This window comes from Falco rusticolus, chromosome 15, assembly GCF_015220075.1.
Source record: "Falco rusticolus isolate bFalRus1 chromosome 15, bFalRus1.pri, whole genome shotgun sequence".
NCBI lineage: Eukaryota > Metazoa > Chordata > Aves > Falconiformes > Falconidae > Falco > Falco rusticolus.
Window position 1 is genome coordinate 217,618 of NC_051201.1, and position 254,572 is coordinate 472,189.

Below are 254,572 nucleotides of genomic sequence, written 5' to 3' on the forward strand. Positions count from 1 at the left end.
TCCCAGCGGTCTGTCCTGCTCCAGAACCGGGGCCTCAGGGGACGGACTGCTCACTGCCACACAGACCCACTGTTTCCGATACCACTTCCGAATTCTGGTGTCTGGAGGGCTCTCCTATTTAAACACAAGGAACTGACAGACAACCCATCTTACCAGCAAGGTTACACGTGCTCTCTGGCACTTTGCATTAATTCATGTCATTAAACCACGGCAGTAACTGAACAGCCACCTATTTCTTAACACTTCCAGACTGTACCCATGAGCTGAGAAGACTTTAAAAATAAATCAAATTTCCATTGGGTTTGCTCTGCAGAAAGGCATGATTACAATGCATTTCTAGCTATAGCCCTGTAGTTCTCAAACTACTTTGCCTCAAGAGAATCTCCGTAACGGAAAGGTGTATGGCAATACACAGGAGACTGCACTTTGCAAAGTACAATTATGTGTTAGAAAACACATGAAAAGCTATCTAATAAAGTGTGACTAGAAAATGCAAGGAAGAACCTTACCGCAGATACGTGTATTGCTTTCACAGACAACAAAATTACAAAAATCCTTATCCCTGAGGCACATAGAGTATGAAAGGCAGCTTTTTAATCAGCAAAGGAATCATAATGAACTCCAAGGACAGGCTGCAAACACTGGAGAAAAACATTTTTGTGTTCAGATCTCATCACACCTTTCTAGCACCTGGACAAGTACTGCTGCTCGTAGTTGACAAGCCCTCTCTCAGGGTGATATTTCACATGAACAGTTTAAACATTCTCCAATTGTCTACACTGATTTTACTCTCTGAAATTGCCTGGAAAGTTTTTCAAATTCTGCTCTTACCATTTCACATCATCTGACCTTGTCACGGCCAAATGTTAAGAATCAGTAAGTCCTATCCCACTGTACTTGCAAAAAGCAACAAGGCACAGCTTTAAATCATTGAATATTGACTCATTTTATTAATCACTTCATAATTTGTTTCAACCAAAAGACAATACACACAGCAGAAGTCTAATGCACCCCATGAAAATGTTTACATCTGTTATGCTCCTCACTCACCTAAGACTCAGCATTTATTTAAATTTTTCACATCTCAAAAATAGGTCTGCAGAAGTTAGAATGCCACCAGGCTCCCTGCTCAAATGGCATGTTTTTACTTTAAATTTGGTTGGGTTTGTTGGGGTTTTTAGGGGGGTTTTTTTGGTGGTTTTTTTTTTTTTAACTATACTGTCAAAGAGGTGGGATGGGGCTCTATGTAAAATGTAAATTACAACATCAGGAAAGAAAAAGGAATATACAGGAATAGAGTGAAAGTTCAGAGGGAGGAGTCCAGTAGCTCCTTCCCTCACAGCTCCCAAGTAGAAAATGAACACATAGAAAGCGCACCGGCAGATCTAAAAAAAAAAAAAGTCATCTTTGCTGCTCCATCTTGTAGCTAGTACCAGCCTTGGGGAAGGCACTAAGTCACCTTTCCCAGCTATTCCAGCATCTTCTGAGTTATATATCCAAGGTACTGTATAAGTGGCAGTCCCCTCACTGATATTGCTTCAAAAGGTTGTTCAAGGCCATATTTTGTCCAACCAAAACCTGGATGAAGTAAAAATCTTAGGACTTTCCTGTCTCCCCTCCCCTTTCAGGCCCATTACGGCCACTATTCTATCATTTTTTAACTCAAAATACATTCACTTGAAAAAAATCCAGATAATCTCTCAAGTCTGTGTCTTGCTCCCTTTATATTCCCCTTACACTGAAGCAAGGAAAATGCTGACCAGACATGTAAGAACCGTTGCATTTAACCGGTAGAAAAAAAAAAAAAAAAGACTCGCCCTATCCTCCGAGTGCCTCAGATCTGGACATGTGAGCACCCTTCAGTGAGAAAACAAAGCAGCAACACAGAGCTTAAGAGATGCACCTAGGGGTCAGGGAGCAAGCAATGGTATCTAGTATTGCAGATACAGGAACATGTGAAACCTGGCCTTCCTTCTGGCATAACATTAGTACCCCATCCCACAGCCAGGAAGGGAAAGAGCTCCAAGGACAACAAGAACGTTTGGCTGCTACAGGGGAGTACTTCATAGCCAAAGATGGCTTCAAGCAAATGCATTTCAGGTACACGCACCACCTCATCTCAGAAATACATGACAAAGTGCTTATTCCCCTAAGCACACTGTGCAAGGGTGGCTGAAGTTGCCAAGAACACCGTAGGAGTTTACCCTACAAGCTTACCAGAGACCAACAGCAAAACTCAGCTGTTCTAGGGGACAGAAAACAAGTACAAGAGGGACAATGTAGGCTGTTCCCAACTATGTGCAACAAACTGGCCAGGTGATCTCCCCATCTAATCTCCTACACCAATGCTCTTTCTCAACAAAACCAAATGGAGACTGATGTGTGCCAGCTTTCAGTACAAGTGACCATGTACAACTGTAAGGAGAATGGGAGAACTTACAGGAGTTCAGAAACTAAGGCAAAGACTTTCTCTTAGCTTCATATCTGACCTCAGAGCTCACTAGAGTCTAGATTTCACATGCTCGGCCTTCAACACTAAGGAGTTTGAGCTAGTGGGGTGGTGAACAGTCACAGCTGCAGTGAAATCAGCAAAGGTAAATGCTCAGCACCCACAAATGGACTTCAGTTCAGCCATTTTCTGCGAGACTGTCTGCTTCATACTTCTAGCTGAAGCACAGTATCTATCTCACCACTGACAGCCAAGGCATGACCCCGTCACAATCCAGGATTACTTTTAAGGAAATCATACATCATTTGGCTAGATTTTATAACTCTATGCTGATGCCAGTTCCAGTAGAATAATAAAGCTCTTTGCTAATACAAAGGCCCAAGCCTGTTTCATCAGTAAGGCAGTAAAAATGCCCTCCAAGAAAATATAAACTTCTTCCACTACACAGACCAGCACTGAAGTCAGTGACAGTTGGCCCTATGCTATATTACTTAATGCACTTAAAACCACAGCAGACTGAATAACCTTTACCGGCCTCCTGCTCCCAATCCAAGGGCAGAATAGGTCTTCATTTTTCCCTAAGTACGCCATGCACCACTCTTGTAATGTTTTTGGCAAGGACTGGAGCCTGTGTTAGCACTTTTGGAGACACAAAAAGCTGTGCCTGAGCTTGCCACCAGAGCGCTGAATGATCACTATCTGGAAAGCTCCAGAACAAAATTAAAGCAGGTGTGCCATCCATTTCTTTTGAGAAAGCACTGGGTTGGAAGCTGGAGTAACTTCAGCTTACCAGCACACTCATGGATGGTCTAATATATATTCTCCCTTCTTCTCCCTGAAGAGTGCTGAACATCTGAATAGTTTTGCTACACTGCTTTCTGTCCTATACATCACCTCCATGAGAATTCACAGAACTGTACTACCTTGACAACAGTTCCCACTAGGAAGCATAACCAAACACAGCTTTCTGTAAGCTTAGAAGAGTACTGGACCTCACATCTTTGGATCCAAATACCCAAAACAGCTGGCTTCCATTCAAGAAACAGTTTAGTTAACCTTCAATCTGAACCTAACTTGCACACTTCTCTGAAAGGGGAGCAAGGAGCAAAACTACAATGATCAATTAAGTTACAAAATGGGAAAAGGTCTCTTTAAACCGCATGGTCTTTATTTCAGTGCCAATATTACAGATACAACACAAATATCCCAGTCAGAAGTAACTCAAATGGAATCCAGGGGGTCTACAACAGGCTCTGGAAATTAAATTGGGGAGGAGGTCTGGAATAACTGGGAAGAGCAACTTTGCAGCATAGTCTCTGATGAGCAGGAACAGAGCCCCTGCTCAAAGACTGATCTACAAAACAGAGTAAATCTTTTCTACCATAAACCACAACTACTGGGTTAAAAGGCTTTGAAACAGTCTGTGGTAGAAAACCAGCTGCTCCTCGTATCTCTACACCTCTCGTAAATCACCGTGCTTTCTGGGGAAGCTACAGAAGACTGTGAATCTGCACAGCTGTAGCTACTGATGGTAAGAAAGAAAATTAAAGTATAAGGTCTTCATTTCCAAGTACAGCACCAAAGCAATTTTACCAACGCTCACTAGCACCTCTTTTCCTGCACTGTGCCAGGTTTGCAGATGAACTCCCAAGGCCTAACTTGCTCTTGGTACGTATCACATAACTAAGAGGTGGGTGTATACAATAATGCACTGAATAGGCCATAAGAAGCCTCCAGTCCCTTCAGATATTGGGGATACAAGAAGAGGCAGGGCAGCCCGACATTCCCCAAGTCCCCAGTCTGAGCCCCAGATGGAAGTGCCTGAAGGAATCCAGCTAGTAATGTATGACGACACATCTTGCCCACCCCAGGGGAAAAAGACAGCAGAAAGAAGGGACAGCTGTTCACTTGCTGCAGAGAGAAGAAAGTTTCCCTGCTAGAAATTCCAGACTTCTCTTCCAACCAGGCTGTGTTTCTTTACAGAGGGTCGGGGGGGAAGGAAGGGAGGGGAAGGGAGAAGGGAACGTTGCTTCTGGCTGTGAATGCGTGTGTGAGGGAGTGCACAGTAGTCTCCACAAGCCACCAGCCTCATCAGCAGAGGAGAGGAGATTAGTCTTAATAGATATGCTTCAAAGTCAGCAATCACTTCAGGAAAATTCCTCCTCATCAGCAGGTCTCATCTGTTCCCCATGCCCATGGTGCAGTTTGGGGGATTGCCAAGGATCACAACCTTCTTCCCAGAGTTCTTTTGATTGGGTGGGGTGAGAATAAGAATGGTGCCAGAGCCTCACTGCCAAGACTGAGGGGGGAAGTTGTTGACTTCTGCTAGATCCTGCATTGCTGAGCCCTTGTGATTATATGTCAACTTGATCCGCATACGTAGTTGTTGCTACAAGAGAAAAAGGGGGAAAAAGAACAACAAACACAAAACAAATTCAGGTCTTCATTAAAGGTCAGCAAATCCTCCCATGTCCAGCTCCCCTCCCTTACCCCACAAATACAAAACACAGACCTCTTCCTCACCACAAGAGCTTGCTGGAAGGATGTGCAGCGTAAGCTATGACACTGCAGATAAGTGCTTAATCTGGTAGGATGTTGTTTGGGCACTGTAATTTCAGTTTTTCTGAAAGCTTGTACCTGATCTATAGCACAGCTTTGACTCACATCTCTCTTTGCACTGGCCCTGCTCTCACAAGCATTTAAGTCCTTAAATAAAAAAAATCACTGCCTTAAAGTCCCAGCTAACAACGGAAGAAAGTAGGGGCAGATCCAGACTCCGCTGCTCTGCACTTCGGCTCACAGGGAGCGATGTCGTTTCCCGTACTAGCTGTTCACTCAAAGCAGTGGTCTGGAAACTTCAAATATTGCATAGAGCAATAGCACTGTGAAGGAAATAGCCTAAAAAAGACTAGAAACAGAGTCTCTAAGAACACTTCCTCCTGCTGTGAGTAAAATAACAGAATAGCTCAGAAGTTGTTTTAGACTGTCATTTGGCTGTCATCTGGTGGCCCTTAATAATAGCTAGAGCACAGCATGCTCCACCCAGGTTCTCTGTTCTCCTTACTCTCAAAAAAATCTTGCTTCCCAAAAACCCTAAAAGGAAAAGCAAAGAGTTGGCTGTTTCTGGCTCTTTTCCCCATACCTACAGTTAAACATGCAAAAGGGATAGCAGAGGAAGGGAAAGAAGGATGACGACTGCTCCAACCAGCCTCAAGATAAAGAAGTTATACTTTATCACCAATATATCACGATAATCAGTGTCAGGTTTTGTTATATTTGGCATTGTTTTGGGAAACTGGCCATCCATTTCAATCCAGCACAATGACAGTCCATGTCCAGGTGAAAAGACTTTTTTTTTTTTTTACAACACTGACAAGACAAACAGCTACCTCCTAGGTAGCAAGGCTGTTGTGAGGTTGCCTCCCTGAGTATTCCAGCTAACTACACTAGCTCGTGACAGGGTTCTTGCAAAGCTGTACTTTCAGGCAGTAGCAATCTAATTGACAGTAAGAGATGCACAAATGCCTGAGGTAGAAGAATTAGAAAAGGGTAGTAAAATACTATTTTGCACCTCTGTATTCTGAAGTGTTCATAGGCATTCTGGTGTTCCAACAAGAAAGCATCCTACTATCTAGGTGTATTCTACTTTGTGGATCCCATCTGAGGTGGATATACTGCAACTTCTGGCACCTTAAAGGAAAACTCCTAAGCTCTCTCAAGTTCAGAAAACAGCTTTCAAGGTGATCTTTGAAAGGTGCTCCATGGCACCACAGAGAAATTCGTATCAGATGTATACAAGACAAACAGTAACTAGTCTTGTACCTTAATACAGGCAGAGGGGAGCACACTGCACGGAACTAAGGGATGATGCATGGACACCACAAAACCTATGCACTAGAAGATAGCTATTTGAGTGAAATCTTGGGCTGAGATTTGAGAATTTTTCCAATTTGTACATCAGTCTAGCAGCAACACTTAACTACAGCAGTACATAAGTGTTAACCTATGAAAACCTTAAGGTGTTTCAAGTTCTCCAAGATCTTTAACATCTTAATGTATTTCTTCCTCTCTGGGACACCCTTATCTCAATTTTATTTTTCTTTCTGATGCCATCTAAATACCTGCAAAGCCTCTTAAGGCCACACCCCACCCTCTCCTCAAGTCTGCTGTATCACAGTCTTTAAGCCTGCCTCTGAAGGCTGTAAAACAAATGAAATTATGGTTAAATCATACCTAAAAGATTCTTTCCATCAACCATCTAAAACTACACTCACCACATTAAAAACAAATGACACCACTTAAGACAATTTTGTTAAGATTATGGATCAAGCTATTTTTTGTGTAACAAATATTTCAAGTAATGCCGCTGCATTGAAATAGCAAGAACAAATATGGAATATATTTATATGGCAAGACACTTGCCTTTCAAGACATCACATTTACAACATACAGTCATGAGGCTGAGCTCCCCTAAAAAGGTCATCTAAAAACTTGTTTAACAACCATTCCAATGCAAGAGACATCCATGAATTCAAGAAGATAGCAAAGCTGTGAATCTGTTTCAGCAGCATAACCAAATAGAAGGCCAAATCTGAGCCCACAACCTCCTGGCTTTTTTTGTAACTTTTCCTAACCCTAACCAAAACAACTGTCATTAAAAACACATTGTTCACTACCATCACTCCTTATCTCTCATCAGAGATGCATCCTTAACTGACTGCCACTAAATGCATGACTCCAAGACAGCATCTTTAATAGCTAATCTTGGAATCACTCACCTTTTGTGGATTCAGGACTTTAATGACCTGTGTGATGGTCCCCGAGTTAAATGCAGGGATGACACTGCTGCTGGGAGACAGGAGCTGCAGCTGGAATGTCTGAACAAAGAGCAAAGAGAAAACAATTTGATGCTTAAGTGAGAACAAAGTGATTTGTTTGCACTGACAGAAAGCAAGGAAAACTTAAGAGTTCAGTTTCTGGCTCTGAACAATCAGTTCAACTCCCTATCTGTAAAGAACAAAATATTCACTGGCCCACCTGCCTTCCACATAAGTAAAATCCAGATAGCCCAAAAACTAGTGGGTGGGGGCTTACTGTAGTGTACCAAGATCAGCACCAAGATGTACTGTTTCAAGTGTCACATGCAGAGGAACAGTTAAGTCTGCTCAGCATACCTGTAACTTTGGGAGGCCTGTTCTTTCCCTGATTTCTTCCTATGGCAGGCATGAAACCAGTCTGAATTAAAGTTAGAGCATTACTAATTCCTAGAAGTGAAATTCCCTTAAGTTAATTTATCTTCCCAAACTTGAAGAACATTCCAATCGCATCCTACTTGAATGGTCTGCGCTCCGTTATAAACTAGGCAATATCCGTCTCCCCTGTTTTGTGCTGCAGCTAAGTGCAAGGGGAGACAATTCAGTGTTTAAAGGAAGATGATCACTAATCACCATGTAGGGACTCATTTACACTTTTATAAGCAACTAATAGCTTAAAAGATTTTTTCACGTATTCATAGTGGCAAAGAGCATGGTATATTTCTTGGAAACTAAGAATAAAGGGAAAGATTAGCGTTTACCTTGCAAGTTTCTGTCTACATGAAAGCACCATTCAGGAATTATTTGCAGCTGGCCCTCAACCTATCACTTAGTTGCCCTAAGTGGCTCTACCTTTGGTACTGCAGCTTGGAAAACAAAATCTGTCATATCCAGCTCTGTGCTGTTGGAGGCCTGTATCGTGATTACAGTGACACTAGGGTTGGTGTTTGACCTCTCAAAGGTGAAGTCAATCTTCAGCCCATTCTTGTTGTACGCAGTAATGGAGGGGATTCCTGTAGAAAACAAAAAAGCAGCAGACTTATGGAATCTGGAGATTAATTCTCAACACCATAGAACGCATTTACTTGACCCCAGACGAACTCTAAGATTAAACACACTCCCTCTTTCTCCTCCAGTGTCTGTGCCACACTTCCAAATTCCCCCTCCCCCCTTTTTTTTTTTTTTGACTATCCCTTGTTTCCTGTTTTAGTTGGGTGCTGTGGCACTTCAGGCTAAAGAATTTACACATCCCTAACCTGCAGCAATATCATTGAAGAGAGGCTGTGATGAAAGTCCATCAAGCAGGAACGGAGGCTGTGCTATCTGCGGCACAGGGGCAGATACTGGAGAACCTACAAGAAATGGTGAAGTATTATTACTTAGCTGTCAGGAAATAAAGAGTAAATAACTCCTTCTCTGAAGATCAACTGCTGTGCATCATATTTCTTTAGATGAAGCTCTGCAAATCATCTGTGTTGTCATCCTCCCCTTCTTGGCTTTCATTAACATGGATTGGCTCCTCTTGAGCTAGCAGGCATTCAAATGGAATGAATTCCGCACATCTCCCAATCCTCTCTGGAAAGGCCCACAGCATTCCCAGGGTGAAGCATGAAAATACTCAAGTCTCACCAGCTAATCATGCAGAGTCAACCTGTGACTTTATTTCCTGACTCCCACCTGTATGCTAACATGGATCTTGGGAAGTGTGAAGTCTAGGATGATAGAAAGTCAAGAACCAGCCAGCCCTCATGCCGCCCCAGGACTGAGAACGCAGATTTTTAAGAGATGCAGCCTGCTCACCTGTTAGGTTGAGGTCTCCCAGGAGGTCAAGGAGCTCTCCACCAGCAGAGGCTGGCTTGCTTGTAGGTGCAGTGGGGATTACAGGTGTTATATCACTTCCCCCCAACAAGTCCAATAAATCATTTGCCTAATGAGAGAGTGGATGGAATAGGTACATATTCAACTTCCTGTTACTCTCCCTTGCAAATGTAATGGATTTTACTTGCTCTCAGACTGAAGATCAACAGAGCTGCAGGCCAGTCAGAAAGGTTCTTAATTTGGCTATGGTCCCATGCCACACGTGAAATCTAGTTTCCATGCTCTTGAGACCATAAAGGCAGCGAAGGATAGAGTTCATGCACACTGAGACAGGTTGGGGGATATAGGTCTTTACCCCACCCTGCTCTTGCACTCCCCACAGTGACCTCTTCCGCACTCCTGTTCTTGACACTAGAGCCACTAGAGCAGAGAGATGATGCAATCATCACCAGGCCAGAACCAGCAAAGAGGCAGAGAGGGGGAGGGAGATGTTCTCATTTTACTGTTGACAGTGGCTGGTAGTGTGGCCTGACAGGCAGAGGAAGCTTACCCTAGATCAGTTTCCATTACCTGGCTAGCAGGCTGCAATCCAGAAGGTGGAGGTTTGGTTTCCAGTACTGCTGGCTCTGTCTCTCCGTTGGTCTGTACAATCTCAGTAGGGCCGTTGGTGGTGACTTTCTCCATTACTGGCATTCTCTCAAGCAGGGCTGGCCTGAAAGAAGCTGACATAGTCACACTGTGCCATCTTCCTGGATCCCAGTCCAAATACACAGACATTCAGGAGATGATATACACAGGGCAACCTGCCTTTTCCTTTTAGTTCCAATGCAGGAAAACTGTACGACTGCATGACAGCTTCAGGCAGTCCGAAGTAATCCCTAGCATTCTGTGCCAGTGTAAATACATCACCTGAAATCTGAAAGCCAAGCAAGCCTTCCCGCCTCCCGTTTTCCCCTAGTACTTGACACAGTTTCCACCATGGGGCTAGGATAACAAACCCAAGACAAAGATTAAGTAATTTAGCAATGGTGGATTAACTGCAGGCATGGGACACTTGACTGCTCTGTTCCACATGCAGCTGAGTCAGAGTCAGCTCATTTGACTTCTCTTTAAAGAACAGTTAACCCCTTAGAACAGGTGATGATGTTGAAAAAGCAAATCACCATGCTTTCATTTAACCAAATGAAGTTGAGCCCCTGAGAGTACCTTCCTGAAATGATGCAGAGACTGAAGAGGCATGGGATCTAGAATACTGACATCAAACCAAAAAACCTGTATGGGGGGAACTAGTCTGTAATACAAGAAAGGACATTAGCCTTGCATATCAAGCCACAAAGTGCTGCACGTAACAGGGGTAAGCCACACTGTCTACATGTCTTCTGGGCTGCGAAAGTGTTCTAGTGCCAATAAATCCAGCAATGGGCCACGTTTTTGACCATGAACAAAGTCTTAAGGAGCAGAAACTATTAAATATTGACCTTTACACTGTAATGAACAGCAGGATATACTGGGGGGTGGGGTGGGGGGTGGCCATGGAATACAGATGCTCTCTCATAAAACCAAATGAAGTTCACATATATTTTTCTGAAGGGCAACGCTACCAGAACTATGAATAGCACACACTGCCAATCTGATCAAAAGCCAACTGACTGCCAGACACCACCATCTACAATGGTCAACTCAGATCCAAAGCCTCTCATGCTAGGTTTTTCTCGACTCATTCATAAGGCTTCATGCAAAGCCCTAGGCAGCTCATGCACCCTAGCTCATTAAAATGACTTTTCCAAGAACAACTTGAGTTGCTGCATGGATCCCATGGGAGGAGAGAAAAAGAGGAAATCCTAAGGAAGTTGTGTCCTACACATAGCGAATAGGATGGTACTGTTGGAAAAAAATGATTGTGAAGAGCCTTTGAAACAAGCTTTGGAGGCCCCTAGAAACACAGTATTTAGTTCAGTGGCACCCACTTTCTCTGTCCTCTTATCTAGACTCTAAAATGGATGTGCCTTCATCCAATGGAATCTTAAGGAAAGTTTTCAAGGGTGGATGACGTTAATCCCCAGAAGATGTCCTCCAATCTTAGAATCCTCACTGAACAGAACAATCTACGGTGCTCCTACATACCAGCAATTAACTATTGCATGTGGCAGATTAAGGACTATTCCGCAAAGAATTACAGATTTAGTTATTTCCACAAAACAGGGTTTTAACTTTCTCAAACAATCACTTGAGCAAAGCAACGATGAATGGGGACCTCTCAATGATAAGGTGTAAGGAGGTTAACATGCTCATGAATTGTAAAACATGGATGCCGAGCGGCAGAGTGAAACAGAATGTCTTTTCATGAAGAATTTGAGATTTTAAACAGATACTACAAGAAGACAGAGTAAATTGAAAAGATGTTCTAAAAATTTAAAAGTATTAACAGTTGGAGTAATTACCTCAAGTTCAGAGCACAGCTTAGAAGGACAGGTCAATGGATCCCCGCATGCTTATTTCATAGACATTTTAAAATCAATTTGAACCGAATGACTACGGTAATGTCATGCTAAAAGCTACCTGTGCTTACTCAGCTAGCAAATTTAAGATTCAACACCTACAAGCTGGTCAAGTTCAAGCTCAAAGCAGGGCAAATGTTTTGGCTGAGAGTCTGACCACAGAACAATCTCTCAGGATATGTTAAGTTTTAAAACACTAACCCTATAGATCAGGGAGGGATTGTAGTTCCTCTGTAGGATTACAGATTCTATCACCAGACAAAGTTCTCAAAGCACAAAGTGTGGTACACAGGAGATGAAAGTAGATGATAATGATCCTCTTCAAACACCAAAACTCATCAGCACTTACCTCATGTGATCATATTTCTTGAAAAGTGCATTATATTCCACTGCCCTCTGCTGTAGCTCCACATCGATGCTGCTGCCGTAAATGGAAACTACCTTCTTAATGCGACTGTGTGTGGGCAGAGGGAAACAGAAGCAAACAAAAAAACCACAGTATGAAATTAGCAGCAATAAGCAAGGGATTAGCATGTGTCATCCAGAAGACACTATCTGGCCTCTGCTCATCAAGTGTCCTGTTTAACTTATTTAAAACAATAGTCACTGGCTGTTTTCCCGGAGTATATATGCAACATCCATTTTTGAACTGTCCCTTCACAACAGCAGCAGCAGGTGATTAATATACCACCACAAAGCACATCATAAGAAAGCTCAGCCACCCACACTGAGAAGCCATTGGTAGCAAACAAGGCCATTTTCCTCTCCATCAGCAAAAAAAGGAACTGGAAAGAACAGCTTATTGAAGTAAAGACTTATACTTCTTCCCCATAAAGGAGTTTCCAAACAAAAGCAACGTGGATGAAATGCCTACACAGTAGAGGACATCCACAGAGAAAATTGTACAAATCAGTGGAAGTCTTCCACCCTGCAAGCAAAGGAAGACTGTAAAAGACAACAAATAACAAAAGAAAACAAACAAATTACTCTTGTAAACCATGGGAGCAGAACACGTCCAAGGAATACAAATGATGCCAGCATATTTGCAACAAAGCCCTGTGCAGTACAACAATGAGAACTCACTTGACAGTGCAGGTGAACCTTGTGGAAAGCTTCATGATGGCAGTAAGAGCGTAGCCTCGTGTAACAGATGCAGACATATTAGATATCAGGACGCTCTCTAAAATATCAAGAACTTCATCCTCTGTTGCCTGAAAGTACAGAAGCATTAGGGTGAGACAGAGAGAAGCTCTGCAGCAAGCCTTCCAGAGCATACTGTAAAAACCTGTCTCTTGCTTAATGGCCACGCTGTACCTCCTCCACAACTTTGTGAGCCTGTAGCATTGTGTTCAGAGTGTATGAGACATGTGCATCTAGGTGGAGATCTTAAAGTATTAGTTTTAAAATACAGTTCCTGTTCCACACACTGAAGGGCAGGTTTATCACCAAAATACACAGCTAAGACCTTAGCAGATACCCTGCAAGCTAGGTCAGCAGTGAAACCACACCACTCTGCCAATGGTAGTTGTGTTCTGCACAGCAAAAGTTCATGCAGCCCAATGGGAAGGAGGCTTCTGTCCAGGGTCCATCACCACCATGGACATCAATGCTAAGTAACTGTTGCAAGTGTTCCTCTCACATAGCCAGCATCAAGCAGCTCCAGCCTCAGCCAGGTACACAGTTGTTCATTTTTCCCAAGCCATACCTGTATTGGTTCCTCTTCTTCACACTGACCAGACACCAGAAGATCTCCATACTCTCCTATGCACCAAGAGGCCACTTGCACCAGGGGCTGCTGTTAGAAGAAAAATCAGACGTCTCAAATAAATACAAAATTTAACCATCACCATTTCCCAGACCAAGCTTAGCCCTCCTTCCAGTCAAAGTAGTTCTTCACAGCAAAAGAAACAGGAATATTTGATTCGATCAAGAATCCCATAAGAGAATTAGAGAAAATAAAAAGAACATGAACTTACAGAAGACACGCCTCCTCTGCAATCTGTTCCTTGGAGCTAGACAGTGTGACGTTGGCTTACCTTGAGACACTTACTAAACATGCTAATTGCAGTACAACAAGGAAACTGAAGCTGGTCACATTTGGTATTACCTGGGAGTAATCACCAAGGATGGCTTTGTAGAGTCTCTGAACAGTGTAGGCATGCATCTCCACACTATTAGTTATTAGCTGAATCAGATTGGGAACAGCATCATCACGAACATAACTTCCTGCCTGCAAGAACAACTGTTGTTAGGTCTCACTATCCAGCTTCTCAGTAACACCCAGCATCTGCTGATATCCTTTACAAAGCCACCCAATGTGCATGGAAATAACAAAAAAAAATATCAAAAAATCAACCTCTCCAACCCCAAGCACTTTACGGTTGATTTTGAGCAGGCTCAGATGAGAAGTAGTACAGGACAGTACATTTTCCTAATGAACTCAACCATACTCAGAGAAATCCGTATTATCAATATGCCAAAATTGTCAGGAGCATAAGAGCATGGACACAAGAATCCCATGCTACAGCAGGAACAAAAAGCAACCCAGAAAACTTCTGTTAGATGGAAGGCTTTAAGTCAAAGTCACCCTGGGGGCAGAATGCAGCTCATTCAAACATTTGCTCAAAGCCAGCCTCTATGCCAAACAAGCACAGGACCCAGGAACTTGTCTGCATATCACTCTTTGGTTAAAGCATAGGAACAGGGAGCTCAGAGGGAAAAATCCCACTTTAAGGCCAAGAAAGTATGTGGGGCAATACACAATCACAACAGCTTTGGCACTGAAGGGAAAATGTATACTGTTCATAACTGTCCTGTTTAGGCACTCTGGCACTGAGAGCAGAGCATGCAAAAAGAAATTAAGTGAGCCCAATTAGGTCAACTAAGTGAGAATCTAGCAGCCAAAAGAAGCAAGTTAACTTTATTGAAGGAAGTTCCTTCACTGAAGTCACCTGAGAGCAGTTCTCACAGCTAACCTTCTAATGGAAATCAGTTCTCAGTTCAGAATAATCTACTTTTCTTTGTTTCAGGGTAGGAAAACAGCACACAAGCCAGACTCACTTCTTGATGAACTTCTCAAATTTGAACACTCATACTGATAAAATAAATCTCTTCCCACCCCTTTGCCTCAGGGAACACACTGCCTACCCAAGTTATCAAGATCACTTCCCTCTTGTTTGCCAAAATACTCCAGTTCCATCTCAGCTGTGATGTTTATAAAGTCAGTCATGTAGGTAAAGAGTAGTAATTAAACCCAAGGAAGAGGAACTAGAAAGGTTTGACACCGTTTCATTAAAAAGCTTTGATAAACTCAACTTGGAATAATTCCAAGAATTTTTTTCACCCCCTTTCTCTTTGCAAGTCACTTCAGGCTGTATTCACTCCCCCCTGAAAGCACTATATATTAGAATCACAGACAGCAAAGAGCTGTCCTAACTTAGAAGCTAATGTGATTATGGCAGTAGAAAGCACTCTGCTACATGCTGTATTCTTGTATGATTTCAGAAACACACATTTCTAAAAAAACTCAGTCATATTTACAGAGTTTACATATTTCTGACTGTCTGCCTTGGGTCACTACCATATAAATACATTTTCTCTGTATACTGCAGCATTTGTTATCTGCCAGCCTTTATAGCCATCTCCAACTTGATGATGAGTAACTTCCTACAGATATAAAAATTTTTTTATGTAGTCAGACACAGGAGAGGCAATTTCACTTACCGTTGTTAAGACTCTCATAATTGTGTCTATGTGCCAGCGTTTGGAAGGAGCGTATCTGACAAAATTAAGAAAACAAGTTAGCGAGGTAACTGCTAGCCTTCAACACCAGCAAGAAATTCATCATCATCATAACATCCCCATTCAGTTATTTTCTGGCCTACTGCTGGGGGGACACACATGGGGATGAGACTGACACCAACACACACAGCCCCCACCCCCAAAAAAACCAACCACACCCACAGAACAGAACACCAGATGCTTCAAATTCTTTGACTTTTTTGTATTAGTGCCAACATTAGAAAGCTGAATGAATACACAAGTCTGTATAATACAGCACAGCCATCCCTTGCATATACAATACTTCAGAGTCAGGCTGCTGATTACAATGGCTCAACAGTAATGAGATCATCTCACCTGGGCAACTAACCAGAGAGACTGTGTGCATGGAGGGGAGATGGGGCCAACGTGTCAGCACAATAGCTGTTCCAAAGCGCAGCAGATATAAATATATTAGACTGGTTTGGCGATATAAAGACTATCCACATGTGACACTAGTGCGTCCTGTTCCTCAGAGTGTGTTAAAAGCTGATAAACCACAGGAAGTATCAACAAATGGAGAAGCGATGGTCAACATATTCTCTCTAGGGGGGGGGTGAGGCGTGGAAGAACAACACACAAAATGCTCACAATTCCAAGGATGTACAAACAATTAGTAGCAAGTAAATTGACCCCATACTTTTCAGCTGCAAGAAATATTCCAGATGCACAGTCTGCCTTGAACTCTGGTTCACATGAATCTAGGAAATACAGCAACTCCTTCATCATTCCACGGACATTGTTCCCATTAACAAGAGCAAAACTCAGTTCCATTGCACGCCTAGGGCAAGAGACAGAAAACCAATAAAGTGTTTTCATCTAGTGAAGTCAAAAAACCCCAACCAAGTCCAGCTACTCAAATGCACTTATCTTTTAATTAAGAAGAGAGCAATATTTATGAATCCTGTGATAACGATCTTCCACATTATATGTAGCAGTATTTTTCTGTTCATGGGTGGACAATAAATACCCCCCACCAAAAGAACTAAGGGGGAGTGGGGGTGCAGGGTGCTCTAGAAACACCTATCCAGATGTTCTAAAGGCTAGAAATATCTTTCAGCAGCCAGAGTCCATCAGCATTAATGTCTGACTGTCCAAATATTTGCAGCCGCGTGCTGGTCATTTCTGACACACAACTGCAGCAAGTAATTCATGCTACATACAACACACTTTTTGCAGCTTCAGGGATCCAGAAGAGACCTGTTTCAATCTCCAAGTATTAGAGATTCTAATACAGTAGAGATTTAAAATATTAACTGATAAGCTTTATTGTATCCTGTCAAATACACTACATAAGATTTCTAGAACCCCAAACTACCCTGGTGCTCTTTTCAGAACCCATTCACCCACACAAGCTGACTCTACCGGCTCTTTGCTACTCCTTGCTGTACACATTGAGAGGTCAAGAGGCTAGTCCTTAGCCCTTCTACTCGAAGCTTCTGTAGTTGACTAGCACAGATCTCCCATTCTTTCAACATTTTTTCAACAAGGACTACCATCTTCAAATGTGATTGACTTCTGTGCAACGTTGGCAATTAGTTATGTTAAAATGTATTAAAACAGCCTCACTAAACAACCCTGACTACTCTTTAAAATGGAGCATTTTGTGTAATCCAGAATCCAAACCTCCGAGCTGTGTCCTTTTCATACTATCAGGAACTTTATTTGCTGCTTGTCACTGAGACGGTCTACTAGAAGATGAGAAAGATGAGAAAGATCTTCATAGCACACCAAAAACTTCCTCCATGTCAGTTACCTTTTGAAATCACATGGATAGTTGCTGAACTACTTCACATGTACAGTGATTTTGTGCTGCTTGTTGTGCAACACATTACATCTGAAATTATGTCAAAAGGCCCAAAGTCTATTTTACAGTACGTGTTTTCTTCAGCTAGGTCAGACTTCAATGTGTGTTTAACTCCAGTAATTTTCATTAAAATTAAATGTTGAGGCACCTGGAGGAACCTGTTCTGTAATCAACAGCCCTCAATGTACCCAGCCATTCCTTGCCAAAGCAGCCTACATACCACCACTGCCAGTTCACCCCGACTGAGGGTCCCACAGTGAGCACAATAGCCTAATCTCGCTAATATGACAGGTCAAGGTATAGCCCATGAAACGGAAGAATGAGCTACGTTTTCTAGGCTAGAAAAGTCATGGAAGAGGGCGTGAAATCGCCCCTAGAAGGCAGATTTAGCAATAAAGCAAAACAATAGTGCCCACTTTAAGCTGGCTCAGGGGCACATACATACACCCACCACCCTTCTCACAAGCTACAAACCATGATAACTAGTACCCTTATCAGCTGAAGATGGGGTAAGTTATAACAAGGTAAGTATACCAGAAGGTGTACTTAGCACACTAAGATGTAGCTACAACAACAAAGCATCCAGCTTACACCTGAAAGATGTCTGCCACACACCAGATCATCTTGAAAGCCCAACTCTAGCCCAATCACAAAACCGAAGGTTAGTTAAAAATCCACTTCATTAAACTAAAACATTCCTCCAACTTCGTATTGGCGATAGAAAAGACCCACTGGCGCAATAGTCCTGTACCGCAAGGGAAAGATGAAATAGCAATGAAAAGCTCCAAGCAACAAAGAGCAAAGATACGCCCTTGTACCTCTTGCATCAAGGTTCAGTGAAAACAATCAAGCAAAACGACCTTAAGCTTGCCCCCCATGAAATCCAAGCAAGCTACTCACAAGCAGCTATCCCTTAGCAAACCTGTCTCTGTTGCACAAGAGTGGGATGACTTGTCAGTAGAGGTGAAAAACTGGGCAATAGTTTGTTGTCTGTGAAATGAATCAAAGTTTGTCCTTAACTCTCCTCCAAGGACACTTGACCCAACCCGCATGAAATGAATTAAGAGCAACTTAAAGGAGGTACCGCTCCTTTAACAAAGAATACAACCTCCCCTAGCATGTAACTTGGCCACTCTTCACTGATACTGTGGGCCCTCACACAGCCAAAGAGTATGTCAAAGCTCCACCCCAAAAATCCGAGAACAACATGACTCCCTTATAACACAGCAGGCCAAGCTATCACAATAGAAGAGTTAATGCTAAAATCAGTAACTAGGGGATCCGCCTCCTGTCAGGCACAAGCTTACATCCAAACATTACTAAAAGGCTTCTACTAATACCCGAACTCCAGCAAGACCTAGCATTTAAATCAGCCCTGTTAACCCAACTCAGGCAAGCCTGCCAGGAAGATTAAAATCTGTAAAAGGAACTATGCAAGCCCAAGGACTGACTGTTTAGCCTTCAGCTAAATCAAGTATTGAAGGTGATGCCTGCCCAGTGATACTACATTTAATGGCTGCGGTATCCTAACTGTGCAAAGGTAGCGCAATCAATTGTCCCATAAATCGAGACTTATATGAATGGCTAAACGAGGTCTTATGCATGAGTTACATTGTCATTTGTTCATATATTTACTGGCAACAAATCCCATGAGCAGTCCCATTGATTCTGTCTTGCTCCAGAGTCAAGCTTGCCAACCTACCACTACCATGTGGACACTTTTTTTTTTTTTAAAATCACTTAGTATTTTCCCAATGTTCATGAAACATCAACAACTTAGACCAGGCACACTGCCCAATCCAATGGTATTGGGCACAAGCTATTTGTTCTCAAGAATCTGGAAACATCTAGACAACACTGCTTCTCAACATCTCCTTAGTAAGTACTGTAATGAGGATTTCTACAGAATGGTGAACTGTAGATGTGCTATTTTTCTTTTTACCCAACTAATACCCAGGGACCTAGAAAACACAGAGGTGTTCAGAATTAGGATGGAAATATATACATTGTTACCTTTTATAATCTAGATTCTATTGCTGGTTGGAGACCTACACCATTATTAGAATTGTTTTCATCCCTTCAATTAGTTCCCAACTCCTTACACCTAACCCTAACTTGGTTTAAAGTTTTCTGTGTTTAACTTTTCAGTCACATTATACCAGATATATCAATACTGCAGGTGCACAGTACTCTGCAATCTTAACATCAGGCATTTATCTCAACACATATTGCTTACCTTCAATCATATTACATGGCTCATTCCTGTCGTGAAGCTCCTAATCATTTTGTTTAATATGATCAAATAACAAAGACTTGAATTAAATTGCAAAACCATTCCCAATTATACTACATGGATCAAAGATGTGCTGCAATGGTTAAAAGATGATGATAACAGGCCATGCTTCAGATAACTAAAACCAGGTATTGTGACTTTCCCTCAAGCCCTAGACCTTGAAACTTACTACCTAGAGTCTCTGACACCCACTCAATATATTGCTTCAGTGAAGACAGTGCATTGTCAGCAGCATGAGTGTCAGCATGGCAACATCATGCTCTGCCGATGGATCACTCAAAGGCTTCATCCTCCAACAGCACTCAGACATGAAGCTCTGTTGTTTGTAGCATAACTATGCTTTCCTAGCAGGCACCACTAAAATGCTTTCATTGCCTTCTATCCAAAGCCTAGACAGGGCTTTGCTATTCCACAGCAGAGCCTCACACCGGCTCTGGCACCAAACAGCAACAGCAGCCTGACTTGCTCAGTATATAAGATAGAAATTTGTGTTTTGGGATAGACTGCAACTGTAAAAATAGATTACATGATACCCAATACATAACAGTTAGAAGTTTCAAAAGCGAGACAGATCCAATTTCTTTCCTGTTCTGCACATATCGGACTGAGTAGTGCTGTTAAAAAAAATATCTAGGTCAGATTCAAAGTTGGGCCTAAATGTGAAGAATGAGTTATCAGAACGAGTATCCATAACATACCTAATCAGTTTAAGAAGACTGAAAAAAAAGTTGAGCAATTTTGAAAGTATATTCATGATGTTATGAGAGCTCAATGAAAATCTGGCCTGTGACAGACAGATTCCACAAGATGCAGCAGGGACCCCATTACCGACATGTCATATCCTGCACTGAGCTCAGACCACCAGTTACAGAAAGAATAACAATGAGGAACAGAGCTCTGAAAGAAAGAGCAAGCAATTGACAGGCTTTTGACTCAATTTAAAGAGCAATATTCCATATGGGTTGGGCAAAAGTGAGATCAAACACTTCAAGTGTACCTATGAGTGTCTGAGAAACAGGAGAAAGCTATTATCGTTGAGTAAAAGGAACATAACTGAAGTATGAGATTGAATAAGAAGAAACACAGGAAGAAGTTTAAGCTGAGTAGCAGGAAAAAAAAAATCTTCCTGTAGTAGGAAGTAAGGTTGCAAGTTCTCCCATTGCCCAGAAAAGTAGCAACACACTGCTATTTAAATGATAAATGAACATCAAGAATGCATAACAGGACGTGGTTTGTAAGCAAATTATTTGAATAATCAGGTTAAGTCTGAATTCTACCACTGCCTAATCAAATTTAAATCTAGAATGCATTGTTTGGATGGCTTAACCCATTTCAAGGCAACAGGACACTGCCTGTTTGTCTAGGAAAGGAAAGCAATATGGAGCATGTCAAAGTAGTTTTGATTGTGATTATACTTTATGAAGGCTTTCCACCTCATTGTAAGCAGTGTGATACAGATTCCATTTCTGAAAAACTGAAACAGAAAAAACCTTTTTTCCCAATCCAAGACATATAAAATGTAAAAGCAGCTTCCCAAAGAAGGTGGCTGCACATCTTCATTACCTTCTTTGAAGTACAAACCATACTATGCATTAATACTAATACCATGTACAGTTCCCCAAGACTGTCATTTTCCCCTACGCCCTGCTAACTTTCCATAGGCTGTCAACCTTCAGAGTTTATTTCACTGATACTTCAATTACCTTTTAATGGAGACATCCAGATCCTTCAGGCAGTCCACAATAGTGCTTCTATGCCGCTGTACTGCATTATGGTCTGTCTGTACAGTTTTCAACAATGATGTCAAAGCTACGTATCTGTGAAAAGGACATACAGTCAGAAATAGCTGACAGACTGTATTTAATTTCTATGCACAGACACTCACACTCACCAAAACTTAAGTCTTATTTTGCAAGAGAATAGGGTTCTCTTGTACTTGGTAACAAATGGAAATCTTCCAGGGGACTGCTTGGCCTGTCTTCAAAGGTGAGTTACCATACTGAACTGTAACATGCCTAACACCCTGCTGCCTGGAGAAGCACCTGTCCCAGTTCCTGGGCTCATGTCAGCTGTGTGGTATTCACAAAGATTTTGAAGAGACAAGGCAATTAAAGATTAGACCTCCACAGATCATAAGCTCAAACTAGTGTGAGCTGTAATTCCCAAGGCTAGAGTCTTCTACCTACACCATGATTTGCAATCAAAATGCCTAGAGATGCAATTTAATTCTAGCAGTTGCAGCAATTACATGTCCAGATTCATAGTGACCAAAACACAACCAAGCTTCCTTGTTGCCAGCAGCACACAATCAGAAAAACCACAGTTTTTCCTCTAATTTGTCACATCTCCAATGCCATCTCTCATTTAAATACCGCCACAGACCAGCTGGGACAAGACAGGACATTCACAGACTATTGCAAAAAACACTTACCTAGATTAAGAAATCACATGTTAAGAATTACATCATACACCCAGATACATCAACTAAGAAAGGCATGGCTACAGTTAAATATTTGCACAGAGAAAAGAATGCACCAAGAAAGAAGAAAGCTAGACAGTCACACTAACCCCAGTAAAAGTACTGGAAAGCTCTACTTCAGCATAATCTTTGTGTAAATTTTTCTCACACATTTTAAACTGGGTGTTGCCAAAACACACTGCATACAACTTACCTAATATTTTTGTCGTTGTTTAATAAGAAACGGCCTAGGATGTTAATGGCTAACACCTGCAGAAAGAGTTAGGGAAGGTAAGTGATCAAAAAAAGGCTGCTGGTCATCTTCATTGTTTCAAGATTATTTTAAAGGCAACACGTCAAAGCTACCATTGCAGTTCTTGGCCAGAAGGATGAAGAACTCTAGAGGAAAAGCCAAGACAAACACAGCACAAGCTCTTTCCTGCACTCAAGGTAACAGAATCTGCAGGAAGTTTTGCTTTTCTTTATTAAAAAAAAAAAAAACCACCACAAAAAAAACCCATAAAATCAAACACCACATCCTTAAGAGATTATGGTCTTACCTAGAACTAACTGTGGAGCTATGTTTGGGTAAAACAACTTTATTTCATATCCTCCACAGAAAATGCTCTAATACAAGCCTGAGGGAGGGAGGGAAAAAAGGCCATAGCAAAACAACTTACTCTCAGTCCACTCTCAGATTTTATGTCCATAATAGTCAGCACAGTTTCATAGAGAATGGCATTTCCCACGTTTTTACTTGTTTCTGTATTAGTGGCAACCTGGAGAAATGAAACAAAATAAGCAACTCTGATGCACCCAGAACAGATCCCCTTTATGCTGTTCTGCAGAACAGGCAGTGAAATTACCCAATCCCCGGCAAACATGCCACACACCTATGAACACGCATCTCTTGCAGCAAAATTTAACCCAGTGTAGCAAGCAGCTGTAATCTCACCAATGCTGCTGAATCCAATTATTAGGAAACCAAAAGTGAAAGTTTAAGCTGCTCATCAACCTTGCAGACCTCACCTGTGCAAGTATGTCATTCATTGCTTCACTAGAATCATCATCATTTCGCCCTAAAATTCTTAGTAACCGCAGGATTCGTACCTATTTGACAAAATAAAGAAAAGCTTGTTGGGTGGCAATGAAATGCCCAGTAGTACACTTCCTGAGTAGTGGCAAAGAAGCAAAACAAGCTGTTGATTCCCATACCTAAGCAAAACGCTTATCCTTAAGACTTCACCAACAGGAAGAGGCTTATGCTGTACTCATTCCCACTAGCCAGAACCGTACCCCCACTACACACAATCAGCTGTAAGACAAAATCTTAAAATCACCACACTGCCCTGAGGTAACCAACCTCATCACACCTGTCTCAAAACACAGTACTAGAATTAAAGCTATCACAGTTTGCATCAGTTCTTACCTGCAAAAAGGGGTCACTGATCCCAGACACATCATGCTCTGGTGAATATCCAGACATAATAAGGTTCTTCAGAATCCGAACTAATTGGGGAACAAGCTGTGAAGAAGAGAGTTGTCCTAATTAGGGTGGTGTTCCTTCCCCCACCCCAGCTTTGAAGTACAGGTCTAAGAACAAATCCTGTCTTTGAAAGCAAGTCAGTCTATGGATTCTTCCACAAAGTTCAACCTGCAGGCCTAGAGCTGATGTTGTACAAATAGCTGCTGCTTAGCTAGGACACAACTAGAAACAGTTAAGCTGGGAGCTGAACACCATATTGTATCTTTACAGTACTACATCTACCAGAGTTTGGCAGTTGAGACCTGAGAGGAAACACCAACTTAAACCCTCTCTTCATGAAAAGGGGATGTGCTGGGACTATTACAATGGCATAATTCCAGAATTTCATGCTCCTGACTAATTTTTAGCATACATCTTCATGGAAGCATCACGCAGACAAGTTTTGATCTTTTCAAGTACTGTACTGCTATGATTAGAGTCTATTAAGAATTCCTTCAAGTTTGACACTCCATCCAACTTAGCTTCTATGAGCACTGCTGCTATGCCAGATCCAGAACAGAACCATATCAACTTACACTGTTCATATTTTAAAGTTTCTTTACAACTGTGAGTACTAAAAAAATAATCAACTTTCAGAAAAAAAAAAATCAACATCATCAGATATTGACGATACTGGTCTCCCAGTAGACATCTCTCCCTAGGAATGAATTACCTTTCAGGACTTGTACACAGCTTTGAAGAAATGCTACCTATCTGCAAGTTTGGTTCAACTCCCTTCCATCTTAGGCATCTCTAGCCAGGGGCTTCATCTGTCAGGGCAACTCTGAGGAACCATAATAAAATTTCTCTGTACTATCTCACACATGCCAAGCAAGTAATCAGTTTAAAGCAGAATGTGGCAAATAATGCAATCATTAAAGCAGAAAAGCTGTAACAAACTTAATATTTATCTCCAAAAACCTTCATAGCAGCCGTAAGTAACAAAACAGTCTCGGAAATGAGCTTCCATTTCCTCCCTAATACATCCTTATGAAAAAAATCTTAAGGTTGAAAGATAGAAACTGGACTTGTTTTCATTGAACTGTAAGAGAAAAAAACACTCCTGGTGGATGATGTAGAGATGTAGATCTCTACAAGCTTTATTCCTTCCATAGAAAGTTTCTTCTGTCCCTCTCAGTGCTGGTATTAAAATAATCGAGACACTGGCTAGAGATGAGGTGACAAACTAGACTGCAACCACTGTAATACCTCTGTAAGTGGATTTTTCATTCCTGAGGCATGGCTAGCACCAGGACAGCATCATTCTTTCAACTCCATGCATGTCAATTACAGTTTATAAAAATGTTGTCTACAAAATCCCTCCCAACAATTCACCCTTACAACTTAACAATTTTCCCATCCTTGAGATGGGCTACTCCAGCATTCATTTATGCCTGCTATGAGTCAGGGACTGCATTCATGCTAAATTTTTACCACATCAGAGACTGCTTACAGTGAAGTTGCCACTTCTGACAACATCAAGATGGTGCTTCAGATTCAGGACAGATAGCAGCAGAAAGTGCTAAAAGTATAATGTGACATAAAGCACAACAGATGCATGTGGACACACAAAATAGACAAAAATTTTTTTCTGGACTAAAGTCTTGTATGTTTGTGGTACAGTGTAAGAAGAAAACCAGCTGAGTTAATCCATCAACTTTTTATTCCTACCTTTGCTCTTCAGGAATTACATGCTCCTCTGCAAATGCACATTTCATACAATGCACAAACAAAAGGAAGCATGAATTTCCTATTATCTGCCTTAAAGAGGAAACCAAAGGGTGCTGCAACATCTTTTCTCAAAGACAAGCGAAGTTATCTGCTACAGCATTCCTGGAACCCTAATTAACATTTTCTTTGCCTTCTAACATGCAAGAGTTGTCAGGACTGAGGACAGCACAAAGAAAGGGAAACATTACAGCCATGGAGATCGGTTGAGGGCCACCCTGTCTCTCCTACTACCTCTTGGGAAGCACTTCAGACAAAACACAAAGCCCAGTTTGTGATAAGAGGAAAGGCCAGGGCTACAGTTGGCATAGGCACAAAAAAAATCCCTACAGTATTCCTCAAATGACAGGGAGCTTGAGGAAAGCAGGCTCATGTTTGGAGAAGGCCACAACTGAGATTCAGGGCTGCCATGGGTATAGAGTTTTAGTGACACAACACTACCAGCACACAAAAAGCATTAGACAAGTACAATTGATCTAAGCATGTGGCAATCAATCACAAATGTGGCATTAAGAGGCACTGTCTCACAAGAGATGAACATCTACAGATTGAATGCAAGCATGCACCATCTAAAAGAATTAATTCTTACCTTTTCATTCTAACACAGCAGGATTCCAGACAAAAGGGACAAAACAGACGAAGCAGGCATTAGGGACAGATCAATATTGTACCATTCACAGCATAAACAACTACAAGAGATAGGCACTAGGTACACTCTTATCTAGCTAAGTTCTGTGGACTCACCTCTTCTCTCTTTTTCCCACAACTATCATCTTAACTGAACAGTTAGAAGCAGAGATGGCCACCTTCAAGATGACCCTAGTCCCACTTTTACTCCTGCTTTGACATATACAATCAGGGCAAGGGAAGATGTGTACCAAAATGCCTTATGATATAGACAAGCCAAGGAAGAACAGTAAACTGGGCATGCAAATAAATAAGCACCTTTAAAAACTTTTAAGAAAAGCAAATGGCCAGTTCTGTTTTACAACCTTTGTTCAATTTCTTCTTTGATCAAGAAGTCGGAATGACAACCAGTGCAATTTTCAGAAGCCCTTCTGTTGGTAGGCTTTCATATAGCAATACTGCACAGCAAATTACAGCAAACAGCATAAGGAACTTTGTACTGTGGGGCAAGGAAAGCAAACATTCCTAACCTGAGGAGGAAGAGTGACATTGACTCTCAAACCCTTAAATTAAAATGGCAAATGATGTAATACAGCATGCACCAGAGATGAGGTATCTACAGAACTAGAACTTCCACTGATATTTTTGACCTGAGTTAGTAAGACTGTGTTAAGGCATTCAGGTGTTGGTATAAGCCTCAATTTTTCCATCCTTTGCCTCTTTATGTTTATTACATTAGTAATGCCAATGTCACTATACAATTAGAGTGGAAAAAACCCTAAGGGAACATCAAAGGGGACACCAAAATCCAACTTTAGGTTAAGTTTCATACTGCACAGTCTTAAAACTGATGGTTTTTAACTTATCCATTTATTGAAGGGGATTAGGGCTAGATACACACAAAATTCCCAAATTATTATTATTTTTTATTTTGATAACAAGCGGACAGTGTCATTAAATTCTTCATCTAAATGTAAACATTTTAATAAAATACGTACGCACTGCTTTCACTAGGGAGACTAAAAGGACACATTGGTTAAAAAAAAAAACCAAAACAAAACCCACACCCAAAAAACCCCCCAATCCAAAAAACACAAAACCATGAATATTAACTCAGTGATACCACTTCACATTTACCTTTCTAAAGTGTGCAAGCATGTCTGGGCTTCTCTCGCACATCTCTGTGAGGAGGACAACTGATGTGTGAAGAACACCTAAAGATAAAGGGAGAAGAAAAAAAAAAAAAAAAAAAGGAAAACGTATCAACATTTAACAATCTCATTGGCTCCAGACATGTGACAAAGATCAGGAGAAAACAACAGGAAATAATTTTAAAAAATTGTCTTGAATCCAACATATCTACCCCAAGATTTATTTGGGCTTGCAGCTGTGCCCAAGGGAAAGCAGACAACAAGCTCATGTTTATAAAGCTGCAACTAAAGGCCAAAGGAGGAGCAAAACTGGACTCTGCAGAAACTCGCATACTAAATATACAGTCAGATGGTAAAAAACATAGTTGGACTAAATTATCTTTAAGGTCCCTTCCAACCCAAACCATTCTAAGACTCCAGAAGGACAGTGTGTTAACAGCATTGTAGGTGTTGGCTTCCTCACACTTCCTGATTTTCTGTTCCAATTTGGGTACCCTAGCCAGCCTTATGTGACCTGAGTTGGGCCTTCCTCAGAAGGTCTCAGAACTCAGCCTAGAGAAAGCCTACAGCAGACTGCTTGGTGAAGCCAGTGCCTGTGCATTGGCAGCCAGCTGCTGTGTGCCCTGCCTTGATGAAACCCAGTCAAAGCATCCCTGAAAACGGAAAAGGCTTGTCAATTAGAATCCATTTAACTAGATGGCAATGCTCGACAACTTCTAAGATATAACCTTGTAAAGCATGAAACTTCAACCATGAGCATTGTTACATCCCTGGATTCAGATGTAACACAGCAATCCCTCTCAGATGCTAACTTTTTCAATTATTCATTTTCTGTAGGTGTTAAGTCAGTACGGGAGGGTTCCTGACTCAAAGAGACTAGAAGCCTGCTTAATAAGTAACATTTTCTACAGAGATGACATTTATATTCCACAAGCTAATGCAGCTTTCAGGCCTATTGCAGGGTCTATCCAAGATATTTACGTACTTCAAAACATATTTATCTATAAAGCTTTGTCACAGCTTTAGCACTGACACTACTCAGTGAGACCTCTCAAGAGGCTGCTAGAAGGGTTTCGTATATATTCTGCTTCAGACAAAGCTCAGCACAAAGCATGGGGCTAAGAATGCTGCAAAGGAGATGCTGATTTTTAAGGATAAGGAAAGCAAAAAGGATGATTCTGTTCTTGAATGCAGGTGAACCTAGACTCAATCCTCTGCTTGGCCAAGGCTTGAAGAGAGGCATTCCCATCTTTTAAAGAGGGAACAGAACAGCTCTCAGCTTTTCAGGGTTGCATAAGACAAAGACAGATGATCTCAGGCTACCAGGCTGGATCATATGGGCATCACTTACTGACAAGAAGTATTACAGACTGTTGCCTACCTGAAGCAACGACTGGTCTAAATGTTCCGATCATCGCATTTTAAATCAAGGTAAACTAGCTGCACATACGTGAACCATATTCCACATGCAAACTGTTCTGTACCTCAAAAGTTTACAACACATGCAGCAAAAAAACCAAATGGAATCAATAGCTTCCCAGGAAGCTCCTGTGGCCTGTTAGTACTCTTGGCACTTATAACTACCCTGTCTTGAGACAGAACTTCTCCCCATAATGGGTTTTCAGCACTGCAAATATCTACTGTAGAACTCCTAGTACACCCACCTATTTTTTTTTTTAAAGACGCATGCTCATTGTAGATGTGCCACAGCACTAAGACTTTGCGAAGTGAGTATTAGGCTTCATACAGATTAGTCAAGGTACTCTTTAAATAACCTTCTAAAAGCACTTGTGCAAGAAAATTTATTAAAACAGACTAATCTCACAGAGGACCATTACAGTGAGAATCTGGTTTATGACGTAGTTCTGATGAAAAACAGCACTTAAGAAAGACTCTTTCCTGACTAACGTAGGTATCTGTGTCCTGGGAATGCCTGCTAAAATGATGTCAGCACAGCACTATAGGATTCTCTTGCAGGAGACTCAAAAAATCAACCCTAAAAAGTGCACTTTACAAGTCCCTTTAGGCAGTGTATTGAATAAAAATCACAACTTTCTCCATTCCACCCACTCTGAAGTGTATCAAAAAACAATGAGAGTTCCTTTCGTCACCTATGCCATGTAAAAGTCCTGCTGACTAGCAATCATACACATTCCTTCCTTCTGAATGACATTTGCTTTCATTGCAAGGAAACGGAAAGAAACAAATCACACAAATACACCTTCAAAGTTCCTTCCAAATAAAAGGCTTAGGTAGCAAGTACACCATCCTTAAAGAATGGCATAGCTTCCATTAAGTAGAGTCTCAGATATTACCATGATTCTTCTCATTCAGCAAGTTTTTGGTGGCTGGCAGGAACATCTCCATGAGTTCAGGCACCTTTCTAATGACATGAACGGCACACAATGCTGCCTGTACAGGAAAAACAGCTCTGTTAGTACACACTGTAACGACAACAGTACATGTTTTGAGAACATCTAGGACAGTAGGAACTATCAGAAATGTCATGATATACAAAGGCTTGGAAAGTTTATGGTATGTTTTTCCACCTCTCTACTACAAGTGTCACTAAGCAGCACCCTATAGAAGAATTCAATAAAACTACCACGAGGGGTGGGAGGGAAGGGGAGCACTGACCTACAAAGTAATACTCCCACCAGCAATAGTTCATTTTTACATTAGTCACTTCAGAAGTAGTATTAACTGCAAAGCATCTATGCCTTTAATAGGGCTACTTAGGTCTTTCTTCCTGTTGCTAGGGAGGGGGATAATGCACTGGAAGCAAATAATTAAATTCATGTCAAATTATGGCTCATTTTCTTTCCCATGAATATATCTCCTTTCCCACAGAGTAACTTCCTCCTGCGGGTGATGGGTCCTATGAAAAACAGAAGTATACTGCAAAAAAATTGCCTACTACTAAGTGCAGAAGCAACTGGAGACCCTATTTCCAGCTGCTTGAGAAATAAAGGCACTGAGGGCCTCCTCCCAGAATACAGCAATACCACTTAGCGTTGCTTTCACTCCAACCTCTCCCTAGATCTAACACACTAGACAAAGAAGTAACAATGCATCTCTTCCTAAATCTTACTACTCCCCACCCTCCCCAAGACTTCATAATGATTTTAAAATTAAAGAACAAGGATGATCACACTTTGCAGATGCTACAGCACACTTGCTATGGTAACAAGTATTTTATAACTGTTTGCCTGTTTCAAGCCCTTAACCTTTCCTATCTCACATACTACTGTCAGCAGCAGCAGCAACAGGAGAGATCAAATAGGTTCCAGTCTTCAAATATCAGCCTGCACTGTTAACAGTCACAATTTCTCTGGACTTATCTGAGAAGATACAGAAATAAAAATTACAATAGGTTTGGGGTTATTGTCTGTGAACAGGCAGCAGGTGTTCACAATACTACCAATAACCCTAAGGTAGAGAGTATCAAAATAGAAACAACTGCCTCACCTATTGGAGTCTTGTCTTTTAGAGGCTTACACACATTCTTACTATAGATAGACAGGGAGTTTTTAACCTCTGCCTTGCAAACTGGGAAAATACTCAGCCAGTGTGATTCAAGCCACCCAAGTGTGCCAGGTATTAGCAAGGTATCCAACCAATCTTGCGTTTTAATGTGTAACAAAGCATTCAAAAGTTCTCTGAAGTACCTTCTTCCTAAGATAGGAGTTGGAAGTTTTGAGGAGCTTTTCCACCTCTCCTGCAAGATCTCTGCACATTTCTGAGGAGCCCATGCAGCCAAGAGTGCAGAGTGCCAGCCCCTGCACATACTGCGTGCTGTGATTAAGGTCACTGTAAAGAAGAAGAACAAAAAAAAGCCAGTCAGCATGCACACAGAGAACCTGAACACACAAGAAAAGGCATCTATATCTGCAGTCATCTAACCAGCTACACACATGGCCCAGAAGAATTCTCCAGATTCTCCGCTATTTGGGAGCATGACTGAGGAGCAACAGCAGCTTTGAGTGCACATACCATAGGGTTTGCTATTTCCACTTCAAATCCTCAATTATAACGATAAAATATTTGGTTAAAACTATCAGGTGGGTAATCTAGGGATTTTGCTAAGAAGAGGGACGACCACACAGAATTCCACTAAAACGTCTAAAGCAAAGACAAAACATTCTATTTTGGAACTTGCATGCAGAAAAGAACCTAACATGAAGTACAGCCCTGCAGTGACTCCGTCTGTGGGTTGTCTCAGTTTAAACATGTTCTAGGATAGGCTTTAGTTTCTGCATTTTATATACTGTTTGGTTTCTAAAATCTATGTAAAAATATCCTCTATCCTGAGTAAAAACCAAACCCCACCATTCACACACCTTAAAAATAATCCATACAGGAATTTTGTTTAGCTATACTAACTATTCATATACCCAAGGAAGTTGTGGAAAGTGGTCAACAAGAAGTAAAACCACCTAATGGCAGATGCTGTTCATGAGGCCAGTTACCAATGTCACACTTAATACAAGATAACAAGAGCTTCCACATGGCAATTCCAACAGCTTTAATATGGATTTCTACACTACTTTTCCATCAGACTATTTGGTAATTATGTCACCACAGAATCCAGGATTCAGCGTTGAAGAAAGAACATGGTTCCTGGTTTGGGAGGTGAGGGGAGCTGGGGATTGCATGATGGGAGAGCTAGGGAAACAAGTGGTATGTAACCAAATGCGTACAACGTGCAGAAAAGCAAGAGACATTATTCTGGTTGTAACATCAAGCAGCTATGGCAACATGCAGATGAAGGAACAGATTGCACATGCCACTAAATGGGTTAATGGGTTGGGTTTTTGTCTCCTTCCTTTAACAAGTTTTTGGCAGCTAAATAAAGCTGCGTGTATAGCAAGTATGTGCCTCACAAGGGTGCTCAACTTTACTGTATCTAAAATATAGGTCTTCCTACAGAGTAATGAAAGACAATGCCATAAATCAAATACCTTAATGTCTAGATAAAAGCAAGACAAAGGGGTAGATACAGAAGCCAAGGGAGAAAGCAATAAACAACCCACTGAGGTGGTGTGAAGGTTTCCACCAGTTTCACTCAGCTTCAGTCTATCCCATTTCCAGTTCAAACTCACTACACTTGTACCACACAACTTTAGCATAAAAAAAAAAAAAAAAAAAGGTGTTAACCTAGTAGCTTGGTTAAATAATAAAACCAGACACACCACAGAAACTAAGCAGACCCCTGGGTAAATCAGCTAGAACCCAGCTGTTCAACTCCTGCTCCCGTCCATCTTGAAAAGGAGTGTTATTGGAAGTGCACCAATCATCATCCACTAAACTATCATGTAAACCAGTCCCAGATTAACAGCATTTTGCTAAGAAAAAAAAAACCCCAAACCCCAGGTTATTTCCCGTCTCCTCTTGCCTGCTTTCAGCAAGATGCCAAGTAGACCGTACATCCCAAGCTGCTGCCTTGCTTCCAAGACCATTCATTAGGACTGTTAGGCCAAGCTTAAAAAGAAAACAGGATATACAGCCTTGATCCTTGAAGTCAGACAACTCTTTAGAGCTTGTCAACAGACGTCAAGTAAATAAACACAGGACAACATGGCTGCAGCAATATATATGACTTTGTGGTATATGATGGCCTGTCCAGCCTACAAAATTTTATAACTGTTATAAAAATGTTCCAATTCAATCACATTTAAGAGGTGCATGGATCATTACTGATGCTGCATTACTGCTCGCCTGGCTCCTCCCTACCGCAAGCTAGAAGATAACTAATTTACAGAGATGGCAGAGTTCTTTAGAACAATTAGAGGTCTTCTGCACTGGCTGAGCCGCTTACTGTGGTCATTTCATCTTCCTGATTTTATCTTAACATGACCTCTAGAAACAGATACTGCCATTCTATAACAGTAGTTACATGAAGCGTGGTTTGCCACATACACCTTGTCAGGACCAATGCAATTTTATCTTCTCTTCCTCTTTAAGCAAGCTAGACAGGATTGTCCTATACAGTACAATACCAGAAGAGTCTTGTATAGTCAACAGCATACAACAAATTGAAGATACCAGTTTTTCTAACACAAGGGAAAAAACCTAAAGTACTCAAAATATCACTGTCAGGCGTATACTTTCAGATCCTGAAACCTTAAAGCATGTGTTGATGGAGAGAGAGGTGGTACCCTTACTTCTTGATGCAATTGGTCATAAGAAGATGGACATCCTGTCTCTCATCCAGCAGCAACATGGCACCTAAATACCCAATGCGCTTGTCTGTGAATTTCTGAGAGGCAATGAGCTTGAGGCACTCCAACTGGAAAAAAAAAAAAAAAAAAGAAAAAAAATTACAGAATTAGCTTAAACTACTTCTTAGCTAGAGGAGAAACACTTTGAATTTTGATGTGTACTCATTTAGGTCTCTCAGAATGCATTTTTAAGAGTATATTTTACTCCCATTTTGGTGATGTCAAAACCAAAGAAAGTTTAAATGACCTGCCAAAGCTCCCAGCAAGACAGCAGGAAAGTCACTAGCAGCTCCTGCATCTTAAAGCAGCCAGACACTATTGGCCTTCCATGACCTCTGATATACCAGATATGTGGGTTTATGTCAAATCACAGAAGTAAAAGATAACGTATTTATAGAGACAAGAGATGCATCATTAAAAACAAAATAGTAAATATCTGGAAATCTAGATTATAGGTCATGACTGATATGCACTGGAAACTTCTGAACCAGGCTTAAATGTGTCCATCTACCTACCAGAGAGGATCAATGATTTGTACGTTGTCATAAAAAAAAAAAACACACCACAGTTTTTGTGCTGCTCTGTAACCTCTATTTGAGTACCTGAAGTTTGACTAAAATCATATGCATTGTAGGCACTACGAGATTCCCTTTCACCATATAGAAATGTCAACTGTTCAGTAGCATATAGAAGGTCCCTAAGATAACACACATAGTTGCCACCTGCACTCAGCTGATTGAGAATTTAATTGCTAACCAATTTTAAAAAAACTTAACACTTTCTTACTGCAAAAAAAAAAAAAAAGTACCAACCACAGAGATAACGTTGACATTACTACAAACTAAGGTATTTTTCTCTACCAGATAACTAATCAAGTATAATCAATATCTACTTTACACACAGGTAGTAGCAGAAATGGCTTCTCAAAACAGGTAAGAGACTTATCCCTCACAGACATATCCTGTTTAGTCTGTTTTACAAGTTAGCTAGGGCAGCAAGTAAGCGTACACAGTGTGTTTAAGGAGGGGTCAGACAAAGCTTGCAACAGATCCATTTTAAAAGTAGTAAAAGGGGCATGCACAGGCAAAAATTCAGGACATCATGAAGTTTTTCATGGTCCCTAGCTATAGGGAAGCTTGAACAGGGCAACAGACACAGGTGATATACAAGAAGCACACACACACACATCAGGAGGGTAAGGTTGCACAGATATTGGTAAGAAAACTAAAGTTGAAGTGCCAGAGAAAGTGCGTGCCATGGCCTAGCCACTGACAAGTTGTCACAACTGCATGGCATCAGAACATTCAACTCAACTACGCAAGAAGTTGTCAATTATGAACACCCAGCTACCGCAGGGTGACAAACTGATTAAAAAAAAAGCTTGAAAGTGAGTTCCATTTGCTGGGTTTAAAGGCACTGAAAATCTAGAATAAAGAAACACCTCTGAACAGTAAGAACAGTCATCCACAAGGGTAACTGAAAATGCACAAATGGGCAAGATCAACCGGGAATAAGGTACGGAATACTAGACAGCAACCTCTTATCTTTCCAGTGCTTTCTGTAAAGAGAATAATGCACCTCTGAACCAACTTTCTACCCCAGGTTTACAAGATACTTTCTTATACAACCCTCTGCAAAAATGCAATGTAGAATTGATGACATCTAAGCCACAGCATACGAGCCCACAAAGGCAGAAGACTAATGACTAAGAAAAAGCAGAAGAAAACTGATGGCTGCAACAGATACTATAAGATATATTTCTAGTACTTTTGAATTTGAAAGATATTGAAATTTACCCTGTGAAAGGCTCATGGGTTCTTGTTTCATTTTTATACAAATACATGCAAACTAGCTTCATGCACAGCAATACTGAGAAACATGATCAGCTGATGCTCTTACTAAGTTTAATTAGTTGAAGAAATCTCGATACCATTACATCCATTTCATTCAAAGGAACAATTAAAATCTGTTACATCAGCACTGTAACAGATACATCAGTAAAGCTAGATATAAGCACGTAGCCAGACTACAGCTTACCCAAGTTTTTAGCTACCCCTCCAACCAGAATTTTTTTGCAAGTAGAAACTATGACAATAACGAAGTTATTTGACCACTTGCCTAAGGCTGCCTGACAACTACTAAACTCACACAAATGTCCTTTGCACATGCTTGCCATTCAGTGCATCTCAGCACACACTGGCTAAATACTGTGCTCATGGTTATATTTTTTTAGATATCCTGGGTCAAAGTTAAGGATCTCTGCCTTGGAAGTAAGTAGATCAACCATTCACTACCCCTGCACCTTCTCTAAATTCTCTTATCATTGGTTACCCCATCCACACTGTTAGCTGAAGTCAGATGTCTGCTTACATCTTTAAGAGAGACTGTCTAACACAGCCTGTGGCTCTCTTCTGTTTTTCACCAAAACATATTTCCTGCATATTTATCCTGTCACTCTCAGAAACTTCCCATCTACAATGCTGGACTGTCTATCTATAAAACTCCACTACTGGAACAGCATGCATTTTTAACAGGTCCTCAACTCACACAAACCATACTCCATCTACAAAACATTAGATTCCTTCCAGTTATAAAGCACTGAGGACATGCAAAGGTCTGTAACTTACTCACTTGGACAACACTTGTTCAAATCCCTTTTCAGCCTTGGGCCCCGTACCTTCCTGAAAAGTGCAGCTGATAAACTACATGAGAACCAAGGTGTCCTAGTTTCAGCTGGGATACAGTTAATATTTTTTTTCTTAGTAGCTAGTGCAGTGCTGTGCTTTGAATTTGATATGAGAATAATGCTGATAGGACACCGATGCTTTTAGTTGTTGCTGGGTGATGCTTATAGCAAATCAAGGACTTTTCAGTTCCTTGGGCCCTGCCAGTGAGAAGGCTGGAGGGGCACAGGACACTGGGAGGGGACACAGCCAGGACAGGTGACCCAAGCTTGCCAAAGAGGTATTCCATACCATATGACGTCACACTGAGCATATAAACAGGGGGAAGAAGGAGGAAAGCGGGGACATTTAGCATTACGGCATTTGTCTTCCCAAGTAACCATTACGTGTGATGGAGCCTGGCTTTCCTGGGGATGGCCGAACACACCTGCCCATGGGAAGTGGTGAATGAATTCCCTGCTTGGCTTTGCTTGCCTGCACAGCTTTTGCTTTACCTATTACATTGTTACTTGACCCTCAAGTTTTACGTTCCTTTCTGATTCTCCTCCCCGCTCCTCTGGGTGAGGGGGAGTGAGCAAGCAGCTGCATGGTACTTGGTTGCCAGCTGGGGTTAAACCACAACACAAGGCCATCAAATGAAGTACTCTATTCCCAAAATAGTCAGCACAGATGTTTCTGTTTGAGATGTAGTAACCCCAGCAATAATAAATATTGAATAATCTGTTTCATCCTTCTTCCACTGAGAGTGAAGAGGTAATTTACCATTACTGACCAAAGCAGAAACTGAAAAATTATTAGATATCTGGTCTAATCTTCCATATACAGAATTAAATACTTGAGCAACAAGATTAAAATCCCAACAAAATTTAAACGTTCCTAACATCGGTCAAATGTAGAAATTCTAGATGACACTTCTCTGTAACACTTAATTCTTCCTGCAGCTTTTAGATGTTGTGCCTTAATTTTTGTGATAGGAAGTTTCTGTCTTGGACCAGTGAGCCTGGCTACGTGAAGTGTTAAGAACAGGATAATACTCAAATTCACTTGCTCTTAGGCAACAACTCCTATGCCGAGAGAAGAATCCAATGATGCAGAAACACGATGATGCATTTTATATGCAATAGCACAGTCCAGACTCACTCCCCAACACAAGACTTACTGGAATTTGATTTCAGTGCTTTGAGTTCACTGTTTCAGTGAGACATGTCAGGATTGGTAAATCCAATCATGAATGATAGACTCCCAAGACACAAAGCTACTTTAAGGGATACAACAAGTTTACTTTTTCTTTAGCTCTATGGAAGGTCCAGGTTAGATTACTACTGACAGGACACTTACTGACTTTTAAGCAAAAGAGGCTATGCCCCAAAGACTAAGAAAAGCTCAACCTGAAGAATATCTTGTAGATCAGGAACTCCCATCTTCCTGTCTCCCTTTTCCACAATGTGTCAAACACAGCAGGTCAAAAATACACCAGAAAAGGAAAATTCATACCAGCATTTTCCAAGTCACCTCACTAAGATGGGGATAAGGAACACCAGTTTCTTATTGCTGGAAAAAGACCAGCTCTTACCTGCTTAGAATAGATTGCTTTAGAAGGAAAAGGGTATAGAACCTCCTTTGAAGCATCTGGTTATTTCCATCAGAGACAGAACTCCAAAATGCTGTTTTGAACTCATCTAGAAATATCCATATGTATTGGACTGTGGTTTAAGAACTACTACTCTGCAGAAACATGGGTAGTGAGGAGCAGACAGTGTGGCAAAAGCACACTAACCCTAAGTTTTATGACAAAATATATGTCTCTAAACAGCAGATCTCACTGTCAAAACTAACACACACAGGTTCAGAAGATATGTGAAGACAGACCTCAAAACATTGCAAAGTGCAAACACCAAAACCACAGCTAAGAATGTTCCAAACATGTCAATGTGCCCCAAATAAACAAAGCAGACTGGCATATGCACATAGCACAAGTACTGAACTCTGACCTACCTGTCCAAAATGTGCAGGGTATCCCAGCATGTGCATATACAGCAGCTTTGCCACATTTCTGCATCTGTATGTGTTATCTTCCTCTCGGAAGGATGACCGGATAGCAGCACATTCCTTTTGGATCATCTCACGCTCTTCTGCCTGGGTTCTTGCTGTCCGGATGGTCCGGATCAACTCCCGCAGTCGGATGGGGGCTGGCATCCTCTGGGAGAAAAGACAGATCTGTAAACCCTGTACTGCACCTAAAGGCTTCATAATAGTCTCACACTTTAACATATTTTGGTTTTTTCTTTCTTATCCTACAATTAAGGAAATGCAGACTGCTTCAGTAGCATGATTAAAAATAAACTTGAAAACCAGAGGAATTCATGGAACTTCGTATTTGCTTTTCCAGAACATTAGAAACAGGAATTACTATGCTTTGAGCTAGCTGCCAGGTGAATATAACATGATTCCTCACCTGAAACTGGCAGAAACGGCACTCACCAAGGTATGCTTTCATTCACAACATTTGCCTCTCTCTAGAAAACTCAGGCTTCAAAGACAGAGTTGATCCCAAAATCACGACAACTTCAGACAGAAATCCTTTACAAAAAGCAACGCCATTTAGTAACTTCCACAGGATCTCATACAAGTGCTTCAGATAGCCATGCTTCAAAAATCCTGTAAACTTGTGCCATACATGCCTCTTTCTTAGAGGCGTGGAAGTCAACAGAAAAAAAGCTGATGGAAGAGCAATCTTAGCTGTGTGGAATTTCAGAGAATCTTCTTTTAGAAATAAATAAATCAAGTTGACACCTTCCTTTTATTACACCCCAAAGTGAATAATCCTTTCTAAAACAAACAAGTCTGCCACACTAATGTCTGGTGGCACTGGTATGAAAATTGTGTGCAAGAAAGCATTCAACATGAACTCCAAGTAGTTTCACTTCACCAGATGAAGTACTGATGGAGCCATTTGACCTAGAGAGCAATTTAGTCTCCTGAGTACCCCCAAGAGGAAAACGTCTCTCCAAAGAAAGACAAACTTTAAAATTACATTCAACAATAGAACTTTTTAGCTCATGCTCACCAAAGCCAACTTTTGATTTTCTGTGAGATCAGACTATGCAAGCATCTCTACAGTCTTCCTTCATCCACGTTACACTGCAAATATACCTAAGCCATTCTGATAACAGATAATGTCACACCAACTTACAAAAAGTTGCCATGGCAGTCTGCTACAGTTTTTGTCTGGGTCACTGGCCTCTCAAAATGGTGTCATACATTTTAAACACTGCCGTATCAGAAAAAAAGATGTTATTCAGATGCTGCACTAACTGGCTTGCATGACAGCACAGAACAGACAGGCTGGGAAGCATACAGAGTTAGCAGGGGACTTGTTTCTGCAGAAGAGCAGAGAGAGATGCATGCATAACACGTAAAGGTGGCCTCAGTAAGGCAGCTGAATTCAGCTCTAAATCTGGATTATAAATCTGGTCTCCTACAGAACTGATACATAACACTAAGTATCTTCGGTCAAAACCATGTAAGCCCTTCACATTCCTTTTTCCCATCTTCATACCTAGAAAGTTTGAATTTACAGAGACAAAGTGTTCAATTTTGAAAATGGAAGAGATGTTCTTTCTGCATAAGGAAACTCTGCCCCAAGATGCTGACACATGTAGGATCAAGATTATTGATATGTTAATCCTCAGTCTTGCCTTGGGAATATATAACACTTCCTCAAATTATTGTGGTATGAACAAATTAATACTTACTATGCATTCAGATGCTATACTAACAAGCATCACAGAAATGGTCACGGGGAAGTTAAGAAATCTGTCCCCAGAACAGTATTTGAACATGCAATAAATAAGGCCTTTGAATGTGGCAGTCCTGTTCTTTTAATGCAGCTTGTAATGTTTCTACACTGAAAAGATCTTTCAGATGCAACATCATATCTGCATGCATATGGGCTTTAGATGGACTCTTTAAAGCCTTAATGCAGACCTTTGCTCTTCAGCTAAAAGTACAAGTGACAGTGGTAGAAGTGTGCTCTGCCAGGAGCAAGTTAAGATTGTAGTACCATGGCAAACAGAACACGAAAATGCTGCAGAGCACTAGGAGCAGTACACTGACCCACAGCTATTGTACAGAGTCTCTGGAGATTTCAGATGCTGAAAAGCAAGTCTCGAAGAAGCATGTACAAATCACTTTTGCAAGCATTATCTGGCCAAAGTGGAAGACTATTTTCACCAGTGCAACAAAATACACATCCTCGAAATAAAAGACAACTCCCCAGCACTCATACAGGAAGTCACCCAGAAGATTAAGGTTTCAAAGCTCCTCAAATAAAAAGTAGTTTAATTCTATCCATTTCCTGCCACACTGCCCCTATCCATGCATAATGAAATCCTTTTCCTACCCTGAAAGAGCAAAACACCTTTCTAAAATCCTGCCTGTGATGAATAGCTTGCTTGGGAAATTTCAGAATGATCAACTCAGAACTATTAAAAAAAGAGGGAGGAAAACAACTAAAACCCATGGATTTAAATGGCATATAAAATGAAGGTAACCAGGCAAGAGTTAATTATTGAAAGCTAGAGTTCCAATATAGCACATACTAGCTGTTTCCTAGCTACTGTCTGGTTGTTTCCTGGCTGTTGTCTGGTTGTATTGCTTTACTCTGTGGTAATTTACTTAGTGAAAAGGGACAAACAGATTAACTGTGTGCTATCACCCGTGACTTGCTAACATGCTGCTAATTATACCCTACTATGTATCCCCAAAACTTGTTTGCTAAGATTATCCTTAGTCTGCTTTCAGAGCTGAAACTGAATAAACTTCAGGCACAAAGCTTGTCTACCCAGGAATTTATTCTGCAGTAAGGTGGTACACAGCCTCCTCCCAAATTCTATGAATTCTTGTAACATCATTTGCTTTAGTTCACATTTCTATTCTGTCGTACTGGAAGTGGTCTCTATCTCCTATAAAAACTATTCTTAATTAATTCAAGTTGACCCTTTATTTCCCTAGCAGTCTTCAACTTAACCTACAAAGTTACATTAAGAACATGATCTGCCAAACTTTCACTGTCCTAACTGGGCAAAAAAGGCAGAAGGCAGATCAGAAATGGCCATACCACATCTGATCAAAGCTCCAGCCTGTTCAGTACTCTCTGACAAGGGCAAGTGCCTAGGGAAGAGTGTACCAACAGGGCAAGCATGTAGCAGCAATACCTCTTCAGAATGCAATCTTCAACAATTGGTAGCCCACGAACTTCCAGAGACAGAAAAAAAAACCCCCACTCTGATTTTATCTGGAACCAAAGTAAACTTCTCGAATCAACAGCACTCTGCAGGACACAACTTGAGTTCCACAGCTTCACTGCATGCCATATGGAGACCTTGCTGCTACTTCTGTTCTGCATTTCCAACTGCTTGTTTCCACCGATGCTCCCAAACATTCTACACACTTTCACCGTTATCCCTCCCTCATCCTCCCCAGTCCAAAAAAATGCAGCCTCACGTTCAAGCCCTTCAATGACCGTTACCTTTGTTGCCTTGCATGCACATTCTACAATTCTGTGTCCTTTCTGAAGGGGGAGAGAAGCAAAATGCTACACACAGCATTTAAAGAGGTAGATGTGCCATTGATTTATTTGTTTAAAATGCCTTCTATTTTGCTCCCTATTATTTCCCCAATAATTGGTAACACTCATTTTGGGGTTCTGATTGCTACAAAGTGCTCAGCTTGTGCTTTTCACATAACAGTATCATAAACCCAAAAATCTTTCCTGGGTGGCAACAGTCTGCTTGAGGTTCCTAATTTTTAAGCCTGGACTCACCTACTACACACATACACATATATATCACTTGGTTCTAAACTAATGTTGATAAGCCACACTCCTGCTGGAAAACTGGGAAGTTAAAAAAATAAAAGCACACTACTGCACGAATATTCCTCTGCAGTCTATAGGCAGTAAGTTCACAATCACTAAGATCACCCATGTGCAGGCTCATGCTGAAACAAGTGGTTCTTGTCCTTCCATTGTGCTGACATTGGCATTCCTGGAAAAATGCACCACGAGGCAACCTGTAGATCTGAAAACCAGCTTGCTGCTTTTCCTCCGATGAGCAGTCTTCAGACACATCAGTTTGGCTTGTGCAGACACAAAAGCAACAGCAAGAACATACAGCTTTGGGAGACCCGAGAGAGTGGGAAAGAGGCAAAGCATTCCCTCCAGCAGTAAACCACACTTAGGCTATGGTTCTGCACCCTAGTTAAGTTGATCTAAAACCCTACTGGTTCCTGAGAAGATAGGCAGTGGCTATCAAAGTTACAAGTCAAAACCATGACTGACACTTTTTATTTTAAAGAAAGAATTCTTTGGAAACTTTCTGAAACACCAATACATAGTCTGCAAACAAACTGAAGTTTGGCAGCAACTTGATTTGGTATCACAGGTTCTTTTGCTCCTACTCTATATTTGAAGGGTTTACAAACGACTGAAAGACTGATAACTTCAGCTTGTGACTTGTATGATCACACTGCTTTCCTTGCCATGGGACCAAATCATTCTGTAGGTATGCCCATAGAAGACTTCAGCATGTTAAGTTTGACCCTGGACAACAGAAAGTAAAAGGACAGACCACCTAAATTGTTTTAGTCAATGGGAAAACAGCACTGAACAAAGTTACCGTATGTTCTAAGTGCAGCTTTTTGTTAACATTTATTTTGCAACCTTCTCTAGTGTTTAGGTAGGACTTCCTACTTCACTGAGAAGGCAAGTAAAATGAAAACAACAAGATCTAATATGATTTCACCCAAACATCACTCAGCCACTGAACAAAACTAACAGTCTGTATTCACAAATGTCACTGCATAAATAATCAGCAAGTCACACTGTAAAGATTATTTTTCCTCCTCACATGACAACCACAGGAAAGCAAGCAGAAAGCAGCATTTCACAAAGCAAAGAACTGAAGAACAAGACTCATAATCAGATGATAGCCAAATTATGAGGCTACCTCCTCTTTTCATCTGTGTAACACACTAATGCGCAGTTACTACAGACACAGTCCAACCTGAACTACTTCCTAAGAGCAACTGTGTATGACACAGGCTTCCTGCCTGATAAGGGTAGAACAATTCAGAATTGCTCTGATGGGCAAAAGACAAAGCTATGATTTACTTTCCAACATTCAGAACTTCCATCCTTGTGGTGCAACTCCATACTCAGTCTTCTTTTATTTTTTTAAGTCAATATTAAATCATTCTGCTTTTTTAAAAATACACCTTTGCTTTCAATTCTTCCCTAAAAAAAAAAAAACTTTCACACTCATTTATATAAAATAATGTCTCCCCCTCACACCCTCACAAATCACTTCACATGCTTATTCCTGGGGCTTGAGCTTCTTTCTTGTACACACTACCAGCATTTCAGTGCTATAGTAATTCTCATGCAATGCATCAGGGTGGCTTTTCTTCCCCCCCTTCCACAAGAAAGCGTTCTCTTATGACCAAGCAATTCTTATACCAGGTATTTGATTTCTTCCTTCAGCAACTTTACGATTCTTCTGCACACTAACACACTGGAAATCTCATCTTGTTTTTAATCTTCCAACATTTCAAGTAAATTTAAGTTTGCAGGTGTGAAGAAACTTGCGACATGAGAACACTCAAATTCAGAAACATTCCAGAACAGATTAACATGAACTTACTACCAAGTATTCCAGTGTCTACTGTATCCCATTAATGGTCTGCTGGCATATTCTGCATAATTCCTCCTGATTTTCTGTCAAGTATCACTATTCACACCACAAAATACACATATACCCAAACAGTTTCAGCAATGTGGTGAGCGCTTTCCGACTAACAGATGGCATGATGAGCTATCTGTTGCCCTGTACTGATGCGGTGCAGGGCATAAATGGGAAACTGCAGAGAACATGCAGCCGCCATGCCCAGTAAGGCACAAACCTGATCTAACGCAGTATCCAGTCTCAGGATGGGAAGCAGCGGGTATATAGGGGAATTAACAGAGAAAATACATCTCCGTGATACCTTCCCTGCTTCCAAGGTTTGCTGCAACTTAAGGGACTTCCTGAACTACAGACAGTACCTTTCCACATAGCACCTCTCTACAGACCTATGGAATTACCTAATCAATTTTTGAAAGCATCCAATGTTTATCCCATTCATACCCATGGTGATAATGAACTAAAAATTCTATTTAAAAATTCCTTTTGCTTTAAACCTGCTGTCTGACCAAGTAATGGATACTAAACAAAGTTCTTACACCATGAGAAAGGAAGTACTAATCACCTATTAACTAATTTTATGCCATCTATAATTTTACAGCCTTTAATTGTATCTACCATTCAGCCACCTCCCTTTCCAGGCAGCAGAGTCCTACTCCAATCTCTTCCTGTATGGAGCCATTGCACAACATTGTGCAATTCCTTCATATGACTCTGCACCTCTCAGAATTTTTTTTTCTTTCTTCAAAAACAAAGAGTAGACCTATAAAAAGTACTCAAGCAACAGATGCACAAGTCCACATAAAAGAGAATTTTTTTCTTTGCTCTTAGAATGTTAAAAATGTTTGAAGTTGCTTCACCTGTTTGGCTACTGTTAAGTTGGCATTTTGCATAAAGATCCTACAGAGAGCTCTAAGGCCTCTGACTTGGGTGACAACTTATTTAGAGCCTTTCACTATGCATGTACCTTCGCAGTAATTTCCTTCCAGCATAGGCACTGCTTTGCATTTATTGACAATGAATTTGTTTTACATTCTTAATGCATTCTTCCTTAGTATCACAATATCCTTTCACAGCTTTAGGATGAAACAGTCACCTCACTATTCCCTCTTCTCCAGATCACTTTATGAACACGCCTAACGGCACAGTTTCACAGAGTGCCTCTCAATAACCACTTCCTATTACAAAACCAGACAGATTTTCTATCATTGTCTGGTCACTTTTGTTTCCTCCTTAGCTAGCTATTAATTCACAGTAAGACCTCCCTTGAAAAACTGTGCTACAACACAACAAAAGCTTTTGGTTAAAGGCTCTGTCAAGATTTCTGAAAAATCCAACAGTTCTATAATGCAGACAACCTTTATACATTTACTGAGAACTTGTCAAGAACCACACAGTTCCCAGGTCCTTGGCATCACTCAAACCATCACCTATACTCTTGTTGTAAATCTGATATGTCACTCTTAATCAATACTTTATTTACAAGTTGAACAATGTTGTGTTCCTTCAGAGATACTGGTAAATTTCCCTTTCTATTGGCAATTTATTACTAATTTTACCTATCTGTTCCAAGAGTTCTTGTGATATTTCAATTTGGGAGTATTTCTCACAGATTTCAACATGAGAATCTCAGTTTTTCCACATGCACATATCCACAAGCACTGATGTAAGCAACAATAATTTTTCTTTTTTTCCCCCCTATTAATCTGTTGGGGTTTTTTTTGGTTTTGGGTTTTTTTTTGTTGTTGTTTTGTTTTTTGTTTTTGTTTGGTTTTTTTTTTTTTACACATTTGGTTATCTGTCAGACTTCTAGCATATCTCTCTGCCATGTATCACATATACCAACAAAACAGAGTTCTATCCCAGGCACGTGGTCTTTAGGTGTCACCAGAGTATTTAGTAAGAAAAAAATTAATGCATCCCATCCATGCTGAGGTACTGAGAAAAGAATTATGAACATCAATTGAGAAGAAGAATAAAGACAGGAAGAAAGATCAAGAAGTTTAGGAACATAAAAAAACCCTTCAAAAAATATTAAGCAGTTCTTCCTTTTTCAGTCGATCTCTCAGAAACTGTGGCACATCTGAAAGACAGTCAGACATACCTTCCACATAACCACCAGCAAATCAGTTCTCCTAGACCAGCTTGTTGTCTCAGTTCCCACCTATACGTCACAGATAATACAGGCTGCCCTGGGACTCTGCAGGCACAATAGCTTAAATGCCTCTGTTGCTGCAGCATTATCACAAGCAGCAGCAAGGTGAAACAAACATGGCCAGTTTCACTACAATGCATAGAATGGCTTCCTACTACTCCTACTAGAGGCACATGCAGAACACATACAACTGAAGAGCCATGTGTTGCCTACAAAAACTTTAATTGCAGCTCTTAGATCACTGACTACATCAGGTGACAAGCATTAAGATGGTATTGACAGACAGAAGTTTACTGACTAAATAACTACAAAACTGGGAGAAGCCAAGCCAGCAGGGACTGCCGGCGTAGATTATTACCACTTAATTGAAAAAACACAGCTGCATGTGCAGCTCAAACATCTAAATGAAGGAGCTGGGGATGTCTGAGCACTTGTGTTTCACATCCTGCCTGTTAGTCTCTCCCAGAGCTCTAAGATTAGCATCATGTGTTCCTTGGTCATCAGGCAAAGATCCATAGCTTGTATGGGTCAGGAAAGCTAATAAACCTACATCCAAGCCATCCAAGCTAACAAACCAGGTTTTGTGCACCTATCACAACGTTGTTATCAAGTCACTCAGAACCTCAGTCTCACTCTCACCCCCCGAGGTCCACATATTTTCATACTCAGGAAGGCATTCACACCACTTCCTGGATGACCCCATGTTCCTCGGGATGACTCCTCTCCACAGGCATGCCGTAACTTAACCAGTAAGCTCACAATGCCATGACTAGAAGTGGCACGATGGCGGACCAGAAGCATGCATTTTGCAGACTTGGTGAAAAAACAGGCAAAAGAGGTGATGGAAAATATTAATTCACACAAGACAGCAACCACTTCATATGATGTAGTTCAAACCAGTATGTGCTTGCAGATGTACAGACGAAGAAAAAAAACCAACACACTGCTAACTGAAAGAAGACAGCAACAACTCCACTCTTCTTGTTCCTTTCTAGTGGTTATACACACATAAGAAGTGCCCTGCCCCCCCCTTAGTTAATTAAATCAGCTCTCAGCCATACTTATGTATTAATTTTCTAGGATTCTGACAGATTGCAGAACATCATGAAACAAACATTTTTCCACACACGTGCTGCCAAGCAATCCATGAGTGGAGACTAGACTCATTGAGCACAACGACAAGCTGTAATTGCAAGACGGGCACAAGGGCTCATGTCCTCCATGGATACAGAGCTGTCACTCTAGGAAGCCACAGCACAATAAAAGACACAAAGAATGGAAAGGGCTCCAGCAAGCCCTAGAAGATGATTTATTGGCAAGTATTTATGATTTTCCTGATCGTATAAACAGAGTATGGACAATATGCAGAGTAACCATAGCATGGCTCTGCCAAAGCAGTCAAAACAGTTATGGTATCAAAATCTTACTGGGACTTGATACACAACCACACACACTTCACTAAAGAAGATAACTAACAGAGAGGGAACCACCATATCATCTAGTAATAACAGACCTGAAGTTTAAATTTCACTGTCTAAACGCTGCTTATAACTTCCTTCAAAGTAGCAAGTCTTGTTCTTCAGAACCAGTTAGCATTTTTCACCAGTACAGGCATATGTTTTTATTCTTTGCACATTAACATAAATGACAAGGCAATTTTCAAAAGTAGTTACCTCTTTCCTCATTTTGTTTACAGCAGCAGTTTCTCTATGCCATTTCTTCGCAAACTACAAGCTCTAGAAATCAGGAGTGATCCTCTACTACCTGGAAAGAGCCTACCCGCTAATATTTACTGGTAGGAGTAAACGCAAAATTCTTCTACTTCATCAAGTCTGCTTCCCCTTCTCATTTTGAAGGCCTTGCTTGTTAGAGTAGCCTACTATCAAGATCAAAGCTTCAGAAAGAATTAGATACCTCAGATTAGTTCCAGTGGTATCGGTGGCTGCTGTCTAAATTCCTTTTAAAAAAATAAAGAATTCCACCTTTTTTCCTAGTCTCTGGATTGCACGAAAGGTGTTAGCTCAATAATTCTCCTACCTCTGCTATTCATTAATTCTTCCCTTGGACCAACAGGAAAAGGTATTCTTTCTTTATGCAACTCACTCCTGGTAAACTACCCATAAGTGAAAAAAAAACTATGAAGAAAACAAAAATTGTGCTATATTAAAACATTCTGTTTTCATCTAAGTTATGCTTCTAAATAACTTTCTCACCTTTTACAGTCTTTTACTAGTTAAGCTTCTCATATTTCAAACTTACAGATTTCATTCAATACACTCTTATGCCCAAAATATTTAAGTATAGAACCTTACTAGAAGTCTCTCTTAGAATACAAATACGATTGTTCACCAAATAACCTTTTGTATTTACAAGAAGCAACTAATATTGCCAAAACCCACACGTAAAATGCTTAAGTTTTACTTCAGCGAAGCTATATTTCTCTCTCAGGAATTGCAGCGTAAAGACTAAAGAACTTACTAGCCTTAAACGTGCAATTGATTTGAGATCCTTCCCTTTGGAAACTATTTAGAAATGTTAGCTTATGTCAAAAAAACCCACCAACACCCACCTCACACCACTTTTTCAATATATTAATGAAGTAACTTAAAAAAAAAAGTTGAACAACTTGTTTAGGACAAATTACTATGTGATTGGACAAGTTTTAAAATTCCATTATTATTTAGCCTTACATTCTGTAAACATTAAGACATAAAAACCCAGCAAAGCTCATGGAATTTTTCACAGAAGGGCTTCACTGTTTGGGAAAATTGTCTGAATTTTCAATTCAAGATACACACCCAGTTATAGCTCTTCCTGTAAATAGTATTTCTGAACTTTGTTCATCTTAGACAGCAACCCAAGACTAAAGAAGCTTACGTTTTCAAACTTCTAAAATACACAACTTAAGTTGCTCCACCCCAATACACACATAAGTAACCACATTCCTCAAGCAAAAACAGCTTTTAGGAAGTTACATAATTAAAGCCTGACCCAACTCCCAACTGAAAGCAGTAGCAGAACTCCCCTGCTTACTTCAATGTCACTGATTCGAGCCTCCTGCACACAAAAGCAGAAGACACATCTGGAATACACAGAAGGAGTAACTGCCATGGTTAACTACAAGGTATCGATAGCCTCAACTCCATACTACTATTAGTGGGCCTCCCCACTTCTGTCAGATACTTGGGGGAAAAGCCAGACATATTTGCAGTAAAGGAAGAAATACACACTGCAAAAAGAAATGAAGCTGTAAACAAAAAGGCAGAGACATTGGTACATAGCTTAGCACTATCAATATTTATACAGAAAACAGTAAACACCTAAGCAAGGAGCACCATCATCACCAACAAGGGCAAAGAAGGGCAAAGGCCAACACAAAAGAGTTGAGTGAAAAAGCAACCACCCATACACCATTCCAAGTGGAGAAAAAAAGCTCTCCTGAGAAAAAGCTATTTAACACAACAGAGAACTAGGAAGTAGAAAGTAACATCAGAAAACAAAAAAAAGTTAAGGCAGCAGGGGGCTTCAAAATACAGGGTGATAATAAATGGCATCAATGTTACATTCTGCATTATACAAAGGCACTATGAGGGGGGAAGAGGTTAAGTAAAGGAAAAAAATGCCCCAAACCAAGAGCTAAAAAAAAAAAGTCTCAGAAGCAGCAATGATCCCATTTCCAGTTACATTCATTAAATTAGAAATGTAGCACAAGACTATTCAAGATGCACGCCACCAGGCTGCTCAAGCTGAGAGGACAAGAGAGGAGACAGGATAGTGACCAGGGATGTTACACTGTTCTTGAAGACTTTCAGTCTGAACAGATCCCACAAGCCTGTGGAACTGAATGCACCCCTACCTCTCTTTTCTTTACTTCCTATGGTTACAGCCCAACAACAGAAGTCAGTGAGACCAGGTAAGTGCTTTTGATGAGGTTCCCATTGCTGCATAACAACACATACACCAAAGCAAACAACTCCTGAACTGGCTTCAACAGCCATTACAAATATTAACCTCAACACTTGTCAAAGAAAATAAATATTTCTCTTTTTTTTTTAGAAGTTAACAAATGAATCATTGGAAGAGCAAGCACACCTACATAGCAGATCAGTATAACAAATGAGATCAGAATGCCACATTTGCTGGCTTCTGGTTCTATACTTCAATCACTACTAACCTACATTACCTTTGTATTTCTCACCTGCTTCTAGTTTTCTAACTATTTTGATCTGTAAGGTCATCTCGTTATTTTACTTCCCGTTCACTTGCCTGCAGAGTTAATAAAAAAAAATATAATTAGCTACTGCTTTGTGACAAAAACCTCTGCACCTTTCTTTACCTTGGTTAATGCCAGATGAAAGACAAGACAACACATTTTTACATTCATTAATATAAACTTTACAATATACCAAGTAACTTCAGCTCTGCCCTAGGAAGTTCTAATGTTAGATTTTACCTACAACATCTCTGTCGAACAGCAGATAAAGGCTAATACTACTACTTATGCTATTAGCAGATTCACTTGTACTCACATTACCCTAACTCTGTTTTTCAAGTTAGAGCCTCATCATATACTCACTTATTAATGCCAAAACTCTCATCCAATGAAGAAATACTGCTACCAAGGCAGCCCAGATCCTTTTTCTCAGATAATAGCTAAGTATCATCTAGAATAAATTAACATCACTTTCCATCAGAAGAGGTTGCCGTTATTGAAAAATACAAAGAAATTAAACAGCCCATCTCCTGAAGTTATATACATTGCCAACTCAAAAATAAAAACAAATATACATACTAAAGAGGCACAAGAAGCTTTACTGAATAAGTGCCATCAACTTTAGAAGCAGTTAAGATTTTTATGAGCTCTTATACTTTAAAAGGTGACTTTCCAAATCTGAACTGCAATAACCAGTGCACTCTACCTGCGTGCCTAAGAACAGGCAACTTCAGTTCCTTTGCCGCTGTTCACAACCTTTTTACACAATCGCCTGACAAACTTACTGACCTCATTTTAGTTTACAATTATGCCATTGCAAAACTCTGCATACAAACGAGCTATCAAGAATCAGAACATTTTGGTATCCCTTATTCTCTCACTGGGACACTGCAACAAAAGTACTGCATGAACCCTTCATTCCTATCATACCACCTTCAGGGGGAAAAAAAATTAAATGCTTTTTTATCAAAGAAGGAGGAAATCTGAAAGTTATCTTACATACTAGAGACAGAATAGCAAGATCCCTTCACAAAACAATTACCCCAGACTTGCTTTTCCCTTCTCAGCTCACAGGAATTTAAATACCTTCCCCTCTTTTTCCCACCATGGAAGAAATGAGGGATTCACACTGAACCCCTCAGAAAAAAAACCAAAAAATATTCTCACCTTCACTGTGTTCTCAGGTACCCAATAAAGTTTTCAAATCCTGTGCCAAATACCAGCATGCACATAAGTAGGCAAAAGAAAGGATATGGCAATAGAACAGGACATGCAAATAAACAAAGGAAAAAATAACAAGTATAGTGTAGAAAAGGGGTGGAGAAAACTGGCACAGAAATACCAGCCATGCACTATCACACAGAAGCAGAATGGGAAAAAGTAAAAGAAAAGTTAACAACACAAAAATCTCTGCCATTTTAAAGGTAAGATGCTAGCGGCACTATGCAGGGGAAAATACACAGATATATTACTTTAAGCAAGTATAAGTCAAACACACCTTCTGGTCACGCACGTGAAGTGTCACCCTTCCAAAGGCGTTCCACTGGAATTCCATACTGTTCCATTAACATATCAAGCATCAGAAACTATAATACTCTACTAAACATTTGTACGCATCATTTACAATGTAGTAAACCACACAACTGTTCCAGCTTCCAACTTTACAAACAATGCTTACTATAAAAAAAACTTATGATTTGTCTTATAGCTTGTGAGAAGGAAAAAAAAAAAAAAAAAAAAGAGAACTCGACCAATCCCGAAGAAGGGACTTGAAACTGTCCTCACAGACCGATTCTCACAGCGTCTACGGCTAACACAAACCCTGCAAATGCCTTTGCCCAGAGATCAGTTTGCGCTTCCACCGAAAGCCGTGGAACGGCGGAACAACACGCAAACGCGGCAAGTACGAGAGATGCCAGCCAAGGCCCGGAGCAGCTGCGCGGCGCAAGCAGGGAGAGAGCACGGAGGGCTGGGCTCCCAAGGCGCCGAGGACCTCCGGCACGGCCCAGGTCCCTCTGCTCCACGCTGACAGAACTCCCGCAGGCCCACGCTCTCCCGCCGGGAGGCGGCACCACCCGGGGCCCGGTGGCGGCGGGGCCCTGCCAGCAGCTCCTGCCCAGCGGGTAGAAGCCGGAGCCCCTCCGGGGCGCTCCGCTGCGCCGCTGGAGACGGGAGCCGGCCCGAGAGCGCAGAGCAGAGTCTGAGCCAGGCCCGGCGGAGGCGGGGGGCACGGGCCGCGGCGGCAGGGCCGCGGGTGGACACCGGGCGGCTGCCGCCGGCACTAGTGCCCCTGGCGCTGTGGCGGCCCGGCCGCGGGGCTCGATGGCGGGCAGGAGCGCCAGCACGGGCATGCGGGGGCCCCGGGCGGCCGGGAACTCACGGGCCGCGGCAGCGCACGTCCAGCCCGGCCAGCGGCGCGGTGAGGGGAGCAGGCGAGCGGCGAACACCGGCGCGGGGGCAGACGGGGGCGGAGGGCGCCACAGACGCACTCACCGGGCCGGTCCCTGGAGCAGAGGAAGCAGCAGCGGCAGGAGCCAGGCATTCAAAATGGCGACAGCGCGGCCGCAGCACCGATACCGCAGGCGGAGGGATCCGCACGCTGGCGCTCTCCTCTAGGCCTGCCGTTCACTACCAGCCGCGGGGAGGCGGAGGGGGGGGCGCAGAGCGGAGCGTCAGCCTCAGAAGGGGCAGCGGGGGAACGGTGCGGCATCGGCGGCGGCGAGGCGGAAAAGACAGCTCGCACTATTTTTCATGGCGGAAGCATCCGCGAGGTCGGCCTTGCGAGAAGCCGACCGTCACTACCGTGGCAGTCAGTGATGACGTCACGCGGGGGCGGTGTCACGACGCGCGCTGTCCCGCGGCGAGGCCGGCCGGGTCGCGTCGCCCGCAACTAGCGTTCCGGGGCCCATCTGCCGGGTGGAGGCCCGCGGCGTTTCCCGCGGGGAGGCTGCTGTCAGCCCCCCTGCGCTCCTTAAGCGTCCGCTAGTGACACCGGGGACAGCGTCACGCTTCCCTGACATCAGAGGCTCGGCTCCACGCCTCGGAGGCGGCAGCAGGCACGAAGCAGTGTCTGATCTATAGATGTGCGAGGACGTTGTTCTGAGACCAGCCCTGCGGCGGACATGGCCGTGTGCTGGCAGCGGCACCAGAGGAGCGGCCCGGGCTTGTTTGCCAGCGGCGGGGGCGAGACCCCAGACCCGTGTGAGGGGTCACGCGGGGCGGGCGGTGCTCGGGCGTAAGGGGCGCAGCCGCTCGAGCCCGAGTCCCGGAGTTCGGGGTGGGAGAGACTTTGACGTGTGATGGGGAACGGGAACTGGCGAGGCCCCGCTCCGGGCAACTTCTCGTGCTTGCCAGGATCTTCTATCACATCACAAACCGATGAACAACGAGAAGCCGCGCACTCGTAGGAGCTTGCTGGCGGCACCAAGACAAGCAAGGGCGCCGGGTGCGAGGCAGGGTGAGGGGTACGTTTAGGCAGAAGGTGGAAGGGCTGCGCAGAGGGCGGTGGGGCAGGAGCTCCTCCACCACCGGCCCCCCGCAGTGAGAACCGGGCCGGCTGCCCGGTCTGAGGCGCCGGGCGCGGCAGGCGCCCCGGGACGGCTCGGCCTTTGCGGCTGGGGACTGGGCACGGCCTTTCCCCGCAGGAGCTCGCTCCCCCGCAGCCGATCCGCCCGCCCGGGCCGAGGTCTCGGTGGAAGCCTGCGCCCCCGGCGGCGCCCCGCCCCTCCGGCCGGCCCAGCAGCACGCCCTCCCCGCCGAAGAGCAGTGCCGGCCGGTATCACCGCCCAGGGGCTAGCCTGGGCCCCGGGGGCGGTGCCGCGGGGCGCGGCAGGTTGCCAGGGCGACCGGCACTGCGGACGGCCGGTGACGTCAGCTGCGGGTGCGCCGCTGCCACGCCCCCTGCCGCCGGGCGAGGCGCTTCCGGCGCGCGGAGCAGTGCGTCATCGGCGTGCGCCGCGGGGAGGGGTCGGGCCGGAGGTGGCCGCGGGCGGCGCCGGGGCCGATGGGGGTCGCGGAGGAGGAGCCGGGCGATGGCGGGTGAGCCGCGGGCTGTGGTGGGCACCGGGCGGGCCCGCCGTGGCGGGTCGCGACGCGACTGCGGCGCCTCGGATTCGGCGGGGTGGGGCGCGGCCGTGGCCGGGGGTGGGGCCGGTGCCGGCGACCGGGCTCGGGCTCTCGTCGTCCCCGGAGCCGGTGCCGCGGCCCCGGGTAGGGCCAGGGTTCGTCGGCCCGCTTGTTCTCGCGGCCGGGGCCCGGGGCCGCCCCCGTCCCTGCGGCCTGGTGGCTCCCCCCGCCGCCGGGGCCCTTGGCGGCTCGGTGGCGGGGCCGGGACTGACGACTCCCTCTGTTCCTGGCGCAGGTGAGGCGGTGGCCGGGAGCGGGGATCCGGGAGCCGGCGTGTGGCAGCCCCTGCGGGTGCCCCCATGAACGAGCGTCGCGGCCGGGGCTGCCGGGACACCACGGGGCACCATGAGAGCAGGCCACGAGCGGAGCCAGGAGTGCCTCCCGCCAAAGAAGCGCGAACTTCCTACCGCCAGCACCGGCACCGAGACAGGACGTGCAGGGCTTGCCCAGGCCTCGGGCGAGGGCCCCGACTGGACCCAGGCAGCGGGGCCAGGCCCTGCAGCTCTGCACTATGGCCCTGGCGAGGCCACGGAAGCAGTGGCAGGGCTGACGGTGGACCAGTATGGGATGCTCTACAAAGTGGCAGTGCCACCCGCCACCTTTTCACCAACGGGTCTGCACTCCGTGGTGAACGTGAGCCCTCTGCCTCCCACCTTCAATATGACTTCACCAATAATCCAGCACCCAGGGGTGCCCTACCCCCCCATCCACTACGCACAGATCCCTCCAGCGTCCCTACAGTTCATTGGCTCGCATTACACAGTGCCCTATGCTGTCCCTCCTGGCTTCCTGCCTAGTCCTCTCCTGTCTCCTTCCACCAACATCACCGCCTCCCATGTCCCCCACTTTGTGCCATATGCCTCTCTCTTCACGGAAGAAGCCGCTCCTTCCCCCCAGACTACCTCTCCTACCCACACCTTCAACAAATCTGCTTCTGCAATCTCTCCTTCTGGCCAGATGCAGCACCATGCTGGGACCCAGCCATTAGATATTGCACCAGGTAGAATTCCTGTTTATTATCAGATGTCCCGCTTCCCACCAGGGTATTCTGCATATGAGACACCTACAGCGGGCGGAAGCCCAGAGTCTCTTCAGCAAGACAGTCAGCCGAGTTCAGAGGTAGCTGCTGCCAATGGTGGACAGAGACATCTGGAGCATAGTGTGGTGAGGAGGACCAGTGAGGCTGTGGACTCTGCCAGCAGTAAAGCTGAAGACTGTCTGCCAGGGGCTGTAGCGGGATGTGTGGTCGATGGACAGTTCCTTTCAGGTTACCAGACGTTGGGAACAGAGGTCTCTGTGCCAGCTCACAGAAGCACCCCAGACACCGATCTGGAGGTTCAGAGGGTGGTGGGGGTGTTGGCATCTCAGGATTATCATATTCTGGCAGCCCAGAGGAAAGATGACCCGAGCCCCTTAAACCTTTGCCATAATATCCCTGATCAGCAGGGGGAGTCAAAGGACGTGCTGAGGAACCCAGTGGAAAGGGCGGCTGCTGAGAAAAGCCAGTCCAGGAGTCCGTATGTAATGTCCCCTGAAGAGCCGGTTAGACAAAGACAATTAACCAAAGGAATGGTGATAGCCAACGGCAAGCCAGTCCTGGTTCCCGCTGGATCCGAGCCCACCAGGTCTTCCACTTCAGAAACCCTGGTGAGGCGGAGCCCGGACACACAGGCTGGAGGAAGCGCACTTGAAAAGGACCTGGTCCAGCTGCAACCACCCAGCTCCTCACACTTGCCCTCTCACTTCATGAAAGGAGCCATCATCCAGCTGGCTACAGGAGAGCTGAAGCGGGTGGAGGACCTGCAGACTCAAGACTTTGTTCGCAGTGCAGAGGTGAGCGGGGGCCTGAAGATTGACTCCAGCACCGTGGTGGATATTCAGGAAAGCCAGTGGCCCGGGCTTGTCACACTGCATTTTGTGGTCGGGGAGCAACAAAGTAAAGTGAGCATTGATGTGCCCCCAGAGCATCCCTTCTTTGTGTATGGCCAGGGCTGGTCCTCCTGTAGCCCAGGCCGGACTGGTCAGCTCTTTGCTTTGCCCTGTCACAGGCTGCAAGTGGGTGATGTCTGTATATCAATCAGTTTACAGAGCATGAACGGCAGCTCCGCTTCTCAGGCTAACTACCCTCTCACAGATCAGTTGCTATCTACTAGGGAGAGATCTGAAAGAACAGCTCAGGGGTCAAGAGAACCGTCTGACAGAGCTGCTGAAAGGAAGAGCCACACAGATAGGGACAGTGCAGCCCAGAGCTCTCCTGTAGAATCCTCTCAGCCTGAGACTGGCAGTCAGCACAGCTGGACAGCCCCAGGCTTCCAAAGATACAGCATGCAGGCAGAGGAGCCTCGGCCCTCTCTGCTCCGTCCCTCTTTCATTCCCCAGGAGGTCAAGCTGTCTATTGAAGGGCGTTCAAATGCAGGGAAGTGATCCCTTTGAGGCTGTGAGCTAGGGCATCCCCTGTAGGTGAGCCTCACCATCAGGTGGAGAAATTGCACAGACTTTGTGACAGGTTCACCAGCAAGGCTGCTTTCTGCCCTGCAGGACTGGGTTTATTCCAGTTCAGTGGCTGACAAGTTCCGCTTGGGGAATCAAGAGGGCTCCAGTGCCTCAGGGAGCAGCAACAGGCTAGCTGGGGTAGAGAACAGGGATGTGCTCATGAGCTTGCGATGGGAGCATTCCAGAGATTGGAGGGTAGGGCTTTCTCACACCTCCCTGAATAACTTGATTCCCTGCAGGGCAGGGTCTAAGCATTCAAGATGGGTTGGGAGATGAGGAGGGCAGACATGGCTTAAAGTAGCAGATAAAATTGCTGAAGATTTTATTCCTCCTTTCTCATGATGGGGAGAGATGGGTCCCCACTGGAGTTTAGGGGGCTCTACTCTCAGTATCCCTTTTCTTCACACATGCACTTTAAAAGGACCGTTCACCAAGGGAGCTCTTGAGGGTGGGATGGAGATGCTTCTCTGGTGGTTCTGTTTAATGTCTCTTCCACTGAATCCAACTGCTCTTTCTTCTTGCATAGAATGTAAAGATTTGAATGAATCACAGAAATTCAAGAGGAAGGACCAAAAGGATGGGTTTGGGTGTAGGTGAACAGGGAACTCAAGCACTTGGGATGGGACACAAGTTGGGACGGGAGACATCAGTAAAATACATTTAATTATTTGCCACCAAATTGAATCTTTCTTCCCATGTTAATAATGATTTTTTAAAAAGCATCTCTTGGGCTTAGAGCTTTTGCAGAGGCTTAGCCTATGGATGAATGGGGTTGGGGTTTTTTGGTTGGTTTTCAGGCTTTGGTTGTTTTGGTTTTTTTTAAAGCCGGAGTAAAATATATTCAGCATTCTCTAAGGAAGGATGGATGACTGTGAGATGACCGAGACTATATTTTGTAACTAAATAAGAAGAAAACTTTCCAGATGGCTAATTCTTCCCTGCAGGCAGTTTCCTGAATAAGCTCTAGACAAGAGACAAGTGTTTGTGCATGTGCAGGCAAGGTACAATGTTTCTGCTAAGTACAGTTCTATGATTAATGTAGGGACTCTAAAATTATCATGGCATCACAGGGCATTTTGGGGTGGTTTTGTGATAGTTTTTCTGATGCTTTACTTCAGAGTTCCTCTGTAGAACAGCACGGTAAAATCAAGAGTAGTCTTTTTCATGGTGAGATTTAATACAACTGTATATTAATACCTCATTATGGTAATAACACTCCATTCAAGTGAAGGCTCTAGTAGTTAGACTAATTTGCCCTCTCTGACGGTGTGTTATGACACCAGCTCTAACTGCTTAGCTAGAATAAAGAATAGTCACTATTATGTTGACAATAAGAGTCTTCACTGACTTGACTTCTTGGATTAAGTATTTCTTGTATTAAGGTGCCCATCTCTGTGTTAGGACCAGGCTTTTAAGAGGGTCTCTTTCCAGTGTGCAGGTCCCTACTAGAGTCCTGATGCTGCTCCTGATGTTCAGCATACCATTTTCTGTCTCCCTTTGCTCATCTTCCTGAAGTTCTCTGTCAGGCATGCCTGATGGCTAGGGCACTGCTTTTCCTTCCCCGAATGGCTTGTGTGTCAGCACCTCTCCTCAGCATAGCTGTCCTTCGGTCAGTTTGCAGCAGTGGTGTCTCAGGGCTGTTCTGCACGCTCTCCAGGAACGTGACCTGCAATTGGCAGGCTTCTGTTGGCTGTGTGATGGAGCAGTGCTCCGCTGGCTATGAGGCAAGTTAGAGAGTCTCCAGAATGTCCCTTCCATCTGGGTTGTCAGTCCTGTTTCCCTAGCACATTGCTAGCCTTTTTTGTTGCCTTTGAAATGCCTGCACCAGGACAGTTTCTTTTCAGGCCTTAGGGAGACATGCGCTACTCATGCCTTCAGTGTTTGTGCCTCACGGGGGTTTCTCCAGAACAAGGATGCTGCCTATATCACATGTAGCTTCCCCCAGATGACACTGTTTCCAGTCTCATCAGCTGCATTTGAAATGTATGAAGTCACAGTGATGCTGTCATGTGAAGATTCTGCCTCCTTGCATGCAACAGCTGTGGGAACAGATGCTATTTTCATGGCACTGTTTGTCAGGAAAATGTACTGTCTGGGCCCAGGTGCCTCATCACCTTGTGTGTTTCACAGTTGCTACTCATTGGATTCTCCTACGCAAAGACCTCGATTAGTGTCAGTTAGTACTTCATGCTCAGGATATCCAGGGTGTCTGTGGCCAAAGGCAGAAGGCAGAGGAGCCCAGGTTCTCTTGCCTGTTCTTTGCATGGTGCATGCAGAGGAATTCAGAGCTGTGGCAGGCAGCTAAGAAAGGGATCTTGCCTACATACGGTGTGTGAATGTAGAAGGGCTGGTTGCACACAGAGGGAGTGTCTGAGCAGCTGAAGGGCGCAGAGCCCCTCACATGCATCTTTGAACACTGAAGTCTCTTGTCTTTTGGAGAGAGGGTTTGGAGAGCCTGCCTTATCTCATGTGTGTTACTGTAACTACTACTAGATCTCAGTTGCACTGAACAGTGCTCTGAAAGGAAAGACACTGATGTATGAGGCAAGATGCCATGTGGCTAAAATAGCTTTGTACTGTAAGCAGCTGAAGGGCTGTGAAGGTGCTCACCCTGGTGTTTACCCAGCCGCTGGCCTGGACTTTGGCTCACTGCGCATCTCTTGAGTGCGCTCCTGAGCTCTGTGGAACATGCCAGGGTGAATTTGACCTTGGTGCTTCTATCCAGACTCTGTGTCAGTCCCACTGTTGTGCATGTTTCAGCTGCCAGCTCTTCCATGGAAGCAATGGTTTGGGGCACACCTTGTGGTGGGGCATTGATACGAAGAATTCTGGCATCTGGGTGCTTGCCCCAGAGGCGGGGGGGGGGGGGGGGGCAGCACTGGCAGCCCTCTAGCCCAGCTTGGCAGTACTCATCGTCACTGGAATCTGTCCTTCCTGGGTTGGGCTGTGTTGCTCTGCACCCTGTGTTGGTTGCTGTGTTGAGCATTGAGGCTCTCCTGAGATAGGGAGTGTTTGAGACAGGCTCTGCTGTAGGCAGAAAGGCTATGAACGAGCCCACGGAGGAAGCTTTTCTTTCTTAGGTTTACTGGGAAAGGAGGAGATAAAGCCAGGAAGACATTGTGGAATGAGATGGTTATCTGGGCTTTTCTCCTGGCAGAGATGTGACAGGCTTATCAGAGAAATATACTGTTTTCCTGCTGCTGCTGTGAAGGGGAGGAGAGCTGTGGTCTGTCCAACCTGGAGGAGGAGGCCTCCTGGCCTTGGTTTTATCCAGCTCACACTCTGTGGCAAGCGTCTGTAGGATGCAATAATGGGTGTCTGTAGCCATCTGTCCTATCTCATGAAACATTCCTAAAGTCAGCTGCCCAGCAGAGGCCTGGCTTGTTTCTAGGCTATGCGTACACTTGCTCCAGGAACGTGAGACTTGGTCCAAGCGATGAGCGCTCATCACTACCAGACTATGCAGAGGAAGCTCTGTCTGGAAAGAAGGAAAGCTGCAGAGGCCCCTCTGCCTCCCCTTTCCAGCAGGTGCGCAAGTATAATGCACTTTTCTCATTAAGTGTCCCACCCCCATCCCCTGTCCCCACCCCACACTTGAAGTCACTTTCCCCCGTAGAGAACTAACAATCCTTGTTACTCAGAAAACTACAGCAGCTTGAGTAGCCCAAATGCTAGTTCCTGCCCACAGCCGTACATGTGCCTTTCCCTAGCATCACTCACAACTGCTCTTTGTCTTTCAGGCTGTCCTAGGGCCTGAAACTTTGCAGAAGCTGCTAAGATGGCTACGAATGCACATTCTGTACAGAGTTTGGCCCAGGGTGTGTTCTACGTATGGCTTAAAATGCTGATGGTCAAGGCCCTTCCACGGTCTTCACATCTGTCCATGGAGGACAGGACTTGCCCCTAAGGTCCTTCTAGGCTGCTGCCACCCCACCCTGCAAACGCACCCATGCACATTCTAGTTGTTTTCCGCTTTCATGGCACCTTAGCGCCAGGGGAGGGTCTGCCCATGCAAAGCAGAGAAACAGACATGTCACACTGGGGGAACTGGCTGGGCTGCCCTGAGGCAAGGAGGTCTTTGTAGATAAGTGCTGATCCCTCAACTATAATCCCAGTTATGTAATGGCTGTATTAACATGTAACCAACCGCATTGTATCTAAAGCCTTAGAACTAGTCAGGTGCTCCCCTCCGACCTTGTTCCTGCCCCTTTCCTCCTACCTGATCTTTAACAAAGCATTAATAATTCTAAGGATAATCTCTATTTTGTTGTGCTTTTTTTGTAACTGTTTTAAATAAATCAATTTGTACTGTATATTTGTACTTTTGGTGAGATCCTTTTTCCTGTTTTACCATTTTAAGTCTGTACTTGGCTACACACAGATTGTATTTTTATTGTTAATGCTCTTATGAATATTGCATTTAACTTGTTGACTCTGTAAACACAGTATATATCTATATCTATATATATATATCTATATATAAACCAATAGCTTTTCCTTTGGTGTTTGAGACTTTTTGCTCATCTGTATCATAATTGATAATTAGGATGTGGCTTCTCTGCTCTTGCACAGAGTGATCTGGAGACTTGTGGCAAGGGCAAGGTAAAGGCTGTCTGACAGATGGATTATAAGCCATAATTCTGTGTTGAAGTGCTTTTGCTGTTATGTGATGTTTCCTGAACCCCTTGGAATAACGGTCAAGTACCAGTGACACTGCAGGGAAAATTCGGCTGCCGATGGCAGAGTGAAGCTACATCTCTGTTGGCCAAGCAAAACACCCAAGGCAGAGTAATAGCAAATGCTGCAGGATGCAGACTCTATGCTGGTTTGAGTATGAAAATGGACAGAGACAAGAATAGAGAGGTCAGTTCAGAGAGCAAAGGAGGATATAAGCATGGCAACACAGAACTGAATAGATCCTTTCCAGATCTGGTGCCTTTTCCCACAGTGAGAGAGGCCAGGATGACTCCTGGATATAAGTTCTATGTGATGAATCAGATGTTAAAGCAGCCTCTGTAAGGTGAGGAAGCAAGATGTTACAGTGCCATGTGGAAGAATGTACCATTGAAAAGATTAAATACTTTTTGTAGCAAGTGTCCACAAGGCTGTCTGTAAGGTTGGTTTGTTTTCAGAAAAAAACAACCAACCAACATTATGCACTTTGAAGGCAATTATTGTAAGCATTAACTAGGGTTTTAAGGGACTTAAAAGTGTTTCAAACTGAAAAAAGAGCGAAAAATCAGGTTTCTATGTAGTCTGGCCAAAAGGTTTTGCTTCTTGTTTTAACATTACTCTTCTGATCTCAAGCAGGGGTCTTGTGGTCACCTCTTCTGACTTAATGCAGAGAAACAGCCATCAGAGAGAAGGTAGTAGCTCCCCGTGTATTTAGACCACCATGTAACTGTACTGCAGACCTTAACTGGAAATGCTCTGGAAGCAGTGGGGGTCTTAAGGCCACAAAACATAGATGTGTGTCACACCAGTGTTTGGTGGGCTGGCGTTTGGAAACCATAAAGCTACCACATGCATTTTTTTGATGCTAATTCTTGAAGAAACAGAATAATGGAGAGTATACCACCCCTTTGCCTCCCCCTGAGTCCTTCTGTGCTAATGTTTAAATGCGTCTACATTTGATTTCCATAGTGTATAGTTTCATAATGATTTATAATAGCAGTGGGGACCTTTTCATACAGGTACAGACTATGATTACATTTTGCCTTGGCTACCTCTTGAATAAACTAAAGAAGGCTTAAATTCCCTACTGCCTGACAGGTTTTTCCAGACGCAGTTATTGTAGCTTTCCGTGGCTCCTCCCCAGCTCACCTCTTTTCCACATTCCTCTCGCTGATTTTGCTGCTGCAGTATGGAAGCAAAAGCAACTTTCTTTTCTACCTGTGTGGTTCTGTGTACGAATGGTCCTCCCCTTGCCCCACAGTGTTACCTGCAGTGACCACTGAAAGTCACTGTTAGTCACAGAGGAATTTACTATGAGAATAAGTAACTGGAGTGCAATCCATGGGCCTAGATGAGCAGCCTTGCATTTGGCTGTATGGAAGTGGTTGAATCAGCTCAGCTTACTATGACGTTGCAGAATGGCTGAGGTGGGAAGGGACCTCTGGGGGTCATCTGGTCCAACGCCCGCCCGCCCTGTGGGCCATCTACAGCCAGCAGCCAAGGACTGTGTCTTTTAAATACCTCCAAGGTGTGAGACTCCACAACCTCTCTGTGTAACCTCTCCAGTGCTCTGCCACCCACATAGTGAAAAAGTGTTTCCTGTTGTTCAGGGAGAACCCTCCATGTTTCAGTTTGTGCCCATTGTCTCTAGTCTTGTCGCTAGGCACCACTGAAAACAGCCTGGCTCTGTCTTCTTTACGCTGTCCCCTCAGGTATTTATAAACATTGACAAGATTCCTCCCTCAAGCCTTCTCGTATCCAGGCTGAACAGTCCTAGTTCTCTCAGCCGTTCTGTGTAGGAGAGATGCTCCAATTCCTTCCCTATTGTAGTGGCCCTTTACTAGATGCTCTCCAGTATGTCGGTGCCTCTCTTGCACTGTGGAGCCCCGAACTGGATGCAGCACTCACCAGTGCTGAATGAAGGGAAAAGCAAATCCATACAGCACTGGAGAACTGACCTACCCTTACTGTTTACCATTCAATGAGCTCTTTCACTTGCAAACCTGAAATGCTGTTTAAGTGAAAATTAACTTGTGAGTAAACCAGCAAACTTGTTTGCTGTTTGCTTACCTCAGTCAGCCTTTCTGTTAGTGTTTATGTGGGGTATCTTAGAACAGGAACTCAGTTTCCTCTTAGTTTTTCCATGGATGCTACTGCAAATAAGCACATAATGATACCGTTAAGAGAAAGGGTGTGCATAGCCATTTCCAGGGAGACAACATCCTCCTTTGCTTCTTTTTTCTGGGCACAAACTGCAAGGGATTTACTCCTGGAGGAGCTGTGGGCTATCAAAGTCCTCAGCTTCATAATTCATGCTGCAGTAAACAAAATCCCTTTTTAGTGAAGTAGGCTTTCACCTGTGGCAGAACTGCAGCAGCCCAAACCCATCTATGGGGAAAGGGTCCAAGAACAGGGCAAAGCACAACAGGTAAAGAAGGGGACTAAACAAATGTGAGCATTAATTTATTTTCTCTCTGTTCACAGGCTGTGACTTGGCCCCCAGAGCAGTCTGTATCCTCAGAATCTGCTCCCACCAGAGCTACTTTGGCAGACATCTCTCAGCTCCATTATTCTCCTATTTCCAGGAGAAATCCAGAACCATCTGTCAGGGAGAGTCAGCCAGGGACCCACAGCAGCCTCCTGAATGTTGAAGGCTGCTAGTGCACCTGTGGCAGGTGCAGCAGAAGTGGCACAGTCCTTGGCTGTAGCTTAATGCAGTGCACTGTTGCTCTGCTCCTCAAAGGTCATTTTGCCCAGCAGCTGGCTCTCCAGCTCCACATTGCTCACTGGCAGCTGGAAAAAGTTCATTTCAGCTGCCAAAGCAGCCATGGCAGAGGGGTCCTGGCCAAACTGTGCCCGGAGCATCATGTCCATTTTCTCCAGGCGCCGCTTGAGCCTCTTGGCCTCACGCTCCCGGATGAGCCGGGCCTGTCGTTTCTCTGGGGTCTCATTTGCACGTTTCAGTCGCATGGCTTCCCGGTCTCTCTGCAGCCGCCGTGCCCTTTGCTCATCTGTCTCTTGCATGCGCTGCAGGCGCTTAGCTTCTCGATCCCGCATACGCCTCACTTCCCGCTCTTCAGGTGTCTCATTGTCCCGCCGGCTCTTCTTGGCCGTACGCTCCCGCTCCAGGCGCTGCAGCCGCACTTCCAAGGGCTCGTTCTGCCGACGAAGTGCCCACTTTCGCATGCCAGGTGTCTGTGCCTCCAGCAGCTTACGATAAGCAGCACAGTTATTGCACACTAGGAGGATGCCTGCAGGATACACAGGGGTGTGAAAGGCAATGTCTTTCCCCTCAACACTGGAGGGGCCCTCGCTCTGTGGTGCTGGCAGGCGATCTGCACTGAGCACCTCTGGCAGCTTCTCGCTGGAAAGCAGAAAGAGCAGAAAGTCAGAGACTTGGTGCTGATGGATGAGCCCCATCTCAGACTGCCCAGGGGGCTGCAGTGAACAGTGCCTCTACTACAGCCCATAACAGAGGCCTCTGCTAAACCATTCTTGCCCACAGACATGTCTGAATATCTAAAATGAAGCAACATCATATGCAGGGGTGGGAAGCAGGTTAGCCCAGAGCAGTGTCTGGGTTGGAAGAGCACAAGAGCAGCAATCAGCCAGCAAGTTGCTCCTCCCCATCATATCTGGATTTCTCCCTTCAGCCCTGTTCCACTGGTCAGTAGATAATCCTTCACCAGGCAGGACACAAACAAGGAACATTTTGGTTTCTGCCTGTAGTCCCACTCTGGAAATGACGAACCCATCTGGGCAGTACAGACCTACTCTGATGGTTTGCTGGGCAAGGGAAACAGTTGATTGTCCTCCAATGACTGGAGACCCCAGTGCTTCCTGCACAGCTCTAGTTCTTCACAGAACTAAGGAACACCCTTTTAGCAGCACAGCCCGTGGAGGTCTTGGCAGGTGATGCAGAGCTGCAGGCAGGAGGGGATTGAGGGAATCTCACTCACTGGGGGTGTTCACAGCTCTCCTACAGGCCTCAGTGGGTCCAGAGCCACGACTTCTGTGTCATTCAAGGCAACCCGCCTAATCTTTAATGTGGGTACCCTAGCCCACTCACCAGCCAGGCTGACCCTGACCTGTTGAATGTGGCGTGGCTGGTGAAGCGTGCTCCACACACTGCACAGTTTGACAGCTGGTCCTCTGAGTGGATCAGGAGATGTCGCCCAAGGGATCCCGGTGAGCTGAGGGCTCTGCCGCATACAGGACACATGTAGCTCTTGGCACTCACCACAGCTGCAGTGTGCTGCAAAACAACCACCAAGTTGTTAGTTACAAATTGCCCAGCTCCCTACCCAGTCCGAGGCAGGCTCATCAGATAATGTAAATTACTCAGTTCAGCCTCTTGGAATGGGAACACCTTGCCACTAAACCTCTGTCTGTCAGCTCCTAGACCAAGCTCAAGACATTTGGGGTGTCACAAGTCAAACAGCAAGGAGGAAACCTTTCTACAGCTCCACTCCAGTGCAAGAGAAACAAATAAGGCCAAAACACTTGGATCGTAGGACCTGACCCTTGTTTTCAGAAATGATCTGAGGAGCTGCTGTTGCTCAACAAAGCACGACTGGACTAACAGCAGGAAGGATGCTGGTGAGGAAGTGCTTAGATGGAGACAGTCAGCTGGTGCAGGTAAGTGGCCAGTTCAGTTCTGCTTCATTCCTTCTTTTATAGAATTTGATGTGCTGTGAAGAAAGTACTGACAACAAAACCTGTGAGATTCCAGCACAGATTTCCTGCAATACTGGAATCATTTCAGAGGAACAACAGCTGTTTTCATAGGTAGGAACTGTAATACAGCTACAAAATAAAGAACTGGGTGATTAGGAGGAAGGTTTCTCATCTCACTGAATGATGCAAAAATTGCTTCCCTATTTAATCTGAAGGAACTGCCTAGTCTTAGCCTGCAACTACTTGCAGAGACTACCTTGGGACAGAGTTGTGTCTTCCAGATCTGCAGACTGGTGCCTTGTTGTTTCCCCAGAACACCCTCTAGGCGCAGTTTACTGCTGTAAACTTCAATCACATCCTAGCTCGAAGCTCAGTTCAGTGACTGCAAAGACCAGAACAAAGCCATACTGTGCTTTGGGCTGTTTCTGGATTTGGGGCTTAAGGCCAGAGATATCCCACAGTTGGAACCATCCCCTACCTGGTATACATGAGCAATAAGCTGCTCTCTGCTTCCACACTCCATCTGGCAGAGGGGGCACTGTGACAGTCCCACCATAGGGTCAGCATTCAAACTCTCCGGCACCTACAGAGAGGAAAAACCACTTTGATGTAAGGTGCACAGATCTCACACACACACACAGGCATACCACACCCCTAATATCTAGTCAACACCGAAGGCAGGTCTTAACCAGATCAAGTGCTGCGTGCCCAGTCCCACTAGGGCTGGTTTGTGCTCCTGCAGTCTAAAACTTCCTTTCTGTAGCCTCTGAGCAAAACTTGTGCTGTCTCTGGGAGGCCTCGTGGCCTCCATTCACACCCAGGCTCCCACCGGCAGAGTGGCTCTGGTAGGCAGGGCTGCTCTGCAGCAGAAGGGAAGAGGAAGTCAGCCAAAGGCACAGGGGGCACGCTCCACACAACCATCTCAGCCAGCCAGGAAAATGGCAGTTTGTGCCTGCTATTTCCAGTTCCTGGCAGCCCAAGAGCTCTTCATACCCTTTCCTCGTTCCAGGAGATGTTGTTTGGAGGAGGCAGGAGGGAAAAGATGACAAGAAACCATGCTGGGGAGAGGAGGCATTTAGACAGTGCCCTTCTCCCTCCCTGGGAGGCTAAGGTGAGTGCAGAGCCAGTACACACTTGCCTCATTTTCTCTCATCAGTGGGGTTCCAGCCACAGGTTGTTCTGCATTTTCTAATTCTTTCTTCACTTTCACCATTGAGCCATCCTCCTCAGATGTATGGGAAGAAACTTCATCCTGGGTGGTTTCCTCATCATCACTGCCACCTGGAACATGCAGAACAGTTATTCCAAGTGTCGGGACGCTGAGGGTACTCATAGGCCTCAACTGTCCTGACCAGCCTGACCTAGGGCCTCTACCCACCCCCTCCAACCAGGGCTCCATTTAAACTCAGGCTGGGGCACTTCAGGGCCTGCAGTGCTCTGTGGAGTCCCTGGGCCTGGCCTGTGGCCCTGCCTTCCTTGACAGGCCCTGGACTGTCAGCTGGACCTGCTACTGTTACCACCTTGCTCTGGTAACTGGAACTGTATCCCAGTGGTGAGGTCGTTGCCCAGTTTGTGTTGGGGTCCTTGGCTCTGGCATTGCTTTCCCCTAGGGAGCAGCCCTGCTCTTGCTGTTTGCTGATAAAGTCCTGCCCATAAACCAAGGGCTAACCCAGATGAGGAAGAGGGAAAGATGGTCCTCAGAGGACCCCCACAAGCTGTGCAGCACCTAGCCTCACCCCTTGGCAGGGTCTCCCCAGTTTACTACCTTGCCATTATTGGAAGGGGTGGAACTCACTGCTGCTGGAGTCGGGGTCTTGCAGTGGATGAATGGCTGGCCTTTGGTCCCCAAGAGCTCCAGGAAAGTTGTTTTTCATCATGGCTTGGCGGGCTTGCTCCTCCAGCCCTGCAAAGACTTGTTCCCCTAGCAGCCACAAGGACAAAGAGTCAGACTGGTGCTGTTCCATTGCTTTCACCACTAAGGCTTGCCAAGAACACAACAGGCGTGGGGCTGCTCACCTGCGCTGTGCAGAACCTCTGAAGTCACCTCTCAGAAAGCATTTAAGTAACCTCTCTGCTTGCCTACTCTGCAACACCAGCCTCTTGTACCTGCTGATGCGAGTCCGGACCCTGTGTGTAGAACAGTCTTGCTAGTGGAAATGTCCAGCATCAGGCTGCTCTGGGCATACTCTTTATATGCCACTCCAGCCGCAAAAAAAAACCCTGTGAGATCCCATATATCTGCCATATGTAGACAGGTGGCTTTCTCTGCTACCAAGCCATCTGCCAGCAGAGCTATAGCACAGCTCTAGGCAGGGGAGGAAGCCACTCGGGGATTATGACAGTATCCCAGATCAGGCATAGTGCTATACGGCTCTTCTAAATTGTTAAGCCCCATTGCTTGCTATAAAAGGCAACTTACACAAAAATAGTATCTCCTTGAGTGCCTGGCACCTCATCTGCTCTCCAGTGACCCTAAACCAGGGGTTGTCCTTGATATCCTCGGTCACCACCTTCTCTTCCAGGAGGGCTGAGGACAAGCTGCCCTCCAAGAAGGTGCTTGTGCTCAGAGCTGGTGTACTCCTCCTTACACGATGGATAACTTGCTTCATTACCTCCCCTTGCCCAGGAATGACTCTGGCTAAAATAAATCTCAGTGACAATTCATATGCTCAAAACAAGAAAACTAAGGGAATGAACCCAGAAAGCTGACATGCTTGTTGAGGATAGCTTACAGTCTGTTTTGTTGAAAGACACTGATCACTAGTATCTCAACAGGTGTCAAACACATTGAAAGGAGGCAATTATTTGTTCTTCTCAGAGAGAAAACTTCTTACAGCAGTCCCAGCTAAGGAGAACTTTTGGTTCCAAAGAATAACGATAAAAGGTAACCATTAATTTTCACATTAAATCAAGTGAATGGCCTTGTTCCAGGTGTAGCTGTGATTTACCTCTCAGTAGATGAGCTGGGACTGCCTGGGACACAAGGTGTCAAAAGTTCCCAGTGGGTTAGCTTTTGGGTTAAATTTTATCAACTAATTTTTAAGTTCTCAAGAACCACTCAAAGCATAAATGCAGAAATGCTAAAGAAAACACAGTGCATTTTTCACATAAAACAAAAGTCAAAACGTATTTTCAGGAGAGAATTGTACCTTTTAGTATAGGGCCACAACTGGCATCAGTATAATCAGGGAATTGAATTCTCGACTCACTGAAAGAGCACCAGTCCTATTAAAAGGACAGGTACGTTCCCATGTGCTAAACTGTTTCAGCCAGCTTTGCCCTATATTCATACTTGCTGCCTTTCTGGTGCTTACCTTGCAATTTCCAGCAGTGCTTTAAAAAGCAGTAATTTACAGATTTCAAAGACCTTCAGAAGTTTTACAGAGACTGTGGGAGAAGAGTTCTAGTTCCCAACATCCCCATGGAGGTTTCCAAAAGCATTTGAAGGCATTTATTATTCTGTTTCAGAAATGTAAGAAAGGTTTCTGTAGAGAAGACTTGAGAACACAATCCATGCAGGCTGAAGAGAGGTGCTGAGGAGCACCCTAAGTCTACTCGTCACTGAAAGCGGCAGGTACCATTGTGATTGCTGTGACACAGGTACCCTCATGAGAAGCTATTCCAGCACTGAATGGTTTTCGTGACCTGGAGTGCAGCTCTTATGTCTGGACCACCACCTCACTTTGATGGGACTGAGATACAGACTGTACTAACAGACACTGCAGAATGACAGTGCTGCTCCAAGAAGCAGATATCCAGAGACCACCAGGATAAACGCCCAGAGACCAAAGAAGCATTGCAAGACAAAGTATAGTGAAATGAGGAATCCTGCAGAACACAAGACAGATGTAAAACTATGGTGGGAGACATACTACCTGTGGCAGTTACCAAACGGGATTCCCAAACACCACTGCAACTGCTAGTGGAAGCAGTTACGTGTTTGTTTGCTTCCCCCTTTCCCCTTCCAGATGGTTTGTTTCCACTGAGCAGCAGCCTGGAGTCTAATGGCAGGTGGGTTCCTGCTCAGATAAACCGACCGTGCAGTCTGCAGAATTGTAAAAGCTGTGATCTTTATATAAGGTGACCGAGGAGGGAACTCCTCCTATCAGTAACACTAGCATCAATCACAACTAAGACAGTGATTGTGTCTGCCAGTGGCCTTTCTGTACAACACACCCAGAACCCAGTTAGCACTGATTCAGTGCAGTGCAGAGAACTATCAGCTTACAGTCAAAAATGCAAACTGTTAACCAAACCAGTGCTGTTAGCCGATGACATCTTGTGCATTCTCCACTAGCCTGCATCTAAAAATGCATCATGGCACTGGGAAAGGCAAACTTTTAAAAATGTTATCTTTAGCTTATACAAAACTTCTTACATATTAAACTAACGCTGTCTCCAAAAGAACTTAGGGGAGATTGTCCTGTTCATCTACTGATGGACTAAGTCCTACTTTGATGAAGCTTAGGGCTTCAATGTTTGACAGGTACAGGGTTATACTTTTATTGTTTCTGCACATACATGCTCACATACAGGCACTTACACCCCCACCTCCACCCCGCTTTGAATACACTTCCATTCATTTGGAAAGGGAGTAAGACAGGCAACAGCTTTAAGATCACTGCCATCAGTAAAGGATGTTATGCTCAATAGTGAATTCACAGACTCTTCTCCAGAAGTTTCTTTATTAAATACAAAAAAGGGCTGCAGGCTGACCACAACACCAAAACAAGTCACTGTATTTGTTTTACAAACAGCTAGAGACGTAGGACAGTGAAAGATCATACAAATGCCTCTGCTTTGCATTCCAGTTCTCTCCATAATCTTGTAAATGAGTGGGATGCCAGATGAGCAGCTGTGGAGGAAGGGGGCAGCCCTGTGGCACTGTGCAAGAAGGGCAGTTATGACTGCTAGGATCTGGCGGTATATCAAATTGGTAGCCAGCAATGACTTTTTTTCCTGAGCCCTTCCCTTCTTGAACTGTATGAATGCAGGATAACTCTCAGGTGTTCTGGAAAATAAACACACAAACAAACAACCCCCACCCCAAAATCCACAAATCAAAAGAAACTGCATTGTTCCCCTGTCTTCCTTCCTAAACAGAAAGGTCTCTCAGAGATGAGCCACTGTATTCCCTCCTTGTACATCAAATTTAAAGTCCCTGTTCATGTAGGTCTTCTCTGTGTTCCTTTCCTGGACCTGAAATTTGCAAGTCTTTCCACCACTGTGGATCTAGTCCACCTGCCCCATCGCTATTCTGGGTTGTCCACACTGCTGTAGTGGTTACTGAAATGAAAAACAACACAATTGAAAGAGTTAACAATGGCAGCCCACAGAGCCCTTTAAGAACCAAGGATTTTGATGCAAGTAACATTTCTGCTCGGTTTTGAATGCTGGGTGCTATTTCTTGTGAGATGCTTTCTCTTCAAACTGGGAATATTATAGACAGCAGAATTCAAGGAACACTGAAGAGCAGAGAATGTGTGTGTGTCAAAGGGAGAGGGAAGGAAACAGAGGATTAATGGGATATTTGGACCATGATAAACAGATCCAGGAAGTGGGAATTAATTTGACTAAGAAAAGCTGTTCTCAAGAGTTTTAAAATAAGCATCACTTGCAAAGGGTACAAGCAATAGAAAGAAAGCCAGCTCATGGGACAGCAGTGACAGAAAATAAAAGTACACACTAACACCTGCAGCAAATTTTTGGCAAGCACAAGAACAGTGAGTAGCCTATAACTGATGGAGTGCAGCAACGGATGGGCTTGAATGCAAGATCAGATGAATTGCTTACAGAGATTTGATACTTTTATACTTTAGACTCTGGGAGAAAATACAGACCAAATTGAACTAGTTAAGGTATCTCCACAGGAACAACGTAACTGCATTGTATTTTTCAATTCAGTGTGGAATGGGCAATGCAATAGGTGCATTCCATTACGACAGTTTTATTTGTTACCACTTTATCAGGTGTATTCTTCATGTACCATGTGGCAAAACAAAATTAAATTAAGAGCCATTTATGTGCTGAAGGCCTGCCAAAGGGGAAATGACTACAATTAAAACCGCAGAAGGACTGGCCATCATGCACAATGGGACTTTTGTGATAATAGTGATTTTCATCACTGTTTCTGTATTATTTTGCATTTCCTTACACATCAACTTCTATTTAGAACTGTTTTGACTTATAACCACACAACTTCCCAGCTGGTTGCTCTGCATGCCAAACAAAGTGATTCTATGCTAAGTGAGGGCAGCAAACCATGTTGTGAAAGCAAGGTTAAATGAGGGCCATGCCAAGCCTGGAAAGTATCCCTGGAAAGAGGTGGCACCGAGCAAGCCAGGAAGAGGAGATCTGCAGCTGTTGCCCACCCTAGTGAATCCAAGAAAGAAGATAACATGGAGTGGCCATGCAAGGAAGAAGTAGGCACTGTCCTCCCACAAATCTGTCCAGTTAGATATTCACAGTGGTATTTATGCAAATCCAAAAAGCACTTTCCCAGCCCCATAGCCTGCCAAATCAGACCCCAGCTGCAGATAACTGCATAAAAAGCTGCATACCTGCTGTCCCTTTTATTCCTTTCCTCCCAACCACTTCAGTCCCTGTGAAGAAGTCTCAGTAACGTGTCTGCTATGTCTCAGCCTGACTCCTCATTCTGCTGGCTCACCCAGTTCTTGGAGCTGATGCTCTCTCCGATTATCCTCGTCAGTGCACTGCATGGCATTTCTGGGCCCTCCAGATACACAGCAGGCTAGGTAGACAAAGAAGTCCCAACGATTTGGTGGTGTTCATCATAAGACAAGATCTTCCATCCCAAGTTGGAGACATCATCATTGACATGTTTCTTGTATCTTTTGGTCCCTTTATTTTCTTGTGGTCCTACTTGCTGCTCCTGATGGCTCATGTTGAACAGGTCCCAGAATTCCTCTCTGTGGCACACCAGATGCCATAACCTCAACATCATGCCCACTGGTAGCATGTTTGTCAGATAGCTTCCCCTGAGACCAAAACTAGAGATACAATCACTTGTATTGTAGATAAAAAACCCAGCGTTCACTGTGAAAACACCGCACAACTGAACTCCATAATACGTATATAATAGTATAAGTTTCTGAAGAATATAACCTTTACACAGTGGGGTAAGAAAGCAGCCTACCTAAACACCATGGAAAGTCTACCTGCACCATTAGAGGTGTTGCACCCCTTGGTTTCCATACATGAGAGACTGTGACTCTGTATGTCTGATCTAAACAGCAGCCCCAACATCTGGGCACTCTCAAAAGCAAAAGTGTGTGGACATAGCTGTGTTACTGGCATCATAGCACAAAACACAGGACCTGTCAAATTTCTCTAAGGAAGACAGTTCCAAAGTCATTACTGTACCATCAAGCAAATCAAAGCTATGCTCTGCCCACTGCTGAACACAGCACCCAGAAGCAGGAATGGGAGAGCACAAGTCAGTGCAGATGCCAGAAGCCACACCTCAAGACTCTTGAAGGCTGGCCACCACAGAAAGCTCTGTCAGCTCTCCCATGCCTAGCTCTAGCAGCCAATGGGGCTTTCAAGTCCCAGACAGAGGTAATTCTCCCCAATACACTCACCGAGTGTGCAAAGTGTTAGGCTATATCACATTGTATTTTCCCCTAGTACAGAGAACAGCATGCATAGACTCCTGTTGCTGTACCCATGCAAAAAGGCAGCACAGAGAAAGAAATGCACAGAGAAAGAAATACACAGACGTGCAAGCCAGCAGCATCAGCAAAGCAAAGCAGTGTTAGAGCTGCAGCATTCAGCTCTCTGTCCCATACTCCTGACGGCTACTGCAGCTTAGCAATACCCACAGCCCTCTCATCAGCCTTGCTTTCACATGCCTACAGAGGCAGCAATTTTTCCTCATTCCAGCCCAAATGTCTCCAGCCACAAAGCTGAGTACGAACAAGGGCACAGAGCTTCAGTCCCCCCAGCTTCCCTCTGCTGTGATCAGTCAAAAGCCATGTATGTGCAGTTTCCCCTTTGCAGCCAAACAACCATCTGTGTCTCCCAGTTCCACTAACATCCTGCTGTAGCCTGCCTGAAGCACTGATGTACAGCATCTTAACCCCTTCACTCTCAAACAGACACCAGGGTCTTGACAATGCTGGAGAAACAGAGATCTGTCCTATCAGCTCAGCTCAAAAATGATCTGACAGATAGCATTTATCTGTCCAGTAAATTACTTAGGTGCTGCCCATTCCCTGCAAGAAAAGAGCAAATGGCTTTATCTTTCACTATCTGGTAGGAAACTGAGATACAGTGAGCTTCAGTAACATGTCCAAGGCCAGTCAGCTGAGTCTGTGGTAGGGAAAAGATCAGAACCCAGGACTTCCTGGGTTTCAGCCATGCCCTTGAACTTGCCTAGAACTTCCTTTGCTACCCAAGATGGGCCAGAGCCCTGATGTCACATTTCTTAGTATACTAACTTGCACTTGTGACACTGTGAATGCAAAGCACAGCTGCAGGCCCTGCACATACACACCTACCTTTACAGCATCAGTTGTTTGTTCAAGCCTATCCCTGTCCTGCCATGCCAGGACACAGCCAGCTCCCCTGACGCACAGAGCTCAGTTTCTCTTCTTACAATCCCTAAGACAAAATGTGAGTAACCACCATTCCCCCACAAACTGTACCTTTCCACCATTCCCCCCCTCCCCATTTCACTCCACAACATTCCAGCTAAGGCAAGGATCCCATGTTGCTATGTAACATAATACTCACAGTGAACTTTGTTAGGAGTGGTCTGTTTCCGACGGGACATGTTTCCCTGACCTGGAAGCACAGAGTGTTCGTTCCCTCAGCAGAGGGCTCACCTGAGAAGAGAAGAGCCTGTCACACACACTACTGGAACCTTGTGAGCCTCCAGCCAAATGCAGCTGGCTGTCTCAGGGTCGTTCCCCACCCATCTGCCCACAGGGCTCATTCTTCATCACCACAGCCGTATTCAGTGTCAGCATCCAACACAATCCACAAGCGTTTCACAAACCACCGTGTGAAGGCAGTCCCACCCAGTTCTCAAGCAAAATTGTAAGCAATCCTGTCCCCAGCATACAAAAAGCTGAGTGCCCCACTTCAAGAGTGTGTGCAGTCTCAGTCCAAACGCCATTCCCCCTCCTGTCTGTTCCTATGGCCAAGAGGGCAAGAGCCTAACCAAACCTGCAGACCCTGCCCCACCTCTGCCCCTCACCCAGAGAGACTGAGGGGACAGAAGGCCCTACCACGCCCAGAAGGCTGGTGTCGGGCACCGGACCGCCCAGCTCAGGCAGATAAGGGAACCAGCTGCCTGATGCCCACAGATCCAGACATGGTGGCGGCAGCTGACAGGACAGTGTGGTCAGCCCAGGGACAGGTCTTGGCCCAGAGAGGTGCCTCTCAAAGAGACTGACCTCACCCGCCTCACAGGCAGGCACAGGCAGAGGGAAACAGCTGTGCTGCTGCACCCTCCCTGCTGCCTGGACCTCCCCAGGCAGGCAGGGACAGGGACAGGCAGGTGGGGACAGACTGCCTGCCCTCACATGGGGAGGGACCACCGAGCCCACTGCATGTGGGGCAGGGTGCGCAGCCCTTGTCCCTCGCAGGTGGGGACACACCAACCTCCTCAAACTTTACAAGGGAGGAAACACCAACTCCTCACCCTCAGACTGACTGAGAAAGGAATCAATCCCAACAGTGCTCTCAGACAGACAGACTGACAAAGGAGGAGCTGAATCCATCTCCCCCTGGAAGGACAGACACAGGGATCCCATCAGCCTCCCCAACAGACGGACACAGGGATCCCGTAATCCACCTCAGACAGGCACAGGGATCCTGTCATCCACCTCAGACAGATAGGCACAGGCATCCCATTAACCTCCCACTGACAGACGGACACAGGGATCCTGTCAGCCTCCTCAGAGAGGCACACACAGGGATCCTGACAGCCTCCCACCGACCGACAGACCCCGGGATCCCGTCCCCCTCCTCAGACAGAGGGATACAGCCGGCAGTCCCAGCACACGCGAGGCGGCAGCTGAGGGAATCCAGCCCGCACGCGGATGGACACACAGCCAAACGAAGCCCGCTCCACCGGCAGAGGCCCGGGTGGGAGAAGCCAGCGCGGACCCCCGAGGGTGCCGACGGACGACCGAGGGATCCAGCCCGACAGCCAGCCCGGCCCGGCCTCTCGCAGGCAGCGGCACCGACGCTGCCGCCCCTCAGGCGGACGGCGGGATCCGGTCCCGGCCGCGGCCTGGCGCGCCTTACCCGGTTCCGCTGAAAGGCGCCGCGGAGCCGCAGACAGACAAAGGGCCGCCGGACAGACAGACGGGCAAGATGGCGGCGCCGCCAGAGCGCGCGGCGCGGGCACGGGCGCGGGCACGGCCCCGGGAAGCCCCCGGCACGGCGCGGGAAGCCCCGGCACGGCAGCGGCGGTGCCCTGCTGGCTGCCAAAGACCTCGCCCGCAGACCCCAGGTGCCAGTTTTTGCACGATCTGAAGCATCTCACCTGGTTTTCATGGATCCGTCCTGGCCAGCAGCCCCCGGCCGCCCGCAGGAGGTCATCCGTGCCAGCCGCGGGTCTCGCCCACCCCGGCGGGCAGCGCGGGAGCGGCGCCGAGTCCTGGCCCCCGCCGCTGGCGGCTGTCGAGCCCCGCGCCGGGGCCGGGAAGCGGCTACCCTGGTGCTACCTGAGCTCACCAGAATCGCACTCACCCTGCAAGGTCAAAAATCACGATTTTACTATTAATTTAAAAGCCACCACGTGCGTTATGAACGCCTGCATCCATTTAGAACTGAACCGCCCCACACTGCGGTGTGGGAGCCTCTGGGTTGCTTCCCCTCAGGCCCAGAGCCCGCCGCCTCTGCGGGGTCTGCGGGCAGCGCCGGGGCTTCCCGCCGGCCCGGCTTACCCTCGAGGCCGGGCCGCGCCGCCCCGGAGAAAAGCAGCGGCAGGACTGAGGCCCCGGGACCGGGCTCAGCCTCGGCCCGAACCTCCCTCCCGGAGCTGCCACCGCCGCCTGGCCCTCGGAGGGCCGGAGACCCCTCCACCCGCGACCCTGCGCGCTGCCCTCAGCCGACCGGCTCCCGTCCGCTGTAGAGGCGGGGCTCCCGGCACGGAGGAGGGGGAACCGCAGGCGGAACGCCGCGCTACCGGAACCTCCACGCCGGGGCCGGGCCTCAGCGGACTCGTATCGGGGTGGTACTGTACATAGTCACACACAGGATCCCTCCGCTGAGTCATTTAGTTCTTCAGTGCCGCTCTCCTCGCGGTGCCGCCGCTGCTTCGTTCCCCGGACGCTGTCACGTCGGTGGGGAAGGCTATTCGCGGGGCCCTGCCGCCACAGCTGCCGCACCAGCTCGGTCGTGTCCCGGACGGGGAGTGGGGAGTGCCGGCACCGTAGATCCTTCCGCACGCCGTGAGGTGATGCGGCAGGGATCCTCCATTTTGAGCGCCTGAAGCCTGCGCGGCCGGTGAGTGGGGCTGGGACAGCGGTGGCCGCGCTCGGTGGCTGGGAAGGTGGGTGGCTGGCAGCGAGGTGGGTGCCTTGCTCCAGGTGATCACTGGCGGGGCGGAGGGCAGGCCTGTGGAACGGTCCCTCGGCGCCACCTCGCTGGGCATGGCAGCGGAGGAGGGTATCTGCACCCCCAGGCCCGTCGGGGCCCAGTGGCGCCGGTGACGCTAAACCGAGCTGTCCTGCGCCGTTCCCTGGGCTGGCCCCGGCCGCTGTGCAGCTGCCCAACTGCGTCTCGCCGGCCGCTTAATGCGGCTGGACACCGCCCCAGCGACGGGCCGATCGCTGTACGGGCAGGGGATGGTGTCGGCTGTCAGCCCGCCTGCGGGGAGAAGGGTCAAGGAAACTGTTTGGACTAACAGCAGGGTGTAAAAGAACGGCTGGTGAGCTGGCTGCTACTTAATGGCTGTATTTTGATTTAATCTGTTAAAACAGGTTGCTTGTTAATCAGTTATTTAATAGGTACTTTTACAAAGACATTGCAACTCATGCTTGGGACTTTCTTGCAGCACTGTAAAATTATTTTAATATTGTAGAAATACATAACAGTTACAGAAGGGCAAAAATTACCTTTTGTGGCATCAGATTTACGTCGTGCATATATACTTCTGTAGCAGTGGGGTTTGAGCTTGGTTGATTTTGTGCATCATTGAAATAACTGTATTGATGTAAATAGATCAGCTTTCATAGTAATAAATCTTGTGTGAACCACTTCTTATACACAAAATGCTGTCACTGTCCAAAAGTCTGCTCCAGTGTCCTTCAGGTACAAGCCAAGGTCCTTCAATGTGGTAGCTCTTAAGGAAGCATTTTTTGATGAACAGTTCTTGGCGTAACAAAATGCTGTAATAAAAGAATGTCTCTGAATTAGTTTTCTGTAGGCCTAATGAGTTGAATTGGCTCATGAGAGACTGGAGAAGTACCAGAGCATGTGTTCAGTAAGCAGGAAGAGTGTGGGGAATATGGAATGGCAACTTTGTCCTTCTGATGATAGAGCTGTTACAACCTTAGCTTGTACAGTCCTTGGGTGGTTTGTACAGCTGGTTTACAGCTTGCGTATTAATAGGACAGAAGTTGGCTTGGTTCTTGCAGTTGACTATCACGTTTCCTTAAAAATGTGGTTTTGTCAATGAAATCACAGAAAGAGGATTTGACTGCGTGATAGTTGTCATAGGTGGCATCTTGAGGCATTGGTTTATTTCCGTTACCTGAAGTAAGGGAATGAAAGCCTGTCTTCTAGCAGCTATGCTGTTTATTGTGGCATCCGAGTTGTTTTTTCATTTGGGCTTCTTGGAAATCTAGTGCTGAATGGAACCGCAAAATACCATTTCAGCAAGCTCAGCTTAATGAACTGAGGCACAATCACATTTTCCTAGACAACAGATGGCAGGTTTTGTCTAACATTCTTAAAACTTTACTGTACTCTGGTATCCACATCAGTGGCTAGTGTCAATTACCTAGATTAAATAGACCCAGGCCTTTAACTTCTTGGGTTAGCATGTTTTCTAACTCTGTTGCTATTTATGGAGTAGTCCCAGTTTTTGATCATCTTATACCTGTTTCTGGGGCTGAGATTCAGTCTGTCAGAATGGGAATATCCAGGAAGTTTCTGTTCCCTGTTGGTGAGATTCAGGGTTGTAAAGTGGGAAAGGGAACGATGAGTGCTGCAGGTCCAGTCACTCGTAAATAACCACATACATGCACAGCAGGCCTGTGTGTATTTGTTTGGAGAATTCAGGGGTGTGGTGTTGTCATCCCCTCCTGAGTAAAACAGTGACTGGTGTCCTTCTGACCAACAGCTTTTTTGCCTCTTCTCTCACAGAAAGTGTTTATCATGTTGGGTTCTGGGTTCAAGGCTGAGCGCTTGCGAGTCAACCTGCGCCTTGTCATCAATCGCCTGAAACTGCTGGAGAAGAAGAAGAGTGAGTATTTGAGGGGCAGGTGTGATCCAGGATGCTTTTGGGGCTCAGGAGACATGAGGAGAAGGTTTTTCTGGAATCTGGGTGCTCTCATGGGCTGAGTATGGAGTAGCCTTTTGCTCTTCTTTGCTGGACCCAGGCCTTGCAGTCTGCGCCAGTGCGTGAGTACCTGGGGGAGCAGGCTGGCCACAATGTGGCCTCTGTCCACTTTCCTGGCAGGCATGTCAGAGTGCAGTTTATGGGGTGCATGGGGTGGTAGCTGTGAGCTGCGTGGAGGGACATGTCAGTTTGCCCCAGGGGCCTTTCCTGAGCCTTCTGTGGTCACAGCATATTGGGGAACTTCCTGGGTGCTGTAGGAGACTCTCCCCAGCTGTGCTGTCCTGCCCTGCCCAGACACAGATAAGATCCATGATTCTGACTGACTCTGCAGAGAAATTGAAGACAGAGGAGTGTTTGTAGCAGCTAAAAGCCCACACACCTTTCTCCTGTGAGTTAGTGTGCTAAAACCTAGACAGAATGGCTCCACAAAGCCATGGCTGAGTGAGTGTCTTGTGCTGCAGGGGCTCGATGAAGGAGAGAGATTGAAGCTTTGTTTGTGGTGGGGACTGTGGGTGGGTATGGAGGCAGCAGCCCTTGCCAGTACCGTGACTGGCCTTGGATATGTGCTATAGCTGAGCTGGCCCAGAAGGCAAGGAAGGAGATTGCAGATTATCTGGCAGCTGGAAAAGATGAGCGTGCCAGGATTCGTGTGGAGCACATCATCCGTGAAGATTACCTTGTGGAAGCCATGGAGATCCTGGAGCTGTACTGCGATCTGCTGCTAGCCCGCTTTGGCTTGATTCAGTCCATGAAGTAAGCTCTGGCCTAGAGGGTGTGCTGTGGGAGAGAGTCCAGGCCCCCTGGGCCCAGGAAGGGGTTCTGCTGGGGGCACACCTGGCGCGCAGAAGGGCACCTGTGTTTGTCTTGGTGTCCTAGGGGCTCAGAGACCTTGTCTTCCCCAGGCAGGGAAGACTCTGGAGCCCAGCGTGGAGGATGGGGTCTTTAAGTTTAAGGAGATGGAAGGCAGCAAAGACTAGGTGCTTGGTGTGGAGATAGGATTGTCTTCTGTTGCCCTCAGGGAGCTGGACTCTGGCCTGGCAGAAGCAGTGTCCACACTGATTTGGGCTGCACCACGACTCCAGTCAGAAGTGGCAGAGTTGAAGATTGTGAGTAGGGTTGTTTGAGGGGTATTATGTGTGCAGGGTGGGGGTGACCCTGCCAGAAGCTGGTGGAGGCCTTTGCCTGGGACTGTGTGTTGCTAAGGCAGATTACCTGTTTTTATGGGCCCTGCAGACAGAGACCCCAGCATAGGTGTCCCTGGAGCACTGAGGATGGCTGAGGCTTCTCAGCTGGGACACTCAGTGACAGAAATGAGGATGATTTGGGGAGGGAGGTAGGGAGGTGGGTAGGTGGGTGGGCAGCTGTACAGGCTGCAGCAGGTGCACAGTGTATGATGGGGGAAAGCGAAGGTGTGCATTTTCCCAGTTTTCTCTCCTGCTACAGGTTGCTGACCAGCTGTGTGCCAAGTACAGCAAGGAGTATGGGAAGCTGTGCCGGACAAACCAGATTGGGACAGTTAATGACAGGGTAATGAACTGGTAGAACAGCTGGAACTAGCAGAACAGACACGCCTGCTGTGGCATTCTGCCCCTTTTTCTGTCACCAGTGACTGATGTCTGTGGCTCACTGCAGAGCAGGGTGGGCTGGCTGTGCTGCTGGGGGCCTGCCTGCATTAGAGCGTGGGAGGTCCCTGGCAGATGGGGCCCTGCTGTGCTGGCTGTGGATGGAGAGAAGCAGAGCACATGGAGCCCTGGCCTATGGTTGCCAGCAGCCTTCTCTGTGGCAGTGCCATGCTAGGGCAAAAGGCCTCCCCAAAGCTGCACTGTGCTCCCTGCAGTGTGTGGCCCTGGCTGGGACAGAACTGCTCTCCCCCAGTCCTACTGAGTGCCTCTGTACCCTTGTGTTCCAGCTGATGCACAAGCTGAGTGTGGAGGCACCACCCAAGATTCTGGTGGAGAGATACCTCATCGAGATTGCCAAGAACTACAACGTACCCTATGAGCCTGACTCGGTAGTGATGGTGAGTGAGGCACCTGCAAGTCTGGAGCTTCCTTCTGTGTTCCAGTGGCTGAAATGTCCCATTTGTGCTGTGTGGGCTTCCAGAGCACAGGGCAGTGGCATTCCAACAAACTTAGTGGTGATTGTGCTTTGGTATCTTCTAGACAGATCTAGTGTAGCATGATCCCTGCTCCTTCCCACAGCCCTACAGCATGTTGTGTTAGGTAGTTGTGCTGTAGTCTGCTTCCCTTTCTGATTCCCGTTAATATCATTGTGTAGCTGCTGTCTGTTCTGTCCATTTTGTGTTGTCCCATCTTGTCCAGTGACAAATGGTGTTCAGAGCGCTGCGATCAGAATAGAGATGTGTGGGTGAGCAGAGTTCTTTCATCCTCTCCAGGCTGAAGCCCCTGCGGGTGGAGAGGCAGTTCTAATTGACGTGGGATTCACGGATGATGTGAAGAAGGGTGGCCATGGAGGGGGAGGAGGTGGTGGATTTACAGCCCCGCTGGTTGGTCATGATGGAATAGTGCCCATGCCAGTGATGATGCCTATGCCCATGCCAACACCAAATCCACCCTTCTCCTATCCACCTCCAAAGGGACCGGTAAGTGCCTTTGCTTTGAGCATTGCCTTTTCCTGTGGAAGACTCCAGCTGTGCTGCTTAGCCCTGTGCTTGCTGACTGGGAAGTGTCTGTACCTGACAGCTTGGTGTGTCACAGGGTCATCATGTTGGTGTGAGGCTGTGTGGGATGGCAATTGTTAGCAGTGCAGCTGAAGCTTTATGTTGCTTCTTCACTGTGGAGGTTCCTACCCCTGTTCTCCAGCCAGTCCTCTTTGCCTTCAGAAAACAGCGGAGTCCAGACTTAACTCCTGAGGCAGTCAGCAGACTGCCAGGCTTGTGACCAGGGGTTGGAGCTGCACTTTGAAATGAGTAGGCTGGTAGTGTGCCAAGATTCGGTCAAGGAAATAAGGTGAGTTTCTGGGGTGGGAACAGCAAAGAAAAATGAGGAAGTGCCTTGCCTTCAGACCTACAAGGGAAGGGGACCAGGTCAGTGGTTCTTGGAAATAATTTATGGGGGTGGAAGGTGGGAGCTGAAAAGAGCAGTTTTTTGAATTCAGTAATTGATAAGATGTGTGTGTAGACTGGAGAGTGGCAGAACAGTGGGATGGCTTGGAGTCTTAATATGGTCCCAGCAATGCTGCAGTGTGTTTTGTGGAAAATATGGGACATGTATCATCAGCTGGCTGTTGGCACAGGCATAAATACATATATATTTATTAAAAAATAAATAGGTCTTGGAGGCACTCATGGAGGAATAGCTCAAGTGTGCTTAATGCAGGATATTATTACCCTTTTTGTCCTGGTACTTCCAGTGCCTCGAAAGATGAAGTGTTTAATCATGCTGGTTCTTCATAATAACCCGTAGTTCTGGTAGCTGGATCTGGTTGCTCCAGGTGACTTACTAGGAAAAGTTTCTCAAGTCTTCAGTATAAACTACATCGGGTCAGATACTTGCCTGCATTTATTTTAGACTACTACTTTCTCTTGACTCCCATTACAGCTGCAGTTGTTGTATTGTGTCCCATGGTGACTCCCAGGTGAGTAGTCTGGTGCATGACTATAATCTCTTTGTACAGGAGAACTTCAGCGACCTGCCAGTGGGGACCTACCAGCCTTTCACTAACATCCATCCACCACCAATTCCGGCAACCCCACCAACCTACGAGTCCGTAAGTGCCTGAGCTGAAACACTGTTGTGGGCAACAGAGGAAACCTCAAAAAGAGTGCAGTGGTAGCCACAGGAAAGGCAAATGTTCACTAAGCACACTGCTGTCAACCTTTGGAGCGGTGCTTGGCCTTGCCTATGGGCATGATGAATCACTGAGCGCATGTGATGGGAGAATGACCTGTGAGGAGATGTTCCTCATTCTGCTGTGTGCTTTGTCTGCAAAAGAAAGCCAAAGCTTATTTTACTGCATTGTTAAAATTATGATAAACAGTTAGCAAATAGCCCACAAATTTTGTTTTTCACACCATGAAGAGTGTATCACCTTCAGTCTGTTCATGGCTTTTGAACTAGTTCATCGTTAGCCTGGATGACAATTCTAGCTGACCCAGATGATGTACGTTTCGAGACTCTTCCTTTCCCAGACTTTTCTTAACTCCTTGGGGACAACGAAGGAGAGGCTGGAGCTTTCTCTTTATGTGCTTGTCTGTGTCTTTGTTGCTGCTGTTTGTGACCATGCTTTCAGTGATGTGCTGCTTATTTTTGCAGTATCCTGAGTAGGGATGAGCATAGCGAAGCAGCTGTACATGCTAACACCTTGTACTAGCTGCACAGCAGCCTTGCGTGTCCAGGAGATGCAGCAGTTGTTAGCTGGTTGGGGCTAGATGCCGCTGACTGCAGCCTGCAGGGAATGAGGAGTTATACCAGTGCAGCTGACCATGCCATGGCCCTTTGTCCCCACCGGACCAAGAGCTGGGATGGGGTCACTTCATACCTTGCTACTGGTTACAAGGACCTGTCCTTATAAAAGAAAGGAAGCAGTAGCTGTGATTACATGAAGAGGGCAGTCTTCTCCCACTTAAGTCCTTGATAAACGTTTCAGACCAGCTAGTGGATGTGCTCTGTTTATCCAGTTCCAGAATATGGCCAGTGAAGCTGCTTTAAAGAGCAGGGAGAGAGGAGAGTTGAAGCACTACATCCTTTTCCTGGGAAGAGAGGCATGTTCTTCTGAGGGTGCTGGGAGCCAGGGTTGTCTGCCTTCCTGGGGAGGAGCAGGGTATGTGGGTGTGGCTGTTGTTGCCCATGAGCAGTGCCTATGCACCTATGTGATCCTGTGCCTGGTAGGAGAGCGAGCTGTAGTAACTGAAAGTCTTTTTCAGATTGATGAGCCTAATGCTGACAAGGACGCTTCTGTGCCAGTAGCTGGTGAGTATGTCAAGAGGTATGGGAAACCTAGGGTGGTTAGGGGCTGTTTTTAGCTTGGGATCCTAGTGTTCCTGGGAGGAAGCTTTCCATATAGGGAACAATGTGTAGAACTTGACACATCTTGAGAGCAGCATTTGAGTTCAGAGAGGACTCTGATGGAAATGGGGAGTATCTTCTCAAAACAGGGAGGATTCAGACTTCTACTGGGATACTCAAGAACTGGCGCCTGACTTTGAAGTCAATACCGGTTCTCCAGCTTAAGCTGTCTGGTCAGACCAAGTATAGGGTGCTGCAGGATAAAACAAGAAAGCAACAGCTCTGAGTGATAGTATATTTTTACACAGTGTAATACTGTTTTGCAGCAACAGTATGAAAGAAATAAGCACTAAGAGGGTAGATAGGTTTGTATTAACATCAGTGTTGAGGCTGCATACAGCAGGGCAGGACTAGTAGGGATAGCAGTTATTCCTTGGTCCATCAGCGTAAAGGCTTATGAGATGCTTTATGCATCCTAATTGTGTCATAACAAAATTCTCCTGCCATGTACAGTGTGGTTCTGCTATGTGTGTTTTGAAAGTGCTTGTTATTTCTAGCACTTGATGAGGGTGGAGAGGGTTTTGAAAGGAAGTAAGCTCTTGCCAGCTCCAGCAAAGATTTCTAATGAACTAATGGAGTCCTCTGGGGATTTGGTGATGTGTGCTGAGGAAGGTAAGCCTATGGGTGCACTGGGGTAGGCCTATGGGTGCACTGGATCTGGCTGTATGCTTCCGTTTCAGCTGAGTGAAAGCATGTGATACCTGCGTGTGTCTTTAGGAGGTGTTGGAATGGAGGAAAATGGGATTTTGAGTGCCCATGTTGCAGTCCAGTCAATATAGGCACGTGGGAGCCTCAGCCCACCTGCAGCTGGCTGTGGGCAGCAGAGGGGGATTTTCTGTCTGAGGCAGCCATAGGATAGGGTCACCAGTCTAGGTCTGCTATTGCTGCAGCCCCTTGCAGCCTTATACATCTGAAATGTTGTGGGTTTCCCCCTTGACTATGCGTAGTTGGAGATGCATGACCAATGGTACTACCTTCTTGGTAGAAGGACCTTTTTCTTGTGTGTCTCTGTTTGGCCTGATGAGAGGGTGGTGATGGTGGGCTGAAGTGGTATTTCTCTTACCCTAAACAGGGCCTGGCCCCAAGCCAGAAGCCTCTCCTAAACCAAAAGCTGGAGCTCCCAATACCTTCGATAACTTTGTCCTGCCTGAATTACCATCTGTGCCAGATACGCTGCCAACAGCATCTACTGGCGCCAACTCTTCTGCCTCTGAAGACATTGACTTTGATGATCTTTCTCGGAGATTTGAGGAGCTAAAGAAGAAAACATAAAACCGACTGGGCTGTAACTGCAGAGTGAGGGGCAGGAGCTGTGACAGCTTCTCCTCTCTGAAATGGACTCCCCTTGAAATTGGTTTCCTGTATTAACCTCAAATGAATGCACTCCTCTTTTTGAGCTGTCTTCCTGCTCTACTTAAAGCAAGTGCTGCTGCTTTCCTGATCTTTGTCGCTCCAGGAGGCAAACTGGGGGGAATCTTGTGAGACTGGAGCAGGGAACAGCCCTTGTCACTCCAGGTAGCTATACATGAAAGCTGTGCTTGATGTTCTGGCACTGTGCCCCCTGCCTCAGAGCAGGGAGGTGAAGGCTGAGGTAGGATGGCCCTTTCTCCTCTCCCCCGGTGCTCCCAAGGGCAGCAGCATCCACAAGTTGCCCCTGTATGCTCTTATGGCCTGGATGGCAAGGGTGATTAAGTCCCTTTGGTAGGAGTTCTAACTAATTGGGACTGAAGCAGGGAGTGCAGTTATGAGGAGATAAGGCCCTGTGGCTGTGCAGGATGCTGGCACTTCTGCCATCTCCCTGGCTCCTGCTGCATCTGGCTGCAGGTCATCTGATGTCCTCTTTCACTCCCACCGGACTCTTGGGGCTCCCCATGGCTCCCACGTTCCTGGCCGGATTCTGTTCCCCGTTCACAGGATGGCAGCACTGGGAGCGCGAGCTGGCCGGGTGGTGGGCTAGCGGAGTGGCACAGCGCATGCCACCGGCCTTCTGGCTCAGAGCTGAGGTCGAGGCACCGATGTTGCTTACCCCAGATGGTGGTGTGCGGCCGGCTCTCCTCTGCGTGCGCTGTCTGTAGTAACTCGCACAACTCCTCAGCGGAGTTTTCGGTTGATTTGTATCTTCGGGGTTGGTCCCTAATAAAGCCTGGGTTCGTGAGCAGCTGTGGCCTGCGGGATGCTTGTGGTCGGGGGATCCCAGCACCGCAGCAGCGCCCTCCCCGCCGCCGGTGCGGGCCGTGGCGGTATCCTGCAGGGCGGGGGCGCGGGCCGGGCGGCGCAGTGAGCTCCGTGCCTGCCCGCCGCTGCGCGATTGGCCCGGGCCGGCTCCACGTCCCGCCTCTGCTGCGCTCTTAGTGGTGGGGCTGCGCGGCTTCCGCCAGTCTGCGGGGCGGGTTCCCGGAAGTGCTCCGCGTGGCGGGCTGAGGGGATGGCGACGCCGCTGCGCGTGAGCGGCCGGCGGGCCCCGGGGCGGCGGGGGGGCTGGGACGAGATGGGGTAGCGGGATGGGATGGATATGAGGGGCGGTTCTCGGTATGGGGTGCGGGCGGGGCGGGGGCCGCTACCGGTAACGAGGAGCGGACGGGAAGCGGTATGGGATGGGGGGCAGTGCTGGGGCGGGGTACCGGTGTGGGATTGGGGGGCCGCCGCGGTAGGAGATGCGGGCGGGGCCGGTACAGGGTAGGGAGCCGCTGCGGTAGGGGATGCGGGATGGGGGCCGGCCGGTACAGGGTAGGGAGCCGCTGCGGTAGGGGATGCGGGATGGGGGCCGGCCGGTACAGGGTAGGAGGCCGCTGCGGTAGGGGATGCGGGATGGGGGCCGGCCGGTACAGGGTAGGAGGCCGCTGCGGTAGGGGATGCGGGATGGGGGCCGGCCGGTACAGGGTAGGAGGCCGCTGCGGTAGGGGATGCGGGATGGGGGCCGGCCGGTACAGGGTAGGAGGCCGCTACTGACGCCCTGGCGCAGGGGCGGCTGCGGGCGCTGGCGCTGGGAGGCTGCGGGCTGCTGCTGGGCTCGGCGCTGGCGGCGGGTGACGAGGGGCTGTACGCGGCGGTGATGCCTGCGCTCCGCGCTCTTCCTCCCGAGGCCGCCCACGGGCTGGCCCTGCGCGCCGCCGCCCTGGGGCTGCTGCCGACCGACCGCCCTGACGGCCCCGCGCTGGTGCGGCTCTGCGGGGGAAGATGGGGGTGGGGGAGCTGGCGGGGGGATTACAGGGGGTCGGGGGGAGCTGGCGGGGGGATTACGGGGCGGGGGGGGGAGTCCCAGGGGGACCCAGTGCGGCCCGGCTGGGCTCTTGGGGTGGCCCGGGGGATGGCCCCGGCAGGAGTCGTGGGTCCCCTGGGGGACAGGCACCCAATGAGGACACCCTGCGGGGCAGAGGGAGGGGAGGAGGCCGGGGCTGCTCCAGGGGTCGGTGGGCTCTGGCCCTCCCGGCTGCCGATGCTGACCCAGCCCCGGCCCCGCAGGAGGTGCGAGTCCTCGGGCAGCGGTTCCGCAACCCGGTGGGCCTGGCGGCTGGCTTCGACAAGCAGGGCGAGGCCGTGGATGGACTGTACAAGATTGGGTTTGGCTTCGTGGAAGTGGGGACGGTCACACCCCAGCCCCAGGAGGGCAACCCCAGACCCAGGGTCTTCCGGCTGGCAGAGGACGAGGCAATCATTAACAGGTGGGGTCTGCGGTGTCCCAGAGACTGGGGGGGGGGGGGCTCATTTGGGTGGTCCCGGCTCGGTGGTCTGGGCTGCGGTGGCATGTGCTGAGCAGAGCTGCAGAAACCGTGTGTTTGTCTCGTGTCACTCGTGTGTCCTGGTCAGGGCTTGTGGACACCGGCCCGGCCCCGAGCCTTGTCTGTTTTGAAGCAGGTATGGGTTCAACAGCCATGGGCACGCTGCAGTGGAGCGCAGGCTGCGGGCCCGCCAGGAGACACAGCTCAGGCTCACTGGTGGTGAGACAAGCTTCTAAGCCTTTGCTCTTGGGGTCTGCAGGGTGGGTTTAGGGGCTGCCAGGTAGCTGTAGGCCAGGAAGGGTGTGTAATGCCAGCGTCCAGGCACAGGAGGGCCCTGGCCAGAGCGAGCTGTGCTCAGACAGCAGGAAGCCTTTTGGGGCTGTAATCTCCCCACCTGGGACTGTGGCCCAGGCACCTTTCTCTGCTATTTTCTCTGTGATGGAGGCTGTGCTTGCTGCTTTGGGCAGGACATGTCTGCTGAGACTAGCTGGAGCCAACAGGGCCCCATCTGGGTGGTTTCCAAGGGTAACTTCTAGTGGGCAGCCAGGCTGGAGGCTGCAGTGCTGCAGGGTGCTTACTGGGGCAGCTGTGGTCATGCCTCTATGGCTGCAGGATGGTCCCAGGCCCAACCCGTGAAACACGTGGGCTGCATATCCCCGTCTTGCTTTTAGCTGGTCCTGGAGCCTCCCTTGTTGGTCGCTCTGGCCCCTCAGGTGGTAGTTGGCCCTCCTGCCCTCATTCAGCTGTGTCTGTGTTGCAGCGGGGATGCCCCTTGGAGTCAACCTGGGCAAGAACAAAAGCTCTACCGATGCCACAGCTGACTACGTGGCTGGGGTCCGGATGCTGGGCCCTTTGGCTGACTACCTGGTTGTGAATGTGTCCAGCCCAAACACCCCAGGGCTGCGGGACCTGCAGGGCAAGACTGAGCTGCGGGACCTGCTGACCAAGGTGAGTGGCCCTCACAGCCAGCCTGGCCCACAGCTACAGCACTGGATGCATGCTGTCCCGGGGCAGCGCTTGCTCTGCTCCAGCCACTGCGTTTGCCCCAGCACAGGGAGGAGCGTGGTGGCTCCCTGCAGCAGCAGGCAGAGCTACCGAGATGTCCCCTGAGCAGCTGCTGATATGGCGTTCACTGGGTCACAGTGCTCCAGCAAAGGGCATATGAGCAGTGAGGCATTACCCTCCACTCAGCTCCTGCAAGGGGGCAGCCAGCTACCCACCCCGTGGCATTGGCAGTCACCATGGTCCTGCGTGGGTCGCATGCCCCATGCCCTGTGCCGTAGAGTGCCTGTCCCAGTGGTAGTGCCATGTAGGGAGAGCAGGGCCTGTTCCTGTGCCACCTGTGGGTGGCCAGTCCGGAGCAGGAGCTGTTCCCTCACCACCACTGCCGCTCTGTGCCCCTAAATGTCCCCCACAGGTACTGGCAGAGAGGGACACGCTTCCCTGTGAGCACAAGCCGGCTGTGCTGGTGAAGATTGCCCCTGACCTCACCATGCGGGACAAGCAGGACATAGCGAGCGTTGTCTGCGAGGTGAAGAGGCGGGCAGGGGAGCCTGGCACGGAGCTGGGCTGGTGGGCCTCCTGCCTCACCTCGCACAGCGTGGGGGCAGGACCGCCGCGCTCCTGGAAAGTCTCCCTCTGAAGGGATGGGCAGACTGGCAGCTCCCTGGCTGCCATAGGGATGGTGTCCCGGGTAGCTCTTGAGTCTGCGAGGGCTCGTGTGTGTCACCCAGACCCTGGGGGTGGTCCGGGCAGTGAGGGGCAGCTGCTTTGTCTCTGCACATTTTGCTGGGGCATGTGCTGGGGGGGTCCTGATCTGGCAGCCTGGCGATGAGTTGGGGGTGGCTTGTGGCAGCTCTGTCCTGCTACTGACCCCTCAGCTAGGTGTGGACGGGCTGATTGTCAGCAACACCACCGTGAGCCGCCCCAGCACCCTCCGGAGCAGGCAGCGCACAGAGCCTGGGGGCCTCAGCGGAAAGCCCCTGCGGGAGCTCTCCACACAAACCATCAGGGAGATGTACTCCCTCACCCAAGGTAGGGGCAAAGCAGGGCTTGGGGCATATGCTGGCGTCACCCATGCTGTCCTGACCCTGTGCCTGCCCACAGGCCAGGTGCCCATCATCGGGGTGGGGGGGGTCAGCAGTGGTCATGATGCCCTGGAGAAGATCCGTGCTGGAGCCTCGCTTGTGCAGATGTACACAGCACTCGTGTACCACGGGCCGCTGGTGGTGGGGATGGTGAAGCGGGAACTGGAGGAGCTGCTGAGGTGAGTGAGGGGCCAGGCACCTTCCCAGGGAGTCCCTGGGTGGCCCTGGGCAGCAATGTGCTGGTGCACCAGCAGTGGCACTGCGGGCCCTGCTGACACACGTGGGCCCTGATTAGGAAGCAGGGATTCAAGAATGTCATGGAGGCAGTCGGAGCAGATCACCGGTGGTGACACTGCAGAGCCAGAGTCTAGCCAGGAGGAGCCATGGCCAAGCAGGGACTGGTCTGTTGATTCCAGTGCTGTACAGGCTGGAACTGAGCCGAGGGCCTGGTCCCAGCCCCTGCAAAGGGTCAGTGATGGATGAATTGGGTTGCATTGGTGGTGGGCTGGGGAGGGGGCCTTCATGCTAGTGCCGCTGCCCAGGGCCATATTTTGGCTTTCCTATGGGCTGGGCTCTGCAGCAGAAACCAGCACTGGGTTGCATAAGGCTCTGCTGGGCAGTGAGGAAGGCCCCGAGGGGACAGCCTTGTGTGCTACTGTAGGCAGTCCTGTGCCCTGGCTCCTGCTGTAGTACATCCCCATGGAGGGGCACCCCTTCCCTGGTGCTGCTGCCCAGGCCCATGGGACCCCCAAGCCAGGGACCCTGCAGCCTCCCCAGGAGGATCTGCTCTCTTCCCTTCTCCACTCATGGTCCTGTAACAAACCTGCAGGCTCTGGGTCCTGCCCCAGTGTCAATAAATGTTTGGCTCACCTGGTCCTGCGTGCTGCTCTGGGGACACCCTTTGGGTCAGAGGGACACAGCCTGGCTCTCCTCAGCTGAGTGGGATCAGCTCTATGTGGTTCCTGGTTAGTGCATTTTTTCCCAGTGGTGGAAGCCACAGAGTAGCTGGGCTCTGGGATGGATCCACACAAAGCTCACCAGGGTCCCCCCTTGCAGAGACCTCTGCCTGAGGCTGGGCTCTTGGGATGTGCTGGGCACCGTTTCCTCCCTTTGCTGCTGGTACAGAGATGTTTGGAGACTGCTGCCAATACGCCCTGTCACTTGTTACAGAAAGGCCCGGTTTGTTCACACTTTTGGAGGCTGTTGACTTTGGTTTTGGGGCCTCCATTGTTGACTTCTGCCTCACCCTGGGCTTCCTGCAGTCATCTCGGGCTTTTCTTGAGCAACATGGCTTGACCTGGACACGATGTTCCCTCTGCAGCCTCTCGCAACCCACCCTGCAGAACAGGATTGCATCACAGCACTTCACCAAACGTGTTTACAGGAGGAGCGGGACAGCTCACCGGGCTCTCAGCTCACATTGGGGCTGTTGCCTGCCTGTTCCCCTGCTTCTGCAGCCCCTACAGCAGCCTCTTCGTTCCCTAGATTCTCTGCTATTGTGGCTTAACCCCAGCCAGTAACTAAGTACCGTGCAGCTGCAGCTGCTTTGGAGAGTTGGTGCTTACTGCTGCTCTGACAGGGATGCAACCTGCTCCATTGGCCAAGGTTCCGGTGTGCTTTCTCTGGAGGGGGCTGGCAAGGCCCTTGCTGTCCCAGTCTGAAGATGGCTGTCATGCCTGTGGGAGCATGAGCTTGAATTTCCTCTTGTCCCACAGCACTCTTGTGCATGCTCTGCAGCTAATTTGTGACTGTGGCTTGGAGACATTCAGTGCCTTGCACTGCCATGGCAGTGGCTGGTGGCACTGGCCTCGAGCATGGCCCTGTGCTGCCACAGCCCAGCACATGGGCTGCAATCTGTGCCCCATGGGCTGCAATCTGTGCCCCATGGGCTGCAATCTGTGCCCCATGGGCAGGCTGGGGCAGCTTCCCACACCTTGCAGGCAGTCCCTTTGCCCGAGCTAACCCCGAGGCTGCCAGGTGGACACCGAAGCGCAGTCCCGTGTTGCTTTTTCCCCACTGCCAGGGCATGGCAGTCTCTTGTGGAGGGACGAGCCTGCTGCATTGGGACAGTGCTATATCCTAAGCCTCCTGTCAAATGCCACAGCACCTTTCTAAGTGCTGCCATGGTTCGTGGGTCAGAGCTGCCAAGCCCTGATGCATCCTCTGCTGGACTCTAGCCGCCTGCATTTCAAGTGGGTGCATGAGTATGACTGGTGCTGTGGCAGAGATGTCAACCCCTGCATTGGTTAGGGGCATAGATGCCCCGTGAGGTGGGAAGAAGCTTGCACAGCACAGGAAAATCCTTTTCTGGAGCATCTGGGACCAAACATAGAGGTCCCTCCAGAGTCTGAAGGACTGGTGTGTCTGAGGGGCGGGAAGGGTGCTGGTGAGACCCCCCAGCAGGTCCCTTCAGTGGCTCAGGGCAGGGTCTAGCCCGTGTGCTCCAGGTGGTTTTGGGGTGATGTTATTGCAACACTGGCACTCTGGGGTAGGTACAAAAGTGGGTGCCCGTCTCCTCCCCTCCATACTGCCCCTTGGTTGCACTCCGCTGGAAGCAGACCAGGCTCATTGGAGCAGGCTGCTGTGCTCTGCCCTTGCTGCTGGTCAGTTGTGTCCAGCTGGGCACCGGCCAGCGATTACCACTACAAGTTCCCATAAGGCTGGGCTGGGCCCTTGCCTCTGCTGACAAACAACCCGCTCCCAAGGGTGCGGGGGCTGCCAGGGCATGGGGCTGGAGCCCGCGGAGTGGGAAATGGGCGGGTACTGGTGGGAAGTGGCCGGCTTGGCCACGGTCCCTTGGAGCCGGCGGTGAGCTGGCATGGGACATGCTGCAGCCCTCGGGCAGCCAGGACGGTGCTGCCAAGATCACTAGTGGGGCTGAGCCCCACCGTGCCCCAACTGTGCAGGGTGGCCGGCATGGTGCGTCCTGGCTGCAAGCAGAGCCAGGCACGGCACGGCATGGGATGGGACAGGATGGGATGGGACTCTGCTGCTGGGCCCCAGCTTCACCTGCCAGCACTGAGGTGGCTGCCTGTGCCCTGCGGGGCTGCTGGGTGCCTCCATGGGGACAGCTCTAGGTGGTGGCACAGGGTAGCTTTGCGCGGGGCAGGGGCTGGCTCTGCTTTCTGTGAGCCTCAGCTGGCGTCAGCGCCAGGACACCGGTGTCTGCAGCCAGATCCCTCCCTGCGTATTTGTAGCTGCAAAATCCCAGGAACTCAGCGTGCTGGCTTGCTGTGGGGCCTGGCAGGCTTCTGGGGAGCCTCTGCCAGGCTGGCCATGAGCCAGGTGGGGCTTTTCGTACTCTTCCTGCTGGGAAAAGTGCTGGCTGTGTACCGCAGGGTCAGGAGGTCTTAGAGGGAGGAGGCAATAAAAGGGATGAGGAGGGAGCCCTGAACAGCACCAACCTGCAGAAGGAGGCTGCTGTGAGGAGGGAGCTATGAACATGGGGTGAGCAATGCTGATGTGTCCCTGCACATGCTTGGTGCTGTGTCTGTCCTGCTTTCCTGGCTGAGGGCCTGGCCCTGCTATGCCCTGCTGTGAGCTGTGGCAGGACCCGTGCCGGGCCTGGGAGCGCTCTGGGTCCCAACACTGCAGCCTTGTCCTCCACAGCAGCAGGGTCCAGGTCTGGCCCAGGCAAGTTCTCCAGGCTGTGTCTGGTGGGCAGCCCCAGGGGCAGGTGGGTGGGTGGCCCTCTGCCCTCCCAGGGAGCGAGCCTCCTGGACAGGGCATGAGCCTGGCCAGAGCTTGGTCCTGGTGGAGCCCATGGCTACGGAGCAGGGGTCAGGAGCTCTCTGCTGAGCATGCCCTCTCTTCCCTGCAGACCTGCAGTGCTGCTGATCACTGGCCTGGCCTGGACCATGCTGGAGACTGCAGCTGCCACCGGTACCTTCCAGGGCAAGGGTGGGAGCACTGGGGCTGGGACAAAGCCAGGGCAGGGAGCAGGGCAGGGAAGATGGGAGTCGGGAGGGGTGATGCCCTGAGCTGGGTCCCCCGGGCCAGCTGAGCATCCTCTGCCTGCAGAGTGGAGCTGTGCAAAACCTGCGGACATTGAACATGGCTACGTGGAGCACCTGATCAAGTACCGCTGTGACCCGTACTACCAGCTGCGTGGCTCTGGTGATGGTGAGGCACACGGCATGGGGATAGTACTCGGAGACAGGTCTTGTCCCTGGCTCTGGGCGATGCACGGGGCTGCCCTAATGCCAGATGATGCAGCTGTACAAGTGGCTACCAATGCTCACCCAAGCCCTGGGAGGGTACAGGTACCTCCGTGTCTCCCTCCCCATTGCAAGGCAGGGGTGCTGACTCTGGTTTCCCTCCAAAGGCATGTATAAGTGTGATGAGGATCATGCATGGGTGAGCCCTGAAGCTGGCAAGGAGGTGCCTGTCTGTGAGCCAGGTGAGAGCAGAGCAGTGGGGCTGCGAGTAGCAGGGCAGGTGAGGGGCTGGGAGTGGTCCATCTGGGCATCTGAAGGGCTGCAGGGGGCTACTCGCAACCCCCATCTTCCGTGCTGCTCCCTGGGGCTGCTGCAGGCCAGGACCAGCCTCAGTGGGCTCACCAGAACTCTGCTCTGTCCCTTGCAGTGTGTGGCAAGCCGAAGAACCCCCCCAAGCAGATGCAGCGCATCATTGGGGGCCTGCTAGCTAGGAAGGGCAGCTTCCCTTGGCAGGGCCAGCTGGTGACCCGGCACAACCTCACTGTGGGGGCCACACTCATCAGTGACCAGTGGCTGCTAACCACGGGCAGGAACGTCTACTTGAATCATAGTGAGAACACCAAGCCAGAGGAGATCGCCCCTACGCTGCAGCTCTTCCTGGGCAGCCAGAAGCAGCCCACCTCAGGCATTGAGCACGTGGTGCTGCACCCTGGCTACCCAGAGGCTGTGGATCTAGCCCTGCTGAAGCTCAAGCAGAAGGTGGTCTTCGGAGAGGAGGTGATGCCCATCTGCCTGCCCCAGAAGAATTATGTGCGCCCGGGGCGGGTGGGTTATGTCTCGGGCTGGGGCCGTGGTGCCACCTTTGCCTTTCCTGACATGCTGAAGTACGTGATGCTGCCTGTGGCTGACAGTGAGATGTGCAGGCAGTACTATGGGGCGCGGAATGAGTCCTACTGGGTCCAGCCTATCCTTAGCAATGACACCTTCTGTGTGGGCATGAGCGAGCTGCGGGAGGATACGTGCTACGGGGATGCTGGTGGTGCTTTCGCTGTGCAGGACCCTGATGATGACACCTGGTATGCAGCTGGCATCCTTAGCTACGATAAGACCTGCACGGCCTCCAAGTACGGTGTGTATGTGGACCTGCAGCGTGTCCTGGCCTGGATCAAGGAGACGGTGGCAGCCGGCTGAGGTGGGGCCTTGGGGGAATAAATGTGTCCCACACCCAGCTGCAGGCTCCTACTGTCCATCTGTGCACAGTGCTGCGGGGCATGTGTCAGTGCAGGGAGGCTGTGTCTGTGCATCTGCCCCCCAGGGGGTGCCTGAGGGGTCCCTGTGCCTGTGGGGCTTCCCTGCAGGAGTGGCAGGGGGGCCTGTCTGCTGGGGCTGCCTGGGGCTCGGGGGGGGGTCTGCCCCCTTCTCCCACGATGTATGAGGATGTCTGTGGGGTCCTCCCCCCCAGTGTGTGTGCGTGGGTGGGGGTGGGGGCAGTGGGGGTGTCCGTCCATGGGGTTCTCCCTCCCACTGTGTGGGGGTGTCCATAGCGTTCTCTTTCTCACCCCCTATGTGGTGGTGTCCGTGTGGTTGTCCCCTGTGAGGGTGTGTCTGTGAGGTTCTCCCTCCCACTGTGTGGGGGTGTCCATAGCGTTCTCTTTCTCACCCCCTATGTGGTGGTGTCCGTGTGGTTGTCCCCTGTGAGGGTGTGTCTGTGAGGTTCTCCCTCCCACTGTGTGGGGGTGTCCGTGGAGCTCTCCCCCACCAGGTGTCTGTGGGGTTCGCACCCCCTGCGTGAGAATGTCAGTGCCCCCCCCGTGGGGGGGTGTGTGGCGTGTCTGTGTGCGGGTGTGTGGGTTTGTCTGTGTGTGTGAGGGGGTTATCCCCCGCCGTGTGGCAGTGTCGGTGGGGTTCTCCCCCTGTGAAGGGGGGGGGGGCGGTCCCTCCTGCCGGCTTCGCTCCGCTGCGGACTCCCCGGCCAGAAGTCTTCCCGCTACCACGTGACCCCAGGCCGGTTTCCCCGCACCGGAAGTCCGCCAACGGACCGGTAGCACTCCTTGTCTGGCGGTGGTTGGCCTCGGATGGTCGCCACCCCTATAGGCTCCGGCCGCTACGTCTATGGTGCGCGTGGCTAGAGCGGCCCCTCTCGCGGAGCACTGTGGGGCGGCCATGGCGGCACTCGGCGAGCTGGTTTGTGGTCGCTGAGGCAACGGCAAGCCGGTGCGGGGTCTGTGGGAGCGGGGCGGGGGCCGGGCCCGGGTCAGTGCTCCGGTGCCTGCCCTCCCGCTGACGCCCGGCCCTGCGCGGGACGGGGACCGGGAGCGGTCGGTGGCGATGGCCGAGGCGAGCGAGGAGTCGCTGCACCGGCTGGCGGGGACGAACCCGGAGGCCGAGGCCGGCGGGCTGGTCCTGCGGAGGCGGAGCGCCGCCACCGAGCAGCACGTCTTCAAGGCGCCGGCGCCACGGGCCTCGCTGCTGGGCCTGGACGTGCTGGCGGCCCAGAAACGGCGGGAGCGTGAGGAGGAGGCGGCCGGTGGGAAGCGGTCCAGGGTCTCCTCCTACAGGGACTGGGAAGAGGGCCGTGACGAGGCGGGCAGTGCCGAGGAAGATGATGATGAGGAGACCGATCGGAGCAGCCGGAGCACCCGCAAGGACAGGTGGGATCAGAGGGGGGATCCGGGTGCTGACGGTGGCACCGGGCGCTTTACAGCCGCTGGATCCCCACCGGGGCAACCAGCGTGACCGTGGGGTGTGAACAGTGTTGGCATGTGTGGGCGCTGCTCCCTGGAACAGCTGTGGCCAGAACCTCCTACAGCTGTGGCTGGGAGGTCTGGCGATCTCCTCTGGGGAGGACGGGGGGGGCACCTCTGTAGGTCCAGGCTTTTCTGAGGGAAAAGCTCTTCTGCTGTTGCCCTCCCTGGGGCGTTATAGGCAGGAGTGCTTTTAGGTGTTGTTAGGACCGCAAACACCACCCATCCTAGTCCTGAGGCTGCTTCCTGATGCCTGGGGCAGTGGCCTGCTCAGAAGCGCAGGTGTCCAAGAGCATGGGCGGACTTGGTGGGCTGTTAGCGAAGGATGGAGAGAGTACTTTTAACCATAAGCTTCTGCTATAGCAGAGGTTAGAGCTAGAGTTATATGAGACAAGTCAAAGGCCAGCTATTCGTCAGCACTGCTGAGCTTTTTTTCCCTTTGTTTTGCTTTTCCAGGCATTACCGTTCTGTCCATGTGGAAACACCTTCCTATACAGGGGGTGTCAGCGAGGAGTTTTGGGAACGCAGCCGGCAGCGGGAAAGGGAGCGTCGGGAACACGGTGTCTTTGCCTCCTCCAAGGAGGAGAAGGAACGAAAGAAGGAACGCAGTAGGGATCGGGACCACGATCGTAAACGGGAACGCGGTAACTGCTCAGAGACCCTTGTGACCCTTCCTGCTTAGGGTTTGGCCTTGTCCCTCATCCTGTTTGTGGTCCTTCGCTAATGTTCGTGGTGTTTTCTGCAAAAGAGTTGGGAAGCCTATTTGTGTATGGGGCACCTGATCTTACTTTCTTTTTGCAGAGGAGTGGGACAGAAGTCGTCACAGCAGCAGATCAGAGAGAGATAGCTCATCAGAGCGGAGCAGCAGGAGGAGTGAACCAGAGAGTCCCAGACATCGGCCCAAAGGTAGGAGTGGGACCCAACAGAGTTCTCATGTGCAACCTAACAGGAAGGGGCTTGTTCTTGTTTCTTGCTGTTTCTGTCAGGCCAAGTGTGGGTAGAAAAGCCTGTATCTTTCGACATTTGTGGTTAGGGCAAACATCAAAGTCCTAGCTTGAGCTGAGTCTGGGAGCAATCTGCCAGCTGTGCATATGTGAAAATCTGGATGATCTCTGTGCAATGGGGTCTGTTCTGGACCTATGCAATAGAAATGTGGTCCTTTGGCAGTTTTACTAGGAATCGTCGGGTCAGCCCCTAAAGTAAAGGTAGATGGGTACCCTCTGTGCTCCTTGCTAGAAGGTGTAAGGTGGCTCCAGGTGCCTAAGGTCTTGAATATCCGGTGTCAAACCCCATCTCCTCTGCTAGATGCAGCCACGCCATCTCGCTCCAGCTGGGAGGAAGATGATTCTGGCTACAGCAGTGCACGCCGGTCACAGTGGGAATCTCCCTCACCCACACCTTCCTGTCGAGACTCAGAGCGCAGCCACCGGGCATCATCAATGCGGGACACAGACCGGAGAGACCGGGACAGGTACCAGTGGCCAGGGCTACAGCTCTGAGCTGTTCAGCTGCAGAAAGGGGAGAGGGTATGTAAGACTAGTGCTTGTCTGTGGGCACCAATTCCTCCCTCATGCTGTTTTTTCAGGTCTGTGAGGAGCAGGTACTTGGATAAGACACCATTGCCCACCCCATCGTACAAATACAATGAGTGGGCTGATGACCGGAGACATCTGGGGGCCACGCCACGGCTGTCCAGAGGGAGAGGTGAGGAGCTGGGCAGCAGCGGAATCTCCTTCCTTGCACAGAACAAGGTCGGGCTCTGTAGGATTTTCTCTGGAGCGGCCAGGCTGGCGCCTGGGCTAACCAGCTCACTCCCTCCAGGGCGGCGTGCAGATGGGGAAGAGGGCATTGCCTTTGAGACGGAGGAGGAGCGGCAGCAGTGGGAGGACGACCAGCGGGTGAGAGCCTGAAGGCAGACAAGGAGTGGGGTGGACAGTGGGCTTGGGGCTGCCAGGCTGGCCTGGCTGGAGGACTGCCAGCAGGAGTGGCGGGGTGGGGGGCAGTGGGAGGATGCAGCCTGGCTCAGCCCAGGGAGTGTCTCCGTGGACGTGTGCTGCAGGGGGCTGGCTGCCCTGGCTGGCAGAGCTCAGGGCCATGCCTGTCCCCTTCTAGCAAGCTGACCGGGACTGGTACATGATGGATGAGGGCTACGATGAATTTCACAACCCCTTGGCCTACTCCACTGAGGAGTATGTGAAGAAGCGGGAGCAGCACTTGCATAAGCAGAGGCAGAAGCGTATCTCGGCACAGCGGCGGCAGATTAATGAGGTAGGGGCAAGATGCAAGGTTGGCTTCTCCGAACGTGGGTTTTGCTGCCCCTTGAGAGATCCACTTGCTGGCAGCGAAGGCTGAGTCCGTGCTCTCAGGTGGAGAAGGACAGTGTATCCTGGCTGAGACTGAACAAGGGCTCACGGGGAAACTGGTGTTAAGTTCCCCTGGAAAGTGCGCCCCTGTGGGGCAGAATTTGCGGTGGATTGCAGTATCCAGGGCAGCAGGAACGTAGAGGGCAATGGTCCTGCTATTCTGGGCTGTGGGTTACTAGGGCTGTCTACTGTTGGCCCAGTGGATGCTGGGGGCTGCTGCCCTCTGCAAGCAAGTGGGATTATGTCCAGGCTTCCTGGCATACTCTTGAGTATGGCAGGAGCCTTGTGGAGAATGTCTGTCCTGCATTTCCTTGGAGACTGTCCTGTTAACTGTGTGCTTCATATGGCTGGTCTGTGTTTCCTGTATCCTTCTGCTTTCAGTTACTGATTCTTCCCTAGTGCTTGCTTTCAGGATCCCTAGGTTGGAACCATCAGTTTTATCCTGGTGTCAGTGCAGGGCCCAGACCTGAGCTCAGTGTTCTGGTGTGATCTCTTGGGCTTTCTGTGGGGCTTCTGTGTATTTTCTGATATGTTTTTCCTGCAGGATAATGAGCGCTGGGAGACAAATCGCATGCTGACCAGTGGTGTGGTTCATCGGATTGAAGTGGACGAAGATTTTGAGGAGGATAACTCTGCTAAAGTGCATTTGTTGGTGCACAACCTGGTGCCCCCTTTCCTAGATGGAAGGATTGTCTTCACCAAGCAGGTAGAGACTGCGGCTGAAGGCACTGACGGCAGGGAGCCCCGCAAGTGTGAGCTCTTTGTACTGAAGCAATACCTTTTTCCTCTAGCCAGAGCCAGTCATCCCTGTCAAGGATGCCACCTCAGATTTGGCCATCATTGCTCGGAAAGGCAGCCAACTGGTGCGCAAGCACAGGGAGCAAAAGGAGCGTAAGCGGGTATGCTGTGACCTTTTGGCTTTACCTACCCCACTGTACACACATTATGTAGTGTCTCAGAGCTTTTGTTTGCAGGATACATGCTTGGGCAGCAGTGATAAAGACTTCATATTTTTACAACCGGGGATATCCTAGCAGCCCAGGTCATTGCATTGTCTCATAAGCAGCTGCTGTGATGTGATTTCCTCAAGCACTGCCTGGGACGTGTGTCACTGTGCACTTATGCAGAGGAGTCTGATCGAAAGAACATTCAGATCAAGGGAGAAGAGAGCAGGTGGAAGAATGCGAGATAGCCTAGGGACAGTCAGCAGTCAGTATGGTGCCGGGATATATCTTGTCATGTCTCAGCAGAGAATTTGGAGGAGGAATATGCAGTAAGGTAACATATTAGGTTTTGGGGGTGTTTTCTAGGGTCTTTCTTTAAAGCTTGTGTGATAGATGTGGGGAAAGCACAAATGTGTTCTTTGTAAATTGAAAGTGAGCTGAATCTGTGCTACTCTGAGTGGAATGGAGGTGGAAGCTAAACTGATACTGGAGGCGAGAGCAAACCGGAATGTGGGAGAGAGACCTGTGAGCACCTGTCAAGAGCTGGAAGATTATCTGTGGTTGAGAGTTATGTAGACTTAAGTTCAAATTTAATGGAAGGGTCAGCAACTGGAACCGTTTTCTTAGGAGGTGGTTGATCAGGATGAGGAAGAGGAGAACTTGATATAGGAATGGGGTGTGCGTTGTGCATTGTGCATTGAGGAATTGTGGGACTAATATGCTTTCCTAGTCTTTATGAGTATGATTGCAGAAGAATGATTTGTCAGTGCTTGCTGTGGCAAAGTTACGCTGCTCTCTGTCCTCCCAGGCTCAGCATAAGCATTGGGAGCTGGCAGGCACAAAACTGGGAGACATTATGGGGATCAAGAAAGAAGAGGAGAAAGATGAGATGGTGACAGAGGATGGCAAAGTCGATTACAGGTAGGAGCTTGCTTTGAATTATTCCTGCTCAGCTGGTGACGGGGGCTGTAGGCATAGCAAAGTGTGTGGAGCGGCAGTTTCAGGACTTCTGGTGTTTACTTAGGACTGAGCAGAAGTTTGCTGAACACATGAAAGAAAAAAGTGAAGCCAGCAGCGAGTTTGCCAAGAAGAAATCAATCCTGGAGCAGAGACAGTATCTGCCCATCTTTGCTGTGCAGCAGGAGTTGCTTTCCATCCTCAGGTATGGCAGCTAGGTAGCCGGTCACAGAGCATGCCCAGGGCACTGGCCTACAGCCTACACCTCAGGAACCCGAGTGAGAAGTTCTCCTGGATACCTGGCCTGTTTGGAATCTGTACCCTCAGGAAACAAAACCCATTGCTTTGTGTGGTTTGTGGCAGATCTCTTGCCTGAGTAGGGTGATGCTTGGGAGGCCAGCAGGGCTGTGAATGCAAAAGCCCTTTTTTGTGGTGCATGAAGAAATACTTTTTCCCTTTCTTCAGAGACAACAGCATTGTGATTGTGGTGGGGGAGACAGGGAGTGGGAAGACAACTCAGCTGACACAGTACCTCCATGAGGATGGCTATACAGACTATGGCATGATTGGCTGCACCCAGCCCCGCAGAGTGGCGGCCATGTCGGTTGCCAAGCGGGTCAGTGAAGAGATGGGGGTGCATCTGGGAGAGGAGGTGAGTCTGGCAGTGGGTGCAGCCTGATGATAGTGAGTGCATGGGGCTGTTGAAAGACTTGGTGTTCCCTCTGCCCTCCCAGGTGGGCTATGCCATCCGCTTTGAGGACTGCACATCCGAGAACACAGTGATCAAGTACATGACCGATGGGATCCTTCTTCGTGAGTCGCTGCGAGAGGCTGACCTGGACAACTACAGTGCTATCATCATGGATGAGGCGCATGAGCGCTCACTCAATACTGACGTGCTCTTTGGCCTGCTTCGGGAGGTATGTGTGGCCTGGACTAGAGGACAGCAGTGTAGGCCACATGAACTGGTCTTAAAGCAGAGTGTTGGCAGGAACAGCCCTTCTCTTCAAGGTCTGGGAGAGGGAGGCAGAGCTGCCACATTTCTGTCTGCACTTGCTGATCCAACATCCTGGTCCCTGGTTCTGGAGGGTTAAATCTCTCCTAGTGCCTAAGTGCTGCCAGAGGATTCCTGGCTCACAGTCAGAAACAGAGATCTTTGCTGGCTTAAGGCTTCCTGGACGCATGTTTTAACTGCACAGATCATACAGAATCTGTGTTCCCTGGCATTAGTGGCCAGTGCCTCCAGGGTACAGCAGAAACTCTGTCCTGTGCTGTTGCCCCAGTAATAATGGAAGCAGTCTGCAGCCATGCACAAATGCCCCTTATTGTTTCTTTCATCTGCTTTGTAGGTGGTGGCCCGACGCTCAGATCTGAAGCTTGTTGTTACTTCAGCCACCATGGATGCAGATAAGTTTGCCTCCTTCTTTGGGAACGTTCCCATTTTCCACATTCCTGGGCGCACTTTCCCTGTTGATATTCTTTTCAGCAAGGTACGGTTGCTGACATTCTTGCAAACAAGAAATGCTGCACAGGAAAGTTCTGTTGTGACAGGAGGGGGCTGTGACTTGGGTGTGCTGTACCCTGTGGTAGACAGAAAGGGTAGAGGAGGAGTAGCCATGCTATGATACAGTCTTGCATGCAGGATGGGGCAGGTGAGATTATTGGCATCTGTAATCTGGGCCGTGCCTTTCAGACCCCACAGGAGGATTATGTGGAGGCTGCAGTGAAACAAGCCCTGCAGGTCCATTTGTCTGGTGCTCCTGGAGACATCCTTGTCTTCATGCCTGGCCAAGAGGACATAGAGGTGAGCTGGAAGGGCAGGCACCATCCTACCCGCCTTGTTATTTTAATCTTACATTTACACCCCTCCTTGTATCTAGGTGACCTCGGAGCAAATTGTGGAGCACCTTGAGGAGCTGGAGAAGGCACCTGCTCTTGCTGTACTGCCTATCTATTCTCAGCTACCGTCAGACTTGCAGGCCAAGATCTTCCAGAAGGTGCTGATGTGTGCTCTGTGATAGGAGTGGGAATAGGGAAAACTAGTGCAGGGAAAACTGCTGAGTATGGGTGAGAGGTGCAGGCATGCCTTTTTGTATTTCATGTGGAGAGTGAGAGAAAGCTTGTGCCCCCCTCAACTTCCCAGGAGTCATTCCTGTCCTTCTGAGTTCTGTGTTGCTGCTCTGCACTCTTTCTCAGCAGTGCAGAGGCCCCTGCCCAGGGATTTGACTGATGTGCAGTATGCTTGCAGGCTCCGGATGGAGTCAGGAAGTGCATTGTTGCCACTAACATTGCAGAAACCTCACTGACAGTGGATGGCATCATGTTTGTGATTGACTCTGGCTACTGCAAGTTGAAGGTAAGCCAAGATTTCCTATACTGTTTATGTCTGTGATTTCTTGGCTTGGGTTGAGGGAGTTCTGTGATAGTGACCTAGCTTTCCCCTTACTTTAGTCTATTCTTGTGCCCTGCAGGTTTTCAACCCCCGTATAGGCATGGATGCACTGCAGATCTACCCCATCAGTCAAGCCAATGCCAATCAGAGGGCAGGCCGAGCTGGCCGAACAGGCCCAGGCCACTGCTTCAGGTAGGCATGCCACTGGTGTTGCTGTTCCTGTCCCTGTCTTTTCTGCAGCTTGGCATCAGCCTATATATTTATTTTTCTCACTGGAGTTGTTTGTTATCTTGAACTTCTGGCACAACGAGGGCAGTAGGCAGGCCTTGAGGCCTTTTGGACCCAGTGCTTTTGCAGAGGAAAGGATGTGCTCCTGCTTTTTCCCTTGCCCACCTTGCCTCGCAGCTGTTGTGCTGTCAGGATAATGGCCAAGCTGAAGGCAGCTTTCTCAGGGCTTTGCTTGGAGACTGGTTTGCGCCCAGGGAAGGACTGTGCTTGGGAGGGGTGGACACTGTACTGCAGCCCAGGCACCCTTACGTGCTGGGGAGGCCGTGCTTTGGCCTGGGTAGGGGTTCCTCCCTGGGGTCCTGCTGGCTGGCCTGGCTGAGTGCAAAGCTGCTGTGCTGTGCTGTGCCATGCCTGACACGGGGTGGGCAACGGCTGGTGAGTCAGTAAGGAGCAGTGACCTGAACTGGGAAATAGTGCTCTTGGCATCTGTTCCCCAGGCTCTACACCCAGAGTGCCTACAAGAATGAGCTGCTGACAACCACGGTGCCCGAGATCCAGCGCACCAACCTTGCCAATGTAGTGCTTTTGCTCAAGTCCCTGGGCGTGCAGGACCTCCTGCAGTTCCACTTCATGGATCCACCCCCTGAGGACAACATGCTGAACTCCATGTACCAGCTGTGGATTCTGGGGGCCCTGGATAACACAGGTATTGGCTGCTGGGGCAAGCTGTCAGCCCCTGGGACTGGGACCTGCCCAGCTGCTGAGCCCTGGTTGTTCCTGCAGGTGGTCTGACCTCAACAGGACGTCTCATGGTGGAGTTCCCACTGGATCCTGCACTCTCCAAAATGCTCATTGTCTCCTGTGACATGGGTTGCAGCTCTGAGATCTTGCTCATTGTCTCCATGTTGTCTGTGCCTGCCATCTTTTATCGGCCTAAGGTACCTATTTGCTCTTCCAGCAGTTCGGGGCTTTCCCCTGCCCTTTGATTAACCTGTGTTCTTTGTTCACCCTTCAGGGCCGAGAGGAGGAGAGTGACCAAGTGAGGGAGAAATTTGCTGTTCCAGAGAGTGATCACTTGACTTACTTGAACGTCTACCTGCAGTGGAAGAACAACAGCTATTCTACACTGTGGTGCAACCAGCACTTCATCCATGCCAAGGCCATGCGGAAGGTGAGGCTGTGGCAACAAGGCTGGGGGAGGGAGCCTTATGTAGGAGAGGTATCTGACTGCCACACACCTTTGCAGGTGCGAGAGGTGCGTGCCCAGCTCAAGGACATTATGGTTCAGCAGCGGATGAGCCTAGCATCCTGTGGTACCGACTGGGATGTTGTCAGGAAGTGCATCTGTGCTGCATATTTCCATCAAGCTGCAAAGCTGAAGGTAAGAGATGTCTGTGCTAGTCTAGGGGCTGTGAAGCCCTGTCTGGGAACAGGTGGGCTAACTACACCTCTCTCCGCAGGGCATTGGGGAGTATGTGAACATCCGCACAGGCATGCCCTGCCACCTGCACCCCACGAGCTCTCTGTTTGGCATGGGCTATACACCAGACTACATTGTCTATCATGAGCTGGTCATGACAACCAAGGTGAGCTTGAGCTGAGGACTGGTGATGAGGGCGACGAGTGCTCTGAGGCACATGGAGTGGGCTTTACTGTGATACTAGGATCTATCAGAAGGGCAATTCTCATCTATGCCAACTAGGCATGTCTATGTCATTTGCAGAGTCCTGCTTGTCCCTTTCTCAATATTTTTTCCTGGCTTATGTGGGACAGGTCTGAACCTCTTTGTGGTCTCACCACATCCAGCCCATAGAAGCTTCTGAGACCAGGAAGAATGGTCTGGATGGAGTCTAGTCCCAGTGTGAGAAGTGCCATCAGCCAGTGGGGGAGAGGGGGAGCTGCCATGGCTCTGGAAATGGTCCCCAACCCTTGAGAGTGCCATCCTGCTACCCTGGTCTTTCCTTCTGTCCCTGCAGGAATACATGCAGTGTGTCACTGCTGTGGATGGAGAGTGGCTGGCAGAGCTGGGCCCCATGTTCTACAGTATCAAACATGCTGGCAAATCACGCCAGGTGAGTCTCCTGTCCAGAAAGAGCTGATGGACAGGCCCACTGCCTGCCTGTTCTGATGTGGGGTATGTGTGTTTTGACACGGAGGGAGCAGGCCCCTGGGCCTGCAGAGAGGGCTGCTGGCCAGCCTTCTGCCTGTTCCTGACCTGCTGCTGCCTTGCTCCAGGAGAACCGCCGCCGTGCCAAGGAGGAAGTGTCTGCTATGGAGGAAGAGATGGCTTTGGCTGAGGAGCAGCTGCGGGCCCGCCGGGAGGAACAGGAACGCCGTAACCCGCTGGGCAGTTCAAGGTAGGTGCTGGCCCTGCCTGGCCCTGGGTTGCCTGCATAAGAGCAGTAGGCAACTGTGTAGAGGATCCCAACTTCCCCGTGGGTGTTCTAATGCAGGGAAGGCGGTATATTCCACTAATCACCCTTGTACTCTTCTAGCAGATCTACTAAAATCTACACCCCTGGGCGGAAGGAGCAAGGGGAGCCCCTGACACCACGACGCACCCCAGCCCGCTTTGGCCTCTAAGAAGGCAGTGCCTGTTGCTTTGAGGCTTAAAGACTTCCAGGAGCAGATGAGTCTAGGAGAGCGCCCAGCTCCTCTGATTACTGTACTCTGAGGCGTGCTACAGCTTGCGGCCCAGGAAGGCTTTGGTGCTTGGCACTAATTTTGTTACGGAACAGAAAGAATTTTATTTGTTTAAAAGTTTTCAGTCTAATCTTTGCTTTGTTTTGTGCTGCTGCTTGTCCTGGGGTTGAGTGTTGGGTGGAGGCAGCCCTGCACAATTCTGCAGGGCTGGTTTCATCAACTTGTTGCCCTGTGGAGCCTGGGACAAGGCACAGAATTACGCTGACTTAGAGGGCAAAGGCAACCTGTCTGTGGCCCGTACTACTGCAAAGGCAGCTCTCCCACAGCCCGTGCCCTAGGCAGGCAGCTGGTGCCCAGCTGTCCCTGAACACATTAGCCCATAGGCACGGCCCTGTTTCAGGCCAGGCGGCGTCAGGAATTCCACCCACCTTCAGCTGCTCACATTTGTGGTGCTGCTCATGTGTTCTGACCATGAGGTATGTGTTTTTCTCCTGCATCCTGCCCAGTGTGTCTGGAAGATGCCTGGAGGATAGGCAGGGGAGATGGGGTAGTGACAGTGATGCAGAGACTATCCTCATCTGCTGGCCTTGCAGGAGCTTGGGTAGTCCAGCAGTTGTCCAGCTGTCCCATACACCCCTGCCAACAGCAGTAACTGCTGCGTGTGGAGAGCTCAGCCCCACTCCCTGTGTTCGCCACTTACTCCTTTTCACCTGTCAGCTCTGTCATCTGCTTGATTTGCCGCTGGATCTTGTGCCCTAGTTTCTCATTTGACTGCCTGAAAATAAGGTGTGAGTTGGTGTGAGAAGGCAGCCACCTGCCCCTCTTCTCCAGTAAGGCTTCTCACTCGCATCTGCTCCTTCGCACCCTGGAAGATGTTGGCCGGCACCAGCTCCCTCTCATCACACAGCCTGCTACTGTTGGAGCATGCCAGAGCGTGGGAAGAGCGCAGGGTTTCTACCTGGAAAGAACAAGCCCCCATGCCGTGTGGGAGCCAGCTCTTTCCAGCCTCTGTGAGCCCAGGACTGAAGGCAGTTAGAGGAACCAGGCTCTGCTGGGGCAGCAGCCTTTGGGGCTGAGCAGAGAGCCTGGAGATGTCAGTGCCTTGGGAGAGCTGCTCTGGAGAACCGTTGCCTCAGCACCACGGGCTGTCATAACATAGTAGTTCCAGGCTGAAGGGCATTTTTCTAGTGACTGAGCAAAGAAGGCTAGTTTAAGGAGAACAAGACGTTCATCCCTGCTGCCAGTAGGCCCACAGTCTCCTCCCTCGGTGGCCTGGGATCTGCAGTATGCTGTCCCCTGCCCTGTCCTCTCCACCTCTCCTCCTGCCTGTCTGTCGTTCGCTGGTGCGAGGGGCCCAGCCTGCGCCTGCTGCCCTTGGGCTGTGGAGCTGCCTGTTTCTACCCTGCACCTGCTCTGTTGCCTTGCTGAGCTCTTCCTTGAGGAAAGCCAGCTCAACCTTGCAAACAACCAGCTCCTCTCGCGTAGCCAGAGCGTGCTCGCTGTCCTGGTGTAGCTGCTTCCACGGCTGGGCTTGGCTGCTCAGCTCCCGCAGCTTTTCCTGGAGGGAGCGGGCCTGTTGGTGGCATAGAGAGGCAGTGAGAGAGGTGCAGGCTGAGCACAGGCTCCTGGGGCCCTGTGGGAAGGCTTGGGACATGCTTACCCTCCTGGCCTGCTCTGCGCCTGGGACCCCAGCGGCTTCCTCAGCTGCCAGTGGAGCTGCTGCCTGTCGTCCTCACAGGCTGCAATCCTCTCGTCCTGCCTGGCTTTCTCTTGCTGGGCTTGGGCCAGCTCTGCCTTCAGGGTGGCCATGTCCTGCACCTGCACGGGACAGGGAGGGTGGCTGGCCAAGCTGTGGGCAGGCTGGGGCTCTCCCCAGCAGCTAGTGCTGCCCAGGAGGACAGGGCTCTGGCGCCGAGGGCTGCACGGTGGCTGGCTGCATCTTGGGGCTCTCCTGTCCCTGCTCTTACCTGTCGCAGCAGCTCTGCCATGTGCTTTCTGTTGGAGGCCACTTCTTGGTGCAGGTGTTGGATGGTATCCCTGGCACTGCTGAGCTGCTGCAGACTTCGCTGCTTCTGGGCCTGGGTGGCTTCCAGCTCCTCCTGCAGCCAAGCCAGGCTGTGCTGCAGGCCCTGGCACTGCTCCTCCTGTGCACCCAGCTGCAGAGAAGCCAGTGTGTTAGTGGGTGCTGTTGCTGTGCTAGTGCCACAGCGAGGCCTGTGCCCTCTCTCCTGCTGCCAATCCCAGCTTACTGCCCTGTCCTGCAGCGCTGGCTTTGCTGCAGGGCTTTCTTCATTCTCTTGAGGGTGCTGGTCCACTCCTTTGCCTGCTGCAGCTCTTGCTAGAGCTTTTCTTTCCCATCCTGCTGATGGCACAGCTTCCCTTGCAGCTCCCATGGCATGCAGTACCCACGGGGCAGGGGAGACTGGGGCTGGGCCGATGGTGGGACCCCACAGCAGATCTTGCCTGCTACCTGCCTGCTCCCTCAGGACTTGGAACTGTTCCTGGCTCCTCTGCAGCCTCTCTTCAGCATGGGCTACAGCATGCATGTGCTGCAGTGACTGCTTGACAGTCACCTGCCGTTTCCACTGCCACTGGCTCAGCTTTGCCTGCAGCTGCACTGCCACCTCGCTGGGGACAAGGGCACAGTCAGAGCTGTGGCAGCCCCAGGCTGCCCTCCCTTGATGGAGTAGGCGCAGGCAGAACCCTGGTAGGGCCCTGGCTGGGCCGGGGACAGCCAGCCTCAAGGCCTGCCTACCTGCTCTGTGCCTGCTCACTTCTGCAGCACTTGCAGCTTGGCCTCCACCTCGCAACTGGCCTTGCACTGCGCATCCTTCTCCAAGTGCAGGCATGGCTGCTCCTCTGTGTGCTGCAGGATGCTCGGGGCTGGCAGGTGCGCCTGTGCCTGGGCTGCTTGAGAGGGCGGGGGCAGGCTGGCATTGCCTCTCCCCATGCTGTCCCAGGGCTTCTGTGGGAAGCGGAGCAGTGCTCAGCCTTGCGGCATGGCTTTGGGCCGTCTGTTCTTGTAGCTCCTATGCCCCCCTTGGCTGCTTCCCTGCAGGCTTGGGGAGCTGCCTCTCCACCTTCCCAGACGTGCACGGGGAAGCACTGTCTGCCCTGTAACTCTGCCACTAGTGATGCCCCAAAAGTGCAGGGTGCCTGCAGGGTCTTGCATTTCCCCACTGTTGCACCTTATGGATGCCAGATGTCACCTTGCTGTTGCCCTCTGCCACTGCAGCAAGCCACGGGCTCCAGCTACCACTGGGCCTGGGCTCCCTGCTGGAGCCACCAAGAATGTGGATCCCCAGGGTGCTGGCTGCAGGCTCCAGCCCTCACATGTCCCAGCCCTGGGGCCCTGGATGCCCCCCTCCTTGCTCACCCCACCTTCCTCAGCATTGCTTTGCCCAGCCCCTCTCCAGCCGTGTGTCCTGTGCCTGGTACTGGTGCTCCTCAGCTGCACACTTCTGCCTGCAGTGCATCACCTCTGCGTCTGCCATCACCCGTGTGAGCAGCATGGCTGCTGGCTCCTGCCTGGCCGCATGCACCTGCGCTGTGGCTGCTCAGCTGCCGGCACCGACCTGCTCAAGCAGCTCTGTGTGCTCCTTCAGTCTGCCGTAGCTGGTGTCAGAATGGCTGTAGGTGGCCATGCAGGAGGTGACCTCTGTCTGCACCGCCTCATCCTTCTGCTCCTGTGGAGAGGTGCATCACTGGCCTGTGGTACCCAGCAGGGTGCGGGACCCCCTGTATCACCCTGTGCCGCCGCTGTGGAGAGGCCACAGATGAAGAAGCAGCTAGTGTGGGACAGTCTGCGGGCAATGGGCTGTTGAGAAGGGCCTGTGGCAGAGGAATGTGGCCTGCACCAGGTGGGAGGCAGGATGGCTGCTGGCTCCTGGCCTTCTCATCCCTGTGCGGCCCCTGCAGTGCCCTCCCTGTTGTGGCAGTGTCTGCTGGACACCCAGCAGCCCTGGAAAGGCATCCCTGCGGTCCCTGGCTTGTGACAGGGCATGGGCAACGTGGGGAGAGTGGTGAGCTGAGCTCCCCGGCAGGACTGCGGGCTGCAGCAGTACCACCAGTGCAGGGATGTGCCCAGGGTGTCAGTAGGGCCACTGGGGGCTGCAGTCTTCCAGCTCTGCTCAGCTGGGTGGACCGGGCCATGCCAACTGTGCCAGCCCTTTGCCTGGGCTGGCTGGGCTGTTCCGTACACAGTGCAGTGCTAAATCCTTGTCCCACCGTGGCTGGCAGGACATCCCCTGCCCTCTCATGGTGGGGCTGGTCACCAGCTGTTTGCACAGGCAGGGCACTTGGGCAGGCATGGTGCCTAGCCCCTGATGGGATGGTTTTAGGGGGTGCATGGCCTCATGAAGCCTGGCCTGTGGCCATTGTGCCTGGCAGTGGTACCTTGCTCATCACCATTTGGTATTGCTGCATCAGAAAGACCAATACTTGGTGCTTCTGCTCCACTGCGTGCTCCTGCTGCTCCAGCTGGACCAGCTGCTTGTTGTTTGTGCCTGCGGAAGTCCAAGTCCAGTTGCAGCTCCTGTATCGAGCCCAGCGCCTGTGCTAACTCCAGCTTCTGTTGCTGAGTGTCCTGGCATGCTTGGGGCTCCCCTTGCTGTGGCTCCAGCACTGATGCTTGCTTCTGGCCCTATAACATAGCATGAGCAGCATCTGTCTGGCTCATTGCTGCGGCCAGCCCATCTCACAGCTCCTGCCAGGCACTGGAGATGGATGACAGTGCTGGCAGTCCAGGTTTTGGTCAGAGAGCAGCAATGCAGTATGCTGATGACCAGTGGGTGCAGACCTCTTGCCCTCCAGGCAGCACCACCTTGTGTGTGTGTACTGACAGTCTCCTTGGGCTCACAAACAGCCAAGCCCCCAATTCTGCTGACACTTGGCACTACAGTGATGCCAGCGTGAGCTGTGGCTGCTGCGGGAAATATTGGCAGTAGGACCAGTACAGCTGCAGCAGGACTGGATGCCCCTGAGCCCTTGTGCTCTCCCTAGCCCTGGGGAACGAGCTGTCTGGTGGCACTGGTGAGGGCTGGCCAGGGCCTTCTATACCACCCAGCCATCAGCCTGTGACTACACCACCAGTGCCTGGGGTGGGAGTGGGGTCGGCACTGCTCACCTGAGGCTGCCAGGCCTTTGTCTCCTCCTGAAGCTGCTGGATGGAGCTGCTCAGCTCTGGTGTTGCCTCCTTCGCTCCCAGTAGCTCTCCACAGGGACCCTCAGGCTGGCCCAGAGGTGTAGGAACCCTGCCGGACATGCCACATTTTGGCCATTCTCTCACTGCTGGAGGAACCACAACATGGGACAGGCCTTTCCCGCTGGCTCCAGACAACCATTGGTCCCAGGGAGGGGGCAGCCAGGGATGTCACCCCATCCTGTCGGGGGCAGCCCCTCATCCTGTGGCATTGGCACTGCAACTCGCCATCACAGGAGCACCCGGTGCCAGCAGGAGATGCTGAGCGTGGGGCTCCTGCAAAAGCAGGGCAGAGCTGCACGGGGGCCCACGGTCCTCCCTGCTTTCCATGAAGCACAAGCCCCCACTGCTGCCTGCAGTCCTCACCGAAGCCTTCCCGTGGCATGCTCCTCGATGGTGCTCTGTCCCTGGCATGCCATGACACTGCTCTGCCAGCAGCCTGTGCCCTGGTGCGGTTCTGGGAGCAATGTGCAGAACCAGAACCTTGTGATGTCATGCACTGGGGAACTCCTCCTGGAGCTGGTGCCTCCAGCAAGCCCCATCCCACCCTGCTGGCGTACCCAGCACTGGCTGGTACATAGTGAGGCCTGTGGCATCCTCGTGCCATGGCTGAGCCCTACCAGCCTCACACTGCCCTTGCACCCTCTTCTCTCTTTGCACCCTCTTCTGTCTGTGCTACCCACCTGGCACCCTCCTTGTGGCTGTGTTCTGGCCTTGTTGCTGGCCCCAGGACATGCTACAGGCCCGCAGCCAGGGGTCTGGGCCAGTGGGGCCAGCAGTAGTGCCACGCTCAGTGCCATACCCCGCGACAGCTGGGCACAGCTGCCTCCCACTGTGCTGGCCTGCAGCTGCCTGAGATGCCCCCCTGAGCTGCGCTGGGCTCTCAGAGCAGTTATTGACCACATCAACTAAGGCTGCTGCTTTGTGTTCCTCCCTGTCAAAAAGGTAAAAATAACAGGAACAAGTTGTCAGAAATGAAATTTCAATTTCTCCACGCCCTTCCCTGTCCATGCAGCTTCCCAGCACAGATCAATAGTGTTTAGACAGCCAAGGAGATTTTTTCCCCTCTTAAAGCAGCAGATCAATAGCAGAAAAAAACCCAAACCCAAAACAAACCCTCTGCCTGTGTGTGTGCATGCATGTGTTAGAGTAATTGTGAAGAAATGGGGCCTGAGGCTGCCCAAGCAATGAGATGGCAGCAGCTAGGGGGTGGGTGGCTGCGTGGTGTGGTCCCCTGCTCTGCACACCATGCATAGGGCACGGCCGGCAGGACCCACCGCAGGGGCACATCCTGGCAGGGCTCTGGGCCCCGGGGAGGCTGAGTGTCCCCCAGAAGCTTCCAGCGCCCATGGGTGAGGAGAGGCTGTGGGGATGGAGATGAGCCTGGCTGTCAGCCTGACTGCTGCTGGGGGGGCAGTCGATAGCAATGCAGATCAGCAGGTGCATGTGCAGCACTGATCTGCTGGGGAGAGGGCAGGCAGCTTTTGCAACGGGAAAAATCCTGTCATGCAACCCTGCAGGAAACTTTCACCCAGGGCTTTTAGGAGAACGACCCGCCAGCACACAGGGGATGGATGGACTGGTGCTGGGAGGAGGAATCTGTGTCCAGCCTTGGCAGGCAGTGACCTCCAGCCGGTTCCTGGGGCACAGGGGACCTGCCCCATCCCGTGGGGCTGCAGGTCACCCTGTAGACAGTGAGAGGTGTGGTTGCCAAAGCACCAGGTATGTAAGATGGTGAGCAGACAGGGAGAGAGGCAGTGCTAGCTCAGGGTGGATAACTGTGCAGCAGTGCAGTCGTGTGAAAAACAGTCCACAGAGGTATGGTGTGGATGGGCTTGCTGGCTGATGAGATGGGGGTCTGTGCTGCCTGAGCTGGGGGGCCTCTGGGCAAGCCATGCACCCCAGGCCAGGGTGCTTGCTGAGGTGGGGCAAGCAGATGGAGCTGCCCCACCATGGCTTAGCAGCTCTGGGGAGTGTGTGGCTGGCCTGCCCTCCCTGCCCGGGGCCACATGCAGCAGCTCGGGTGCCCTGGTGTAGCAGAGCAGGTCACTGGGTGCCTGCAGTGCCTTGGACGTGGCCACACAGTGATGCCCCAGGCACACACCTGCTGCTGGCCCTGCCTGCCTGTGCCACTGGCTCCCAACGTCACCACCCCTCACTGATGCTCAGTGCAGTTTCACAGGTAAGTATTTTAACTGGCAATTTCCAACACCAAGCTGGGTCTAGAAGGTGAACGAAGATGTACCATAATAGGAATTATCAGTTGCCATGACGACCTGCTCCACCAGTGAGTCGAAGCCACAGGCGGTGGAAGCAGGAGCAGACACAGCACCGACACAGCACCAACACAGCCCTGCGAGCTGGGCCACTTAACCCACACTGTGCAGAACACAATTGAATTTAGCCCTAATTTCTGCCAGTGCGATGGAACAAAATTTCTCTGCCGATTTCAGTCTTGTTCAGGCAGTGGCAGCCAGGGCACAGTGTCCATGGCTGCCATCCTCTGCCTTGGTGCTCTGTTGCAGCCTTGTTGCTGCTTTAATTAAAGCCCGTTGCCCTCCCCTGGTAGCACCCTGCACACCTGGGTGTGCACTCAGCCCTGCTGGGGCTGAGCCCAGAGCAGCCCACACTGCTCTACATGGCACAGTTCGGCATGGCTTGGCATTGCTCTGCTGTCCCGCAGCAGTATGCACCCAGATCTGCAGCCTGCAGCACCGTGGCCCACTTGCAGTCACTGCTTGCGTGGGCCTTTGCCACCTTGTTTGCCCTTGTCACTGCATGCAGCAGCCCTGGCTGTGCCACTGGGCTACACTCACTGCCAGGCTGGTTATTGCATGTGCTGTGATGGTCCGCATCGCCGTGCCACATGCACTGCACTGTGCCGTGCCGTGCTGCACTGCATTGTGCCACACATGCTGAGCTGTGCCACGCCATGCCATGTTGCATTGTGCAACACACAACACTGTGCTGCATTGTACCATGCACGCCATGCTGTGCTACACTGTGCTGTGCTGCAGGGACCCAGCCACCTGCTCCTAGAGCCGGGGAGCTGCAGTAGGGCTCTGCTTTGGGATGGCCCATGGGCTGCCTGTGCCCAGGCAGGTCTGACCCACTGCCATGCCTGTCCTTGCCCCCCAGCTCATGTGATCCTGCTGCCCCACGCTGCTGCTGTGGGCAGCGTCTGTCTTTGTGGGTCTCAACCCTGCTCCAGCTCCTTGTGAGCCTGTGGGGCAGCCCCACAGCCCTGACTCACAGCCACCTGCCCATGCTTGCCTGGTGCTGGGAGGACTGGGGGGCCAAACTGGACTCTGCTGGGTGAGCTGGCACCATGCAGTGTTTGGGGGTGGGAGTTGTCTCACTTTAATTACTGCAGTAATGTTATTCTTTTCAGTGCCACTTTAATTGAAATTAAACAGCTGCCACGTTCTGGCTGGGACAAAAGTGAATCCCTTTTCATTCTCCTCCAGTTTAATGAAGACTGACGTGCTGAGAGAAAACAAAGGCAATCCAGCTGCTGCCTCTCACCGGCACACGCACCAGCAATTGCTGGGGACCCTGCAAGTGGGCAGAGATACCCTGGAGCACCCCACAGCTGCCAGCACCAGGCAGCCCGGCCCCCATGCCCCAGGGCACTCCTGCCTAAAGGGTCTGGCTGGGGGGATGCAGGGGATGGGGTGCCCACGCGGCAGGGGATGCCAGCACAGGGGGTCAGGGAGCACTGTGGTGTGCCCAAGAATCGAGTCCAGGCTTTGATCCTATCTATTAAGAAGCACCCAGCCACCAGCCGTGCCCCAGTGCAGCCCCTTGGCCCTCCCGCGCTGCCGGGGTTGTCCAGTCTCTGCGAGCTCGGCCAGTGTCCACCTCCTGATGTTCAAAGTCACTGACTGGCCCACACAGCCTGGAAGCCTAAGCTGAGACAGCAGTATTAGCTGAGGAGGGCACCTCTCTTCAGCCTTAATTTTTCTCTCTGTTTTAGGACTAGGAGCTTGCTTGTGGTGCCATTCAATACTTTAAAATATGCAAAATGAGGCAGTGGTACAAACCTCATTAACACCCGCCTCCAACATCATTAAGATGTTTCCAAGAAAATTAATTGAGAGACTCATTAAAAATAAATTAAGAAAAATGTGTTGCAGAGCGCCTGCTCTGAGCTCGTAAATCACGGCTCAAAGCTCCAGGCCGCTGCACAGGCAATTAACACCAGCCAATTTGTTTTATCCTGACTGCGAAAATTAGAAAGCAGACATGGAGATTAGATTAGGGATGTCTGTCAAGCGGAACTTGGAGTGAATATTTTAGGATACAAAATGGAAATCAGGAAAACAAAGCTGGGACTTCATTTGGAAGAGCTGACAGGCAGAGGTGGGGAGGGAGGAGAGAGATTTAGATGTTTTGTGTTTCAAGGAGCGGCACCATTGTCTGTATTTAGATATGCACCCATCTCGCACTCCCACTACCAGACAGCTCTCCATTTTCATCTGCGCATCGCCAGTCCTTTGTGGCTGTGCGCACAGATACCGACTGCCCCTTTCGGGAAGCGTGAGCTCACATTGAGAGCACGCTTTGAAGTTGCTGTGTATTACGTAGCCTGAACCGACATGTCGCCTATGCATACTCTGATTACACACTTGGATTAGCAAACACAGTACAACTGGGTGAGACCGCTGCCTGGGACTTAGTCAGCTTTGTGCCATTAGCACCCCTTTGTCCACCTCTAGCACCTTCCATCAGAGGATCTCAAACTACTTTATATTCATGAACTGAACTGCAGAGCCCTTCTGCAAAATGAGCAAGTGTTATTATCCCTGTTTTGCACAGGGAAGCCAAAGCAGAGATAAGTTAAGGTCTTGTAACTATGTGAATGCATGCAGCAGCAGACACTGTATTTGTGCATACCAGTACGTGCTGGACACATTGACGGTTAGCTGTGCAGCCCAGCATCCAGCCACGACGGCAGCAGAATCAGCCACGGTGCACACGAGGGGACAGTTTGCAGACATCCACACTGACAGCTAACAAAAACGCAGGTCGGAGTGTCCTGCCTGTGGTCAGCTGTATAGCAGGGACAGATCGCTCCTGGGCCTTCTGCTGCTCAGGTTCAGCTGAGGCTGGCCTCTCCTGCCGCTGGGCGTTGCTCCCTAGCAGCCATCCTAAATGGCCATTTTTGGAAAGCAATGATCATGCTCTTGCACACAGGAAACAGGAAAAACCCCTGGACAGGGCAGATTTTAATCCATATTTTCTTTGCTTTCTTACCTCATGCCATCTAGACAAGTCCGATGCTCATGTCCCGAGGTCCAACTCCGTAACACGCCTGATGGTTTTGGGTGGCATTTTAAAAGAACGCTCCAAGTATCTGAACTGTTTAATAGCTTAGAAGTGCACTCCTGCATTTGAACCTATCCTTCTCTGACAGCCCCTTCTTTGCTGTCCCCTCCACAGAATGGAGGGGTGCTGCCTTCCTGCAGCCACTGTATGTCAGTTCAGTTAAATTTCAGTATTTAATGTGCATGTGAATTATGTACACTCCCCAGAATCCCATCTGGTTTTGACCAGGTACATCTACTGGCACCAGTGTGGGTCAAGCCCACTGATGGAATGGTTTTGGCTTGTAAATTCTTTTTATTTTGCCAGTGCAGTACTTCTGCATCTTTTAACACGAGGAACTTCTGCCTTCCCACCAAATGTAAGCCCACACATTCATGTACATGCTTTCCCTCAGCCCACCCCAAACGCTGCCTCAGTCTCTCCATGTGGGTTCCTGGATTGTGTGGTCTCTGTATCAGTGTCCCATGTACTGCAATTGAGAAAATGGAAAGCAAAAATCAGTTCGGAGTAAAACCCAGACGCAATCACCTTAATATGAGCAAGCTCTTGGCACGTACAAAGCAGCACAGAGGATGGTGAACTCCAGCAAGTGTGAGATGCCTGTGTCAGGAGTTGTTATAGTGTTTTTACCTAACAAATGGAAGAAAACAATGAAATGATGGATTAAGTCATTAATGATAAATTCATGCATGCAGGGATGGGGGGACAGCAAAGGAGGCGTCCCACCACCACTGAGATTCTGGGTGCTGTGCAGGCAGGACTCGGCTGCAGGCACATTGACATCAGGTCACTGCAAAATGTAAAATCCCACTTTCAGGGCCAAAGCACAGAACACTGCTCCTGCAGTGCAGAGACCTGTCCCAGGAGCATGGGCTTGCTGGGAGACATGGCAGTCTTGGAGCTTAATCATCGGCTTGCGGGTGCTTGGTGGAAGCTGTGGGCTAATGAATCAACACGATTGCTGAGTTAGCAACAGGTACACCTCAACAAGGAGCTGTGGTCTCTTCGTGGTGGCGGGAGCTCGTGTGCTCCTGGTGCTCGTGGTGCAGGGGGATGTTGGAGCCCTGGGTGAGGCTCCAAGAGGAGCCACAGGCACTGCCTCAGCCTGCAAGACTCAAGTGAAGCCGCCTGTGGCATTTAGTGGAGGAGAGAGTGAGGGGTAATCTGCTCACACATCTGCATGTAAGCGGTTTTGTGGAGAACAGCGTCGATAACAGAAGACTCTTAGATCTAACAGGTGAAAGTACATCTCAGTCTGATGACTGCAAGATGAAACAAGCCAAACTTGAATGAGCATGTACATTAATAGTTGGCAGAGTAAACTGAATGCTACAGGAAATGTGCCATCAGTGGACATTTAAAACAAAGTTTGGACAGCTTGTTCCATCTCTGGTCACCCAGTTACTGACTCCAAAGCAGACACTAATTCTGGTGGTCCTGTGCTGGGGTGGGAGATGCCACGCTGGGTCATCACTGCAGCAGCTGGTGCTCTGAGCCAGACACAACCATCCTGGGGCTTGTGCTCAAAGGGGTGATCCAGGCTGGGTAAGCTATTGTGGAACTATTGAAAGAGATCTTGGGCTGAGAGCTTCACTCAGGTTTTTAGTCCTGCTCAGAGGGTCTGTTTGTGTGTGGCAGGTGAGCAGAGGTCATGTGTGCTTCAGTGTTTCCAGGCTGAGTGGACCATGGATGTGATCATCTCCTACCCAGGCTGAACTTCTGAAACACTTCTGTTTTGCAGCTAAATTTTCCATGCTGACCCTTTGCATGAGGGTGCATTTAATTCAAATGTTTGATTAACCTCCTTTCAACTATTTCTGAGTTACGGAATGAGTGGAAAAATACCTGCATGTAAAAAAATTACTAGTGTTAAAAATAATTCTAACCACAGCAAAAATAGCTGCTTTTTTGTTTTGTTTTGTTTTGTTTAACCAGTCTTCATCCTCATGTGGCCCAACTCCTTCCCGAGAAACAAACACTTGCAAATACAACAGAAGTGTTTTTGAGCATGCTCGGATGGTAGGTATATGCTCAGCCTATGGCAGGGGGGAGAAGGAAAAAGAAAGTGGGGGGAAGTAAGCACTAATGGAAACCCAATCTCATTCCGCTCTCTTCCTCAACCTGAACATGAAGTGATCTGTGGATGTCATTTGTAAAAACAGAAGTTAAAAAGAATTCTTAAAATAACCAGACACCCCACCACCCCCCCCCCCGCCTTACATGCACCACAGAAATCAAGCACATGCCTAAGACCTGGTAAAGGTGAAAATGGCAGCTGTGGTAACACCTGGCATCCCACAATTTAGAGGTTTCATGCTTTTTTATTGTTCTGCAATTTTTCAGCTCTACTTTGTGTCTATGCTTGTTTGCTGAGACCAGGATAGTATGAAAGATACCTCTCCCCAGGCTGCACGCACCCTCCCATCCGCCAGACATGCAGTGCAGAAAAGAAGATGCCTCTTCGTGCCTAAAGAAGAGACACGGGGAGGCTTAAAAAGAGTGACCATCAGTGTGCAGGAGGCCAGGCATGGGAGGGCAAGGCTGCAAAAAGGAGTGTGAGGCTTAAACAAGGGCAGAGGATTAGAGAGGGGTGTGTGGTATGTGGTAGTGCAAAAAGAAGGAGCAGTCCGTTAAGAGTTTTGAGGCCAGACAGCAGACTGAAAAAAACCGCATGAGGTCCAAAACATAGCGTGGGGGGTATACAGAAGGGGAAGGGGTGGCTGGAGGGGGTGCAGAGCCTGAAGAGTCAGGGGAGGTCTGTAGGGGACGGTGAGGCTGGCAGGAGGGGACGACACACAAGCAGCTGTGTGGAGGCAGAGAACTGGAGCCCAGAAGACAGCGAGACTGAAAAGGCAGGGGAGGCCAAAAGGGGAGGGAACGGTCTGGAAGGGAGCCAGGGGCTGGAAGCACTGGATGCTGGAGGGGAGGGGGCAACCCCTTTCGCGTGCCGGGGTCCGAAGGCCGGGGCGGTCGGAGGGGAGCGGGGCCACGAGGGGGCGGTGGGCTGGGGGCTGCGGCGGCGGGCGGCCCAGGACCAGAGGCCGAGGAGCACAGGAGGCGCAGTCGCAGGCGGCAGGCCGGGCCGGGCGGCTGCTCACGGCCACGGCCACGGCCACGGCCACGTCCGACAGCCGCCTCGTCCCGGATCCCTCCGCGTTGCTGCCGCCGCCCGGCAGGGGTCGCTCGCGGCCCGCGCTGCGCCGCTCGCCGGGACGGCGGCTCCTCCCAGCGGCCGCCGGCGCGAGGCGGCTCCGGGCACCTTTGTTCTCCCGCGGCCGCCGCCTCGCCGCCCCGGGCGGCCCGTGCCGGCCCGTTCTGCCGCTCCGCGCGTCGGGGCGCTGCCCGGCCCGGAGGCAGCCCCGAGCCGTTGCCGCTAGACGGCTGGAGCGGCCAGGGCCGCCCTGCCGCCGCGGCCGCATCTCCCCCACCGGCCTGGCCAGGACCCTCCCCGGGGCCGCGCCGTGCTCCCCCGGGCGCAGCCGGGCCGGGCCGAGGAGCCGGGGGCAGCGCTGGGCCGGGGCGCGGAGGGAGGGGGGCGGTGGGTCCCGACCCGCCGGCGGGTTTCGTGAAAGGGAAAACGGGAACAGGGTTTGCGTTCGTGGAATTTTAATGCGCCTTGAAGGTTATTGCTGCGCAGTTGCAGCGCCCGTTTCCAGTTGTGTGTGTGCCGCGGGAGCGGGCAGCCCTGGCCTGAGCCCCCGGCGCTGGGCCGGCTGCAGGGGGCCGCGGCGGCGCGGGAGGGCTGCGGGCGGCTGGGCCCTGCGCCGGAGGGTCTCGTTATCCTTCCCGGGGCCCTGCCGTGACAAACACTTACTGAGAAAACATGGCACCTCTTAAGAGAGGGTCCCCTCCAGAGACGGGAGAAGTTAAGCACTGCACGTGTTAAAACAGAGTAGGGGGAGACGGCCGCGGCGGCAAAGCCAGGGAGGAACCTGCCCTGCTGCGCTGGGCTGAGAGCCCAAGCCAGATCCTGGGGCAGAGCCGCCCCCGTGCCCCACTGCCTTGCCCCCTGCCCTCCCCAGGGGCACGGGCGGTGGGCTGGGGGCAGCAGGGAGGCCGGGGGGAGGGCTGGGGGCCCACCCAGCCGTCACACAGAAGCCACCCTTTGACGTTCCCATTGCTCAGCGCCAGGTACCTCGGCTGGTCCCTGGCACGACGACGCAGGTGCTGGTGTTGGAGGAACCGCCGGGGGCTTCGCTGAGAGACCAGAGGCTGCTGCCCCCTGTGCCTTTCCAGTGCCCTGGGGGGGACAGGCCCAGCGTCACAGCAGCACAGGGCAGGGGCCCCTTGAGACCATCTAGTCTACCCCCCCGCCCAGGTAGGGTCAGCGGGTGCAGGCTGTGCGGGGCTGTGTCTAGCTGGGTTTTAAGCACCTCCACCCAGGATGAGAGGCACCCACAGGCCAGCACGGGAGCTGCCCGGCAAAGGTGAAGCATGCACCATCGTGCTGGGGCTGCCTCCTGCCCAGCACCAGTGTGCTGGCAGTGCCTCTCTCAGTGCTGATTGTATTTACCCCATCGTGGCAACCACTTCCACTGCTGCTACTGCAAGCTGCCTCTTGGTTTCTTATGTCTGTGGGTTAAGGACATACGTAAGCTGTGTAGGAGCTGCTGCGTGTTCCTAGGAGGAATCATGAGCTAGAAATGAGCAGAAAGCAGAGATCCTGCTGGAAGAAGGAAGGCGTGAGTGAAGGAAAAGCAGTGCTGCTCAGGCCTGGTCACAGAACACGAAGCCTCAGTGGTTCTTGCAGTTACTGAGCTGCTGGGAGGTGGATGGTGCACCTGGACAGCTGCATCGGTTTGGGCTCTGGGGGCCTCCTCCAGAACCAGCAGCAACGGCAAGAGCAGGTGGCAAAAGACAAGGGGAAAACAAGGAGGCTGAGGAGAGACAGAAACCCGAGGGAGCCGGTAAGCGAAAAAAGCCTCCTGTGGTGGGGACCACAGGGGGAACCTCCACAGGGCAGGTGGGCATGGGAATCCAGAAAGAGGCAGAAAGAGAGGATCCTAATGCCCTTCCTTTCCTTGTGGTTAACCTTAACTCTCTGGCCAAAAAGAAAGGAATATTCTAAGACAGAGAAAAGAGAAAGCATCAAAAACAGGAGAGACAGAAGTCAAGGCCATACTGCAGCTGCGTAGAAAGCCTCATTAGCCCCACTGGCACAGCAATAGTCAGAGAAAAAAAAATCAGGAGTGATGCAAGGGGTTTGATTGCCAAGGGAGGAAGCCATCTCTTGATGTCTTCAAGTCTAGTTGAACACCTGTCTGAAGGTGCCTTCGTTAAACAAGTTACTGAATTTGGCAGTAACATGGTGAAATTTTCTTGACTGCAGGTACAGGTCAAACTGCGTGATCCCTTCCTGCTCTGTCTGTGAACCTACAGAAAGAAAATGCAAAGAAGGACTAAGAGAACGTGCCATTATTTGTGTTCATCGATAATGACTTCACATCAGTGTTTATCTGCAGGGACTCCAGCTGCATTCACTGGCTAGGTGTGCTTGTGCTGAAGGGTGAAAGGTGAGTGGGAACCACCCGGCAGAATTCTTGGGCAATGAAGCCAGCTGCTACTCAGCACTGAACTGTGCAGGCTGCATCAGCTGAAGTGTGTGGGCCTGTCCCTGTACCACGTGGGCCATCAACGGTCCTGTGTAACGGTGGCCTTTGTACTTGGTATGGTAATGAAGGTGGGATCTCCAAAGGAATCCTTGCAACAAGGTTGAAAGGGTGACCATATTCAACGGGCGCCGGTGTTTTCTTGAAAGAGGCTTGGTGTCCAAGTGCAGGGCAAATGCGGGTCTGCCTGACCTGACCAGAGTTTTGCTTCAGTGGAGAGCAGGCTCCGGCGCTCTTCCCACAGTGTTATGCAGCCTCTCACATGGGACTGCTGCTCAGTGACGTGCCTGGAAGAGAACAGGGCTGCAGTGTTGTGAGGCTGATCTTAATTCATCATTTCTTGTGTTTCAGATGTTTAGCAGCTGTCGTATCTTGAAGGTATGAGACAGCCAGGTGGTCTTAACCCTGCTGAAGTTCTGGGGCATTTGCACTTTCTTTCTTACAAGATTTCGCTTGCAGTCCCAGCTGCCATCACTCTAGTCCCTTCTCAGGAGTGAGGGCTTGGGGCTGTGCTAGATAAAACCAGATATAGATGTAGAGATGGTTCCATGGAAATGTTTGCTCAGTGCCCAGGAGCAGCCCAAAAGGCAAACTGACTGTTAAGAATTATCCAGAAAATAATGGAGAACAGATCACAGTTATGCCACTGAATAGATCCATAGTGAAAGTTGCACTGTGATTACTATATGCAGCTCTGGTCTGCCTCTCTCAAGAAAAATAGAGTTGGAAGTGCTTCAGAGAAGAGCAACAAGGATGATCACATACAAAGAATATTTTCCATGTGAGGAAAAAGTAGGTAGTCTCTTTGGTCTGGAAAAGAAATGACTGAAGAGGATTATAAAATTGAGTTTGGCATCTAGAGGTTGTCTGCAGTATGATTTCTCGTTGTCCCTTCAATGTAAGAACCGGCGGCACCCCATAAATTACCAGGTAACAACTACAAAACAAAAAAAAGTTGTGGTTTTTTTTTAATGTCGTATGTTGTGTCAGATTGCTTCGCACAGGACAGGATGTGGTGGGCTCCCAAAGTTTATATGCATTCAAAAAGAAATTAAACCTTTTAATGGGAGAAAAATATCCACTTATGTTGATTAAATTCAGGACCCCACTTTTGCTTCTGAAGCCTCTGAGCTGTAGATGACTGGAGGCTCACAGAGTATTCTGAGCAGCACCGCAGTATCTCTGCCCTCTTTTTTACGCTGACCAAGAGAGCAGTTCTTGGCTACTGTCAGAGATGAGGCAGTGAGCTAGACAGACTTCCAGCTGATCGCGGAGTTTTCTTTCCTTCACTGCTCCAGGCTCCTTTGCAAGGACTGATCCTGCCTGCTCTCAGTATCAGTCTGTTCTCCTTTTTTAAGGAGCTGTATCCATAAAGCCTAGCTTAAAAATTTGCAGTGGTTCCCCGTGTCAGGGCACAGGTGAGCCTTCATAGACTAATCCGCTTCTAAGTAATGCTCACTCTCAGCAGTGGCAGAGCTGGCAGTAAGGACAGCAGAAGCCTCTGTGTCTCAGTCCCTCTCTACAAGGAGCTGCCAGGGTGTCTAGCCAACACCTCCTTTGCTGTTGAGTCAGCTGGCCCACTTCCACGTGAAAGCCTTGCTTTGTCCTCACTGGGAGCCCTGGGGCTGGGTTTGAGGCACATGCCCTCCTGCAGGTCAGGGAGCCCCTCTGCCCTGGGCACAAGCGGCAGCGTGGGCCCTGGGAGCTGCTGCCTGGATGCGGCTTGCAGGGTGCTGAGGGTCCCTGGGGCATGAGGGTTGCCCAGTGGCCTCCTCAGGGGACTCGGCCAGGCCAGAGGAGTCTCAGAGAGCAAGGTGCTGCTGCCCACAGCTGGGAAGTCATCTGCTCCCACATCCATGACACATGGGCTTCTGCACAGCCCGATGGGTCTGGAACGTGGGGTCCTGTCTGAGGCAGCCTCACGTTGTGCTGCATGCCTCCAGAGGACATCACGCGGGAGAGGCAACGCTGGTCGGCTGCTGCTCCGCAGGGGGAATGCGGGGGTCCCGCAGGCACCTGGGTTTGCCACAGGCACTGGAGCTGTGAGGTGTGCACTCACCTGTGCTGAACGAGGGGTGCCTCAGCCAGCGCACTTCTCAAGTTCTGGCCTCTGGAGCAGGTCGGGGAGCAAGGTGCCATGCTTGAGTGACAGCGAGGGGGGAAGGAGTGTAAAGAGACACAGCAGAGAAACTGTAGTAGCTCCCGGGATGTTTGCAGCAATGGCTGTTTACACATGCACTGTTACCAGTGATAGTGGGTAACATCTGTGCAGTTTTCTAAGAAATGTTTGACCATTAATGTTTGGTGAGACTTTTTTTTTTCTTTTTTTGCAGAGTACATACACCAGTTTACAGCCATCTCTAACTGTATCCAACTTTTACTGTCACAGAACTACAAGTGGTTCTTGTTGCTGTGGTATGTGTGTGGGAGGCACCCACCCAAGCACTGCCTTCTGACGTGACACTGCTCACAGCCCAGGATCCTCTAGCCCTGCAGAGATTTTTCCTCCACCTGGAGGAGCGCCGCCAGCCATCCTCCCCTCTGGGCTCTACAGCTAACAGAGGTCACTGTCAGCCCTTTCCCCACTCTCCTATACCTCCGCACAGCAGTGTCGGTGCTTACCTTCTCAGGGCTACATGGTCAGACGGGGGGGGCACAGCAGAGCCTGCTCAATTGTCCCAGCCAGCGCAAGTCTGACTACACAGTTCCCACTATGGAAATAATGAGAGCCCAGTGTAGAGCTCTAGCAACTATCTGGTAGTTTTTCAGCAGGCTGTGGGTTTACCAGATTTGTGTAAGCATGCTGCTCCTCCTTTGGTCAGCTGGAGTGCTGGTTTTGGCCACAGCAACTGGTGTCTGTCAGGAGCTGGTATAAGAGCCTGCAATAGGTTGCAGAGAGCAAGATGGGTCACAGTGGCTCCCTGGTGGGTACCAAACTGCACTGTTGTTCTGCCACACACAGTACTGGGCTCTGTCCCTTTTCTTGTTTTCACTGCCGTTCCTGCAAGACAACTTCAAATGAATGAAATGAATGACTGTTTTTTGTATGATGACGTGATTCCAAATGCCCCACTGCAGATGCGCTAGCCAGATTCCAAGAATCCATCACCAAACTGCGCTGTCTCCTTCTGCTGGTGGAGAAACTGAAAACAGTTTTTTGTAGCTACGCTGAAACTTCACAGTTGATTTTAAGCCTCTTAGCATAATACTGAATGCAAGTTCCTGCTGAGGGCTATCGACTTCAGTACGTGCCAAGCTGCAGGGAACACCCCGTGCCATGCCTTGCATGTGACAGAACGCTTCCCTGCACCAGCAGTGTGACTCAGATCAGAGACCAGCTTCCTGGGATTTCCCATCAGCGTCCTTTAAGACTGCCATCCGGCAGAAGGGATCTGTGCAGCCACAAGGTGAAATGCACCAGGCAAAAGCATCATCTTCACAACACACAAAGGGGTTATGCACAGTCTGAAAACAGCAACACGCTGCCCCCTGCTCAGGGGTGGAGACATACTGCCTGCTGGGGCCCTGGGGATGGAGGAGGCTAGCCCTTCAGATGTCGCTTTCCCAGGTCAGGTGTGCTTCTAAGTGCACACCATGTCAAAGCAATTGCACGTTCTTCTAGTGTAAATCCTAACCTGACTTCTCTCAAAGCATCTGCTCTCATGCTGCCATGATGCTAAGGAATGCCTGCATGGTGGAATGTGATGATATACCTCAAATATTTGTAATAAAGAGCAGTGGTGGTTTGGTGCTGTAGGACCACACCAAGGCCACAGGTTATTCGCAGCCCCCATATGTTAAGAGCAGCAGGCAGCATTCAGTGCTGCAGCTGTGCTTTGGTAGCACTGGTGACTGATGTGCAGGCAGCATCACAGTAAGAAATGTAATTGCTGCTTATGGGATCCATATTGTCCCCAGTCTGCTCTGTGCTTTTGTCTCTTCTCACACCTACCTTCTTTCACAGCTGTTCCAGTGTGTCAGTTCCATAAAAGCTCCCAATATATGAAACTGATGAGACACATTGTAGGTCTTCTTAAAGCATCCAGATGGGTGCCCCTTTAGCCAAGCCCTTTCCTACACTCTCCCAAGTACCAACACAAGTCAGAGAATGCAAGAGTTTCCCTTGGCACCATTCGTTGGTGGGCGATACGGGCCAGCCACCCGAGCAGCTCCTGGAGGCGAGCTGCTTGGTGCTGTTCCTGTGGCCACTTCAAGCAGTGCCGCTGCTTTCTCACACACTTCCTATTCTGCTGCACACAGCTCTCTGGAGCAATCTAGTGGTCACAGAGCCTCCATCTTTTTATCATGCAGTGATTCTCCTACACCATTACTTTTGCATACCTTCCACTGCAGAAAAGAAGAGGCCAATGAATGTTCAGCCAGCACTTCCCTTTCTTTTCTCTGTTAGATCGTCCTGTTTAGTGGCAGAGCATGGTAATTGGCCAAATATCATATTAGAGGCATGGTTTTAACAAGGGTAGCTCTGCCCAGCCACACGGTTCCACACGGTAAACATGAATGCAGCGACTGAAAGGGGCCCCTGGTCTAGTTTGGAAATGCTCCCCGATTTCTGGAGTTCGTTAGTACAGCCTCAAAATTATGGACTACCACACTTTCCATTCTGAATTAAAGACCATCTACTAAAGACTCTCACTTCAAAAAACAGACAGGCACTTTCTAATATCAAGCAAAATGCCTGAAGAATAAATTGCTCCTATCAGAAATAAAGCATTTTATTTCTGCCACAAGCAGAGAGATCTGTGCTTATAAGTCTCTCCAAAGGCAACTCCATCTTTCCTGCTTTCCTCTCATTTTCTTTTGATGCACCGAGCCTGCATACTGCAGTGCTGTGATTGGATTCAGCTTTGGAGCAGTGTAATTGTAAATATTCATTGGAATCCAAGCTAGTTTTCCCAAGTCTCTCTTAAAGGCTCTGCAGCTATACAAACAGCCGTTGCTCTGCATTAGCCTCACAGCCTGGAGGCTGCCTATTTCTCCACAGCCCCAAAGAATGCTCCTTCAGAAGCTGCATGGAGAGAAATCAGCCTTGCAGATCATTTTGGTCAATGCTTTATTATTTTCTTTATTCCCTCTTTAATGTCTGTGTTGTAGAACTGGCTCTCAGACCCAGGTACCTGGTGGGGTTCCTCACCAGCATCTACACAAATAACACAGTTCACCTCCACTTGCAGTTCCCACTGGCTGTGTGTGTTTCTGGCCCCATCTGCCTACTGATGGTGCTGGGATGTCTGTGTGAGCTGCGCTGAGTCCTGGTACATGGTACACAGCATATGCCTGTGCACATTACACCCTCCCAGTGAGAACCCGTAAGCCAAGTGGGTGCTGCGCTGCGAGGCTCAGTGGGTGGGCAACGCACATCTTGCTACGAACTGCACCCCATTGGTTATTGAGAAGAAAGCAGATAGATCAACCACTGATACCCAGGCAATTCTGCCTATCCAGCTACTGCAGTTCCATGACTGCACTCAAACAGCAGGAGGTAAACAAGGGGCAGTGGACTCCTACAGCCATCAAGGAGCAGAGGCGAGACTTTTCCATCAGTCAGAGCCTGACCTCCGTGTTGCTTGGGCCAGCCACTGCACAGCAAGACTACATGCCATCAAGCTGACCTTGCTCTCCAGGTGGTCTCTGACTGATAGCCACGTCCTGCACAATTCATTTGCAAAGCAGCACATGGAAGAAACTGCACACAACTATTCTCCCAAGAATGGAAATTGAATCCAAAAGTTCTGATAGCAAATCTACACTCCCATCTCTGCCTCATCTACTCTTATGTTTACCACCAAGGGTGGAACTGCAGTGCTCAGACCAAAGCCTGAGGCACAGCAGCACATGTCATACAGATGGTGGTATCAGAGCCTTCATCACCCTCTGACATCCTCCAGGCTCCACTTGCTCTATTCAGCATATGTTAAAGCACATGTTTTGGCTACTGGGTAACCTGTGACCAGACAAGTAGGTAGTAAAAGGGGGAAAATCCAGCTTTCTTTCCGCATGCCAGTTCCTGAATGCAGCTCAGCAAACAAGTCACCTACCAGTTCCAGTGGAAGCAGTGCAGACTGATGGGTGTATCGCTAAAGGGAGCAGCTCAGAGGCTGTCAGCCGCACAGTTCTATTCCTTGCTGCAGCACTGTTCCTTGATCCTTGTCTGATTCAGTTGGGGCCCTGGCATCAGTTCTCAGCCACCTGCACCAAGGCCACTGCTCACCCCATGGAGCATGTCTTTGCCCAGGAGCATCCCAGGCAGCAGGCTCCTCTGGAACATGTGAAGGAGTGCCAAGCCGCCAGCCCAGTATGTTCAGGTGAGTGCTAAGGCTCCAGTATGAGAGATTAGGCGGGTCTCCTTAGTTGTGGAGGGCTGGAAGGGGGGAGTCTGTGTATATGGAGATCTTTAGCCCACAGCACTCAGAACCCTGTTCCCTGAGAAGAGAGATGAAGGAACATCACTAATGAGGAAGACACATAAGGATGAATTTACATGGGAAAACACTAGTGTGTACTCCCCAGCAAGCCCCTCCTGTGAACAAGCCTGCAGGAGCGTAACAGCGAGGTGGAAGAATGCTCCCACAAACCAGCACCGCTACTCAGCATGGGAACGCAGCCAGCACTGCTGGAGATGTGACACCACCTGAAGCACAAAGCTGGGACTAAGTCTTGTGGAGATCAGGTGAACCCCAGTAGGATGCGGGCACACATCCCAAGACTCAAGTGCGGTCACTTGGCTAGAAAGGGGAATCAGCCTGGGAAATGATGTGTTGGTAGCACGTGAACACTAAGGGAGACTGCAGTGGGGCTCTGAAGAAGGTAGAGCTGGGTTTCGAGGTGTGGGCAAGGATAGATTTAGGAAATGAGCAAGGCTGGCATGAACCTCAAGAGGCTGATTGCCCATCTTCCAGTTCTAAGCCAGGGGAACCTACAAGCACCCTGTTTTTTGTTTATCTGTCCTTAAAAAATCCACAGGCTCCTGGCAGTCTGCTCATGTGCTTTGTTCTCCTCCCCATTAGAAAACTATTCCTAACCTGAATCTTTCTTGATGCAGGCTGTGTCCCTTAGTTCTTGTGTGTGCCTTTGTGGACATGGAGAACAGATGGCTTTGTTCCTCTTTCCAGGCGCTTCTCACATGCAGCTGGTGTTGTGATTTTCTTCAGTCATGCAGGAGAAAAATCCAAACAACAAAACAGCCAGATCAGAAACAACGAAAGAAAACCCATCTAGTGGAACTCACTGCCACACAAAAGAGACAGCAGCTAGGAGTACCCTGTGAGAACAGATAAATTAATGAGGCCTTTATAAAGACAACAGCTCCCAGAGTCAAAATAGCTTTGCAGAGAGAAATGCCCTGCTCCAGCAGATCTAGATCTCTTTGTGGTATCCACCAAACTGTCCTCTTTATAGCTTTTCCCACCACAGAGATGGGCACCTCAAGGCTAACTGCCTTCAGATGTTGTGAAGGAGACTGCCCTGGAGAAAGTCCAGCCTCCAGCCGAAGGGAAAGAACATGGAAAACCTCATGGTCATGAGCTGGGGCTGGATGCTGAGATGCCCAGCGGCTGAATGGTGGAAGGAGCCAGTCCCTGGGGTCGCTGTGGGAATTCACCCTCTCCTCTCCCAGCGCCTTTCTCCCACCCACAGTACAACGCCGCGTGGCTGGTGGCTGCCTGCCGGGAGGAGCGTGCCAGAGGACCGGGGGGAGCGTGCCAGAGGACTCCCCGGCCTTTGCAAGTCTCTGGGCTTTGTGCTGCCACCCAGCCCGGAGCACCAGCAGGGTCCCTGGCATGAGAACACAGCAGCACTTTTTCTGCACAGCCCTGGTGCCGAGAAGCCTTCCTGGCACGAGCTGGAAGCACAGTCCTTCCCTTCCAGCTCCATTTTCCAAAGCAGCAAGAGTGGTGTTCTTCCGAGCTCCTGCTATGATGATTTATCCAGGTCACGGTGAGGACAGCTGGCTAACTGAGGTTAACAGCTTTCTCGGTTTCATTTCAAAAAGACATTAGCATGGGGGCTGTATTAAACAACGATATGCCAAATCCTGATTCATTCACCGGGAGAGCTCATGATCAGGTGGGGGACTCAGCTGACAGGCAGGGCTGTGCTGCTAGCCTTTCCTTGAAGGGCAGGGCCATAACTCATGCTCCCAGTGCTAAATTACACCTGACACTCCTTGCAGAGGGCTTCTGGTGTGTGCAGCCTGCTACAGGCATCCTCGGACTGCCCACTGTGGGAGCCCAAAGCCCCCCAACCAGGAGATTTATCAGCAACCACGTCCAGCTCAAAAAAAAAAAAAAAGAAGATTGAGGCCCTTCTGTCTGGAAGAAGGATGATGGAAAGGAAACATGACAGAACACTATAAAATTAGAAGTGTCACAGGGAAAGTGACTAAGGAATGACTGTTCATGGTCTCTTCCAATAAAACCACAGAAATTGTCAGGGGACAGGTTCAAAATAAACACAAGGAGGTGACTCTGCATCCCACATGTAGTTAAACGATGGAACTCACTGCTACAAGACATTGTAGAAGCTGGATAATATCTGAGTTACAAAAATAGTTTGACAACTTGTGGGTGAAAATTCCTCAAGGGCTGTTAAACACAAAGACTCACACCTGGGCTCAGGAAACCTCTTCACCACAGAAGGTGGGCGAGCATCTTGGGGTAATATCATAAGCTTCCCTTGTTTTTCCCAGGGGAAAAGAGCTCTTTCCCAGGCACAGGCATGAGCTGCTGCCAGATACAGAGCTAGGCAGAACACTGTTCTGAGCCAGAGTAGTGTTATATTTTTATATAAGAGGCTTGTTGAGTACTTTATTTGGGAGTTTTGTAGGAGGAAGTTTAGAGCTGGGCTCTTCCACACCAAACCCAAGCAGCTAGGCTCAGCTGAACTTGGTTATCAATGAATGGAGGGATAGGATGGTAAGACCAAATATAAGGAGAATGAGAAGTGTAATTCCTGCCCTGCCATGCTGTCCTTGCACAGATCAGTACACAGTCACCTGCATACATACGCAGTACCAAACACGGGCACGCACTGACACATGTGCAGATTTGTTTGTCCTCCACCATTCACACATGCAGACAAAGGCACATGAACTTCCCGCACCCAGCCTTCACTAGTGGGCAGTCGGAAAACAGACTGGCAGCGTGCAGTGCAGCCCACCCACTGCGCTGTCCCTTCACACACAGAACAATGGGTGACTTGGCAGTAAATGGAACACCGTCTCGTTATTGCCTTTCAAATGAAATGAACATAATCATTGTGTCGTGTTCACATATGGTGCAATATAGATATTGTTCATATATGTTCATATCATGTGAACATATGTGAAACAAAATGTTTCCACTTTGACTAATAAGGGGACATCCCCTCCCTGATTTTAAAACACCTCTGAGCTGCTGCTCAGACAAACCAGCTGTGCTGAGCTTATTGCTGCTATCCGGCATGCTGGTGCCTGATACTCCAGTATCAAGAGTACCTGGTTTAGTCTTTCAGAACACTGAGAATATTTAACTATAAAGTTAGAATAGACATAATTTTTCTGGCTTATGTGGTGCTGAAAGAGGTGAGAAGTGGGTACTATGGAGGACAGATGCAGGTTAAGCAAGTAATTCTGCAGTGTGTAGCAGCAGTAGCTGCACAGATTTTCAGGATCAGCTCTCTTCACCCTCTGTTCGCCGTATGGATCTGAATGACAGCTCGTGGTCAAAATCCACTCATGACTACAGGTGGACATCACTCAGACAATGCTGTGGCTGAGGAGGTGGGGGGGTGACATGCTCTCCCAAACCAGATTCACATGCAGGAGGAATACGGTGTCTGAGCAAACGGCCTGACTCCTGGCAGCCTCTGAAATACAGGGATAGGAAGAGAGGAACTGTAGCAGGGCTGGGCAAACGGAGCCGGCACAGAGAGGGCTGGCACAAGCACTGCCCAACAGGACTCCTGTCAGGTCCGCAGGGCGATGAGGGTACTCCCACCCTAACTGTCTGCCTGTCCTGGAGCAAACTGAGGATTTCATCCCCAGCAGCACAGTGGAATAGATCTGAACAAGCCTCGTCTCGTGGCTCGCTACACATCCTAACCACCAGCTAGGACACTGCTGTCCTGGGAGGGATTTTCTCTGCTGGCCATCCTGTTCCCTTCTCTCCAAGGTCAGCAGCAGGAGCACCATCCAGAATGCCTGTGCATTACAGCAGCCACATCCTCAAGTGCAATCTTAGCACCTATTTACAGTCAGCAGAGCCACAGCTGTCTCCTCGGTTCCCTGGACCTTCCCCTCCTTGCTGGGATTTGACAGACTTTGCTTTCGCATCTTTAGCCCTTCCTTATGCTGCCATGTAAACGAGAACAGTAGATTATCACTATTGCTCTGAATGCATTAAATGAAGTTCCCTTCCCAGCCTGGGCTGCCAAGCTAGGGTGGACTGGCATATTTTCCTACCTGCTTCTGAGCTTCCTCCTGCAGCTGGTGGCTGGCCTCCGGGTCTTGGCTGAGCTGCTGGATTCGGCTGCATTTCTGCTCCAGTTCTGCCTGCCTCTCCCTCTGCTTGGTCTGCAGTTGATAGATCCTCTGCTCTTGAGCATCCAGCTATTGACCCGCCCAGGGAAAGAAAGAAAAAATGGAAAAAAAAATCAATTAATACTAAACGGCTTAACAAAACCCTGAACAGCAGAGGCCTGATGCTGCTGGGGGTGGGGATTGTTGGGAGGAGACACCCCCCGCACACATTAGCTGCAAAAACCTGATGTTCTGGGGACAGGAAGCCAATATGGTAGGTGTGATCTGACACGCACGCCCGTGGCAGCAGCGGTATGTCCAACTCAGGGACGGCAGAGACTCTGCTGCACTGGGGTACCTGCCTCCTCTGCTCACGGAGGGGGTGTCAGGCAGCCTGGGTGACAAAAACAAAGAGCAGCTGAGCAAAAATAAAGTTATTCTAACTAATATCTAAATAACCAGCTCCTGATCAATCCAGCTGCATGCTGGGGCTCTGTGCTCCTCCACTCTGCACTGAGGACCGCTTCCCCCAGGCCTGTCCGCCACCAAGTGATGGGGAAGTGGCACGCCGGTACCCTGCAGCTTGGCCATCCACCCCTCTTGTCCCACAAGGCTTTGAGGGCTCAGTATTTCCACTTCTTGGCATCCCAGCTAGAGTTTACACAGGGAGGGAGCAGGAGAGCATCATGAATGTCAACCAAGGAGCAATTAGCATGACAAGACGGAAGTATCGATCCATTAGAGCTAGCAGTGCTGCAGCAGTCCTGCGGTGGAGCAGCTCCCCGGCTACTGACCCCGATGTCTTTGCAATGGGTGTCTCGGGGATGCTGCTCGCCTTCTTCCGACGGGTGAGAGATGCTGCAGCCAGTGGGTGCAAACGGGTGGGGCAGGGGCAAAGGCTCTGCGTGGCTCCTGCCCTGCTCAGGACAGCGAGGCAAGAGAAAATGCTGGCCACACAGCTCGAGAATCAGTCTGCTTGATGTTTTAAATTCAGCATAAAGAAATGCCCTGCGCTGCTGGCCAGGGGCTGTGCGATGCCTTGCCATAGCCAAGGGTCCTATGGGCAGTAAAGTGATCACTGCAGGTGGGAACAGCACGCTGCTTTTACTGCACAGGGGTGATTGGAAGCAGCCCTGTTTAATGAGGAAAGGGGCTCTCCAGAGCTTGCTGATAACACTAACGAGGTAACATGCAGGGGACAGACACTGCAGACATCTCACTGAGACTGGATGAGAGCAGTGCCTGTGCTGCTGCTTCGCGGTGGTGCAGGAGCAAGGCAGAACACACAAAGAGCAGATTTCTAGAAGAGATGTAGTGTATTCTTCTCCCCTGTCAGTAAGTCCCATTAGGTTCTATGTCTCTTCCTAGAAACAGCAAGAGCAGAGGTCCGAGGGCCACAGGCACCGAACTGCCCAGGACCCTGTGCCTGTGCTCCTTGCCCAGACCTGTTGCCCTGCCCCATCCATCAGCCAAGGATGTTGAGCCCTGTCAGCAGCACCAGGGACATCCCGCAACATGCGCAGTGACGGAGGTGCCTAATTAATGTTCACTAAACCTAGAGAGAATTTTGATATTAATTAAATGCTAACTGATTAGTAAAACATATTACTGAAGATTGTCACCCAGCTGTCAACATTCAATAAATACATTAATAATCATTTTGCATGTAATTAACATAAAATGACATTAATGTCTACATTAAGATGTATTGGAGACATTTTATGTAGTAGCCTGCATTCCTCCAAGCTGTATTCACATAACCCATTCAAACCCACAGTGAAGAAGGTTACCACTGTCCAGCAAAATGCCCACCAAAAGAGAAAAAAGAAAACATTTAAATTCTGAGTGGATCTAAGCGCGGGCACTTGTGCCTACATGCCTGTGCATTGCAATAGTAGAGACCAGCTTTGTGCTGAATACAGGATCCAGCAGTGAGTGCCGCGTGCTCTGAAGAGCAAAGGAGATGCTCTGGTGTGGGGCAGCGGGGACTGCTGGGCTCTGGGGCTGCTCTTGCTCCGCTGGCAATGGCAGCTGGCTTCCATCATGACGTGAACATGGGGCAAAACTGAGTACTAGAGCTGTTCGCAAGTTCTTGGCTTTGTCTTGGTACAAATGTATCCGACTCTTCCCACGCTCGGAAGAATCCCCAAGGCTCCCATATGGTGGTTTCTTCCTCTATTTGCCAGAGAGCAGAACAAGCACTGGGGCAGGGAGGACTTTTCACATGCTGCTTCATGCTGCTTGGCACAGACAAAGCACTTTCTCCCCCCTCCCTCTCTGCTGTGTAAGGTGGCTGGCATGTGGGTCTGGGCTCCTGGGCTGGGGTGCCCACTCGGCCTCGCAGCCCCTGGCATGATTCCACAGCAGCTCTCGACTGCCTCTGCCCGCTTGCGGAGGCTGGATGAGCACCAGGGCAATGCCTGGCAGCTGGGAAACTGGCAAAGCCAGACCTTGGCTGTGGCTGTGGTCTGGGGCACGGACCAGCTGGCTGCCACGCCGAGAAGATGACCAAATAGGTAACATAGTGAAGCACCTAGGGAGTGCTTGTTCTCCTTCTCTGAGAGGGCAGGGAGCAGCAACATACTTAAAATCCATGCAAGGACTGATCTCTGGCTGGCTGGCCCCCGGAAGCACCCTGGCCAAGGACACAGCCATCCCCTGAGACAGCCGTCTGCCTGACTGGGCACAAGCAGCACAGGCTGGCAGTGGAGGGGGCTGACAGGCACGGGACACCGCTCCCCTCCAGCAGCCCCAGCAGCCCAGCAGCAGTGGAGCCCCTGTTCCCTCCAGTGGCAGCGCCCACGCGGGGGGCCATCCACGGGGTAGGCAGGGCACCGGGGGGCTGCACCTCCGCACGACCACGTCCCAGCTCCCGCTAACGGGGGAGCCGGTGGCACGTGCCAGGCAGCTGGCAGAGCAGGCACAGGGCCCTTGGCGGAAGGCTGGGCACCCACTGGTGGGCGCCGGGCTGGATGGCTTCCAAAGCCTTGGGCTCGCAAAGCTGTATCTCCAGGGTTAATCTGAGATGGATGAGAGACCGAGAGGAAACAATGTCTCCTCAGCACACAGGATAAACACCTCCTTCCCCCAGCTGCGAGGCAGGTGAGCGGGTTTTGGAGGCAGAATAATTCTAGGATTTTCAATGTGATGAGTCTCTGTAGCAGCTCCCCGGCAACAGAAATGGCTGTGACAACAGGGGATGTCATATGGATTCATGAAGCAGCGTCTGCCTCTGGGTCCGAGTTAGCTGAAAGGACGCATCCTGCACAAAGCAGCACTGCTGCCTGAGCTCGCCTCCTTCCCCTGCGTGCCGCTCAGAGACAAGCCCACCTTCCCTTCGTCCCTATGCAGACCCATGAAGCAATTTGCTTGCTGCAGGAAAGAAGGTGGCATGTTTAAGGCGAACATCCCCCACCCCCACCCCCTCTCCTCTTATTTAAGTGGAATCAATTGTGCCATTTCTGCTTTGCTTTTCAAAAGCAATTACTTTCATGTCATTTCTACAGACATTCACAGAGAGCGAGAGAGTGAGGGCTTGATTATCCCCCCTCCCATCCCCATCCTGTGGCTTCCGCAGTGGCGGTGAAGTATTAAATTAAATGAGGTGTCTATGGAGCGGCGATGGTTTCAGGTCAGAGGCGCTATGGAAAGCTGTATGCTGCACTGCTCCTGTATATGTAAATGGATATATTAAAACCACTGATGTCAACTTGCAGCACTCATCTCCTCTGCTCTTGGGTGATCAAAGCTGATTGCAGAGGCAATTACTGCAAAGGAAAAGAAAATCACGGCCTCCTGCTCATCCCTGAGCTACCGGCGTTTTTAATTGCTTAGTGTAGCTGAAGCTGCCTCTCCATCTCCCTGGTGTACACACACACACACACACGCATGTGGGAGCAGTGCACGCCATGAAACACGGACAGGAATTGACATTTTTGGGGATGGGCAGTGAGAAGTACCCCAAGCAGGGGAAGACCACAACATGAAAAATAATGATGCTTAAAAATGAATTAAACCACTACAGCAGGCAAGGTTGTATCTTAGCAAGCTGCTGGATCAATAACACTGGGAGAAAAATCAGGGCAGCATAATAAATGCCCATAAGACTGCCTCTCTCATTCTCTGCTTTGGTCCTAGATTCACAGTAAGAATTCTTCAGTCTTTTACAGGCTGTAGCTAATCAGGCTCCCAAATCCTCGTGACGTAGATAAGAACCGTGACCCCTGTTTTACAGCTGAAACAACTTGAAAGAAAGGTATCAGTGCCTGCCCTGAGAAGCCCTGACTCCTCACCTGCTCTTGCATGTGTATTTCACATGCACTTCCACATGAGTACCAGCAAAGGCAGAGGACATTGTAATGTAAGTGCAGCTGCACCAAGCCACAGCCAGCACGGTTTCAGGGACCAGGCTGAGCTGTCTGGCTGCACCACTGGTAGCACCGGGTAATTTGGTGCTGGCTAGACTTCAGCTGTGGGGCACCGATTTCACGTGCTGTTCATTCAAACGGCTTCTCTCCATGAAGGGTGGAGAGCAGGGTCAAGCCAGGTGCCTCCTCATATGCCATCCTACGCCTGTTTCCCCCGAGGCTGCGCACCAGCATCCATTCACATGCCGGTGTGACGCTGGTGCCCAGTCTCCTCGCATGGGCACGCTGTGCTGGGAGGGCATTCTGGCTGGCTGTGGTGGGCTGGCCCTGGCTGAGCGCCGGGTGCCCACCCAGCCGCTCTGTCACTGCCCGCCTCAGCCAGGCAGGGGGGAGAAAACATAACAAAAGGCTCGTGGGTCGAGATAAGGACAGGGGGGTCACTCGGCGCTTACTGTCACAGGGAAAACAGACTTGACTTGCGGAAAAATAGTTTACCATTCAAATCAGAAAACCACGTTCCCCCGACCTCTCCCTTCTTTCCAGGCTTAACTTAATTCCCGATTTCTCTCCCTCCTCCCCAGAAGCGGGCAGGGGACGGGGAATGGGGGTTATGGTCAGTCCATCACACGTTGTCTCTGCTGCTCCTTCCTCCCCACTCTTCCCCTGCCCCATCACAGGGTCCCTCCCAGAGAAGACAGTTCTCCGTGAACTTCTCCAGCGTGGGTCCCTCCCACTGGCTGCAGCCCCCCAGGCACAGCCGGCCCCAGCAGGGGTCCTCAGGGAGGGGGGCCCCAGCCCTGCCCCAGTGCGGGCTGCCCACGGGTCACAGCCCCCGCCAGGCATCCCCCTGCCCCTGCATGGGGCCCGTCCCGGGCTGCGGGTGGGGATCTGCTCCCCCGTGGGCTCCGTGGGCTGGGGGCACAGCCTGCCTCGCCGGGGGCTTCCCACGGGTGCAGGGGAATCTGCTGCGGCACCTGGAGCCCCCCCGCCTCCTCCTGCACTGACCCTCGTGTCTGCAGGGCTGTTGCTCTCACATACTCTCGCTCCTCTCTTCCACTGCAGGTTTTTTTTTTGGCAGACTTCCCCGCTACCCCCTTTAAATCTGTTATCCCCGAGGCGCTACCGTTGCTGATGGGCTCAGCCTTGGCCAGCGGCAGGTCCGTCTCAGAGCCGGCTGGCGTTGGCTCTGTTGGACATGGGGGCAACTTCTGGCATCTTCTCACAGAAGCCACCCCGTAGCCCCCCTACCAAAACCTTGCCATGCAAACCTGTTACACCAACACGGTGTGCTGGCTGTGTGCATGTGCTCTCTGCATGCACATCCGCACGTGGTCTGAGGCAGAACTCTGTAAAACGTAAAACGTAAGATCTGTCACTGAAGTGTTATAAGGGGGCAAGGAAGTCAGTAAAGAAGATGGGGGCAAACAAAAGACCTATCTTTCCACCTGAGGTAGGAATACGCTTTTGGAAGAAACAGCTTCCAAGAAGCATCAGCCAGCGCCTTTGCCTCGCATCCAAGCTATGGGTGTGGGACCTGAGCGGTGTCACCAGCTCCTGCCTGAGCACCTGGCACCTGCTCTGGGATTATGCACTGGCAGCTTCTTGTGATCCCCCCCAGTCACTAGAAATGCTGGTGCAAACCAATTCCTGACATTGTGCCATGATGTAATGGGACTCAAAGCAGGCCTAGATGTTCCCCCGGTAAAACCCCATCACCCCACCAGCTGCCTTGCACCTCGGACAGGTGTGCTAAGGCCGGCAGAGGCTTGAGTCGTGGAGCCTTTCTGGCAGCCCACAGGTCACGCACCCACAAGGGCACTCCCAACTGTGATCACATGCGAATCCTGCCCACATGCTGTGCCCAACCTAGGGAACAGGAGAGGATTAGGATGTATCAGTAAGCACAAGTTAGTAAACACAGGTTAGAACTGTGTTATGCCTGAATAGGTGCTGACAGCTGTGCTGCTGCTGTGCAAGCATTTGTAGAAGTGCTGTGCTGGCCTGGCCGTAGGGAGGTTTTCTGTACAGCTACACTGGAGTAACTCACTGCAGCACCTCACAGAACAGTAAGACAGCACCTTAAGAGAAGTTTTGCTCCCCACTCAGCCAACACAGTGCTTGCTGGAGGACAACAGGAGAGCCATGCCTTTGGGGACCCTGCTTGGAGGGAACAAACTGCTCGAGTGAGATGAAAGCAGCTGTCTTTTCTGCAGGAGTAGAAGAGACCAGGCTGGGGAGGAGCACAAGCTGAGGGAGCCTGGGCACTCTGGAGGAGGAAGGCTTGCCGCCTCCTGCTGCAGAGCAGCCCCTCTCCGATGGCCCTTCCCTCTGGCAAGCTGGGCTGGGGGTTGGTGCCACCGTCATGGCAGTATGCCAGTAGCCGCAGGCCTGCATCGAGTGCGAGGGCTGCGTCTCGGCGTGGGACCTTCAGCGTGCCACCCCGCGGAAGCCCGAGTGCGAGGACGGTGCCCAGGATGAAGCGAGGAGAGGTGCCGCCTGCGGTGCCCTGTGCTGCCAGCAAAGCAGACAGCATCGCAGTGTCACCGGGGGTGTCCTGAGGGAAGGTCACAGTCAGCCCTGATACAGCTGATGCCTCTCTGACTTAAGCTGCTGGAAGCACCACCATGGAAGCGGTGGCACCACACACAAGGCAACAGAGACCCTAAGAATTTATTTTCTGCTCTAACTGAATTCTCTCAAATGGCTGCTATGCTCCTTCAGGCTCGGCTGGGCTGGGTGGCTTTCTGTGAAAGCTATCCTGACCCGATACCTGGGGAATGAACGACAGACCCAGAGAAAAACAAACACTGCAATGCGTGGCCAGAACAAAAACTAGCAGCAATTCCCTCTCCAAGGCAGATGAATGGAAACACCTAATGATGAAGGCAGATCTGCCAACGCATGACTGCATTTGGGAACCATGAATCAGGCCCCAAACAGCAAGTGTTTACCAAACTGTAAGTGCTAGGTTACTTTTTCTTCTGAATTTTTGACCCTTCAGGGCTTCACTTTTGCACTTTTCTCCTGAAGCACTGGACAGTGAAGCAGTTTTTTTAAAATTGCAAACAAAGCCTGGGACTCTGCTCTTCCTGCTTGATTCTACAACTGGAGCTTCAAAAAACCCACAGAAAATCATGAAACCCAGAAGCAAACCCTGTGATCTGCTCAGGCTGCAGGAACGCTGGGGGCCTTCGGCAGTGCCTGCCCAGAGCCCTCCCTGCCCGCTGGACGGGCTCTGCCACGCATTCTCCTCCCTTCCTTGTGAATCTGTATTTTCAGCCCAAGGATGCAATTCTTTTTTTTTATGAGCTGCCTGTCTCTTTTTGTTTAGCCCAGAGTGCTCAGAGCCCTTCCCCCACCTCCTTTTCCACCACTGCTGCTGGTTTTATTCAATTCAACACTTGAGGGAACTGCAGATGAAATGTCTCTGAATCTAAATTGCCAGCGATAGATCCAACAGCCTTTTTCCCTCTCCCCCTCCCCACGTTCCCCTCAGACAGAATGCTTGAGCATATTGCCTCCGCCTCACTCAGCTTCAGCTGCAAAATACCAACGCCAGGACAGGAACCCAGCGGCGGGAGCCCACCGACCTCCAGAGTGCAGGCAGGAGTGTGGCACCTGCCCTGGCACGAGGGGGGCTGGGACTGAAGAGGCAGAGGCCAGATGCTGCCTAAAAGCAACCCGAGTCCGACAGGACCCTGCAGGGCCACACTGCGTTCTGCTGACGGCCACCTGTGTGGGCACTGCCATTGCCACTGCCACGCACGTGCCCTGCAGAGTGCAGGCACTTGCTACGCTGCCTGGGTCCCCCGTGTGCAAACAGCTGCTGCCTGAAGCTAAGTGGGGGCCGCTGCGGCCAGCCTCGCTGCTGCACAGGCATCGGACCAGAAGCAGGCCCACCGTGTCTGGAGGGGCAGCAGGCAGCGCTGCTCTGTCAGCACACCTTCCCTTACAAGGCACCATGCAGAGCCTGGGGGGCCAGTCCTGCTCATACCGCTGCAAGCACAGGGAAGGGAGTGCCGTGAGGGCTGTGGGTGCTGAGCCAGCAGCTCAGTGGAGAGGAGGTCATCCCGTCTGAGCAGGTCATCACCCTGGCACTGGCCTGAGGAGACGGGAAACTTGCTTTTTATTTGGGTGGGAAATGGGGGAGAACTCTCGCTACTGGCAGTGCCTACGTGCCCAAGCATTCACACGCTTAGTATGGGGCACATGATGCCACGCAGGCAAACGGCATAGGAAAGGACAGGAAAGGATGGGAAAGGGTAGGAAAGGCACACTCTTTGTTAGAGAGGAACCTGTGCAGTTCTTGCGGAAGGACTGCACATCTCTGCAGTAAGCAGAGGACATCTGCCCCAGCCTGCAGCCCACCGCTGAGCTCTGAGGACAACTGCCCGACGGAGCAGTGCTCAAGGCGGCTCTGTCCTTCAGCTCGACTTGGTGCTTTGGGAATGTACCTGCAGTGTGGGGGGAGGTGGGGTTTCATCTTCACCAGGAATGAATATTTCTTCTCCAGTGCCTCAAGGCAAAGCTATGTCAGTGAGTCTGTGGGGTCAGGAAAGCTCCCTCTCCTCCTGCTGCTGCTTTCACCACACTCATGCTTTGGTGAGGGGCAGGAATGACACACTCGGGGCATGCCCAGAGCCTGGAGCATGTAAACATAACCTGAGGGTGGGGTACAGGACAGAGGAGAGCTTTCCCTGCCAACTCCTGCAGCCTCTGGACATGTTGCTGACAGCGATGGCATCAACTGTAAGGTCTGAGGGAATCTAGAATTGCTTAGGTTGGAAAATACCTTTAAGATCATCAAGTCCAACTGTTAACACTGTCAAGCCCATCACTAAACCATGTCCCAAAGCACCACATCTACGCATCTTTTAAATCCCTCCAGGGGATGGTGGCTCCACCACCTCCCTGAGCAACCTGTTCCAGGGCTTGACAACCCTTTCAGTGAAGAGATTTTTTCCAATATCCAATCTAAACCTCCCCTGGCACAACTTGAGGCCGTTTCCTCTTGTGCTCTCGCTTGTTACTCGGGAAGAAATGCTGCATGATGGTCTCCTTGCCCCAGTGCTGCCTGGCCCCCCGGGCTTCACCCACAGCCTCTGCAGCAATGAGTGTGGCACGTGGCATGGTGGAAATGGCATCAAGTCCTTTGCTAAGGGAGATCTACGCAACCCTCTGTTTCCATTTGAATGGCTTTTCATTTTGTCCAGTTCAATGTTTAGCGATTGTTCGTGCTGTCTGGAGAACCTTTGATTAAATCTCCTAATTTTCGGCTAAGCTTTTTCTTTCTGTAGGGCAAACCCTTGACCTTAGAGCATAGAAAAGTAGTCAAAAGGAAAAATAACAAGGCAAAGAGGAAGGAGGGGTAAAAGCTGGGAAACACAGAGGAATTGAAAGCTTGAAGGAGTCACTACACATGGAAAGAGACGCTTGCAGCCGTCCTGCCAAACAGCTCCCTCCACAAGGCTCGGGCTAACGGCAAGGACCTGTGTTTCCCGACCATGCCTGCCCACACTGCTGGTGCTGCTCCACCAAACAAGAGGGCTGGGCTTCAGTGATGCCCCCGAATTTGCTCCTTGGCAGGGAGAGGGGAGAGCTGGGCAGCAGTGTTTTCCATTTCTGTGCAAGGATACAGAAGCACTGAGGTCTTCCACGACCGTGTGTTACAAACAGAGGCTGTGGGGCTCGCACCGGTAGCGAGTGCTCAGCAGGGAGATGCGTGTGTAGAATGTTTCATCATTTTAAATCATGCCAAGAGGCACAGGTAGAGCAGAGAGAAGACTGGAAAGAGCAGGAGTACTTTTCTTTGCAGACAAGCAGAGATCGAGGTGCTACGCCAGCCAGGGTTTGGCACGGCTCCTTCTTGTTTTCATGGCATCCACAGGGCTCTGCCTGGGGATCTCTAACCTGTTCCCCCAGACCTGAAACGGGGCTGGGTACAGAACTACAGCCACAGTCACACAAACACACAGATAAATGTCATCACCTTTGGTGCTGGGTGAATTAAATGCTTTTTGCCCTTTGGCTGCAGAGAAAAATATTAAAATGTAGGCAGAATATTATTGGAAAAATAAATATTTTTTTTCTGAGTGTAGAGACAGAAAATGAAATGTTAACTATATGATGAGGTATGAAATATTTCACTAATCTCAAAAGCCTGGTAGTCCCAAAACCTAAAGACAACAGCTTAAAAATGCCAACTTTGTCATTTCAGTATTATTTTAAGAAAGACTAGTCGGTGTGTTTATTCCACAACTGTAAATGACACCCATTTCCACTCAGATATTAAAAAACTCTACTGACCTCTATCCTGCTCCCCAAGTCCTTCAGTCCTATCTGAAATTCATTTGTAATGCACAGATGGTCAGTATAAAAATCTCCCTCATAATGAAAGCATATGTTGAGAACAAAAGCAAATAAATGGGGTATAACAATAAACATACCAAGAGGCATCACGCTGACTGCATTATAGATTTTCATAATTAATTAAAAGAAAATCTGCCTTTGGGTATCTGTCATGAGAACAGAGTCCTGCTGTGGAATCCACGGCCTATCTAGGATCTGTAACAGAGCCAGCCGCTGCCGCATCTGCACTCCCAGATGGGGCTGGATCATCTGGCTGGTCCTGATGCTGCTGCCGCCTGCTCTCGGTGAGCAGTGGTGCCTCAGCCCCATGTGAGGGGCCGTGATGCCCAGCAGCTGATACATGTCTCTGGGGCTCCATGGGGCACTTGAAGTAGTTCATATGTGGCACATGGCCTCTGGAGATGCAGCAGGGTCCTGGACACCAGTGGTGAGGTGGAGGACCCAAAGGACGGGGCACTGCAGAGCACAGCCCCGCCAGCCCCATGGGAAACACACATGCTACCGCTGTTCTCTCAAATGGGTAAACTGAGCCCCAGAAAGGTTTCGGAGACTCATGCAATGCCACACTGGGACTCAGCATAGCCTTGTACAATGGCTGGCTCCTGTTCCACAGGGACCCATGACACTACATTGTCCTGTCGCAAAACCTGTTGTTCCTCCACCTGCTCCTGTAGTGCTCTTCTGGACTGGCTTGGGGGAGTTGGCAGCTTCTAGCCAGCTTTGGAAGGAAAGACGCAACAAAAGCGTTAGCACTGGCTGGAACAGCAAATGTCTCACTTCCTGGGCAGGGGTTTGTGGAGGGCAGTATCAGCAGGAACCAGCTTCAGCAAAGCTAATCTGAGATGTACATGAAAACACGGGAGGAAGCAGAGCACAGGAAGAGACACTGCATTTCATTCTGCTGTTCCTTACAAAGCTCTCTGTAGATCTCTCTCCCACAAATTAGCAATTCATAGTATTAAATGTTGTGTAATTAGAATTTCAAAAGTGTCCACAGTAGATTGAATTGAGAGATGGGGGGAGCCGGGGATAAGCCCCCATCCCCAGGTACAGCTGCAAGAGCAGCACAGGTGCCAGCGTCCATGTGCTGACTGGCCCGTGGCTCGCCCCTCGGCATGTCAGCCTGATGATGAGTCAGTCCTGCACAGATTTCAACAGAAATCTGGCTCGTTACCTGAAATGAGAACTCGCTCTTCACAAGAGATTTTCTGCAGTAAGGCTGCCATGGATCCAGGCATTTTTACACCCATCATGAGGCATAATCAGACAGCCCTGCTTGGTGCGAATTGCTAGAAAGGGAACTGCTGGGGAGACACTGCGTGTGTCGAAAGAAGTGGAAAAAGGATCATAAGGCAACGTCTGAATACCACCAAGACACAATCCCTCTGGCAGATCTCTGAATTCCCTCCTCAGCGGAAAATTCAAGGGCTTGTGATGAAACAAGAAATCTACAAGTGGGGAGCTCGGTATATATAAATCTCCCCTGCCCAACGGTCCTGCATCCTGACTCACTATATGAAAAGTGTAGACAAGTTCCTCCCACCACTCATCTCCTGTTACTGCAGAATCCCTCATCTCCAACCAGCCTATCAGGTGATGGCACATGAAATACAGGTTATTGGGTGCACACTGAAGTGACAGGCAGCGTCTGGTTTTCAGAGGCGATGGATTTCTGCAGCTCCCATAAGCATCAGTTGGGTTTACAAAACCCTGGATGCTGGGGAGGGGTAAGCAGAAGCTGTAAAATTACAACACTCTTCATTGACATGCACGTCTACTCTTACGTAAGCTAGGGAAAGCCCAGGAAAAGATGGAAGACAGGCTGCGTACAAAGAGGAACACAGCAAGTCAGGACAGTAACTGTGTGACATGGGGGTACTGCTCCTGGGACAGGGTTGTGGTCTCCAGCAAGCACTTCTCCTGCACTTGACTCACTAACCTTCAGGAGGTTTCATGATGAAAACAACTGAACAAGACCCTGAGCAACCTTATCTAACTTTGAGGTTAGTCCTGCACTGAGGAGGAGGTTGGACTGCAGACCGCCTGAAGTCCTTCCCAACCTCTAGAATTCTGTAATTTTTCTCATTCTATTTTTAATTAATGCTCAATAATACAACTAAATGGGCTTAACAAAGACTTGGTATAATGTCTCATGTGACTGAAATATTAATGTACCAGGGGGCAGTTCCTCAGATGAATGCTGCTAACTGCACCAAGACGCTGTGCAAAGGAAATGCTGTAAGTGTGAAATGTGAAATTAACTCAGCTAAGCCATGAACTCCACCGTGACTACAAACACAAATGGGAAACAATCAGACAAATAGGAAAGCAGGGGTAAGGAGAGGGAAAAAACCATGAAGACACAACATGAGGTGCAACCAACAAGGGAAATCAAAAGTGGCAAGTATGCATTTACTGGAAAGACTAAGAAAAGAGTTGGCTGGCCTCTCCATGGAATGGTGCAATTACTGACATGTGATGCTAAGACAACCAGTCTTTCATAGCATCTTGTTTCAGTCTTGTCTAAAAGGTTAGCAGCAAAAAGGTGGCCATCGTAGTTAATACTAAGGGCAAAGAGGCAGGATTTCAGACTCAGACAGGTATGGCGTGCACTTACAAGTTAGATATTTGCAATCTATCTGAGTCTAAGGAATCCCAGTGTAGAGTATGTAAAGAATTGACTGAAGCAGTTTAAGAGCATTTAGTACTTCATGAACTACTGGAAAACTGACAAATGGCAAACATGGTGTCTGCCTGTAAAAAGGGGGTAGAGCAAAAAGAAGTCAGAGACTTATAGATCAGTTAGCTTAGCTCCAATTTCTGGAAAACCGTTAATTAAACAACTTGTAAGCACCTGAAAGATAACAAGGGGATGGGTAACAACTAACATGGATCTGACAAGAACAAATCTTCTCTAATCTATGTAAGTTCCTTCCACAAAACAGTAAAGGGTAGATAGAAGAGATACAACAAGTACTATGTATCTTGACTTTATAGAAGTTTCTGATGCTCACGTAGTCTTCTTGTGAGCAAGCTTAAGAAATGTGACCTAGATAAACCTGCTATTAGATAAGGTACAAAGGTCACTTAAGTACAAAACTTGTTGAAAAGCTCCATTGCATGAGTAGTTATCTATGATTCATTGTCAAAATGGAAGGATGTACCCAGAGCGTTTGAAGGGATTGCTTGCTCTTGTTCTGGGGAACATTCATGGTGCAGGTGACAGAACTGAGAATGTTAGTTACACTTGTAAAGGACAAATTTAGGTGGAACTGCAAGATTATTGGAAGACAGGATTTAAACTGGAGAAATGAGCTGGGAGAATAAAGTGAAATTCCATAGAGGTGAGTGCAAGGAAGGAGTCACTGCTGCATATGCAGAATATCAAGTTGCTAGGTAGGAGCTCACCAAGATGGGGCTAATGCTACTGTGGACCCATACGAATGCAAGCCAATGATATTGCACTGTTGTTAAAAAGGAAAATGTTATACTGGGTGCATGAACAGGACGTAGCCTGCAAAACATGTGACGTCATCTGCATGCTCAATCCTCAGATGAAGCATGGTGTACAATTTGGGGAACTGCATGCACTTCAAAGGATGAGTGAAGCAGCTGGATAAATCCCAGAGGTGAACAGTGTGAATGAACTGAGATCTGGAAACATGACCCCTAAGGGAGTAGTGGAGGAGTTCAAATGATTTAGCTTGAAGAAAGAACTGAAGGAATCATGTCTTCAAACAAATAATAACACTACTCCTGCAAAGAGCAAGAATATAATCCTTCCCCATGCCAGTGGAGAATGCACAGACAGCAATGGTCTTAAATTACATTAGATGAGAGATTAGGAAAAACGTTTTAGAGGAAAGGATAGTTTGAACTGGCATTCGTTGTCTTGGGCTGCAGATCTGTAAGGTCTCCATCCTCAGAAGTCTTCAAGACTAAAATCTATACCACACTTGTCAGGAATACCACACTTGAGGGTATGAGGATGGACAAGCAGCTCCTCATGTGCACACTGTAGCCCAACTTTTCCGTCACCCTGTAGCCCTGTAGCTAGCTACCTACAGGAAGAACTTGCTTTCCACATAGGTAGAGCTGGGGCAATCACCAAAATGTCTCATGCTCCAAACAGCTAAGTCCCAGCGAAAGAGGGCAGGAGCTCTCTTCTCACAGGAAGGCAGACAGCTGATACTCCCCTAACCTTGACTTGTGACTTTTGCAAGGACTTGTGTGTCCAAGCTAAATCAAGTGCCTAAGTGCAGAGCAAAGAGTGTCCCTTCTGACAGCTCAGCAAGTGTGTGAGCTAGGTGAAGAACACCAATGAAAAAAGCCTCCAGGTACCAGCTGTTTTTCATATTTTTAGCAATGGCACAGCTAAGACAATCCCGATGCACACAATGGTGTCTCCACTGAGGCAGCTCTCGTCTGCTCCACCGACCAACTATGTGGCTGCAGGCAAGTCATTCCATAGCCTCGTGCTGAGAAACTGAAAAACAAGCAGGAACTTCACTGGAAAACCTTCAAGAAAATTCTTATCAATCTATCTTGAGATTTCCTGAGGAAACAAATTCCCCAGCTCTTCTGCAAGGAAACATTTGAGACACAAATATGAGGCAAGTGGAAGATTTGATACACATGGCTACATCATCCCTGCAATTCATGGGAAGGGCCGTGAAGTCAGGCTGATTATGTTCACTGGACACCAAGAACATGCAAAAAACAACACAGGTGAAGGCCGTGGCTTTTGAAGTTGGTGCATTTGTGGTTTGCTCTAGGGACAGCTGAGGCATACCTGTCAATACTGAAGACCCCATGGTATTGTGATGAAGAAATACACAGCCTTTACACACACTATGAGAGAAACCTGTTCTGTGAACATGCTGCAGACATGCTGCAGAACTCCACTTCACCCACTTCCATGGCTGTGGCTCTAGCAAGAAACCAAAATTCAGCCCAAGCCTCCTGGCCAGGCTCAATGGGCTATGTCCCAAAAATAGCCCACCACATCCCACACACTCCTGATTCTGCAGCTCAGCAGAAGCCCTCATGTAAACAGCTCTTCTGAGAGGACAGGGTATCCCAAGCACATGCTACCATTTACTGAAATCATAGAATCATATAACCATGGAACCATTTAGGTTGGAAAAGACCTTTACGATCACCGAGCCCCAACTGTTAACACTCCTTTGAACCCCTCCTCCTGTACCCAAGAGAGATTATTGGTCTTGCGCATGACTCGCTGCTGAGACAGTGTGACTCAAGTGACAGAAAACAGATGGGACCTGCAGGCTGTGAAAGCAGACCACAGGAAAAAGGCTTTGGGGCAGCCCCATGCAGCAAAGACAGGACGCTGGTCTTACTGGGGCTACAAAATGCTCTGTCAAGCATGCCGGCTAAGCAGAGTGCCACGGAGGAGAAGGCAGCACAGTGGCCGTGGCTGCTGCCCCTGCTGCCGGCGGTGCGGGGCTGGCTCCAGAGAGCGACGGCTGGCAGTGGGGCTCCGCACACAGGCTGCCCCCCAGAACCTCACCAGTCGCAGGTTTTGAGGCAAGATGACATAATATCACACAGATAAAAGGAGAAGATAGGAGGAAAACCTTAACCTCACTCTGCAAATCATAACAGCTTTGTAAAAATAAAAGTCAGAGCTAAATCCTCCCGCTGCACACCTTCCCACTCTGGAAACCGTTCAAGCACAGACATTTTCTATGAGCTGCAAACTGCACACGTCAGGGAGAGACTCTAGCATAATATCTGCACAATAGCACCTCTGCGCAAACACTGTACCAGTAATGGGAAATTTTCATGATGTAAAGCAGCAAGGTCACACGATGTGTCCAGGCAGCCCTTGGAAAGGCACAGTCTCTCCAGACAGTACAGAGGAAAGCTCGGAATTGCTTGTGGTTCATTAGGCTTTGCCTGAGGGGTTTTCTTCCACTATTAACTATAAACAAGGTTCAGGTTGCTGTTACTCGGTTCTGTGCAGGTGGTGCAGAAAGGTGAAGGGGAATGTTTATCAAGAGTCATTTGTAAATATGCTAAGACAATTCAGATATGTTTTAAAAATCCATCAGACATCCTGCACAGTAAGTCACCTTAAACAAGAACATTGAAAAAGCTCTGTTGATACAGCAGCATCTTTTTCAGCACAGAAATTTTTCATCAACATTGGCAAAGAGTCTGTGCATAAATTACATGCAGCAGAACATACAGTGCAATTTCCTTCCCTCTAGGCACTGACACTATGTTCCCCTGCAGCCTGCCTGTTTCTCCCAGCTTTATGACCCCAATGAGATGAGCTCTCACTGTTTTTTGCCTTGTTACATTTTGCTATTTCAAAGCATGGCCTGCTTCTCACTCCCATCTCCCTGCTCCACATTATTAATGAATTGGAAAGCAGACATCATTAGTTTTTGGAGACCATTTCTTTTAAAATTTACAGAACCCTTCATCTGAATCCCCAGAGCCAGTCTGCTGTTCTCATCTTAGAATCTTATTAGCATCATATCTCCTGGATCCTGCCATGCAAACTGCATTGCTATGCACTTTCTAGCACTTGACCCTTTTGCGGACGGAATTAATTTCCTCTTTGAAGATAGGGCAGCCTGCTGTTGTGCTTGTTAAAGAAAGAAAACTCAAGCTAGAAGACAGGAAAGAAGCAGAGGATACTCTCAGTTAAATATTGGCCACTATAAGGTTTTATATAGGCAGGCTGAGAAAGAGAAAGATTGGTCAAAAGAAATAATAGATTGATGACGCTTTATTACCAGAAACGTCTTCCAAAATGAGCATGCAAATTACCCGATTGGCAACACTTACTGGGAATTTCTGGTTTTATGGGATACTCTTTTTTTTTTTTTTTTTTTTTTTTTTTTTTTTTTTAAGCGGCATTGGCTTTGTCTGCAGCCCCTCTGCAACCTCCACCTGTTTCTGCATCCAAAATACCCTCAGACTTTTGGTTGTAGAATTAACATGAATAATACAAAGAACCAGAATTTGCATCCTGCTTAGGGCAGTGAAAGGGTGCCCAAGCTGTGTCTGAAGTGCATAAAGGAAACCAGCCCCAGTGAGAAGAGGTCTTTCTCTAAAGGGATATATTACCTGGCATCCCAAGTACATTCATGTCATTACTGCTATCCCCTCAAAAGGCACAACATTGATGACGTGTGGAGCAAACTAGAAAATTTAGTGTTTGTTGCTCAGTTTGGGTTATTTCTAGTTCCACAGGACTACTGGTCCTGAAGACCTTTCCTCATCTGCATTGTTTTTGCAGGTTTGGTTCTGTTGTCTACGTTTTAGAAGCAATCTTTACTACGACTGCTGTAAAGGAAATTGCTTAGGATGAAGACTTCATCCTTTCCATAAGCTCATTGAGAATATGTTAATAAAGGAGTGCAGAAGTCTATTTTTAAGTAACTTCTTGCAAAAAATACAAAGCCAAAGAGCACTGAATAGCAGAGCAAGGCTTAAATCTCTATCAGCAAAGCTACCAGACTGGACTTGGGAATCGGAAAGGGTCCTGGATAGTGCCAACAGCTGGAGGTGGGATGGGTCACCAGTTTGAATCAACAAGTTGACTGGTTAGCCGTTTTCTCATGGCTGCATAGCCATGTCCAAGTGAAAGGAGTAGAGAGGCCCAGCTTCGGCTCAACCACACCAGGGAGGCACAACTCCTGGACAGTTACGCTGGAGTCCTATTAATATCATGGAGTGTAAAGAAAGAGGAAAGCCTCCAAAGCCAGGTGGGGACTGGAAGCAATGCAGGTCCTTCATCTCTGCACACGTCTGCCTTGTCTACCAAAGCCAGCCCAGAAGTCAACCCTAGAGATGGTCTTTGCTGTGAAGCTTGGTTCTACCTCGTTTAGCTCACACACGGCCGAATCCTGATAACTGCATCTAGGCATCTCTTTCTAGCACACCAGAGCACATGTCAGAGCCATACTTGGCAACCCAGTCACTTCTCCTTCCCCTTTCTATCTTACCATGGCCTGTAACATCAGTCTCCCTAGGAAAACAAAGCTCCCAGGCATAAAATAAATTCCTCAGAAAGTGATCGGAAGGTGCCTTGTCCTGTGTAGAAACCCCAGACTTTTCTACAAGCTAGTACGCTGGGTGAGTGAGTATCATGCCCATCACCTTACCCTTTACCATGTCCTCCAAAAGAGCAAGAGAACTGCTGGAGAATTGTGACTCACTCTTTTCTTCTCATTTACCACTCACCTCCTGAAAACGTGGGGGATGTTCATGCAGAATTCATCAGGCAAATGCTGTTAGCAGCAGCAGTGCAAGTGCCAGACACAGACTGGCAGAGAGCTTATGAATAGCACGATGAGTGATCTATAGCAAAAGCCATGGGCAAGAGCTAGCCATTAGTCTGGGGCTTAGTAATGCACTCTTCAAGTACATTACTCACCAATCCATCAGGCAACCTGCTAAAGAACTGAGAGATTCCAGCACTTTTAAATCTGTAACGCAATGGCTGGCAGCCTGCACTACATGCCCTAGGTTACAAGGGCATGGAGGAAGACAATTCATTTTGTGTCATAGCCAGTATTTCTTCTTCTCCTTTTCTGTGTGTACTTAAGAAATGGATCTTCTATTATCTGCAGATTAATAGCCAGGAGAATGCTCTGGTGTCTCTGTTAACATTTACTATTGAGGAAGGCTTTCAAAGAATGCAGTTTTCATTAGCTGGACTAGGTACCAAAACATGCGTGAGAACAGATGTGATTTCTTCATTTTAAAATAGTGCCTACAGTAGAACTGTTTTGGAAAAATGCTACGGTTACAAGGCACTACTAGAACACTGGACCTGACAGAATTAAGGTTGCCAGCATAATTTGGGCCCTTCTGTATAAGCATATGATACAGACTGCAGTACATCATCCTATACGGTACTCACAAGGTGGATAATGTGCACAGAAAAGGTATTTCTTTTTCTCCCTCACAACTTAGTGTGTGGCTCCAACTTGCATCTAGTGCACACTTTTCAAACCTCATGCAGAACATTGCTATTAATCTCCTTGTGGGAATTTCTGTGAAATTCATCATTATCTAAATTCTCCAGGAGCATTACCTAATCTCAGCACCCCTGTGAGGAAAAGGTTTTATTATCCACACTTTACAAAAGCCGAATAGAGGCAGCGAGAGATTCAAGTGTTACATGTGTCTTCTAATTTTACGCATTTGATTCGAGGTGTCTAGTTCTGATTTGTGAAGCACTTAACAACTTTATAGCATTTTGTATGTTTCTGGCAAAACTGTGAGTGCTCAGCAATTTTACAAAAACACCTTCATGTTCCAAGCTGAAAACTTTGAAGATAAAGACAGTTAGAGCTGTCTACGAGGGTCCTGGCTTGTCCACCTTCTCCAGGAACATAACAAACCCACGGCCATACCTGTCAGTAAAATCAGCTCCCCACCGAGACAAATCCCTAGCCGCTGCCTGTCATTCATTCAGCACTTCGGAGTTTCCACAGGAGCCGGATGAGTGATCCCACAAACAGCAATTGTCTTTGCCACATGTTGACCCATTCACGGAACAGTAACTACGCACACAGTGTGTCATCAGAGAGCAGCGGTGTCAGACGCAGGCACAAAAAAGCTGAAGCGGTACCATCATGCCAAGCTTTGCAATTCGGGAAGGCAGCTGGTGTGTGGGACGAGTGTGCTCTGGCAGGGACACGGCGCGTGGGGAACTGGGGTGGAAGAGAATCCCAGGCAGTCCCAACAGGGCTGGCGGTGAGGCATGTCACAGCAAAAGCTATTTCTGAAGGCACAGCGCAACACATTGCTAAAATGTTTCTGACAAGGATACTGAAATCTTTACGTTGACACACAGAGGCTGTAAGTTTTTTCAAGGAAAGGTGTTAAGGTTCCCCCTCCAAATCTTGAATGAGTCATGTATTTTCTTTGGTTAAAATAATTTTGGCAAAACTGTTTCCTTCCAGAAATACTAAATAAAAATCACGCCAGCACAAAAATGAATGTAGAAAATTTCAGGTCTAAAATGGGTAAAGAAGTGGTGAGCAACTAAAAAGGGATTCTTTCAATGGAAAATGTCAGTACGACCTTTATGTGACAATACAAATTAATATTTATATGGAAATTAAACACAGGAACTTCACACATTAAAAACTGAATAGTAAATTAACTTGGAATACATAGTCCTAGGCACACTTTAAACCTTGCCTTGCCACAGTCAAGCTCTGCACTAATGAACATACCAAAACCCTCCCTGTTTTCCTCCCTAACCCTGTTTTTGCCGGCCATAGCTGCTTGGACATCTGTTTTAACTCAGATATGTATTTAGGACTCTGAGCAGAAATAGGAAATGCTACTCATGTCCAACGTGGGTGGAGTAAGCACCTTAAATTTCTCATTTCAAGGCTTTTGAACATCCAGATTTGCAATTCAAACTCACCGACAGATTTTGGTTGGTTTTCCTCTTTTGGAGTTAATCTGATAGTAAGAGAAAACAGGGCAACCTGACATGCGTGCGAGGCACCCCCAAGTCACCTCTGCTGCATCCCCACTCTTGCTGTGCTCCCTGCCCTGGCCAGCCCAACACCCACGCCTGCAGGAGCTCATGGCGGGTGCCCAGCCGCCCCCTCCTGTGCCTCAGTGGCAGCGATGCACTGTCTGTCAGTGACAGTGCTGCTGGAAGAGATGCCCAGCATTACCTCTTGCACTTTTCCCTCACTCCCTCTTAACACCTCCCTCACCCTGCACTGCTGAGAAACACAGGTAAGCCTGTCCTTTCTTTAATACCTGTGCTCTCCGCAGGGGAGAAACACAGACTCCAAAGATTTCAAGGAAAGAGGAGAGGGGAGAGGACCTGCAGGGACATGCTACTGATGGCCAGGAAAGTGGAGACCAGAAGAACAGGTTCAAGTTGCCAGTGATACTGCAGAAAAAGGGAGAAGCTATGAAGACAAAAAACCCCTTTAAAACCAAAACATCACAGTACTGGAGGGTGAGACCAGAGGGCTGAGAGGCAAGGAAGAATGAATGAGAAATGAAAAAAGAATGCAAGAAAAAGCATATAAGCACGACAGAACTGAAATCAAAGCTTTGTCTAAAGTAAAAACAGTATCAGTTTAAAAATATTTAACACAACTGTTGCAAAATCTAGTGCAAACTTAATTTGAGTTCAGAGTAGCTTAATTTGGTAACTGATCAATGCATGCCTCTTTTAAATGAAGATAGGAATATTTAGACAGGTTTTCACACCAGTTAATTAATTTTTAAAGAGAATTCAAATTTTAATATGGATGATGCTTCAAAGAAGCTCCAGAGAAGAACAAACCACAGAGCAAATAGAAAATTCTTAGTTATACAAATGTAAACAGAAAATCTAAGGCTAAATCACTGAAAAACCCACAGGATTTATTTGAATCCTTCCTGAAGGGGCAGACTACTGCTCTGCAGGGAGGGAGGTCTGAATTCTGTTAGCACCTTTCCTGGGCACTTACTGCATTTCAAACATCCATCAGTGTATTCACCGATGGCTTCCACAACTTCACATTGAAAGGACCTGACTTGAGGGTGCAAATAGCCAATATAGAATGAATCAATCCAACGTGACAGTCTATGCAGGCTAGCATCCTTCAGAAAAGAAACAATCCAGTCCTGTGGGACTTAAGAGCTTCTGTTGGCTCCTGCTGCAGTATGAATTACTCAAATCACTTTGAACAAGAGTGCTCCATTCCCACGTGTAACAGCATGGCACTCTGCTTCCTCTCCCTGGTCCAAAGCTCCCTGCCTCTGCAAGAGCTCCTGCTTCCCCACCATGACCTTCTTCTTCCCTCTACGACTACCTCCAGCTAGACTCCTATTAGGGAATCTCATTTCCAGCTCCAACACAGCCACTCCAGACACACCATTGCTGAGGAGCTAGCAGTGTACACCCTGCGTCAGCGCTCAGCTTTCTTCTGGGACTGGGCTTTCAATACACAGATCAAGCAGTGGAGCACAGAAACAGCTACACTGCTCTATACCTGACTGCTGGAGCTCAAGGTGGCTGGGAGCAGAGACTTGGCACCCAAAAGCAGACAGAATGTACCTCTTCCTTTGCCTTTTTCTGGCTGCAATTTGCTTACCCAAAATGAATATTTGACCGAGAAATAAGTTGCTCTTTGAAAACTATCTGAAACCTCAGTTCTTATTGCTCCATCATTTACCCTGCTAAAGTGAGGCTGAAGCAAAAAAGAAACCGAAGCACTACTGGAAAAGTACAATGGAAAGGTGAGATGTGGCCTTGGTGGCTGATTCAGGGCTTGAGCAGCTAGACAGAAAGTATGTAAGGGCTAGTTTCTGCAACAAGGCATCAGCTCTGTGTCTAAGTTATGCACAAGACTCACGTGACAAAACATAGACTTCAGTTTCTGGTTACATTCATTATCTGCAGCAGGAAGTCTCTGATCCTCAGAAATAAGCCTGCTCCTGGTCACACACCACTCCCTCTTGACCAAACTTGCTTGAAATACTGAAGTACATCACCAGCCCAAGGAAAATCAGTCCTGTCTGCCTCGCCATGTCTGGTCTGGCAGAGAGCTGAATCCAGGCTGCAAGTCCTGGCCCAGGCAGATATCCATACATCCTCCTGAGGCACCAGCATGAGGGCCACAGTCCTCAGAAATTTAAAATAAGCATCCTTCAGATTCATGAGAAACAGCTGGAGGAAAAAGATGTAACAACCTGCTCCTCCCTACGTTAGTTTGTCCTGATGTAAGAGGGCTCTGTGGAGCACACAGAGGTCACGGGCTCAGAGCAGTACCAGTCAGGCCCACCTCACTCATTCAGGAGGGAGGTTATGAAACACCAGGTACCATGGAAGAGTTGCGTACTTGCTAACGCCAGGTAAATCCCTGTCTAAATAGGAAGGCAGGGTGCTAGCAGAGAGCAAACAACACAGCATGAAGAAGAGATCTTGTTTCTGGATCTCAGTAAGTGTCTGGTCAATGGGGCTTCTGCCCCATGCAGCTGGCAGCCCTCCTCTCCAAGACACGAGGCAAGAAGCAACCAAGCCAACCAGCCTCAAGATGTGCAGCTGACTTTGCCTCTCCTGTCACCCTTCCCAGCAGCTGCACTTGCTGCAGCGCACACAGGGCACAAGGGCAATTCCTCAGCCCTAGAGAGCACCGCAGAGGGACTCCTCAGCCGGGAGGTGGAGGATGACACAAAGGAGCTGAAATCAGTTTTCTGGGAGCTACATTAGTGCTGCCTGCTTTGACCTGAGCTACCTGGCTTCAAAGCCCGAAAGAGATGCCTTGGGCTGTCTTGATCCTCTTCAATAAGATGTTTGGCTGCCTGTGACTTGTGCTGCAGATTCTGAGTGTGGAGAACCATGAGGGAACCCAGGACATAGGCTTTGTCTTCAAAACAGGAGACACACACAGCAACAGCCATTTCTCCATGCTGGAATATATCACCGTTTGCAGCATGTAAATCATACCCTGAGAATTAGTCTCCACCTTTTGCATTTCTTCTATTTCTCTGTCCTTGTGCCTTGCTCTTTGCACTTGCTCCCAAACAAAGGAGTCAAAACTGTAAAGAATGATTCAAGGCATCAATGAACACAGAATCAACACAAAAAGCAGGCCTGTTATGCAAAGGGACCACTCGGTCATCAACCACAAGGCTATGCAGGTTTCCACTGCAGGGGCAGAAATGAGGAGGGAGGGGCACATGACAACAAAATGGGAGCAGTGGATATTCATTCACCTTGAAGGATTCCCCACACATGAACTCACACACACACAGAGCAAACACAACAGTGCTATTCCTACGGGGAACTCTCACCCTCAGGCTAACCCTAAAGCAAGCATTAACCTAGTTATTGTGCCCTTGGGCAGAATGCAGGATGAGGAAGCTGACTATTTGGGGAGCAAGGTGAGCTGCTTCAGCATTTAAGTACAATATCCTATGATCACCTGAGAGCAACAGCAGGAATTTCTCATCATTTTAGTAGAGTTGGGGGAGATGCAGGGCACCCTCCTGTCCTTGTTTTTCAGCCATCTGCTCACATGATTAGACAAAGTGTATCTTTTGTTAAAACAGAAGCATCACTGTTTTAGGAGACAATTGCTATGGCAGCTTTGAAACCTTCAGCCAGCTTCTTCCTTCTGGCACTAAAGATCTAACCGCACAGTGAAGGCCCAGGCTGAACCACCTGTACCGAGCCTGTTGTTCTGCCTACCTCACAGGGTGAGGTAGGGAAGAGGGATGTGACCACCTGCCTTGCTCACAAAGCACCCTCAAATTTCAGTTGTTCTGGAAAGAGCAAAACCCTACCTGCCAATGTGGGGAAACTGCCAAGAGCTCCCTTCTTGTGGACCGAGGCTCACTCAGGCTTTGCTGGTCAAGCACCGTTTGTCCTTTCTGAAGGTTTGTTCTGCATCTCTTGTTTTCCCTTGCTGACCACCAAACTCAGAAAACTGGCCATTGGCTGATTGTCACCTTGAATCTTCAGGAACTAACATCAGTGTTTCCACATGGACATATGACCGCAGAAGCAGGAGGTGCTGCTGTAATTTTTAGCACCAGTCATCTGCTGCCGCCGCCTTTGAAACACACATATATAGATGCTAGAGCAGAAAGTCCTAGTCCTTGTTGGTCTGCAGACAGCGCTGTGACAAAAGGGAAGGACAGAGTAAACAGAATCACTGAACTGGCAAAGAAGGTGGGTGCCACCGAAATAAGGAACGGGGACAGAGAAAGCACGAGTGACAGACGGTATAGCCCTGCGTGAGCAGGAGCCACCAACAGCTGTATGAGCAGACAAATAGGATGGGCAGATTAACGAGCAAAGGGGAGAGCACCAGCAGAGAGCAAGACACTTAATTACAGCAGGAATCGGTTATAATGGTATGTCTGGCCTTCGCTGAAGAGCTTTCACCTGTACCTGCAGCATCTCCAACTAGCAGAGTTGCAGTGTTAGGTACTTTACACCTTGGAATATACATTAAGAAAAACAAACCATGGTTCTAAGGAAGAGAAACCCCAAATCACTCCAGCTGAGAGTATGATCCTACAAAATCCACTCCTTCAGTTATTGAAGCAAAATGTGAGTATGTGGCTGAATTTCACTCTGTTAAGATATTTAACCATTTCATTGCCAGAGTGATGTCTACAGAGATCAGTTCCAGTCACCACTGTAGGGTACCAGAGGCCTTGAACAGGCCCTTCTGGTGTTCGGGACCTTAACATCAGGCTGAACTTTGAGAAGGATCCTTATTTTCATCTGAGATTTCAGCATCCTGTGTTGTTTTTCTAAAGATACCATTTGTTTTCTGAGCCTGCAGAGCACACAATACCTGCCTGTAGCATCTTTGACAGTTCTGAATCAAGCTATACAAAATCATGCTGTACAGTCTCATCTCATTGAACCTTTGGCTCCACGGAACCCAGGTCCAGTGGTCTGGCTGCCAGCCTAGTTTTATCAAGACCAGGAACAAAGGAACTGCACGTTACAACCTATCTGTCTGACTGGTTTTTATTGTATGTATTTTCTCTGTTGTACAAGTGATCAGCTTGCTTCCTTTTAAAGCCTGCAGTCAGCTTTAATCTACTTAGCCGGGATTAATGAGAGATTTGTTAAAGATTTAAAGATTTTACACACTTTGCTTACAACTGTTGTTATCTACAACCATCAGGCAATAAGCCCCATGCAGACAAGCTGTTCTTAATGTCAGGCACATACATCAGGTGTGCCAAGGCTGGTAACATGATGCCGATGGCCGATGCCTGTTGTTGGCAGGACTGGTACCTTCACAGACCTGTTCAGAAAGCCGTGTTCAGACCTCTGCCTACACCCTGCCCTTCTTTTGCAAAACAGAAAGTGTGGGACAAAGCTGGCACGTCGGAATGCGGGTTACTGCACTGGCACCAACAGCTCACACTGTCATGGGGCTTAACACTGTTAGGAGCGGAAAATCAGGAGCATTCATACAAGCCGGGCTAACACTACCTGATGTTGCATGCCTTACCCAGGAGAGGTGAGGAGGGAACTGCAGCTCCTGGAGGTTACCTGTTACTGTATCCCATTGCTTAAACCAGCATCGGTACTTGAGGAATGGAAGGTGGCAGAGGTGATATGATTCTTTAAAACAAGGACTCTATGCTGGATGTGGGAACTCTTCGTGGTGGAAATTATAACAACAGTAATGTTAGTAGGCACATGGCTAAACTATGCTCTGTTGGGGAGGCCCCCACATGCTGAGAAGCCTCAGCTCACAAGTTTGCTATATAGTGTTTCAGGTGGCTTACCTCCATCGAGGTACAGAAAACAAGAACTGCAGACAAAGGCCCCAGGAAGTCTCAAGGATGGAGCTGCAGGGAATTCTTCCAGTGCCACAGGTGAGGAACCACAGAGGCCAGGCACAGGAGGACACTGGAAGAAAGCAATGAGGGTCTGTCAGGTGGACTCTGTTCCACTGGCAAAAACAACCACTTCCATGGAAATGAGACAGACAACAGAAAACAGACAATAAATGAGTAATGCTGTGTGAGGGATTCTCCATGCTACTGTGTCTTGTTACTTGACCTGCAAAGACCAGAAAAATCTCCTCTGGTACATATGGAAGTTTCAGTGCATGTGCTAGATGAGCTTTCATTCTCCCACCCCAAAGAAGCTTTCTCATCCCTAAATAAAAAGCTCAGGACATTCACCAGTCCTCAGTGCAGCACCAAAACCACAAGAGAATGTTCACAAGTTTTGGTGGTTTTATAAAAACTATTAAAAAGCGGCACATCTATAGAGACTGAATCCCCTCCGACACCTGCGAGCTGCTCCATAGCCAGAGGCCCTTCTCCCACCCCATAGCCCCAGGCCCCAGCACGGGCCAGCCCTGAAAGAGTGCCCATCACAGGTACCATCCAGAGAACCATCTCCAGTCCTGGTGCAGGGTCCGCTGATGCACCACACCAAACACCCTAACAAGAAAACAGACATTCTCCTCGCCTTCCATCTTGCAGGAGCTTTTGTGATGAGCAGAGCAGGGTGGTTTGCCTCAACGTTAAAAACTGCCCTGACTCCTGATATTGCAGGGCCACCGGTCCCCAGGCTGTGGGCTGCTCCTTGGGGCTACCATACTGCTCCCTTCCGTAGCCCTTGGTCCTCTCTGCTGCCACAGCTCCACCGCCCACCCCTCCTCAAAAAATGCCCTGCCTTTGCTGCACACCAGTTACTCCCAGTGGCCCCAATCCTGCACAGGCTCCAGGTCAGACTCAGCTGCTTCTGTGCTAACGGTAGTGGTGAGGACCAGCACGGGGACAGTCACCCCTCGGTGCAGCTGGGAGGCACCACTGTTGAGCAGTCATAAGCAAAAGATGCTTTGGAGCCTGGATGTGCTGCTGCCTCTTGTCAAGTCTGACTTGCTACCTGCTTGTCAAGACAGAAGACATGCCAGTTTTGCCTTCCTTATACCTAACACAGAAGGTCCTTTTATATTCCCACCACGAATCCTACACGTAATGTAGGACGTAAAAGCAGTTTATGAATTCACTACTTTGTACTGGAGATGTTCAGCATGACACACACTGCCAAGAGGCAAGACCTGCATCTACTAAATAAACCATACAAAGACTCACGTTATTTTGAAACTGATTGAAAGTGAGAGATTTGTCAGTTTAGGTGGTAACTAACACCCCAAAACTTTTGAAACCTGAGGGATAAACACATACAGTTTTTACAACTGAAATGCAGATTCTCAAGAAAAGCAAATTACTTTTTTGCCCAAAAGCCCTTTCAGGAACCTCCCAGAGCTGAGGACGACTGACGCTGTGCTGCCCTGGCCCCTGGGCTCACCCACCCTGCTGCTCCTTGCTAGACACTGCCAGGAGTGGGCAGGCTGTGGCATGCACCAGAGCCACGCCACAGCTTTCCACGTGCCCATGCCTGTTATTATTTACCCTCTCCCTGTACAGACAGCTCAGATCACCGGCATCCCCATGTGAAATAGCCTACCTGCATTCTCCCGATGCTCCCAAGATCTCCAAACACGCAGAGAAGAGGGGGGAAAAAACAAAAAAAAAAAAAAAAAGAAAAAAAAGAAAAAGAGTCTTGATACCTGTCCTGCAATTCCAGATATTCCAGACACCTTTTCAGTGCTGAAGCTGAACACTGCCGGCTCTGGGCAGGAAACTAAAGGTCTCCCTCCACTGGCACTGCCACCCCTGCGCTGACCTTGCAGCTCTCCGGAAGGTCAGGGACGGGTCTCTGGCTCAGAGCACAAGTTAGATGTGGCGCATTGGAAATGAGCAGTAATCCCACCATGCCTGTTGGAGGCAAGCATCTCAGCACAGCTCCCTGATGCACACTGTGCCCACGGAGCTCACCTGCCTTAACTGCAGGGTCTCTCCTGCTGGCAGGAGTCACAGAAGCATCTGGAGTGAGACCCAGGCTGAGCCGCCTGCGTGGGACTGCCCAGCCATCACAGCCCCCGCTCCCCTGCCCCAGCCAAATGCCTCCTGGAGAAGTTGGAAGGGAGCAGGTGGGGCTTGGCAGAGGGAGAGAAACAGAAAATGGAACGAGGGGGACAGAGTGGAAAGGGGGGCTTGCTTCTCATTAATGAGCATTTGAGCTGCTGATCTCAGGGAAGACTTTGAAAAGAAAGCGCAGAGCCCTCCTGGCAGGGCAGCCAGCCCAGCTGCCCTCCCCACGTCTCACTTTTTATAAATTCTGGGAAACACTTTTAGACAGACACTGGCACTCATAAATTATACAACTAATTTGCATAGTCCAGTCATGAGACATTATGCAAATGTGACCCGATTTGCATAATGGATTTCCTCTCGTTCGCTTCACTTGCTCATGCTTTTAAAAAACAAAATGAAATAAAATGAAAGCACAAGAAGGTGAAAGCAGCAAGTTCCCAGCACTGCTGCGTCTCCTCCCAGCCACACCGTCACTCACCCTTGCTTGCGGCAGAGACTGGGACGAGGGAGAGCAAAAGCAAAAAAATAAAGCCCTCACATGGTTTATTTCTCTCGTAATTACAATGAACTAACTTTCCCCTGGTTGAGATGCTTCACCCCAAGCGACGTATCTGAGCCAATTAAGGAAATGAAAAAGAGCCCTGGAAGACAGGGCAAGCCTCTAACAGACAGCGGTCTTCCGATGCCCCACCTCAGCAGTTGCAGGGTGCCCAGGCTGGGGAGCCCTGCAGTGCAAGACCCTGCAGAGGCTGGTCATTTCTGTGCTATGATAAGCCTTTGGGGGGGACGGCTTCCCTGCTTAAACTTCGACAGAGCTTGCCTTTCTGAAAGGCGGATGGGTGGGAGAGGCGAGGGGAGGGGTTCCTTTGATTGTTTATAGCAAAATATAGCGGTGACATGTCGGCAGGACGAGGTGGGAGCGTGTCAGCCGCCCTTAGCCGCACTCCAACAGGCGGATGACCGTCCGTCCATCCTCCGCAGTTGCTGGTTTTGCTGCGGGCTCTTCCCTGCCCCCCTGCACCAGCACGAGCGGCAGAACCGTGCCAAGCGGCTGGCGTCCATACCCTGTGGGAAAAGTTAACTGTAATTCTTCAGCTTTTAAAATCAATTAACCCGTGTGTTAATTAACATCAAGTCGACGGGAGGAGGAGGAGGAGGGGAAAGCGGGAGGGAGGAGGGAGGAAAGAGCTGCAAGGGCGGATGGCAGCGGAGTTGGCACAGTGCCATCCATTCAGTGGCAACGCCACAGCTCCCTGCGATCGCGGCAGCGGGTATATGTTACGGGGGCCCTGTGCGCGGGCCAGACAGTGCAGTAAAGCCAAGGGAGATTATCCAGACCCCCAGGAGCAAACGGCAGGCAGCGACCGGAGGCGCGAGTGCCAGGATTACAGACCAGGCTCCTCTGCTGCAAGCCCTTCCTTGGACGCATGCCGCTGTGGGGCCGGGGGCTCCCCCGCCAGCGCTGCACAACTTGGACTTTCAGCACTTTTTCCCCCCTTTAAACGTCATTCTGCCGCAGTGGAGCCAGCACAACGGATGCTTTCACACCCTGTGAGACAAAGGCCGTCGTCTCCGCCATGACACCGCTCCGTTCCAAGCCGAGGCCGGCATCTTGGAGTCTTTAAAAATAAAGGGAAAAGGGAAATGCGAACAATAAAAACAGCAACAGAAAAAACCTCAACAACAAACCCCTTGTGCCCGTTCTCCATGCCAGGGGCAACATGGGCATCTGTCGCAGCAGAAGGCGTTTGTGTGGGGCTTGCTTTTTTTTTTTCCCCCTTTTTTTTTTCGCAAGCTGTTGGCGTGTTTGCCATTCAGGTTCGTTTACAATTAACTTCAAAAAAACCCCATCCACACCCAGTCCAGTCAACAACAAACAAAAGGGAGCAGCCGACATCGAGAGAGAAATGCCACAAGAAGCTGCAAGAATGCGAGCTACAGACGATGCCATTTGCCATTCGGACAACCTCAGGGAAAGGTGCCAATTCTGCAGCTCGGGAGACTCCAAGAAGGGAGCACGAAGGTCTCCAAATAGCACACCGAAGGAAGGAAGGAAGGAATACCGCTCTTATAGGGCAGGATCGCAGCTGCATACAGCCTCTGCTGGGAGGAGAGGGAATGTTTATCGGTGTAGCGAGAGATGCCTGTGTATGCACATACGCACACAGAACAGTGTGTGTATGGACACACATACACATATGCACACAATGCCTCAGATAAATGCAGATTAGATGTGTGAGTGTGGGGGTGTGTATGATGGAGATGTGTGTATACTTCTGTGTGTAAACACATACGTCTGTGTGGGGGTATATATTTGTGTGCACGCATGTATTGCACATAGATGCACATGCAGGGAGATGTATGTTTGTGTGCTTGGGTGAGAGAGAAAGACGGAGTGAGAAAGACACAGACACAGACACACACTCACCCAACGTCAGTATACATCCCACTTTTTGACCTAGGTATACACCGAAGACAAAATAAAAATCATACTCCAGCAGCAAGCAGGCAGTCAGAGATTTATCTACATTCACTGCTATCACCAGGGAGATGAATGGGGCCGATCTGAAGCCCTTTACAAGATCCACTATGGGAGTGAAGGAGGAGGAGGGATGCCACACAGACATGCACAAACTTGAAGACAGAGAGATTTGGAAGGTGCTACTTGTGAAACCCAGGTGGCACTCCGGAGGGGTGAGCGAGGGAAAGAGCCGCACAGGCGCCCTGCAGGGTCCGGAGGGCTTGGGGCTTTTGGAAGAGGGCGTCAAGGGACAGCTGGCTACTTACGTTGTCTGCGCTGCTGAGGATCCTGCAAGGTGTTCTGTTGGCACCAGGCGCCGAGCCAGGGAAGGGCACTGGAAACAAAAGGGAGAGACAAAAAATAAAGTCATACAACGGGAATATTAATTGCCTCTCTTGCGGATTTTACAAAACACACCAAAATGTTTTCTTTTTGCTTGTGTTTTTTTTTTTTTTTTTTTGTGGATTGGCGCACTTCCCTTCTGCATGGAAATACTCGCATGGGATTTACAGCCCAGCTACAAGGCTCATGGATTAACAGCGCTGGCATCTTTTGGGCATATTTTTTCTTTTAATGAATGAGCTTTCGCTGTTAATGAGGAATAATCGTTTGGCTAATGAGCTTTGAAACATTAAGAGAAAAGAGGTTTTTTTTCCCGTTAATCGCCCTGGTGCGACCGCATGGATGGATTACAAAAGACAGCAGTAGGAACGCAGTACAAAGGGGGGGAAACGTCTCCTGGAGTGGGATAAATGCAGAGATGGGTGATGCATCCCTGCATCTCTCCTTCTTTCTCTCTCTCTTACTCTCTCTGCCAACTGCTACGGGTTTCCATAACTCCGCAATCAAAGTGGATGCTCGGGAAAGATTATTATAGTCAAACAGTGAAGCGTCGGTGGTTAATGTCTCCAGTGTTTAATCATCATACAGTAGAATGGTTTTATGCATATTTCATTTGCATATCATTAAACCGCGCTAGCGCGGGACATTCTGGAGAGGTACAAAGTTGGGGGGGAGAGAGAGGGAGAGCGAGAAAGAGACAGAGAGAGGAAGGTCCCTATGATGCCTATCTTCAAAAGCCAGGGACTTGTTCCATGATCTGTCTTCTACTTTTACTAAAATCATGATGACTTGGAAACCTTTGAAGTTGGATATAACCTTGGATTCTTCTAATTCCAGCAGAGTGATGTATTAGAAAGGGGAAAATGATGCTGCGCTAGGACATTTAAAGGAATATAAGCTCCAGTGGAATGGAAATAGGAGCTCTTTGGGGAACGAACTGGCAGACCCAGCCACAGCTTCGACAAAACATCACACTTCTGGGTTAATACTAGTAAAGGATATCAGAGTAATACAAAAAGAATGAAGACAACATATCATTAAGATGGGGATCATATTTCTCTACTCTTTATCTTTTTCTTTTCCTTTCCTTTTTAAAGGTACAAAGAAGGATGGAACCAGCGGTAATTTACACGCTGATTAGCAAACAGTTGCCTCTTTTTGTGTTTGTTTTTCTTCTCTCTTTATTTTGGAGAGGGGTGTGTCCACCGCTGCAGTGATTAATCAATTATTGGTAGCTCAGATCTTCTCCACTGGCACTGATCAGGAAGAGAAGGTGGTGGTTGTGGGGGGGAGGAACACAGTGGGCTCTTTGTAGATCTTATACATGCACAACATATAATTGGGGTCTTTATAAAGCTCCCTCAATAGACTGTTTCTTTCCTGGAAAAAACAGCAGCTGGTTAGCCACCGTTGGCGACTCTTCAAATATCACTTTCGCTGGGGGGCAGTTTCTGTCGCTGTTTGTTGTTGTGCTTTATTTTCTTTCTCCACGGAGGGGGCTACGTGTGCGATGCTACCACTGCCCACCGCTTTCGAATGGCAGACAGACAGACAATCTCTTGAGCTGAATGCAGAGCTTTGCTTCAAAATGAAATGCTGCTTTATATTTAAATTCTCCTCCTTTCCCTCCCCCACTTTTCTTCTCCTCCAAGTCTTTGTCTTGGTTATGAATATTCAGATGAGCCGTGATGTGATTACACTGTACAATTACTTGTGTCCATGCTGGTGGCGAAGGCACTGAGGAAAGACAGAGCCAGATGAGCCTGGAGCTCATTTGGGGTTTGTTTTCCGTATTCTTCCCCCCATCTCTGTAGCGCTGCGGCACATGCAGATGTCGCTGGTTGTTCTTTATAAAGCCCTAATGATATGCAAAAGCATAACGACCCCATTTGGGTGCATAGCATCAAAGAAATATTATGGGGGGGGGATCCTGACTGAAGGAATGTCCACATAAATTATTTTTATTTAAATGAGTTGAAGAGGTGGCGGTGAGGCAGAGGAAGTCACATGAATACATGCATAATGTTAATACCCAGAAAGGTTATCACCAAGGAGAAGAGGGTTTTTTGCACCGTGCTCGGGACGAACAGGCTCATTAGAGAATAGCACAGCCCACGGTGTGATTTACTTATTTATCATTACTCATTCTTAAGCCAGGGCACCAGGCAAGCTTGCCACCTGGAGACTCAAGAGCGCTGGGAGCTGGATGCCTGGACAATTCCCAGTTTTCATTCAGAAATCTCAGTGAAGTGTGTGGTAGGAGGGGGACAGGAGAAGAGGAACCAGAGGCAGAATGTGTTAAGTGCCACAGCTCGTTGGCAAAGAAGGGCTTCGACTGACTACATCCTTGAGGGTGGAGTGACAACACGGCAGCATGCTGGTGCTGAGGCGCTGGTTGGTACCAGGCTTGTATGCACTTCCCAAGGTACTGAGCTCTGATGCAGTGCCCAGCAGCTCCCTGCCATGCTGGCTCCCACTGCAGGACACCGGGACATGGGGCTCAGTGCAGCCGGGCCTGGGGCAGAGAAGCTCCTGGCCACTGTGCCATCAGGGAGACTGCCAGGGGGACGGAGAGCCAGGAGCTGGCCAGGTCCACCTGTACACATTTTTCTTAGAGCAGTGAACAGTACAAAAAAGATATTACAAGTACAAAAATTCCATGTGCATGTGGAAATAGATCTTCTTGGCTACTCTATTCTGCTAAGAGCGCTCTTCTGGGCCAGGGGTTTGCACCTACATGCATCAGCAAGGGCTGAACAAAGTAAGATCGAGTGGACCACCAGCGAACAGCCACACCCTAATTTCAGCTGTGTTAGACATCAGCTTTCGGAAGGTCTGTGCCTTGTGTGCTTGCCCTGCACTGGTCCTGAATGGCTCTGCCTTCACAGCTTCTTCAGCCTCCACCACACCCTCGGTCATGGGTAAGGTCAAAGCCGCAGCCAGACCTGGTCTCCAGGGAGGGAGCATCGCTCTCCTCCCTGCCCGAAAAGGGAGAGGCGAGACTATTGCAGATGGGACCTGTTGTGAGAGGAGCTCTCCTCTCCTCCCACGCTGTGGGCATGCACAGACTTTACCTGCAGCTCTAGAAATACTCCTAAGCAGATCCTCAGTTGTCCAAGTGGGGTGGCCCCGCTGCCTCTAAAGGCATGCCATTTGTCACAGACACCGAGGTGACATGAGAACCTGCCCAAAGGAGGCTGCAAACCTCTCTAAGCAGACAGTAGTAACCAGGTCTCCTTAGGCAGGCCCCATCACAGAGGGAGCACTGAGAGCCCCAGACAGGAGGATTATGCTCTAGTCTGTATCTCTCTAAGGACCGGTGTGCAGAGGATGCAGTGACCCATAGCAAAGAGGAAAGCTGCTGCCCGATGCTGCTTAAAGACTCCTAACCACAGGCCCATCTTGCCATCATCTGCCCCCAGTCCCTTCTGCATCTCAACAGATGCATCTCTGTCAAGCACATGCACACACCCTTCTGCAAAGGCACCCAGGAGACCGAGTAGACAGCAACAGACTGCCGGTTCTGATCAAAAATAGGACATCAGCACTGCCTCTGGGCAACAATCCTAAGCCCAGGCTCTCTCTGCTCACAGTTTCAAACAGCGTGCAAAAATTCAGGACACAAGGGATAACCCAATCATCAGCCTAACTCAGAAGTTAGATGTGAATATCCTGGTCCATGACCACACAGCCCTCTTTAAGGCATGGCTAAGAGATATTGCCGCCCTGATGAAAAGGAACTTGTGCTAAAATCAACCCAGACCCAAGTGAGCAGCCCAAAGCCCTGTAAGAAACTGAGCAGCAGTGATCAGCTGGAGTGATCTCAGCAGATCACCTCCACCCCATCCACCCTAACCAATTGCTTCTTGACCCCAGAACAGTGGCACTGCTGGTGTGGACTTTGTGGAACAGCAACCCAGAAGGTGCTGCCCAACCCTGCCCTGTCCTTCTGGCCACAAGCCTCAAAACAGCTTAGTACAGACGCTGTCTGTCAAAGGCCAAACGGAGCCTGGGAATATGGAATAACTGAAACAAGCACAAACTGACTCCACAGAAGGGCCACACATGTGCCATGCCCTTGTCATCGTTCCAGGTATCAAATCCTTCCCCCGACTTGGTTTTGCCCTGGCAGCACAGCAGGGACCTCAATCCTGAACAGTGCCTTTGCACACCATGAGTCTTACTCATCAGGGAAGGGGTTACGAGGGCAGGAGCCTAAACACCAATCTGCCCTGGAGAGGAGGATGAGGACTGAAGAACAGGCTATGAAGCACAGAGGTGGTGGTGCAGTCTCACAGTCCCCCTTCTGTGCCTCCACTGGCAGGCAACCCTAAGTGCACAGCACAGCAGGGCTTGTGGGTCTCAGTGTAGCCAAGGCAGCCTTTCCACCCCAACCAGAGCTTGCTGCTAAACCTTAGGAGGGTTTCCTGACCAAGACGTGGAGCAGGCTGCAAAGCAGATCAATGGATCTAGCAGTGGCCTCACCTGGCTGACACTTCCTGCAGTCCTCAAGATTCCTACTCGCATCACATGCAGGAGAGCATCCAACATTACTGGAGGAAGGCCAAGGGAAGGAGAGGTTGGGAACTGCCAGAAGACTTCATGCAGCCTGCTGTCTGCTCCTGGTAGGAGAAACCCCCCAGGGAAGGACAGAGTCAAGCAGCTTAGGACCAAAAGTCAGAGTCACTCTTTTTACAAGTGCTCCCAAAGAGGAGCTGGAAGGAGACTACAGCTTGGAAAATGAGCACAGAGTGTGCTATACATGCAACAGGTCCATGGGTGAGGCAGGGGAGGTGGTGATGCTGCAAGAGGCAGTGATGCTCATGCTACGATACCCATGCTGAAGGGCTGGGCACCCTGCTCTGCACAACACAATGTCCTCACACGGTTTCTGCAAAGGTGTTCTGGCCTGTGGAGGCTACTGCTGCTTTTTGACATGTACAGGTGTGAAATATTACCTCCAGTGTCCCAAGCATTTTCTTAAAAGAAGTCTGTGACCATTTGGAAGTGAATCTCCTCAAGGAGGCTTTAGGAAGGGAAAGCTCTTATAACACTACAGGAACCATTGCTCTGCTTGTCAATTTGACCAAATACCCTGAAGAAATTGCTATCTAGAAAAAGGAAATTCAAGCATTTATAGAACATATTGCTATTTAAAAAAACAAAATAATTGTTTTGCAAATAGTAACACTGCTGAAGAGGGGAAAGAAGTACATCAGTCATTTGATATTACATATAAGCAGTTTATTAAAGAATTAAATATTTATAGACTATAAAGCAAGCAGGGCGATGAGTTGCAAACAGCTTGCTGAGAAGTATGTTATAAACAATGAGTCTGTCAGTGACTAATAAAGTATGGAGAACACAAATGTTTTATAAAATCACCAAGCCAGCTATGAATCTCCAAAGCTGAGATGCTGCAGGACCCACCAAGGTTCCTGCTGCAATTTAAGCCTGGAGCCAATATGGGAGGGACAGTATCTGATGAGATATGTGGAGTGCAGACACATGCTGAGCACTCGTGGGAATGCACATGATTCAATGCCTTAGAGAGATTTAATTTTTTCACATTATTTTAAACAGAGATCTATTAATAGGAAGTTCAGGAATTTTCAAAGAGTTCAAGGCACTTCCCTCATCAGTTTTTCATGGCACCTACTCTTCCATTTCAAACAAAATGTATAGTTTGTGGTTCAGACTGAAATTCCTCTCTGCAAAGCCCTTTTCTTCCCTCCCTTAAAGAAAAGGCGTAGATACCCCGACACCAGCTTCCCCTGTTCTAAGCAATCCTCAGTGGCGACTCAAGGGCTCCAGCCTGACTCAAGGTTGGAGAAAAGCAGCTCCCTCCATCAGACACAGCACAATTACAAAGGACAACTAAGATTTTCAGAGACTGTACTAGAGGAACAAATACACTGTAGCCCATGAGGAGAGGAACACCCTTTTTGCTTGCAGGTCTTTGGTGGAAACCACAATTTACAATAAAAGTATGCATTTTTTCCTATGTGAAAAAGAAAGGTCTCATTTTTCAACAGAATACAGACATTCATCACAGTAATTTTTTGGGGGGGGGTGCTGCTGTTTTATTACTAGCAGAGATGAAAGACTCTCCAGATTATTTTTTGTTTCTGTGAAGCCAACCCAAGGCCCAAAAATTACTTCTAATGTAAGATGAGCTGACACCTGTGGCCATGCCAAAGCTGATCCCTATAGCTGTCCCCACAATTACAAGTCTGGTGGGATGGCTGAAGCTCCCACATGGTCCAGACATTCATGATTGTTTTGAATTCATTCTCTTTGCAAGCCAGCAGGACTCAGACCCACCTGAAAAATCCCAGTCGATCACAAATCCCATTCCTCAGACAGTCACTGCAGTGACCATCATCCTCCCAAGGCAGCAAGCCAAAGTCTTGTCTGCTGAGACAAGGACAGGAGGAAGAGCATAGCTGCTGCCTCCTTCCTCTCCTCAGTTAAGTCCCTATGAAGTGCCACCTTTAACTAACATAGGAATAAGCAGGCTAAGAACTGGGGTTGGTGAAGGCAGATTCCTTCAGGATATAGACAGAAACCTCATTTTGCCAGCTTACACAGGTGGTAGATTTTAATCCTCTGAAATGTTATTAAGACAAATACTTTTCTTACTGTTAAAATGCAGGAATTATTCAAGCTTATTTGCCATGGAAGAGTATATGAGGCTAAATTTTGGGTTAAAGAGCAACCCTTGTTGTCTTGTGTGGAAATGATTACAGTGTAGTTCAGACCTCACCAGACTTCAGGGCTGACACAGAAAGTATGTAGAAAAGCACAGTCCAACCAAATGCACAAAACCCATTAGTTCCAGATGAACTGTCTGAATGGTCCCTCTCTTGAGAGCCCAGGGCCCATTACCTCCGGGGGTGTCTCCAGGAAAGTGTGCCATGTCCCTGCCAGCGCTATAACCAGTCCAGTACTGCTCTTCCTGTGCTGGTGGAGCCACAGCTATCTGCACCAGCTGCACAAAGTGCTACTGAGCGCTGCAAGAATCCTTAAGCATGATGTCCAAACCAAGACAAGATCAGTTGAGCTTCACTGTTCTTTTTTCCATTACTACATTCTCCCTTCTTGCAGTCCAGCTCTCATGTCTCTCCATACCGCGAAATTTTTCACACACACCCCCCAATAGGTTTCTTTATGCCAGTGATTTTACCAAGTATTATTCTATCACCTTCCTTCCCTGCAATCCTAAAATCACAGAACATGCTGCAATGCACTTAGGGTTAACTTGTAGCAAGGGTCTTGCCTCCATTTCATAGTAGAGCTGTTTGCAGGATACAAAGGTCTGTCTGTTTTTGTTGCAGATTTCAGTACTGTGCTCATCTCCTATATCAGTCCCATGGGGCCATCAGGACACATCAATTCATGACATAACTCACTGACCCAGGATTTAACACACTTTTCAAGTATTCCTTCTTCGGTTCTTTGCTTCTTTGGTCTTTATTCCCTGTCTCCAAGCTCCCTTCAGCACTCATAACTCCCAATATCCTTCTGCATTACTGACTCTCTTCCTCCCACCCAGGCATTTTGGTGGGTTTTGTGGCTATTGCTTGAACAATAAGCACTGCTGAACCTGAAGCTCCTGTCCTTCCATCCTTATCTGCCACTGTCACACTTCAACATTGGCACGCGTTTCTAATGCTGACACCTATAGCCAATCTCATTGCTTACTTCTACTTGTCTGCTGTAGCTATGTCACTCTGGACTTGGCTGCAGCTTTTCCTGCTCCCTAGGTGTGGATGGAGTAACGCTGTTCTACTTTCAGACGAGCGTGATGGGCAGATTACTAGTACTTCTTTTGTAAGCTCTTTTCCCAGTCACATCCCTGCTTGAAGCCTCACTGGCACCTGCCTTAATTGCTGCAAAGTTACCAGTTCCCTTGTCCCCAAAGCATTCACCTTACCTTCTTCTTCAGGATGTGGAGGACATTCCCACTGAGTTTACCCCCTTACCCTACAGATCTGACAGGAACAATTCACACACCGATTCCCTTTCCTAAGTGTTTGAGAAGGTCCTTATGATGATGCAACACTATCTCAATAAACAAAGCATTACAACCTCACTAACAGGCAGAGAACATGCTGCCCAGCTCCAGCAAACAGGCTGGAAGATTTCTGCTTCTGAAGCTCTGCTTGTGCATGGGCAGTCCCATCAAGCAGATCTCCTTCATTGGAGATTACCTTTCCACAAACATGGAGACAAGCTTTGCTGTCAACATTTCAGGACAGATAGCACCCCAACTGAAGGGGCTCCTGCACTGGGAATAAGGTGTGCACAGCGCATCACTTCAGGACCTGACTTTTCAAGACTCCTTTCCATGTGCTGTCATACTTGCAAGACACATGCCCTGTACCACTAGGTGTCTGGCACATGGATGGACATGCCTCCATACCAGTGCTATCCAGAGCAAAGGCTGTGAGGTGCCATGTGCATTCATTCATCTGCCTCCTAAAGGCCCTAGGAAGAGGCAGAGAAGTCAGGGCAGTTGTGTGAATGTTCAGAGAGAACGCTGCAGAATCAGAATTATCTGTACATTTTATTATCAAATTCCCACTTGCTAGTATTATGACCTGCAGGATGGAGGGTGAGGAATTCCAGCTAAGTATGGATTAAACAGCTGTGTGCTCAAGTAAGCATCAGATATACAGGTTGAATCACAAAGAGGTGATATTTAAAGGTGTGGTTACTGCTACTCCAGTAAGCATTTTGCAGATGCTCTATATGATGCTAAGCATTAGTGAGTGATCTGCATCACTCAGACCAGGAGACCCTAGGAGTAAGGTAATGACAACTGCCATATGAACACAGCATCATGCTGAGCCTAGCCTATTTCGATCAGCACTCAGTGAACATGCTATTGCCTTTACAGGTATTCAGAAGGTTACATCTAAGTCACTGCAAATTTCCCAAGTACATCTTTCCTACCCACACAGACACGCAAAGCCTGTTTGTCATTCCTGGTCTGCAGCCAGGACTTCATCAATGGAACATGAGCTGTTTAGACTCGGTTAGAGACCAGCTGCTCCAAAGGCTGTGGAAGTGCAGAGCAAAACTGCCCTGGGAGGACAGTAAGAGGACAGTCAGCCTCTAAAATCTAAAACTTTCTCACATAGCTTCAAGCTTAGAAAGGCTATCTAGTCTAGAGCAGTAAAGTGCATACTCAACAGACCAGATGAATCACATTTCAATGAAATCAAGTACTTGTTGTCCTGTATCTTACATAGCTAACTCACAATATGAACATATTTCAGAAGACAACAAATTGTCTCAAGGCGCACTGTCTCCCACTGAGCAGCTCTGAATGTACCTCACAGAAAGGAGATGCTATGCCTCACTAATTCAGGTTTTAAATACAGCAAATACACACTTGTGCTTCATATATTTTGTTATATATGTTCCCTATGTACATTAAGATGGGTTTATTTTACTTTAATGGACTCCTTTAAGGAATATTTGTCATCCCGGAAGCCTGCGAGTGCGGCTACTGCTTAACACACTACTTCTGCCTGCCCTGCCAGATATATGGTCACAGGATGCTCATGAAGCACCTGGCACGTGTCCCACAGAACCATTGCATCCCCCCAGAGCATGTGGGAGTGAGCACTCCGTTTGCTAACATGATGTATGTCTATCATGCTACCTGTTCACTTTAACACTGCAATCCTTGAGCACTGAAAATAGTTTAGAGTCCACCTTGCCATCCCTCCATCCCAAAGCAGCGAACACTGAGCATCCTGCACCCTTCATCAAACGCCACACTGTGGTTTTACCGTGGGTTTAATGTAATATACCTGGATAACTTCCAAGGAGGAGGAGGGGGATGTCCTGCCATCTCCCACATGACATTACCCCACATCAGCTCACAGCCAGACTGCCTCTCTGATCTGGCTCATGGTGCAGCTGAGAGAGCACCAGTGCCAGTACAACGGAGAGGCAGGAACAAATTCCAAGACAGGGAAGGGAAGATGGGAGGGATGGAACTCTCCCTTTTAGCATGGTCTGTTATCTAGGTTTAAACAGCTCCAGGAACTGCATCCCAAGTTTCTGAAGAAGGGATCTACAGCAAAGACCATGAATATTTAAATGTTTACACTGTGAGGACAGAAATGAGGTAACCTTAAAAATGCACGACTACAAGACAATCCTTTCCGCAACACCTGATTAGCCCCTGGATGGCATTGCTGCAAAGGCACTTGGGCTTTATGACATAAGATAGTTTGGGGTTTTTTTAATGAGAGAATTGGAAAGAACATTTGGCAGTGAACAAGCTGCCTTATCACTGCCTGCAGAGGAATTTTTCCGCATCTTGTTAAACAGGTCATGATTAAGCCAGCTCCTGATTTATCCTGATCCATCATTTTCCTATATTCATATTGTCTGAGAGTTCTCATCTTTGTGGAGGACTTTGAGAAACTCTGAGCAGAGCTTCAGGTAGTCATGCTTGGAACCAGAGCCCGAGCTGGTGCTAGGGAGTAGAGGGGTTCATGTGCAGTGGGACAGAGCTTTGGACTCCCAGCATAACAGAGAACTTATAAGACACTTTTCTAACAGGCAGTAACTCAATAAACATCCCCAAACTTGTCTTCTATAATAAACACAGTGTTATTATATAAAAGCTTCCAAATTGAAAATGATCAATGTGCTTTTAGGAGCTATCAAAGATCTATCACCTGTACTTACTGAAAGAAGAGACAGTTTTAGAAGCTACTGTTAAAGACGGCACTCTCCTCCCTTTTAAACCAAAGAAAAACATACAGGAAGAGAAGAGGAAGAGAGGGGGAAAAGAGAGTTCAGGTAACACAGCTTCAGACTCTTGACAAAGTCTCACCGAAATTATGCTATGGTTTGGCATGGCATTGTCTCTCCTTGCCACTGTGGTTTTAACGGTTTCTATGACCAGATTTATGCCAGATTCATAAAATACAAAGCAAAGGAACATGAGGGATAAAGCAAACATTAAGTGAGAAGAAACGTCTAAAGCTTCAGCTGTCTCCACGTATTGAGTGTAGCTCCCTCTCCTTTTGGCTACAGCGAGACCAGTGGGACAGTAATATAGCAGGTAATGCAGGGTCTCCTCAACGACTAAAATGACAGTGCAATAACTGTTTTTCCTTCTTCTTACCTAGCTGCCAGAAAAAAAATTCCACTTGCCAGCTTCTCCCTGCAACATTTACATTTAAAGCCCTTCTTTGGAATTGGAATTATATTGATGCCTATTACAGAAATAATCAAACTCCCAAAATGCCTTTTACTACCCCAAATAATTCTTTAAACTTAAAATGCCCAGGTTTCCCTAATGTCTTTGATCTTGAGCCTTGGTTTGTTTTACAGGGAGTCCTACATACAAGGTCAAGCTAGTAGTAGCTTGTGCTACTATCCCTTATCACAGCATAAAGGAAGGGGTTAGCACAATTAATGTCTCAGCTTACAGGGACCTAAACAGTCATTACAAGTTAGGGCAACGTGCATCAGACTACTCAAAGTCATGCCAAGGGCCACAAAACGCCAGTATCCTTGGTGCAAAACACACAGATCACAGAATGGTTTGGGTGGGAAGGGACCTTTAAAGGTCATCTAGCCCACCTCCCCTTGCCATGGGCAGGGACAAAGATGGCCCAAAGTTGGTCTCTCCCTGCCACCACCTTCTAAAAAGATGTCTCTGAGCTCCCAGAAAGAGATGTAATACAGAATCGCAGAATGATTGAGGGTGGAAAGGACCTCCAGAGGAATTTGTCTGTTTATGTTTGACCTTGTTCCTGAAGATGACAACCAAAATCCTGAAGATGAAAACCAAAAAGTGGTTCACAATATGAACACTTAACTGGGGAATGCACACATGTGCTAACACTTACCAATGGACTATAGCTTTAAAAAGAACCCCACAGGTCCACAGACTTCAGGATCAGGTTGCAGATTAAATAAAATTTAAGCCATTAATTCTTAAACACAGAAAACAGATTATTCCCTTCCTTGGCAGCAGCTTCTTCATGTTTGAAAGCTGTTGACATATCAGCCTCCTCTACTGCTATCATAAAATTTGCACCTAAGAGCCAACAGGAGAAGACAGAAAACAGTTTGGCATGCTGCCTTTTGTACTTTTGCTGATTCATCTTTTTAGAAGTATCACGTGAGCAACTGTTCTAGAAGCAATACCGCATCAGCACCAAAAGCTTTCCAAAGTCGATTCCTAGCCTCCATTTACTTTCATAAATAAATGCAGAGGGATCAAGTTGTTACCTTATTATCAAAGACCATGAAAGACTGGACCAAAATAGCACTTCCTATCTAGCAAAGGGCTCCCACAATTTCATTCATGCTTGTAGAAATAATCTGTTCTGTTTGTACAAACATGCTGTACACCTCTTGAGAGGTGAGACTGATTCCTAAAGAGTCCGATCCTTTGTGATTCGTAGTCAACAGTCGCTCTTGACCAAGAACAGGTCAGGTGGTAATCCCCTCTGCTCTGTCTGCAGCAAAAAAAGCAGCATAAGACACATCAAGAGTTTGCACTGAATTTCTGTGGCAAGTATGTAGCTATCTCCAGTAGGATAGCTACTTGTGATGTTGAGCACAGGTTTATATCTGAGAACGGAGGAAGCAGACTTGAGACCAGAGCGCAGCTATGTCTGGCTTGGTTTTGACAACTTGCAATAAAATATTTTCCTCCTGTATCACATAGCTAAGAAAACAGCACGTTGCCTTTGAAGACAGACAGTCTTGTACATCTGCTAGCAGTCAAAAGGCTTGGATCCTACTTTGAGCTCTGTTGTACGCTTTCTTTATGAGCTGGATCTATTACATAAGGGTTTAGGGAAGAAAGAACAAAGTAAAATTGGAGTATTTATCAGCTGCTTAATGGAAATACTTTGGGGTCCCGATTCTTCAGTATGTTTTAAGAATCCAAGGAAAGATGGAAGAAATTATAAATAAGCAATAAAACACACAATCATCATCAGGAAGAACAAATGACTAGCCAGTAGACAACAGGTGTCAGGAACTCAACAAGTGCAAGGAATCAGCAGAGATACAGTTTCCAAGATCCCAAACCTAACCGCTGTGATGCACTAGGGAGAATTTGCTGCTGAAAGCAGCTGCTTTCAGGGACCTTCCCTAGACAGCACCTCTCCTGCCACTGTTTGAGGGAGAATATGGGACTAGATGGACAAGGCAGGGCACTTCTTCTGTTTTTTCTGGGTTTAGAATTTACTAATATGGAAGAGCTGCTTGGAAGACTATCCTTCCTAAATTCTCATCAGCTTCTTTATTTTTACAGTCAAACCACCATTATTCAAAACTGTGATTGGAAGGTGTAACTCCAAAATGGTAAGCCTAGAATTACATGAAGCTGCTCTTCTGTTAGTAGCATGACAGGCAAAATCCTCATTACTACCCAGTATCTCTCCTATGTCTACAGTTAGCATCTTCACTGGGAAAATATAAACATCTAAATTTACACAAACGCACACACCCCCCACCTTCCCTCCCCAGGTTTTAATTTTATAAAATACATACGTGTTCTTTGCCACTTTTTCTGCTGCTTTTTTTTCATAACAACTTTATTATGAGCGTGAGTAGACATATGTTGAAAAGTAGCAAGGTGCAGAAGGGATTTACATTCAGGTACAACCTATTAGGATACAGCCAGGGCAGAAGGCTGAACCGCAGTTTCAACATGTGCAGGTGAGGAAGAGGCTGCTTTTCAACAAACATGTTCATTTCATCCCCTGAAGGGAACCAGATTGTATTGAATATCCCAAACAAGTATGAAGAACTTGTCTAATGAACATAGCACAAAGCTTCCATGGGAAGCTGGAACACTGCAAAAGAGCGGCCAAGGTGCAATAGAACATTTAAAATGCTGAGGGAATGAAACGTGGTCCCAGAAACATCTCCTGGCTGGTGTCTCTGCTCTCTGTTGCTGCACACTCGCATGTACCTTCCCTCTTCTGGTGGCTGCTCGCTCCTAGTTCAGGGTAGAACTGAGAAAGCAAATTCTTTTCTTAATGTCCAGCAACACAAACAGCCAACAACGGAAATACCAACAAGGTCAGTATTACCAACAAGATTAGTATTAAAGCAGGATAGATGAATACTCAGGGCTCAGAAATTATGAAGACAGGCTGCTTGCATACAATACTACCCCTTCGCATAAGTCTCAATTATGTCCTCGAGTCCTGGGCCCTGTTCCCTGACTGTGCTAGACGGCTGGCAAGGAGCAAGCCCAGGCTGGGTGTTGGACTGCACGTTCTTCCCGTGGTGAGGTGGCAGTGAGCCAGGGCTTAGTTCAGAAAGGCACTGAGGCATCCTATCAGAAAGACTAGCCATTTCAAATAAGGAAAAACATGAATCTGCTAGGCAAGTCAGAAAAAATAGTTACTAATAACTTCAAAATCCTGTCTAATAAATTTCTGCTGTAGGTAAAGGCAGAAGCATAAAAAACAAGCCAACCACTTACAAGTAAAAACAGATGAACCATGCCATACCTTTTCCCCCAAGTCAGACATCAGAAATGTCATAATCATATCCTACTCTGACCTTGCTAAATGATTATAAAATACTGAGGATATAAACATTTCTCCGTAGGCTCTCTTCTTTAAGTGCAATTCTCTGCAACTGAAAGTCCAGTCATCAACTTAATACATATATTACAAATATAATTCATCTTTGCTTGCTATCTCTTCCATCGCTCCTCTTGACACCTAAATTCTAAGTTAGATGTCATGCTCAAAGGGCTGTACAACTTTCCCAAATCTATTTAATTGCAGGATTCTTTCTGCAGAAGCTTTACTTTGTTGTCTTTGATTTCAGGTGCTGGTTGTAATGATTTCCGTCTCTCTAGCCTTCCCAGTTACTGCGCAGCCCCTGTTTCTCAGGCTGTCCACCCAGACTCCTCTGACCTGCCCGTGGTTCCAGGCCAGTGCGATGAATTTTGATTCCCTTCTGAAGCCTGCTCTGAGTCTCTGCTGGCTCCATCCCCCGGTCCCCAGGAGCCACCTAGAGCCAGCACGCCCCTTGTCCTGCGCCCCACAGGTCCCCGTGAGCAGGGTGCCCGAGGTCGGGTATCCGCACAGCCCAAGGGCTCCGGCTGCTGCCCTGGCAGCCCTCGGACCCTGTTCCGGAGCGATCCCGAAGCCAGCTGGCCCGGGCAGCGCTGCGAGCAGCATTACTGCAAGGACAGGCTGCAGGCGGTGCTGGCAGCCGCGGCGCAGCTGGGTCCCTCTCACAGGCGCTGGGGGTCTGCTCTTGCCCCTCAGCCTGGCTCCTCTGCCCACCTGCAGCCCGTCGGTGAGGACAGGACAGGGTCCGGACCAGCAGCGCCTGCCCCTGTCCCAGGCAGCGCCTCGTCCGGTTCCTGGCCCCTGGCTCGGCACCGTCTCACGCCGCTGGCCGGCAGACACCGCTGCGGTGGTCTCGCCTGCTGCTGCGCTCGGTGCCGCCCCAGCCCACCTGCCTCTTGCACAGAGCCTCAGCTCTGCCGGCCAGCATGTCCCCGAGGAGGCTGGCCTCCCTGCAGAGGCTGCCCACAGCACGCACAGCCTGCACCTCCCACGGCAGGGCTGCCTTGGGGTTCCCTTATCCAAATATTTTCAGCTTCTCATGATTTCTGTGCTATGGTTATGTTATATCACAAACTTTTCTGAACAGAAGCACTGCACACACCTGGAGTGCCCAGTAAGACCAGTGGGAGTTATGGTAAACACCACATTAAATCTGCACACTGCCTTCAGCCTGTCTGCCTTTGGAAAATTCCCTCTGCACGAAATTCTCACCATCCCCACTGATCATTGTTTTAATTTAAAGGGTTTTTTAAAGGATGTGATTTTAATGAGTGCAAGGCTCAGACTAGAAATACTGTATTTCTTTCTCCTGAATGATGAAGTAGGCACTTGGACTCTCTGCATTGATTTCTAATCTGCCATTTCATACTCTTGACAGTGAGCCCTGGAAACCAGGTTCACTCGGCTGTACCATGAGGGTTTCTGTAAATAAGAGTAGTGAGGCTGGCTGGGCCAAAAGGGAGGACCTGAATATCAGTCACAACCCCTTACTTAGCCAACAGCTCTTCAGCACAGCTGACTGGAGGAGGAGGAGGAGAACTAATAATATTAATGATGATGAAAGAAGACATGTACAGACTTTGATAAGAAGTTACTCAAAGTGAAGCTCTGCTCCTCGGGATGCATGCAGGTCCTGCCTTCCCAGGGAGAGCAGAATGACCAAGAGGCAGGAAATTAAAATGGCATGGATCTACTGGTCAGAAATGCAAATTCATGAAGACCACCACAAGTAGACTCATACTCAGATACACACCCGAGCATACATGGATTTTGTCTCATTCACCATGCGCACCAGAGCAAGCCTGTTCCTGCTTCCTAAGAGCCTGTCTTCCAGAAAACCTTCCAATACAGGCATGCTGCACTCACCAAACAGTGCAGCAATTATACTCCCTTCCATCAAACCTTGGTTTAGGTCTCTGATGAGGACCGCCTATAATTAAAGTGACAAAAATCTTCCTTTCCCAGATGCGAAGGAGACCTTTATTGTTTGTTGCTATAAGGCAAAGCCTGGATTTTTCATTTCAGGCACTTTTGTTTCAGAGATCAAGAAACATACGCTCCTTAAATAAAGACACTTCAGAGATTTAATTCCCGTGCATTCCGACAAGCCACATGACATGAACACATCAGCATGCACCAGCTATCTGGGTTTGGCTGTCTACAGAGCCATCAGTGCAGGTGCTCTCACCAGCTCTCAGCCACATTCATACCACCCACTACTATCATTTTTGTGGAGCCAGAAATATTCTTTAGATTCATTCACTGCTGTAAAGTCAGAGCTGTAAAGTCAGATCTTTTCCTCCTTTAAATGTGACTAGCTATTTACTCCCTAACAATTCTGCTTCAGAGCTGATTTAGCATTTTTATTGGAATGTGAAAGCTCTTAAAAGAAGAAAAAAATCTAATCAGGCAGAAGAGATAGAAAACTTGCTGAATTTTTTCTCCCCCCTTTGCACCCCTTCAATCCTATCAAAAGCACATCTTCCATTCATTGCTTCCCGATGTCATTATGACAAGCGGCTACAAATCAATAGCAGAAGCAAAGGCAGGCCTAGCCCGCACTCACCAAGTGATAAAGATTCACTCTCAACCCCGATTTGCTAATAGCACATAATAGCAGCCATTGGCGCCCCGCATTAAATCATACATTTCACTCTGCGTTTATTATGGGATTTTTAAAACTCCTCACCAAATTGGATTTTCTCGACGGTCTCTAATTTCCACATTTATCATTTAAAATTAAACTCCTCTGTGGGGAGGGGGTTGGGAAAAGGGGAAGGAAGAGAGAAGCCATGCAATTCTGTATTTTCCTCTTTCTTTTTTATGAAAATCCATAAATAATCTCAGGTATCATTGCCATCAGCCCTGAAGTTTTATATATATATAAAATACCAGAATTTCGGCTAGAATAGCTTTGGGACACAGCTTACCTTCATGCAGCCCTACTAAAGAAGAGGAAATTAAAGAGAAAGCCATAAGGAAGCAGGTTTTAAATAAGAAATCCAATAAACAAAATACTCAACAAAGTAAGGTGGTATGAAAAGCATTATGGAAAATTACTGTGGATTTCCTCAGCTGGAAAAGCTAAGTAGCAAGGAAAAGATGGAAAAAAAACACTTTTAAACACCCAACAAAACACACACAAATAAAACCTTATTATCTCTTTTCCGTTCACAGAAAATTAGTTTGACAAATAAAGCAAAAACTTAACAACAAACTCATCTTTTAAAGCAGTTTTTTCTTAGAACTAATTTCCTTGTGATCAGGACAAACAAAGAAAGGTGACATACCTGAAGCCATCGTTCATTGAAATTTGTTGTTTCACCCCATTCATCCTACAGGTGCCACCATGTGTAGGCTACTGAGCAGATAACGATGTTTAACAGCATCTGCAGGAGCATACGCAAGTTTTTAAGCCATCCTGCAACTGATTATAAACAGGCACAGGCATGGACGGCAAATGCTCTCTGAAAGACTCCTCAGGAGGAGGCAGGATGGTTCAGGTTGTGGTAGCCTGTGGCCATGCAGACAGTGCAGTCTAAGCACCCCAGTTACGAGGCTTGTTGCACGGCTCCACCAGACTGTTGGAAATGATCTCTTGCCCACTGGTACTGATAAACTGGGATTTTCATACTTCAGGTCAGTACAATCCTATGGTATTTCCTAGAGGAGTGCAGCTCCCAGTGATGTCCCAGATGCAGATGCAGACTGGCCACCGCTTTGATCGCTGTGAGCAGAGAATTGTGCCAAGTGTTGTGTTTGATTTAGCTGATACCCCAGCTAAAAGGAACCCCTTGTCAGAGGACCTTTGCCTAGGCAGCCGAACAAGAGAGTGATTTTGCAGCTGTACAGAAGGACAATGCCACTGGCTGGTTTTCAGACTTGGAGACTTAAGAGATCACCTGTCAACTGGTGCTTTGGTTCTGAAGCATAAAGCCAGTTTTCAGCTTCACGTGCAAGTAAGCCCATGTGCTGAACTCCAGAAAAGGAAAAATACAATTACCTACACACATCTGCTGCAGAGGAGCCAAAGGAAAACAGTACGAGAGAGATACAAGACCACCCTGATCTAGAGGGAGAACGAAGGGATGCTGACGTGCCTGCAATCAGAATGGACGCTACTGCTTACAGCTGCTGTGCAATAGGTGTAGGGAGCACACACGCGGTGAGGAACCTTGACAGGCAGACCCTCAGAGAACTTCCTGCTTTATGGGTGGATACTAATGATACATCCTATGATCTGAGTGACCAGAGGTCTGTGTCAGAAGAGAAGTGATCAGGAAACACTCTCTACCTCCGCCCTGGTCCACTCCCAGTACGAGACATTTGTTCAGGGAAGACGTGTGACGGTTACTGCTCTTACACCAAGCAGAGCTCTGCTCAGCTCAGGGGCATCAAGGCCCAGATTCCTCCATCTGACTTAGCCTTGAAAGAAGCGTCCAGATCCCAGGCTATTTGAAGCACTATACATTAAGACATGAATTTGAGTCTAATGTGAACAAAGGCCAGTGACTTCTGAAACAGAAGGTGATGTGGTAACGACATGGTGAATTAAGCTTTCACTGCTTGTGATTTCCAACCATGAGATGTGAACTCAATCAGCCCTCTGTCTAACATCCAATTAGTACAATCACCTCAATTCACAAACTACTAAGCAGTTTAGCCAAGACTCTGCTTAAAAGGACTTGGAAGGTTTTTTGTTCTGGTAAGTTTTACCTTCACTAAAAAGCTCTTAGAGATAAAATTCCTCATGAAGTCTTGCCAGTTCAGCGGCTACACATCAACCGTACCACAGGCAACACTCCCAACAGCTTCTGGCCTTTTTGCAGCTGCATCAATGTCATTCTGAATCCCAGATGAATGCAGGGGCAACTTATGTTTTATGCTAAAATTATCTTTCCTTAAAACTTACAGCAAAAGTCACAGAATTCCAGAGTCTGTTTGAACTGTTATCTGTTACCCTAAGCATCTGCAGCACTAGCAAAGGCTGGCAAATGTAAACGCTACTGAGAACTAGCCACCTTTCGCAAAGCAAAAGAACATCCTAGCATGTTCTTCTCCTCCTTGAAAGTGCTGGTAACTTTCAAGAAATACAATGGTTATTGTACACTGAACCTGAGTGTTGGCCACCACTTGATTTAATGAGTCACAAACTGGACCTCTGGTATCTTCACAGGAAGCAATGTATGTTCCTCCATCTACAGCCAAAACATGAATCTGGACAACACAAAACTGAGTCACCACTTTCTTTCACTAGATACACCTTTTAAAGTTAGAACATCAGCAAGAGTTAATCTGGAAACAGAGCAGGGGGAAAGAATGTAATATTTTAAGTTACAAGCATTTTTTTACTTCAGTTGTTCCATATAGTAAAGGGCAAAGCCTCAGCAAAGACAGATGTCTCACTTCACCGCAATTTTAAGGATGTACTGGGGTCCCATTTCTTTTTCTTCCCCCATCCACTTTTGCTGTGGCCTCACCAATTCTGTTTGAGGCTTTCTGCTACCATTTTTTACTTCTTGGTTTCTCTCCTACGTTTGGGCACATGAGCAGTCCCCAGGTGCTGGTCTCTTTGGGAGACAGCTGTGAATACATACCTTTCCAATACCTCCCACCTATAGCTGCACTGTTTCGCACTGCTCCAGAATCTGAAACATCCTGTGGTTTATTGATCCACCTAACCACACTTTGCCACTGATCTTAATCTTTTGCATTCTTCCTGACTAGTGCATCAAAATGGGAAGTATGTGACACATTACTCTCCAACTGACCTGCAAGGTTTTCATACCACACAGTCAAAATTCCCTGACAGTCACCATCTCTCTGCCAGTTGCAACTGATGGAAAAGTATCCTGGACTCAGTATCATGAATTATGAGAGTAATTCTGCAGATCTTGAATGGTGACAATGAGGGTGGCGAGGCACCGGCACAGGCTGCCCAGAGCAGCTGTGGATGCCTCATACCTGGCAGTGTTCAAGGCCAGGTTGGATGGGGCTTGGAGCAACCTGGTCCAGTGGAAGATGTCCCTGCCTGTGACAGAAGGGCTGGATTAGATGATCTCTAAGGTCCCTTCCAACCCAAACCATTCTGTGACTTTGGAAAATGGTTGCTTCCACCCTGCCCCAAAAGAGATCTACTTCTTGTAGTGGGGAATCATCCTACAAGGAACAGCGAGTTATCTGTGAACGCCTCATGTAAGGAGGTGTTCTTGAAATGGACAGAAAGGTCTACAGGATACCCTGGAATAAAAACTATTCAGAAAAGATTTCTTAAAAGCAATGCCACAGAAACAGATTCAACAGTTCTGATAGTAAGGAAATCACATCCTGGATTAGCATTTTTGTTATATAAGAATATAACAATATGTAAGAATATATAAGAATATAACAATGAGAAGATCTCATTCCTCTGTTATAATCGTCAAGACTTGGGTATTCATCTACAGAAAACGCATCTATTTCTGCATGTGTAAACAAAAGCATGGATGTGCTCCTCTTTCAGCTTGAAAGGGATGGTTGTTTAACTCTACATGACCCAGCTTTGCACAGATTTCTGCAGCTCCTGCTGGAGTAAGCTTTGATCACTAAGACCTTTTCTCTGCAGGAATTGTTTTCCCCATGAAACTTCCCAAACTACAGTCTGTACAACATGTTGTTTTAAGGTCATTTAGTTCAGACACTTCACATTTAAAAATCATCATATGTACTATAGTATTTCCTGCATGCTTTGGGGTAATATATCAAAACAGATCAAGCTTTTAAATGAACTACCTGTGTAAACAAACAAACAAACAAATAAATAAAAAATCCAGCCCAAAGATTAATACCAATTATTTGCTACTGCAGAAAATTACCAAACTAGTCACAGCTACCACGGGACAGCAAAAGATCTATGTCCAAGCCCTGTACTGCTGTGTTTGTACATCCCAGATAAGCACTCTGAACATCAGGCTGCACAGGGATGTCTTGCACTCTTTCCTGTTGGCACTAAGGCACTTCATAAAAGAAAGTGAATAATCACTGGGCTGATGTTATAGCCCAAGGGTCAAAGTAGTACCTGGAACATAAAGCAGCCAAGTTCAAGCCACTACTCCAATGAGCAATGAATGACTTACAGAAAAGACACAGCTGCAACTGAGCAGACTGCAGAGGCTCGTTCCAGGAAAGCCAGTACCCCAGACAGCCGCAGTGCTCGCTTGGGATGTGCAAGGCAGTGGCATCAGCCCTGGCTGTGAATTGGGCAGGCACAGTTGCTGGCATCCCACTGGGGAGGCAAGCCAAGGCAACACATCCATTCTTTCAAACCTTCTTTGCATTATGTTCCTGCTGCCTCTTTCTCCATCCAGCTGCTGCGTCTTTCTTCATCTCCCACTTTCCAAAAGAAACGCAGCCCCTCCGCTCCTTAGGTGTACACATTTGGGCACTCCATCAGGTGCTTTCAAAGCCCGTATAGGCTGTGTCCACAGGCACAACCACCCAGCAGCCTGGTATCAGCAGAGTTTTTGTTCAGACTTTGGGTCCTGGAAACATACAGGAAATGCCAGACTGTTGTGTAGACACACAGATTAATTTGTAGCTTTACAACAGAAAAAAATAAACCACCTTGCAACTAAAAATACCAGAATCTTAATGGTTTCAAATCCAAAAGGCAAACAGCCTTTTAAAAAACCTCATGATTTAAAAGAGCTTAGGGTCAGCAAAAATGTAAGATGACAAAAGCTCCCCAAAGTTTGCTTTTATACTTATTTTACCACAGCAAGTAAAAGGTTTAGCCAAAACAAATAAAACTGGACTTCCACAAGCTGGCTTCTAAAGCTAGCAGATTGTTCTCTCAGTTCTGGTATCAGTGACAAATTCTGATGGAAGTCTACCAAGAGCCAGCTGCACTCCGAGCCTTGATACACCAGTACACAATGGGATCTACATCAGTCACCTCGGGCCAGGAAAGGGAGGCTGAAGATTGGGAACCTCGCTGGCACAAAGTGCTGAGTCTCCTCTTCACACCGAGGGGCTTGCACCTGGATAGGCAGTAGCTTCTAATCTCTTCCTGTGAATGATACCCAGTACTGAAGTTTAACGTATCGGTAATCAGCCACCCAGAGGCTGCAAGGATGCTGAGATTCTGCATCATCTTCCGTGGAACTAGGACGGTGAGACACTTGAGCTAACACACCTTGGCTCTAGCTAAGCCAAGAATTAGACACAGGGCATTTTCAGCATCATGTCCTCGGCGTTATAATTTGTTTCTTTCATTCTGTCAGTGCTCAAACTTGTTGACCTTCCAATCACACTTGCCCTTTCTATCCTCATCTTCGCTTTCAGGGAGGATAGCAGTTTCATTACAGGGCAATTGGGAGTGTTCTTAGTATAGTCATTTGTCGGAGGCAGTTACTGCATTACTGTTACTGATCAAACAGTAACAGGGAGCCAGGACTCAGGTTAAGTGGCATTCCTACTTTTGGAATGCTGAAGGCCAAACAGAGGCACATTAGCAGAGCTATGAACAAACATCTGCAAATTGAAGGCAACTCTGTGTACCGACTGCCTACAGGTTCCAGCTGGGGCAAGCCTCACTGTTAAATACGTTTATATTAAAATGTAAAGAAGCTAAAGCAATGTTTATGCTTTCTGAGAAAGATAAGAAAGCAGACAATGTAAGGAACACAGGTAAATGTAAAAGTATCTGCCAAAATGGTAGCTTCTGCAGCACATGATTTTAAATATGCCATCTTCCTAATATAAAGGAGGAATATTTTAGCAGAACAGAGTGTCATAGTTGCTGAAGTTTTGGCACTGGTAGCCCACTGTTCAATGCTTCAAATCAAAGCTGTAAATACCCTCAAACAGCTTTAAGACAGGTGTACTTCAAAAACATTCATTTAAATGAGACAGACCCACATCTGACCAGTACAAACCTCAGATTCTAACTAGGACAGGGTCATTTGGTTTTGGTTTTTCGGTTTGGTTTGGTTTTACTTGTATAAAAAGAGGTGTCAGGCAATAAAGATCATCTGCATTTCCACATCGTACACTGCAAGCAGAAAAGTATGAAAGGTCTCATCCAAAACCTGTGTCGCCATGTTAATGCTATGCCCAAGCTAACAAGCCCTGTCGAGCACAGCGTTAGCACAGGTTGTGTACTCCTCCAGCACCGCTGTGTGGCTTCCAGTCACCCCAGGGAGCATGCAGTGCATGTCCTCCTGCAGCACACCAGGCAGACAGGAGCACAGAGAAGCTGGTCTCACACCGTAATAACATGCAGATAGAAATGAAGACCTGTACCTTTAAAGTTCTTAAGCATTAAATCACTGATGCAGAGCTGCAATTATATCAAGTTATTCTGCCAACATGAATCCTGGAGATACATACCCAAACCAGCAAAGCTGATTAGTAGTGTGGGAGCTCCCTGCATGCTCCCTCAAAACACAATTAAAAAGAGTTTTATTCAGAGTAACACAGGGGTTAGAGGGTCAGAAGAGTTTCCATTTCAAAAGGCAGCAGGATACAAACTAGCAGGAAGGGGAAAGTAAATTGCCCAGATTTTGTGCTAGAAATATCATGGGTATTTAAGCAGCTGGGCTTCAATTTCCTACCAAAATTTTATCCTCACATTTCTAAGCAAAAAAGAAAAATCAGTGCAAAGACAAATGCTTCTTTATTATGATGGTGAATAACTATTGGTCCACCTACAGCAAGTACAGATTCTGCCATCTTGTTTCAAACTTTAGGCTTCCCCATTGATTCTTACAAAGAATGGATAATAATCCTTTTGACTTTCTACACTTTAACACTTACATTGATTAAAACAGGAAAAAAATTGTAAAGGAAGCTCCAGCAAATAGTCTTCTTGTCCAATATTGCTTTAAGAAGTCAAGAATGTGGTCTCCTAATCCAACCAAAAGAAAAAAAAAAATTAGATTGTCTAGTGTTCAGCCGTCAGCAATCCATTACCTTGTCCCACAGTTCTTTTTGTGGTCCTGTCTGGTTGTAGTCAGCTACCTTCCTGTAGGCTTCACAGAAGATGACTGCGTCTAGTATGTGTATGTGTGTATACATTAAACTGAAGCGATGTGCAGAGTTTCTGTGAAATGTGGATCTGCACAGATGACAAAACCTTAGAAGATTTACTTGGATATACCTTAGAGAAGAGCTGTTGGATCTAACAGAAACCAGCTAATGCAAATAATAATAAAAAAAAAATTCCTAAACATCAGTCAGTCAAAGCAGCATGGAAGTTGACTTCATCTAAATCTGAATGATGGATAGATCTTGCACAACCCGATATGAGATTTCCAGAAGCTACTCGGTTTTCCTCAGACGAGTGCAACTTTGTCTACAGCTATATGAAGCCATTGGAACAGTAAGATCTTCCTCAATCATTGTCAAAACAACAGACTTCTTCATTTCCTAGCTTTTGTGCTAAAGAAGCAGAGAAGGGCTTTTCACCATTGTTTCTCTAAATATATCTATAGAAGTAAAACACTGCTTTTCTGAATAGACCTGTTTCAGAAAGCCCAAAGTCTGTCTAAATTATTTTTTTGTATTACAGGAGCCCAAAGAAACACTATTGTTAAAAAAAATAAATTAAAAAACCCAAGATTAATCAGATCCCAGATTTGTAGGGAAAAAGATAAATGAGGTTTGAATCTTGCACCCAAGCTTTTGTGTTCACCTCCTCTCCTTGCCTGCGTTCCGCCCCCCCCCTCACCCCCCCCCCCCCCGCCGCCCCTCCCCCCCAGAAGCTTTATGAGTACTACTTGAAGGATGGAAGCAGGGAGGAAATGAGTTTATCTCAACTATTAACTCTTCGTATTTTGGAAGAAAGTAAGTTTTACAATAGTTTTGAAGCCAAAATATAAAAATCATCTCCTGCCATACGCAGAAATTCCTCTTCATATACTTACCTCTTCATTCCGTCAAGACAACTACATATGTTGGAATCTCACAGCACACACAATTCTCCACATACTTTCAAATACCTTTTCTTTATTATTTCAGATAGCTCCAACTTATGATTGGTTAAGCCACCTGTGCCCATGTGCTTTTATAGTAAATAAAAATGGTTTTATAAATAATCAAGTCTTTTCTGCTTTATCAAAACCCTTTTTTTCCCTTTTATAACTCATGAGAAAAATATAGGCTAGTTAAATATTTTAGTAAGCAGACTTGTCCATTAAAAAAGGGGGAAAATTATTAAAATCACTGTAGATAATACTGTATGCCTCCATATTAGAAACAACGAGATACTTCAGCACTATGCATTTCTGATATTAAGGTTTTTAACAAGATAAAACCTTTACTGGTAGTAAAATCATTGCTAATTCCTTTGGTTAATAGCGGAAAGATGAAACCTAAGATACATTTCCTCAGAAAAAAGAGGTGGGGTTTTTTTTCTTTGTATTACAACCTTAAAGGTATTGGTTTTGTTCCTAAACTATTTAATCTATGTACATGTTTATAAACCACAAATTATTAATTATACATATTTAAATATATATTATTACATGTAATGCATATATTATATCCTATATTACATATATATACTTAATGTATATTATTATACTGCACCATCTTATAGGTGAGTCATTTTTATATCACAGCATTATCTGACACAGTGTTTTCTAGGATTAGCACTGCAAATATTTTAAAAATAAACCTAAAGTTATGTTAGTGATAGTAAAACATCCTTACACTTAGTTTATAAATATCTGTTAATAAACTTAACATATCAATGTAACATTAATTGCTCATCTTACTTTTTCAATAGAAATCATATGCCTTTTTACCTTAAGCTAGACTGCTATATACTTACTTGACTCTGGTGTCTAAGGTCTAAATGCTCTCCCATTTTTTTGGGAAAACAACATAACTTTACTTGGGCCTCAGAACTCCAATTGTTTTTTGTTTACATGCCTGATCAGATATTCGTGATAATGAGACTCCAAAGACCTTACTATTAATGCTTCCATAGGACTGAAAACATTCTGAACCTCAAGACACAAGAAAATACGTGAAGTTACGGGACTCATGTCCAACTCTCTCAGCGTACTTTTCCCCTGTCGTGCACACAACTGTTCCCATGCCTGATCAGCTTCAGCTTCAAGTGTTTTGTTACTATTGCTCTCTTCAGAAGACCTACATGCTTCTTAAACCAGCTTGCAGCAAGTTCTGCAATATGCCTCAGACCAGTTTTTACTGCTCTATGAAATCCTAGTTCAAGGAACATTCCACATTCAGAGCAACTTGGTGGATGCCAACTGAGAGAAAATCAGTAATACCAGTCAGGAATTAATCCTGTAGTGAAAATGCTACGTGGCTTTTACATACGCTAATCATTTCATGAAATGCAGAATACGTATATATATAGCTGTGTATCAGCTTTTAAAGAACTAGTTTTCTAAAGAAATGTTTCATTTCAGTAACATTGATAAGCCTAAATTCAAATCACAAAAAGCATGACATTCTCAGACAGGCTGCAAACCCTGTCCCTCTTTCTCCGCAGCCTTGCCATGTCGGCGTACCAAAGCCACATATTCAGATGCTCTACTGCTTCCTGGTGCCTGCAAGAGACCTGACCAAACTGAAACACAACAGAACAGCTGAGCTTAAGCGACAGCCTTTGTTCTTAATTTCTTGGAATTTGTGAGCTGCAGTAAGACAAACTGTGTTTTGTGCTGAATTTCACAGAACCTTTCCCCCCCCAGCCTCCTGTTCTGCAGTGCACAACTATTGCTTTTCCCACGCGTACTTCCCGAGCCCTGGCCCTTGGGAAAGAGAACAAGAGGCAAAATGTTTACACGATACAGACTTGTCACAAACTGTGCCCTGCCAAAGGTTTGGTAGCAATGTTCCTGCTCTTCAGAAGTTTTGATTTTTAATCATACCAAATCAGCTTGTTTTTCAGACCAGCTAATCAAGACAGCCACATCCAGTGGATGTCAGTAGGGCAACATATTGTTTTTCACGCAGAGAGCAGAGCCCATTATAAATAACACTAAAACCTTTGTGAAGATGACTGTCCTCTCTACAGCTTACAGCCTAGAGGCTTCATTATTGCATTGACCATAATTCAATTCATCCCTTCCTAAAAGGTCTATGTCTGCAACCCACCCCCCACCCTTGAAAATACGTCCAACTAATAATTTCCGATTAATGCAGTCAATTACTAACTCTCTCCCAGCCCCTGACTATCACCTGATTGGGCCAGAATGGAAAGGAAGCAGCAACTAACCAGGGAGGAATAGAAGTAGGGGTAAAATAGCAATAAAAAGTAATTACATAAAAATGCTAAACATATTACATCTGTTAGTTTGCTTAGCCCAGTGGGCTTGACAACTCCAGGTTTTTGCCATTGTCCACGCTCAGACAGACAGGAATAAGAGAAACAGGGAAAGGATCTTTCAATAAGATTATTAAATCAGTGCATGAAAAATAAGTCATCATTACATTGCAAAAGGGAGAGAAAAACTCGCTGAAATTTCTTTCTGCAGATTTGCCTTTGTGATCTGCAAGGTGCTGTTCTCCTGCTTACACTCTGTTGCCCTGGCAACGTACTCCTGTAAAATAAAGATTATTAAAGCGCATATGATTATTTGGCCGCACAGTGAATGAGGCAGCCGCTTCTGAAATTCCTTATCAGAGAAATTCAATTTTAGGCCAAATTGTGTTTTCACTGCCTCTCAGCTTCTCCCTCCCCCCTGCAATACCAATAAAACCATCATCTCCCCAGCTGTACACGATATTTTGTCACTAACTCTTTCATGCCTTTCCTTTCCCATTGCAGGTCTTTTTTTTTATTCTGTCAAAGCAGAATGCTTTTCCCAATTTGTAGGTTTTCCTCCTCACGTTTTTTTTCTGGCAGCTTCGGTCTTTTCTTCCCAGTACACGCAGTGGCCTCCCTGCATGCTGCAGTGGTGACGATGGACATTGCTTCCCTGGACCTGGCAGGGGTCTGGTGCCAGACCCCCAGCTGGGGAGCCTGGAAGGTGAGGATCCAGTGCACAGGGCTGCTCAGCACCTCGCAAACACACAGCTGCCCTCATGCCATGCCTGCCTGTGTGGCATCTGCTCTGCCTCACAGGTCTTGGCTGCCTCTCTTCGCAGCTGCCCTCCAAAGCATCCTTAAGGGGCTGGTGGCTGGGCCACCGGGAGCCCCGACGGGCGGCCAGCCCTCCCCCAGCCATGCCAGCAGGCAGCCCCTGCGAGGCACACGGCTGCGAACCGCGACAGGGAGACCTTCTCAGCTGCCATGAAAGGCAGGGCACGGCCTGCGGCACCTGCCCCAGCGCCCCCAGCCCCTGCCCCAGCCGCGGGCAGTGGGGCACGGGCACAGCCAGGCCCCGCACCGGGAGGCCCTTGCGGGGACGAGCAGCCTGCCCACAGCTCTGCGGCACCGGCAGGTGGGCTGCCGCTCCCTCGGGCACCCGCGGGACGTCTGGGCGCGAAGCCCGCCGCGGGGGCCCGCACGCTGCCGCCCCAGCCCCCCGAACGCGGAGCCGGGGCCGGGCGGCGGCTGCGGAGCCCGCGCGGGGCCGCCGCGGCGCAGCAGGGGGCGCTGCCGTCCCGCCGCCGGCCGTCGCCGCAGGGCGGGCCGCGGAGCCGCCGCCGCAGGCCGAGCGGGCGCGCAGGCCGAGCTGGGCCGCGGGCTGCCCGGGGCCGGCTGCAGAGAAGCGGGCTGGCGGCCGTGCGGGAGCGGAGAGGCGCTGCCCTGCGGCCCGGCCCGGCTCGCGGGACGGGGCAGGGCGGCCGCGCTAGGGCACGGGGCGGCCGCGGTGGCACCGCTCCGGCTGTCAGGCCCCGCGCGCAGCGGCTTTGCCTTCCCTCCTGCAGACTAATTAAACAAGGGCCCATTTAGGCAGGGGAATGAGAAACGCACAAGCGCGTTACGCGGTTGCAGCCCGGGGTCGGCGTGCGGGGGGCTGGGGGCTCCTCGGGGTCCCTCGCTTGCCTCCTCGCATGCTGGGGCTGAAATTACAATCAAGGTAAATGCACCTGGCTCACTGCACACAAGGGATTCTGCTTCTTCGGGTAGCAGCACAAAATTACATCGACTCTAGAAAGGAAATGGAATTGCTGCTTTTAATATTAAACTTGTAATTGTTCCTGGGCTTCCTCCATGTTTCTTAACTGCGAGCCTAAGCAAGTCGCAGCCCTTGTGCAACTATTAGTGGGCAACTGCAGTGCAGCTAGGATGACTGAAAATTTCTGAAGGCAGTACAGTAAAGATGAAAGTGATTCTTAGAACTAACATATGTGCTTTATTTTTAAAAGATGGAACAGAGGGGCGGCACAATTACCCCAGATTTAGAAGATCTGAGTTCAAGCCCTGACCTACTGAAGCTTCCCGTACCTCAGCTTCTCCTCCCCCCGTCTTAAAATGAGAGGAATAGCTGTTGCCTACCTTGCAGATAATTGCAGGGATAAATACCTCAGAGGCTGAGAGTTGGTGGATACAACAGAAAAAATGCCTAATATTGTCAACACAACGTACCCCAAATCTGGCCTCTAGTTTTCTTATACTCAGCAGAAGATAACTATGATTAATAACAAGAACAGGATAGGAAAGGAGACCAAAAGGGGACGAGTGGATTTCAACAGAAATAGTATGGTTCAGCAAGGCAACACCTGTAAAGATTTCCTTTTTTGGGGGGTCGGGGGGGGTGTGTCATCGACAATCCCCTTAAGGAACACAAATACACTGCAGGAGAAAAAAGGAACAGTTGAATCCTAGAAGCAGTACCAGACAGTTTTAGAAAATCCTCAGAGACAGCATAATTCCCTGCACAAAACAATGCAGCTTTCTGGACTCATTAAAGAAGAGCAAGCAGTTCCTGAATTGTGTCCTCCAGTTTAGTCACCACCCACCTGACCTGTATTATCTTTTAAGATCGTTGCCTGAACTAAAATACCATTTTGGTCACTTAGATCACTTATGGATAGCTGCAGAAAGCCTCAGTTTCCTCTAAAAAAATGAATAGGGTCAGTTAAAAAAAAAGTCTACAGCAATTTCCGAAGGCCCCAAACAGCTCAAATTCTTCTCATTTCAGAATGTAAAATACACAAAAATCCCAGTTCTAAAAAGCTAATGATTTAAAACAGTTAATGCAAGCAGGCAAAAAACCTGTAAGAACAGTCATACAGGTAAGAGCAAAGATCCATCCAGCCCCATATCGGGGATATGACTTGTGGGCAGAATCATCAGCCTCTCAAAGAGGACAAGCAGCAGGACAGAAGATAGGATGCTTCTTCCCAGATGCTTTTTAAGGGTTCCCTCTGTCTGTTGCTCAGAATTTGCTAAACCAAGCATGGTATCTCCACACTTAAAACTAAAGGATAGGGGGAAAAAACCCCAACGGTAAACATCAGGCAAGGTGGAACAATTATATATCATCTATATTTAATTAAAAAAAAGTGAGTGAAAACAGATGTTCTTATCTAATACCGATGCAAGAAGCCAAAACTCCCCCAAAGTAAGGTTTCGGTGGATATACTGGATAGACACCATGAACAGGGGTTGCTGAGAGCCCTTCCAGAAGCATGCAGTACTAGCGCTGCCCAGTCTCTCCGAAGGAGAAGGCAGTCTTCCAGACTGAAAGTGCTGCACATGCAAGGTTGCTGAATTACACTCTTCTGGCTTCTCAAGCTGTTTTCCTCTCTCAGTAACATCTAACACTATTTCCTTGGCTAGCATTGCTTCAAAATGCCAGTAAAAATACCACTTCTCTGCCACAGGCTTTCTGATAGACTGGAGTTCCAGAGTGAGTGACAGAATTAAACAGCTTGTGGTCAAGTAAGAAAGACCCTTTTAACAGGATATTCAGAAAATAAACTTTATCCCTTATATTTCTCAGATGAAGTAAATTCCAGTTACAATTAAAGCTACAATGGAACAAGAATTCTGATAAGGATTATGGGGTTTTGGTGCTAGATTATCTGTCTTTGAGCACTTCTGGCTTACCTGGAGCAAATGACATTAGCAGTCATAGTTTCTAGGAGCTAGGAATGAAAAAAAAAAAAAAAAAGGTCTTCTACAGACTGGGGAAACCATACCATGGAAATAATAGAATCTAAAGGATTTAGGGAAAATGGACAAACAGCTGACTGTAAATTCCCCAAGTGCCTTTGTTTCTGGTGTCCCCATTTTTAAAAGGACACAGGAAAACTGGAGACTGTGCAGAGTCATAAAAATTATTTGAGAACTGGAATAACTGCCTCAGAATGAGAGACTTAAGGAGCTCAATCTGTTTAGTTTATTAAAAAGATCAAGAGATGGCTTGATTACGATGTATAAGTACCTTCAAAGGGAGAAAATACCAGGTCCTAAAGGGCTCTTTAATCTAGCTGAGAAAGGCATAACAAGAACCAATTGCTGAAAGCTGAAGCCAGACCAGTTTAAATTAGAAATAAGGCACAGTTTTATAGTGAGAATGATTAGACATTAAAAAACCTACCCTATCAAAGGAAGGAGGATTCTTCATCTTCTAATATCTTCAAATCAAGATAGGATACCTTTCAGTAATGTAAGCTTGAGTTTTAAAAAAAGACTCAATACAAGGGTAATTGAGCGATATTTAATGACATCATAGGTAAGGAAAGCTCTAACATCTTAATATGGAATGAAGGCTTGAAATTTGGCAGCACATACCTTTGGCAACAGGTACGTGCTGTTTGCACTGTGCAAGAAAAACTGCCTAGATCTGGCTACGTTATTAGCTTCAGAGAAATACCAGATTGCAGATGCCAATCAAAGACCCGATAGTTTAAAAACTGACACCACTTTTCATTATTTAGTGCATTCCATCTCCTAAGGAGGCCTCATGCTGACCAGAGCCATGGCAGTGTCACTATAAACAACTCTGCTGAAGCCCCATGCCATGCTTATGAAGGCATACTTTTACATACTGGTTAATTAATGTTCTGAGTGATCGAACAGATCTTGGCTGTAGTCACCAGTTATGGCTGGAAGCACAACACCAGCCCTTGCATGGAACCTGCTGCATTTTATCCCCTTTGCTGGGGACGGATGTTCCAGGACTCACGGTTGCCTGACTGCTCAAACTGGGCTAGACACTTCACGCAGAAGCAGGTAGATAGAGGAGATGAGGCTGCCAGCAAGCAGAGCCACACAGCCATTGCTGGGAACCAGCAAAGAGACACAGGGTCCAGGAAGACAAGGCAAGATCTGTTGTATTATTTAACTATACAGCAGTTGCTGATTTAGATAAAGCTAAAATATGCCCTAGCATACATGAGGAAGAGTTCTCACACTTACGTGACAACACAGCAACTACTGAACTTTTCAGCAGCACTGTCTAGGGTTTTTTTCATTACTTTGTGTCTTATGTCATATTCCCTCTTAAAAGGTGAACATCAGTCTTTATGATTCTTTTTGTGGAGAACTTATTTGTGCCATGGCCATCATCTTTATCTTTCTCTGAACATCTAGATCAGCGGTCTCCAAACTTTCTTGATCACATGCCCATCAGTACAAAAATTTCAAACATTCACCCCAATATATGTATACTTATTTATAAAGTATATACATGCACTACTGTATCATGTACTTCATAAAACATACAAAAATAGAAATTAAAAAAGCTAAGATAAGGATGAATAGGAATAATAAATAGAACCACTAGTTCAATTTTTTAAATTTATGAACTGTACAAAAAATATTTTCTTCCTATACCCATAGGGATGGTCTTGCGCATCCCACCTTGGAGACCACTGATCTAGAGCCATGAGGGACCTTTCAAGGACAAGCATTCTTCTAAATTCTTCTAAAAAGTTATATGCCTCAGATCCCTGAAGGGAAATTGGCAAATTGCTTAAGGTTGAGCATCCAGCGTTGATAATGCCATACAAGTGAATGACAACATTGCTTCATAAAGAGCTAAAATGGGGCAAAAGCTGACCAACCACTACCATACAGAGGGTTTCCAGGAGCCTTGTTTTCAGGTAAGAATCTAAATAAAACTGACTGTTATGACAGTAGCACTGACCCAAGAGCCTGCGATGAAGCCAATTGTGGAGAGAGGCTCAATAAATACTCAAAAGTTCTTTTGTGCTGAGCATGATATAAGATGTGGAGCAGTGCCAAAGAAACACTTGGTGCTAGATGCCAAACCATCAGTCTGCTTCAGCTCTGGCAGCAACTGACTCCTGAAAGCAAGTTGCTGAAGGTGAAAATGAATGGGACCACTTCCAAGTCTACCACTTAGGCTTATCACCAGACAACCAGAGCCAGAGTTTTCTGAAGCAGTGCCAGGCAACCAGACTCCACACTCCTGAGCTTCTGAAGTAAGCCTTAGAGTCTGGGAGGACTCCATGCAAGTACCTGGGAGCTGGAAAATAGAGTAAGATCAAGATCTTCTGTCCCCAGTTTCTCTGCAGATTGGTTCTAGGGACACTCACAGGGGGAGGGAGCACATGACTACAGTATTATTTATGAAGACTCATTGCTACAAGATTTAGATGGAACTTCAGTAGAGAGAGAAGCCCATGCTTTGCTTGACCAAGCCACACTCGCTCAGTGACTGTACACATGAATTCTTATACCAAGACAGAACCTACGCATCAATGAAGTAGAGGGAAAACTTTGAAATATGTCTTAGTTGTGCCATGGTTTCACTATAGTCTGAAATGTTTGTTAGGCATATGACAATTTCCTTTTCAGGGCTGAACTGTTCTACATCTTCTAATCCAATTTCAGTTGACTCAGTCAATGGACTTTCCATCATTTCCTTCATACTTCTATCATGATGGGTCTCATAAATCTTGCTAATGGAGGATATTACCTGACATCTGAGATACATTTTCCTTCTTGTATTATGATCACAATACATTTCATTTGCATTCCTTAGGCCCTGTCCAAAGCAATTCTTTTCTGTCGTTTCTGTTTATGCTCTTCATATGCTTATGGACAAGTACAACACTCTTCATTAATTTTGCCAAATTAAACATATCTAATTCTTTTCATATTTCTTCATAAATCATTACTTCTAGCCCTTAAACACAGCTTTACTCAGAAAAAATTATTTTAGAAATTGTGTTGCCTGGGATCCACATTTACTAATCTCATAGCAACTGTTTCATCATTTTTCTAACTGCCAGTGCTTTGCACTAATTCCACAGTTATTTTTTTTGTGTCTGTGCACTCTACTTAGTAGGATGGGGAAAATCTTGGGTTTGTAGCATCAACCTTAAATGTTTTAATTCTTCCCATCATTCAGCTCCTTCTGAATTTACTTTTGCTATTTTGCATGCAAAAATTAATACAAAAATTCTTGAGAAATTCACATAAAATTTAAGAGACACTCACTATTTCTCTCTTCTCTGATTTGTGCCTGTCAAACAATGTAATTCTTGATTAGAAACTATTGGTAAGAATCTTTTACTTTTTGTGTGGCACCTACTATATATTAGGCGTTTTAAAAAAAATTCTTCCTTTAAGTTCAAAACTCATGTTCTTTAATGTAATGCAATTAATCTGATACTTTCAGTGGGTTTTACATTACTGTGACTGAGTAGACTTTCATTCTGTCAAAAGACTTACTAGCAGAATAAATCCAATCTGGTTGATCTAAACTTACAGGAACAACATACCTTAAGCAAGAAGTTATTTTCTTCTTTAGATACCTAGAGGCACCAAAATCTACTGAAAATACAGGAATAAACATCTAGGCAGTTCCATCAACAGAACAGAGTTGCGCAGATGACAGACATGCTTCCAAGTGTATCGCCTTCCTACTTTGAGAAGCCTGTCGTTTTGTGGTCTTGCCAGCTGATATGCAGAACAAGATCCCCTGTGAGACCCTGTTCTCCAGGAGGCAGCACAGAATTCACAGCCTTTGAGGTACAAAGTGACTTGGTACCATGTGCCTAGCTCCCCTCCTCCCCCTCTGAGTTGGTTTCTGAGCTGGCAGAAACCCCCACTACTGTCAATGACACACCTGATGCTGACACAGGGAAGGTGGGTGCTAAAGGGCAGTCCCCAGCCTGGCACTGGGCATCCAGTAGCCCTCTGAGTGCTCCTGCCTCCAGCACGGGTGGAAAAGAGACTCAGCCACAGGGGAAAAGCTTATCTATGCCCTTCTCCTCACTGCTCAAGCACTAAAGGTATCTTAGATGATTTGGAGGTTTGAGTTTGGGGTTCTTTTTAGTCTCACAGATAACGAGACAAAAGAATTCTGACAATATTTTACTAGGTACTGAGTAATACTAACTTGAATCCCTTTTCTGAGGGGAGGAAAAAGAAAGAGTAGTGCCCTGTATGGATTCTGCAGTCCCCTGCTATCTCAGCAGTTTATTATCCTCCAAGTTAATTCTCAATTTTTTTGCAAAAAACTATAATTAATTTTTTTTAACATAAAGGACACATATTATACATAGAGCTGGTTTTCTATTTATAGTCATCTTTTCCAAGTATTCTATTACCATCCCACATTTTGAAATGTCTTCATTACTTATGAATAGGCTATCTGCTGCTGTGTTTTTTTTCCCTTTTGTAAAGGCCCATTTATGAAATCAGTTCAGTAGCTCATCCATTTTAGATTACTAGTTGACTCTCCGTTTAGTAATGATTTCTTTACTCTCTCCCCACCCCCAATATACACTGTAAGCCATTTCTTATTTTTTAGTTCTCTGCAGAATTTACTCAGCCTTTTTTATTACTGTCCCTTTCTCTACATTGTAAATAAACCTGAATATTCTGATTTTTTTCCCTGTTTCCTTTCATCATTCCAAGTAAAGGTGCCTTTGTACCATCATATCTTTGAGCTACATCAATCACTTCTTGTGTCTTGTATCTTCCTTTATCAGATGAATTAGTTGTGATGTGCTTATGATATATTTAAATCCTTGCCTGTTTCTCTCTCTGCTTGTGTTTGTTTTCTTTTAAAATATTTCTTGCACCTATTTATTTCACTGGTTGCTTAGTTCCTTGAAATTTATCGGAATTTTTAATGGTCTCATATTTCCTGTTATGTGCAACCTCCCCACATACACACAGTACAGTGATTTCAGGAATTTATAGTTTTCAACCCTAATACACAGCTGCTTTTCCTCTGGTCAGACTCCACATGGCTCAGACACAGAGCTGCAGATCTAACTTGCATGTTCTCTCTATTTTCACTCCCCTTTCCCAAATATCCCATCATCAAAGGAGATCAGTGATAATGTTCTATCTCCATTTTATTGTTCTGAGCAATTACTCAAAAGATCCTACTGATACAGATTTGGAAGAGCAAGAAAAACAAGAAATTAACTTTAATTACCAAGGACAAAATGAATACCAATGCTTAACCTTAAACTGAGGATAAAACTTACTGTTGCATGTTCCACCTCAAATTCCTCATCAGACATTTAAGTTTCCACTAGAATCTAAGGAAATCAGGGCTGAGAAGGATCTGCCCTGCTTAAGATCATTTTAAATATGTTTTTTCTGTTTCCATGCAATGAAATGTGTGCAGAGTGCTTTCAGGGATTCTTCAAGAATGCGCTATCATGCTTTATCAACACAGAGTACTTATCAAGTGTTGATGCAAAAAGCCCAAAGGAACATGTGTAAACTGACTTCTTCAGTAGAAACCATGAGGAAGACCTGAGGGAGTTTAATATAGACACCAGGAGTAAAATTTGGTTATTAGAGACACTATTCCAATGCTGAACATATCCAGCTGACTAACAAAACCCCCACATGCACTTGGAAGGGAACAAAAGAACATAAAATAAATGCAATACAGACTATGAAGAAGACTCAGCAAGTCAGAAAATGAAGTGTCAGATGAACTGGATATCTTCATTTCAGTTTTCTCAGAAATACTGGTACCTCAGTACGTCAGGATGGTAGATGGTAAGAGCAGGTGAGAGAAGGGAATTTTTAAGATAACCATACATGCCTGAAGTGCCACACTCACTCATACTCATGGGTCTGGGTGGCATCTTTATTAGCAGATGAATCTGGAGTCTGGGGTGGCATCTTTATTAGCAGATGAATCTGGTATTTTCAGTCACAGACAGACCTACAGTGTTGATTAATTGATTAAAAACAAAACACTTGCAAATTTAAATAAATTACAAAACTTAAAAGAAAAAAAAAAGGCCGAAGTAATTTAAAATGCAAAATAACCAGCTACTATTCTACTCACTGCTGAGTACTACCCAGTGATGGTTTGTGAGCTTCAACAAGCTTCTAACTGGTAATGCTAATGTATATGAAGACACAAAAAGCTAGTTAAGAGTTCCCGAGGAATATATTTTGACCAAGTTTTCCTAAGATAAAAAAAAAAAAAAAAAAAAAAAGAAGACTACTATACCAGCTGAAGCTGAGAAGATGATGTATGTAAAAAAAAGAGAATAGGATCCTCCAAGAAGTGGGCTGTATTATTTCCCACAGTAAAATTTGTGCATTGAAAGCAATGCTATAATGAAAAAGCATCAAAGTTGCAGTTTATTATGCCTCTATGATCTCCAGAGTAAGTCTGCTTAGTCTGCAAACCAAAGGAGGATTTTCCCACCTTCTAGCTATGAAAATCTGAAACTAATTCTGTGTTCTCTGGCCACTCATAATACAGGCTCTACAATCAAAACATAGTTAACAACATCGCTGCTGCTGCTAATGAATAAGCTAGAAAAGAATCTACCTCACTCTTATCTAGCATTAATTTTCCAAGGAGAAAGGGAGAGAGAAAGGCAAGAATGACAAGGTAATATTTTGAGGTCAAAGCAAGCAATTGCAATACCATTCAATAAGGTAGTCACTTTCTAAGTATAATTAGTGATGATTAGAAAAAGAACCTCACCAAGGAAAAAAATAAAAAGGTCCATTCACCTTTTAGACTTCCCTGGTTTTAAACTTGATAAATAGATATCCATTCTTGCTATTATGTCAGCCTTATTCCTTAAGGCAAACATTATGCTTGGGGCAGTGAGATCAGCTTCCACAGCAGTAGGGGCAGAGAATGTATTTCAAAACCAGGGTCAATGTAAAGGGAATTGATGATGTTCTTACCAACATCTGCAAGCTGGCTACAGATCCTTTCACAGCTGGATCTGTGAACAAATTGGCACAGGCAGACCAACAAGTAGAAACAGCTTAGAAAATATTTCCTATTTGTGCTCAGAATTTTTTTTAAGTAATAGTGCCTACAGGAAATTATAGAACCTTTCCCCATTTTTTCCACAACTTCCTTAGCTTCGTCTACGAATTCAACCTCTTCTGTCCCCCCAAAAACAAAAAAACAAAGCACAAAAACCTGAAAGAAAAATATATTCCCCTCTCCTCTCCTTCAGAACAGCCCAAGCTATTCTCATCAGGTCAATAACAACAAAACTAGGAGAAAGCTTTTCAATATTAATTTTTTAAGTTAGTCCAATTAAAGATAACACCTTCAATCTCCCTTATGTTGCATTTTCCAAACATTTTAAAACATTGGATACAAAATGCTGATCATGAAAGAAGCTGAAAGCTAGCTGCTAAGCTCTGCCAGGAGTAAAAACTTCGTCCTTAGGGAATTGGCTAGCAATCAGCCACGTGATCCAGTAAGTTACACCAGCCTTTGTCCTATTCCAAGGGCTTTCTTTAATCCAATTGTTTAGATACAGCTTGACATTATTATCCCAGATCTCATTACCACATTGCAGAAGAACAAACTGTAAGTTCGGAATAAAGAACAAACTGCAATACATAGTCAATTTGAATATTGGCTAAACTAAAAATCTGTACTAACAAAAATGCATTTTTACTTGGAGTAAAGGGTGAATAAGAGAGTGATGGTAAAAATAATGTCAATATACTATCAAGAAACTACCAAGAAAAGCCTCTCTCCTTCTCCAGACTTTTTAGGTGTAGTTTTCACTTTCATGTGAAAGACAGGACTGGTGTCAAAACCCTGTTCAGAGATCTGTGCTTCTATTGCAGCTGCAGACAATAATGTGTCATGAAACAACTTACTAATAGGTCCTTCACTTTCAAAGGTCTCTCTTAAGCAAATATTGGTTGTCCCCAGGTTATTACACTTACATTTCTAATTGTTAAAGCATTGTCTAGAGCTACCTTCCATCTCTTAATTTTGATGGACAAGCTCAGTATTACCTCTTCCTGAATAATTCGAGTTTTAATCAAATTTAGCAGGACAGCAAAAGATGACAAAAATCTCAGTGCATTAGTAACTGTGAACCCTATTCCCTAAAATTACAATTTCATACAATAATTTCTTGTCTCATAGGCCACAGAAAGTGTTGCACAAAAGTGCATTTATGATTTCGGCCTTTACAATTAATTCCATAATTTTACGAGGTGGTGTTAAAAAGTATTTCCTTTTGTTTTTGGAAACCAAGTGTCATCTGTTAGTTCCTGCATTATAATAAACAGAAACAACTACTACCTATTCACATTCACCATATGCTGCAATCAAGTGCTCAGTAAACTCTGCACTTACCATACTGCTAAAGCGTGCACGTGCACAGGCACTTCCCCTGTACTCAGTAAAAGGTTTTATTGGATGGAGTGTATCAAACAAGTTTCAGTTCCGCTCAGCCAAAAAAAACTCTGATAAGAAACTTGGAACTCTGAAGATGAGGAAAAGAAAAGGAGATAAAAACACACACACAGAGTATAATCTGAAAGCGACCTTCCCCTTACAGCTTTTGTGCTTGTGTACGTTTACTCCAGCAATTACTCCAACAGTATCTTTCTACATACTTTACTTCACAGGAGGCAGGTCATGAAACGTTTAAGATAGGCAGTGATGACAAGCTTGCTCTGCAAAGCCCACACACCACTGCACTGGCACAGTGCTGAGCAAGTGCAGCGGAAGCAGCAGTGCCAGGAGCAGAGACAGCCGTTCAGGAGGCTACTGAAGCAGCTCAGGTATGGGTGAGTGCTCTCTTTGCCTTGTGGCAGTTACACTTTGACAGCCTCTTGAACTTGACACACAGCCTGTCATCCAGTTTGCCTGTTTCTAGGTGAAGATTTCAATCACTTGGCCATCAAAATAAATAGTAGGTGTAATTATTTGCAAGACTGCTACTGCTTCTAACTAACTTGATTTTGAGGGCTACTATTATGACAAACCTTGGTTATAGTCCTCTGGAAAGTGAAAATAGACTGTCATGCCATCCAACATGGACATTGATGTCTCAGCCCTAAAATCAGAAGTATTGTTAAAAAAGCACATGCAGATACTTTAATCTTCTGGTATGGATGAAATTCAAATAAAATCCTAAATGAACACAACAACAACAAAAAAAGCAAAGCCTTAAGTTGCACCCCAAGCCTGCAAAACTTAGTAGAATGTGGAATGCAGGGAAGGAAGAAGTTCAAAAAAGCATTCTAACTAGTAATTCAGATGAGACTTGAAAGGGTATTCTCCATGGAGACCTAACAGTGAGACAGAAATCATGCTTTTACTAAATATCTGTTTAGTGAATATGTTTCATAATAATAATATATAACTTGTTCCATAAGACACTTAAATGCTTACTGTAAATTGTGAGAAAGCTATTAAACCTGAAAATATACCAAAGGCATATAGAAAAGATAAAAGTTCAGTGAAGTTCTTGGACAGCACAGTCTCAGATGTTGCATTTGTACCTCAGTGACACAGTGGATATCAGAAAGTCTACCAGTGTAGCACAGAGATCCCCTATGGCTAAGGTTCCCTTTCCTTGGAGTAGAAGTACCAACACCAGCTTGAGAGAGGAGATATGGCATAGGCAATTCCATCCTGAACCAAGACAAAACAGATTCAGAAGGCTCCCAAGGGCTAGCAGCCTGTAGGGAGTCCCAGGTCCTCCAGCTGGCAGGCAATGGAGAACTGTTTAGGTGAAGTCCAGGATCATCTCTCAATGTAGCTTTGTTACCAGTTTTGTAAAAGAGAAATAAATCAGTATAAGATATAATCCTTTATTCTGCTAGAATAAACCTGTGGTTTTCCATTTTAAAAGGCATCTAGTGTTTAAAGCAACCCCAGCGAATGACATGTCTAAGCGTGCTCTCTTCACCCTTGCTAATTAACTGAAGTAAAGCTACCCTGCAGATGAGCTCTCTGTGTCTGCAACCCCAGAGAAGTTTAGAGATCTCAGGAACTGGAGCAAACTTGTTGCTACTTATCACTGAGCTTCACACAGCAGTTTGGAAGCTGATATCATGCAGTGCCAGGGCAAGTCTCTCCTGGCAGTCACTAGCCAGCAGCCCACTCTCTACAAGTAGGAAGCAAAAAGGCAACCTAGAATGTCAGGTAATGCAGTGCCATCACAGGGAGAGACATTCTACGAAGGAGGAATACTTTCTTCAAGCCATTGGCCAACAAAGCTTAAGACATCAGAAAAATTATGGTATCAAAAAAAGACCCTTGAAGGAGATGCTCAGTTGAGCAGGACTAGAAGCTCAAACAACCATGCCCTAAAGGCTGTGAAACAGGAAGCCAGTATTGTTTCAAACACCTTTCCAGACACTAGTTTGTGCATCATGAATCAGAGGGATCTCCTTTTTATTTATTAGTCCTCAAAGAGCTATTTCTCTATAATTCTTAGTCACCATTGAACCCACGTAAACTTGCAGCATCCACAACTGCAAGAGTTCTGCAGCTTAATCATACAGCATAAAATACCACCTCCTTACGTTTGTCTGGAGTCTGAGACCTTTTATATGATGTTCACTAGGTCTTGTATTAGTGTTCAGTGTGTAGCGTTTTCCTGTTCACCTTCCCCATACAACTAATGGATTTATATTTTGCTAGCACACCCTTTCCTATACCCATAGTCACCCATAAAATGTTCTAAGCCCTAAAATGACAAGTCCTCAAATTCAAGTAACCAAATCTCACACAACAACTCTGAAGCTATGATTTCAGTGCATAATTGCTGCTGTAGCTGTTGATCTCAATGGCAGTGGAATTGATACCAGACTGTAGGGTGGTTCAGGGTTAAGTACGTTCTCCTAATGAATATGTATGATCTAACCCCCAAACTGATATGGAGGTACTAGCACAAGACTGAGGAGTCTTGGATTGTCTGCCAACTGCGACTGAAGCAATGCCAAAAAATATGCCTGCTTATCCAATATATCCAAAACAGTTAAGTTTGGGATTTGGTCATGCCCCGCCCCGATCCCCTGAGAAGATGCTCTGGAGTAGTTTCCCTTCCTTGAGGATTGTGTTTTGCATCTCTTAAATTTTGCCAAAGAATAAGCTCCTCATCAGCACCTTAAAAACCAAAAAACCAAAAAAAAAACAAACCCCAAAAAACAGACCCCGAAAAAAATCCCCACCAAACCCAAAAACACACACCCCAAACCACTTTAAAAAAATCCCCTTGCTATTGGGATTACAAACTTTAAACTTTTACCAGAAAGGGTGGGATAGCTCCATGATCATGATGCTGGTGGAAGTGTGCCCTTGGCTGATGAGGGGTGATGACCTTAAGAAAGAATTTCTGTAAGGGAGTGTGCAGGATCTACACAATTCTTCCCAATTATTCCAAGACAGACTCAAGTTACCAAACAGCCAGAAGTAACTCCAGGGGGGGGAAAGAGTGCTGCTGGTTGTGAATGTTATAGGAGTGCAAATGAAGTGTTTGGAAAGTGACACAGGAGACATTCAGTATGACAGTTTCAGGGCTGAGGAGATCCACAGGGCCTTGGGAAGCCAAGGAACAGTGTCCATACAGTGCCTGATCCTCATCTGCTTACAGACTGTGAGATGATAGCTAGAATAAATGGGGCGTTAAGTGGGACAGCAGCATCGTTTTTTGTGGATGATACACAGCAGATTCAATGCATAACTTTAGTTGCTGTACCCGAGAAGTCTAGATACAAGTTTTAAATAGTGTTCAGTACCAGGCAGTCTCCCCGGCAGGAGAGTAGACAGCCTGACAATGAAACTTCATAAGGTTGAAGGTAAATCAACACAGTGAATCACAAAATAGTTGAGGATGGAAAGGATGTCGCAAGACTGGTTAGCCCAACACCCTTCCTCAAGCAGGGTCAGCTAGGGCAGGCTGTCCAAAACAATGCCCAGCTGGGTTTTGAATATCTCTATGGAGGTATAGAGGATGGAGACTACATCTCTCTGGATGGTATATATAGAGGATGGAGAGAGCCTCTCTGGGCAAACTGTGTTTGACCACTCTTTCAATTAAGAAAAAAAGTTCTCTTACGTTTTGATAAAATTTCCAGTGTTTCAGTTTGTGCCTATTGCCTCTGGTCCTGCGTCACTGGGCACCACTGAAAAAAGCCTGGCTCCATCTTCTTTGTACCCTCCTATCAGATATTTATATAGAATCACAGAATCATTTAGGTTGGAAAAGACCTTTAAGATTGAGTCCAACCATTAACCTAACACTACCAAGTCCACCACTAAACCATGTGCCTAAGTACCACGTCTACACATCTTAAATGCCTCCGGGGATGGTGACTCACAAGCAGCCTGAAGGATTAGAAACCTGACAGCGGCCATCAAAACAATTAACCTTTGCAAACAAATGTATGAAAGTGTGCTACAACACCACTAGCCATTTGGCTAGTTAAAAGACCATGACTTTCAAATCGCACCCTTATTTGGGACCATATTCAAATAGTGCTGCACAGGTTTCCACAGATGCTCAGAAAAAGCCATGGATCAGGATTGCTAGAACCTGGAACTTTCCACACCAGCAGTGTCATGCAAGACTAGGTGAAGACTTTCATTTGTAAAGATCAAATGGGGATACCTCCCTCACAGCTGAAATTGTGCTGTGGGCCAGATTATCCCATTAGCCCTCCCATGTGGGGAAAAAAAGTACTTTTTTTTCCCCTTCAATAAAAGAACAAAGACCATTGATTTTTCTGTTTATAGAGAGAAAGAAAAACAACTCAGGCAAAGTCCTCATTCTCTAGTACTTGTTTTAAAGACAGTATGTGGCTTTTTTTTTTTTTTTAATGCTGAAACAATTGCATCTCAAACTGTGAAGCTTGAGTGTTCTCTAACTCACAGTGCAGTGATTTCAGTGGAGGTTTCTCTGAGCTATAGAAACTTACTTTTTGGAGGAAGAGGATGTCTGGCATCTGACACAACTGGCCTTCTAACCCAAAGGAAGAGAGTCTACAAAGCTTTAATACATTATCTGATTTACAGTATTATTCATAGCTACCTAAATATTTAAAGTACAAAAAAAGTATTATTTCAGTTTTATTTGATGCACAGAACCATTGTAGTACACTGACTGACTGCAATTACATTTTACCGCCCTTGAAGCAACTACTCAGTGCAAATTTTAGGTAAGAAATTGCTGAACAGTTCTCTCAGTTACTGTGCAAGAGACCTGACAAAGCAGCAGCAGATAATTTTGTAAAATGCAGGCTCTCTAAATCTACTAAGAAGTACAGCTCCCACTGAGTAACTTTCCTTCTAGCAGCACGCTCGCTGTTACAAGTTTAATTGTCAAAAATCCCTGTGATGGTAGTACCTCAGAGACTGTGGGATTGGTCCCTGGAAATGGACAAAGGCAGGTGTACCATGGAGCAGCATTCTATATTTCTGTAGAAAATAAATCACCAACATCTGCCAACAGTTGCTTTGAGATGAGGGCCAAATTGCAAAACATTCTGCTACTACAATAGTTGTGTAGCTCAGTACATTTCAGGATTACTTTTGCTAGTTTGGTTCATTTAATTCTTCATTAATTTGAAGATCTCAATCCCTATGTAAAGGGTGGCACAGACACTTCATAAATGTTTACTCCAGGTTTAAAATATTTTTGGTTTAGTCTGCATATGACTCACCAGCAGCCCCCTAGATTTATCTGATCATTTTTAAAATTTATTGAAAAGTACACATACTAAATTTATTTTTTAAAAAAAATCATCATAGAAGACTAGTGTTCAGTAAATAGGAATGCCAACATCCTCAATGCTAACAGCCCCAACTGAAGCAGTTTAAACAGGAGGAATTACCTTCAGGGCAGTTAGTCTCCTGAATGCCAATAGACAGCAGCACTGAGAAAACTTTTTGTGTGTGTTATTGGTTTGGGAAAAGGAATCTTTGAAAGTAGAAGACACCAAAGAATAAAAACAAACATGTTAGTCACTAATGGATGAATTCTAATACCAATTTATTATTAAAGATAATTCTAATATTTGTCTCTCAAAATAGGGACTTTTTATAGAAGAAACTGTACAGGAACATGTACCAGCTAACAGGTAAATCTTGACCTGTTTGGGTTTTTAAATTAACATAAAAAAACATTGGGTTTTTAAGTTAACAGCAGAGGAAAGCCAGCTGTAAAAGAGTAACTCCTGATGCCCAGTTACCTGCCTCCTATAAAAGTAACAAAACCACCCTTGCCCCTCCACCCCACACACACCAGTCTGAGAGGCCTCTCTGATCAGTTGAGAGCTGGGAGAAAGTTGCTTCTAAGCCTGAAGAGTATCTTATGGATAAAAGAAAACAGGAATAATACACGGCAAATTTTTCATTCAGTCAATTTACCATCCCACCTTGATTTTAAAGACTCCAAACCCAAATCCAGAAAGGTTAATTCTACCCAGGTCTTGCCACCACATAACAGAGCAAATACTTTGTGTTAACTCAACCTAATGACTTGAAATCATAAACCTATACTCCAAATTCAAAGCGGAATAATGTTAACACTCTATTTTCTACGTTTGTCTCTGTACCGAGGGAATATTAAAATATCTCAAGCCAATTGAAGCTTCTCAGCTTTAAAGACCTTTATGGATATTTTCAAATTCAATCTGACACTTTTCAGCACTACAACACAGTAAAAGAGATGAGGACTAGCCCAACAAACAAGGCTGTCTTCAGGCTGCAAGGAAGGACCTACATAGTTCCACCTTAAAAACCCTAAAACACACACACAAAAATCCCAAAAAAACCAAAACCAACCAAACAAACCCCAACTCAAAGCCATAACAGAATAATTTATTTGGCAAGTGACTTTTCTTCTGGGTATCTGAAGTACAGGATGAGCAGCTGTCCAACGATTACTCTGCAATTGCAGAAGTTTGAGGTGATAATCTGGTTAAAATGAAACTCTGTAGGTGAAACACACACCTAAAGGACAAATGCAATTGTTGCTCTACTTCGCAACACATGAAAGAAATGTTACTTCAATAAGTAACACTTACTGAAATCCAAAACCAATTTCGGTTGAAACAAAACCCAAAAGCAGACCAAAAAGCTTCAACAGGGGTGGGAGTCAGAGCAGGTAAAAAACCTGCTTTTCTGCATAAAATACAGAAGAATAACTTGTAGCTGTTCCAAACCTGCTAGTGTTGAAGCCTCAAGAAATGAATACAATTTTGGATAGATTTTCTCATAAATTTTATTTTGCATACATATCAATGATGAAAATGTTTACCCCTCGAGATTAGACTGAGTTACAGAAATATTAATGTTATGATCATCACATCTGATACTTGCAGTATACTATCTGTAACAGCCATGAGTACATGAAAAATACTTATCAAATAAGGGGCCTAGAGGAAAGCGTTCTTCATTTCACTGACAACCATAAGAAGAGGTAGCACAGTATTTCAGTGTACATGGACAAAATAATTATAAACATGAAAGTCCAAGGAGTAAAAATATTCTAAGCTATCTGGGCTAAATATCTGAGATTAAGTGTAACATTTAAAATCTTATACTAAGTTAGAGCTATCTGATATAATACTCTGCAGTTCAATGTGTATTCCTATCTCCACTTAATATTAATTTCCCATCAAGTTTTAAATCAAATTATGGAACACCACTCCTTTCCCATTAGTATTTTGTTGAAGAATTTTGGAACACCCAACTGTGCTATTTATTTCCATCTGTTGATGTTTCTTTCCTTACCACTTAATCTGATCAAGCTCTCTAGCATTTCCCCTTGCCAGCACACATTGTTTAATCAGTCAGTAAACCTCACTGCCACCCCACGTCTGTCCACGTTGAAGAAGTGAAGAAATGGAGTGTTGTTTATCTAGGCAGCAGGGACACATGGAAACAGCCTTTTAACATTTAGAAGATTGTGACAGAGTGAAAAACTTTCTCCACGTTCATGGAACACACACACAAAAGTGGAAGTAGGTATGAATTTTTGTAAGGGAGATTTAGATTAAATAAAGAAAAACACCCCTCTCAAATAATAAAGATAATTAAGCACTGGAATACATTTCCCATAAGGGTATCAATTGTCTCCATAGGTGGAGGAACTTTATGGTCTTTTCCAGCCCTATATCCAGTGATAAATCCTTGACATCCCTTTCAGCCTTTTATCTCCTTTCCTTACAGTTTCACAGACAGTTCTTCACCATTATCTCACAAGATAACCAAGTTTGATTTTTTCATTTAAGAAACAGCGTAGGATTACTAAATCTTTTGGTTTAAGAAATTGCTTGTCTAAAAGACACCAGTGATCCATAAAGCCTGACAGCCTGTCTGTAAGAGCTGCCAGCATCAGTTTTGGGAGAAGAAACTTTACATAAGGGACGTGAAGAATAATCTGTCTCCCTGTGTCCTCCTGGTCTCCAGCCACTAGAATCAGTAGAAATGGCATACTTCACAAAACTGTTTTAGAAGTAAATCATCAGAACTTAAGATTTTCTTGCTATAACTCTGAATCTTACCATATTCTCCTGCATAAAATAATCCTTAGGGATAATTTTTAATTAGGTGGGAAAAAGATTCCAGTTTATTAGTTTTGAATTGTATCAAGTGCTCTTTTGCTTTTGGATATAACAAAGACTGAATAGAAGGCTCTTTCATATATTGTATTTTGTGCACTAGCAATCTTTCAAGAAAGCTTGAATTGTTTTAGGAGATTCCACACACTATTTATCTATGCAGAGTATTGTCCCATTGAATGGGACATGTATAGGTTCTACTGTAAATTCCTTTAGAAGAATTGCAGAATAAGCATTCATGCCATACTCACAATGGGAGAGAAGTATCTGATCTGAAATTTCAGCACTGTGGTGGTTAAAACAGTGAGAGAAAAACAACATTGTTTTGCACTTAGAAACCTGTTTCTAATCAGCTGAGCTACTCCTATGGGGTCAAATAAAAATGATTAGCTTATTAAAAGCATAGCTTTGCTATTTAATAAGCAAAAATGATTAAAAATTCTGTTCCAGATCCTGATAATTTCAGTGTTTCTAGTTAAGCCTGCAAAATTGCATTCATTATTAGTGTCTAGATTCATTAACAATTCAATTTATAGATATTAATGCTTATAATGCATGCTTCGCTTGCCAAAACTTGAAGAGAAATTGTTTCAATTAGCTTTCATGGATCATGAATCCTACCGGCTGGGTATTTTTAGACAAAAGATACAAACACATCCCCAAGCAATGCTAATGCACAGCTGGGATTCGTATGTAAGGTCAGCTAACAGTTTAAAAGGAAAAACAGTAAATTAGTTTTACACAGTACAGTCAGACAGGAAGAGAACCAATCGAATATTTGCAAGTCACACTACTCCCCTCAAAAAAGCCAGGATTCCCTGGGTTTCGTGCTGTATTTTTAAAAAGCCAAATTTGGAAGATGTGAACTAGCGACTAGGTCAAAGAGTATTTTTCAGCATGTGACTAAGCATACTAGGTTTGTATGCTTTGTATGTACAGGCCCAAGGCAAATTGTTCCATTCTCATTTTAATTCAAACTATATAATTAAAATCAGTGAAGATACACAGATGTAACCAAGGACACAAATTTGCTCAACATTTTCTCTTCTTTTCTTAGGTCAGTTACAGTCAGGGGGAAGAAACCAAAACCTACACAAACAATTTGGCACTACACGTGCAAAATAAAAGCACCACAAGATCATAGAATAAAATATGCTGCTGAGCTGACCAGGTGGCAGGTCCAAGCACATCGTGACCAGAGCTATCCAGCCTGTGAAAAGAGGGCTTGCAAGGAGGAACTTTCATCAGACTTGCAGTGATGACACACCAGAAAGAGCTGAACTCTGCCAAACCAAGCTTTTACGCAGTTGCATGTGCTGTGCATGAACAAAGAAAGCATGCAGCCTCAGGATAGAGATTAGTGATTTCATCTGATCACTTAAAGGAAGAACAACCAGAATAGCTTAGGTCCACAGGCTGGACTTCATTAATATAAAAAAGTTAGTATAAAAAGTTGGCCTTTATTAACGCCAGTAGTCCATTATGCTGCCTTCTCCTCTGAGCATTGTAAACACCAATTGGAAAATGGTGAGATTTTAATGCAGCTACTACACATAAGGTATCACGAGGTGCAGACTTCAGAGACATCTGATGTAAGCCCCCACAGATAAAGAGCTGACCTGCTGTTCCTGCCTCCTGAATACAAGGTTACACGGCACAAGGACTTCAGTCAAGCCAAAGCCCATAACTGCTGCACAGCACCACAGCTTTTCTGCTGTCTGGCACACCTTCATCTGAGATCCGACTGTCTTCCAGTACTTACAGGTATTAACTACTCCATGATTCCATGGCACTTAGAACTAAATCCAATGAAAACATGCTAGCTTGGCTTTGCTTCTCCTTTTTGGTGGTTCATTGCCATTCCTGTGAGCAACACCTCTAAGAATGGTGGGGGGAGCAGGGGATTTCCAGTTCACCCTTTTAATGCAGGGAACAGAAAGAGATAAAAAAAAAAAAAAAAAAAAGGAAAAAAGTTCTTCAATACATGAACAGCATAGCTAAGGAACAGTATGCTTTCAACTCATACCCATGTTATTTGTCTAGAAGGTAGTTACTATATTGTCTCTGAAACAGACCTAAGGAAGGTGTTTTCAGGAACAGGAAACTTTCTAAGAAAATTAGTGTTTCTGCAAACAGATGACTTCAGTTTATGGCTCTCGTCTCTGAGGACAAGGTAAACTAAATTCTGGGAATATTGCAGATACTCAGCATTGTATCCAAGCAATCTATCCAACCATTGCTCCATAAGGCTGGTCTTTGTTTCAAAAGTGTCTAGACTATACAGATCAACCAAGTTATTTCTTTTAAGTCGGCTTATTTTTGGAGAGCAGCGCTCTGGAGAATACCACCCTAATGGCTGACCACAGAGGTGTCTCACACAGTCATTTCACTGCTAGGCTTGAGCATATCTATCTCATGTTTATTTGTAGGGCAGAAAGTCAGGCCTACACTAAATTCTTCGCCAGTGATGTGAGAGCATGTGCTCAGCTGGAATCTCTCAGCAGAGAAAAGCAATTAAGAAAAAGAATTAGAGGACTAACATCAGCACTGAAGTTAGCAGGAACCTGGTCTACAGACCCACAGTGTTAGCAGCTGACCCAGTGCTGCTCAAGACAGCTTCAGGGCCAGCTATCTCAGAAGCATGTCTTTCTAATTAAGTTTTTGTGGAGTTAGGACTTAAGTCAGGGTAACCTTATTATAACTCAAGAGGAGGCAAAACCAAATGATCTATCTTCCACAATTTAACTTCACCTTATATTTGCCAGTACATTAATAGATGCTAGGACCATGTTTCACTCCTGGCTTGAACCACATTGCTACTTAAGCACTGCAAGGCACAAAAAGCTGCTGGGGGTGCGGGGGTAGAAGTCAAGATCTTCTCGTAGATCCACAGAAATCTTCAAGTGGCTCAAAATTTTCTAACCCACATTCCTTAACTCAGATGTTTACTCTGTTACATTCAGATTAGGTCCAAGCAACTGGAAACAGTAGTACCAGAGAACAGACCGACACTCCACTCAAGCTTATGCTTTGTCAAAGACAACAGTATGAAGAAGCCCCTAAGCTACTTGCACTTAACACCCAGTCTATTTCAGGCCTCAGAATTAACACAGAAAAGTCATCTAAACAACTATTTTTAACAATATGATGTGTGTGTCCTCACCTGCACAAAGCAAAAGGGAACACAGGCTCACAGACCTTAACCTGCACTACCCATGTTCCCAAATTCATTAACTCAAGATTATAGCTTGAACAGTACATAAGAAGTCAACTAATGTAATAAGCAAAATGCCTCAAAAATATATCAGAAATGAAATGACAATGCTAGCCTTACTGCTAACAGCTGTGGTCAGCAATGAAATCATTAGCAATACCACATTACTATTCTAGACCATAATTCATTTGGTTTAGAAAGTCCACAGAGGCCTGACTTGCTTTGCCATGAAAAAGAGAGCAAACAGATTCAAATTACGAGAAGATCCTGTTCTTTACCTCCCCCACTTCCTAGGAACATGTTTTCAGATATCTTCTACCAGCCTCTAACAGTCTGATTCTTCCTTTGACTATGTAGAATCATAGAATAACCCAGGTTAGCAGGGACTTCAAAAGATCATCTGGTCCAACTACGCATGGCAAAAGGAGCCTAGATGAGATGATAGAGCACCCTGTTCACTTACATCTTGAAAACAATAAGGACTCCACCACATCCCTGGGGAGGTTGTTCCAGTGACGGATTGTTCTCATTGTAAAGAATTTATTATTTATGAAGATGGAACCTCTCCTAGTGCAACTTGTACCTGTTGCCCCTTGTCTTCTCCCTGTAAAGAGAGCGCCTCTGTTCTCTTTGTAGCCACCCTTTAAGTACTGGAAAAACGTGATGAGGTCCCCCTGGACCTTCTCTTCTCCAGGGAGAAAAGACCTAACTCACTCCTGTCTTTCCACACAGGGCAGGTTTTTCAGCCCTTTACTCATCTTTGTGGCCCTCATTTGGGTCCTCTCCAGTCTGCCCACATCTCAAATTGTGGGGACCAGAACTGGACAACAGTACTCCAGGTGGGGCCCAACAAGCACTGTGTGGGATGATCATGCCTCTATCTCTGCTAGTAATGCCCCTGCAGATGCAGCCCAGGCTCCAATTTGCCTTTGTGGCTGCAACAGCATGTTGCCGACTCACATACAGCCGTCTGTCCACCAGGATCCACAGGTCCCTTTCAGCAAGGCTGGTCCCAGCCACACAGTTCCCAGCCTGTACTGGGCTCTCTGGTTACATTGTCCCAGGTGCAGGACTCTGCACTTGTTTTTGTTAAACTTCATACAGTTCTGGGGAAGCTGCTCTTCCAGCCTGTCCAGGTCTCTGTAAGATGGCTCTCCCTTCTGATGTGTCCACTTCACCACCCACTTCAGTGTCATTAGCAGACTTGGTGAGGGTGTTTTCAATCCCCTGTCCAGACCATTCGTGAATATGTAAACAGCGTGGGGTCCAGTATCAGTCCCCAGGGGACCCCACTTGTGACATGGCTGCCAGTCTGAATAAGAATCATTGATCACCACCCTCTGAGTGCGAGTTGTTTGCCAGTTTCCCAATCATCTCACTGACCACCCATCCAATCTGTATTCTGCCAGGAGGAAACTGTGGGAAACAGTGTTGAAAACTTTGCTGAAGGCCAGGTAAACAATATCCACTGCTATTCTCATGTCAACAGGAAGTGTCACCTTGTTGTAGGTGATGAGGTCAGTGTGGCATGATTTGCTTTTGGTAGGTCTGTGTTGGCTTTTCAAGTCACTGCTTCACTTAGCTTGCAATAGTTTCTAAGAGGACTTGTTCCATTACTTTCCGAGGGACTGAAGTAAGACTCATGGGCCTGTAGTTCCCTGGTTGCTCTTCTGGGTCCTTTGTGTAGATGGGCATGACATTTGCTCTTCCAGTCATCAGGGATATCCTCCAATCTACATCACTTTTCAAAGATTATGGACAGTGGCCTCACTCCAATGTCAGCCACTTCCCTTAACACCCGAGGTGGATGTCATCCGGGTCCATAGACTGATGTGGGCTGAGCCCTTGCAGGAGGCCACAGACCAGCCCTTCCTCCACTGGCAGTAGTTCAATACAAGTACTTCTCTGCTGTGCTCATCCTAAGGTTGGCAATCTCCTTTTAAATATTGTCAGCTGACAAAGAGGATGGTACAGTTGAATGGATTTGCAGGCTACATTGTTCCTAAATAATTAGGTTGTGTTCTTCCATGGCACAGAGTGGAACACAGCAGAGGACACCAATCTTCCCAGTCTCAGAACATCCTACAGGGTATTACTCTCTAGACTAATCTAAACAATTTAGAATTGGCCTTTCATAAAAGCAGTCAGCGTGCCTCATTGCCAGCAAGACACAAGCCACTGTTGGAAAGCAAAAGCCACTGTTCGAAAGCAGAAGCTTGCAAAAAAAAAAAATAAAAATGGCACTCAGGTCTGAATTTGTCCTAAATCAGAAGATGAAGTACCTGTTCCCCTGTACAGCATTAAGCTACAGCGAATAAAGAAATTAATCTCTTGAGGTCAGTTAGACGATCTTCAGCAAGCATCCACATCTTTAGTTAGATTAAGAGTGTTTTAGAGCTGGCCTTTGGGCCCTCATATTTTGCATATACTGCACCAGCCACTCTTACAGTGTCATCCAGGAACAGCTAGCCAAAGCAGAACATCAAAAAGTACACAATTATGTCACAGCTGTAGCCTCTCCTGTCCACTCTTCTACAGCATCCAGGACAGGGAAACAGGTCTGTAAGTGTCTACTGTTGTCCTCTTTGAGTCACCCTACAGTGTCAACAAGTTTTCAAAAATCCTCAGGTTACATGTAAACAAGTGCCTAAATATAACAGAAGGCATTTGACTGTGTCAGTAGATTATTGACCTGTGATCTTTGGATGATTACTAAAAGGAGGCAGTCAAAAAGTCATAAAAGGAAATGTATTGGCAGACTAAACTTTAATAAATAGGGTTTTGCAAATCTGTGTTGCTCCAAAATTTGTAAGGATGTACAATCAGAAAAAGAGAGGGCAAAGAGACTGTTCTCCACACAGATACAGGTTTTTACCTGCTTTTAGTACTGTACACATTGTCACTTACAAAGTCTCCAGGTTTTGGTTTTTTTAATTATTTTTTCCAGGAGAAATTCTCTTAAATACTTTATTTCATAGTTTAAAAAAGTAAACCCAAGACAGATAAAGCTCTCCTACTCTTTAAAAGCAATTTTGTTGAAGGGACACACAGCACTGCTCAAACATCATTACATGCTGGTTTATCAGCTTTACTCTGCTCACCCTAAACCACACCATTTAGTCACTACATTACAATTTTATGCAGACACTAAGAAAAGCAGCAGAACTTGTAGTTCTTGTGCTACTGAAACCTAGAAATCTTCACAGTAGATTTGAAGTGTTTAGAGATTTGTTTAGTTTCAGTCATATTTGCTTTTTGCCCCCACTTATAAGGTTTAATATACAAATGTACATTACATGCTACATCTGCAGCTGAAAATTATTTGTAGACATTTACCTCATTTCAGACTACCACCAATCTCCATGTCTACCTCTTGACAGACTGTAGTATAGATGGAAATTGTCGTTCAATTTTCACAGCCCCAGCCCTAAATTGGGTGATGCATCATACATACATGCTAAACCCATCTACGCTGCAGACTTGCTAGTGCTAACCACACTTCTATTGCTCATCTGTGCAGAGAGATACTAGGGGCAACAATACTGCCCAGTTTTAGTCCTGATTTTCCTAAATGCACTTAGTTCTGCATTTTGATTTTAAACAAAATGCATCATTTTCCTATTCTTTGTTAACATATCAAGAACATTCTAAACTGTATTTTTAAAGATTAGTAGTAACAAAGATGGGAGAACATGGTACACCTGTAACAGACATTTTGGAAAAATACATGATGGCAAGTAGCTCCATTCTTCAGAGAGGGTTTACGCAGGAAAAGTGCAAAGAATGACAAACCACTTTTCATTGCCAAAGACTGCACTCTATCAACAACGGAAACTTTTCCAACTGGTAGTTTAGCTAGTTGGAAGATCCTGTATTATCAGCAATGTATTTTTAATTTCTTGGAGGGTAATTCAGGGAAAGCATTTGTCATTTTATTGGGTGTCCTGGTTTTGGCTGGGATAGAGTTAATTTGTTGTTGTTGGGTTTGTTTTTAATTACATCCCTGACACAAAGTTTGTTTCCTTTGGTAGGAAATGTAATAACAGAGTTAGCTTTCTAACAAAGGAAGAAAACAGGCAAGTTGTCCAGCACTCCTCCCTTAACTCTTGTACCAGTTTAGCCATAATTAAGGACCTAAATTAACCCCAGACAGTAACATTTTCATTGCAGGGCCAAATCTCACTATTTTTCCACACTTACAAAAAGAGAATTATTAGCTATATTCCCTATCCCTTCTTCTAAGCACAGGCACATCTGAATTATAATGATGGGCGGATAAAGATTGAAGCCTGGCATGTGATGACATCTCCCATATTTAGGGTTTTGTACATTAATGACACCATGCTGCAGCCCATCTGGAAACTAGGCAAATGGATAAATAAACTCAGAAAGGAAAAGGACTCTGTACGGTTGGTTTATGTTTAGGTTCAGCATTTAAACAGTTTTCTAGGTTTTGCAACCATACATTCAGATCAATGCTGAAAATGCAGAAAGAATAGCATAGAAAAGGGAGCCAGCTTTTTAAAAATATAATTATAAAAAATAAAATCAGCCCTTTCCCTGAATAAGCCTAGACAAGATTGCTAGAATCACAGGTGTATACAAATGCTCCCACAAATGCTAAAGTGTTATATAGAGTATTCCCTAGAGTCCTACGTGAAGAAAACCAGGGTGTGTCAAATTCAACTCTTAAATAATTGGGCTGAATTCGCCTCTGTTTCCAGATGTTCTTCAGATGGCCTCAAGATGTTGGTCAATCTACAGCTCATTTCAATTGTCTAGTCCTGAAGTGAGTAACTGAACTGCGGTCTACATATGAAAGCAACTATACAATTCCATTTGTCTCATTTTGAACAGATGGGAAGCCAGCACACAGGCCATAGCTGTTAAGTACCCAGAAGCAGAATAAAAGCTAACGAAAAATAAATTAAGAACTTATGTTACAAGCAGCTTGTCCTGCTCCCTTTGAGATCTTGGTATAAGCTTCTTCCAATCTATCAGTATTATCCTAGGCTTGTCTAGTTCTCATACTGTCACCAACACTTTCATTTCACCAGCCAGCTGACGATGATGAGGCAAAGCTGAACACTATTAGCATGTAAAACACACTGCAAGAGATGCAGTCATGAAAAGGAGCAATACTGCATGGAAGAGAGGACCCAGACCAAATGACTAATCACCTCCAGACTTCTGTTTAATGGGTAAGTCACAGAGGGACAACTGCATCTACTGCAAGTATTGCAGATGCAGCAAAACTATTCATCAGCCTGCAGAAGACCTGTGAAATTGCACATGCACTCTTTGACTTACGCTCCCCCCTCACTGGGAGGGGATCAGCTAGAGCTAACAATGCATCCATTCCACATCTGAAATTGCTAATTCTGCCTATGGAAACAAACACCAGTCATCCCCACTGACTACAGAATACAGAACCAAAATCTTCCAGTAAATGCAAAACATCGACTAAAAGGTTGTGACAATTGAAGGAAGTGACCAGAGCTGGAAGTTGTCCCTCTGGTGCCTACCCCATACGGAAAGGATGCCAATTTGTGTTCTCCAATCTTGCACTTAATGGTATCGGATTTTGGACTTATTTCTACAGCTTGATGTGAGACACTTTGCAAGCCATAAGTCCCCTTTATCTCAGCATATAAGTTTCTCCTTGATTTATTTCTCCTCTACAGATTTATTTGTATTTATTATCTTCAGAAAGATACAAATACCCCAAGTTTGTCACTGCTATCTGTACTCATCTCAGACACAAGATAGCTTAATGGCTAAAAATAGGATACAGATTTATACAGAGTCAAGAAGGTCAGACTTCCAATTACAGAGCCAGAAACAAGATTCAAAGTAATTGAGAGTTTCATATGTTATATTTAAAGCACAAAGATTCTTAAGTATACCTCATCTAGAATGTCTATGTGTTTTGCTAGCCACAACAGTTGTGGACTGAGTCCAGATTCACCCTGTTTTCCATGTGACCAGTCCAGACCAGAGCTGGCTGAGAGGAGTGACAAAACCTGCCCTGTCCCTCCCATACTGCTCCAGACCTCCTATTTTCCTTTAGTAAATTCCATTTTCTCATGCAGTCCTTCATTTTAGTTTCCCCATTTGCTTTCTTAATCTAGTAAGAACGTAATTTCCATGATTTACCTCTCCTTACACGAAACTTTTTTCAATATTTTTTAAACTAATATGAATAGTCAGTGTTACATTGAAGACACAGGTGCAATGACTTACCTTCAGCATTCAGAACATTCTTTGGTATTGGTTTTCTCCTCCCAGCTCACTTTAAGGCAGAGAATCTGTTGTATTGCAGCTTTAATCATCTCTTCCTTCCATGGACACCCAGGACATGGTTTAAGAATGCTTCTTAGACTTACAGTATTTCACATCAATTTAATATTTTTCATATTTTCCTTTCTTATGGAAAGCAGGCATAGGTTTTAGACATATCAACAGCATAGATAACAGACTTGGTACCAAGAAATTTATGCTTATAACTTTTCCATTATCAACACCACCTTTGTCAATTTTAAAGACTTCTGACATCAAAACATCACATTCCAGCTGGGATAGAAAATGGCAGATTTCCTACTGACTGATACTCATTGTTTGGTGCATCTCAAAATAGCCTTTATGTCTTATACTGGCACACCTCAAATACCCTTCACAAGCACTTCAGCAAGTGCTATTTAGGCAAAATTAGCTCTAACCTGCATCAGAAGCCAAATAAAAATGCAGCAAGCAGAAGACTTAACTATATGCATCTGTAGACTCTTACACCATATCCATGCACTTCTCTAATCCATCTTGCACTTGCTAGACCACACCACTTTGTTCACCACAGAGAAAACAAATGAGTCTCAATTCAAGCATTCTCTTGTGTTATAACAACACCCATTTAAAATAGAGTCTGTTACATTCACTTCATCATCTTTATCTCACTGTGGCTGCTCTGCAGAGAAGATGAACTGTACATTCTTACATTTAGTTGTACCTAGAAGCTCAGTCAAAACAGGGTTGGGTTAAAACTCCATTCATGACCCTTACTGGGCTAAACAGAGGTGGAGTGGGGGTAGAATGGCAGAACCCTGAATTTCTGATTTTCACCTGAAAAATGAGCAGCAGCCCACAATAAGAGGTCAATAAGGTTGCAAAATCTAGTATTAAAAGTTCAGAAACACTTCAAAGTTCCCCATCCTACCCCAATTTGTTTTCTTCGGTCATATACATCACATTGTTGTGCAAAACTTCTAATTCAGCTTACAGCACTAAGGTGAAAGTTTTTCCTAACACAAAGCATTGGGCTAGAAACCCTAAAAAACATATTTAATCTCTGTTCTGTCACACACCCCTTGTAAAAAAAACTAGCTGAACTCATACCATAATGTATCTTAAAGGAATGAATTAAGACTTTACAAATAAACTTAATATTGTGCTAAAAAATTATCCATTGCTTGAGTAAAACTGCAAGTTCAAAATTTCAACTCAGGAGACCAAAAAACAAACAAAAAACAACCCTGAAAAAACCAAACCCAAAACAACTGGTTTTTGATAACTGAAATAAAATTTAGTTCTTAAATAATTGTTTACACAGAAATGCTTCCAAAAAAAGTCAAATTCTTTTTTTCAAAAACAGAGGATGGGCATTGATAAGTTCTTATTTTTCTGACTTTTTTTTTTTCCTCCCCACACTTGAATGATTCAATAAAATGAAAGTATTTTTGGCAAAGTATACTTTTCACCAAGAACTGTTTAAATTATTTTCTCAGTTTCCTTTCATCTTTTCTGAATTCAGTGATTGGTTTTACAACCTTCAAACTTTTGCAGCTCTAATTCTATAGTTACATATTCCTCCCTTCCTTTAAAAACTCCACCCATTTAACAGTACTAAATACAGCTGACAATTTTTGCACTTTATTTTTTGCAGGAGCAGACAGGCCAATGATTAATGTGGTTTACATGGTGAGAGGATGATGGAAAAGAAACAGCAGAGATGGATTAGGCACAGAGAAAATTAAGTAGTAGGACATAAGCTAGACCAGCAGAAGGAAATGTTAACAGGCATAAGCAAAGATAAACAACCCCCCTTATTTTCACTACCACCAGAGAAGTTTACCCATTTCTTCCCCAGATGCTTTTAGCTTTCCATTGTGCTGCCCCTTATGCCAGAGCTTCCTCAAACTAATCTTTAAACTGTGTCACTTTCCCTTTTCAAGGATCTTCAAAGGTTCACTGCTACAATGACAATGACAGGAATCAGCTGAAGGGCAACTAGGCAAAATTACTGTTTGGTACATTTTCACAGAACAATAACAGCAATGCACACAGAAGTTAGCAAATACATTAATTCAAGATGTCAGATATTTGGCAAAACACTCAGCCCTAGTTTACAGAAAAGGCACTGGGACTGCAAGTGCCCAGGACCACAGAGGAGTCCCAGACTTACAGTCCACTAAGCCATAACACTGTGCCCTGCCCAAAGGGTCATCTTTTGGCACCCCAAATCAGGTATGAGCTGTTAAGCTGGACCAACCTCACCATATAGATGAGCTGCATACAGTCCAAACATTTACCTTCAAGCCACCAGGAGATGACAGGTTGCTGCCTTCTGGTTATTGAGAAAGGTTCAACCACTTCCCCATCACCTCTCAGACAAAACCAAGCAAAAAACGCTCTCAGCAGTTATCAACAGGCTATAAAGAACACAAGTTCATCCCTTCTTGGGTTAAGGGAAAACAAGGCTCCAGAACATTGGACAAAATATAGGTGATGAAAATAAACAGGAAAAGGAGGAAGAGGATTCGGAAAAAGATCAAAAGAGTATCAGGTAAGCTGTCATGAGAAAGAATTATTGCACTCATGAGCATATCATACTTCATATCTGAGCCACAGGTTTTTCCTTCCCTCAAGAGGCAATTCCTGTGGTAAGTTCCACAGGTCTACCATCCCCAGACAGTTATTTTGTGCATTTCGGAGAGAACAGATTTGCGTGCTCCAAATATCCCTACAGGAAAGGGTCAGTTTCAGAATTCCTGAACAGCCAAACATTAAGCCTATTCTTCAATACTTAAAAAAAGTTTTAAGAAATTATTAGAAAGATTTCCATCTCAGAAAAGCTTTGATTCTGATACAATCAGAAATCCCTAGTTTTACCTTGTGGCAAAGACTGGAAATTTACAGCTTGCAGAAAAAAAACCCCAAAAACCAGAAACATCTTATTTGTGTGCAGGAATGACTGTCTAGTTAAAAAAAGATCCCACCGTCTGCCCTTCTGCTCTCACACACCCAGACTCATGTGCGAGATGCAGGCTCCTTGCTGGTATTTGAACTTAGTAAAAAGAAGCCACTTCCTCATTAAGACATACCCAACTATGGTAATAACATGGAGAGCCAAAAGTAGTAACAGATTTATTATTACCACTGTGTGGAAATAATTTTTTTTCCTCTCTGTTACTCAATCCAGTTAATTATCCATGCAAAGTAAAGTTATTCCTGGCAGCCAGAGAGGCAAAACTAACTTCAATAATGCTGGGGGTGGAATGGTTGTTACGCAGGAGAAGAAACTAACTAGTTCAGTAAATTAGCCCAAATAGATACACACTGGGATTGGCCTCTAGAGATTCGAAATACCAAATTCAATGCTTTTAGGCTTATCATACTTCTTATTTAATAGAGAAATGTCTGATCTGGGACTGCATCATATCCCAAAGACTCTACAAAGAGGTAATTTTTTCAGAGAGCCCTGAGGGTAACAGGAAAAATTACAGAAAGCTTCAAACCATTCAGCTCCCGCAAGTATCCCTGCATTCTGGACTTTCACTTAAGCAACAAAGCACAACCAGCAAGGAATTTGTGGTGGTTACTGAATACTTGGATGGGTATTACAAAGCACAGCACTAAATGCTTCAATAGCCCAACATTTTCCTGGAAAAGCATAGTCTGATTTCTATGAGGGGAGAAGCTGGCTGAGATTGTAGCATCTTCTCAATGCTGTTGGCCTCGGCACAGCTCAGGCTGAAATACCATGTAATACTCCCAGCTCTCAGGGCATTCTACAGGTACTCTTTGTTTGCTCTTAAAGCTTATTTGTCCTAGAAAATGTCCCCACAGTCAGATTTTACCTTGGGGGGGGGGTGGTGGTTGTGTGTGATAAAAACCAAACCCCACCACATACCTATGACAATTAAGAGGATCGGGTAATCAAGCCATGGAGTGAAAAACCCCAAACCTACAAAAAGCACACAAAGCAAAAGCTGAAAGTAAACCACATAATTTATTCAAAGTATTTATTTCAACTGTCCACAGGCACAGTGATTGTATAAAGAATGAACGATGGGAACACAAATGAACACTATGGGAAAAGAAACCTCTTACATTTTTTCACTGTAGTAAAGTACAGACCACCAAGAACAGTTTGACTCAAATACCCAGCATCAGTTCCCACACGAGAGCTGTTATTGTTGGCTTCAACACCCAAGTCCAACAAGAACAGTAAGAACATGCATTCTGCTAATGTTTGAATAACTCTTGCCAACAAATTGATCCCACAGCAGCAAGGCTGTAAGAGATGGATTCAAATATAAGTGAGAAAGAGAGAAAGTAACTGAAGGGAAAAGACATGCAGCACTCCTCTTTTAGCATAGGTGTTCAATGGGAGCCTTTTTATTGCCCTTATTTAAAATGGATTATTTCTTTCTTCTCCCCTCTTTGGAAAGAAAGGGCTCAAAGGGCATTGGTGAGCATCTGTAATTTACATGCAAGGGAGACACAACTGCCAGAGAAATACAGATTCCACAGATGTTAACCCAGAGGACAGCCCAAATTAAGCAAGTCTCTAAATAAGGTCTGGGAGTCACTTTCTGAAGAAAAGCAGCATTCTTTCCAAAGTAGGCAGTTACAGCTGTCAGTTTAACCCCAGTCCAGCAGACAGTCTTCTAAATTTACCTGATTACTCTGTGATAAAGTCATCACTTCCATAGGCAAAAAGGATAAATCACCAAGATAAAAAGAACAGAAGACACTAGTGACTGGTCCCTATAAGGGACAGTATTTTGAAATATCAAAATGGGCCTGACTAGTAAACCTGAAAACTAAGCCCCTATTAATCCACAAACAGATTCATTGCAGCATTAAGTGATCAAGACTCCTGATAAATAGGTTAATGGCCTGTCCAAAGCAGCGCTGGCTGAGCTGTACTGTTCAAGGGCTTGAGCACATATTTCTGCATGGTATCATACTGTACCACTGCTATCCCAGAACCAGTTAGCTATCTCCTGCACAGTGGAGTTATAATCTATACCTCCAAATCAGTTTCATTGTTACTTCTCAAGCTGCCAAAGGAGCAAATCTGCAGAAGACACAAATTGTAATTTTATTCTCATGTGACTATTTCTTCTGTAGGAAATATAGCTTCCCTCTCCAGAAGGATATCACACAGCATCAAGTACGACATTGACCTTTGACCATTCTTTTCAGGCACCTTCATTATTTTTCTGCTCAAACACATTCAACCTTTTGGTCCATTAGCTCAGAGATGCATGCATGTACACCACGCCACAAATGGAAAGAAAGCAGACCAAAATAATAAAAAATACAGTAAATTTATATTTGTTTTAAACTGTGATGCCCCAGTGAAGCCTATTTCCTGAAGAGATTTCATCCTTTCAATTTTCTCAGTCCTTTACAGGCTCTTAACATTAAGTGGGACTCTGTACCTTTAATTGTGCTCTTCCATCTTGCACAAGTAAACCTTTTCCATAGTAGTCTTTTAAAGTTATAAATAAAACACCCAACTATTTTCTTTTTCCCACAGATGAGAACATTAAAACATTGACATTTTAATCTGTTCTATACAAGAGTGAGTTGTGTCAGCACACTGCTTCCAGCTACAACAACAGAAAAACCCAAGTTTAATTAAAGACAGAGTGGAGAAGCTGCATCGTGGTGTCTGAGCCACAGAGATGCATGGCATAGTCTTTCACTCACTCACCATTTTGGGCTCAGTTTCCTCTTTGGATAACTGCTTGGCAGACAAAAGATGATTGAAAAGAAAGGGAAAGGGGGACAAGAAACAAATGTATTTTTTCAGATAGGAGACACGAAAGGTGAGACCATATACCTGAGACATACACATTAAAAATTTTACCTGTAACATTAAAGGCATAGCACAAACAACCCCATCACAAACGCACAGCAGAAGCCCATCACACCCACATCAGCCCTGTCATTTCAGTGCTAGGGCTTGTACTGATCTAAGCTTTAATGCTGTGAATTAATACCCATTTCCACTGACATTCTTTTCCCTGGCAAGTTCCAGTGATGTTCTATTTTTAACATTGAAACCACAAAATTCTGGGTTTCCACTTTCAGGTAAGCAAGAGACACACTGTCTGCCACCAGGTAGTACCCAATGCTTCTAGCAGGAATCTTCCAGCAATTCATCAGTCCATGCCCCTTCAAGGTACAGGACTGCTGCAAGTTGGGCACGGTGGGTGCCTTGTCCTGTGATGGAGAAGGTCTGAAGGGAACAGAGGACTGCTCTACTACCAGCGACTCCCTTCCTGCACTCCTAGCCATGAGCTAAAAGATGGAGGTCTGCAGATCTCAAGTTATTCCCACCAGCACTTCCTCAGCAGCAAAGGCTGCGATGCTTCCAATGCCCTCAGCTGCCTGTGCTCACTGCTGCAAAGGAAGGCAATGTGTAAGGAGAGGCTGAGAGAAACGGGTCTGTTCAGCCTGAAGGAGATGAGGCTAAAGGGCAACCTAATTGCTGTCTGCAACTACCTACTGGGCAGTTAGAGAGAAGACAGGCTCTTCTTAGAGCTGCTCAGAGAAAGAACAAGAGGAAACAGAAGAAAATTATAGCCAAGGAAATTTCAGCTATGGACAAGGAAAAATTCTTCAGTGAGCGTGGTCAGAGTGGAACAGGTTACTTGGGGAGGTTATACAATCTTCAGCTGTAGAGTTACTTCGGAACTAAGGAGAAGTTGCCCAATGTAACATCAGTAGCACTGCTCTGAGCAGGGGGTTGTACCAGCTGCCCTCCAAAAGAACTCTTCTGCCAAAACCATTCTACAATCACATGACAGATCTGCTTCTCACACCCCTGCTACTACACACAAAATGGGAGCAGGTAGACAACAAAAAAGTAATCTCCCATAACAAGTCATGTATGACACTGCAGACTGAAAAAATACACCTTTCAGATTCACATACCTGTGTGCGTTTAGACTGCACATGCTAACGTTTCCCAACCAAACCATTATGGCAGCATCATCATTCATGAGAATGACTTCTCACAGGTGATAGCCTTAAGCAGCCCTTGGGTGCTTACATTTCCGAGTCAGGAACCTAACTTTTACGTTTAGGTCTTTGAAGTAGCATAAAAATTAACGCAGACTTGTTCTGCACCTGGTGTGGCATCTTCCAGTAGCCATCAGCTGGATAAGAAATTCTCCTTCCAAATTGCAAAGGCAGTCACCCCACAGTTTTTCCTTGTTCAACAGGAAAGCCACAAACACTCAGCCATTTACTATGGTTTCATTACATTACCCAAACAAAGGTGCTTTGCAGTATTATTTTTAATAATGCACGTCAAAACTACTACAAACAGGAATATCAAGGGAGTAAGATAAAATGTTTTCTGCACTAGAAGTGAGACTCAATTTCTAATGAGATCATTTTGTTAGCATTTCACATCCAAATTTCCAAGTACACAGAAGTCTTAGTAATATGTTTTTTTAAAAAAAAAACCCACATGTTAATTCATAACATTGTCACTCACTGGCTGGAGAAGAGTATTGCTAGCATTTGATCCTGCACTCTCAAAACTTCAGTTCAAAAGGACAACAGTTCAGGCTAGCTGATACCCCTAATGTAGAGAATAAGTCAAAGTGAGTAAGAAGAGTTGTGTAAATAGGAACAAAATGGAAAGTGGATATGAAACTGAAGAATAAGTAGGAAATAGAAGTATACTAATACCATTTTCTACTATAAGGATCAGCATCTACTAGTGTTTGCAAAACTCACCAGTCTAGCCCCAGTTAAATGAAACTATGATTATTCAGTCCAAAAATAAAGCTGGAGTGTAATATAATTCAAACTGTACTACAAATCACAGGCAAGTTACAATCCATCTTCCAAAATTTGGAAGGAAAGCTTTTCAGCTGGCAGGCAGAATAAACATTCATATAGATGAGGATGCAAAGAAGGTGGGAGTAGAATGAAAAAAAAATTCTCCTCACCACAAACTTTTATGGTTAAGTATGTATAATTGTTTCCTGCCCCATCTTTCACACAGAATAGGAAAGATATTCATATCAACAAAAATAATAGTCACATTCTTGACCAGTTTCTCAAGAAAAACCCCCAACATCAAACACACCACCCAACCCAACCACCAAAACACCCCTGACAAAACACAACCCAGGGCTCATTAAGACACCAAAATAAGAGCCAGATTTTCAAATTAACCCTGCATAGTGGATGCATGTTGGTTGCCAGGCCGCATTGAAAATCTGGCCCACTGACAGATCCTGAACTTTTGAAGATGCAGCCATATGTACTGCATTCCTGTCAGATGGTACCACCTCTTCTGTTTGTGCATGTACCAACCATCAAAAAAGGCACCTGCAGTATTGTACCTGATGAAAAGAATTATTAAATATCTGTTCATGGGAGAACTTTGTTGAGAGCATGGAAGTTTATTTATACACCTGCTTTCCTCACTAGTTAAGCATGTTTCACTATTCCCATTTTCAAGCATGTCTGTAGTGTGTACAAACTTTGCAGTGTTTCCTGTGCAAAGGCACCATGTTATAAGCCTGATGTATATTGTTGATGAATGTATACTATGAAGGAATTTCCAAGGTGTTTTTTCCATCTACTTCTCAAAGAGGAAAAAAAATCCTAAGAAAGTCTGTGAATCCAAGCAGAGACTTCAGAAGTCCTTTCAGACAATCAAAAGCAGGATTTTCCAACCAGGCAGCTGTAGTTCATTAGATCTGCCATGGACCGTGAAAGCCACTTGCCAATAGTGTCGAAAGACTATTACTCATTTCAATCTCTCTGAAGAGGACAGCGCTCTGACAAAGCATTAGTGAAAAACTACAGAGTTTGGGGCTCTGACTGGAACAGCTAAGCATGCAGATGGAAGTTCAATACTTAACAAGAAGCTGAGTTGTGAAGGCAGATTGATGTCCTAGCTTTTCACCTTCAGAGATCTGAGTTTCCATCTAGATTATAAATGGAAGAAAATGTTTTGGAAATAAAAATAAGCTGCCCATGTGGACAATAATCATACCATACAACCTGGCAGAAATCTTTTTCTGAATAGCAAGTTTTCCACACCCCTTTGAGTCTTGCTGATCTGCAACTGACAGCAAAAATGTCTATTATTCTGGGACTAGTCAAATCAGGTAAGAATCAATCCCAATCCAGCAGTCAATAAGAAATACCAAGACGTTTTCCTGAAATAAATACAAGATTAAGGCAAACATAAGGAGAGAGTCTGGAAAACACTGATTCTGTTCCTTTCATGAATTAAATTTCTGTGTAAATAACAATAAAAATAAGGTCTTTTTACCATAGTACATAATTGGATGGGTTTGGCCCACCTAAGCATTTGGCTAGCAGATGTTACAGTTGTGGGTATAGCATTTGAATTCAAACACAATGCCTTCCCCTTTAGCTGGTTGTAATTATCTAACCCATTCTAATAACTGTTCTCTTCCGCATCAACTTGAGTCTTCACTTTTAATGCCTATAGTAGCACTGTGGACATTTTAATGACAGACACCTCAGTTCCAGGCAGTAGTATTATGTGGTCAGACATCACGCAGCAAGTTACACAACTCTCAGAAGACTAATACACTTAATGTTGAGGCCTTTACTACCATAATACCATAACCCGTAAATACTCCATTTGCCATCCCCAAGCACATCAGCTCTGGTCTCCTGTATGCAGTAGTGGCTAGGAAGAGTTGTCAGAAATCCAGCAGGTGAACTAGAGATAAGACAATTTCTCCATTAGTGTCTGTTAATCAAATAAACACCACCACCCCCCAAGCCGCCAGATATTAGTATAAAAATCTAAAGCAACAGAAAGGACTCAAGAGAAAGCATTCTCTCTTCATCCCTGAGAATCAATAATCCACTTTGTATATTTTTTACTCGGACTCTATTTTTAAAACTATGTTTTTACAGATTACCAATCAGCAAGAGACCAGTTTTCATTCCTAACATACACCCTACTTTAGAGAAGAGCGTTTGCAGAGAGTTGTAAAAAAGCATGACGAATATACAGCAAATAGCAAAAACTAATCAAATTATATACTTATATATTTTCTTATGTTCCAAAAAAGTAGCAGATTATATTTTACAGAGATGTACTCAACATAAGCAATAGTGCATTCACAGTAGAGTTGGCTTTTCTGTGATGTTTTGCTCTAACTGAAATATGTTCTATGAAAAGGACTGGCAGGACTCCTAGAGAGCCAGTATTTTCACAGCCTAGGTAAGTATGAGTGTCCTCCTCACATGGGAAAGTATTTTAGAAAAAATCTTTAAGAGTTATGTCACGTAAACTACATTAAATGACCCTATATACACTTTACTAAAAAGCCAAACTCTACACAACAGAAACAAGTAGCAAACAGAATGATTGCCCTTATTGTATGACTGCATATCAAAGAATTCTTTCCAAGAGGGTACCAGGGGAAAAAAAAAAAAAAAAAAAAAGACATTCAATAGTGAATTTTATGAGAGAAAGATAAAAAACAGGTAGTTCAACAGATTCCTGAAATCCCAGTAGTGGTCAATAAATCAACTTCTGCTTCACATTATATGAAGAGGCTGTACTTCGCAAATCACTGTGTAAGCTGCCTCAATAACAGCACTCCTGCTATCAAGTTTACTTGCAATGATTCCAGCAAAGAAATTAATTTCTTAGATGACAAGAAAAGGTTATCTAGAATGGGGAAAACACAAGAGACAAAAATTTCCACTAATAAAACAAATATCAGACTCTGAAGTGAATTTGAAGCTATCTTTTTTTTCCTCCAAAAGATTTGAAATCCCTATAGCCCAAACACTAGAGCTACAAAGAAAACATCCTACAAACTCCATTTCTAAAAGTACAAGGAAAGCATAATGAGCTATATCTTTTTTCAGTACGTGATTCAGTAAAGCATTCCCGTGCATACTATTCCTCAGGCAAGTCCCATAACAAGAAAATTTACCGCAATCAAAGTTCTAGACTTAAAAGCAAACCCCGACTTTGAGCTACTTGTTGATTTACTCCTCAAAAACTTTAGTACAATATATGAAAAACTCTGCAAGTGCTTTCCAGATTTCAGGATATGCCCTTTCCACAAGTATAAAGGCGTTTTTCATGACTTCAGCAAGTACTAAAACACATACCTTCCTTGTCTCGTCTTACTGTTTTTATTGATCTGTTTATTCCCAAGAGACATTCAACAGGTATCCATCATCCAACTTATCCTCCAGTTAACATTTTTTTTTCATAAATGTTGCCATGAAGGGACACCATTTTACTCTAACACATAGCACTCCATTATTGTTCTCATTTTATTCTCCTTACACTTGTCTTATGCATATAAAGTGCACAAAAGTACATGCTTTATTTATTTGCCAACAGGAAGTCAGCCATAAACTGACAACACAAAAGTTTGATTTTGAAAGTCATTATACAAAAAAGCGGATTACCTTCCTCTATTGCCCAAAGATCTACTCCCACCAGTTCTCTTAAAGCAATTCAATCAATCAGACATCTAAGAACTATATGATCTAGATATTGGCATCAAACAACTAGTCTCTATGCTAGATAGATTGATTGCAACACTTTACTTGCATGATCAATTTCTATAGATTTGGTTTTAGCTGTAAAAGTTTGTTGTATTTCTATATTTTACAGCTGCAGAGATTAACATCAAAATATTAATCAATTGTAAACCAAAGCAACATAGCTCAGCTAAAATAATAGCCCAAAGAGACTTAGACCCTCAGCTTCTATCCCACCTTTATCTATCCACAGATGCCAAAACCAGTGACAAGGCCTTCAAGGTCAAAATCAACCATTTAATGCTGTCAATCTGACCTATTAAGCAGAGGACCTCTAGGAAACATCATACTGATAAAGGATTAATGCGAGCTGAAGTCCCACAGGAAGTCATATGGCTCTGCTAGGACATTTATAAATTAAGTGAGTAGCTTGAACTAGGTCAAATGGGAATGAGTTAAGATCTAGGTTTCAATTTCCATGGTGATTAGAAGAAAAGAGCTTGTCTGAAGAGCCGTTTGGACCATTAATGCTCATTTTTAGTATCCTTTGGAAAGCACTTAATATTTGACAGGACAGAGAGAAACAATAACAGTTTTTTGTTTGTGGTTTGTTGTGGTTTTTTTTAATCTGGTGACTTGAGTAACTATAGTCATGTCTGTCTGACACTGACTTCAAAGTAACAGAATAGCCAACACAAGACTCTACCTAGAAAGAAAAGGAAAGGATAATAGATTAACAATGTGAGTTTTCAGGGAATATATTCTTGGACTAGCTTGATTTTTAATTATAAGTTTATTGATACTAACACAGAGATATCAGATTTTTGTGAGGCAGCTGACTTGATGCAGAATGACATTTGATTAAGAAACTCAAAATCAACATGACACATCAAGTAGGCTAGAAACTGATAGGCCTCAAAATGTAATTGCAGATGAGGCCAAACACTAAATAAATGTTTCCAGCTTATATCAATTAAATATCAACAGAAAAGAGAATGGTTTCTTTTATCCCACCTTCAAGAGCTTGACCCTATGTTATTCAGCAGTTTTGTCTATGCTCTGAAAAAAGCACAAGATGATTACTGAAGAAATTTGCAGATTAGAGTGATAAAAACCAAGGATCAGTGATAGAAAGCCATTTAGTTTGCCTGGTAAAGAAGAGTCAAGCAAAGATCATAGTTTTTAATATAGCTAAACGTAAGAAAACATGCCTAAGCCACACTGACAGGTTAGAAGCCTACCCTGAAAGCAGGTATTCTAAAAGGTCATTGTAGAAAAACATTTGTAGGGAGCTTCAGTGAGATACTGTGAGTAAATAGGACTATGGAGATAATTTTGCTTTCAAATTTCCTCCAAAGCTAAAATTACACAAGTGAGGCTTAGTCAGAAAACAGCAGACAACAGCTGGTGGCAGAAAGAGCCACATGATGTACAGAAGGCAAGAGGACCTGGGAGGCTGACGTAGGTTACAATCAAGAGCATGAGTATGATGGGCTCTGTCCTCTCTCCCTCTTCAACTGAGGACAAGCAAATATAAGGGGGAAATAGTTACTCTGTGAGGTTCCAATTTCTTCCACTTTTCTCCATAGCATCTAGATGCAAATCAGAACCTCAGGAGAAAACACAAAACAAAACACACTGCAAGAAACAAATAGTTAAATAACATACTATTTTGTGTGGTTGGAGACTGAGCTAAACCATAAAGCGAAAGCACATAGAATGACTGAGCTAAAGGCATAAATGCATAGTGTCTCCTGAAGAAGGTGGCAGGACTTCAGAAATAAAAAAGTAATCATCTAAGAAGCTACTGCCAGTAGGATATGCAGCATATTTTCCTTTTTAAACACAAAGGCTACTACAGTGCCAATTGGTTCAATTGTGGCCCAAGATGGGAAAATAAGCTGGAACCATTGGTGGGAAACTATATGTTGCAGGATACAATAAACAAAAAAAAATAAATTCCTTGTGTCCTTTCATACATTTCAAGTTACTGTTAGCACCTCAGAGTAAGCTCCTCAAGCTACCAAGCACTTAAAACATTCAAATTCTGTGCCGTGTGTCAGCCTCTGCTCTTGCTGCTATTAACCTCTTTCCCACACCATTATAACAAAACTCAAGAGTGGGTACAGCTGAACTTCTGTATAAACTCACATATTTAAAAACAAACAAATAAAACCCTCCCCTAGAAAGCTACCAAAAGTTTAACTGAAACAGAGGTAAGCAAGTATTTGGGCTTCTCAGGCCTTCCTTGAAGGTTAAATTGGACAAAACTTAAGCACCTGAAAGGCAATTAGGAACCAGTTATGACAGCATGCATCTTAACCCTAATCATAGTTCTCCGAGTAACATCCTCACATGCCAATAACATACATTCAGGTTCTCCTACTTTTTGCTTTTGTAAGGTACAAAAGGCCTTTGCAGATAATGCAGAGTATTAGTATTTCCTTTTCCTGAAAGAAATACCGTCTCTTGAAAAGCTGTACTTAAGAGGAGCTACTTACATATGGTACAATTAAATGTTTTACTTCCTCCAGCAATGAAATTCCACCATGAAGTTTCACAGCTTTTTTCATCTGATGTATAGAAATACCACATAATGCTATGATCTTACTCACCTGTTACAAAACCCACTTAGCAAGCACTCTTGGAGCCCACTCAGCTGCTGACAGTCCCACAGCAGGAAAGGAGGCATACCAAATCCATCCAGAACATCCACTTTTTTGTCTTGATCATAAATACAGAGAGAGGGGAAGAAAGAAGCCTCAGAAAAAGTTGCCTAGAACCTCTCTGTATCAAAAACTGTCCTACCATGCTTTCAGCTAATCCCTCCATCTTTATATAGTTGCACTTAGTGTATCACGCACAGTTAAACTGAAGACCTGAAACACAAAAACTCCAAGGAACATATGAAATGCACAAGGATGTGCAAGGAGCATCACAGAGCTGAGGTATTATGTGCCTCCTGAATCCCAAACCAGGGCTTTTAACACTTGTGTTTAAACTGGTCAGACATAACAAAGCCTGTTAGAAATGCTGAGCCAGGGACAGAGACGTGACCTCCATCAGCAGCCAGGCCCATTGCCAGGATATTCCTCAGGTTCCCACCTGACAGTAGCTGTCAGCAACAATTGCAGCTGAACTGCATTGAACAGTTTAGGTGTAATTCCAGCCGTGATCATGCCAGGTACAACATTACTTCAGCAGCTGTGATTAAACAATAGATCTGATACAAGATCTTTTAATAACACTAAGGGGAGATTTCTGCTACAAGAAGTATTACCACAACAGGACCACCTAGACATTTCCAAAACAAGTTTCTCTCAACACAGCCCACCTGCCTGTGAATTAGGAACCAGCTACAATGAAGACATTTGTGGTTTTCCTATCTGCCACCTGCCTCCCTCCAACATCAATATACAGCTTCAAAGTCCAAAGGGACACTCAAACAAAGCTGGTGGGACAGAGAGGAATCAATGGCAAACCAAAACCAAATAGCTTTCAAATGATTTTGGACTCTAGAAATGAGTTATTTTTAGACCGTATACAAGTAGCTCAAGGTGCTTTTTCTTTTGTCCCCATGGCAGTAAAGTGAATACACCTGCCTCACCTCACTCCCTTCTGATGGTAAACAGAAGGTCTTGCATTTAAGTTACAACATGGAATACTTCAGAGCAGCCCTGTGCCAAAATAGCACATTTCTGAGGGATGCAAAGGTATTCAATAAAAAGCTTTTAAAGGCATATTTTTAAACTTGCAGCAGGAAAGCTTTTCTGTGTCAAGACAGTAATTCTTTTAACAGCATTGATCAAAATGTCATTCTTTTATGAGTGTACAATACCTTTTAATGGCATACAACAAGCCATTAGGGTTATACACCTCCGTACAGCAGACAGCTTACTGGAAAATCGGCAGCACTGGCCAAGATACAGTCACTAGTTTTTATGCTTCTAATAAGGCAGAGTTTCTTCCATTTTCCCCAGCTCTACTTCACCCTAATATCTACAAGGGAAGCAATCCAAAAATTAAGCTGAACTTTTCATCACTTCCACCAGAGTTATTTTCACTGTAACCCACATTTTCCCCAAGAAATACCTCTTACAAATACAATGAATATTCTGGCTTTTTAAAGTGGGATTCTATCATGAAGTCAGGTTTTCCGATTAGTTTTGCTGACCAGTGATCATACTTACCCCCAAATCAACACCAACTGAGGAATCAAAGGTGGCTGAATTGCACATAATGGTTTTGATTTTCAGAAATGGGAAAAAAACCACCTGCCCTTTCCTAACACTCTGAGGCCTGGGACAGAATCTGTCTACAAATCATTCAATTCCTTTCAAGTGCTCTAGCCCTTCAAAAAGGGTAAGAGCACTGGTGATTGCATTTGCTCTGCTTGAATGGAAGGCAAGCATGGACTCTCTGGATGCATTCAGCAGCACTTTATAGCTTTATTTTAGTTACAAATATCAACAAGAAAGGGAATGATTTCTGTTCAACCCACCTTCAAGGGTTTTCACATTAAGAGTACGAGAATATTTATGGGATTTAGTTATCAGTGTTAAATGAGCAGTGGCAGCAGCAGAACCTTATTTCACTCTCTGAAATACTTACGGATGATACCAAGATCCTCTCAGCTACTTTTGAAAGGTTATCTGAGCCACCAGTATAAGTGAATGAAAAAACAATTCCTGATTAAAACATAAGGCAGAAACGTAAACCAAAGAAAGGAAAACCAGCTAGAAAGAGGGGACAAAAAATTTGAGGTTCTAAAAGCAAAAGCTGGAATGAAATTAATTACAATTAAGAAAAGTTTAAGGTGCTACTCATCTCTTACCTATTCAGTTCTGAATTCAGCAGAAACAAAGCAGCCATTGTCCCTATGACTTCCAATTATGAGACAGCTGCTGTAAGTCTTCTCAGTCACACCTAGAATTTAAAACTCAAAGTTAGTATTTTTTCCTTTTACACAATCTTTAAGCATACATAAACTCAATTCAATCAAAAGAGTTTATGCTACAGGAGATGCCATTATCTTAGACAGAATACCACAAAGCCAACCGTGTTTATATCTGTCCTGTATTCATTATTAACCATCCAGTCAGACAGAAAGAATTATCCCCAGAGAATTAGCAGGTCACCCACAAAGAGCATGACTTTGCTAGATGGTTCAACTGACAATTCAGACCAAAATCTGGTCAGAATGAGACACAACCCACACACACTGATCACGAAACTGAGTAGACTGTGTTCAAATACGCATCACATGCTGGTGAAGGTTATTTTAAGAGCCAAGTTGCAAAATCACAGGAAACGTGAAGATGAGGACTGCTCGCAACTGCAGATCTGTGACACAGGGGCTCTGACACCCCAGTGCCAGCCATGGAAGAAGGCTAGTGGGGAGCAGCACGCTACTGCCAGTAGCAGAGCCTCTGCCTGCTACGTGGGCTTGGGCTTCTCTTGGTATACTTGTCAAGCCTGTCTAATCATTTACTGGTATTTCTTACCTAGTTTTAAGCCACGTAACTTATAAAAGTAAAATAAAGACCAGAATATTTTTGGGAAGGCAATATAACGGGAATACAAATGCTCTCTGAAGCAAACTACACAAGTTTCACAGTTAATAGGGATCGATTCCTCATCATCACATACCAAAGAGTTTGGAGTTGCTCCTTCGTGGTTGTAGTAGTCAAGAGAGTAAACACATACTCAAGTACATGTTTTGGTTTTAAAAAAAACAAACCTAAGAGTTTGCTAGGTTACCTGACATACACAAACTAAAAAAAATAATTGCATTCTGCAATAGCAACTAATTTCTTGCTGATCTACACTAAATTCTGTGTAATAAACATTGTGGCAAGATAGGAGAGCTGCTGTTCCTGTCCCCAGGGTGCAAAGAATCAGACTACCAAGTCACTCCCCCTGTGCCTGTGTTCAGGAGCTGTGTTCTGACCTGGCACACAGCGTTTCAGGATGCAAACAACTTTTCATTCTTGAATGCAAGCATTTCTAAAGCACAACTGCATCTAGTTTCCGTTTAGAAACAAAACCAGCTGATGTTCAATGGCATCCCGATCTCCCCAATGCTAAAGATAGACATTTTGCTTCTCATTTCAGTTAAATGGAAACAGCAAGGCTAGGAGCACTTCCTGGGCATAAGCAATATTGCTAAAAGTTAGTGAACTGTGTATTTAGCTTCTTGAGTAGTAAGCATCACTTTTTTCTAGAGTTCTATTCAGTAGAAGCAACTCCCTGCTTCTGTATCTCTTCAGCAGTGTAAAAATAAACTAAGGTCTTGAACTGTTGGTCAAAGAGGACCAATATAAACAGGAACCCATCTCGTTTTGCACTTCAGCTTTTAACAGCTTGGTGTTTCAGTTTAAATCTCCTTTATTAACAAGTTTAGCATACATTTCATAGAAACTACATTGATACATTTGATCCCACTTTTCACCAAGGAAACAGAGCAGATCATAGTTTCCAATCCCTTTACAGCACAGCGTGCCTAAATAGTTTTGCACCCAGCTGCTAAAACGAGTTAGCACCTCAGCGATGACTACAGCTGCTTACCCAGCTTCGTCTCGTCAGCCCACTACCAGAGGTCCTGGCAGCCAAATTACTTGCCAACGAATAGTTCATAAAAAGCCTTGGCTGGACAGAATCCTCCTAGGCATTAACCTGTTACACAGTTTGGCAAGTGCTGGATTTTTCCAGGTGCCTGGCAACGCAGGGCTTCTCTTCCTTGCCAAGGCAGCGCGCAGCGACGAGACCGCCATCTCCTTTCTCAGAATGGCGACAGAGCGGCCTGCAGGCAGGGCACGGCCAGAGGGCACGGCGCCCGGGCAGCGAAGGCTCGGGACTATCACTTCGCCTCCCTCCCGCCTCCCCGGGAGAAGCCAGGCAAGAGGGCAGCCTTACAGCGGGGAGGGGTCCGCCAGCCCTTACCTGGGCTGCATGAAGGGCACAGCGCGCTCGCCCTCCCCTCAGCGGCGGGGCTCAGAGGCCGGGCTCAGCGGCCGTCACCGACCCTCTGCAAACGCGCACGGCCCCGCCAGCCCAGAGGGCCGTCCCGGGCTCCCAGAGCGGCCGGAGTCGCCAGAGGCGCAGTGTGGTGTGCTGTGGTGGGGCGGGGTGAAGAGGTGGTGGCGGCGGCAGCGGCCAAAGCCCCAGACCACGCACGCTGCCGTTCGAACGAGACCGCCAAGTCCTTCTCCCGCCCCGCCTCATATCGATGGCGCTCCCGCCCAATCCTGAGGAAGGAGATACAAAGCCCCGCCCCTAGGCGCCAGCTAGCCAATCAACACTCGCGGAGGGGGGATGTGTTGCCCGTGTGAACACCTTCCCGCCTTCCCGCGCGGCAGGCCTCACGAGCGCGGTGGGCCCCAGAGGCGTTGATTAACGTTAGTATTGCCCAACAGGAGCTTAGCCTTCCACCCGTGCGTGCCGACGACTGGACAGCAAAGGAAAGAGGGCGGGGCTTCAGCCAAGCGCTGTGGGGCGAGCGTCAGGGTGCCATGGGGACGGGCGGGCTGTGTCGCTCTGGCCGCGGGGCCCGCGGGGGCTAGGCCGCCTTTCCTGGGCGCTGGCCCCGGCCCCGGCCCTAGCCCACGGTGCGTTCAGCACCTCTGGATCTGAGGAGCAGCGCACCCCGCCGGCTGCATCCCCCGAAGGCTGGCGGGGCTGTGGCGAGCCCCTGCCCGCTTTTGGGTCGGGCAGGATGCGGCCTACCAGCTTCCCGGCCCACTTTGGAAACGGCCTTCAGTTTTGGGAATCTTTCTAGATGGTGTCCTATTGTTTTGGGGAAAGAGAGAAAAGCTGCCTGCAGCCCTGTGAAGCGGTTGGAGAAAGCAACTCAAGTCACCACTCCCACCTCAGAGCCCAGAAGAGGAGGCAGTGCCAAAACTGTCCCAGGCTTGTCACCACTGCAGTCAAGAACAGGCACAATTCTCCCCAAAGAGAGCCACAGGCCCCACCAGCCGGCTACAGGCAACTGCTCTACCTGCCTCCAATCTTGTCCTAATTACAAAAAAGCAGGCTCTCCCCTGCCGCAGCCCCGCCCTGGGGGGCTTACCTTGGCCAGACACTGAAGCAAGAAGACTGACGACCTGGGCAGCATGCGAGAGAAACACACAGCTGAATATTGATAACCTGAGAGCCATCTGGAGTACAGCAAGGCTTGTGTCCTCCTCTGTCACGCAGAGAAGCCACAAAGAGAAAACACAATTATTTTGGTGTCTCAGGTCAGATAAGCAAGTGTCCTTCACTGTCCCATGGTGGTGGCTTTCCTCACTGCAGCTGCTGGAAAGCAGCCCTCCTAGGTCCTGCATCAAATCGCCCCACAAGCATTCATGTCACAAGCTATAAAACAAGTCAGAGCTATCAAGGCAGGCACCTGATTTATGTCTATTACAAGCAGTTGAAGGAGTTACTGCTGCCTCTAAGCCATACACAGATCTAATTCTAGATAGGGGAAAGCATCCAAATCCAGGAGATGCTGAAGTTGGCTTGCTTTCCCTTGTTAGAAAAGCAGCCAATTTCAGAAATGGATGAGAAAGATGGCATTAGCACAGGTGAAGTATAAGCCAAGCTTTGGAGCTGGGAAACCTGCATGATTCAGACATTTGTTCATGAGACCACATAGAAAACCCAATTGCCGTAGGAAAAAAAAGAAAAAAAAGTTAAAATGTACAGAAATGCTAAATCACGGGAAGCAAAGAACTGCAAGGCTTTCCCAACACTCTTGATGGAGAAGCAGGGAATGAGTCAAGCTTGCTGAAATCCTAAGGGCATAAATAATGATAACAGAGCTGCAGTTTCTTCCAGCCATAGCTCCTTGTTACCAGGATGAAGTTTTGCTTGTCTAGGGGACTGCTCGCAATGATGGAACTGAGAAACAGACAAAAGCAGTGGGCTGTGATCTTAGTAAAGAAAAATAGCAATGGAAATTCATTTCCCTTTCCTTCTTTGGAACTGATGTGTGACCACAAAGCAAGAGAATGCTTGGAACTTTGTCTTCTGTTTGAAGAGGAATGAAGAAACGCAAATATTTTTGCAATAAAAAATTAATATCCTTTTTTTGGACTTCATAATCAAAGCAGCTTTATAAGCTATGCACGCATGCGTAGTAATCCTTCACTAATCCTACTAGCCTCAGGCCTACAAGATGCTTATGAAATAACAAGGCAGTTCCTACTACAGAAGAAACTTATTTTCTCTTTTTGTCTAGCTCATCATAAGGCCAAGTAAAAGACCCCAGTTCAGTGGACTATCACATGAAAAATATAAAAGAGCTCCAATGTGAAATATTCCTGTACCCAAGTGTATTGATCAAATGCAATATGGCATGAATAGGGTAACATTGTGATATGGTATTGGGAACGGATGTCCAATTCCTGGTTCTTTTTCCAGAACAGGATATCATTTTAATGTGTGAAATCCAGTGAGACAGCAAGAAAGCAAGAGTACTGTGGGGATTAGAGCACAATTATGGCCACTTCTGAGGACTGGTTGTTACAGTCATATTTCATATTAATTTCCACTACAACTCTTTTCCCCATCACTCATAAATTTCTAGCGATTTTCTAACCAGAACTTTCCTATCTTGAAAAACATATTTAGAACTTTTTTCTCTTAATATTCCTTCAGCTGAAATGTACAAGGGTCAAAAATCTGAAATTAGGCACAGCAGTGATCCACACTGAAAAGAAAAACATGCCTTTACATAATTTGGCTTTGATTCACCATTCAAGAGTATAAGAAATTCAGACCGTTTTTACTAAGCTGATTAAGAAAGTCGGGGACATGTGCTGCTAGTTGATGTAGCTAATGCCTCAGTCAGGGAAGATCCTTTGCTTTCTCCTTCAAGGACGCATTAATTCAACCAGGTCTGCAGAAATGCGCCATGTATGTGCCCTGATCTGTTGTGCCTGATGTCAAACCTTCAGTGTCCAAGCAAGGGTGTAAGGAAGCCCGCCAGAGGCCAACTCCCAGTTTATTTTATTGCAACTAATAGACTAAGACCCATCATAGCTTGGAATCAAGCCAAGGCCTGAAACTGAAATTACTTCCTAGTAAGTGATTTGCTCCAGTCAATGAATCGCAAGAAGACTTCCATTCTCATCCTCCTAGACCTACAATCTTGGCAATGCTAATAAAATAGACCCTGACCAAGGAGAAGTGGCAGGATGCCAGGACATTGCATCAAACCCACCTTTCCTGGACAGAGCCACCCAATAGGTTGTCAACAGGAGCTGCACCTCTCCCAGCCTGCCAGGCGCTCTTCTGGAAGAGTCCTGCAACAGCCACAGCAAACTGCCAGATAAACTTGTGAGGTAGCAACACAAATCCACGTGCCAGCAGTAATCAGGTGACACACAATGCTGGCTATTTGCCGTGAAACATGAGTCCGCTGCCACAGTGTCCCCTCAGTGAGGCATAACGAGCTTGGCAGGTGCAGAGACCAGTGTAGTCTGACCTTAAGTGGGGCAGAGATGGTGCTGATAGGCTACAAAAAACACAACAAGCTGTGTCCATCACCACTCCATCTCCCCAGGTTGGAGCCAGAACCCTCTTTGGACAGTCCCAGTGCTATACCTGAGGTGTGTGCTGGGAATGCTTGTTAAGCCTGAGCTCTCCAACAGCAGCTCAAGCAGCAAACCTCTCCCCACACAGTCCCAGTGCCAAAGGAGCCTCATCCACTACAACATGATTGAGCCCAGCTGCAAGGCTTAGCAGTCACAGTAGCACCTGTGGCCAGGACAGCAGGAAGGTGGGGGCAGGGAACTTCCTGTGAGTGCCAGAGGGGTTGGAGAGGAAATCCTGGCAGCTGCTGTGCTGTCTGCCAGGCTTGTTTCTCCCTTGTGCATACTCCACGTGCCTTGTCTCCTCACTAAAGTGCTGGATGCACAAACTCAAACGTGTTATTAATCCAGCTCTGAGGAGGTGCCCTGATGTGCTGATGCTGAGCACAGCCTCTTAAGAGCTGGATGGGTGAAGCCCATTGTGGTGTGCATGCTTACAGCTATCACAGCCTCATGCAGGGACTGTGTCTCAGTGGGTCCATAACAGGGACCCTACAGCACCGCAAGGTGTGCAGGGAGGCTTGTTTTGCATGGTGGCCAGAAGAGCTGTGTATCTGCAGGCTGGCAGTGTGAACACAGGCAGCACTCAACTCATGCAGGACAGGCAGGTTTGGCAGAGTTTAAGCCAGCTCAGGAAGGACCATGCTTCAAGCACTTCACACACACACACACACCCCCGCCATCTGTAGTGCTCCAGAATCTTCGTGGTTTTAATTTTGAACAAAATCCCCCCCCCCCAAACTTCACTAGGAAAGACTCCATTACAAAAATATCAGGGTTGCACAGTTAAACACTCAAGATGAGAAATGCTATGGCATCAAGACTGTACACAGAGCTCTTAACTCTGCCCCTTGTATGTCTGCGTCATTCCAACATGTGGTATTCCTCAGCTCACACCATAGTTTGTAGTCTTTTCAATCTTTTCTATAACCTTGTTCATGTGACACCTTGTAGCACTCTCTACCATGCAATGTATCCCAGACAAAGAGTCCATTAAAGTAATTTATGTGAAAAATATGCAGTAAATCACAATTAGACAATATACAACTGGTGAAGTAAAAGAACAGAATAATAGTGAGGATAGGTGTGGAGGAATAGTGTGCAACTACATTCGGGAGTTTAGAATTAGACTACCACATTAACCACTGTAATGCCAACAGCACCAGCCCTTATGTTTCAGTGGTACCACTCTCTGAAAGTAAAGAAAAGGGAAGGGGGAAAAAAAAAGAAAAAAAGGAAAGGTAAAACAAACAAAACATCCCCCTTGCTAACATTAAATGCTTTGTTTCTGAAAATGTACTAGTACTTTATATAAAGCATGATTATTTATTTTTCCCCCAGTTGTGACTGTTGCTTGCATTCTGGTGGCATGTAGGGCCCCTGTCATAGGTCAGGCTTCCCTGGCATTGCTCAGGTGCCAGCATGCGGAGAGGTTGCTGCCCAGGACACTGAGCTCTCATGCTGCAAGCCAAGTGGGATGTCAGGTGTGAAACATGGCTAAAGCAAAGGAAACTTAGGAGCGAGAGCCACTGAGGCTGCAAGATCCCACAAAGATGGTGTGAATTCAGAGCATGTATTTATAATGACTTTTTAAAGTCTCAAATGTTTCCTTAAGAACACATTGATCGTACAGCTAAAGTGATATTTTTACTTGATTAGGCTGTGTAATCAATTTCCCATCACTGAAGTGGTTGCTCCTTGTCAACTGAACTGGAGTAACCACAGGCATTGCCTGAACCCCTGGCAAGACAAAGGGTTTCTAGTGAGCCCCAGGAAAAATGGCCACAGCCCACTTCCCTGTGAGCATCTACACAGAGGGTTACCAGAGGATAGTTAAGAAGCAGTATGTCAGCACAATAATCCTCACTGAATTGATACTCCCTCACAAGCCTTGGCTCTGAGATGCCTCAGCCCTTCTGGCCAGCCCATCAGTATCTTCCCTGGAGTGAACACCCCAGCCAGACCCTGTTGCTCCAGCTGAGGTTTGTCTAGCTTGGATTGGAGGGAAAAAAATTACAGTCTGAGGACACTGAAAAGTTACAAAGATATACCAGCCCTAGAAAGAAAAATCCTCCCCAGGGAACATCTCTGGGGTAAGCTGCCAGTAGCCCAGGTCAATGAGGAGTGGTGGGATACCACACGTTAGCGGGATGGGGAGTGGTGGGACAACACATGTTAACAGGCATCATGCAGGAAGCAACAGCAGAAAGAGCACCAGGGCCTGCATGGAGAATGCCCACAGGTGGAGAGAGAACTGGCTCCACACACGGCCAGCCCCAGGCTGTTCCCACCAGTGCAGGTGACAACCTGGTGCAGCAGAGCACCCACAGCCAGGTATGTGGAGCCAGGGCTGGGCATGCTTGCTGCCTGGGTGGGGAGGCCCCTCAGAGCCCTGCAGCCCTTGCAGAGTGGGCACAGCCACAGCCTGAGAGTAAGAGCCAGAGTCACGGCCTGCACTGCCTATTTAAGCTGGGATTTCCAAGGGAAAGTGTCTGGATCTGCAAATTTCCCCACAGATAATGTCTATTTAAAAACTGGGGTGCTCATGCCAGTGCCTATGCTTTTATTGCCATTGGGACACTGCAGAGCCAGATGTGCCAGGCGCTGGGGACAGGCAGCCCTGCGCACACGCCGTCCTGAAGGAGCAAGGTCCCAGACTGCTCCCCGACCCATGGGAGTCTGGTTACACTTCAGGGCCAAAGCACAGCATTTTCATTGTTGTCTGGGCTGTAACCTAAAATCCTAAAACGCATGTTTCTGGAGCTCGGCTCACTTGGCTTTGGCCTGCAGCAATCACATCTCTGTGCCACAGGTTTAGTGGCTTCTTCTCTCTCAGCCAAGCAGAGACCCCATTGTATTGTTCTGAGATACCTGGAGCACCAGTGTGGGTGCGGAAGCACTCTGGCTGCAGCCAGTTCAATGCATCCTGAGCCATCCTGCACCAGCAAAGGACAGATCTGCACGGCCCTCAGCAAGCATGAGTAGGGCAGCTTTGGTAAATGCCACACTCTGTGGGTCATATGTGAGACCACTGATCCATCCCGCCTCACTCTTTTCTCACAGGTCCACTTCTACCATGCTGTCTACAGTGAAGCAGCTCATTTATATTTTGAAGGGCTCCACACCATTTTCTCCTTCTAGCCGCTTGCGTGTTTGTCCTCAGCTAAACTCTCAGCTTTCCTGAGCACCCTAAAAGCCCCCGGAACATTGCAAACACCTTCATAAGGGATGGAGAGATGATGCGCTTTCCCCAGCTGGCTCATATAGCAGCACCATAGCTCTTCCACCAAGATCCAGTCTGACAGCCCCAAACCCACCACCCCATCACCTATTGTAACAGGTCTGCCCATGATCACAGGTGGGTGCTTGGGGCCAGCTCTCCACTGATGTAAATCAGAGAAACCCCACCCCCTTCGGTGCTCCTGCATTTGGGGTGAGATTAAGAGTTGTAATATCAACTATTAAAATGATCTTTTCGTTTCCCTTCTGCTTCCTGGGGAGCAGTGGCATGTAGAAGAAAGTTTGCTGTGATTCCTATGAGGCGCGAGACAGTAACTAATTAACAGAGAAGATGAGATACAACCCTGTGATTCCCTGGAATATCTGCTAAATCTCAGGACAGTTTGTATATGTTTGAGCCCCTCCTCTACAAAGAAAAGATAAACAGAATGAAAGGCAGCAATGATACAAGCAGCAGGTCTGAATAGTAACTGGTCTTAGAGTTAATCCAGAACATGGTAAATAAAGCTTCAGACAGTTAATAAATTAGATGAACAAAGCCTAGAAAAAATATTTTACAGTAGGAGTAGTTCATCTAGAGGGTATCTGGTGAACTCCTAGGAAGTATGGGGAGAGAAGTAAAGAAGACGCTAAATTACCTCCAGATCTTCAAATTATTTCTGCAGATCCTACTACAGGAGAGAAAAGAGAAATGGCTGCAGAACAAATCATGAGTTCCTGTATCCAGCAGTCCAACAGTCCCTTTAAAAGAAGAGAGAGAGAGAGAGAGAGGGAAAAATGCGTGTGTGTGGTGGAGGCAATAAAAGGCGCATTTGTCCCCCATTCATCACCATGTCATCTTCAGATGCATGCAGATATTGCTAAGCAGGGATAGGGGTGGGTGGGAATTAATACAGCCCCTGACACTGGAGGGTTTGCCCCGGTGCTCTCCTGCCGGCTTGTTTTACGGGGTTCTCGTCAGCCCTGCCGCTCCCCCAGCCTTGCAGGGTGCACAGGATGGTGCCTGGCAGGCACAGCACAGGGGGAACCAGCATGAAGCAAGGCATGCTCTTGCATGGGGTCTCTGACCCTGAATCCAGGCACCACAACTACCCTGTTTGGGCACAAAAAATGACAAGTCCCAAGCTACAGCATCCCCTAATTGTCTCATCTGAATGAGCAGCCGTTGCAGAGGGCAGCACAGGTAAGCACGCTCTGGCACCCCCAGTGCCCTATGCAAACTAACACAGGTAACAAAGAAGAGGAGGGAGTACAGGTTTCACATAAGGTCCTCAGAACTAATTGCTTCAGCAAATGGAGGAGAGTTTGGAGACTGTCTTCCTGCTCCCCGTCACTGACATTTGGACTGGCAGAGCTTAGCACCACTCTCCTGCCCGGGCCCGTGGCAGGGGGCAGGCAGTGCCTGCCTGCAGCGTGGATGGACATAGCATGTGATAAATTGCATGTTACTCTGGGCTGAGGGTGTCTGAAACCTGGACGTATTCTCAGGAGTCAGTAGTTGTTACCCAGGCTTCAGCACAGGAATGAGCGCTCCTTGACCTGCAGCCAGCCTGATTCAACTGCTCTGAGCACTGCGACTGCCCTATAATTACAGTCAGTGTGTTAGCCCCGAAGTATGAAAGATGACAGTGCACATGCCTAAACTGTTAGCTAATATACTGCTACTCTGACACAGAAGCATGCAATTACTGCATTTTAATCCTGACATACCGGACATGAAGGCTCAGCTGCTGTGGATTCCAACCTACCTGTGGTGGCTGCCTGCAGGACACTGCAGGCCTGTGGAAAGCTGTGGCCGTGGGCATGGAGGGTGCAAAGCGATTGCGATAACGTTCAGAAAAAGGAACAGCTCTGTTGCACCATTTCTTCAAGTCTCTGCATTTCCAGTCAAGACCTGTGCATAGTGCGTATTTCCAGATGCTGCTGGGGCCTCATGGTAAATTTTTTCATGAGAGTAATTTACAGCACCTGGGAATTTTATTATTTCTCAATGTCATGTCCTGCTCCATGGGCCATTGATGCTCCTGCATTGTTCCTACTGTGATCTCTCAGGTCTTCAGCAGTTTAACTGTGTGTCCAGTGCAATACAGAAAGTGATCCACCTTCACCTGCATCTCTCACACACACTCACATACTCACACAATCGCCTTTGGAAAATAATTACAGCATGGAAGACGATCCTGTTAGATTAAGACAAATTAAGAATCTAATATATAGGTTTGCTGTCAGGTTCTCAGGGTCAGGGGTCGATACAGTATATTGCAGTGAGGCTATAGGTTACCCCTACCCCAATATTTTATCATAATAAACCAAATGGGGACGAAACACCCAGCAGTAGCCCATAAATCTATTAGCAGTGAACTGTCAATGTCCCATATACCAGGGTAATTTGTTAATTCAGAGCTGGGTCTCTTTTTTCACTAGACCTTGTAAACTCCTTTCTGAAACATCAATAAACCATCTGCTTTGACTTGTTAATCAAACGACTTTATTCAGTCCAAAGCAATTTTTTCCTAATAAAAACAGAGTATTTATCTCCATGGCTATAAAAGAGGATTGTTTTCAACTGTTCACTTATAGTTAAGAAGCACATTTAGTTTGGATTGATTTCCAATGCTTCGGTCATATCTTGTCACTTCCCATTTCTTACACACAGCATCTCAGTTTAGCTCCTTAGCAGAGAAAGCACAACCTGACCCAGTGCTGGGAGTGGCACTGGGGGAGCAGCAGCCAGCAGCAAAAAAAGGTCATGGAAATCAAACTTTAAAGAGCTGAGCGCATCCCCCCTCTGGCTCTCAGGCTGCTCCCAGCTTTCTCTCACTCCCTAGGCAGACTCCCCTGCCGCCGCACCCCTCTGGCCTGTCTCTGGGCAGTGATGTGCCCACCTCCTCCCCCGTCAGCCCGGAATTTTACTTGGGACAGCCTCCCCAGGCTGCCCTGGTTCCTCACTGCAGGTCTTGCCAATGCCATCCCAGAGAAACTGAGGCACGAGTCCCTCCAGCTGCATCTGTCTGCAGCAGCTGATGGCGAGTCGTGCTGCATGGGGGGCTGCAGTGGGCTCTTTGTGCCCCCCACCCCTGCAGCAGCTGCAGCAGTGCTGGCTGCCCTGCATGGCTGGAGGCATGGTGGCATGCCGTCCTTCCTTCCCGCTCTCACAGCACAGGGCTAGGGATAGGAGAAATCCATTAGGAACTATTACGGAAGCATGCAATTCCCTGGTGCAGTGCAGAGGGGAGATGAAGGGCAGAGGACCTGGGGGATGCATTAGAGAAGGAAAGCATGTTTTTAGTCTGGCCTGTGGTTTTCTTTTCTCCAGCGGTACGTCACATCTGCAGCAGGAGTTGATGAGTTCAAGCAGCCCGCTGGCACCCCACAGCACAGCCAGAGCAGCTCTTGCAGCAAGACAGGGGCCAGCCCCAGCCCAGCCCCAAGCCCTTTCCCTGCGGTGGGGCAGTGCTGGTTCCCAAGCCCTCCCACACACCAGTGTGGCGCAGGCCAGCCTCACCGCCCACAGGACTCAGCAGCAATGCCTCGGGTCCACCTTGGCTCAAGTGGAAGGTGTTTCACAGGCCGGTGGCTATGACACACAGGCTGTGGCTGGGAAGAGCCCAGGGCAGCCCTGGGCTCACGCCTGCTGGGGGGACAGCGGGCAGGGTGCCCTCATGCCCCTTTGTGCCCCAGCGGGCTGTGGGCTGTGGGCAGCCAGGGGCTGTGCTGCTGACACGGGTGTTCCTTGGTGATGCCCATCGCTCAGGCTCAGGAGGGTTGACCCTGGGCCACCAAAGTGTGTCAGGCCGGGACACCATGCTTGCCTGTGCAGAGACACTGTGCCAGCAGAGAGCTGTGTGTAGCCCTGGAAGCACCGCCGCCGTGAATCCGGCTCTTCTCTGCGGTGGCTCTGAGGAACCAGCAGGAAACCCGCTCCCGACCCAGCCTGATCCTAACCAGATCTCGCCCTTGTCAAGTACCTTCCGCTGCAGACTGAGGAATCACAGATCTTCCGCCTGAAGCCTCCCTAACTAATGTCTTTTCCTAAACACAAAAGGCGGTTTCTGCAAGCACCAGATCAGAGCGGCAGCTCCCCAGATGGGTGCAAGCACCCCTGCCCACCAGGCACCGCCTCGCCTCCTCCTGCCGGCACGCCGGGCCGGGCAGCACAGTGCCCGGCACAACCAGCTAGGCAGCCTGTGTGCACCGCAGCGTGCTACGAGGACGCCTGTGGGACCATCAGGGCAGTCATGTCTGGCATGTCCCACGTGTGCTCGCATGGAGCTGCTGCTGCACTGACACTGCTGAGGGAGCTGCCACAGGTCTGCTGTGGCTCAGACCTGCTAAGGGACAACTGGCCAGTGTCATGGGAGTGCCACTTGCTATACAGGGCTGCAGCCTGGGCTGTAAAAAGGACACTGGTAAGGGATGGGTCACCGAACGCCTGAGGGGCATCCCTGTGGCACCAGGGCCACCATGGAGGCTCAGCCACCAGCACAGCCATCCTGCAGGGTGAGCCTGGGGACCATGGAGGTCACAGTCCCTGAGCACGCCCAGGGCCACCAGCCAGAACTAGCACCCCGGCAACCACCAGCAGTGCAGTGGCTGTGCCACAGGGGCAGGAGGGTGAGGGATGCCGCCCTTGCCTCTCTTTGTTCCCTATTGCTTCACGGTGCCCAAGGAAAGAGGCAGCCGAGCCTCGGCCCCGTGCCACAGTGCGGCACGCAAGGCTGGCGGCTGCTGAAGGGTCTCTGCGGACTGTCCCCCAGCCTGGCTGCCTCGACCCATCTGGGCCCTGCCTGCCACCGCACAGGACACGGCCATGCCACAGCAGCATGGGCAGCTCGACGGGGCGGCCAGGCCCCCAGCCCCACTGGCGCCGGCCGCGTGTGCTGGGTGAGCAAGGCTCCCCGCGGCTGTCATGGCGGCTCAGCACCAGCCGTACACTCTCCCAGGGATGTGCAAATCAGGAGCCCCCCCAGCCCCGTCCAGAGCACCCTGTGGGGGGGAAGGGGCAGAGAAACAAAGTCATTTATATAATGTGTCTCCCTGCTGAGCCCCTAATGGCTGGCGCTTTTGTTCTGCAGTGGCTGGCTGGCTGTGATGGGCAGGAAGCTGCAGTCTCCCTTTGTTCCACAGCCTTATTCAGCAATTTAGATCCATCATAAAAATCAAATATGCATGTTGCAATCGCCTTCCGTACAACAGCTTCAATTTTCGCCTTTCTTTAATTTGAACTCCATGGGAGAAAGAGGCAGGGCCAGGGAGCAAGGGGCAGCAGGAAAAGCGCTTTGTGTTTTTGTTCAGTGGGCTGTGAAAATAGGGAGTAATGAAAATACAGAATTTTTATCTTTGCCTCATTATTTAAAAAAGAAAAAAACCAGACAGAAATCTTTAATAAAGCCTTCCTAGTAGAAGGATAGCCTGTGCGGCAAGCAGCCTTCATGTCCCCCCATCCTGGGGACAACAGGCTCAGCGAGGCTGGGGGATGAGGGATGCCCTGAGGGCTGCAGTGCAGTGGCAGAGGCTGGTGACAAAGCTGGCAGCTGCCTGCTGCCATGGTGCACGTGGCTGACTTGACACGCCATGGCTCTTGGCTCCCAGACATGTTTTATCCTTCCAGAACATCAAGGTGCTCCTCTGTTGCTGAAAAAAATTTTGCCAGTGCCTCCCTGCACCACTTCCCCGGGGGCTGGTGCTGCAGCTCTGTGGTGCTGGCAGGGGTGGCTGTGTGCCGCGCTGCTCTCCCATCCTGTCCCAGAGAGGTGCAGAGGCATCGATGCTGCAGACATGCCAGGGCTGCTCTCCCTCCGCTCACCCCACACCCTCCCCACAGCCCCACGGGGCGAGGGGGCGGCTGCGGAGGGACAGTCACTGGCACCAAGTGTACAGAGCCAGCTCCCGGGCTTCGGAGCACACTGGTAGGTGGCATGTGGATTTGGGAAATTTCCACCTTTCTGTGACAAAGGGACGTGCTTTCTTGGGAGCAGAGGACTGAGATCTGCTTTGACTTGCACAGTCCAGGTGGGAAGGC

The 254,572-nt window shown here is 47.1% G+C and overlaps 8 protein-coding genes, 1 long non-coding RNA gene and 1 other non-coding gene across 40 annotated transcripts; 6 read left to right on the forward strand and 4 right to left on the reverse strand.

Moving 5' to 3' along the window:
* Positions 1–927: 927 nt before the first annotated feature.
* Positions 928–52,778, reverse strand: AP1G1 (adaptor related protein complex 1 subunit gamma 1). 5 transcript variants are annotated; one of them, XM_037408619.1, is made up of 25 exons: positions 52,493–52,778; positions 37,888–38,091; positions 33,152–33,276; positions 30,656–30,797; positions 29,303–29,399; positions 26,974–27,050; positions 25,799–25,807; positions 23,386–23,481; positions 22,986–23,066; positions 22,637–22,735; positions 22,171–22,226; positions 21,202–21,315; positions 16,039–16,179; positions 15,303–15,357; positions 13,687–13,809; positions 13,285–13,374; positions 12,663–12,790; positions 11,929–12,033; positions 9,652–9,793; positions 9,064–9,190; positions 8,520–8,615; positions 8,116–8,276; positions 7,228–7,326; positions 6,571–6,648; positions 4,730–4,838 (listed from the first exon to the last, which is right to left on the reverse strand). In XM_037408619.1, exons 2-24 carry the CDS (start codon positions 38,086–38,088, stop codon positions 6,607–6,609), a joined length of 2,406 nt encoding a protein of 801 aa, XP_037264516.1. In that variant the 5' UTR covers positions 38,089–38,091; positions 52,493–52,778; the 3' UTR covers positions 4,730–4,838; positions 6,571–6,606. The 5 variants fall into 5 exon arrangements, with proteins under 5 accessions (XP_037264512.1, XP_037264513.1, XP_037264515.1 ...); XM_037408615.1 differs by lacking the exon at positions 6,571–6,648 and having other exon boundaries at positions 928–4,838; positions 52,493–52,776; XM_037408616.1 differs by lacking the exons at positions 6,571–6,648; positions 52,493–52,778 and adding an exon at positions 49,985–50,033 and having other exon boundaries at positions 928–4,838.
* On the forward strand, positions 1,340–20,619 carry LOC119157600. Its single transcript, XR_005107593.1, has 3 exons — positions 1,340–1,349; positions 15,384–15,387; positions 18,123–20,619. It is a non-coding gene; the product is annotated as an uncharacterized LOC119157600 (long non-coding RNA).
* LOC119158085 lies at positions 19,715–19,801 on the reverse strand. Its single transcript, XR_005107759.1, has one exon. It is a non-coding gene; the product is annotated as a small nucleolar RNA SNORD71 (small nucleolar RNA).
* Positions 52,779–53,952: 1,174 nt separating the features above from the next.
* On the forward strand, positions 53,953–66,347 carry ATXN1L (ataxin 1 like). Of its 4 annotated transcripts, none has more exons than XM_037409543.1 (3): positions 53,953–54,037; positions 54,360–55,957; positions 65,687–66,347. In XM_037409543.1, the coding sequence occupies exons 2-3, from the start codon at positions 54,470–54,472 to the stop codon at positions 65,810–65,812; spliced, it is 1,614 nt and encodes a 537-aa protein (XP_037265440.1). In that variant the 5' UTR covers positions 53,953–54,037; positions 54,360–54,469; the 3' UTR covers positions 65,813–66,347. The 4 variants fall into 4 exon arrangements, with proteins under 4 accessions (XP_037265440.1, XP_037265439.1, XP_037265441.1 ...); XM_037409542.1 differs by lacking the exon at positions 65,687–66,347 and adding an exon at positions 60,358–61,122 and having other exon boundaries at positions 54,360–56,065; XM_037409544.1 differs by lacking the exon at positions 65,687–66,347 and adding an exon at positions 60,358–61,122.
* Positions 63,748–77,077, reverse strand: ZNF821 (zinc finger protein 821). Of its 4 annotated transcripts, XM_037409546.1 has the most exons (8): positions 76,888–77,077; positions 76,485–76,691; positions 74,723–74,814; positions 67,764–67,889; positions 67,107–67,249; positions 66,447–66,551; positions 65,380–65,546; positions 63,748–64,655 (listed from the first exon to the last, which is right to left on the reverse strand). In XM_037409546.1, exons 3-8 carry the CDS (start codon positions 74,760–74,762, stop codon positions 64,001–64,003), a joined length of 1,236 nt encoding a protein of 411 aa, XP_037265443.1. In that variant the 5' UTR covers positions 74,763–74,814; positions 76,485–76,691; positions 76,888–77,077; the 3' UTR covers positions 63,748–64,000. The 4 variants fall into 4 exon arrangements, with proteins under 4 accessions (XP_037265443.1, XP_037265444.1, XP_037265445.1 ...); XM_037409547.1 differs by lacking the exons at positions 76,485–76,691; positions 76,888–77,077 and adding an exon at positions 76,244–76,345; XM_037409548.1 differs by lacking the exons at positions 76,485–76,691; positions 76,888–77,077 and adding an exon at positions 67,985–68,095 and having other exon boundaries at positions 63,774–64,655.
* Positions 77,078–77,227: 150 nt separating this feature from the next.
* On the forward strand, positions 77,228–85,954 carry IST1 (IST1 factor associated with ESCRT-III). Of its 3 annotated transcripts, XM_037409555.1 has the most exons (11): positions 77,228–77,449; positions 79,313–79,412; positions 80,081–80,261; positions 80,527–80,614; positions 80,952–81,035; positions 81,418–81,528; positions 81,904–82,110; positions 83,145–83,237; positions 84,148–84,290; positions 84,394–84,439; positions 85,608–85,721. In XM_037409555.1, the coding sequence occupies exons 2-10, from the start codon at positions 79,325–79,327 to the stop codon at positions 84,434–84,436; spliced, it is 1,038 nt and encodes a 345-aa protein (XP_037265452.1). In that variant the 5' UTR covers positions 77,228–77,449; positions 79,313–79,324; the 3' UTR covers positions 84,437–84,439; positions 85,608–85,721. The 3 variants fall into 3 exon arrangements, with proteins under 3 accessions (XP_037265452.1, XP_037265451.1, XP_037265453.1); XM_037409554.1 differs by lacking the exon at positions 84,148–84,290 and having other exon boundaries at positions 85,608–85,954; XM_037409556.1 differs by lacking the exons at positions 80,081–80,261; positions 84,148–84,290 and having other exon boundaries at positions 77,418–77,495; positions 85,608–85,954.
* A 973-nt stretch (positions 85,955–86,927) lies between these two features.
* DHODH (dihydroorotate dehydrogenase (quinone)) lies at positions 86,928–91,215 on the forward strand. Of its 4 annotated transcripts, XM_037409549.1 has the most exons (9): positions 86,953–86,978; positions 87,498–87,692; positions 87,998–88,197; positions 88,391–88,473; positions 89,015–89,202; positions 89,672–89,785; positions 90,135–90,288; positions 90,361–90,520; positions 90,637–91,215. In XM_037409549.1, the coding sequence occupies exons 1-9, from the start codon at positions 86,961–86,963 to the stop codon at positions 90,689–90,691; spliced, it is 1,167 nt and encodes a 388-aa protein (XP_037265446.1). In that variant the 5' UTR covers positions 86,953–86,960; the 3' UTR covers positions 90,692–91,215. The 4 variants fall into 4 exon arrangements, with proteins under 4 accessions (XP_037265449.1, XP_037265446.1, XP_037265450.1 ...); XM_037409553.1 differs by having other exon boundaries at positions 90,135–90,520; XM_037409552.1 differs by lacking the exon at positions 87,498–87,692 and having other exon boundaries at positions 86,928–86,978; positions 90,135–90,520.
* Positions 91,216–93,663: 2,448 nt separating this feature from the next.
* Positions 93,664–95,726, forward strand: LOC119158011 (haptoglobin-like). Of its 2 annotated transcripts, none has more exons than XM_037409480.1 (5): positions 93,664–93,788; positions 94,162–94,223; positions 94,362–94,463; positions 94,666–94,740; positions 94,926–95,726. In XM_037409480.1, the coding sequence occupies exons 1-5, from the start codon at positions 93,778–93,780 to the stop codon at positions 95,687–95,689; spliced, it is 1,014 nt and encodes a 337-aa protein (XP_037265377.1). In that variant the 5' UTR covers positions 93,664–93,777; the 3' UTR covers positions 95,690–95,726. The 2 variants fall into 2 exon arrangements, with proteins under 2 accessions (XP_037265377.1, XP_037265376.1); XM_037409479.1 differs by lacking the exon at positions 93,664–93,788 and adding an exon at positions 93,796–93,974.
* Positions 95,727–96,562: 836 nt separating this feature from the next.
* On the forward strand, positions 96,563–106,889 carry DHX38 (DEAH-box helicase 38). Of its 2 annotated transcripts, none has more exons than XM_037409343.1 (26): positions 96,563–97,149; positions 97,699–97,886; positions 98,044–98,148; positions 98,548–98,713; positions 98,828–98,946; positions 99,064–99,140; positions 99,355–99,510; positions 100,150–100,311; positions 100,397–100,504; positions 101,358–101,470; positions 101,574–101,711; positions 101,972–102,158; positions 102,241–102,426; positions 102,856–102,996; positions 103,200–103,310; positions 103,387–103,503; positions 103,755–103,862; positions 103,978–104,090; positions 104,624–104,832; positions 104,910–105,064; positions 105,142–105,297; positions 105,373–105,507; positions 105,587–105,712; positions 106,103–106,198; positions 106,362–106,483; positions 106,625–106,889. In XM_037409343.1, exons 1-26 carry the CDS (start codon positions 96,827–96,829, stop codon positions 106,707–106,709), a joined length of 3,702 nt encoding a protein of 1,233 aa, XP_037265240.1. In that variant the 5' UTR covers positions 96,563–96,826; the 3' UTR covers positions 106,710–106,889. The 2 variants fall into 2 exon arrangements, with proteins under 2 accessions (XP_037265240.1, XP_037265239.1); XM_037409342.1 differs by having other exon boundaries at positions 96,590–97,149; positions 106,622–106,889.
* Positions 106,890–120,826: 13,937 nt separating this feature from the next.
* LOC119157766 lies at positions 120,827–241,940 on the reverse strand. Of its 14 annotated transcripts, none has more exons than XR_005107646.1 (10): positions 241,676–241,940; positions 239,568–239,659; positions 238,572–238,732; positions 237,349–237,457; positions 165,381–165,448; positions 160,425–164,212; positions 133,363–133,509; positions 129,947–130,069; positions 121,811–129,347; positions 120,827–121,537 (listed from the first exon to the last, which is right to left on the reverse strand). XR_005107646.1 is itself a non-coding variant. In XM_037409005.1 (8 exons), exons 3-8 carry the CDS (start codon positions 238,594–238,596, stop codon positions 125,672–125,674), a joined length of 720 nt encoding a protein of 239 aa, XP_037264902.1. In that variant the 5' UTR covers positions 238,597–238,732; positions 239,568–239,659; positions 241,676–241,940; the 3' UTR covers positions 125,177–125,671. The 14 variants fall into 14 exon arrangements, 1 of the variants encoding a protein (XP_037264902.1); XR_005107645.1 differs by having other exon boundaries at positions 120,827–121,091; positions 121,433–129,347; XR_005107647.1 differs by lacking the exon at positions 120,827–121,537 and having other exon boundaries at positions 125,177–129,347; positions 160,425–163,658; positions 164,142–164,212.
* Between the last annotated feature and the right edge of the window lie 12,632 nt (positions 241,941–254,572).

Excerpts from the sequence above, each read along its gene's own strand:
- AP1G1 (XM_037408615.1), bottom strand. The coding sequence starts at position 38,088 with ATGCCAGCCCCCATCCGACTGCGGGAGTTGATCCGGACCATCCGGACA. Across the intron at positions 21,316-22,170 it reads AACAACGACAAAAATATTAG|ATACGTAGCTTTGACATCAT; the intron begins GTAAGTTGTATG and ends TCCTTTTCACAG. Across the intron at positions 15,358-16,038 it reads ATATTTCTTGCAGCTGAAAA|ATACGCTCCTTCCAAACGCT; the intron begins GTATGGGGTCAA and ends TAATTTTGTCAG.
- ATXN1L (XM_037409540.1), top strand. The coding sequence starts at position 54,470 with ATGAGAGCAGGCCACGAGCGGAGCCAGGAGTGCCTCCCGCCAAAGAAG.
- ZNF821 (XM_037409545.1), bottom strand. The coding sequence starts at position 67,932 with ATGGAACAGCACCAGTCTGACTCTTTGTCCTTGTGGCTGCTAGGGGAA. Across the intron at positions 65,547-66,446 it reads TTATTGCTCATGTATACCAG|CACACTGCAGCTGTGGTGAG; the intron begins GTAGGGGATGGT and ends GTTGTTTTGCAG. Across the intron at positions 64,656-65,379 it reads AGCCACGCCACATTCAACAG|CGAGAAGCTGCCAGAGGTGC; the intron begins GTCAGGGTCAGC and ends TCTGCTTTCCAG.
- IST1 (XM_037409554.1), top strand. The coding sequence starts at position 79,325 with ATGTTGGGTTCTGGGTTCAAGGCTGAGCGCTTGCGAGTCAACCTGCGC. Across the intron at positions 79,413-80,080 it reads ACTGCTGGAGAAGAAGAAGA|CTGAGCTGGCCCAGAAGGCA; the intron begins GTGAGTATTTGA and ends TATGTGCTATAG. Across the intron at positions 81,036-81,417 it reads TTGGGACAGTTAATGACAGG|CTGATGCACAAGCTGAGTGT; the intron begins GTAATGAACTGG and ends CTTGTGTTCCAG.
- DHODH (XM_037409553.1), top strand. Across the intron at positions 87,693-87,997 it reads GCCCTGACGGCCCCGCGCTG|GAGGTGCGAGTCCTCGGGCA; the intron begins GTGCGGCTCTGC and ends CCGGCCCCGCAG. Across the intron at positions 90,521-90,636 it reads GAACTGGAGGAGCTGCTGAG|GAAGCAGGGATTCAAGAATG; the intron begins GTGAGTGAGGGG and ends GGCCCTGATTAG.
- LOC119158011 (XM_037409479.1), top strand. The coding sequence starts at position 93,868 with ATGCCCTGCTGTGAGCTGTGGCAGGACCCGTGCCGGGCCTGGGAGCGC. Across the intron at positions 93,975-94,161 it reads AGGGTCCAGGTCTGGCCCAG|ACCTGCAGTGCTGCTGATCA; the intron begins GCAAGTTCTCCA and ends TCTTCCCTGCAG. Across the intron at positions 94,224-94,361 it reads GGAGACTGCAGCTGCCACCG|AGTGGAGCTGTGCAAAACCT; the intron begins GTACCTTCCAGG and ends CTCTGCCTGCAG.
- DHX38 (XM_037409342.1), top strand. The coding sequence starts at position 96,827 with ATGGCCGAGGCGAGCGAGGAGTCGCTGCACCGGCTGGCGGGGACGAAC. Across the intron at positions 98,947-99,063 it reads ACGGCTGTCCAGAGGGAGAG|GGCGGCGTGCAGATGGGGAA; the intron begins GTGAGGAGCTGG and ends CACTCCCTCCAG. Across the intron at positions 101,471-101,573 it reads GATGGCAAAGTCGATTACAG|GACTGAGCAGAAGTTTGCTG; the intron begins GTAGGAGCTTGC and ends GTGTTTACTTAG.
- LOC119157766 (XM_037409005.1), bottom strand. The coding sequence starts at position 238,596 with ATGGCTTGTTGTATGCCATTAAAAG. Across the intron at positions 160,549-165,380 it reads TCCTCAGCAGCGCAGACAAC|TGTCCTCCTGTGCCTGGCCT; the intron begins GTAAGTAGCCAG and ends GCTTTCTTCCAG. Across the intron at positions 125,919-133,362 it reads AGGAGGAAGCTCAGAAGCAG|TTGTCTTGCAGGAACGGCAG; the intron begins GTAGGAAAATAT and ends ATTCATTTGAAG.